The following is a 288358-nucleotide window of genomic DNA, read 5'->3' on the forward strand; positions in this document are numbered from 1 at the left end:
TTTGGGAAGAAGAGGATGTTTTGGAAGGTGGGAGTCCCTACAATGCAATCCTCCCGGTGGCTGGCTGGCTCTGCAGTGCCGGCCCAGTTACATAACTTCTCTCCTTTCCCGTCTCGCTTTTTGAGGACACCCTGTAACGCCGCACTGTAAATTGATATTCCAGGGTGGAAATACTACAGATGACAAAGTATAACCTTTTCATTGCACAGCTAAAGAATGTGCCAGGGCAAATGCCATAATGCTATGCAACAGTATGTAGAAGAGGCATGTGTTGAAGCCCTCGGCCGTGCCCGTGGCAGCGGGCTCTGCGAAAGCAGCAAGAACTGGACATATATTGCACAAACCCTGGTCAAATTGTACATGTACATGTACGGTTACAAAGAGGACAGAGCTTCTCTCTTCACAAGGAGTCGCGGGGGGCAAACAAGAGGCAATGGGTACAAGTTGCACTGGGAGAGGTTTCATCTTGATGTAGGAAATAAATTTTTTACAGTGAGAACAATCATCCACTGGAACGACACCCCCAGGGGACATGGTGGAGTCTCCGTCATTGGAGGCTTTCAAGATGTGGTTGGACAGGATGCCAGATAATCTCATCTAGGTTCCTCTTCCCATGAAAGGTTGGACCAGATGATCTTTGGAGGTCCCTCCCAACCGCGGGCTGCTCTATCATTCTACGATCTATATGTGCAGACAGTTTCTTATGTAAACACGTGGAGCTGTGATGCCAGACATGTTGGTCCTGGGATCTGGCAGGCAGTAGGTGCCTCCTTACCTCCCGAGTAATCTCAGGCAGAAATCTGATACCACCCGCCTTCACCTTTTCACTAGACAGTAACCTGGGCAGGAGCCTTCTGCTAGTAGGAGAGAGGAAGCAGCTTCTCCTCTGGTGAGGGACCAGCACTCTGAGGCTGGATCCCCAAAACACACAACCAGGGTGAAGGACGGGTCGCAGAAAGTCAGGCCAGATCAGCTCGGTGGTGGGAAGAGAGGGGTGAACTGAGGTCTGAGGAGTGACGGCACTCGAAGCAAGCTCCAGAAGGGCTGGGCTGGGCCGGGCTGGGCGCTAGCGGTGCTGACAGGCTGAAGAGCAACGCTCAGCACCGTGTCAAGTGGAGATGGCCGAGAGAAGCACAGTCCCAGGGCTGGCAGCGTGAGGAGGGTGAGCAGCGAGCGGCACGTGTGTCCGAGAGGTTGAGGAGACACACGCGAGGCAACCGGAGAGATTATTTGAGGAGTCAAGCAGGGAGAGTGAGTGGTGAGAGCAGAGTGAGATGAGTGCAGGGCTGGAAATACGGGGACAGAGAGGGCGGGCTGATAACAAAAACATTCCTTTAAATACAGTAAAGAAGAGCCACGGAAGAAGAAAAAGCAAGAGCAAGGAAGGTATCGTGTTACATATTGAAATAGATTCAGCTGGGGCACTCCGCCACAACGCTCCCATTAGTGTACGTGCATCTGTCTTAGAAGGAAAAGCCCAGAGATTTCTCCCGCTTCTCCTTGGACTTGATTTCCTTTTATAGTGCTGGCCACTTCTTATGAGAGGTGTTTTTGTGCCGGGCGAATTGAATATTCCTCTCCTCCCGGAGCGCGGTGGCTTGCCTCGAAGTCTGTACGCTTTAAAACAGTAGCTCTTGGGGCAGCGTGCAGCTCCCCTGCTCCGAACAGAGCTTTTTCGCAGCATAAGTAAGCTATTTGCAAGCTGCTCGCAAACGGGATTTCTGGGAGCTACGGTAAAGCTCTGGTGATGCACGGAGTGAAATGCCGGAGGTCCCACTGCACAAAAGTTAGAAGCAGCGGTCCCCGGGAGAGCTGGTGGCGGCGTGAGGATCCAGGGGTATAAGGCTCCTTCGCCGTCCCTGGGGCGCGGGAGGGAGAGCCGAGGCACCTTCCCTGGCGCGGTTCGGGAGGAAAAATGTCACCCCACAGGGTGGGCCCACGAGGCTAAAGAAAAAGTCCACGCACGTTCGCAGCTGCCCCCGGCCGCTCTGTTGGCTTTATGTTAAAGACACACAGTCTCCCGCCTCCCCGCCCCAGCAAAACCACGCGCCGGTGCTACCTGTGGGTAAGCTTTTCTGAGACACCCCCCCCTGCCGTCACACCCTCCGGCCCCGCCGCCGCCAGCGCCTGCCGCCCCGGGAGGGACCCGGCTGCCCCCTGCTCTCCGCGGGGCGGCGGCGGCGGGCCGGGGCCGGGGCCGGGGCTGCGGCTGCGTGCGGCGGGGGCGGGAGCGGGGCGGGGCGGGGCGGGGCGCGGGGCGCCACCGGGAGTCAGCTGGGCGCGAGGCGAGAGCGCGGCGGCGGCGGGGCGCCGTTAGCACCGGGAGACGGCGGCGGCGCGGGCGGGCAGAAGTTTTCTCCGCAGATCTCTCCCGCAACCCCGAGTCGCCTTGCGGAGGCGCGAACGTCCCCGTCCGCGTTGGGTGTGTTTTGCTTTTTGTTGTTGTTTACTTTAATTGCGTCTTTTTATTTAAGATTCCCCCCCCCCCTCCTTTTAATTTTAATTTTTAGTATTTTTGTCGTTGTTGAGGCGCGTGGCTCCGGGAGCTTGCCACCCCCCGCCCGTGCCCTCTCCACCCCGCAGCCCGGAGGACTTCCACCACTCCCCCCTCTTTCCCTCCTCCGCCCCCTCCCCGCCCGCGCTCCCGTCCCCGCCGCCGCGCACGACCCTTCCCTCGACCCCCTGCGCCCGCCCGAAACTTGGCGGGTGCGCGGCGCCCGGCGGGGAGGTGCCGGCCGCCCGCCCGCCCAGCAGGTAAGGGGTCGGGGTGCGTGAGGGGGGGCGGCGGCTTCCCCTTGGGGAGCTGCAGCGGGGGGAGGCCGGGCTGGGGAGTGGGGGGTGAGGGCTTGCCGGCTCCTCGGTGGCGGAGGCCGGTGGGAGGAGGAGGAGGAGGGAAGCAAACTTCCTTTTCCTGGAGCCGCCGGCGAGCCCCCCGTGGTCGCGGGGGGCGCCCCCCGAGCAGCTCCCGGTGGGGAGCCCCCGGGGTCGGCCGGCGGCTGCTGGCCGCGGCGCTGGGGGGAGCGGCCCTTTTCTCCGGCTCGGGGCTCCCTTGCCGCGTTTTGTTCGCTCGCCTGCTCCGCGCCTCTCCCCGGCGGAGCCGGCAGCCGGGCTTTCCTCTCGCCCCGTGCTGGAAGCGGGTGAAGACCTGCCCCGTCAACTGCTGCCGGTGCTGCCGAAACTGCACCCCCCCCCCCCACCCCCCCCCCACCCCCCCCCCGAAATCTGTCCGCTCAGCGCTTGCGGGAGGGCTGGCGGAGCGGGCAGTTTGCAGAAATGCCACCCCAGAGTGCTGCCACCTTCCCGCGCCTGGGCGGAGCGGCCGGCGAGCCCCTGGCCAGCCCGGGGGACCCGGGATCGGGGGTGGGGGGAGCACTGGGGCTTCTGCCTCTGCTCCCCGCCGGGGAGAGCCGCGCACGCACGGGTGTCTCATTGTATAACTGTGGTACTGCAAGCTGGGGCTGAAACTGTGGCATCTTTATAAGAACAGTTTGCAGTTAATTGGTTTGGCAGATGAACTACAAAATCCTCTTGCCCGCTTCTGTTGCTTAAGTGCCAGCGCCCCCCGCCCCCCTTCCCCCTTTTCCCCTGCTTTCCTTTGAAGCGTCGCATAACTCTGTATTGCCAGCAGGATGGAAAGTGCTGATTCAGCAGCCTGGAGCCCCACTCCATCTGAAGTGGTGGTCTGCCTGAAATGTTCCCATTTGCTGAAATGGGAACATGTGTTGCTAGTATGTCAAAGCAGCATTGATCAGGTTTTCTGAAACAGCCCCAAAGAATGTGGTTTGCTCTTCCCTTAACTAAAGGAGATTGAATTTGGGGGTGTGGGGGGGAAGCGAGAGAGGGTAGGAGGGACATGGGTGGCTACCACCCTCAGTTATGCTTCTAAGGGACATTTGAAATTGTGTTGCCTTATAAAAGTGCTGAGCAATTACTCATTTTAACAGATTTTATAGGACATGTAGCAATGATGCATTAACACTCCAACTCAGTCTATTCCTGCATCTAGAGACTAGTTGTACTTAAAGCTCTAGGAAAGGTACAGAGAAGGGCAACAAGGCTAATCCTGGGATTAAAAGGAGTGAGTTGCGAGGACAGGTTAAAAAAACCCAGCACAAACGCACGGAGATTAGAAAACCTTCATGGAAAAAGAAAATATGCGTGAAACTTTAAATGACAGCTCTGGCTGTGCTTCACAATCATCTTGGGGCTGGGAAAAGGTGCAGGGGGCTAGCCGGATGCTCCTCATGTGCCGGGGGTCAGTAGGATGCTTTTCCAGTGCAGTGTTAAGTCTTCCTGGAGGGGCTTACTTACCTTGCAGTGCAGCAGAAGAGGGAGAGCTGTTCCAGAGCCATATTCCTCTGGCTATCTTTGTACAGTTATATGCTAATATCAAAGCTGTCTGGGTTTTCTTTCTCCAGAGCTGAACTCTTTAAAATTCAGCACAACATAGAGCAAACAACCAAGACTGAAGAGTAATGTTTAGTAGCCTTATTGCAAACAGTAAACTGATGCAGCAGCAGACCCTGATGCTTTGCTTCCAATGATCATTTTACCATGTTATACTCTGATTTATTTTCTTCACTTGGACTTTATTTGTTCTTAAAGTAGGTCTTGTTTGCCCTGGCTACATATTAAAGATCTCGTGGTACCTCCATGGTTTTCCTTGGTTTTGTTAACAAAAATATCCCCTCCCTTACCGCTGTGTGAGTTGGCTTTCATCCTCAGATACAGCCACACCTGGATTTCAGTAGTATATTCTTGTGTTTTTTATTAGGTAGTCCAGAAGCACTGCCTAAATGCAAAATGGATCTCTGCATTTCAGTTCCGCTTAAGCCTATACCATGCGCTCTTTGAATAAAACAAATATTTGCAGCCCTCTATCTTGTGAACACTTAAATGACTCCAGCAAGAATTGTCACAAAGGTTTTTAGAAATCTTTGGTCATGTTCTCGGCTGCGCTCGGGGTGTAAATGGGCGAAAAGTATCTGGATCTCTCTGGCGAAGGTATCCTTCCAAGGCGGGGAGTTCCCAGCTGGCAGAGGAGAGGCATAGCTGGGTCATACGCTGCTTCTGCCAGCAGCATGAGAGCGTTGTGCTGGGAGTTTGTTTTCTGACAGCACCGAACTAGCAGATGTCCCTCTAGACTGTGAGGCACCAGCAGTTTCCCTGGGCGTGCGTAGCGGTGGCAGCGGGCTAGCCGGGGGGCTCCCGGGTAGTGTCACACCGGCTGGGACCGTGCTGTTGCTCCTCTCCTCCCTTCTGCCATGCCCCTGTATGTGCAGTTACGGAGGCTTACGGTGATGGTGCTAAATGAGGCCAGACTTCTAGGCAAAACTTTTGTTTAGACCAGCTGAGCTCTGTCTCTGGAAGCGTGTGTGTCGGGGGAATGCACTGGGGTGCTGCTTCAGACATCTGGAAGCTGCTGAGGGGGAGAGATGAAGGGGGTGCCTTTTGCGTTTTTAGGATGCATTTAATTATTTGCTCAGGTAAAAATTTCACTAGTTACAGCAAACGCTGTGGTGCGAAAACTTTACCAGTTTCTGATGGCCTTTTTACTCTAAACCTCTGTGTGAACTTTAGTGGGCTCAAGGGAAAAGCTTTTCTTCATTTTAAGGCAGCATTTCTGTCCAAACTGAGACTAAGGAAGCCTTCTTGTCTTTGGATTTGTCTCAGCTATGAGGGTATTGATGCCAGTTCACAGTGCACAGTTTCTTACGTGTGCCCACCTGGCCCAGTGTTTTCACAAACAAGGAAGATAACTCTTGAGACCTCTGCCTCTGTCAGGCTTGCATGAAACTTGCCAGCTGGCTAGGTTACAGTGTGATTGCATAAGCCTCCTTCTGTAGGAAAGCAGGCTAAGAAGTTAGGATTGTTTTTCTTGGAAACTGGACCTGCTCCTAGGCATGTCCAAAATATACCACTTGTGACTCTTCACCTAGGGAAATCTAGGAATGGAGATACTTTTCCTAAAGGGTGAAACTCCACAATCTTTTTAGGAATTACAAGGAATGAGGTTGCCATGGAATCCTTTTTACAGGCACTGAACTTTATTTACAGGTTTGCTATCCTTGAACTGCCTGCTGGTCAGGAGAGCACTTCGCAACATAAATTTGGATGTGGCAAAGTAGTCTTGTTTTCCATCACTTTTTCTCCCAAACCAGTGGTTGTTATGAAACATAATATTATCAAGTAAACAGATGTCACCTCATTGACTTCCCTTTATACTTGTTGAGCTGTGCACTTCTGAACTAGTCCCGTGCCAGGTCCTCCCTATTCTCATGCCATCTGTTGAATTGGATGATCTTTTTGGACAGCAGTTCTCTCATTAGCTCAATACAGCTCTTCTGTTGTGTTGTGGATGTGGAGAGGACTATCCAAAGGAGCCAGATTCCACTGTGAATGCAGCATAAAAGAAAACTTGATCAGTACGAGACATCCTGTCTACAAACAGACTGTTAACCTCTTCAGTGATGAAATAACCAGAACAGCCTGACTTTATGAGATCTGGTTGGATATATTCTACAATCCCTTTGTTGGCATGCTTTTTTCCCCTGGGTACTGTCTCTTCAGTAGATACCTGATGTGAGAGAGATACAGACAGGCACTATGTTTTTCATAAGAGTACATTAACCTGAAAATGGTGGTGTTTGTGGTTTCTATCAGCTTTTGAACTCAAGATGTGCATAGGAGCACTGAAGATTGAAGGATATGTGAAGTGAGTCACCACCAGTGCCAAGTTATCCTGAAACTCTGAGAGGTCTTAACATTCACACTGATGTGCATCCGTTGCCTGAAAACTCATCTCCCTCTTTGCTTTCCTAGGGTGTTTCATAAGTTGTGGATGGATCAGTTCATGCAGACTAAATGGACATGGCTATCAGGACTGAAGGCGTTGCAACTTCAGGCCCTACTTTAGAGTAGTGCCCTTGTGAACAGTTCTGTCTTTCCTGGTCTCTGTAACAGAAAAGATGAGCAACTTCTATTTAATGATTGAGGAGCCAGTGCTGACAGTGAACTTGAAAACTTGTTGGAAGACACAACAGCATAAGGTTTTGAGCACTGGGTGAGTCATTTTCTGTTAGGAGAAGGTGGCGGCTGTGTGGCTGCTTGGGGTTTTACAGGCAACCATAGTGGAAAGGACCAGTGACTCAGGTGTGGATTGAACAAAAGCATAGGCAGGATGAATCACGTGGGTTGTTCAAAACCCAACATTAATGCTCATTTACAAGCCAAGAGAGCTTTTAATGAAACCTGCTAATTGCATCCCAATTAGTTAACCCATGGGGAGATGCAGATTGCCACTCCTGAATGGCTACAGCAAAAGCTGGCCATCATGCATACTGGTTGTTCTGAGTGATCTTTTTAGCAGAGTAGGAGACCTTGTCTGGCAGCATGGATAATACAGCATGTGACTAATACTGTAAGTTACCATGAGGGACCTTTTCCTTCCCAAAGCCTTTCAGAAACCTTTGATAAGCCATTTTTTACTAAGTCATATCTCTGAGGATCAGAGGAAAACATGCAGTTCTCTGATGCGTGGTATGAAGTAAAATTATGGGTTGTATCAAGCCTGTAGATTGCTAGACTAGATCTGTCATAATCTAGGCACATGGCATGAAAGTCTACCTCATTGACACTGAAAGGGGCAAAACGTGTCTCTTGGAGCTCTTCGCAGCTTTCAAGACCGCTGGCTTTGAGATTATACTGGTTCAGGTACGATGGGATAAAGCTTGCTTGCTAAAATAATTTGACCTTCTTGGAGAAAGGATCAGCAGTGAGAAGTTTCCCCTTTACCACGTTCTTATTCTTACCTAAAGTGAGAATCGGGGAGAGGGTGAGGGGAGTTGCAAGTCTTAATTATAGTGTGCAGTGTATTTCTGAAAAGAGCTTTGGGACTGTGGTGATAGTCATGGTCCTTGGGTGCAGAGGTGATGAGTGCCCTAGACAAGTTTGCTGGGAGCACTGTGACCGTCTCCGGGTTCTCTTCCTGCGGGCAGATACAGTAGAGTATCTGAGAGAAACGCCGTGTCCTATATCTGTTGTATTCTTTTGTTGGACTACAGGGGAAGACTGTAAGAACTTTTCCCATTATCTTACTCTCCTGCTGCTAAACCGTCATCCTGAGGCCAACAGCAACAAGTTGAGCAGCTATGTTGATCTTAATGGCCAACAGTTGCATTAATGATTATAGTACTAACACATGGACAGTTCTGTAGCTCCAGCAGTACTAATCAAACAATGTATTTCTTAGGCTGTTTCAGCTTTTTTGGAGGCCAAACCCAAGAAATGTAGGCAAATTCCAAAAAGGCAGTTTTACACAGGCAGGTCACGATGAATGGGGTAATTGTAAACACATGTTTGGTTAAACCACTAGCAAACCAGCCTCTGATTCTTCCCAGCCTCCATCAATGCCAGCTTCTACTAGTTCTCAACAGGACAAAAATAGGAAATTACTTTCCTGGCAGACAAACTGTAGAGGAAATGCCATGCCATCCTGTTGGAATAAAGCTATAGCCTGGTGGGAAGGAACTCTCTGCTGAGCAGCAGTGGGGATTTCTACATTTGTTCACAAAGTAAACCTCAGAGCGTGGTCCTTGCACTCCCTTCACACTTACTGCTGCAGGATTTGTGCCAACAGAGGAATTGGAGAAACCGAGTGGCCACTGTGGAGCTGAGCCTGTGGTTGCTGAAGGCTGCAGATAAGTAAGAGTGGATAATGCTCCATGACACCAGGATCATTCTTCCATTATGCATCCCTGGTGAGAAAATAAGCAGGGAGAATCTCTTAAGTTCGTAGACTGTTTTTATGGTGGAGATTAGCACTTGATGAACACTTGGAAACTTCTTTCAATGCCTGGGATCTGAACTCTGCCTTTCGTATGACTTGATCAGGTGTCTGCAGCTCTGTCCTAACTGATGTTTTTGGTTTGTAGCACAGACTAAAGTTTTTGGAGCTCTTTTTTCCTTTGCTTAGCTTTATTTTTAGGACATATTCAGGTGCTAACTTGTTGAAATTATTTGAAACCGTGGGGAAGGGAATCCTTGATACGTCATCCAAATATCTTTCACTACAGATGTTACTGTTACAGAATGGTTTGACACTTAAATGTATTCATGGTCAGGGAGTTGCAACCAGACTCTGTGTCTATGCATGCTTCGTATGTTTGTAGAGCGCTTCAGATTTCAAAACTAACTGGCAGCAAGGATTTGGATCCTTTGCTAGAGGAGAAACCGTTAGAAAACTTTCCCAGATCTTGATTTTAACAGGATGGTAGGGTGAGACACTTATGTATTAAAAGGGATTGGAGCAGAAGCTTTCAGAAGCTGAAATAAAAATTATTTTGTTGTTTTTCTTCTTGTTCTCCCCTAGTTCTTTCCTTCTTTTCCATGATGTTCATCTCTGCCAAACTACTAGGTACAGATTCAGATAGGAGAATGTTCTCTCTCCTTAAATGGGAATTGGGAGAGGGGGTGAGAAGGACTGGGGGAAGGTAAAATCTGTAGGTTGGTCTTGCTTAGTGTACTGTTAAAGCTCTGAGCATCCTTGGAAAGGAATGAGGAGCTTTTATTATATCAAAGCACAAGTGTGGAGTTAAACTTCAAGGAGCTGGAAAAGCTAAAAATTCAGAAGCTTGTGATATTTTTGTCTTGTGCCAAAGCCTTTCTTAAAAGGCCTGCTTTCTCTTCTGCCTTAAATGTATTAAAGTCCATTTAGGAGAATGTTAAGGGAGAAATATGTATTGCAAGGCCATTGATTCTTCCTGAATTAATGTCTTGTGGGTGATCATTCTTCATTCTAATAGCTGCTCATGCTGACATCACCCAAGATGTCAGGGGATTATGTCAGAATTCAAGCCTTGATATTTTGCAGAACAATGGCTCAAAGTGCTGGCAGACGCTTTCTCAGTGGGTCAGGTTGCTTTTGTTTTTCTTGTCCAGCTCTAACTGTGATGTTTCAGTTACTGTACATAGTCATAGCAAGGAATGTAGTAAACGATTTCCAAGAGAAGAACATGTGTGCAGCACAATTGTGAGGACAAAGTAGTACTACTTGCTGCAAAATCTTATGCTAGAGGTAGATTTGCTATCGGCACCTATACTCTAGACACACAATGTATGCATTTTTCACACTTTATGAAAAAAAGCTAATCAGCTTTAACATTAAGTGTTCTTTTGTGTTGTGATTTAAACACTTCATTCTGGGAATTCTGAAATCCAAAAAGTTGAGGCCAAAAGTTGGTGGTTTTTTTTTGTTTTGGATGTGGTATTTGTTGTTGTTGTTTTGGGTTGTTTTTTTTTGTTATTGTTTTGGGTTCACTTAATGGGTTGGGGTTTTTTGTTTTGGGTTGGGGTTTTTGTTTTTCTTCCCTGGCTGCTGGACACCTAGCTTTAGTTTTTTTTTTTTAAATGATGGTTCTTAATGAAGGCCCTGTAAGGGGAAAGCAATCAAAATAGCCCATTATTATGCTCTAGAAATTATCAAAGTAGAATGTCACGTATCATACATGATTTTCATGAACTTCTGATATGCTTTACTGGTAGGCTATCATAACATTACCCATAGTCATGACATTTAACACTTGAAAGGTTTCAGAAGAGGCATTGTTTGTTTGTTTTTTTTCTAAAAGGCTTCAGGAGAATTGAGCAAGGAGACTTATGAGATGAGCTGTAGGAGTGCAGAACAAATGCTGTTTGGGTTGCTGGCATCTCTGATGTGTGCTCCGTCTTGTTTTGGATTTGGCATGCTTTTTTTTTGTTGTTGTTCTACAGCTGATGCTAAAAAGGTCAGGAAAAATCTCTGGAGTTCCTTGCTAGCAAAGTTGGATTACATTGTTAACACATGAAAAGTCAGAGGAGCATTGCAAAGAATGTTGCAGCTGATGCTGTGCATTACAGGGCGAGTTTAGGTCTGTGACCCTTGCAACACCTGGCTGAGTTGTTGAGTAAACTTCCTTCCCCAGTGTCCTTTAGAAAATAGTACTGCTGATGTAGCCTTTAGTAGGAAAATGGCATTGCAAGATGTCTTGCTAGTCTTAGTGTTAGCTAATTCTGGTAAATGAACAATTTGATTGCGTTTACCTGCAGATGGTCCAGTTCTTCTTCCCAGGAGCAGGAGAAGTTACGAGTATTTGGAAAATGGGCAATTTTGCTGTAACAGCCTGACTTCTAGTTCTGCTTTTATTCATCTCTGTGTACTTGGGCCCTTCATGTCCAACAGTCCAATCCTTACTTGCAAAGCTTGTTCCCTGAGTCTCGCTCATTTAAAATTCAAATAAGCTAAGTGACATTTCTGTAGGTGATGTGAAGTAGCTTATTGGGTTAATTTGGCAGTGCTTGGTAGAGGTTTCAGGGAGTCAGCTAGTGTGCAGCCAAAAGTAATACAAATTTTTCCTTTTTTTTGGGGTGCTGAAATACAAATTTCTGTTGTGAAAAATCTGCAGTATGAGGAGGTGAAGAAGCTTTTCCCCTGGAAGAGAGACAGGTCTTCATTTCTCAAAAGATGTGATCCATGCTAAGAGCTCACTTCTATGGAAAGATGATGTTGTTTTTTGTCAGAGCGTTTGGGTCTCTTACCTTAGGCCAACTTGGTCATTCGCTACACGTCTTCATGGCTGACTCTCTGACTGGGTAGAAAGCTGTCCTGTGTACTTGTTTTTTTTCTGGGACTGGTTTTCTTCTGGATTAGAGAATGGGATCAGCTCTTGTAAGCATGTGGTGAGGTAGCTGAGGTGAGATGCCCTTCCAGGGAAAAGAAGAGAAGGAAATGGGAAAGAAAAGAACAGGTCCACTTTCAAACTCCTGGGCCAGCTTGGCCAGGGAAGCCTATTGATTTTTCTGAAGACCCAACGTAGGTTTTGTTTTTCTTGTGAATTCCAACAAACTCAATTGGAACTACACAAGCACACAAGCTAAGGACTAGACCTGGCTTTGCAGTGTGTCTCCAGAGCCTGCCTGTGTTTGCAAAGTTTACCTGTTGAAATGAGTTTTCTATGGGGGGGGGGGAGGGGGAGGGGGAGGGCGGGCAGATGGGCAGGCCAGGGGCAATGGTTAGGGAAAAGAAGTTGTGTTAATCTTGTGTCTGATTCACATGCTGTCCTGAAATGTGACTCTGAGCAATGGTGTCTTCATTCCTGTCTTTAGTTTTTAAAAAGAAAATGGACGTGTGTTGGGTTGTTTTCTTAAAATGAACATGAAATGTGTCAGTGCTAGGTGCGGTTTTTTATTGAGCAACTCAGCCCTAACGAAAATGTTACTATTGTGCTTGTACATTTTAAAGAAGATAAAAACAGCACCTTCACAGTTTCAGAAGATTATGTAAGATACGTGTAGCTGTGTCTTATACAATCATAAACCAGAGCAACTGAGGAAGTAACTGGTAATAAATCCATCATTATTCATATTATGAGAAATAACAAGCATAATAGCAATTCATACTTATGACAGTGCTATGAGGAACACTGGTGATTTGGTTGACTTACCCTGAAACGTTGTGGTAAAACATACTGTTTCAGGCCATTTACTGGCTGAAATGTGTTTTCCTGGAATGTCTCGGCTGTTCCCAGTCTCATGGTCTCAGAGCCGCCTGCAAGCTGGGTCAGCTGCTCTGCTCTGACCAAGAGGGGTTTCTGTAGCCAAAGTCAAGTAAAGGCATGAGAGGTGACTGTTCTTGTGTCTACTAGGAAATGGTCTTGGTGGTTGCTGGGCAGATCTTGCCCATAAACTCCTCTGACTCTTGAGGGGCTGACTTGGACAGAGCTGCAAATTTCTTAGCCTTGCTAAAGCTAGTATGCATTAGCCTGAAAAAAACTCAAACCACCCTGCAAACTGAAAACCAAAAGTTCTTTGGTAATTTCAGTTGTTATTATTGCCTGTGGTAAATCTGGAATTGGTTTGGGGACAAGGTGGCATGTCATGTCTTTCCTTTGTTTTACTAAACATTGCTTGGGAACACCTGGAGTTCTAGTTCTTATGTTCTGGATTGCACAGCAGTGACTGGAGTACCTCTTCAGAAACATTTCTAGTTGGCTTTTTCCGTAATTTGAATACAAAAAGGTTGAGGTAATTGACTAGCTAAGTCTTTCTGGCTTGGTACCAACTCTGTTGTATGTGAACTCTGGGCTGAGGAAGAGATCTTTTCTGAGCATACATGTTAGGGCTCTGTCTCCATCTAAAACCAGGTTCTGTCTTTTGCAAAGTCATTTGGAGAGTGACAAAATGTGTATTAAATGTTCTCCCTGTACCCTATGTTTTCGAGCACTCTATATCAGCTGCTGAATGAAGTTCAGGTTTTTTAACAAATGCTACTCATAATGCCTCAGTCACTTTCTGTATCTGTATTAGGTTTTTTTGGGCTATTGAGATAGAAGTAGTTTTATGGGCACACTAACATGGTTGCATACAAATATCAAGTTTCTTCCTCTTCTCAGGCTATCTGGCCAACTTAGATGCTTGACTTCTGCCATGTTGTATCTGTACTGACTTTGGCAATGATTCAGAAAAGATTCATCCAGCCAGAGAAGCATTCATGGGACTACTCTTTTTATTTTTATTTTTATTTTTAATTTTTTTTTTTAAGTGTGCGGGGATCGAAGCTTTCTTCCTGTGCGCAGCTGCAGCTTGTGTAAAGTCAATGTTTGAGTACAGATCTATGTTCAAGCTGTGTGGTCAGAGTGAATTTTTGCCTAAACCTATGGCTGAGCTATAAATTGTTGCACTATGTGGGCAACGATGCTTTTATCCAGTAGCTGGTCTTAGTTTTATTTCTTCCTGCCAGTGTCCTCTTAATTCTGCAGTTGTAACTCTGTGAAGTCAAGCAAGGGAGTGTGTGCTTTGTGTTAGGAACTTGCGAACTCTTCTAAATCCTGGCTTGCTGTGTGGAAGGACTGGAGGTTCCCAAAGCAACTTTCTCTGCTTCCCTTCCTGTCCTGTGGCCAGGGCTGCCTCCCTGCAGCTCACTCAGCAGTACCACCACCTCCCAGCAGCCCTGTGACCATGCTGTCTCCCCTCCTGGCTACCCAAATACCCCATTTCTATCTCGGGGGTGGGTGATGTGCATGCATCTCAGGGTTGTGACAACTGTCAGAAGTCCCCAGCAGTGACTAAGTACAGGGAGCTGGAGGTGAGTACCAATATTGTAAAGTAGAAGAGGAAGCATCTTGAAAAGGTGTGCCAAGAGGGAGACGGTACTGCAGTTAAGACCAGTTTGCTACTTGTACTTTGCACTGTCTTCATGTGGTATGCTGTGAGTTAAAGCAGGTTTTATTATTTATTACTGTACTCTATTTATTAGTGACTATTTACTATATTATAGAGCCCCTTTATGGTGTCTGAGAGGGGTGTATCTCCTCTGCAGTTCAATGCGTGCTTCATCCCACATGCATTCAACACTTTGTTCGTACCTCTGGGACCTTACAATGAAGCCTTTCAGCAACGTGATGTGTGCAGCCCTGGCTTGTGTCGGCATGTGCAGTGGGAGCTGTAGTTCCAAGCTGGACTGGGAGCCCGCTGGGCTTGGTGGTAGTGTGAAAGTTTTACAGGACTGTGGCCATGTGTGGAGGTGAGGGACTTGGAAAAGAGAGCTTCAGGTTATGTCTTCCTACAGTCTTCTGAGATCCTTCTAAAAGTACTGCTGTAACATGTTTAACCTGTGCTACCTGAGACCCTAGTCATGCCAAATGAGGTCCCTGGAAAAACAGTGGACTGAGGATTGTATTAAAAGTGACTGAGATGCTGCCTCTGAAAGCCATTAGCAGGTTAGAATTAACCAAATACTCTAGGTAGCTTAAATGAATCTTAATGACTTTCTGTCACTTTTATTGGAAGAGTCTGTTTACAACCTTGTTGCCTTAGTGCAGGCTGGATTGCAGATGTGGGTTTTTTTAATCAGTGAAGATGATTTTGCAGCATGGTTGTAATCCCCCTAAAGACTTGTGTGGTCAATGAAGAAATAACAGGATTTGCATAAACCAAAGCAGAGCAGTCCAAAGTAGCTATATCCTAAACCTGACCTAACCTATAAAGCTTTGAATTATGATGTCATCTTCCACCAGGGAGCACTGCAAAGTATTCCTGCCCTTTTGCATCCTGTAAGAAAGGACTGAGCCATCCCGTTGTTAGGGAGGAAGAACTGAATACAGGCTAAAGACTTAAATTTTAACCCAGAATAAATTTACCCTGGAGTTTGGATGTAAACTAACACCAACTAAAAATGGTTGGGGCTTTTTGTTACTGTAATAGTTAACTGTAAAGGAAAAATTAGAAGCCATTCTGGTTTGTTTTTGAAGATTTGATTGATATTTTCTAAGTGACCTCTTTCTCATGTGTGTGTTTTGCAGTAGTAGAAGGGGAGGGGAGAGGGAAAACTACTGCTTTAAAGGAGAGAGTTTGGGAGACATGGTGAGAGCCTTGTAAGAGAAGGCACAGAGAAGGACAATATTGACACAACTCTCAACTTGATTTTATTTTTTTTTTTTTCCCCCCTCTCTCCCAGTGTACTCACTTCTCAGCAATGTGAGAGGAGAAGGAATCAAATCAATTTGCATAGTCATGTGGGTATTTCTAGTGTGATGGAGTGAAAAGGCAAAGCAGGCTGCCTTCCCCAAAACTCTCAGGTGAAGATGAGTTGGTGGGTGGGGGAGTGTCTTAGCTCACAACATGGCTAGATCATGGCTCTGAAAATGATTACTGATATGATTATCTTTTCAGAGTAATGCTAACATTTTCTTGAAGCTGCTATCAGGCATCTGTATGGGAAAAGCCTGCTGTTCTGGGGGCCGTGTTTTGTGTGTGTGATGGCTGTATTGCTCTGCGTTCGCTTTCACATCCCAGCTTGGGGAAGTGAAATTCTCGGAGATCATGATTGCCTCTTCAAAGGTGGAGGAAGCGTTTAGAAGAAAAAAAAATTGGGAGAGAACAAGTATTTATACCACAATGTATAGTAAAAATCCCACTTGTGACACAGGTAGCTAATTCATGTCTAAAACTTGGCCTGACTTCAGTCCTAGTCTAAACCACAAGTGTCACTTTTGAGTAGATGTTTATTTGCCACGTCCTGTGGTCTGATGGCCCTTCAGACAGCCTGGGATTCCGGAGTTTACCACACAGTGAGGTGCCTGAGCAAAAATGCTTCTGGGCTGAATGCAAACGGTGACTCATCTGAACGACATAAAATGGCAACGCCTGCTGAATTGTCTTGACTTAGTGTCTATACATATTGATATTTATTTTTAAAAAAATGTTTTTATTTTCTATTCTTTTTCCCAGTCCTCTCACTCTTTAGGAGTGACTAATGCTTTGCCTTTGCGGACTGTCAGCCTCATACTCCAAGATATCAGTATCTGCAGTTGTGAAGATGCAAAGTGGGGAGCGGACAGTCATTCCTGGTAGGGAGGGAAGGGTACTGGTGATAATCCCATAAATCCAGAGCAGGCTCCTCCTGTGCATAGGAACTTGATCTTAACTCTTAGATTCTCCTTGTTGTTGCTGTGGTATTTACATGTAATTCTTACTTCTTAAAACAACAAGGGATTAGATCTAGTCAAATTTAAGGAAAACTGCATGAACTAGCCTTATAAATCCCTGCATCAGCAATTTACTCTGGGATACTCAAGAAAAGATGGCAGATTATGGCCTTTTTGACACTGCCTGATATAAAGCAAAAGCGATTCCAAAGCCTCCCTTAAGCCTCTGGCATGCTTGAATATCTTCCAGTTACGTGGTTAATGACTAAAATAAGTCTTGTACCCAGGGGTAGTGGATTTGGGAGATTTGTGAAATGCCTGTCCCCAGCTACTTCCATTGATTCAAATGGTAGAGGCCAAGCTGTGGTGTGTGGGGAGGGGAACTGGAGAGAGAAAATTGACTAAGTACTTGTAGATATGTCTCATTAAGAGTTCATTTCCTGTAAATGCTCCCAGAGGTCTTACATAGTGACAACAAATGCAAATGCAGTTTGGAATACACTGGTGGGTACAGCTCATTGCTCACAATCCATGAGCTAAAAAAATTGAGGGGATTGAGGTTTTGTTTGGGTTACGCCCCCCCACCCCCCCCAAATATCCAAAGATGCTTTCTACTGAGTGTTAAGGCCAACCTACAGCATGATAGGGTTGCACCTTACAATACTGACTTCAGTTAATTGTGTGGGGTTAATCATGTATAGATGATTCTCTTCCAAACTTTTCTGGAAGAAGAAATTTCTCTGCTTCTTGTACCCTTCAAAAACCTGACAGACAGTAAAATCTTAAGATTTTGATCTAGAGCTCAGATTGTAGCTAAACATTAAAAAAAATATTCAAGACATTAGAGTCAAAGTGTTTTTTCTGCTATTTGCCTTCTGGAGTGAGACTGGAGAGCAGAATTCCTAGTACTGCTTTCCACAGGGTGTTGGCCACGTGCTCCTCTGTTGTCAGGTTCTGGTTTGTTTGTAGTGCTGGAACACAGTTGGATCGTTGTATCGAGGCAAGAACATGGGTTAGAATTTTTAAATATATATTTTAACACCTAAGATTTGCAGTGGGTTCTTTCTTGGTTTGGTTTTTGTGTGGTTTTTTTAAGACATTTCAGCTCTGAAGGTTACAGTTGGCATCCAGCTCGTTGGCATTCTCACTCTGGGTAATGTCCTTACAAGAAAGAGAGGAGACAATGCATCTGTGTTAAGCTTATTTTTCTTGTAGTACAGTCCTAGATCTGGAGAGAAGACTATAGAGAGGTCAACTAGTCAATGAAAAGCTGGAGTATAGTGTTTTTTGACAGCAGTTTGGTGACAGTGATGGGGAAACTCTGTGTACTCCTCAGACAGTCTGTCTGTTGACTCATTGCTTTTTTCTTTTAGCAATTTTGAATTGGTGTTTTTCTTTCCTCTTTCCCCAGTGCCCTCGCACCACACCCTCCCTTCCACTCCACCCAGTAATGTTTTCCTAATTCTTCTTCGTTGCTTTTTAAACTTTTCTGTTTCTTCTGAAAGTTGTGGGCATGGAGAACAGACTCTTCCCCCTTTCTTTGCAGTAGGCTTTAATACATTTGAAAGATACCATCGTGACCCTTACTTTCTCTCTTTTGGCTGAGTTCCAGTTCATTCTGTTTTTTTTTCTTTTTTTCCTACCAGATGTCATGTTTTTCTAATTCTGTGATGTTCCTATTGCTTTTGCTTGGATTCTTTCTAGTTGATCTTTTCTGAAATTTGCTGAAGACTGGATACAGCATCGTGCTGGAAGCTTTATCAGCCATGAGTTGAACAGAACTGTTGCTTCACGATTCTCACATATGTTTCTCTATACATTCCTATATGGTATTTGCCTCTTTCTCAACAAAGAATTTTCCAGTTTCTAAAACTTGCTTTGAATTCTGTCTTCAAGCAAGCTGACAGCTTCAGGTTAGCAGCCTCCCCAAGTTTAATGTCCTTTTCTCCTTCATTATCTAGATTGCTAGTATTAGAATAGTGTGGGGCCAGAACAGATCTCTGCAGAGGTTATTCAGTATGTCAGGCTGTTTTGTGAATGTCTCAATTTTTTCAGTTCTAAGCAAATGAAAGGTCAGTGCAGTTATCCAGTCGCTCTCAAATCTGCCATGACTGTTTACATTGATAACTGTATGACAGTTTTCTTAACTTTTCATAAGAATGTGGTTTGAGTTTTTTGACATGTTTTTGCTAATGTCAGGATTCAGTATCTACTACTTCTATGTTCCTAAAATGTATTACCTTGCCATTGTAGGAAGTTGAGTTGGTTTGACTTGGCTTATCCATGAACGATCAGTTTTTGTTGAGTTCAGTCTTTTACTTTCTTCTCAGTGCTAGCAGACGGGTAGCAACAACTGTCATTCTTCATGTTCTTCTTTCTGTTCCTTTCCCCTCACACTTTTTTTTAGGATGTCACTGTTTGCCATTCTCCAGCCTCTGTTACCTTGTCAATCCGCTATGAACTCTCAAAAATAACTGCTAATGGTTTGAAGCTTTAAGAAAAACCCAAACTGTTCAACATGTTCATGATCAAATTTTATTAAAACCAGCTAGTTTGAGAGAAAGTTGACTAATTTTTACTGATTCAATTGATTATTTTTTTTCTCTCCTCTGTCTTATTATCACTAGTATTACAGTTTGTTTTTTCTTGTTCTGGCCTTGTTACCTGTAGCTTTCCTGAGAAAGTGATGAATGAACTTACCTTTTCCTTAATCATTACTTTATTGCTGTAGAATTATAGAATGAGTTTCTGATATTTTTGATGTCTCTTGCTTCACCTTCACTTATTCTGGTATTGCAGTAATTGTCTTCAGGCTATTGCTCTTTTAGTGGAGTGCAAATGAATGGACTTTGCTTGACCTCTTTAGTAAGGGAGAAGAACTGTTACTTGCTTTTGGTCATGTATGGACAACAGCAAAACTTAAACATCTTGGGTCTGAGGATTAACTGGAAGCCAATTAAAAACTGGAGATGAGAGAGGGCAGTCAGTATCAGAAAGCACTCCTCAAATAGAGGCAAGTTCGTTCATGTGCAGTCAATCTACTGAGACAGTTAATGGGCAAATGCCAAAAAGTTGAAGCTTCACCTCAGCTGTTTTTGTCAGATTTGGGTTTGAGAACATCATTTAGTTGATGCCTCTGATCATCTCCGCTGTAATTCAGAAGCCATGTAAGGTTTTATATAGGATGCTTCTGCTGCTGTCTGAGAATTGAATAGTTTAACATAAAGTACTGAAATATACTGCCACCCCAAAATGGCTAGATAATTTTATGATAAACTGGTGGTTTGGTCCTATATTGCCACCAGATCCAGAAGCATGTTGGATAAGAGGATGTTTACGGAGCAGAGACAGTGAACAATGCTAATACTGTTCACAAAATAAGAACCCTTCTGAAAAAGAACGTACAGTTTCAAGAACAGATGGTCTAGTGGTAATAGAGACTAACAAATTTTTGTTGGCTGGCAGCCGTCTTTCAGGTTAGGATCTTGTCTTGAAAGCTCTTTCATAGAGCTGACTTCCTTTCTGCAAAGTACTTGATAAAAGGTCAGAGTAAATTCCTCATGGGAACTTGTTCTTCCTCGTCTAACAAAAATGAGATTATGATGAAAGCACAAGGTAAGCAGCAGTAAACTCACAGAGGCAGGTTGGTTTTGTTGGAGCAGCCTGTGGCTATTTCAGATTGTGTTCTGCGCTCCAGAATTAGCATGCTGCGGGACGGTTGTCACCCCTTTGATGGAAGGTGGGAAGACTGGCTTGGAAACATGCACAAGTCTTGCTTTGATCATCTCATTTCTTCTACAGAAGCAGCATATTGTTTGTGAGACAGAGCTTACATAATCCTCCTTCTGTGTGTGTGTGTAAACATATTTAACATAGGCCTTTTGTTTCTTGACTAGTTTAAATTTATCCATAGTGTACGTGCAGTGTGGAGGGGGACAAAGAGGGATGAGTTACAGGATGCATTTCAGATTTCTCCTTTCCTCCAGTGTCCCAGGACTTCTATGGACTAATAACAAGCAAAAGAGGTGAAATAATCCCATTCTTACTTTCTATCTGTGCCTTACCCTGCTAGCAAACTGATTGTCTCTTTCTTTAATCAGTGGTAATTCAACTCTCGTTCTTTACTTGATTCTCCTGTCACACAGTAGCTGGTAGAGAAGCTTTAAATGCAGAATTAGTGCATAAGCCTGTGCCGGTTTTGGCCGGCTGTTAGTGTTTAAAGTCTTTAAAATTACCCACTAAAGACAACGCAGAAGAACAAAAGTCAGCCTGGATATGTGGCGTGTGTGTTCTTGTTTAATATCGGAATTCCTGGTATGGCCAGGGATGCATGCCAGCTTTGGCAGTACAGGGCACAGTTCAGATACTTAAGTACTATACTAAAAATAACGGGACTATTTTAGACTGGAACCCAATTAGGGAGAGAATAACTTGTTGCTCTGCAATCAGTAATCTGAAGTAGCAGGCAGGCTGCAATGTGCAAGTGCACTCGGCTGTTTTGCCTGTGGAGTTGCCAGTTTTGCTGCTCCTTCCTTCCTCTGTTCCTTAGACACTTTTCCAGAGGTTAAAAAAAAAAAGTCTTCCTCTTACAGCAGACTTTGTGCTTTACTTCAGATTTTGATATTGCAGCGTTTAATAGCATTACAGCTCCTAATCCTCCAGTGGTGATTTAGGAAATTCCTAGAAGGCAGGGAGCGGGAGGTGAGGAGCTGTGTGGTGCCCTCTTCGTGCTTCATCTGCCCTGGGGAAGGGCAGCAAGGACAAATCTGGGCAGCCAAGATGCAGAGGGGCTGGTTTGAAGATGGTAACTTTTCCCTGGGTTTGCCTACTGGGAATGGAGGAGAAAGGAGTATGGTTTCTGAAATGAGCTGCTGCTGCTTGCTTTCCTGTGTCAAGAAGTACAGTGAAAATAACTTGAAAGTTTAGGCACCTGAAACAAAGCTTTACTTTACACTTCAGTAGTTTCCTCTGATGCTTTTATTTTTGGTGATGCTGCTTGCTGCCACCTTCTATTAGATTGCTTTGATTTCAGTGTAGCAAGTTAGAAGAAATCTGAATTTCTCCATGTATGGGGTGATGGGGAAGGAGCAAGCAGGCTCCAGCATCTGAATCCTCTGGTCTTGGAGGGCTTTCAAGTGATTGGCTCTGTTTCATCCCAGTTCTCTGCAGCTCATCAGAGCAGGCTGTGGATGAGGGAAGGCTTTATGGAGCCTTACAGAAATGCTGCGTTGGATAGACTTGTGCTGATGCTCAAGATAAAAGCTAAATGCACCTAAAACTTCTATTTTTGTAGATGTCTTTCTAGCATGCTATTTTGAGAACATGGAAAAAACCCAGAATCTTCTTGGTGTTGTGACTCTTATGCTATTTGGAAAGTAGCTTTTCATTTTATTAAAAATAAGGAGCTGATAAGAGATGTTGAAGGCCTTGTTCAGCTGTGGTCTCTTAACAGCTTTCAGTACAGTGTTGGGCTTATGTTGTGATTTTGGCAGGACTTCATCAGATTTTTTCAGGAAGCTTCATGTTCTTTAAGATCTTAGATTTCGTTTTGCTCTTGTCCTGGCCTGAAATGCAAAGGAAGAGACTTCCTAGATGCCCGTTATGAAACCGGGCATGAAACCTTGCCTTCCTAGATGTAGTAAATTCCCATGGAAATAGTGGGAGAGGCACCCTGGCGAAGCAGTTCATGTTTTGTGTTGTAGAGAGCCAGCATTTAGGCATGTGCTTGTCAACTCTCAAGCTACATGTATTCTACCTTCTGCATACTGCAGCAGCCTGTGGGACTTGCTGTTAAAAGTAAATGTTACATGGAGGATGCCTAGCAACTGTAGTTTTTAGGTCTGTGCCAAGTTGTTAAAGGTGCAAATCTGTTAAATTGATGCAGTGTTTTCTGTAGGATGCAGTGTGGCAGTGCTGAGGTTGTGCTTCTGGACCTCTGTGATGTGGCTGTCCACCCAAGCTCTCCTTCACCATCCTCATTAGGTTAATGTCTAGCACCCAAAACTCACAGCAGGGAATATTAATTTAAAAAATTAAAATATTATGTTAATTTTAATTATGAACTTAGGTCATGTGAAAGGGCTATGCAGATGAGCCTGGCTTGAGGGGCCCTCTGTCCTGCTGTCTCTGGTGGTGGACATGTCCTGGAGTAGAGGGACCCTGGGCCAGCAGCTGGGAATAGCCATGTCTGAATGCAGAGCTTGTGGCTCAGATGCCCACTTTCTGCTCATGCCTGTGCCTGGGGCCTGCTGGGCAACTGTAAAATCCTTTCTGTCTTGGTTCTTCTGTTTGAAACTGGAGTTGGTACAGGGCTCCTTTGGGGAAAAAGGGCAGTAATCTGCATACCAGTGAGTATAGTTTTGGCTGTTCCTCTTAGTAAGTGTAGCTGTAGTGGATCAGACCACAGGTTAACCAAGAATGGATTTATGTGTATTTAGGTGATTGGTAGCAGTTGCTTAGGTAAAAAGCCTGCAAGTTTTCCTCTGCTTTTAGGCCCTTCTGCTTCATGGTGAGCTATGCTGCAGTTCCCTTGCAGTGTGCATCTTCATTACTTCTAGTAGCTATCCTTTGATAAGCTTTTTCCAGTGCTTGGCCTAAATTATTGTTTTAACATATTGACAGGTTCAGCCACCCCATGGAAACGATTTTCATGTTTCCTACCCACTTCAGATCTCTTACCTGCCCTTTTCTTTTGGTAGGGAGTGGTCATTCTCTAGGCACTTTGTGTGTGTCCTTCGTAACTGGACATGCTTGTCCTCCCTTAGCTGTTTCTCCTATTCTCCATGCTGAATGATCCAGGTCTGTTAGATATTGCTCTCGGGATTCCTCTTCTCTGTACTTTTTATAATTCTATTTTACCCTTTTAGTGTCATAACAACCCCCAGTTTTCATGAAGTGGGTGTGCCCTGGGTTTAATGACTTGTCATGATTCTGCTTTGCTTGTGACAGTTCCCTAATTCTTAATACCGTATTTCCTTGTGAGGCATCATCTGCCCCTTTTTTTTTCCCCTCTAAGATGATACTTTCAAACAAAACTTCAAACTCCTGACACTTACTTCAGTGACACACACAGGCAGGGTTATTTTTCTTTTTGCACATTGGCTTGAATTTGTTAAATCAGTGTTGCCCTTTTGGTTGCCCATTTCCTTGTGGTCATGAGATTATTCCACTGTGCTTTGCATGAAGCTCCAGCTCTGACTGAACACATCATACTGCCAGCAAACTTCATGTCATCTCCCTGTTTGTCACGTTTCAGAGGACTTACGGTTATGTTGAAAAGTATAGACACTACAGTCATTCCTGAGACTCCTTGTATAGAAAAAAAAAATGCTCTGTGTTTTCCTACCTTTAATTCTTATCCTTCAGCTTGGTGTTAAGGGGGAACCACTCCCGCAAACTACAGCAGCTCAGGTCCTTTTCAGAGTCCCTAGTTAAGGATAATGTCCAAATGTGCCTTTGTCTACACAGTGTCATAAACCTTGTGTAGGTTTGAGTCATAACTGCTGCAAAAGGTGTATTTACTCTTCCTCATGCCATCTTTTTTATTATTCACGTTTGTTACCTAGTTTTAACTACTTCTTTTGGCAAAGAAGTAATTTCCTGATTTTTCAGTTCCCTGGGTTTACCTTGAACTCACTTCTGAAAACTGATATACCTTACCATCTTTCATGCTATATCCAAATCAATTTGTGTGACAGGGGATATACAAAAATTAATAGCTTGGCAGTTGATGTTTTCTTTCAGAAAACTTGGCTGAATTCCTTCTGTTCTAGCAACTTGTTACAGTCTTTTAATGCTCTTCTTAAAATGTCATCTGTCAACAGTTGTTTAGAATATATGGTGCCTGGTGAACTTTTGGAATCTGGCCTTTTGTTGGGGTTTTTTTTTGAGCAGACATAATATCTCTTCAGGAACTAAAAAAACCCAGTCCTTTTCTTCCTGTCAAGAAACCTTGAAGATGTGTGCAGCTAAGGTTACTTTTGAGGTGGTGGTGTTGGGTTAAGACTTGATTTCCTATGTTTTGCCATAGAACTGATAGCAGATGCCATTCTAGTCTAGTCTTTGGGTTCAGCCTCATGTCCAGGCTCACTTTGGGCATTTGTTTGAAGATAATCATAAACATGAAATTGATCTTCAATGTCCTGACTTTTGGGGCTTTTGCCTTAGGTTATAGGGCATGCCTGTGGCAGCATCCTCTATTTCTGAACTTCAGTTTACTTCCTCTGCATTGCCTGTTCTCAAGTTACTGGGACACCAAGTTAATATCTTGAAGTACACTTTGCAGATCAAAGTCAGAGGAATGTACGTCTTGGTTAAAAAAACTTAGTCTTCAAGTTTTGCAGTGAAAAGATGAATATGAAATTTCCATACCTGAGCAAGAAGTCTCAGGCAAGCCTTCCACTAGCAAAGGAAAAGACCTGGGAAGTTCTCGTGTGTCTTTTGCAATATTTCCAGCATATAATGAAATGTTGCTTTCTTGTCTGATCTTAGGACTTGTTTATGAAACCTAATACTGCCCTGCAAAACTCAACACTTTGCTGCCTAATGCTACAGCCTGGGTGATGATGAATGAGGTGGGCAGGGGGCTTTGTATATCAGCTGTTTCAGGTATTTTGAAGTCTAAATATGGCGCTTCCTTAGTTGGCACTTGGAAGCTTCACCTGCTCCCAGGAAGGGGAAAGAAATCTTGGTGTCATGGTGCAACCCTGTAGCAGACACATCCTCCAAAAAAATAAATAAAACAGCTGAGTCATGTGTTCATTCTTCTTCCATGCTGCTGGCTGATCCCAATACCCTTGTATTTCACACAGGTGGGAGAAGGCAGACAGTACTGTCATTTATTACTCATACCCCGCAGGACACTATCTTCTTCACAAAATATGGGTAGCGTCTGTCTGTCTCCACTTAATGGGAAAGATTAACAACAATTAAGGTCAGTAATTAAGGTTGTGAAAACCTTCAAATAACTGCAACATCTGCTCTTATGCTAGAAGAAATAAAGCTGGAGCTCTAATTGCCAGCAGAGTGCTTGCTAATATCTGTTTTGTAATTGTGGGCTTGTGAAATTTATACTGTTAACCGGTCCCTCGCTGGCCAATGTGAACGACCAATGGTCGGTGCAAGTAGTGGTTTAGCCAAGAGCTATGTGCTGAAACTGAGGTTGCAGGATGAGAAGTGGGAATCCTGGATAAAATGTAGGGCACTGTGAGCCTTGCCATGGCAGTGATCAGGTGGCTCCTGAGGCACCTGTGGGATGTTGTCAGCCCCTCACCTCAGGCATGGCAGTTGATACCCTGAACTTCCCAGTCCATTTCAATGTCAAATAAGACCAGTTTTTCTAAGCTGCTGTTAGCTCTAACTGGTTTTACCCTTAATTTGAGACAGACTAGGGTTGCTGAGGGGTAATTTACTCTGTCTTAACTGACTATTGGTTTTTTTGTAAATTACTTAATCTGATGGCAAGAGAGCACCTGAGTGTGTTCTGAGATAGGTATTTCTAGCAGTAGGCGTTGAGGCAGTACTGGAAATAACTGACTTAATGCTTGTGGACCTTTTGCTAATATATCAGGAAAAATTTACAAATTAAAGAGAATTCGTGAACTTCACTTCGGAGTGTTCATTCAGATAAGTGTATTTTGATATTAAGGAATGTTCTCCTATGAATGAAATAGAGTATTTCAGTTGAAAGGGACCTTCAGTGATCATCTAGTCCAACTACCTGACCACTTCAGGGCTGACCAAAAGTTAAAGCATGTTATTACGGCCATTGTCCAAATGCCTCTTGAACACTGACAGGCTTGGGGCATCAACCACCTCTCTAGGAAGCCTGTTCCACTGTTTGACCACCCTCTCAGTAAAGGAAATGTTTCTGAATATCTAGTGTGAACTTCCACTGATGCAACTTGGAACCATTCCCACTCATCCTGTCACTGGATACCAGGGAGAAGTTTCCCATAAGTAGGAATCACATGTTTACTTAATTTTGTCTGACTATACAGGGCGATTTCTTAACTTTGCTGATCATTTGCTCTGCAGACGTGTTGTACCTTCCTTACAGAGAATGAAAACTTCAGTGCTGCTCAAGTCCTGGGAGCTGGGAGCCTAGAGTCCTTGGCACGCATGGTCTCTACAGAGGCAACAGTTTGCGTTCTGACCTCGTGCAAAAGTGGAGTGATTCTGCTCTTTCCACAGTTGTTCTGCGTTTAAAAAAATGTATCCCATGAGGCATTAAACCTTAAAAGGCTTAACCTGATAGACAGAGATCAGTATCAAAAGACTGTTAGGGGTGTATCATCAAAGTTGGGTAGAAAACAGGCATGCCTTTTTATTCTTCTGACTATGGGAGAAATTCAGGTATGTTGTTCCTTGATTTGCTCAATATTTCTCCTTTTCCATCTATTGGTAGTGGTTTTCTACTACCCTGCATGTCTTTCCTGTAGCTGCAAGATCTCTTCTGGCCATTACTGCTACTCGCTGTCATGGGAGAAAATCCATGTATTCCTGCCGCTTGCTTCACTGTTCTGAGTAGTCCCACCAAGACGGACCAGAGTGCTGTATTGGGCAGTGTATTGCTGCAGAGCAGGGCATGAGGGTACACCTGTAGTTTAGGAGACAACACTGGGAAGGTTTACAAGTGGGAGCTTCTCTGGGAATCATAGCTATCTTTCCCTGCCACAGAGAGAAGAGCAGTTCTTACCTATGGAACAGCCTTTTCAAACCTGGTTCCTGAGACACATCCAGCTTCAGTGAACTTCTGCTTCTGTCTTGTGTTTTGGAGGGAAGATTTTTGGATTTGTATAATAAAGAGGTTCTCGTTTAGTTAAATGATACAGTGCTCATGAAAAATGTGCTGCTTATTTTAGACTATTGACTTAACAGTTGGACTAGAAAAGATGTGTAGGTAAAGATGTTGCAGAAGACAAATGTGATCGTTTCCAAGCCATAGTGTAATTTACCGAAGACCAACAATGCCATAAAGAGGAGAGAATATCAGATATTGGTGACAAATTCTGTGGTACTGCTGCCCATTTGAAGTGGGGATTGTGGGAAAACTAGGGATTGCTGAGATCTGTAAGCATCAGGTGAAGGAAATATTTGCCACCTTCCAATCACAAAGTAGCATGAAAGCCTGTGATAAGTACTTGTGTAAAGCAGATAGTTGCATGAATCCATCTCTTCATGCAGAACTGGGTTTTAATAAAATAGTACTGCTGGTTAGTGAGGCTGAAATGAAAATCAAAAGTTTTCAGATGCATCTGTCAATTTGATTGTATTAATGATGAGTGAATGCTTTTATAGATCAAAATATAGATCAAAATTTAGATCAAAGGAACTTGTTTGAATTTTTATTTCATCAATTAACAATAGCAATTGGAAATTTCAAATTTCTGATATTTAGAGAGGTTTTTGCAAGACAGCTTAGCTGCTACTGTTTCGGTTTTTGCTTTTTTAAATGTTTTATTACACTGCAGTGTATTTTGGGAGGGGGAGAACTTCTTGAAAGAGCAAAGCAGGAACAAAATCTCTGCCTCAAACAGTAAAGGAAATTCAGAGAAGGGAACTGAGCTAGATTTTTTTGCAATTTTTATTTTTTGTGAGAGAGCGCATTCGCAATGCTGAGTTCTGCTATGTTGGCTGAAGGAGTTCTCTTGCATTCTGTACTGCTGCTAAAGAAGCTGTTTATCTGTTTATTGAGTTCACATACACATACGTAGGTGTGTATGTATCATATGTATAGATACAGAAACTAAACCCTAAAAGTTGCTGGGAGAAGCTGAAGCTTTGTTAGTATTGTCTTCTGCAGTATGGCGAGTGAGGATACTGTGGGGACTGGTCTGGCATGCTGAGAGTTTGAAGTTAGTGATATAAACTGGGGAGGGATTCTTCTGCCTGTTTTTCTGCCTCTAGATCATGGATGTTTACATCTGAGCCAGTTTTCTAAATTCCCTTTGTAGTCAATAGAGAGAATCGGGTGCACTAGTGGTGTACTTCACTGATTAAGGGGCCTCTTGAGATCATCTGGTCCAAACCCCAGCTTTCTTGGACCTCTTCTAGATAGCTTTCATAGAATGAGATGAACTGCATATAAGGAATGCCTGTTTCTCCTCACTGATTGATGTGGCAGTGCAGGGGTGTACATTTTCCTTGCACCCTGAACATGTAGCACCACGTAGGGTATGTAACTTACTTTCTTCATATCCTGTTAATAGAGTTGTTGTCAGCTCCATAGGTAGCCTGGATGTTGATGTATTTCTGTGGGTGATGTACTGCACGCCTGTGAAATGATGTTGGGATGCTTATGTGCCATCTTCTCCCTTCTTTCTACTGCTGCCAGTACCAGTTGGCCAGCCTTGGAGGTGGGAGAATGCAGATGGGACGTGTGTGTGGGTTCCAGGCTTGGAGTATAGGTGTGTTATGATTTAAAATACATTGGTACGTAGGGATGACAGTTTGGCTGCATCTGGAGCCTATGCCCTTGGAGAACAAATGTTCCCCTTCAGCCATTCTGTAGTCTGAAGGTTAACTAGGGATGTTTCTTGTTTAACACATATCTAGTTAACCTTCACTGCTGGTGACGCTCACTGTTTCACGCCTGTGTTAAATAGTCTTATAAGGCCTGAAACAACAGATTTCCTTTATGACACTCTGAAAGAACAGGGAAGTAGCTCTTAATGTAGGTGGCTTGGCAAAATATTCTAGTCAAGTCAAGTATTTGGCCTGCTACCCAGCCTTCGATATGTAATCTTTGGGTGCTGCCAAAATACCATTCTAATTAAGTTGACATAGTCTATGAAGCCTGGGTGGTATTACTTCAGTTTTCTTTCCTGTGCTTTCCAACACTGCGTTTTGAAAGGGTTGATGGAAGATGTGACACTTGCAACCTCACTGGAGTCTTCATTAAGCTGGGATTTTGGTCACCTTGTGACCTTCAGGATCAAAGGAAGGAATATTCTCTTTCTTCCTCTCTCTGCAGGTGCAAGTTAATAGCAATAAATAAGTGTACACTAATGCACATGGAACATGTGATCAGTTGGCCAGACTTCAGCTTTCTGTTGAACATTAACACATTAACCCTTCTACAAAATATTAACCTATTCTGTAAGTTTATTTTCTGTTTTGTTTACACTTAGTTGGTAAAGCTATGACCTATTTGTCCCAAGGTGGTATATTTGCAAGTAGGTCAACATACTTGCTTTTGAGATGTCTACTTGAAGGTGTTTTCAAGGGCTGAAAAGCATGAGGGGGTAAGACACGCTTTTGCATTTCCTATCTCCTTTTAATATTTTTTTTTTTTTTTTAATTCCCAGCCTGTATTCAAGAATAGAGCACCAGTAACATTCTAGTTGTGTCCTGAAAGTCAGGCACGGCAGCAGCAGCACTGATTGCCTGCTGCTAACTAAGCCACCCATGGATTTGGAGCTCGCGTGTTGCCTAATACCAGTAAATGCTTCTGAGATTACAAAATGGTCTCTGTGCTCTAAGAAGAGATTGTTGTGATTTGTTAGTAAGGCAGTGCTAAATTACACGAGGTATCTATGACATCAGTATCTTAAAACTGCAAGTAGGTTTTTGTGATTGAGTGAGTGTACTCTGGCACTGCTGGTGCTTTATTGAACAGGAGTGAATGAGTGCAACCTCCAAATTGTATACTCCAGGCTGGACTGGCAGAATTTTAATGTTCTGGTCAATCAAGGGTGTATGCAGTGCAAAGGATAACCCAAAGAAACCTACAGGAATTTTTGCACTTCTTTACCCTATCTGACCTGAATAGACAAGGCTCTCTGTCTTGAGACACACACAGTATTGGGTGGAGTTGTCTCCCTGCACTCTTTGCAGCTAGAAGCAGAGCTGGCCATCATCTGCTTGCTTGATGTAGTCCAAGGCTCACTTACATGGTTGAGTTACTAATGGCTTTAATGAGTTACCCCTTTACCTGCTATACTATAGTAACTCCTACCCTGCTGTGTATGAGAGGTAAAATGGGTTTGCTTGTGTGTTTATAGTACCGTTACTCCTTAGCTGTGTTTCAGCAGATCTGTGGTGTTTTTATCTTAAGAATTTAACTATTCAAACAATTTAGAATAACCTGTATTTGGGAGAATGCCACTACAAAATTCTTTGGAGGGTGAATTAACATACTGTTGATATTGGGGAATGCATCTCTTCTCACAGCATGTAATTTGTTCAGAGGTGAAGCAGAAAGGCTTCTGAGTGTTCTAACCATACAAACAAGAGGTGTATTGAGAATAACCTGTGCGCTTTAGTGTATTACTTATGGTATCTTTTTGAGATACTATCTTAGTGAGTAGCTTGCTGTTTGAATTGAAATGTCTAAACTTGTCTTCCAGCTTCAACAGTTTATATGGTATTAGACAATGTAAATAAACTAGTGCTTATTCACTAACATAAATTATGGATAACTGTAAAAGCCTCTGTCAATTGATTTACTTTAAAAACATTAACTTAAATAAAAGCTTTTGATAATCCTAGTTAATAACTCTTAAAAAAAAGATCTTGTACTGAGAGAACAGCAGCATGTATACTTAATGTGTTAGCTATTGGTATTAAACCTTGTAAATCATCAAAATTAAAAACCTGTCTAACATCCTTGCTCCACATTTTTTTTTTTTTTTTTTAAATCCAGGAAAAGTATTTTAACCCTGAAAACTTTAAAGAGCGGGAGAAACCTAAGGAGGAATGTGAATGGTATCGATAGATATCTGACTATAGGTTTCTGTATGCAAGTATGGGTTTTAGTTTTGAGGTCAATTTTATGGTCAGCACTCTGTAGCCAGGACTGTGTTAGGAAAACTAGCAGGTTTGGTGAGAAGCTTTACTGTGCCCCCTGCATAAATCTTACCAAGAAGGAAACTTCCTTGTGAAAAGCATCCAAGCAAAGAAAAACAGGCTGTGAATAACTGTAATGATTGATGAATGGATCATTTGGATGAAACAGACTTAAAATGCTTGCAAAACCGATCAGTGGGTCATGTGATAAAAGATTGCCTTTGGTTCTTTGTTTCTTTTTTAAATGTATGTATTTGTCTTTTGTATCAGAAGACCAGGAAAGTCTTCTGCATGTTCTGGAAGATTCTACTCCAAAATGGAGTGTTACAGTGAAATGAGGGAACAGAAGATGGGAACAGGGTATAAGTTCTGTAGATTGCTACTCTCTGAATTTGAGAGCCCCTCTGTCACACTTGTTTCAGTACTTTAAGCACACATGTTTCAAGTATTTGCTCTCCTAACTTTTGTTGTCAGGGGGCTGTAGAAGTTAGAGCTGTGGGGAGCATCCTACCATCTTGTCACTTTACTAAAAAGTTTAGTGAGTAAACCTTTCCAGTGTAAACCTTAGGGATAAGGCAGGTAGATTAAGCTGTGGTTTCAACCAGCATCTGGAACGATCTGACTTTCTTCAACAAAAATGCATTGTACAGAGGCTGATCTTGCTCTGTTCATATAGGAGTTGGCTGGAAAAATACCTTGTGTGTAGTTTACTCTGGGTTGGGTGTCTAGAGCCACTGGCTTTCAAATCCCACCCCTATGCAGGGAGAAGCCCCATTCACACCAGTGGCAGGTTGAAAGTATAAAGGCTTGTTAGTGTGTTGGATGCAAAAAGCAATGTTTTTAAGTACACAACAAAAGGAGACTTTAGTTGGGTCAGTACCACAAGGGAAAAGTAAGTGCCTTCTAGAAAATGCAACTTTATATTCTGTTTAGAGACTTACCCAAATGTTTATCTTTTGTGAGATGCCTGGAAAGCATTAATTCTCACAGACATGCAGTAGAAAAGGTTTGCCAGCTCCTAATGGCAGTAAACAAAGAAAATGAAAGTTCACAGGTTGCCTGGGCCAATGTAATAGTTTGCTGCCACTGGAAAGAGGTGATCCTGTTTGCTTCCCCTCTTGCTCATGCTCTCCTGCCATTCACATTGTGCCAGCTGAGCCGCTTGTCAGATCTAAGTTTATTGCACTTGCTTCCTTAGCAGAAAACTAACCCAGCAAAACAAATGAGTTAATTAACACAAGCTGAACTCATTAAGGACCATACATGGCACAAAAGGGGTAGAAGAAGGGAGTGCCATGAAGTTGCTGGAAGGAAGTGGAGGAAGAAAGCAAAGCAAGGGCTGGTGAAGAGAGTGGGATGTCTGTCCTGTTCTTGGCAGTAACAAGCTATTAAATCATCTTAACTGTTGTATAACTTCACTCTAAGTCTTCAGGTTGGATAATAAAAGCCTAAAATAACAGAAGGAAATAATTACTTAGACTGCTTCCCAAAATTACAAAACTTTGGATACTGTGTTATGAGAAATGGGACTAGACTGTGGAGGGGAGGGGGAAGGTCAAGAGAAAGACAACACAAAGGATAGAGGCAGTACTTTTTGGTTCTCAAAGTGAAAAATGTAGGGAGAAGGGGCATATACAGAATTAGAGACCATTAGTCAAAGCATTTTCAACTGAAGTTGTCCTTGGGCTGCCTCACTATGCATCTTGTTCCAGTCATGCATCTATGGATCTGCCCTACTTCTGCATATGGTTTGCTGATGGAATTGTCTACTGTATGCTACATAGTTCTTTATTTCAGTTTCTGTCTAACATTTTGTTTAGACTCGGGTACAGTCTGTTTAGTTGTCAAAGTTCCTGCTTCAAAGCTATAGATTTAGCTATTAAGAGGCAGAAGAGGATTTTTAGTGATCAAGGGAGATAGTGAAACTGCAGAGTTTCATAAATATTTTCAATGTTCAGTATAGGTTTGTTTTTTAAACTGGAATACTTCCTTCAGAACTAAGGGGAAAAATCCTTACTTAAATGGGCTAGGTGCAAAGTAACTATTTTTCTCTCAGAACTTCATGCTTGCTGTCAGTGAAGCAGCACTGTCAGGTGGTGAACATGAATTCACAGGCTATGAGTCTTGAGGAGCCTTTTCAGAATTTTAAGCAGCTTCAGGAAACCAAAAAATGCTGAACTGCATATATTTTATTTAATTTTATTTGGCAAGACTTGAAGTGGGATGGCATCAGCTCTTCTGTGCTTCTTCTGAAGTATGTATCTGTTTTGGCTTTCAAAAGCCTGAATTGCTGTTGCCAAGATTCTTCACTTTCTGGCAAAATTACAATGGCAAATGGCTTCCTTTACAAGGTGTAATATTTAGACTAACAGCTTTGCAATTAAGAATGGCAAAGAGAATTATATTCCCGTTTTTTATAAGACCAGATTTTTTAGTATGGAATCGTGGGAGTGTTTGGACGTAACTGAAGTGCTTTTGATTGATTTATATTTTGAACAGTGCTATTCATTTTAGTGCGCAACACTCACATGAAATTTTAACTAGAACAATGCTTTGTTTTCAAAGATGTTCAAAGTATTACTCTAGGCAGTTGCTCTGTATCACAGACTTGCAAATTTCTTTTGGGTATGTAATGTGTGACAAAATGTGTGTGTGCATATCAACCCATGCAAGGGAAGTGGGAAGAAATTGGGAAATCTGCAAGTGTTCTTAAATATTACCTCCTGCTAATCTGAGTAGGCCATCAGGATGTCAACCATCATGTCATTAAATCTTTTGCGGTTGAAGAGTATGATGGTGTTCTGGAGCATTCGGGGAGGTGTTTTGGAGTCAAAAGAACTTGTTTGAAGGGAAGTTGCCCAAGTATTAGTTATCAGCATGGGAAAACTGGGGACTTTGGGTGTGGGGAGGGATGTTCAGAGCTGAGAAGAGAAGCAAGCATGTGTTTGGAGTGAGTAAAATGGGGAAGTGGACAACAAAAGGTTTGTTATGATTAATCGACTCTGATTAATCAATCCTCTGACTGCCCAACAGAGCAATGCTGTGTTTCTTGTGCAGGAAGCTACCAGTATTGGTTTGAAGTCAGTCTTTTGGTGCTATTTGGTAGCCTGCACTTATGAACCTTAGAGTCCTGTTGACCAAATGATCACCTTGCAGGTGGAAGGCATCCTCAGTTTTATAAACTGACAGTCTTTACCTGAAACCATCACCAGAAGAGGGGAAGTTGTTTTAGAAATTCTTACACATACTCATTGCTAAAGCTGTGATGGAGTCTGGTGGCAAATGCGTGTGCTGCTGAGGGTGCTATAGAACCTAGTCTTCTTGGTGCAGACAGCTAGGCGATCTGGTGGTACTTTCTTTCCAGCCCATGTGGTCACGCTTCCTTCTTGTGAGAAGTTGTGCGGATCCTGTCCTTGCGTGAAAAAGCACATCTGGGTCCTGCGGTTTAAGTGCAGCTGGGGACACTGTTAGCTGTCAGGTCTTTCAACTACAGAAATTTCACTGACATGCCTCAAGCTGCTCGTATCCAAATGTTATTTCCATTGTAACTATGGCAATAGGAGTAGACTAGTAAGGAAGTATGTGTATGTGTGTCTTCATGCCCTGTGTTGGTGTAGAAGATTGCTAGATGCATCCATTTAACCACCTTATCTTCAAGCCATGCTTCAGTGAAATCTATGTGTGTATGTATATATATTTAAAAAAAAAATAATCATAGAATGGTTTGGATAGGAAGGAACCTTAAAGATCATCTAGTTCCAGCTTCCTCTGTCACAGACGGGGACACCTTCCACTAGATAGATCAGGTTGCTCAAAGCCCCATCCAATTTGGCCTCAAACATTTCCAGGGAGGGGGCATCCACAACTTCTCTGGACAACCTCTTCCAGTGTCTCACCACCCTCACAGGAAAGAATTTCTTCCTTATATCTAATCTAAATCTACTGTGTTTCAGATTAAAGCCATTGCCCCTTATCCTATTACTATGCTTCCTGGTAGAGTCCCTCCCCATCTTTCCTGTAGGCCCCTTTTTAAGTACTGCAAGGCTGCTATAAGGTGTCCCCAGAGCCCTTTCTCCTCTAAGCTGACAACCCCAACTCTCTCATCCTGTCTTCATAGAAGAGCTTCTACAACCCTCTGATCATCTTCATGGCCCTCCTTTGGACTTGATCTAACAGGACCACATATGCAGAAAAAAACCAAAACACTTTCCTAGATACTATGAAGTAGTGGGGAGTCTGGAGCCAGATCTGTGGAACAGTTGAGATCTTGCAGATTGCTCTTTGTGTGGACCAACAAAATTGGGTCTTTTTTCTCTGGCTCTTCAAGATGTTAAATTGTAAGTGTGGTAGAGTTGACCCAGACAGTCTTGGAGGTAATTTAGGGGAGAATATTGTGTGATCTCAGTTGTTTTAAGACTTAGTTCTAATTTCCTATAAAAATCCAGGTTTGGCTTGCTAAACCTCATGCTGTAGTGTGGGGAGAAACGAAGTGGTGATGCCGAATGCCTGAGAGAGTAAAAGAGAGGGAAAAGATTTTTAACCTGTATGTTAAACCTGAGATGTTGGAGAAAAGTCTTCAGATATGTCAAAATCTAAGGTTATATTGAAGCTTTTTTTCCCCTTTCCTCTTCTATAGTGGTTCAGTTAAAACCGAACATTACAGAAGAAAAATAATATCCAGAACCAGAATATTATTCAACAAATTTAAGCTACTTTTCATAAAAGAGCATAACTCCAATTTTCAAGAACTCTGGAGCTTGTCTTGCAACTCTGCCAGGTTAAAATATTTTCTTTTTTTTTCCTCCTCCTGTTCCTAACTAATCTGCAAGCGACTGCGTTTTAAAAATTATTTTTCTCCTGAATTTAAAGACTTTGACAGATGGCACATGTAGAACCTGGAAAACTTCCTGAATTGGCAGAGTGACCATACCCTTGCCATCTCTTCCTACCGCAGTATCTGTAGGTGCGTAGGCTGTGTGTGTTTCCAGAGTGCTGGGTGAGATACCGTTTCCTCTGCTGGGAATATGCAGAGAGCAAGTGATAAATCAAAAAAGCATACCTGGTGATAGGCTTAATTTGCAGTTAATAGATAACTTATTCTACTGGTTAGGTGGGTAATTTGATTGTGACTAGAAACAACTCACTCAGAGCAGTAGTAATCTCCAGGGTTCGTACCTGCAATGTTTTTCATGCAGGATGAATATCATTCTTTGTTTATATGATGGGAGTTGATTTAACACTTTGAGAGACCGAAGCATCAAAGCTACACCTCACAGTAGACTATCCTTTAGGCTAGAGAATATCATACTGAAACCAGACCTTATGACCTTTGAAACTTGGTTTATTGTGACTGTCCTTTCAGAGACCCTCCCCAAGGAAGACCTCTTAAGCCAGTAAAAAGTAAAAGCACATGAAGTTGCTTGGTTTTGAATGTGCACAGGCTGTCTCGCTCAATGCTTCATGACAGTTCTCACCACTGAATGTCCTGAGTTTAACAGTCACTGCCTACATAGTTTGTTTTCTATTTACAATCCTTTGGAGTTTCCCTCCCTCATCTAAGGCATTTTAGGAAAAGGGCAGTAATTTGGCACTTATATGTCTTTTTGCTATTTGTGCTGTTTATCTTGCATGGAAAGAACATGTAAGTCTGTATGCAGTTACGGTCTCTGAAGAGAACTGACATGCTAAAAATCATTTTTAAAGACAAAAGTAAAGAAAGCTGATTTTTCTTCTAAATCTTTTAAATCCTAATTTTTATCTGCTGAATACATGAATTGGTATAGAGTTCTGTTGCTATAAAATTTATTACTCAATGTGGTACAACAGGGCCTTAGATCTTAAAGGTGAGCAAAGGCTTTTTGTATTCTTAGGGTAGGACTACTTTGATAAACTGCTTTTAGACAGACAAAAGAGATGCGATCTTAAATCAGTGTTAATGTGTGACTGACCAGGAATGATATCATCTAGAGATTATTGCTTTCCTCTGTTTCTGCGGTGTTAACAAATGAATACTCAAGAATGTAGCAGTGAAGCAAATGGGTCTTGATAAATTATGCAGTCTTGACTCCAGCTATTGTTCGAGGTAATTTATGTTCTTCCATTGGCGTAATGGGGCTGTGGCATAAACTGCAGCACTCCCTGGAGTAGACAAATTGGTCTGGTATTGTTTAGGAACATATTTAATCTATCTTGCTATAAGTGAATTGGTGCCTTTTGCTGAAACATCAAGAGAAAGACTGGTATTTTGATATTCAGGCCTAAATAACCTACAGTTAAATTTACAGCAGTTGTGCCTTTTTCCTGTTCTCTAAATATTGAAGTGATAATAAACGTAAAACTGTTGCAACGTAAGGCTAAATTATTTTCCCTTATCCCTTTAGGTAAACTTTCTTTAATCTTGGTGGGTTACAGGCTAATAATACAGTTCTCTTTGTTCTTCATGTGTTGTACCAACTTAAGAACTTCTATTGTCTAATTTCACTTCAGACTTACAGAAAACTGTACTACCCAAAGTGAAAAGTTGCGTTTGGTTTGGTTTTTTTATATGTCAGCCAAGATAAGAGATTTCAATAGATCTGTACTTAATTCTCCCAGAACAAACAGGCAAATCTTGCCCTGAAAATGAAATCTTCGGATCCATCTTGAAAACTGACTGCAAACTTTTAGGTGTGAAGTGGGAGTTAGATGACTGTAGATGACTGTTTATATGTTTAAAGACTAGCAACAGTGCAAGTTTGGTATCAAATGCCTATAGAGTTAGACATTTGAGGTGGTCTTCCCCCACTCTCCTGCAGTGTGAATCCTTCAGGATTTTGGTTTTAAACTTAAATGCTATGGAAGAAAACATCTAGAATACATAATTCAATTTATGCACACTGGGTTAAATAGATTTTCAAACTTGCCATTGCCAAGATCGGTTTCCTCCAAAGGTAACTAGCTACATGAACAGATCCTTGAAAGCTGCTACCTCGGGAAAACTGTAGAAGCCAGTAACTCCTTTCTGGAAAGTAGTTCCCAGGAGTTTTCCTGCCTTTTTGATAGAGGATGCAGCGGCTACCATATATCAGCCCAACTTATCCTGGAACTAGATAAAATAACGCTTCCTTGATGAGTGAGTGCATGGTTTATGTGAACCACAGGCTGCAGCTCCCCTGGGAGCGTTTTTTCCAAGATGGCTTTTACCCTTGTCCATGACTTAACTGCCTCATAAATCTTTTTGGGAGCTTTGGTTTGGTGACAGTTCATGTCTACTAGAGAGCAGTGGGTAGCCTGTTTAAAACTCAAGGCTCTTGTTTTGAATATGTACTTGATAATTAACAGTGAACAAGACAGGAACTCTCTTGCGGTAGGAGTAAAAGTTCTGGCTCTGCTTTGCAGTCCATGCTCTCTCCCCCAGTCACCATTTTTTTCATCTGCTTGGAGGTGGCATCACTTACACTGCAAGGATGTCTCCAGCTGAATGCCACTGGTTGGGAGAAATGCTGGGACCAGCAAATTATGCTTTATGTATTTATATGCTTTTGTTTAATTTCCTTTGTTATGAAGCAGCAGTTGAAATCACTTTCTTGACATTGGCTTAATACTGCCTTCTCTTTTGTCATTTTTTCACATTTCTTTAGCTATATGCATATCTGAGTATGTTTGCAGTAGACTTCTTGTCAAGCTCTATCTGATCATGGAAGTGATGCTTAAAAGAAACACTACTCACTTTGCAAAGTTGCTGCTAATAATCACTTGGAAGAGGAAATGGAAGATTTGGATGCAGATTTGCATGGGACACCCTATTTGATATATCACCTGAAAATAAAGTCATGAGAGAAAAGGCAGGTGGGAAAGGGTAAAAGGAAGAAGTTGTGTAACTAGGTGTTGAAGGCTAATGCTGCATAATGATCTCGATCTTACGTGTTTTTATGGGTCTTTTCCAACCTAAATGATTCTATGATAAGTGTCTGTCATCTTAATTCACTCCTAGGTTTCAATATTTTCTTTCCACAATTGAAAACATAGCCTCAGTTGGTAAGAGCCAGTCTTCAAATGGTTAGGGTCTAGGTATGAAGAGTCTTGTCTTTTTTGCCTGGACTGTGGAAATAGAGGAGGAGCTATCCAGTCTGAGAATAGTTATATTGGGCTTTTGAATGAAGTATCAGGTTGAATGTGTTTTCTAGGCTACAGACAGCAAATGTGCAGATTTGCTACTCCAAGTTGATGCAAATCCTCGCCACCTCATCTTGCTCTTCTCGGTCTTCCCCCTCCAACTGTTTTCAATAATAAGTTGATGAAATGTCTTCAGTATGGTTTCTGACAGTTTGTTTGTACTCTGCAGGTCCTGTGAAGCAGTAGATGTAATTTGAAGAAAATTTGAAGGAACAAATGGCTTTAGCTGGCTGCCCAGACTCCTTTTTACATCTTCCTTATCGGATAGTAAGTTATGAAACTGCATGTTCCTGTCAGCTTGTAGCATCATATTGCTGTGTGCCAGTGATTGATTGTGCATTCAAACTTTTCATCAAACTGCTAATAGCTGTCTGGCAATTCTCTGGGTTTTGCTAATGTTTGGGAACAGAGGCTCTGTTACAATCCTATATTCAAGAGCTGCTGCTGAAAAAAATTGGGTCACTAATATATACTGATTAAGATTTGATATCTGTCCTCAAAATAGCCAGTTCATATTTGGGAGAAGGCACTTGTTTCCAAAGAAAAATTGCAAGCTACAATACCAGTGTAATGCCTTGCCTCAAAAAGTATCAATGTTTGCAAAATGCTATATTTGTAGGAATAAGGCAGAGATTTTTACACTTGGTTGGATCCAGTGTTTGTCAAGTCATTATGCTGTATCTAAGCACCCAATATGGCATATTACAAAGAATATATTAAAAAAAAATCTCAATTCAAAGATGCTAGGCAAAAATGCACTTAGAAGTTATCTTTTTTTTTTCCCCCAGGCAGTTGTGTTGGCATCATGCATGCTTTGTTTTTTTCATGGTACTGAAAATTTGTTATTTTGCACATGGCCTGGTTTTTGCCCTTTTTTCTTTTGCTTTCATAGTGTGCTTACCACCCTAAGCATTCAGTTATGATTTTGGGTCCTGCAGATACACAAATAAAGAGTATCATATGACATTGAAATCTTTTTCTCTTTCTCCCAAGAGAAACATTACTACTAGTGATTACCACAGTCATGCTACTCATTTGAAAGAAAAGTAAAAAACCAAACAAGTCCCCAACAAACCTCTATAGGGTTTTGTTTTGTAATATGCCAACTTACAATTTTTTTTCCCCTACAGGAAACTTAAATTAGTTAAAAGGCTAATGTTAGTATATGATGAGTTGTCAGTTGAATGTACCTGAATGCTTTTCCTGATAAAGGAACCGTTATGTTTTTCCTGTTATAACTGCTTTTGCAGTTACAAAAATAGAATGGACTTTGAGAAATCGGGTGTCCTGAAAATCTGTTACTATACTTAGACCTATGATTTTTAAAGAGTATGTGAATATATGTGCCTGGACTTCTTAATTTTGATGCACTGTGAAATTATGCTTCCGATTCATTTAGAGCATCATCTGAGTCATGATGCGAAGCTGAGGGAGAGGAGAGCTATGTAAGAAAAACTTGACATTGTAGGCAGTCATTTTTGAGCTGCAAATTCTTTACTGAATGTCAAGCTTTCTCATTAAAATAGTGTCTTTAGTGGTTCATAAGCAGTAAGAACGTGAATTTGCCTTGGTACTTCCCCTGCTCTTACAAACCCTGTAGATAATCTGCTGTAGTCTGAGGTAGTCAACAGACTAGAAATGTCAAAGCAACATGGATGACTTTAAGATGGTGGAAAACTCCCTGTTAATAAATTTGCTTTGGTCATAGCATACTGTGTGTTAACTATCCTAAGTGTTTGTAACTGGTTTAAAGATTAGCTTTGGAAGCCCATTCACAACTACTGTGCCTTCTGTCAGAAGTGAAGTTCACATTAAAAAAAAAACCCAACCCTGAACATCTGTTTTTCCACCCCTACTAAATCTGACTTAGAAGCTTTCATCAACTTGTCTTTCAAATTTGGCTACAGTGCCAGTATTGTGTTGGTAGAGGGCTGAAAGAAGGTTAAACTAAATATGCTCTAGATTAGAGTGTGAAGAAATATTCTATTTTTTTCAGTACACTTTCTGACTTAATATGAATGGAAGGCTATAGTGAACATTCCTTCAGAGTCCTCACGGTTGGGACCTCTAATGCTGTAACTTCAGTGTTTAGAATAAATTAACATGTTGGAGTTTGGGATTACATGCAAAGCAGACAGTAAGAGAAATGAGAACCTGGATAAGTGAATATACATACAAAGTATCTTTTAGGATGCCTTGTCAACCCCCCTCTACCCTTCATTTTTCTGGTTTGGGGGGAAACAGGCAAGGTATAGTTCTCTGACTTTCTTACTTGGTTCTTTGTTTGCAATGTTTGCTGCTTTCAGAAACTTTCAGGTCTTGCTTAAGAGTGCCTTTTTTTTAAAAAAAAAACCAAACCCACCCAACTTTCTCAGGAGTTAACACATAAACTAGTCACACTGAGTGCATTCTCCTAGAAACAATCTCTAGCTTTGTGGAAAAAATCAATACTACCTTTTAGTGGCTTTCAGGAGCCCTTTCCAAATTTTCGAATTCTTCAATAAAAATCCGTCAGTGAGAATTGGCAGTGTTTGTCTTCTGTTCCTGGAAATTCAGAACATAGTCCCAGAATTTCTCAGAAAAAATGGGATGATTTACTGTGTTTCCGTTCTTTTGCAATCTGTAGTCACAACAGTATTTATGTGCAGTGACTTGAACTCTTGGGGAAGATTTAGTTCTTTAACCCTTTGGTGCATGAATTGTACAAGTCCCTGACATAAATAACAAAAGGATGGATTTTTCTCAGTTTCTGAAGATAAAATTCTGGGCATGTGGGAATGTTCTGTTCATCTTCTATTTTCTGCCTTCCACTTATTTTCTCATAACCAAGATGCAGGCATGACCTTATTAATAATTAATAGTTTGTTTTCAGAGAGCTGAGTTCTTTTATTAGTTAAAGGACTTGTTCACATCATACTCATTGTCTAACGGCATAAAATGCACTACAAGCACTTGGTCACAAAATAGGAAGAAAATGGAAATTGCTTTCTTCTACATATACAGAGCTGTGGATTTCAGGTTTGCTAATAGTCCTCTTGACCACATAAGAGAGCAGAATATTGCACGTCATAATTGAGAAGCTTTGTGCATTTCAAGAGTAGGGAAGTAAATGCCTAAGAGAACTATCCAGTTAGAGGCTAGCTACTGTAATAAAAGCCTCCTTTTAATGATGTCAGATTTGTGGATGTGAAGATGATATACTGCTTTACTACAACAGTCCCATTTCCTTGCCTTCAGCTGGAGGAACAGCTAGACACAGGTTCTCCAGGTTTTAGTATGTCAGCTTTGATTCTTCTTTTCAGTAAAAATGATACAATCAGTTAGACACCTTTGGAGGTCATCTGACCCAAGTCCATGGCATATTGAGGTTATACTTGTTTTCGTACTTTGTCTCAGTGAGTGTGGGTTTTCAGGAGACTTGCTTTTTACATTTTCAGGGATTGTTTGCTTTGGGTGGTTAGAGAGGGCTTTTGTTTTAACAGGAAAAAAGAAATCTTCAGAATTACCTCGGTGGATGCCATATTCCTCATCCCTATGAAGTACAGAAGCCTTCTATGTGACAGTCTTATCTGTGCCACTTCAGAATTGAACAGTTTGATATTTGGTGTTAATATAGGTATACATGCTGCTGTCCATGTTTGCGTGAATAAAATATCTTCTGTCCTAAAAAACACAGCATGAAAAAAATCAGCTGCAGAATTTGTGTCCAAGTAGACTGAAAACCTGTGTGGGAAAGGCTGTCAAGACCTATGTTTGACCCTTGTTGTCTGTATGACAGTGTTTGAAAATCTTGGTTCACTTAGCTACTGACAGGTGTTTATCAAGACTATAGGGATCTTTCTTATGATTTGTGGTGGATTGACCTTGGCTGGATGCCAGCTGCCCACCAAGCTGCTCTATCACTCCCTGCCTCAGCTAGACAGTGGAGAGAAAATACAATGAAAGGCCTGTGGGTTGAGATGTGAACAAGGAGAGATCACTCACCAATTGAGACACTGTCATGAGCAAAAAAGACTTGGGGAAATAAGTTTCATTTATTAACAAAATCAGAGTAGGGTAATGACAAATAAACCCAAATGTCTTCCCCCAGCTCCTCCCTTCTTCCCAGGCATAACTTTATTCCCCCTTTCACAACCTCCTTCCCCTGAGCCGTGCTGGGGGGCAAGGGATGGGGTTTGTGGTCAGTTCATCACATGTTGTCTTTGCTGCTCCTTCCTCCTCAGGGGGAGGACTCCTCACACTCTTCCACTGCTCCAGTGTGGGGTCCCTCCAACAGGAGACAGTCCTCCACAAACTTCTCCAGTGTGAGTCCTTCTCATGTGCTGCAGTTCTTCATGAACTGCTCCAGCTTGGGTCCCTCCCACAGGGTGCAGTCCTTCAGGAACAGACTGCTCCAGCTTGGGTCCCCCATGGGGTCACAAGTCCTGCCAGCAAACCTGCTCCAGCGTGGGCTCCTCTCTCTGTGGGTCCACAGGTCCTGCCAGGAGCCTGCTCCAGCGTGGGCTTCCCGTGAGGTCACAGACTCCTTCGAGCATCCCCTGCTCCAGCGTGGGGTCCTCCCCGGGCTGCAGGTGGATCTCTGCTCCACCGTTACCCTCCATGGGCTGCAGGGCACAGCTGCCTCACCACGGGCTGCACCACGGGCTGCAGGGGAATCTCTGCTCTGGCACCTGGAGCACCTCATACCCCTCCTTCTTCACTGACCGGGGTGTCTGCAGGGTTGTTTCTCTCACCAATTCTCCTCTCTCCTGGCTGCTGATGTGCAGCAGTTTTTTCACCCTTCTCAAATACATTGTCCTAGAGGTGATACCACTGTTGCTGATGGGCTTGGCCTTGGCCAGCAGTGCGTAAGTCTGTCTTGGAGCTGGCTGGCATTGGCTCTGTCAAACATAGGTGAAGCTTCTAGCAACTTCTCACAGAAGCCACCCGTGTAGCCCCCCTGCTACCAGAACCTTGCAATGCAAACCCAGTACATGATTTTTAAGACTCAAAATAAATGGTGGGTTAATTTATTTTCATTAGGCTTAAACGTACAAGGATGATGTTTGTATAGAATTTGGCCCAGAGTTTGGGTTTTTCATGCTAATGGAGCAATATGGAAGGACCGGAGTGCACAAGCAGGCTTTCAAAATCTTTGGGCATAGCTGAGTGAAAAAACACCAGAGGCATTATTGCATTGCGTCATTCTTCTACATATTGTATGAAGAAATGAAGCTGAAATGTTGCTACTGCCAATGCAGAAAGTCATCAGATTTGTGAAATATGGTGTCAGTCAACAGATATTTAGTTGATGATGCTCTTGTTTTAACAGCTTACATGTATGTAGTGTAGAGGGTTGACGGACTGCAGCAGACAAAGTACAAAGCAGTGAGAACATTAGTGAATGTTTTTACAAGATGTTGCCTCCAATATGAAGTTACAAAATGTGTCTCCCTGAGTGCAGACTGTAAATGTTTTCTACAGATAGAATTGATGCTGCTTGGTAGTTTTGTTGAAGAACAACTGGAGCTGCATTTCTAGCTTCTCTGTTTTTCCTGGAAAGAAACAGGTTTGAAAAAATTGTCCTAGAAGGAGTTATTTTCACTAACATTGGAATAAAAGTGTGGTGCTTACATCTTAAGGAGGCCACTGGAAGGAAGTGCACTTGCCCCCACTATTATGTGTCATCAGAATATTGTATATGAAACATTGTTCATGTTATTTTGCATCTCACACTAAGCTTTTACACACTGATAAGTTTCTCTTCTTACAAGAAATACCTATTGATTACTTTTTTTGCTGTACCAGTTTACCTTTCTACAATTTCAACTGAAAGCCTGTACTTAACTGTTTGCACTTCTACTTTTGTATTCTAACTTACATGGAAATTGACTGGCAAAACATGAAGTATTTTTTGAATGTGAATGTGAACAAGAAGTTTCAAGTGTCTAGGTCCACATATTTCAATTACAGAAGACTTTTTAACCCACCAAAAAAAAGACTCAAAGCACTCTAATGGTCAATCCCACCATTTACTAATTGTATTATTACTAACAGTGGTGAGGAAGCAATGTAGATGTTGCAAATCAAGTGAGGAAATTACAAGTGAAGAAGCTTAATTGTGCATCTTCCTTTTAATGGCTTCATGCTTATGCTTGAACAGTAAACTGAACCAATCTTCTAATTTTGTTATGTCATTATATGCAAGCAGTCTCTTAAATCTGTCCCTTGATTTAGCTCTGGGTTTTATATATGTTTAAATCTACAGTTTACTTTTTCTTTTTTTTTTTTTTTTTTTTTTTACTTAAGAGAAGGCTGAGCGGGAATCTTATGAATGTATATAAATACCTGAAAAGAGGGTTCAGAGAGGACAGAGCCAGGCTCTTTTTCAGTGGTATCCAGTGGGAGGATGAGGCAGTGGGGCAAATTGAAACGCAGGAGGTTCCCTCTGAATACTGGGCAACACTTTCACCATGAGGGTGGCTGAGCGCTGGCACAGGTTGCCCAGAGAGCTGATGGAATCTCCATCCTTGGAGATACTCCAAAGCCATGTGGACCAGATGACCACCAGAGGTATATTCCAACTTCAGTCATTCAGTGATCCTATGAAAATTAAAAGCAATGGATCTCTCTTAGATTCTCACTTCTGTGCAACTTCAAGATGCTACTTTAAGACTGTAAACATACCTGCATTGATAAAACCAGGCCATTTTCTGGCATTTTCTCACAAAACTTCAGGAGACCATTCTGAAGTAATAGTAACAATCAGTTTAGCAGACTATAGCACCAAACTAAATCCTGTATTTTTTTTCTTATGAATGGGATTTTTTCTGAATGAGTAAATATTTAACAAGCTGTTTACCAACTGGTTATTTTGGAGATCTACCAGCATGAGTGTTTTCATGTTAGTAACAGCTCTCACTTAATGGAAGAGAGAAGTTCATGTACTAGTCCTAAGATAGCTTCATACTTCAAATGTCTGTGTAAATATAAGAGAACAGAAACCTGAAATATAAGAGAATGGAATTTTTTTAAATTGGCTTTGTTAAAGTCAACTGGAATTACATTAACAATAGTTGGGGGGTGGGGGGTGTTTTTAATGAACCTTCCTCCTACAGATGTTCTGTGCTCTACATATAAGTAAATAATAACTACTGGAGCAGATTATTTTGTTTAAGAGGAAAATAAGATTGCTGTGCTTTTGGAGCTGTCACTTTTCAAGAAAGTGCTGTGGCTCGGGTGATTCTTAATGTTGCTGTCCATGCCAATTGGCTCAGACAGGCCTTTTCTATCCTTGGAAAAGACCGGAAATATAATGTTGTCTTATACTTAAGTATTTCCAAGAAATATATCTAGATAGAGACCTTGCTAAAAGTTATGCCCAGTAGATTTTCTGAACTTACACAGTCTGAAGGGAAACTGATCAAATGAAGGACAGTATTTCATAAGCACTTAAGATTTCTTTTTCTACCTTAAAAAAGGAGGGGGGGGAGGGGAGGGAACCCAAACCACCACCCCACAACCAAAATCCCATGATTCTGCATTCTTAAGTGTGGTCCAAGTCTGGGAGGAGAATTTTTCTGTTTCTAAAAAGAAACTCTGGGTACAATTTCCAAATATATTATTAATGTTTTATCTCATGGCAGGGATAATTTTGTTTCTACACTTGCAGACCATATACTTGTAATGCTATAGCTGAGTTCTGAACGGAAGCTGCTGATTCAAACAAGAACAAATAGCCTATGATGACTTTGATGGTAGATGTGCCACTTTGTAAAGCTAGGGATAAGAATAATCAAGTCCACCTAGCACTAGATAGGACTGAAAAGGATCTTCACCTGCTTCTTTTGCATCGTCTTAAGATTTTTTCTTTCCATTTCTAATATAATGCAGTCTGACATACACTTTTAAAAATTTCTTCCTGGGTTCCCACGAAACTCTGTCACTTCTCAGGTATATCTTTCGTTCCTACTGTTGCAGGTATGTTCCCTTTGTGGCGATGCGGCATGGAGAGTGTGGCACAGAACAAGAACTTTGTTCTTGAAGGATTGGCTTTGCTTTTTCAGGATGGACTTTTACCAAATTGATCAGCTTTCAGGAATCCTTCATGTAGAAAGGGCCAGATTATTGGTATTAATGGCCTTTTATGCTAGATAGTATTGATATTTTAATCTAAGGCATTAAGATACAGTGTTTTTCTTTCTGGTTTTGAAAGAACAAGCAATCAAAGGTAGAACGCAAATGCCCAGCAAAGCTTTCAGGCTTTACTGCTATTTTAAGATAGCCTTGGCTTGTGTACTGGTAAGACCAGTGTGCATATTTGAAATTCTAGTCTCCACAATGAAAAGACAAGCCTTCGGAAACAGCCAGTGGTTTTGGAGCATGCTTGTCCTTTGCAAGCTGAATGTTAAACAATGACTTAAGACTCTACTACACACTGGCTGTAGCTCTTGATGTCTTACACACTGGCTCCATTTTTTGACATAATTTTGGCAACTGGGGGAACCTGGCAATCCTTCATGCTAGAGGCCTTAGCTGTAATAAAGCGCTTTAGTTATTAGCACAAGTAAATAGTTGTCCATTTGTGCTTCATTAATGCATATTAGTCATACAGTAAATACTGTCATGCTGGCAAGTTCCCCAGAATACTGAATACTTCTTCACAGTTCAGAAGGGGGTTTCTGACAAAGTGGTGTTGGCACCTTTCTTGAAGAAGTTCTTGAAGCTATTAGTGTAGGAGAGTGACAGACCATTATTTCAGCTCACGTGGGTATTTGTAAAACTGATACTTCAGTGGAGTATTTTTGATGAATTTTATGCTCTGCAGTAGGTCCTTCTCAAGTTTACAGTTAACTTTTCTACAGTCTTCAGCTATATCTGAGGCAAATTGCTTTGGGCTGTGGGGAGTACAAATGACGTGCCTACTTTTCTAATGACAATAATTAGATATTCTAAAATCCTGTAAGATTGTCCAATATTGTAAAATTTTATATATTTGAAGAACCTAATGTGCAACAGTATGAGGAAATCAGAAAGTAGCACAATAATCCATGATCTGTGTGCTTTGTTTTTTTTGAGAGATAAGACCCTTAATATAGACAGTATAAAATTGTGAGCTGAAATTTCAGGTATGACTTGTTCTTTGGAACAGCCAGCATAGATTTACCAGCTGCTGCTTTTGTCCTTCGTGTGCCTGGCAATGACTTCCAGGAGGACTTGCCAGAAACTGGGCAAGGCTGACCAGCTTCTGGTTCCTCATATCCTCATCCTTGTCCATTTTGAAAATGAATGTGATTTTTTGCCTCTGCAGTTATCAGGATCCTCATCTGATCACTGACTTACTTTTTGAAGATAAGAGTGAGTGGTACTGGCCAGCTTCCTTAGCACCTTCTAACTCGTCCTATCTGGTCCCAGGGACTTGGTCCAGTTAGCTTATGTGATCCATAACCTTCCTTTGCTGTGAGCAGTAGTTCAGTTCCCCAGATCTGACACTATGCTCAAAGACCTCGGAGATGTGAGGATGAACTTTTCTAGGAAAAACTGAGGCAAACAAGTCATTCATCTTGTGTCCTTAGCTGCTGAGTCTTGTGGATGACTGAGCATTAACTAGACTAATACTAGCATCTTTTTGTCCTTGCTTACCTGTAGAAATATTCCTTGGTTTTTTTCTTGGCATCCTTTGCTTGCTCCAGCTATTCTGCTAGGGCAGTATCTCCATATTCTTTCTGTGTAACTCTTTCTGCTTTGACCTTCTCTGTGTTTCAGCATTTGAGCTGAGGCAGGAGTTGCCTGTCCATTCACCCTGGCTTTCTGCCATTCCCCTGTCACTTTCTGTATGCCAAAATGGACCATTCTTGAGCTTTGAGGAGGCTGTCCTGGGAGATCACCTTGTTGTCCTGGGCCCCTTGGTCCTTCAAAGCAGTCTCCCATGGGAACCTGGCAGACAGATCTTTGAGCAAGTCAAAAATCTGCTTTCCTGCAGTCCAGGACTGTAATTCTGCTAGCAGTCTTGCTCCCTTTGCTTACTCTTGTTACCTTCACCTCAGCATGCCATTAGTCTGCCATCAACCTTGACCTCCCCAACTGATTCCTCTTTGTCCATGAGTGGGCTTTGCTAGCTTGTTGGTCAAGCAGAGTACTTCGCCAGTTGGCTCACTGATCAATTGGTGATGTTATCTTCAACCCATTCCAGAAATCTTTGTAGTGTCCAGTGCTGGTTGCAGTTGGAACTGCATTATTTGTGAGTAGGTGAGAAATATGATTTAGCTGATTTGCCTCCAGTTTCTTCCCATCCCATGCACCTGGCTGCAGAAATTGACTTGTTTGGACTAGGCAAGGCAGATACTGTGAGCTTTCATCTTCAAGGTAATGGGTGCTTCTTTTGGAAACAAGCATTGGGGTGGAAAACAAGGGACTTGCCAGTGTGACAGAGAAGCAAAGGAGAACCTCAGGGTGCTAGTCAATATCCCAGGTGCCTCCTGGCCTTCCTTTGTGGCTTCCCAGCCAAGCTCTTGGTACTTGGTCTCCTGTCATGGTACCCTCCTGTCTTCCATGGTGTTTACTCTCTCTCCCAAGGTTTACATGCAAGTAGGCTGTATCCCGTGTTGCCTTCTCTGATGATCTACTGCCAGCCATATCTCCTCAGAATCATCCTTGGGGCAGTGTCGGGGAGCTCCCCCTCACCAAGTGGCTTGTGAGCTTTCACCCTCAGGTCTGACTGGTGCTGCTGTCCTTTGGTCATGAGTGTGCCTGGCTTCAAGTCATTTGGTGGGGATGGGCATAAGGCAGTAGGAGTCCTAGCTAGATGTTCACCACTGGGAACTCACTGTAAAAGAGATGCTGCCCCCTACACCTGGTGTGTGAAGAGGCAGTTGCAGGTCAGGAAGTAAGGGCTGATACAAGCCTTGAAATGCACAAACTGCCTTATTGATTGTAAAGAGAGCGTGCCTAGCCTGGCAAGACTAACATCTCCCTTCCTTGCTTGTGGGTTTTCTGTCTCCTCCACCTCTCTGGCAGGAACCTGAACTGTCCAGGATTTCCTTGACTAGTGGTGGTGTGCAGGCTGATAGAGAGCAGTGCCTGGGGGAACTTGAGAGAAGACATTTTGGCCCTCCTGGAAAGAGATCACTGCCTCTTTCTGGAGGACATCTTGGCAATGGTGATTCAGGAGGAAGTGACTGTACCTGTGGCTAGTTCATCCCTATGGGCTCTCCTTCCTAATCAGCTCTCATGTGCTCTGTGTCTCCTGCCACCTGGTTGAGTGAAGCCCTTTAGTCCTGCACAGTCCTTCTGTGTGATCTTATTGTGTTCCCCCTCTACATATTCTTCTTCCAGAGCCCCTCTCTTGGGCTTATCCTTCCTTGACTAGCAGGGAAGCAGGAACTCTTTGGCCAGCCAGGAGTGGTTGCCATCATCCACACCACCATGACTGCTTGCCATGACCTGCTGGAAAGATTTCTGCAGAAGGTAAATCTGGGATCATGTTACATACATATTCTTCGGTGTCTTGTGTTATTTGTACTTGTTAGATCATTTCAGTTACTTTCTTGAATGTAGCAGATACCCATTTATTAAAGGAACTTACAGCATGTTTACCCATCCACACATGCACACTCAATTTATGTGATTTTTTTCTTCCTTTTAAAATTCTTGACAGACTCAGAATTTTTAAAACTAAATATTAATGTCAACATTTGAGGTAGTCACCTTAAGCTTTTTGTACCTTGAGGTGCTTGTAGAGCCTGTTCTTTAAGGTGAATGCAAATTAAGACTTCAGAGTGCCCATTACTCTACTTCTGATTCATACAGAAGTATAAGGCAGTGTGTTGCAAGTTTGATGGGAAGAATGCCTTCCTACCTGTGTGCTGAAGTTTCTGCATGCTTTTTTTTTTTTTCTGACATGAGCAAATGATTAGCCAAGTGTGCTAAAGATGTTCTGAAAAGGCATGTCTTGAAATCTTGTTTTTTCTGGAGTCCTTTATGTCCTCAAAATTATGATAAACTGCTCGCTGTTGAAATGAATTGGCTGGATGGTTTGGTTGCAAACCATAACTGCTATGCTGGATGAAAGCAGGTTGGAAAAATAGTTTTCTGACAGCGTATCTTTTAGAGTATGACTTGCCCTGAAGATTAAAATAAACCCAAACCCACAAGGCCAGTTCTCATCAGCTGTCCCACTAGCATCTTATAGAATAGCATTATTAGGATGCAAGATTACACACATGCTGTCAGTATTGTGGTGGTGTGTTAATGAATTCCCAGGTAGTTTTCCACAGTCAGTTTCCTTGTTTTAGCTAGATGTAATAGTTTTCAGTTTAACTGTATCCAGAAAGTGGCTTGTTTCTGAAGCCTAGTTCAAAGTTTTTCTCTTTTCTTCCTCATTCTGTGATTCCTTTTTTTTTGATCTGTGGTTTGGCTTTAATCTCAGCAGGATTCTTTTCCACTACCTTTATTCCACAGATCTGCATTTTTGGGTTAGAAAGAACATCTCAGAGCTGAATAGCTCAAAATAGAATAGCTGTAAAAGTTACCACCCTGAGCCCTAGAGTTGATCACTATCTCAGCTGAAGTGTGGTACCTACTCATGTGCAAGCTGCTAGCCTCTTGAACTGCAAAGTAAACAAGTCATATTCTACACCCCACACACTCATCTTCAGCAGTGCTTTCAGGGAAGAGAAAAGAAGAGAAAGTGTTTTAAAGCCATTTTAATACTGATTGAACAGCAGCTCATCTGATTGCATCCTATCTTCCTCGGAGTGAACAGGAGAATACATTTGCAGAAATGTTCTTATGGTTAGTAGCTGTAGTGTTTCCTTATTGCTAAAGCCAGCACAATCAAATGTTGTGCACATGGCAGTATTAAACTGGAGGATTTCTTGAACTTTTTGCTGGCTGCCCAGCTTTGCAATCTCTGAAATCTGTCCTGGTTTGGATACCCTGTACTTGAGTAGGTCTTGCTTGGGGTGGTTTGCTTGTTTTGGTTCATGTGCTACCTTGGCAATTTTTGGCATGCCAGATCTTTTTCCAGTAGCATACTGATAGTTACGAAAATTCTTTGATCTGTCGAGGCCTTAACGTAGCCCAGTATTCAGAAGATTTGTGCAGAATTAATGCAGGTCCTGCTGCTAACCACACTGAAGTGTTGCAGTCTATGTTCTGATGTTCTGTGGGTTACTTTGTTGGATGTGTCCAGTTGGTCTTAGCAAAAAGTGGAGAGAAGCTGTACAAAATAAATGGTCACTTGACACATGCTGTGAACAACTAGTTATAAAACCAACCAAAACCTTCCAAGTGTGAAGAGGTGATTGACATGCTTGTTTTTAGCAACCAGACTTTTTCCAAGTGCCAGTTTGCTCAAAAACTAAAGACTTACACTTTGTATTGGGTTTTCCTGGAACAGCTTTCAACTTTACATGTAATCTGTTGTTATTTAAATGCAAATTGCTGAGCTTTTGCAAATTTTCCTCCTTTAGAGAATGTGAAGTCAATAAAGATTTTCAGATAAAGCCATCTTCTTGATGCAGGATAACTGAGCTACCTGCAATTAGCTCACTTTCCTCAAGGAGGAGAAAATATCGCAGCCCCTACATTGAGATAGATATATATACACATATAAACATATGTATTTATTAATACTGGAACAAGTGTAGCTATTAAGTAAATTTCATGCTTTACCTAGATTTTTGAAAATCAGACAGAGCTAGGTAAAGTATCTAGAGCACTAAGAAAAGTTCTCAGGCTAAAAAAGTACCTTTGAGCTATTTGGATTTTACTATAGTCAAACTAGCTACTAGTTTTTTCTTTCTGATAAGGACTCTGGAGATGTAGGACACACTGCAAGGGTTTTTTTATTTGGAGAAAGAGGGATAAGACACTGGTGCACTGAAATATCCAGGATGTCCCCTGTTGTTAGTCTTATATTAATTTTTGTTTTGTTTTCTTTCCAGCTGTTGTGAATTGACAATTTGTACGTAGGCAGTGCTGCAGTGTAGTTTGTATTAGAAATATTGTCCAACAGTTGCTAACACTTGGGGGCAGTGACTTTATGAAGTCTAATAGAGCATCACCATTGAGGATTTTAATTTTTTTGAAAACTGTTTTGAACATCAGTGTGAAAAGTGCAGTGATGCAGCTTTCTTAAAACTGAAGGTCAAATGAGATTCAAACATGATCAATTACATTCAGAAATATAGGTTTTGTTGGTAACAGTTGGTGGTTTTTTTTTTCTGATGGCTTGCAAAGTACCCATATATTGTAGACTGTTTCTTACACGCCATTATTTTGATTGCATAAATTACTGATTTTCTCTGAAAGTAGAACCCTACCATTTGGTTGGGGTGAGTGCAATGCTCTGTTCCAATACAAGATATGATGCTGCATGAAAATGCATGATTGTTGTGCTTTAGAGATGAGTCTGTGATTTCTGTGGATTTGGGTTTTTTTTTGATGGGTTATGGAGCTGTCAACTGTGTATAAATCTTTACCCCATATCTGAGATTTTCAAATGTCTTCTTTTTTGGTAAAGCTTGCTGTTCTGGAGATGTGTTAGTTCTGTATCTAACTGAAAGCAGGTCACCTGAACTACAAATGTCTTGTCTGAGGTGGGCAATTAGTTCTGAAGCAGATTACATCATGTAATAGGTAAATGGTTCTTTATCTAAGCAGAAAGGTGTGTGGTCAATATATTTAGGATCATAGGTTTGATGAGATGGGACAGACATTTCTAGACCTAGTTAATTACTCATGTAGTGTCAAGAATGACTCTTCAGGGAAGGAGGGGTATCAAACACACCTTAAACTGCAGCAGTTGACCAAACTGACTAGAAAGAGGAGAGATAAGATCCATATCACTGATAGTCGAAGTCAATAAGGATAGCAAAGTAGTCTTGTATAAAGTTGTTCAAAATGACATTTTAAATTAATCATATTTTCAGATTGAAGACCTAAAGAACAATTTCATTAGCAATCTGAGAGTTACTTTGCTCACTGGCGTCTGGTAAATTTTAATGGTCTTTGTAAGCACAGTGGCTCTTGCCCAGTGGAAGGTTTGTCATTTTAGCAGTCATTTTATCATATCTGTTGAGGACTGTGAAAAATCATCTTTACCTATTGGCCTGTTCAAACCCTCAGTCTGAACTTGAGCCATCAAGAAGACAAAAGGGGATAGCACTATTGCCTTTAAGAAAGCAGACCCAGATTTAGATGAGATAAATTCCTTTGCTCTGTGTTTCATGATACTTTCATTTCTTTGTTAGTCTTGAGTTTTCAGGACTGCCTAGCTATAAGGGTGCTTACACTTAAATGTAGATTACAACTGTGGTTGCAGATTCCCAAAGTGTAGAGATTTTAATATCTGTTCTTATAGAAAATGCACTTGTACAGAAATATAATGGTTCCTACAGCCTAGATATCATTTTCCCTTCTCTCTTCCTTCCCCTGGCTTGAGATACAGAAATGTGTCACTGCAGTGCTGGATCTGAGAATCTACCAGGTCATCGTTTCATGCACTCAGTCTTTCAAGCAAGGTTAATGCAGGGGATCATTGGCCTGTGCTGGGACAGACTGTCCAAGGCAGTTCGCAGAACATCTCCCGTCCACTTGGTGTAAGGGTGCTGTCAAAACCTGACTCCCGAAGCCAGTGTTGCTGGAAGCAGCTGGCCAGCAGCAAGGCTATAACTGGAGCCCTAGTAGATTTGATGCCAAGTAGAACAGACGAGCTACCTTGTATTTCACAGGTCTGAGCACGGGAAGGGCAATGGGTTGAAAAGGATCAAATATCCTGTACCTTCTTTCTGTGTTACAACATCCCCCAAAAGAACATGTGAAGATTTTTTTTTTTTTAGTGCAAGCTGAAAGACAATAATTTTGAAAACACTTTTTCAGAATGGACAGGTATGTTAGCAGTTATGTGATGTGCTGAAATTTTCTGTAGCACCTGGGCACAAATATTCCCATTATACTTCTTTTAATCTTTCTGATGAGGAGGGAATATAATCTGACCATACAGAAACTTGGAAAAAATGTAGAAGGTGACCCTGGTAAGGATTCTTGGATAGGCTAAAAGTTTTGTGAGCAACAATACATCATTATGGGTTGTGTGGCTCCCTTAAAATGCATGAGCACCATCCAATATAGTAGTTAACCAGTATGGATTGCTAAATTCCATTAGAGCCTTGTTGTGCTTTTAACTCAATTTAAGTAGTGTAGTCTACAGTTCTTTGATAAGAGAAAATCTCACTGAAAAGCCTCTTTAAAAAGAAGATTAATATAACAGTTATTTTATAATTTATTTGGGTAACAAAACTCAATTTTTCTGTTTAATTCCTATTGGTAAATACAATTCTCCCTCAGAGAAAACAGATTTTTCAGGGACTTTATTGGTGGAGTCAGTATTGACCAAAACCAAAGAGCTTGGAACATGCAGTAAATTAGGGTTTTGGTAGCTTTGTCAGTGGCAGTCCCTTGCCAGTGAAAGTGACTTGCTTTGGAGGTAAGGCTAATTTACAATTAAGTACAAGCTAAAGATAATCAGGATCTGTGGGCACCAGCAGAAGAAACAGAATTTCCATATAAGCATATAATTTTCTACTGTGAAGAATTTCCTAATATATACTTCATTTATTCAGTGGTGGTTAGAAATGAGAAGGAAGCTAGTTTGTTTTAAAAAAAGAAGCAAAAAGGCACTTTATCAGGAAGTAACTGCTTCATTTTTGTAAGTGCTTGCTAGCTGAAGACAGCTCTAAGAAGTGATTGCTTTCACTGAGAACCTTGTCCATGTTTCTTTTCTGTATTTCAAGACTTTATTTTAGCTGTAAACTATGTAAACTGTCTCTAACAGCCGCGGTGGTTTTAGTCTCATTAAAAATAGAACAAAGCTTTTAGCATTTCTAAGCCTGTCAGTTGGATTCCCTCCTTGCTAGCTGATTAAAAGACAGCAACCATGATGCACTGGATTTTCTTCTACCATAATAAATGGAAGTCTGATCCAAAAACTGCATGCTGTGGAATATACCATCCATTTTCTCTGTGCGGAGTACTGGGAGACAACTAAATTCTTGCAGCAGTGGTTAGTTTCTACTAAGAGAGGACAGTATCTAGTGATAGAAATGTAATTTGATGTAGTTCTAGCCAAATTCTGGGTTTAGTAGTGTTGAAAACCTTGCTAATGCCAGTCTTGCAAAGACCAGCCTAGAGGAGCTGAATCTAAGGCTTGCGTGTATGCGTGCTGTAAAAGTGCATTGCTGAAGCTGTCAGCTAACATGGTATGCTCACTCCTGCCTTACTAGAGAAAAGTCTTTTATGAATAAACTGCTGCTAACAGATACTATTGGAGGTTGCTAATCATGGGCCAGCTCTTGCCAGATTAGATTGATTGATTTATTTCCTGGGAGCTGAAGAGCCACTTTTTTAGAAAAAGGAAAAAGGAAGAAGGTGGCTAGTAGGAAACAGTAGCTTTTGGTGTGAAAGAATACTGCTGTGATAGCAATTGCAATGCAGGTAATAACAAAGTCACATAACTGGCAATATTCTTCAAAATAAATCTGAAACACCTTCAGAAAAATAACTTTCTGGCTCAGCTATAGCAGTATATTGTATAACTATATCAGTCCATGTATTTAAGAAAGCTTTTTTTCCTGGTATAGAAGAAACACTTCACTGACTTGAGGTATGCACACTATGTGGTTTTATGTTGACAAACAGGGTCCAAACCCCCAATATTTTTCTGAATTGAAGGACTTCCTGGTCAGTGGGTTATTGAAACCTAGATGGGGGTCGGGAAGGAAGTTCCTCCAAGGTCAGACTGGCAAGCCTTTCTGCCTTCCCCTGTATCATGGGATGTAATATAATTCCTGTGATTCATTTAACAAATTCCCTGCCACTGCAGAGACATAGACCACGGATGCAGGTCTGTCTTGTCAGTCTATCATTTTCCTTCTTTCTCTTCTAATTTCTGGTATGTTTTGTTTCTTGTAGCTATTGTATATGTTGTGTGTGGGCTGGCAAGTCTGCTGAGGGCTGTAAAAATGTATGGATAGCAATAGGTCTGTGCACCCTGCCAGGCTGTCGCATGTTTTCAGTGATTTGCAGCACTGAGGATCGGAGGTGCTGCAGTGTGTCAGGAGGAATGTGCTACTGCCTTTGCTGCTCCTGTAATCCCAAGATGGGCTTGTTTGTTCCTGGTCTCTAGGGTTATCACTCTGTCTTAACAGCCAGCAAATGTAAAATCAGAAGGATTCCTGCAGTTTGTGGCTTTGCTACTTCAGGAGAGAGAGCCTGACTTTTGACAAAGCTAAGTGGCTTTATTTTAAACCCTTGTTTGTACAAGCTCTCTTAGCAATGGGAATGCTAAAATTCTAGGTTCACGGTTACTCTGTTGACTTACTGAGCCTTTCACTTGGCTCTTACCTAGTCAAAATTCAAACAACAGTAGTTAAGAGGCAGGAAACCTAGTTACAAGTCTTTAATTATGTAATATGTGGGTTGTCTGAGAATGTGCTTTAAAGTTTTTTTGCCTAGTGTGCAGAGCCTGTTTTTTCTTTATTTCTGTGACATGTTAAACACTGGCCTGTGGAAGATGTGATTGGAGCTCTGGCAGAAGACACTGTGTTTGGTAAACTTGAAATCGGTGGCAAAGCAGTGACTTCGTACAAACCCAAGAGCCTTGCTCTTCCCTCATGACTGTACTTGAGACAAATTTCCTCAAGCTCTGGGGTGTTAGCAGACTGAAAATATGTTGTACCAAACAGCTACTTGGTAGGAGACTGTGCTACTGTATTTAGCCAGTAAGAAGCCGAGTGACTTAAATCTTTTAAGAAAGGAGTGTCATGTGCATTACTAATTGATCTAGAAGGTGGGGTTTAGATTAGAGCTTTAACGTTGGTCTGGATCTGTCAGGTAGATTTCTTCCTGTAAGAGCCTATATGATTGCCTTCACAGGCCTAGGAGAAAATTCAGTGACAGAACAAACTGTGGATGGCTCCAGATACCAATAAGCTATCAGAAAGTTTACTTAAACGAATGGCACTTACCATAATTGAGTCTGTTCTCCTCCTTGTACATTTGATGCTTTAAGTAAACCAAAGCTGCAAAATCATGGTATAAAGAAGTAGCATAGCTTAGAAAACAATGCGGGAAGTTACATAAGTGCAAATAGTCTTTTCTTTCAGAAGCGAAGAATCATATGAAGCAGTCCTCAGAAGAAATGCTGCCTAATCTGTGTTTTGCCTAAGGAAACTCCAGAAGCATGTTAATGGCAGTACTGGGTCATGTAAAAAAATCTTAATCTACCCCAGTGTTCTTCGTCTAAGAGCAACAAATTTCAGATACAAAGAGTGGGTGTAATTTCTCACAGTATCCCCTTCGTGCTTCTGGAGCCTGGAGCTGTGTCCACTCTTTCACAGCCCTCGATGGGCACCTCTTCTGTAAATTTCAATAATTGTGTTTTTTGGAAACCACTTCCACTTGAACACTTTGCAATAGTTTCCTCAGTCTGTGCTAGCAGACAGTACTTCATTTTGCTTTACACAGGTTGCCTGAACAGAGTAAAGCTAATGACTTGGCTAATTTTCTCTTTATGCTTGAATAGTTTTAAGACCTCTACCTCAGTGTGATAAAGTAGAACCAGCAGGTAGGCAGCAAGCTTCTGGCACTGCAGGAGTGCCTCTGCAAGCTGAGGCATATCTGCCGTGATAGTCTCCTAAACCACAGTGGGACCCGTCGGCATGTCTGACTTGACTTTCTGTTGTGCTGGATGGTGTACAAACATCAGAAGTATGTCATGATCTTAATTTGTCGCTGTAGGACTGCTGGCATGAATATGCGTGACTCTTGCTCAATTGAACCTTTTGTTCAGGGGCATGACTGTGTGGGTTTGCAGACAGCTACAGTAAATCCAAAGCCAGGGACTGTTGTCTTGGTGGTCTGGATGTCCTCAGTCTGGCCATGCTCCCAGGAGCTTCCGAGAAACTGTGCTGCCACTTGTAGCCTTGCTTCATCTCAAACTTCCAGTGAAGTTAGAGAAAGTTGAAGCCTTCAGTAAAAGGGGATTTCCAGACTCTAGAGAAAGCTGCTCTGTCTCAGCTAATGTCAGAAAGGGTTCTTCACAAAGAAAGAGGGAGAAGGAAAGTATAGATCATACTTTACTGTTCATACTTTCAGATCTGCTTCCTCCCTTCTCTCATCCCTATTTACCTGTAAGATTATCCTAAATGACTGGCTGGATAACCTTTGCTGAAGGAACCAAGATGAGAGAAGCAGCAATAAAGTAGTAGCAACACTCTGGTCAGCCTAATAATGCTGTCTCGTACTGATAAATACTCCTCTGAGCTAAACTGCAGGTGGGAACAGTAGCACTTGGAGCTGAAGTGATTGAAGAGCACGTGTGCATAGAGCAGAGCTGCTATAGTATGTGGCTGTCTGATTCTCTGATTAAAGCACCAGATTTAATGTTTTCTTTGATAACTGAAATGTTTATCATGCTAGCACAAACAGCAGCAAACATTTTATGTCATAGTTGAAGGAGTGCAACGTGAAAGACTTGGTTATAGATTGAAAAATAAATCCAGATTGTCCTGGTTACTGATATGTAGAGATAACACTGTTTATAAGTGGACTTTGGCTCTTAACGCAGCGCAAGAGTGTTGCATTTTGAATCGTGCAACGTAGGTTTGCAAAGGGACACTGAAATCTAATGTGTAAAGACAGTATGTTTGGCTATATGAAATGGTAATGCTTTAAAGGACTGTAAAAAATAAACCCTGCTTCAGATCCTTCTAGCACTCTTGCTAGTCACTCAAATCATCCTTGGTCGCAGATGCTGACTGACAGAGAAAATAGTACATGCAAACAAGTCGGCAAGGGCTAATGCTCAGCTAGTTTCTAAAAATACTACAATAGCTGGATGGTACAGTAAGTTAAGTAACATGCTTTAATTTCATATTGAAAGCATTTATTGGAAGAGGATGGAGATCTGGGGATTAAAACATGGAGCAAACACGTGGCTTAACCAGGAGCCTGGTTTCAGCGGCAGTGGGGGGAGATGGTGATGGACCAAAGCAGGTGCCCACCTTGCTGAGGGCCTTGTCCACAGCTCCAGGCTGGAGCGCAACAACAAGACTGCTGGCAGGGAGCAATTATATAACTTTTTCCCCCCTCCCCTTCCTTTTTTTAACCTTGTTCAGTGTTTGTCTGATCTCTTCTGTAGCTGGCCAAGTGCCACTGTTCATCTGTGCACAACAGACACAAACAGATTCTGGAGGGTCCTGTGAAACTACCTTGAGCTCTTTAAATCACACCGCCCTTAATTTTTCTCCTCTGCTGCCCACATTGCTTTAACGGGTGTGGCTTTGTTTATGCATGTCTGTTGCTTTACTTTAGCACCTGGGTTATACTGGCCCTCAGTGCCCAGAGGAAACCTTTGATTCCATGCTTTGCTATAGCTGCAGAAGTCTGCAGACCTTCTGAGCAGGGGTTTGCACCTAAAGAAATGGGCAGGGGCATCAGCTTTGTAAGGGCAGCGCCAGCAATCATTAGTCACTGAACTGTCTGCTTCTGAAAACACTGATATATCTTACCATTACTTTAAGATTTGTGAATGAGGCTTGTGATTCTCACCATCTTCTGGTACAGCTGTAAGGGGATTCCAGAAAGGATGAATCTTATTCCTGTAAATTACTGGCAATTGCTAGTTTTGGTTTTTTTTTTAAAAAAAAATCTGTTTTAACTGAAGAGTTCTGGGCTTGCAGCCATCTGTAAGCCTGAAATAAGGTGGTCTCAGTTAAGTATTTCTGTGTTACTGCTGTGGGAAACCCAAAGGTAAAAAGGATGCATCTTGGCCACATCTCATCCTCTGTTACTACATAGTACTGCATGAATCTTGCCTTCCACTAGCAACTTTTATGTCTTGGGACAATTGAAAACACATTTAGGTATTTAACAAATAGCTTATAACTGATTTTCCTGTTGCACCTTCTATTTCTGTTGGGATGCCCTCTTCCCAGCCAAGAGGCAATACACCAACTGCATCTGTGTGTCCGTCTGGACTTGTTCCTGGGAAGTGTAACTAATGCTGCAAAATTGCAATAGTGGGGTTTTAGTTACCTGGTGAAAATACATCATGTTGAATTGCATGGGGGGAAACGCACAAGGAAAACTGCACTAGGAGGAAGGATGTTCTGCTGCTTTGTTCTTCATGACTGTGATGTTCACTGCTCAACCTTTGTATTAGGTTTGAAATAACTGAAGACCAGTTGACTTCAGCTTTAAGTTTTGACTGAAACTTTTCCTAGATAAACATCTCCTCCCCCCTGTTGTCCTTGGAGCCTTTGAAAGAATTTTGCTAAACTTTCTGGTGAGAAGAATCTTGCATTTGTATGTGCTTTCTGCTTCCTGCTGCCTTCTCGTGCTGCAAGTTCCCAAATTTCCTGTCTGAAATTTAAAATTGAGATGTTGTGGGCCAGGTCAGTGCTTGGCTGTGTGGTATCCTAGTGAAAATGAGATATATCCAGTGAAAACAACTAGTGCTCCAACAGCAGTAATGTTAGGATGCAATACCCTGTGGTTGCAAGGGATTTGACAGACAGGAGCTCATGAGCTGCTTGTTCCTAACATTTATTCAGTTAGCTCCAGTGAAGGAGCTAACAAATATTTCCGTGTTTCAAAAAAGTAAAAACAAATACAGTCATGCTGACAAGAGATCTGATTTTTTTTTCTTGATTCCTAAGAAGCAATCACAAAAACTTGTGAGATTAGCTAAATTAGCTCACGAAACAACAGCTGGCGTTGCAAAAATCAGTGGCAAGGGTGTAAAGAGTGATAAGGCGAAGTAGCCAGTATGGAGGCAGAAGGCTGAGTGGTCTCAGTTGTATCTGGCATAGATAGATGGGTGCCATATGTATCTTATCATATATTGTTGACTTGTAAAACTCTCCCTTAGTCATACCACTGTTGGCAGTTCTTGTCTTTATAAACGCCTGTGGGCTCCTGAATTGATCCCTGATGGCCAAAGGCACTCAAGAGTTGTGCTTCAGAACTTGAATCAAAACTCAAGTATCTGCTGTTTGAGACAGTCTGTCTGAAGAAGAGATAGTATAATTTATTTCATATCCTATCTAACTATATACAATTCTTATCCCCAAACATCACAACCATTATGTTTTTGAGCATTAGCTTATGTTCTGTAAGCTGGAAATGTTGGGCTGAGAGCTCACAGTTGCACATAGTTGAACTGCTGCTCACTGCATGCATGTTATTACTCTGCCATAATTACGTCATTTGCTCTGAAGGTGGTTCTTACATTTTGACATAAATGCGGGTCATGCTGTTGTGTATTTATCGCTCACTTTGGGCACAGCAGGAACATGTATACAGTCACGTATATCACTGCAGCATGGTTCATAGACAGTGATCTATTAATGTAGTCAACTTTATGCACTTGCTTCTGTTTTTCCATATCCACCCTAACTGGTATATGCTAAGGTATGCCAACTTTGTAAAACTGTATACCTGCTCTGAATTTCCTTCTTATACTTCTAAAACTCAGTGTTACTTATCTTGCTTTTCTTCTTTTTTTTCCGTGTGTGTGTTTATATTTCAATTTTCCTGCTTTCTGCTAGTCTTCTTTTTGGCAAGTTCTGTGAGAAACCGTGGTATTTTAGACTTGGCCAAATTCAGTCTGTGTTAAAACTTCTTGAAACCTGATCTTGTGAGAGTTCTAGTATGAAAAAAAAAAAGAAAAAAACAACTGGGGAAAAAAAAAAGCGCGCCCAGGTCGGCATCCAGAGCCATGGATGTTTATCTAAAGTGAACTTCTGATTCCTCTAGAGGCTTGGTAGTTCACTACTGAATCTGTTTCAGTCCAGTTAATTAGTTACAAACCCCTAAGCCACAGACTCGGAATTAAAGAAAACAAAGCCCCAAGCCTCCACATAATTTGACATAAGGCGAAACTTTTGTTAAACTAAGAAGTGCATTTACATCACTGTTTCCCAGTTTGAAATGCAAAACTGGTGTACAGATCAGCCAACAGCATAGTTATTGATTCTGGATTCATGCCACCTGTATTAATGTGATAGTCTAGTGTCTCCCTGTAATCTTCCCTGCCCCCTTCTCTAACATTGGTTTCTACTTTCAGAGGTATGGCAGGGATTTTTTTGTATCAGTGGTTTGGCTCTGTACAGTGTCGCTTACAGGGAGTACAGAATGCCTGTTTTTGATATGATTTTCTGTTCTTCTGTTCTTAGGACAATGTAGATCAGACTTCAGCTCATGGTCGGCGGGATCTGGTGGAACCAGGTTTCCAAGAACCATCTAACCGCATCTCACTGAATCACCAAGGTAAAGAACAGTGGGTGGGAATCCAAGCCTCTTGCGGGGAGGAAAGACAGGGCACTGCAAATGCAGAGATAATTTTACCTCTATGTTGACATCTTTTCCTTCTCATTTAAAAAAAGTCCTGGATGGTTGGAGGAGGAGAGCTGGGAAATAGCTTTTTGTCACAACTGTCCTGTGAGCTATGGATGAAGACCATGAAGAACTTGTGGTGCATCTCAAGCGTTGTAGCCCAAACTGTGATTGCTAGCCTGGGTGGCAGGTATATTCTCCTGGTTTTAGGAGAGGAAGGAGGGAAGTATGGAAATTGACTTTAGCAGTTATAATGTTGAAGTTGCATTTGAAAAATCTTTAATTACTATAAAAAGGGTTCGGGGTTCTGGTTTAACTTTTGTAGTAGGAGAAAAGAAGAAGAAAATTATGTTTACTTGCTTTGCATGAAAGAAAAGCTCATTTGGAGAAAAAGTCCTGAGCTAGATGTAAAATAAATCTTAGAAGTCTTTTTTTGCCAATCTCTTTCTGTTCAGATACCTAAAAAACCCCAGTTACTATTATAGCAGGGACTTTTTAGCTCAGCTGTATTTTTTTGGCTTTGAAATAATTAATAATAATGTTATCTTAACCAGTGAACCCCCTTACCTTCACGGTTCACGATGCACTAATTTGGAACCAAGTCCTTGAAGGTCATCTTCAAATGTTGTTTCTTCAGTGCAGCAGCTAATAGTATTGCAGTCAGCACAAGGCTATTGAAACAAAAAAGATTGTGAACGTATTACTCAAAATATTTACCAAATATGACATGCTTAACTTTTCCTTAAAAAAAAATCCAGCTTTTGTTTGCCAAGAGCAGCAAGAATAGAATTTCATGACTTGTAGATCCTCAACACTATTGAATTTTCACAAACAAGTCCCAGAATTTAATGAGAATTGTGCTTTAATTTACTCCCCTCTGCTCCAAGTCTTCTAGTTTTTGCTTTCTGTTGAAAATAGAGGATTAACAGCTTGCCATGCTATCTAGCCTAGAACTTCTAGTAGCACAGGCAGTGTGTTGTGACATGCTTGCGTGCTTACAAAACAGTTTATAAATTCCATTTTTCATTTGTATTAGAATGGTACTGTTACATTAATTTCACCCATCTTGGGATGTACAAATCCTGGAGCAGAGGTATATAGGTGACTTCTGAAGCTGTTTGTAAATATCGCCCTTTAATCAAGGGATTTGGGGGGGAACACATCCTGTGTGCTCTAACTTTATGCATTAGAGATGTGGCTGCTGCTAATGAAGTCTGAACATCCATTGAAGAGATAGGTAATACTGTATTTTAAAGGCAAAACGCTAACTTTGTAGCCTGACATTTTCCTTAGAGTAATACTTCCTTTTCAGAACCTCCTTTTCCTCTATCAGTACTCAGAAGGATCCATACAGTGTCATCTGATGAGTGGCTCTGCCTCTGCTACTTTGAGACAAATGTCTGTGTGCAAACTGGTCCAAATTTAAGAAACAGCTGTCTTTAAAGAGAATGCTTTTCATAGAGGTACTGGCTATTTAAGGCCTCTTTATAAAGAAAGGTCCTGTTAATGTTTTTCCCAATAGTTTCTGAAATAAAGATGACACTTGCACCCATAGTTTGAGATTTTTTTCCCACATCAGATGACTGACAGCAATCAAATCCTGTATTTCTAAGATCTTTCTGATTTTGTTGCTGAAGTAGGTATTCAGCACAATATTAATCTTGCCTGCCCCTGTGACCATGAAATGCTGTTATATTAGTTATGTGGATTAAGAACTGAAACCAGAATGTTTAGAGGTGGCCTTTAATGCTGGGCTGTAGCACTCTGGTATCTTTTTGAAAATGGAAGTGACCGTAAGCAGGAGGTTATGTCAGGTCTTGTGTGTTTCTGTCCGAGTGTGAGTATCTACACTTTTACATGGCTTATGAAATACACATTCTTCTCCAAGAACTTGAAAGTGCAAGTATTTTAAGAGCTGCCACATATTCCAGTAACTGATTAATGAATAGAAAAATATAACATGAAGAGCTTGAGAGAGTTGCGATGTGGTCTGAACTAGCTCCTGTGCAGTCATACTAGTCACACACTAAATAGGAAGATTAAATTATTAACATAAAGTGGGTTTTTAAGTTCCATGGCAGCTGTTTGCCTTTTTTTTTTTTTAACCCTTGCACAACTAAACTGTCTTATCCATTACTTTCTATTAAAGCTTTACTGGCACTGACTTGGTAAAACTTAAGAGTAAACCTGTGTCCAGGAGTAACTTGCAGGACCACTGCTTGCATTTAATAAAGGAATGTTTGGTGGTATGTCTTGACTACATTGATGATAAAGATATTTGTAACAGATGATGGCAAATTTTTATTCCAGTTACATATAACGTTATTAGCTGACTTCAGCTTATACCAGCTAACATATTCAAAGCTTTTGTTCCTGTGTTTCACAAGACTTTCAAGGAAAACTGATTGGCTTGCAACAGAGCTAGTTTAATACGTATTTAACATGAGCAGAAATTGTGGAAGGATTAGAATTGGCTAAAATATTTCCTGTCTCAGGTGCTCCCTGCCTTTTTCCCTTTAGTGTACTGTGCTGTAAATGCTGTAGCTGAACTTTGAGCAACTCTACTTATTATGTTATTTAATGTATACTCTTCTAATTCATACCTGACCACATTGCCCAGTGAGCACAGCAGATTTGCCAGTTTCTGTTGAACATTAACTTATAGCCCTTTGCTTTTTACTGGGAGAGCTTTGGAACAAGCACTTGCAATTCTGAACCAGACCCTGCTTTCCACGGCCTATAAAAATGGTGATTAGCTTCCTCCCAGGCATCTGAATCCCTTCAACACAAGCTGGAAAAAGAGCATTCAAGTGGAGACTGAGATATCCCTGCCAACTGTCCCTGCGTGAATAAGCTCTTTCTTGTGAAGGGTATTTCAAGTACATGTTTCCTGCTGAATCACTCTTTTTTACACAAACAGATGCTTTATAACTGTTCCGCTTTTTATTTTCAAAGAATATCTTGTAAAGATTGGGGAGCAGATAATACTTTCTGTAAAGTGAGGAGTCTTTAAAATAGGTAGGTTTCATATGAAACAGATGTAAAGAGTTGAGTGCAGATGGAATAGATTTTTTTTCCTAGAAGTAGTTCAATAGCTGCTTATGTGTACGTATGCTGATAAACTTGCTTACTTTAACAATTAAGTATTTTTATATCTAAGCAATTATTTAGTATTCACTTTTCAATGATTCTGCTAGTTGGGCCAGGAACTAGGATTTCTTGCCTCCATTCCCCAAAAGCTACTTGTTAAATTAAATGCAGTAGGAAAGAGCAAGCTTCATCCAGCTGAACAATACTAATATCCATTGATGTAAATAGACAGATTGGAAGTTATAGAAAGTTAACAACAGCCAAACAGGATTTGGCATTTAATAAACAGCAAGTCAGGTATTTCTTGAGCAGTCCTTCCAGAAGCTGTAGTAAAGCCTCTAGGCTTGGAGAAAAAAAATGTCAAAACTGTAGCATTTCCTGAAGAGTTAAGGAAGGAGGTGAAGAAACAATGAAAACAATTATTTACTATCTTTAAAAACATCAAAAGAAAGAGGAAGTGAGAGCATGCTTAGGATGGGACAAGTATTGTTATTTTTCTGTGTTTTTTCACTTCACAAGTGGAGTGTGGAGATGAATGAAACTGTAGCCTGCTCAGCCATGTCTCACTTTGCAAAACATTTAGCACTCAGAAATGTTTAATATTTTGCAGTGACAGGTTCTCTAGTGCATACCCTACACTGTTTGTACCCTGCCCAGTAGCAAGGGGCAGAGCTGGGGAGCGTAGTTGTTATTTTAGTCAAAATACTTGCATTCACACAGAAATGCCAGTTTGAGGCCTTTTGCAGAAGTGCTAGTCTCTAGCACTCATTCTCCCTCCCTGTCCCAGAGGGTGCTGCTGCTGGTCCACTTCTCTCCCCAAGGACCCTGGCAGTGCAGCATCTGTTCTTCTTGGCTATGCAGTGCTACCAAAGTTAACCTTGAATGTGTCTCAGTAGCAAGACAGGTTTATCCTATGGATTTCCCTGTGCAGCCTGGGAGTGGCCTTGCCATATGAAGTATGATAGCAAAGTACACTGTGCTACAGAAAACCATAAGCCCAACTGATTTTATTTACTCTTAGACTTCAGGGGGATTTAAGCTGCCAGGCATGCCACTGCTGTTTCTCACCTTGCTCTGTGTTTCTGGGCTTTTCGTTGTTGAGGCATGTTTTGGAGATAATTTTTCTGTTTGTTTTTCTAACAGGCAGCAAATAATGCCAGCTCCAGTCCCAGCCATGAAGTTTATGTGCAATACCTTTTATTGGTACTTGATATGTGCTTTTTGAGGTTGTATGGAAGTATTAGACATGCAATTTAGTGGGGGTTATAGACATGCAATTCTGGCATTTTCTGTATATGTGTACTTGTGGGATGATTGTCAGTGTCTGTCCAAATGTGTTTTGCCAGGGGTCTGTGATGAAAGATTTATCTTCCTTTTATTAATGCATTTGCATGCCCCTTTCCTCTCCTGAGGTGCTCTTGGCTCTTGTTGGACTTGATGCTTTTTCTCACAGTGGTTTACAGACAGAGCTGAGATGAATATTGTGGTACCTCTGTCTCCATAGCCGGGTGGCTTTGGCAGCAGAAAGGAAATAGTGACACGAGTTGTTCTAGCCAACAGCTGTCCCTTGACAACAGCCAGCTCATCCTGTGGTCTTTCTTGGTTGGCCATGGTAAGAAATCTCGCCTGTAGTGAGATGATGAAGATACAGTGGTTGCAGATCACTTGGCATTAGGTTTCCTGCCTCTGTGTACAAACGACTTGTTCCCACCGAAACTGAAGGGATCCAGAGTATCTGCCAATTTACATCACACTGAAGCCTGCTCTTGAGGTAGATGCTCTCATGTATCTCACTGGCTAGTAACTGATATGTAAATGTTTTCTAGAGATAGTAAACATTAACAATAGGGGAAAGTACTCTTCTAGCACAACTGTTTGGGTCCAAAAAATAAAAGCTCACGTAAGTAAGTATGGATTTTTGAGTGAGTATGGGCTTAAATGAAGTATTATGATGCCTAAGGTTTAGCCCAGCGAAGTAACTCTCTATTGCAGTCTTTCTCCACCATCGCTATCTTTACAAAAGAAAAGATATTAAAAGCAAGTATCTGCTTTAGGATAGGCACAAGGTTGAGACGATTTTGTTACTTGTTCTGTAGCTAAGGAGGAGCGTGTTTAGTACCGGCCGGTTCTACTTCTGGTGTGGTTCAGTTGTGGGATCCTCCTGGGATGAGTCAGTTATTTGGTGTATCAGAACGAAGCCATGTTTTTGCGGAATCCAGCTGGTACTGAATTGAAAACATAGAGTGAAAAACAGATAGTGTTGTTTGTATTGCAAAGACAATACCAAAAGCTGCCAGGCATTCATGAATTCTCATGCTTTGTATAAATGTTGTTTTCATTGTCCAGCCTTAGAAAAAAACCACCATTAGTGCCAAAAAGATTTACACTGACTACTCTTACGCAGAGTGGAGCCCCCGCTTCCTGCCTAGCTCATTACAGTACCTTTGTCTTGTTTTGGAGAAGGCTTCCATTGTACTTGGTGATGAATCTTGTTAGCACAGTTACTAGGAAGGCACCCATAATAACGGTGTAGAAGTTTAACTTCTCAATGTATTAATTCCCAAACCCTTGCCTGACAACTCTGGAAAAAAAAATAAATTAAAAAGATGAAATTAAGTAGGCTGGTGTTTAGTACAGATAATTTCAGAGATTTGCAGCTAGCTATAGGATGACAAAATACACCAACTGAATGAGTTTATCAGGGAAACTATATAACAAGGCTGCTAATAAAAGGCTGATTGAAATAACTGAAATAAGAAATGGACCAAAATGGTTTAAAGTGGTGCACATTCAGAGGAATGTATTTGCACATGACTGTGATTTTTTTTTTTTTTTTTTTCCCCTATATACCAACTTGTTAGTATCAGCTTTACAGATCTTCAGTTTTGGACATCTTTAAATGTGTTCCTCTGAAGCCACCTGGTATGAATAAAAAAAGCTCAAATATCTCATAGTTGACAAGCAAGGGATTTGAAGCCTGTTTATAATCTCTCAGGATTCAGTGTGTCCTTTGGGTAAATGTCTCTGACAAGGTAGGATTCGGTGCAGGGAAGGAGCCTTCTGTCTTGGTTGTATAAGGTATAACATGGTTTGCCTTGGGGCCTTTATTCACTGGAAGTTTTGCAAGTGGAGATATAGAAAAAAAATGAAAAATTTAAAGTAAGCCTAAAGCAAGAAGTATTACAGCATTAAAAATTAATCTTCCCTATTTATGTGACTGTCAAAGTAAAATTTAAGCCTATTTTTTTTCTGCAGCCTATGGGAAAATGGTAAAGCTATTACCATGTTTGTAATTAATTTCTTGTCTTGTTGGAGGGGAGATGGTTGCTGGGGCAGAGAGCAGTTTCATTGGGAGAGCAGGTGAAGCTGGGCTGGGGAAGTTGGGTTCCTTGCTCCAGATAGTCCATGAGGCACCATACCTGTCCCTGGGGGGCTGACCTCTGAGAAAGTGGGATTTTTTTATTTCATATTGAAGATAGAGGGAATTGTATTATTCCACGTTCTCTTTCAAGATTTGTATCTCCAGTTATCACAGGGTGGGGGGAATAGATTTACAAGGTGTGAATTTAGGGCGATTAGAAGCTTGTTTCTTGTAGTTACTATAAAATTCTTGCCTAAGGCTTTGGGAGGGGAAGGTGTAAATTGGGCATCTGGGTGGTGTGATTCTGTTGCTGCTTTCCAGATTCTTCTCAGAGCAAGAGGGCATTTATCTCCCTTATTCCTTATGCGTTACCTGTTGGAGAAAAGTTAGTTTAGTACTAGCGTAAGCCTGAAGTGATGACTATCTAAGAAACCTGGCACAAATCAGATAGGGAGAGGGAGACACTGTGAAATAAATTGTAAAATAAAATGTCCTTTTAAATTCATATTTGTCCTTAATATTAAAGGATGTGCATTTCCTGCTACCACTGAAGACTAACTGTTGGAGCAGTTGTCACTTTGCGTCCTTTGGCTACGTAATGCAAGGGATAGCACAGGGATGCCCTCTTTTCTTGTTTGGCGGTGTGCACTCTTGGCTGTCTTGTGGAAAACTTACTTTCTGTGCTGCAGCTATGACACAAGAACCGGCTGAGTGAAAGGGCATGCTTTGGGGGCTGTTGGGGAGGGGCTGGAGTGCCATGAGGTAGGTACAGAAATGTATTGGTCTGTTGCAAGAGACCTCTCTGTTAGGAGGCAAACGTTCACATGATGTATTTGTTTACTGTTGGCACACTTCCCTGGAGGTATATCAGCTCAGTGAGGTGATGTCACCAGTGGCACAAATACTTTCTGTGCTGGTGCGGCTACTCCAGTTGTGTCAGGGTAGCTGGCCACTTGCCGAGAGCCTGTCTGCCGGCATCCTGGAGCAGCAGCCCTGACGGTGACTGTTTGGCATGAACAGCACCTTGCATGGGCTGAGAGGCCTCCCAGGGAAAATCAACCTGCAAAGTCTTTCATGGAGATGATGTTCAGGCTTTTTGGTTTTGGGGCGTGAGCTCACAAGTCCAGTGCTTCTGTTGGAAATTATGTGCTTGGGGAAATTCAGGTACCAGAGGGAAAACAGTGTCTCAATATCTACTCATGATGAGGAGCTCATCCTGGGTTCCTGAACTGACCTTATTTCTTGTGTGCTTATATCATGTCTTTTGTGAGCAAAAACATCCAAAAGACTACAGGTAACAGGTAGTGAACTCTCTCCTCTGTAAGTGTATTTACTTACATCATTCCTATCCTTTCTGTAAACAGATTGCTAAAGCAGCCAAGTGTGATAGATTCCAGTATATTTTTATTGGTTTATATACTGATATGCTTACTGTCCCACAGGTATGGGCAGACTTGTGGTCTCAGATTGTCCTCTGCTTCCTGGGTGGCTTATTTCTTCTATTTGAGTTAATGGTCCATAATTGAGTTTAGTGATCTGAAGTGCCCTCTCCTAATTTAATCAATACAAGTTAACTGCAAGATCTTGGAATGAGCTCATATATTTTATGGAATAAGTTTTATTGCCTATGTTTTCTTTTGTAATCTGACTAAATTTGTACTGTTAATATGTTAGGAAAGTGGAAGGATGGAAATTAATACTTTATCAGCAAAGGCTCTTTAGATAGCTTCTGGATGACATATTTAATGCGGCAGAGTTGAATTATTTGCCTGTGCCACTCCACCATCTTCCTGCACATCCTTGGGTTCTGTATGCTCTTCTCTGTTAGGGGGCATGTTTTAAGAGTATTTGGCTTTGTGCAAGAAGCTTTTGAACCTTTCAGGGGAGGTGTTATAGCCAAACATCAAAACATGGCTGCAGGCACTTAAATAATCTCAGTGCTAATGAACTTTCCAGCTAGGAAAGTTGATTTATTATGTAGTCAAATTTTTTAATCATGCTGTAACAGTGGCAATTGTTCAGTAAAAACAATGTCTCTGCAGCATCAGAATATTACATTCAAATTCTAACACCTTAACCAAAAATCAAATCCTTTTTCAAAGACAGTTTGACGTGTAAAGGGGAAGGGTATATTCAGAGATTTAAACAATCCATAATCACTGCAGCTATACTACCTGTTATGAAATACTGTTTAAAATACTATTTTCAAAACTGTAAGTATCTCTAATTTTTGAGATAAAAGTGTCACTATGCAAGGTAAGCTTTAATGGAGAGAGAACAGCCTTTCAGTATCTGATTACATGGAAGGCTCTAGGGCGCTGATGTGGTTTCATGACTGTTGTGTTCCAGTTTGAAATAAAGGTATTCTGCATATTCGGACATTTAAGAGTGTCACCTATAAATAGATCAGAAATTGCCATTTATCTTCAGCGTATGTAATGTTTGAAATAACTGTGACTGGTAAGGGGAGGCTATTTTCTTTTTTAAATCTGTCTACTTTGGTAAAATCTCTTTCTGGAGCACAGTGTTAACTGTACGTTTCTGTGCTTTCTGAAGGTGATGGGGGAAAACAGACCCCTTTCCTATGAAATTTATTTCCAGGAGTGTGTTAGCAGTGCTGTGGCAAAGTGGAGGCAGTTGTAATGTCAGAAACTGCTCCCTGAATTCTTGAGATTGGCAGATTGGCTGGACTTCAGCTTCAAAAGAAACCTTTTAATAGGCTTAGTTCACCAGTATGTTTAGCAATTCTGGGACTAGATATAATTCCTGCCTGCCCCCCTCTGGAAATACATAAATACATTTAACTTCTTCAGATAAAGCCCTGAGTTGCTCCCACCCCCATTTAAAGCACACTGCACTGATTTGTGTCCTGTCTCTGATCAGCCATACATTGTGATGGCAGATAATTTCTAATAGCTGACACAATGCAGCCCTCTCGTCTGCAATCAATTCTGAGACATGTATTCAATTTTTAGATTTTTGTTTTCCGCTGACCTTCAAGGTTATATTTTTGATCTCTATCAAAGTAGTGAGAGGGTGGAGAACAGGCAGTACAGCTCTTGGTTTCCTTCCATTGTTTGTCCTAACGATAAAAGTGTCCTAACCTTTGGTTCCTGTCTCTTCTTTCCAGTGCCTCAGGTGGAGCAAAATACAAGTTAATTTACCTTTTTATGACCTCCATCCTCTAAGCAGAGCTTTTATCATTTTAGGAATGAATGAAGAAATTCACTTTGCTCCTCTTTAAAAAAAAAAAAAACCACAACAAAACCCATAACCAAGTAATGTCTAAATCTGTAACATTTCCAGAGATAAGGAGCAGAACAAGGGTGAGGTAAGACTTGTTTGCAAGAGTGAAGTGGAGCATATTTGACACAGAAGTTCTCCCAGAAAAGGCTTCTGTTTGCTTTAGGGTTCTTTACGATTCAACAGCTTGGTGCCCTCCCTCTTCAGTTGTTAGCTGGTCTTAATTAGGGGAAGAATTATAAATGCTAAACAAAAGTTGACTTTACTTAAAAATTGAATGGATTTTAAAAGTTGGCTGACATCATTACAGCAAATTTATGTTAAGCAGTCTGGACAAGTATAGCATTAGTTTAAGCATTTGGTATCCTTTTCTGCCTATTGGAACAATTTTCAGGAGCTTATGTACTAGAAAACTGGGATTGTCACATAAAGATGTAACCTATCTTACAGCTGAAGAAAATGCCCGATTCAAGTTACAGCTTAAACATCATCTTTCTTAGAAATGTCTTTTGTAATCTGTTTATAAAAGAGATTGGTTCTGCCAGATGACTGGGAAGTTGAGGACTGCAGATTTTAAGATTTTTCCAGCATGGAAATGTATTTCCTTAAGTTGAGACAAGTTGCACTGGAACGTACTCATGGTCTGTATCAGCAAGTATAGCTTACCTTAGTTATGTCAAGAAGAATATATACTGTGGTATATCAAAAAAAAATGGATGTTACTAAAAATACCTGGGTAATAAATTTCCATGGTGTTGGCTGAATGTGAAAGTTGGCTTTCTTAGTGGCAGAGTTGTGTTTATTTAAGTATCAACATGATTTTCTATGTTTAAAACATGATCCAAAGTTCATGACTGAAGTCAGACTTGATAGCAAGAAAAGTGTAAAACAGTACAGGGTTTGATTACAGCAATGTGCTGGTTCTGCCTCTAAGCCCTGCATCCTGCAGTGTACTGTTTGTACCCAGAGCCAATCCTCACTGGAAGAAGGTGATTTGAAGGCAACGAGTGATCTTGGGCTGGCTGTCTACTTTATTGATAGCAGGGCCTTTGGGGGGACGGTTCCTTTTTCACTCATTTTGGAAGTTGTATGGGCTAACAAACCTCTGAAGTCTGAGCTGCGGAGTTGTACAGAGACTCTTACATTCAAATGCAATTGAGGGATTGCAGACTATAGCAGTTAGATGGCAGCAGCAGCAGGCCTGACTCCCATGTATTGTTAGTTAGCCATCTATACCTCAGGCAGATATAAGCTGCTGAGAATAATTGAACTCACCCGAGGTTTTGATGAAACTGGACTGCAGATATCTTTGCAGAATGCTGCTAAGTGTGTATTTCTTCACATGAGTGTGCAGAAGTAACAATGGACTCTATGCTCCATGACCCCCCACCCTGTTGGTAGGAGTTGGGAAGTGCCTGCTGGGGTTGGTCACTGTGCCTGCATGGAGTGTGGCAAAGAGTTAGAAGCACTTGTTCAACATATTAGCTGTTAAATGGGACAAGACAAATCATGACAGATAGGAAGACCCATGTTTTCCCCATCAACAAAATGAGGATATTGCTATTGCAAAACTTGTCAAGTATGTGGTTGAGATCTGCTTCATAGTATTCATGCTGTTTTTGAAGATGAAGTCCTGTTTTGCTCATGGTGTTGAGAGCAGGCTCTGAAGAGATGAAATCATGACTGAAAGAAGAACACATGTGAGACTGTATCCTAATGTATGGGGTAAACCGTAGACTGTTATTTTGACATGGCAGGTAGCCTTTCTGTAGGTTGACTTTTTTGTACGCAGTGTATAACACGGAAGTGGTGAAAGATAATGCCACTTCTAAGTATTCTAAAAGTGCTTTGATTGAAGGTCTGTAGTTCTTGGCTCACAGTAGGGAGGGGGTCAAAGAATTAATCTGAGGAGTAGTTGAAGCTTTCTCTTTGTGCATATATGGGTTGAAATCAGTTGGGAACAGTCATCAGCCTTACCAGTTGACCTTGGAACATTTACTAAAAAGAAAAAAAAATAGTGTTAAATGAGGGATAAGGAGATAAGAGAAAACCAGTGGAGACATAAAGCATTGTGAAAAGCCATGGAGTTTCTTTAAGATGGTTTTAGTATGTAGCTGAAGTGAAACCATTGAGAGATGTAATTCATTTTCATTACTGTAGGAGCCAACATGTCTACTAATACAGTATTTATGTTTGTGGTAATATCTTTCCACCATTGTGTATCTCTATAAACCTTCTGTTTAAAAAAACAAGCAAACAAAGCAAAACAAAAAAAGACCCTTCTAAACTCTCCCTCCGTATGTCAATATTGAGGAGCTGTTTGGGCCAGGATACATATCTCCTGCTATGTTAGGCTGGTGAAATACAAAAAAGAGATCTCTTTCTGAAGAGCAAGTTTAGAGATGAATCTGGCAGATTGTTGGCTCCAAGGCAAATTGAGACGATCAGGGAGAAATTTGTTGAAGGCACGGCTTAGGTGAATGCCTCCTTTCTTACAGTGAGGGTGTATGAGCAAGAGGACTTGATGATCACAGTGCTGATGACTTTGCCCTGAAAAAAGATGTCCTTTCAAGTAGCCTGTTCTCAGACCATTTACATTCCCCAGAGTCTGGTGTCTCCCAGGGGTTTGGTGGTACAGCTGTGCTGGCACACTTCCTAATGTACTTGTAATAGCAAAAAAACACTTTCTCGGAAAGAAGTTTATTCTGGTTTGACAAGTGAAATGAAATGCAGCAGTAAAAGCATTCTTAGACACTTGTACTGGGCTAGAAATACAGATACTTTTAACAGGAAAAACAGTTGAAATGTGGAGTCATTTCTACTGAACTGGTCATGAGCAGCCTTTCCTTGTATTTAGGCAAGTGTGTAGACCTCTACAGAGTGAGGGCAGTGAATTCAAGAGGTTACCATTGAATGTTGCATTTGTCTCAGCGCCACCCTGAAATTAGTCCACTTGATGTTTGTGCCATACAAACAGAGGATTGCTCAGCCCCCCACCAACAAATCTGACACAGAAGTGACAGAGAGAATTGCTATTGTACTACTACTAAGTTGGTGGTTTCAAATCTGAGGTGGAAGTGAGATTTTTAGTGCTATGGGTTAAATAGCTTTTGAATAGGCTTGGAAGAAGCTTAAGGGTTAATCTGTCCCCAAAACTTTTACAGATACAGTATTATCAGTATAGGTTTGTGGTCCCTTTACGGTATTTTATACTTACAATGAGTCCTTGTATATAGCTACAGTAGTCCTGGAAAAATGCTGCTGTTTAGCATACCTTACTTTATTCGCTGACCTGATACAGGCAGTGTGAGTGCTTTTTTACATGTTGATGAATTCCTGCCTGAAAAACATTGGTCATAATACTTGACATGTCTCATGCAGTCATCTAGATTACTTCAAGATGCATTTTATTGAGAGCATGTGGGAAGAGAGAGTCTTCCAGCGCATCTTCAGTTTTAGAGGGGCCAACAGGCAGACTAGGTAATGAGGGCTGAATTGAGGGGTATTGTTGACAGAGAGGACACTGCGGAGGTTAATATCATAGAAAAGAGCATAAGTGTGTCTCAGTGAAATGGTACCCTCTGTGGTAAAAGAGGAAGACAGTAAGAATCTGAAATGTATTTGAATCAAGTACAGAAAGTGTTTTTCTTCAGCTAATGCAAGATAACTCTCAAAATTAGTTCACTGGAAGTCGAAAGGAAGCCCATGTGGGGTGTCCATTCTGGAGGATTGTTGGGGATGGAGAAAACTTTGAAGCAGGTTCTAGTGCTTTATGTAGTGCAGAAGCTCTTAGTGCAGGTCTTTCCTGTTCTCAAACCATATGTTGGGGATTTATCCACTTTATTAGAGTTAAGAATGTATAGGTGCATAAACACATCAGAAAACAGAACATTTATTTTTTACTATTAAAACCTTAAAATATTTTTAGGCAACTGTACATTTTGATGTTATGCTGCAGCTGCTGTGGCTTCTGCTTTATGTTGTATATTTGTCAAATAAGGAAACAAAGTCTGTGCTTGTTTGTTTCTTTTTCTAGTCAGATGGTCCTCAGATTCATCTAAGAACATCAATGGAAATGTTGTTATTCGAAATAAAATTCTTTTGAATTTTTTAAAGAGGAGTAAAATAGTGAAAGATAATATTGTAGTGTTGCATTATTTATGGTGCTTGTGGCTTTGAAAAAAAATCTTGCAGTGTTAAGACTGCTTCAAAATGAACTGGAATGGTACACTTCTGTAAATCTGATTTCTTACGTTGCCTGTAAAGCAGATCTACTAATCTTGGGGCTTGTATTAAGATCACAAAATAAGAGGGAGGAGAAAAAAAATCAAACTTCTTAGCTTAATAAAATGAACAAAATCTGTAGAAAAATAATTCTTTGGTAATTTGATGTCAGTTCTGCCCTAAAGTTTTTCACCACAGTGCAACATTATAACAATAAACCTCAGTCATCACTGTCTTTGAACTTATCTGACTGTGATGAGCAGTACAGTATTTATTTTTGCCTTTATGTAAACACTGTGCTGCAAGTGGTTCATGACAGCACTTCAGTATGGCAAGCTGTGTCATGTGAGGATACTTTAGAAATGCATAATTTCAAAGCAGCTGACGTTCTTGCATTAAGGATGAAGGAGGTTGCGGCACTTTCCTTAAAGCCAAGAAGCTTTAAGGGGAAGATTGATCTGAATTTGTTAATTTATTTAAGTCTCTTTGTGCCTATTAAAAAGGACAAGATTCTGTCAAGCTACTTGTGTTTTCAGCTAAAAAAAGCAGCCTTAAATGGGGCAAACCAGCTAAACAAAACAAAAAAAAATCATCAAAATACAGCATGAGATATAGCTAAATTTGGAGTTCTTAACAGCAAGCAGCTGCGCTAAGTAATTAAAGTATATGAGGTGCTACTGACCAAAGCAATTAGTATGTAATTTCATTAATGGTATTAGGATTGCAATAACAATATTTAAGTCTTTCTGTCCAAATCAAGATTGTGGGCAATTTGTGACATGTACATGAGGTTAGAAGCAGCGTAATGTTACGGTATGTTACAGCACCACTGTCTGAGTGGATTGGTAACTGCTCAGGGTACATGTCTTAAACTGGTTGTGTCTTGTTAATGCTCCTAATTGATATATGTTGCTTCCAAATTTACATGTGCATGCACTTGTAAATTTTTATAAGCTTTTATGTTTGTAAGTTTATAAATTAAAAAAGGCTTTATGGGGACTGCTAATTTTTTATCTTTGTAATTGAGTTATGAGCTTGCTGCTATTCAACAGCAGAAGGGAATTACTCTTTTTGTATATGTTTTTGTGGTTTGCCCTTAAATGGTTGAAAAATCCTGAAGAGCTCAGGCATAGTAAATTGTTCCAAATACCTTTGAAATCTAAAGTGCTGCAGATGGTGGGTTTCTGAACTATGAGGTCTGCAGCTCAAAGACAAGTGGATGATGTGCTCAGCGACCACAGTCAGGTAGCTTCAATCCTCAAGAATAACCATAAATATTCTTCAGAAGATGACGAGTTTTAGAGACTAGGTAGAAAGAATACATCGGTATGAATCTGGAATATACTAAAGTCGGAATACAGGTGACCTCCAGGGCTCATCACTGAAGAATGGTTCAGTCAGGCAACCGAACCAGTGAAAGCTTGGTGCTCGGGCAGCAGTGGGTGTTACTACTAGAGTGGCTAACCTGGATTTGCTGACATTGTTAAAAACTCACTGAGGGAAGTCCTTCAGAGGATTAAGGCTTTAACAGCAACACTTTTGGCCTACCTGAAACTCTGTCCTGTTCACACATTGCCCTTTTCTAGGTCTAAGGCTTTCTAGGTCTATAAATACGTGGGTGTGCTTTTGGCAGAGGAACTAGTCTTCTCTGCTTTTCTGGGCTGTATTTCAGATGTGAAACAGAGCAAGGTGAGCAGGTTGTCTAACCTCTTGCGAACACTGAACCTGCAGCTGCAGGTTTTTGGGGCACCTTTCCTAAGAGTGGTGTGGGTGATTTCCAGAGGTGCAGTGCAGGACACTGGGGCACTGCAAGCTCGTTTGAGTGTACTGATGACATCCTTATACAGGGTGAAGATAATGGAGACTGACTCATAAGAATCTAAGGTCTGTTAACAGAGTGACCGTGGGGGAAAATGTCTGTGTCCTGCTTCCAGTGTTGTTTTGTGGGTGTACAAGGAGGTGAGTCTAGGCAGGGACTTGGGGTCCCTGCACACAACCTGGTGAAAACCAACCAGGCAGAGAAGAGCAGCAGGCTGACTTCCCAAAATCCCAGGGCACCCTGAGTACCTGAACCGGGAATGCATGCAACTTGTAAAATCAGGCGTGTGGATCCTGTAAGGAAAATGGATGTAATAGGCAAGTTGGTTTTGACTCACATCAAGATGTGATGAATCTTCTTCATTGCACACCTGTGGCTTTTGCTTTTGGGTGAGCCTGATCCTGGCACATTTTAACTGGTGCATCTTACCTGCAGGATGTTAAGTAGCAAAGGATAATGCTTCAAGAGGCTGATTAGGAAACTCGATTTGGTGAGTCTGGAAGACAGAGAAATACATCTATTTTTCTTAGGCCTAGATAAATTTAGGTTTATGTGATTGCTCTTCACTGAAGATTTAAATGGTAAATTCAGATTACTTCTTTTGTATTGTTGCTGGTGTTGGGTGATTGACTGCAGTGGATTGGTTTTGGATTTTTTTTTTCCTGGGGTTTGGTTGTTTTTATTTGTGAGGGTTTGGGGTTTTTTTTGGTGGTTCTTGTTTAGTTGTTGGTTTTTGGGGGGTGTTTTGTTTAAAAAAAAAAAAAAGGTTGATTAACAGGAGCTCTTGGGGCCAGTGTAGTCATGACAGAGGGAAGTGTTCTGGAGCTTTTGTAAATGACTGGTTTCTGCATCAGTGGTGTGGGGTACGGATGCCTTCAGCAGTGGTTCCACACCACCATTTGGGATGCGACTGCAGCAATATGCTCTACCATCTGGGCATCCGTGCGGCAGGACTGTGGCGTTCCCTTCTCACACAGGCAGAGGTTTGTGCTTCGTTAGAGCAGTAATTCCTCACAAATTATCCGCCCTTTCCTGTAGGGAAAGCTTATATTGAGGTGCTGCCAAGGCAATAAGAGGACATCTGATGGCAGCTGCCTTAATCTATGAAGTGAAGCTAAGGTAGGCAAGCTTGCTTGTTGTTATTTGTCAGGTGACAGCTTCAAAGGTCCCAAGTTGGGGGCTCTTAAGGGGCTTTTTTGCTGCAGTGTTGCAATTCCACACTCACCCAGTTTAGTCTCTTGTAGATAATTTACCAAAATGACAATTGGAGTTAATACTAAACTATTAAAGCAACTGGTTAAAGAAGCCAAAATTACGCTGGTGATAAAGCATTTTATTTTTTTTTAATATGACTTCAGTTCTGTTAACTAAACTCTGACTAGAAGTACCTTAAATATGAAATATTTCTGTTGTCTGCTTTGTAAGTACGTTGGTCACAGCTAGGTAACTATTATGTGCTGAAAATGCAATCTTTAATTAACTTGGAAGAATAGCTGATTCATTAATTGCCGTGTGCAACTTTTGGAACTTGTATTACATCCTCTTAAACATGCTTCTAAGCCGGCAGTATACCTCTTCAAAGCAGAATTTAAAACTCATGGTTTAAAGTTTGTAGGATTAAAGGTTAGCCTGGGTATCAAGTGATGAGGTACATGCCTAATTTAATAATAATAATGTTTCAGCATCAGCTCTGTGGACCCATCGCTTCCTGAAGAGAAATGGTAACGGATTTCTCGGGTTAATCCAACCACTTTTCACTTGAAAGCTTTATTTAACTTGTCGTGGATTGGCTTTGTAACGAAACCCCCAGTGCAAGAAGCCTGGGGTTTGCTGGCTGGCAGGCAGGCGATGCTGTCGCCGAGCAGCCGCCAGTGCCGGAGCAGGCAGGGCGTTACAGGCTTTGGCTGGAGCTACGCAGCAGCATGTTAGGAGGTTACACACGATGTTTCCCATATCGGGGATAAAGCTTGGGCTTTCTTGGCAGCACAGGAGGGACTAATCTGTGCAGTTGTTACCATAATGGTAATGGTACTTATATCAATTTGTAAAGATTGTTCAGCTGGGATTATTTGACTGGGTATTACAGTGTTTAATCGTGGAGGGAGAACACAGGTTCCCTAAAGGGAAGCAATAGATGCTTTGACTGTGTTTTTAACTTTGTAAATAGCTTTAGACTTGTAAGACATGTCGTAGTTCTCCTCCTCTGTCTGAATTTTTAACTCCTTTTTGAACTGTGACTTGTCTATTAGTATTGTTTGTTTATGTGTGTTTGATTTGCACACTCATTCCTTGTTTTCCTCTGACACAGGCAATAAGAAAAAGATACCTAAATAAAACTTTAGAGAAACATGAGTAGAAATTCGTATATAGAAAATGATATAATTATAATTTTTCAAAATTTATTTTCATTCATGTAAGCATAAGAAAAATAGAGTATTGTAAAGCTTTTTATTCAGTTTCCTTAATGTAAAAGTATGTAATCTTAATAAATATGCAACTAAACCTGACCTTTGCTGTGTCACATTGCAGCTCTCAGTGATACAGGATATCCTCTTAACGCCATTTACCCATAAATATGATTGTAATTTAAGATGCAGTCTGCCAAGCATTTACCATGGGGCCAGCAGGCAGTATCTTGATTCATCTGTCTATTGCCATTCAACATCATGGTTCCTGTGTTCTGACTTGGAAGTATCTTAATGACTCAGTAGGTTAACATGATTTTCCATGTCATCTGGAAAGTGGATTTTTTGTTTGGTTTTGTGTGGGCTGGACAAGCTAGAAGCTGTTCTGCTACCCACGTGTTACCCTGACTGTCTCCTCTTGAAGGCTGAGTGATGGTCTTTCTGTGATCATCGTTTTGGGATGTATTGCCAGAGCTTTTCTTCCTGATTTTGCTGTAGAGGTGATGCACCAAGACTGAGGCATCCAATTAATCTTACCAGGAAGATAAGAGTTGAATACATAATCGATGGGTCAGTTGGTCTGTCTCATGCATTCGCTCATGTTCACTCTTTTTTCTTTTCTCTTTTGTCCTGAGTAAAGAAAGGGCCACAGTAAGGCTATAGGTGCATGACTATTCCTTGCACCATTATCACTTCAGCTTTAGGTTTCCCTCTGTTCATATCTTCTTTTGGGTCAGGAAAATCAGTCTGTCCTGCTCGCTCTGTGGCATATGGCTTCCTTCACCGATGCAACTGCTTTGTCCTTCTCAAGGGTTTTTTGAGGAGTAGTGTACTCCAATCCCAGGTTTGGCCTTGGGAAAGAATACTCCATTCTGCTCTCTGTAGTTCTGCTCCTCTCCTGAATTGATGCTCTTTTCCATCCTCTGGGTAACTGAAGCTGTTTTGGGTTTTCTTCTGTCTTGATAAACCCAACCAAATAAATGCTTTCCTTTTAAAAGTATTTTTCAATCTTTTTCTTAAACTAATGAACTAAAAGTAGGTGACATGCAAAAATGGTACAGGAAAACCACGAAACCTAGTGTTCATGAAGATGTTACTGTTTGAATCTTCTGACTGGTTTTTGTAATGAGCTCAGGAATGACACTTTCCCAGAGGTCTACTTAACGTGGGATTCTGCTTTAAGTGATCTCTTTACTCAGTATTTACTATACAGCAATGATTTGGCAAGCACTGGCCTGCAAAGAGGGATTTGTAAGGCTGGCATTTGCTGGTAAGTCCTGTTATTAGGAGCGCCACCATCAGTGATGGTTGGGCTAATGTGTGTGGTGTGCTCACCCAAGAGGAGCCAGTCAGTCCCACTGTCTGTGCACTCCCACAGGATCAGCTGGTGTCCTATTTGACTTTGGGTTCACACGTTGACCTGATGCTTCTTTTAGAAATGTATGCTTTTCTTTTTTTTTTTTTTTAAACTGCAAATTTCCTACTAGAAAATGGGGATTGGGAAGGTCAAATCCCAGCTGTTTTCTGAATGGGATGTGGGGGTCTGGCCATAACTTACATGTTTTATCTTATCTCTTACAGTTTTAATAAGTCTGGTATGTATATGCATAATCGGCATTCTAGACGTTTTAGACATTTTCCCTGGGTTTCAACTCCCTCTCTCATACGATGCCATCAGTGATTCAACACCTGTGTGTGTTTTAGAGTCAAGCGAGGGCTGAGTGATGGTAGTGGTTAGTCCATTAAAATCTTTGTCAGAGATGTGCTTTACCTTAGTTTGCCTCTGGAATTAAACAAATCCTACTTATCCACCACCTTTCTCCCAGATGCCTAACTTTCATCATCTTTACTCTCTATGACATCAAGTCTATGAACTGGACAAGAATTGAATTTTCCAAATTTTAACCCTTCAATTTCCATCAGAATTCCTGAAACTTGTTTGATGTGGTAAGGACTAGTCTGAGGGTACAACTTCATTCCTTCCTGCTATAGGTCACCTGTAGCCAGTTGCTCCTGTTACTTGTTAATGCTTTTAATTTTTTTTTTTCACACCTTTCATAGGCAGCTTATTCCTATAGTTGTTACCTAGCAACATTAATTTTGTTCAGTTTACTTTGTGTCTTCTATTTCAAGAAATCTATCAGGTGTGTTTTAAAAATGTTTCTGGAGTTCAACCATGAACCTTTAGTAAAGTGAATTCTCTCCAGCACCTGTAATTACTGTCCATACATTTAGTGTTAGCCATCCCAGCCTTGCTGGCAGAAATGAAAGTAGAGGTGTGTGGGATTTAAAAATTACCCAGATAATACTGGAGCAGTTACAAGTTTGCTGTTGACTTCTCTGGCATTTCAGTGTGATCAAAGAGCGTAGATGCCTATCTCAATTTCATGTTCTTTTACTGACCACGATCTCTGCTTCTTGCCCTTCTTTCCATGGCATGGTCCATTTAGCATTTTGGAAGCTGCACATGCACTGATGTGGCATTTTATAAGCCAGCAACCATAGTTACAGTACAAAGTAGAGGATTTCACTTAAGCTGTTGAACATTAGAAAGTAATAAAGGAAAGGACTCGGTGCAAAGTCGCATAAGAAGACTTACAGGGTGCGTAAAGTTCTGGAGTTTTGAGGTTCAGGCTTGTTGTTTTTAATTCAGACTGTGATCCCTCTGGAGTTGGTGTTGTCTTCAGGACACAAAGTTGGGTTTGTGACTTTTGCTTTCACATGAAACCAACCAAAAATCTTGTAAGCTTCTGATGTTCAACCAACACAATCTTGGTATTTTTATAATTAGGTCTGGCAGTGGACCTGGGGAACAGTGTGAAAGCATAGGGTTTGCAAATGTTTTTTATGTTGTCTTTTTGTTTCTTGTGCAAAAATACCATCTGTATGTTCTTTTTAATAAAGTAGGAGTGGACAGACTGCAAAGAATTGGAGCTGGTATTGGGAATTGGGGGGTGTCACTCAGCTGCAGCATCGCTATAGAGGTCATTCTGTTTTTTTTTTAAAAAATTGTAAGAAATCTGCTTATTATCATCCACCTTCTGTTGCATGAGTCTCAGAGGTGTAGAAGCTGCCAAGTACTGAATGCCTGCAGCTGTAGGGGGTCTGTAGGTAACTGTTTCAGTGTACAAGAATTGCAAGTTCAAATAGGCAACTGGTGCCTGTGATACTAGTGGAAGCTAAAAGAGGGTATGGAGGGAGGTGAGACACTTGGAAATATAATTACAACCTCAGAGGGACAAAGTACCAGGAAGATGAGTGTAACCTAGGGTGGACTTATTTGTGCATCATTACTGCTCTGTGTTGTCAGCAATGGTACATTTACAAACTGTTTTAGTGGTTGGAATTTCTGAAAACCCCCATCAAAACAGCATTTGGATATGGCGCTGGAGGGACGTGCTGCAGTGGTCTTGTGCAAGGGATCTCCTTAATAAGGGGGTGTCTTGTAAAAGGAGCTTGTATGCACATCTCACTGTGGTAATCCTTACCTGCTTTTTTGATCATAAAACATGTGATTTCTACTATACCAAAAACCTTGCAAAACATACTTGCATCACTGATATGAATCAGAATAACTTCTGTGTGGTTTTATGAGATTTGAAACAGGATGTTGAGGTGGATACCACAAGTATTTTAGATGACTTTTTTTTTTTTTTTTTCCCCCTTTTAAATTCTGGTTAAGTCCTTCTGTTCATTCTAATGTAAATGTATTTTCCCTCTAACTATAATTTGCATAGTGTTTCACTGCATCATCAATGCAGGATGCTAGGGTATATGCAACTGTATATTCTTTTCTTTAACTGTTTCTCTCTGTCTCCTTGAGCGTTAATTACTGCACACAGGAGGGCCTGCTAACCGCTTTGATATCATCCTTTGCTGAATTAAACTTGAGCGAAATCTTACATGAGTTATATCTTAGCTTCCTTGCTTTGTCAAGCTGGATCTTGAACGTGCTGCACTGAAACTAATTTTGGGGAACTGATTGCTGAGTTTAGGCTGTGAAATAGGAATAGGTAATCAATCAACAGCTGCCTTACTGTAATATCAAACACTTGTTTATATACATGCTGTTAGGCTTGATGTAGTATTAAACTTACTTCCATGGTGACAGACAAGTGCTATAGCCTTTTTATAAATCTTCAGCTGAATTCCTAGTAGCATTTGCATCAGTCTTCTCTCAACTGATATGAGGGATAACACTGGATAATTAAATTCTGAAATGAGTAGACGAGAAGGAAATTATTTATGTATGTATACAGTTTTTAAAAACCTCTTAAATCACAACTCACAAGTCCTGTGATGTTTTTCATTGTATTCCCTATGAACTGCAGACCATATGTAAAAGGGAAAGGTGCTTGCTGGGCTGCCATTTAGAGACATGAAATGCATCCTGGTCTGTAGTCCAAAGCTGGGATTCTTTCCATGTTCAGCTTTTTTTCAGTAAACAGAATTTCTGCAGTGCAGTGAGCCCCTTGACAGCCATGGAAATACCTGCTTTCTTTGGGAGGCTGGCCCAGATGAAGCTGAGCAGGGCTCATTCCAGCTTTATGTTTCTTAAGTATAAGTGGAATCCTGCTTAGTCCTGTTAGCTGAGCTTGACACATCAAGGCCAACAGCAACCAAAATAAGTAAATAAATTAAGATCTAGGGGATACAGAAGGGCTAGAAGCAGAAAAACAAGTAGGACATGGTTAAGCACAGATTGAAGTTTGCTCAGAGGTTATCATTCTTCCTTTGGTAAGCTCAAAAACATTCCAATGGTATTCACAGTGCTTTTGTTTTTGTGGAACATGATAGCTTAGCTCACTAGCTCAATAGAGGTTTTATAACAGTTTTCTTCTTTCCTTGAATTGAATTTTTTTCTTGTAATTGAAATCATGATTTACTTTACCAAAAATATTACTTGCAACATCCAGTGGAACTGGTTTGTGAACAAAGCCAAAGTTTAACAAGTTGTGGGCAAAGAAGCAAAATGTTCAGACAGCTGCCAGTGTGTGCACTTTGGTTCTAGTTTGGGAAAGAACATTGCTCACAGATGTACCAAGTATTTTTGATGGTATAAGAAGTCTACAAAACTGCCAGTACCCTATCTATCACCGGAAGTATGTTAGAGCTAGGTTTTGCAACTGTTTTCCTTTAAAAATGACTTTCCTTTAAAAATGCTAGCAAAAGGCTGCATGCATGTTTGTGCATGGAAGTGATAAGCTAGCCTCTGTGTTGTTCAACTGAGAGAGAAAAAAACAGACTTCGAGTATTTGCTCTTATACTCCTTGATTTTATGGCAGAATTCAACACAGATTAAGGAAAATAGCCTCTAGTATCCCTAGAAGCACATGTCTGCAAGATAGATAGCTGGAGGGCTGGAGGCTCCTCAGCTACCTGCAGCTCTGCCTGCTATAACCTATAAAAGTGATTCTTCCAGGTCAGTTGCAAAATTTGTGTGTGCATACTTAGAAGACCAGCGTGACGCCATACTGACTCAAAGCCCAGTGACTGGCAAACTAGCAGCCTCCTCAAAATAAGTTTTACCTTTTTTTTTTTTTTTTTTTTTTTTTTTTTCCCCCCCTCTTTCCTCTATCTTGATAGAGACTGGGTTTCCCTGGCTGGTAGAAAAAGATACTTTGAAGGATTGCACTGAATATAAAATATTTTTCTGAATAGTAAACCTGAAAATGGTTACAGTGGCTTAGAAATTCCATGGATGGCTTGTTTGATTTTTATTTAGTTAAACTCTATAGAGAGCCATCACAAGTAACATACTGGATTACTTGGCAGGCTGAGACATCTGCTGGCGCTTCCGAGGTAGCCTACAGCAGTGAGGTTTCCTATTGCAGCATGCTGAAATCTCTCCAAAACATAATGGTATTTAGTAGTAAATGGTATTGTGTAGAGATGAAACTGTATGAAATTCAAGATTGCAGGCTTTGTCTTCAGAAACCTTAAGGAACTGCGCTCCTGCAAAAGTTTTATAGCAAGACTGAGAGCTATTATTAGCAGTGCTGCACCCACAGAGAAAAGGAGCTGACAGAGGAGTGAAACCAGATTCTGGACTTCAGTGCAACATATTATTAAGAAAACTCTATATGCACCTTGTCAGTGCCTGTCCTGTTGGAAATTGAATTTAGCTGTGTAATTGATATGCATAAAAGCCTGCTAATGGTAATTCTATGCTTTAAACTATGTACTTGGTTTGCTTAGTATTTTGCATGAAGTGCCTCATTTTATGCATATTAGACTTCATATTACACCTTTGTGCCTATTTGATTATTCAGGGATAACTTGAGCTGACTCTTAATCATTCCTCCCATGTTACAATCATCTGAAAACTTAATGATCTTGCATGCTAATAGCTTTGTCTAAGTTGTTAATAAATTAGCACCCTCAGGGACCAAGCCGTACGAACTTCCACAGAATGTACGCCTTGACTTTCTTCCCTTTCTGCTTTTCACCATGCTAAACAATTGCTGTTAGTTGCTGTAATTTACTCCCTGACTCTGTGGCCAGGGTCTGTCTTTCATGTCTCCTTCATCCAGCCCCTAAGCTTTTACTTGACAGCCATCTGACGCCCTACAGCTCGGTCTTCTGGTACTTTAGATGAATGATAAAATTCAAAAGCCTTGTAATTGAGCCTCTGCTTCTTTATACTCCTACTCCTGTGGTTCCCTTGTGATTGCTCAAGAAGTGTTTTCGATATGTCCTCTCCAAATAGGATAAGAATCTGGAGGATGGAATGAAATTTAAATTGCAACTCTGTCTCGATCCCTAAAAATAGCAGGAAAATTATTGTAGGCTTTGTCCAAGCAAAGCAAAGTCTGGATTACTGAGAACGCATGAACTAGCTGACAGAGAAGATGGTGTTAGCCTAGTGAAGGTGAGTCTTAATAGTAGGGTAGTAGCTGTCAAGTACAGAGACTGAAGGGAATAACCATAAAGAAATGAAGAAACCTATTTGTGGGTTGATGGAATTTTTTTGTTTTTTTTTTTTTTAACACATGTTCAAACCTATAGAAATCCTGTGAAGATGTTTTCAGTGAAGGCTAAGTGGCTTTTACTTTAGTAAAGGGCCTACCAACTTTCAGTGAGGAACACAGTATTTCAAGTCATTAAATGGAACTCAGACATAAGTACATGACCAGCACCTGTTTAATTGTGAGCAGATCTCTGGTTCATCCAACAGCAAGAACTGGGGTCATCAATGTCGATAGTAAATGTCGTGTTCAGATTCTGTTATGGTTACTGAAGTATGCTGTTGGTGGACAGAAATTGAGTGGTGTTGTTCCAGATTATATCCTCAAGAAGGGCAATATTGGTACAAAATAACTTATGGTATCTCAAAGTACTGTAATTGATCTCAAGCTGAATAGCTGTTCCTGGTCATTCATCACCTAGAAAACATGGCAGAAGAATGGATATCAGAAAATACTTGGGGTGTCAAGCATATTTTAGCTGCATAGTGTTGTGTAAATGTTTGCTGGCTCCATTGCTTGGCTCTACTTTCCATCCATGTCATGAAGAGTTTTGTTAGATACAAGGTCTGCAGGCAGCAATGGTATACTTTACCAGGACAGTTGATAGAGCTGGAAAATAAGGGCACATTTTTGGATGCACAAAGCTGTGTTTGGTCTGAAGTCACTGTGCAGTAACCAGAAGCAGATATCGATGTGTGTGTTCTTCAGCCCGCTGAACTCCTGATAGGGAGTGACGTAATTTGTGGCTAAGGAGTAATTACAGTACTCTGCAATAGGAGTTCAGAGAGTGGTTAGTGCAAAGGGCTTGCAGAATTTTGTTGTCTTGCAGAGTAATTATGATCATTAAGGAGGAACGAATGAGCACAAGTTACTTATTTAGTGTGAGGTAAGGTGGCGTATATAGAAAAGCTGGTGCACTTTTTTAGGGACTGATGTTCTTCCAACTACCCACACCACATCCCTGGTTAATTTGCTTTGAGCTCCTTAAGGTAGGGGTGTCTCTATCATGTTGCAAGAGCAGTGATACAGATCTTTTTATAAAGTCCTCAGAGTGACAATTAAACGCTTGCATTGCCCTTCAAAATACTGTATCCAAAAAATATGCAGAAATACACATGGGATTTTCAACAAACTATAATGATACCTTTCCAACATGTACAGCAGAGGAGTGTGTTTTCCCCATGCTGACTTCTGCAACACTGTCTTGGTTTTTTTTTTTCCTTTCTAAATTACTAGATCTTGCAAAGTGTTTATTACAGTGTTTGACAATGTGAACTTGATACATTGACAAGCTGAACTGAGGTATTTGTGATATACTTTCGAAATGTATGTCAGTTTATCAGTAAGTGAAGTGGTGCTTCACATTAACACTGGTATTATTAAAAATCCCACCAAATGTTGTCTATACTTATATAGTAAATATTGTAGTAGAAATATTGCATTCTGTGTCAGTAGCTTTTCACCAAGGAAGACAAAATACATGTCCATCACTGGCTCTTATTAGCTGGGTTTTTCTGCTTTAAAATAAATAAATTACTTCAATAAAAATTTGCACCGTAAAAATATAACTAAAATTTTGTGATAACTTTACTGAAGCTTAGTCTTTGGTCTTTCTAGACTTTTTATCTGGGACTTCCAGATGTGTTATACTGCCTGTATTTTGTCTTTCAGATGACGATGTGGACCTAGAAGCTTTGGTAAACGACATGAATTCCTCATTTGAAAGTTTATACTCTACATGCAGTATGCAGTCAGAAACCACTCCGCTCCTTCAAAATGGTCAGCTCAACCGCAGTCAGTTGCCATCCTCAGGATCTGGTGCACTTCAGCCCATGTCTCCAAGGCAGAAGGTGCAGCGGTCTCAGCCAGTGCGCATTATGGCAGTCAGGTAGGAACAAGGGACCTGCCTCCTTTTTGTTAAAGTTGTCTTGAACTAGCTTCGTAAGAACAGCGTTACAAATAGGAGATAAACTTCAGTAGGAGCTTAGTAGTGTTAGACTTGACTTTTGCGCAGGGAAAAAGATGTACCAGGTAAGCTAAGGACACAGATTTTCCATGTGTTTTGTAAAATGCAAAAATGTTTTCATGTTTCACGATTTCATCCTTTTTTTTATCAATGTTTGATGTACGTGTAGCAGATATGTGTAGAAGCATTTTGGTACCAATTTGCAGGAATTAAGTCTGTATTTGGATTTATTTCCAAACTGTTAAAAACTGTTCTCTGAAGTATGGTGCCTACTGACAGCTTCTTGTTTTTATAAAACATAAGAGATCATGTAGATGGATGAGGGTGCATTCATCTAGTTTTGATTTACAAAAAATACCTCTCTTCATGGAGAATTCCTAAATAGTCCAAGACAAAAAAAAAAGGAGCACGTCTTAGATATTTAACCATTCTTCCGAGAGCACTTTCAGCTCTTTCACTTGAATGCATGATGTGAGTCATTGCAAAGAAAGAAGTGTTTAAGGTGTCTCCCTGTTGTCAGGATGGGGGCTTGAATTCAGGCTTCGAGTGGAATAATCTTGGTGGTGATGGGAGACTCTATAGGTTCTTTAAATCTTTTTATGCAGCAGGAGAAATGGAGTTCCTGTCAACATGGTAGGTAAATTGCCTGTATCAGAGAGATTTTGAGTTTTCGTTTCCTTCTGGTTAACAGCATCTTCTCCAAAAGAAATCATAAGTAAAAATAACAAAAGAAAAATCCCAGATGTGGAAAGGGTTCCTCCTAATTATTTATGCCGATATATTTCCTATAGGAATGGTATTCTTAACAGGCAGCTTTTCTATATGAATGGATAGTATGCAGTAACTGCAATACAACTGAGTCAGCTAATGACGCAGTCATTTTTACAAGTATTTCATGTTTAACCTTGAATAGGGCTGTACTAGAAAATGCACTCTCTAGAGTACTATAACTGTCAATGTTTTGTAAATATCTCAATCAGAACACTTCATTTAAGCTATTCTTGGCATTTCAAAACTCAGCAACTCTTTTTTTGAGAACACTCTGCCTTTCTGAACTCTGTACTTCCATATGCACAAGAACATTGTGTGTTTATCATTGGAGAAAATAATGACAAAACTTTTATTTGGGGTTATCTGGACCCCTTTCCTATAGAGGTGGTTGGCTGTGTGTTTTTCTAGAGCCAGAACAGAATGGTTGACTATAGTAATTCTCTTTAAGAGCACAGTTTTATGTGTGTATCAGTCGTGAAGTAAATTATGTACTGCAGCGGTATAGGCAGAGCACAGCACAGCACCGTGAATTCTCATTTTAAGAAAACCACACCTTTCTAATTATGTTGAGTCTGTAGTTCCACTTCTTAAAATGGAGCTCTGTCAAAAACTCGCAATACTGAGCACTATTACACAGCTGCTCATACAAGTCTACTGAGCTGGAGAAATCTTAGACTATTCTTTACCCTATGCTGTAGGAAGTGTACACACAGATAGTACAAAAAAAAAATCAAGCAGGTCAAGTAGTTGTTTGCATGGCTCATAGTTATGGTTGGAACCTGCTATTTATAGCAAAAACCCAAATCTGTAAGGCTTATTCGTGGAACACCAAGGCAACTAAATTGCAGGATAGAGTTACCTGCGGAGCAGATTTCCCAGTAGTTATTTTATCAGCCCGTGGGTTCTGGTACAGGCGGAGACAGCGAACGTGCCCAGAGTGGGACACGCTGCCAGAGGCAAACCCAGCAGTTGTCTCCCAGGCAGCTCCATTACAGAGGCTCTGCTTGCTGAAGGCATGGGGAGAAAATGAGAGCAAATTGAGTTTTTGATGATTTGCATTTCAAACCCAGGCGTTAGTTGATTGTTTCTGGAAACTTCCATGGTTGCCACTAGATGGTGCCTTTTGCAAAGGCGTTGTCGGCCGGCCTGCTGCGGAGTCAGTAGTGCATCTTCAGTGGTGATGCCCTAGCAGTGAGGAAACCTTAAAGCAATCTGGGCGGTCGTGAATAGGTCTTACATCTTTCCAGGCTTTTCTGTGGTGCCTGGTAGGCTTTAGTTTTCCTTTTGTTGGTGTGGGCAGTACAGGTGGATTATAAACTGGAACTTGAAACTCTGTTGGTCCTACATAAACTTGAGGAGTATCTTGGGAGATGCAAACTTGTCTGAACAGTAACCGTACAACGAGCACAAGGTGGGAGGGTGTAATTGCATTTTATTGCTCAAGCTGAGTCTTAGCATTTCCATTTCTCTAGGAAATGCCAAGTTGTTTGGAGATGGAATCTGGTATTGTAATGAGGTGACAATATTGGTTTCAGTCTCAGCTTAGAGACTTTACAGGGGTACACCTACGTTTGCAGATTCACGTGGAATTTGGCTCCGAGTGACTGCCGTTGTGTTCTTCTCTTTCACGTTGGTTTGGAAGAGCTTAACTGATTTTCTGGCGCACAGAGCTTATGCTTGTAAGCTAGTGTTTACAACAGTGAGTACAGACATATTTTTGTTTATTTTATGTGCACAGTTACCTCAGTTACCTAAGTAATGAAGTTATAAGCAACAAAACAAGCATAGATGCCTGACTGGTCATTTTTCACGTGCAGTTAGCTACTTTGTGCTTGTAGTTGCTGTAACTGTATAGTAGTTGCTTAGAAAAAGAGTGGTTTTGATTTCTTTTAGCATCGTTATCATAAATGGTGAGGCAGGAGATCCAGGTCTGGTGATGCCAGTTTGCTCCTCTTAATGCTCAGTGCTTCTGTGTTTATAGGCGTCTTCAAGAAGAAGAACAGCAATTCAGAACATCGTCTTTGCCGGCCATCCCAAATCCTTTCCCAGAACTTTGTAGCCCCGCAAGCTCTCCAGTGCTGGCCCCTGGATCTTTACCTCAGAGTCAACCTGCTAGTAAGCATGTGAGTATGGGATGAAGCTTTGGGTCATCCATTTGTGTTCAAACCAGCAGTGGACTGTTGCATGTTGAGGGCAGAAAGAAAGTTTCAAGATAAGCAGAAACACTTGTAGACTTTGTCTGTGAGTAGGGCAGCACTAGCTGAGAGAGTGTCTTCAAACAGGCTTCAGACCTTTTTTAAAAGGTTTGTAAGAATGAAGTAAAAAAAAAAAAATGAAGCAAGTCTTTCAGATACGTGCATGTTGTGAATGAAGCAGTAATGCCTAATATCTTTTGGATTTTGTTATCCAAGGTAATGACTTACTAATTTAGAAGTCAATTAGCTTAGAGTTGGAGAAGGATCTGTGCATGTTATACTGCATATTCTAGGTGCCACAAAGACACTGAACAGCTTATTTGTTTAAGGACATGGTGCTGCTTTATTTTACTGTTTTTCATGAAGCTGCTCAAAATGCAAAATAATGTTCTTGAAGCATGTAACTAGGCACAGCTCCTTGTAATGGGACTTAAGGGGAGCACTGTCCCGCAGAAAGCTGGTTGAGCAGCTCTCTGGGTTTTTGGCAGTGAAGATAGTACAAGATAGAGCTCTCGTGGTCCAGAGCAGTGACACTGGAAACAGGTTTTTCATCTCTATCCTACTCCACTTTCTGAGAATCAACCACCTTGTCTTGTGTCAGTCCTTGAGCACGTTTAAAGACTAATGCTGGGCTCAAAAGCCTTTATTTTGTAAACTGTTCTGACTAGCATGGGGATGAAAAGATGTGTTGCTCTTTCTGACTATTGGCTTAGAACAGTTCAGTGCTTGAGTACCCAAAAAGATGATGATGTTCTATATCACTGCTCAGTTACTTTTTAAGTAGCTGCTACGTCTGCTCTACCCGATTAAGACGGTTTGGGTGGACAGTTCAGCTACAAGCAGTTAGACCCTAATGTATGCCCTCACATCTTCTGTAGTGCTTTGCATCACCATAAACAGCTGTCTGCTTTCTTTAAAGACACAGTGCATCTTCATTAGTTTATCTCTTATACATAATAAGACAGAGAACCAAACGTGCAAAAAACTGAGTCATCCTGTTGAGGATTTAGCAGGACCTCCTCAGAGGCCTGGGTGCCAGCTAAGCGGAGATGCTGTTTTGCAGAGGCGGTGCTCATCTGACTCTGGGGAGACAAAACAAGGGGCAATTCTGGCACTTGCTGAGAGGACAGCAGTGTAACTGCCTTTCTGAAACAAACTCAAATTGCTGATGAACCTGTGTTTACCTTTGCAAACATTCCCCAGTTTCAGGGATTCTTTGCTTTACGTTTTACTAATATTAGCTAAGCCACCCTAAGGGTTGCCTTGTAAAGCTTTAAGAACCCTAGGTGTGTCAGTTTTTGATGGAATTTAGAAACTAGTGATTTAACAGCACATAAATATAAAAGTAAACAATCTTTCAATATATGTAGGATGGCTATAAAGGCAATAAAAGTAGATTTTTCTCTTAAATTTCACTTTAGAATTGTTTTAAAAAAAATTTTAAAAATTGTAAAATTTTGACAAGCCTTTTGAAAGCCTAAAATAAAATAAATATATTGCATAGATATGCTTGCTGCTGAAGTTTTTAATCAAAGATAGTTATAGTGGTAAAATCTTTTAGGGTGCAAGATGAGGAAGTAAAGCATGTTGGACAATAGTGGCTTCTTCTGTTGATGCAGATACACTCAGTTTATCAACTGATTTGAGATGAAAAGCACTGGCTCAGGGTGAGGAAAGGGTAGGAAAGTGTTCTTTTCCTCTCTAATGAACTATTTTCCTCTCTTTTAATGAAGGAATAGAGGAAAAAGACTGAAAAAAACCCTCTAGTTTTAAAGCATTGATGGACAAAAGTAAGAAAAAGAGTAGGTTCAGTTTCTTCATGAAGGAAGAAAACTTTATTTTTAATATCTCAATTTTAAACATGTAGTGTTGTTGGATAAAAAAATGTCTGTTCAGCCTCATCATAGCGTGTTAGTTGTCTTTAATCCAGTTCTAGTTCCCTTCAATGGAGTCTGCTAAACATGAGTAAAAGATGAGTAACTTAAACGTTATACATCTTTCCAACTCCATTAAAAAAAGTAAAGTTTGGGAACTTGAGTAAACTATTCTAGTACATGCTCTTGCTTAGATAAATATCCATAGAGATAATATGAACTATTGGTTAACAAAATAAGTGATAAGATTAGTTAAAGGACTGCAGCAGCACATTTTAATGGCCGGCAGTTAGTGAAAATGAACTGTGTTTTCTGAAAAATATACATATGTTAAATGCAAACCAAGGTTAAACATAATGATGCTTAATTTCAGGTTCTTTGCTTGCAGATTATAAACAAGGATTAACATCGGAGATTGGAATGAGCCATTCTGATTACATGGGATATATGAGGTGTTAGTGAAAAGTAATTCCCTTTGTGCCTCTCGAGCGTTTGTGTGTAAATAGGCAAATAGCAGTTCCAGTCAGCAATGCTGCAGCTCTGATCACACAGAGCATCACACCTCACGCATGGCATGGAGGAAATGTTGTCTTTGGTCAGCTCGTATCTCAGGGACTTGAGAGGGATCAAAGTTAATGCAGTCTTAGAGGATTTCAGAAAGGAGCAGATACTTTGTTTGCTGACTGTGTAACAGTGTGTGATGGGGTTGTCACTGGGAAGCTGGGATGTCTGATATGACTTTATAAGAAATGAAATGTTAGTGTTGTTCCTCATGGAACAAGTCAAGTCTCATTTTTTAGTAATTTTAAAATACAACTCTGAAATGATAAAACCTAGTAGTGGTTATGCAAGAAGAATTTAAAGATCCAGTTGTGTTAAACACAGAAGACTCTCATGTCATATCGCCAAGCCTTGGGCATAAAGAAATGCCAGCTCTATTAAAATTTTACTAAATTAAAACTCTTTTCCAGTATATTGTTCCCTATAGGAAAAGGATGCATGTGTGAATGGAAGAGTGAGTAAAGGAGCTTTCAGGTCATAAAGCTTGACTTATATTTGCAGCTGAAAAAATAGATGTGTTTTCTCATATGCAAAATTTTATTCACATAGCTGGAGATTGAGACATACAAATTCTTGATAAGATTCTTCTGATCCTTTTCCTTATTTTTTTCATGCAGTTGCCACCATTTTTTTTAACAAGCGGTTTGCAACATTGCTTATGCACTGCTCTGCATTTATCTGCTTTTTCTTGGTGCAGCAAAGAAAGGTGAAAGCAGTAAAGCATGAAAAATAGCTGTAATAATCCTTTCTTACCTTTTTCAGTAGACTTTTTTTGTTTTCTAATTATGATGAAGCATTTTCTTTATCTTACTCAAAGTGCATGTATTTTGAATAATTTTTTTAAATGTATTTTCTAAGATCTGCTGGGTAATGGTACTGATTTCACCACAGCAGGAAGCAGTATGCCACCTCTAGCTCTGCTGCCAATCAGGCACTGAATACTGCTTTTAAAGCTGATGGCTTCAGGAGTGTACCGCAGCTGCTCCCCAGAAGACAGAGAACAGTGAGAAATAACGGGTCTTCTGTACTATCACAAAACTAAAAACACATGTAGGCAAATGGGATAGTCATTTAATGGAAGCATCTATATATCAATCTGGGAGGTAAAACTGGAATGTTAGGCTTATTGAAATCATTGCAGATTTGGATTTTTTTTCTTGTTTGATTTGACTCTGGGTAATTTTCTCTGGTTTAGAAAAGCCTAAATTACAAGATTTTGTAGATACCTTTTTTTAAGCACATAGACAGGTTGACTAACTAGCACATAATTTAGTTGTAAAAGACTTAGAAGAGAAATGAGTAACTGAACCTAAAGGTTGCATTTCAAAGGCTATCCTGCACTGAGCAATCTCCATGGTGGTGGGGTCTGGGCTAATATGGTTGTATGACCAAACACATCTGGTGGTAGAGGTTAAGAAATTATTTGTACTTAAACAGATATATGCTCCTTGGGAGTTCAGTTCTATGATCCTTTATTACAGTTCTGCAGGTGGAAACAGCCCACTTTGAGCGAAGTTCCACTGTGAGAAACGTTAGATGTTGACCTGTTGACAGTGAAGGGTGTATGGTTCTGTAAAAATTGGCACCACTTAAGTTTTTAGTAATGTAGTCAACTAGCTGTGAGTACCTGGGCAAAAAGTACCAACTAGCAGTGCTATTGAGTCAGTAGCTACTTCAGCTACTGGTGTGCTGAGCGAGACATCACAGTTGTCTTCTGTTTGGAGAAAGTATAACCCCTCAAGTGATAGCTGCCAGAAAGCTCATAAGTTCTTGAGTCGAGAGCAGCAATTGTCCATCAGTTTGGGCAGGAGGAGGCTGACAGGAGAGGAGCTACCTGATCAGTGGATGTGCAAGTGTTTCCTCCTCCATTGTGTGCCTCTGTCCTCTAAGTACCACCTACCTGTCTATTCCTCACCGCGAGCTGGGAGGAACTTCAGCAAGCCTCTGAGCGTTTAAGCGCTCCTGCTTTCAGTGCTGAGAAGGGCATGTAAAGGTGGGAGCAGAAAGGACATTTTCTGGGTGACACCATGGGGCATTGCAAGACCATTTGCTTTTTTTTTTCTTCTCTTTTTCCCCACATCTTTGTTCATAATGTGCATGCACACCTACAAACACAGGATCATCCCATGTCTGAAGGGGACAGTGATGGAGGGCTGGGAGAAGAGACAGCTGAAAGTTTTTAAAACATCATTTACTTAACAGGATAAATATGTTTGTCTAAGAAAAATGGAAACCAGAAAATTACACCAAACCAAGACCAAACATTTGTCCAAAAGATTGCTAAAAACATCAGACAGCTAGGTTACCACTAATTGAAGTCCATCTTTGTGTTGCTGGTATAAACTAAGAACTGGTTGGTAACTTAGGTTATAATTTCTGGTTGTGTACAAATATTTTGGAAAAAGCATGCAATAATTACATGTAGGTCACTGCAATGCCACAGGATATTAGGCTAAAGTATCTTGTGTGAGTCAATGAAGCTTTCAGCTGTAAAAATAGGGCAAATTTCTCACATGCCCCCTCTATACAGCCCAGGCAAACTTCCAAATGGCAGTTTGATGTACCAAAATTACTTACTCTCTTCTAGCAAATTAAATTCACAAATGGGTATGAATTAATGCCATTCTTTTTTCCAGATTTAGTTAGCCTTCAAGGGAACTCCTGTAAACAAACTTCTTGGTTTTAATTGGTTTAATTACATGTTACGATTCACATATTTTAAAATTTTTCTTCCTGTAAAACTTTTATATTGGCTCTTTACAAGATGAGGGTGTTGATTTCTGAGAGGCTGTATAAAAATACAAACTTCTGTATAATGAAAACTTGTGTACAAAGTTAGAATTTGCATGTGTGACAGCAAATTTTGTACTTAATACTGCAGTTGAATAACTTCTAGCAACAAGACATTTTGAAAATAAATACTGACGTCAAGTTGAGTTAACAGGACTTTACTTTCTTTAAACAGGCCAAATACCATAGCTGGATTAATATGGACAATCTCTTAGGTCCAGGCATTCCCTTTGGTCCAACTTTAAAATATGCATTTTCATGGGTATCTGTCATGGTATATCATGTTGTTTCTCCCAAGGCTGTCTTTGAAGCAAGGCTCCTAAGCTAAGTCAATCATACATAGATTGTTCTGTGGCATGTTTAACTCAGATGACTCTTTTTAAGAAAGTTGCAATTGTGTTTAGGAAAAATTGGGAAGGATCCAAGCCTCTGCTTCAGGGCAGATGTGATCGAACTGTATGAAAACAGGCCTTTGCATTTCCTTGAGTGCCTCTCTCATTTGGAGAAATAACGCTTCCCTGAACTAAATGAGCTAGATTTGATGGACAGTGTAGGAAACCCGTTGCACTACTTGTTGTCTTGTCCCCTGTGTCATGTGACCGTGTTGTCCTGTTACTCCTGAAGAAATCAGGGGGAATAAGCTCATGTGGTTTTGAAAGTCTCATTTGTTCATTACTGAAGAAGAGACTAATGAATAGCTGAAGACTAACAAGTCTGATGGACTATGCTAAAGACAGTCCTCAGTGCTGTAAATGCTGGGCGACCTGTAGGTCTGCAGGCTCTTCTGCTGGACCCCCATGTGCAGTCTGCCAGGGACCAAAATCAGCAGTGAGTCAAAGCTGCTATTTCTCCTTCTGCGTGTCTGTTACATCAGGAAGCTTGGTGGTAGAAAGAAATGAGTCTCTTTGTTCTTGCTTTTGGAAAGTGCCAGAACAGTAGTTACAGTCCCAACATGAATTACTGGAAATATTAAGGACATCTCACGCTCAAATCCGAAAGTATGTTATTTGTTGGGATTTTTTTGTTTTTAATGACACAAACCTGGCCCTGTTCCCAGGAGCATTTTGGCTCCCTACCCACAAGTGATGCTCCAGCAGTGGGAGTGTGCTGGGAGGAAGGCTGTGTGGTCAGGGCCGGCGGCAGTGCACTGGGGGATGTGTTGCCCAGTCAGGGGTTGTCTGGCATGCTCCACGGGACAGGACTGGCCCGACCTGGACCTGCCCAGCTGCATGTGTGCTGGTAGCCCCACCGGGTGTTCAGCCACACAGTAACTCTTACAGTTGTTTTAAAAAGCTTGTTTACAGTAGTAAGGCCACTGCAATTAACCTTTAGGACTGCCCTGTGTAAATATTGAGCAGTCTGTAGTATATGCTGCAGTAGCTGCGTATTAGTGTATTCACACTAGATGCATCGTAGTTATGCATTCCCTTGCACATTTTTGTTATGCAACGTTACTCTTGGTATATTAATGGCACAGTGAGAATATAATTTAGCAACTCTACGCTTTGATCAGGAATTGACAGAATTGAGAATTCTTGAGAAATCTTGAGAAGAGAGAAATTCTAATTCTGTGTCTAGCGAAGCAGGCAGGAGTGGGTTTGGATGTAAACAGTGCAGTAGGGAATTAAAAAAGAACAAACAACTGTGTTGAGTGATTGTAATTATACTGTAAGTGAATGGTTGAGATGAATCAGAGATGTCATAACTTCACACTGATAGCCTTTAAGGAGTCATTCAACATCGTGGGAGTAGCTATGCAGAGTCTTGGCTCTGCTTGCAGTCTGTGCTGTCTGGACTCAAGGTGTGAGTTCAGGTCAGCTTTAGACATTTTGGATAGAAACCTTTTTGGACCTTTGCTAACCAGCAGGACAGACGCAAGAAAGCTCCTGCTCACAGGTTAGAGCTTCTGTTGTGTACCTACCTGACCTTGCGGCATCATGTTGTTGACAGCATCGGGTAGGCAAGTTGACCACGAGGTCCCTTCTGAGGCAAGCAGAGGGCAGCCCTTACAGAGCTGCGCTGGCACCTACCTCTGAGCTGATTGTTCATGGTGATCCCCCAGTGGATGCTCTGGACATATATAGTTCAGGACTGGGAAGATGCCCAATTATTTTGCTTGCTTGCTGTCATCTACTTCTAGGGATGGAAGGCAAAGCCAGTGTTTAGTTTGCTAATTTCCAAACCATCAGCACAGTGGTTGCTTAAGTATCAGGAGTAATGCTTTTCATTCACAGCAGGAAAAAGGCTTCTTTGGGCTTGCTGTAATTACCTGGACAGTGAACTGTGCCCATGTTTGAAGTGGAAATACGTTTGAAACGTCTGCCTTCGCTTAGGTGGAGTTTGTGTGTGGACACACAGGGGAAAAATGAACTTGCACGTTCATTGCCGTGGTAATGGAATGTTTATGCATTGCTCCAGAGCTTGCAGATATGGTTTTGTTCCATTTCCTAAACAGAGGGTATGTTAGTTGGAATTCAATAACATTTTTGCATTAGAAGAATACCGCTGAGTTAATTAAATCATTGTGGGATGAGTTTCAATTCTCTGTGCTCTTGATTTATAGTCTCCTTATTGCTATTAAATTATTATTGTATTATTCTTTCCCCTAATAGGAGTGCAGAATTACAGTACTAAAAATTGATTTTGTTTAATTAATGTAAGCACCTTCAATCTTTGCTTCAGCCTGGCTGTAATCTGAACATCATTTACAAAATTTACATAAAAGCAATTGAGTTTAATCTGGACTTGTTAAAAGGCAAGCCATCACTGATTCAAAAAAGCTACATGTCATGTTTCTCTGTTGGCATTAGGATTGCTTATTCTCGCCAGTGGCAAGACCCTGCTGCTGCCAGGGTTACTGGAGCTGGTTTCTCCTGCTGCATTTCAGGAAGCAACAGAGTCGAAAATATCTTTGTTATGCTTCATGCCATAAGTGTTTGATATTTTTCTCCTCTTGCTGAGGGGGAAATGAAGAGCATTCGGGAACAAACTGGGTTGACTGTCACCTGGGAGTTTGGATGTGAGATCCCATGTTGAGCATGGGGAACGTCAATAAAGCAACTTAGTCTCAGCAGACCTATTACCAGTGAAATCTCATTAACAGCAAAGCAAAAACTGTTCTGCAGGTTTTTATGGGGGGGTAAAGTGCTGAAAGTGGGAAACACCTTTAAAAGCTGTATTTGTTTCTCACCAAACAGGTGCAACTTTAAAGCGCTCAGATCTTCCCAGTCACCCCTTTTATCTGTCTAGACCTCTTGTCTGGCCAGAGTGAGGAACTGCCCTGCCTCTTGGGGTTATTTAGATAGGGACTATGGGGACACTGCTTTACCCTGCATGCCCAGAGTGTGCGCCAGACACCTGGGGGAACTGGCCCCACTGGTGCCTGGCACTTGCCAAATGGCCTACACCTTTGCAGGGGGTATTGGGGTTGCTAACATGTGCTCAGCAGCTGCAGAGGGTCCGAGCGCGAGGAAATGGCTTCCAGCACCGGGAGTAGAAACATCTGTGCTCTGCTGCCTTGCTCTGTGGTGACCTTGCACGTGTTCCTCCTCTCCCCTTTTAGGTTCACCTGTAAAATTCACATTTCCCTAACTACCCCTGCTGGAATAAGTAACAAGAATAGGAAGAAGCCTAAGAAAAAAACATGACTTAAAAGAAACCTACAAACCAAATGAGGTGCAAAACATGGAAAAGAGAATTCTAAGCTAAACAACGGTGTCCTGACAGTAAAACACGAGGATTAAATTTTACAGAAAATTTGCCCTTGGGCTTCTGTGAGTCATTTTTGAGCTTGTCCTTGCCTGCAAACTGTTAAGAGCAGCTAATTACTCTGAAGTAACTTTCTTGTCAGTGTTGCTGATCATACTTATTTTCCCTATTTCTTACTAAAATCTACTAAAAGCCAGCCAACCACAGTATTTCCAGGCCTTAAAAACAGATTTAGATATTTGCAGCAATTCCCATTCCCCAGGTTTTTGGTCATGTAGAACAAGCTATAGGTGGTATCTTAAAGTGTCAGCTATCAGGTAAGAGGCTTTAGCATTGAAAAATACCTGTTGTGCTTCAGATTGAATGCTCTTCACTGAGTTGTCCCAAACTCCAGAGTACTGTTATGTTTAAGTGTTTCAAGTGTCTGTGTGTATATATATATATATGGTTATATATAAAAGAAGATCAAAAGATTGCTTGCATACCTTGTAATGGATTTATGAAGCAGCTTGAAAAGAAATAGACATTAATTATGTAAAGATCACCTTTTCCTTCATTAGGCAAAGAACTGAAAGCTAATGTTATGGAAATAACATCTAGTCATGCAAATAAAACCTTGTATTTGTTATTGTCAAAGTATTTTTCTGTATTATATGCTGGTTTGTTCTGTGGATTTTTTTCCCCATGGCTGACCTTTGAACCTTATTCTTTAACAAACTAGCTTGGCAAAGCTTTGTAAAGCTCGTTCAAGTGAGGCTGTGCCTTGCTTCTTGTGTTACCGCCTTGTCAAATGAGCGTTCTCTGATCGGCAGACTCAAATAATGTCCGGCAGAAAAATGTCCTTGCTATGCTTGATGTTAATGTCATTCCACTTGAAGCAGTTAAAAGGTCCTAAATATATTTGAGAACCTACTATTAATTTCCTCTTTTGTCTGCTTCATGAGAGGAGTCAAAGCTGGGTTTTACTCCTGAATGTGGATCCAGTCAATGTTTTAAATCCTATTTGGTGAAAGTTCTGTGTATGCTTTCTGTTTATCTTTGAGCATACTTATCCATCACAATTTACATCCCAGTCTCTTGGGATTTTTGGCATGGGGTTGTTGGGATTTTTTTGACTGCACAGATGAAAAAGGCAATCTGAATCCCAGTCATCTGCAGAGAGAGGCTGTCATTCTAAGGGGAGTGGAGTGCTCATCAGCTGGGGGGGCAGGAGAGCACCACATTCATCTCCAGAGATAGAGAATGTATATTTCTCACCATTTGTACAGTGTGACACATTTCTTAATATTTTCTAAGATATTAATAAGAAGCGAAAATCAGGAGGCAGCCAGCTATATTTGTGCAAATGTACCTTCCGTGTAATTTCCCTTTGCTCTCAGTGAACATTTAGTTCTGTGTTATATTGCATGCAAGTTACAAATGAGCATTTGCTTACAGGCTAATTAAGCATAGCTTAGAGCAGTACTTAATTGCAACACTTCAAGCAATACAGAGGAACTTCAAGCTGATCTGGCTAACAAGAAATTCACTTTGTGCTCTGCCCAAGGTTGTGCTAGCTGCTGTGTCTGTAGGGTTTCATTACCGCTTTCCCTTTCTTACGTGCATGAACTAGCACTTGGGCAATCTCCAGAAGTCATTTTTTGTCTAGGAGAAACCTTAAGGATTTAAACTATAGCAGGAAATTCTGCAAGAAGTGAGACAGGGTGGGGTCATGATGGAGTCTTTCAGTGGGTAGGGAAATTGCTTGTGCAGCAGATGATGGCTTTGAGTGTCTCTAGCAGTTCATTCATAAAACAGATGTCCAAATGGGTCTAAGTTGAAAGACTGCTATGTTGATGTGTAACCATTAAAATGAAAGAGCTGAATGAACTTTATAGAAAGCTTTCTATATGTTACTTTTATCCCTTAAATAAATAAATAATCTAGTAGTTCTGAAGATGGTTAAATAAATTTTACAGCCCTGTAAACATGCTCCCATCAGTTTTTCCTCTTTGCCTCTTCCTCAAGCCCTCTCTTAACATACAGCTGTAAAAGCTGTGGTGGTTAACGGATTCTTGTCTAGCAAAATGGTTGAGGATGATGTGCATGCAAAGGGCTTGTTCTTCCCCTAAGCCAGAGTCTTGGAAGTGCTAATTGTCCTATGTTCAAATAGCAACCATTAAGAAAGGGGAGACCCTACTAAAATTCTGGCGAAAATAATATTAAAAAAAAAGTTTGTGCTGGACATGATTCACATTGATTGTATTTGTTTATGAGTTTGCAGCAATGTCTGCTTTCTACATAATTTAGTTCATCCCTACTACAATTATGTCTTTTCTGAATGTTAACTGCAAAATATCTGGAGGTAAAACTTACCGACAATATCTGAGTATGAGGACTGACGGAGTATAGAGGAATTAGTTGCTTTTCTTGGTGGACTGTTTAGTTACTCTATTTTAAAATCTGTAAATTTAGGGAAGTAGAAACTAAATTTTTTTTCTCTTAAATTGTTTGATAATATTTAATAGAATTTTAAACCAGTAAGGTCTCACCGAGTTCAAGAAATACATTAGAAATATTTGAAGATAAAGTATTTAAAGACTGAGTTAATAGGAACTCAAGTTCCTTGGCTTAGACTTGTTTGTTAATGCAGAACTCTGATATGAAAGGACTTCATCCATTATTTGTGTACAAAACCACTTCTGTTGGTGCGAAACACGGCTAGTTTTCCCGCAGTGCCTTAGCAGACCTTTTGAAAGGTTGTTGAAAGAGTATTTCTTTATGCCAAGTGATTCTTTTTCAATACAACCATAATAAAATATTTTGGGGAAGGACATATTGGACTTTGCATAACATGGTTGCAAGTTAGGTTTGTATGCTGCAGCTGAACTACCAATATCTGGAATTAAGTACCTGTATTGATTGCATATTGAATTGTAAAAGATGTGCATTAATACAAGACAAACTTGGAAGTCTTTATAACAGACAAGCAGTAGGAATGGCCATGCTTTTCATATGATTTGCTATTCAGTAGCTTTTTATTCTGCTGGGAAGTGGCATGTAGACTAATGAACATACCCAGCATAGTTGTTTTTCCCAGCTATAGGCAGCCCGTTTTTGAATCTTAGCTCGCAAGAAGTGGATATGAATAATTTTGCAGGAGAATACAGGGATTTCTTGCTGAAGATAATCTTCACTTTTTTGTCTGACTTGGTATCGTGAATGGTTCTATCAGCGGTTGGCTCGAACTCAATGTAGAAGTCGCACATAAGCTCTGGCACAGAGTTGGCTTTAATCACGCTTAGGTTATCATACCCCTGCTGTCAGATTAATTTGAGATAATGTGATAGTCCCAGTCTTTTACTGTTCTTCTGCTCACAGACCTCTTCAGGTAGCTTCTTGCTTCATGTTAAAAACAACTTAACAGCAAGTGCTATTTTGGGAAGGTGTTGCATTCCACATTTTGCTTGATTAGTCTCCTGTCTGACCAAGGGACCTTTGAGTGTGCTCTGCTCTTCCCCACCCAAAGTTAGGTTGCTCCATGCAGAGATAAAAATTTCACGGATAAAAATTGTGTCTTTTTGTCTCACTGTGAAAAACTACAGTAAGTAGTACTACTACTGAGCAAGTCTTAGGTAATACTTTTTTACATTCCCTGGTCTCTTTATCGTTATATGTAATATTAGGTATACTTACTGTAGTTTTTCACAGTGTCAAGAAATGTGATCACAAATCCCAGCCAAGGCTGTTTAAAGGTGAACTATGGTTATACAAAAATAACATCTCTTATTTAGGTTGCTTGTTTGGGTATCTCCAGTCAGTAGTGAGAGTGAGTACCACATTTTGAGTACATTCATGGCATCTTAGGGTAGCAAAACTACAGGTGATAAATTGCACTGAAGTGCCTCTTTCTTTTCCACTGACCACAGTAGGAACCTGAGTGATTAGTGAAGACTAGATGTGTTTTGACTGAGGTAGCGTGACAGCTGAAATGATTACCACTTGTGTGTAGTTTGGGTGGAATGCAAACCTAACCTTGCACTAGGTAGTGATCTGTGACGGAGAAGATCTTTTCCTTCCCCTAAGCTACCAAGCTGTTTTATTAGGCCCAAATCTGGCTTTGTTTCTGAGTGGGAATTTTTTGTTGACCATTCACCTGACTGGACAACCTCCTCATCAGTTACTCCACCTAGAAGAAACAGCAGAGTTGGTTTATCTAGAGAGATGCTGGCAGCTTCAGGGCTGATTTTTTTTTTTTTTTTTTCCCCATCATCTGTTAAGGGTCTGTGAAAAATGATTAGTTTCTAACCGCATTCTTGTTGTGCAAATTAAAGTCAGTGCTCTTCCACATGTCTCCTTAGAGTTTTAACTTCAGTGTTCAGACATCCGAGGTAGTAAATTTCAACAGATGAATATAGATAAGATTTGAGGAGGGAATACAGACTTTAATGGACAGGTACTTTTAGGCATTGGTACTTGATACATGATAGTGATGCCAATTCTTGAAATTTTTTTTGAGGAACAAATGGGTATCTGGGACGGGCAGGGAATACCTCTTCAAGAGGCAGTAAGCCCATAGGGGACGGTAGTAGCATGAGTTTCTAAGAGGGTTGTGGAATTGAACCACCGTTTCAGGAGGTAAATGACCTCTGATTTGCCTGCTGATTTTGTACAAGGCAAAGCTACCCTCAGGTCTTGTTTTGAGGAGAAGAAAACCAAATGCAACAAATGTTGGTTTGTGAAGAAGAGGGTTAATTTCCGCAAATTATCTTCACAGTGACAATCAAAGTCATTAGCATGTCTCTCTGTTTTAGTTAAAAAAGCTGAATTTGTCATCTCAAGGTGATTTCCACATTGAACTCTAGAGTGAAGCTACCTGGTAATTTATCTAATCCAGTCTGTACACATGGAAAATACAGAGAGTCTTTACAGAGAAGGTTAAGCCATTAGGTTTAACCCGGCACTGTCTGTTGAAGGGGAATGCCTCCTATGAGTCCTAGAACAGGATGCCCCTTCTCACTTTATCTTTAAACACAGTTTTCATGGTATAGCTTGAGTAAGTTCATGCACTAGCTATTTTGTTACGCTTCAAGAAGTGAAATTTGTAAGAGTGTATAGGTTGGCAAAGCCTCAGCTAATGTGAGCCAAGCAAACTTGGGTTGTTTTCTGTACAGCTGGGTGCACTGAAAGAAGAACCTGCAGAACTCTGGCAACAAACCCACAAAACCACTTATTTCTTACAAGTTACACTTTGGGTCTGATCAGTGTCTGTTATGTTGAAGGGTGTATGAGCAACAGTTGAACTGAAAATAGTTTCAGTACAGAGTATTTTTTTGTTAATACCCTGCAGCTAGCCAAAAATTTTTACTTTTGCCATGTGTAATCTTGTGCAACAAGATGGGGGAGCTGTGGAAGAAGCAAATGTTGTGACACTTTTCTACACTGTACAAAAGGCAAGATAGATTTTTCTCCAATAAGAAACCTTATGGTGGTTATGCTAAGCCACCATCCGATGACACAACCTTCTGAAGCTGGAAAAGGCAATAAAGTTTTTCTCATGTAGAATTGCATCTATGTGATTGAATAAAGAGTGACATTTGCTGAGTTTGTCAGATTTGTGTTGTACGCAGTTAGAAATGCAGTAATAATTAATAGCTAATAATAATTATTATTGACAGTTATAATTATTGATGCAGTAGGTTTTAAATGGACACTTTTTACTTCAAAATAAATTAGTTTTGAAGTGTAAACTATGTGCTATGTATTTAACCTAAGAAATTCTATATGGTGATTGAATGAAAGAAGCAAGTGTTGGTAGTTTGAAATCTATAGAATGAAATCTGCATGTATGTTACTAGTTCAGATAAATGAAAGACTGCAGTATACATATAGTCTAAAGCTAGTGGATCTTAGTATTCAGGTTCATACTAAAATGAAGGGGGGGGGGATAGAATAACACTGTTTACATTCATATATATTTATTTATTGTGTAAAGTTTTGTCTAGAAGAGACTATTAAATTATTATGTTGCTCAGGATCCTACATTGAGATGTTTACATGTCCTCTGTTAGATGTTGATCTAAGTTGTACTTTTGCCCTTTAAGCCTAGCCTCCTTAAAGTTGTTCTTATATAGCTGGGTCTGTTTGCCAAGTGCACAACATTTTTTTTAAAATGTTTTATTTTGGATGGGAATGGAATTAACTCACTCATGGAAATAGAAACTTCAGAATAAGAAAGATGTCCAAAGGTTGATCTACCTTCTGCCAGTCAATCTGGAAAAAAAATGAGCTTGTGAAAAGGCAAAATAAACCTGACATCAGTGCCTTTGCATTCTCTTTCAGCTTCTCTGTGGTTCAGTTTAAGAAGGCTTCAATGACCTAGATTTTTCTCAGCATAATTCTTGAAGATCCATGATGTAAATACAGAGCCATCAAAATCCTTTTAAAAATTGTCATTTGTGCCAGGATGAAAATAAAGTTACTGGTATCTTTGCATGGTGGATTTCTTTAACTTGTTGCCAATAATTTAGGGAGAGGGGGAAGGGTAAGAAGGGAGAATTCTTGAAGGTAATGACTGCTATGTGTTATCTGTAATAGTCAACTCCCGTGTCATTGCCTTTCTGATTCTTGGAAGTGGTCGATTTCTCCACAATCAGCTACAGTAGAAGGCCACTGTTAAAAGATTTTCTGTTTAATAACATACTGAACTGGTTTCTAGGGAGTGCCTGTTGTCTTAAAGAAAAGATTCACCCAATTATTTGGTCTTTTCCTCTGGGGGGATCTTTTTCATATTCATTTGCCTATGCTAAACAAAGTAACTAGGTATGTGAGTTATTTGAATGTAAATGTCTTTCTAATACAGCTAATTATTTTAAATGTTTAATGGAAGCGTCCTGAAAATTGTTGCATAAACTTTTCAATTAGGGAGAAGGGTTTTTGATTGCATTTGTACAAGATGCTTAACTGGGTGGACAATACAGAATAAATACATTTGGAAATTATCTCAGATTACCTACTTTTAGGAGGATGCTTATAGGGAGGAGAAAGCTTTGCTTCCAATCAAGTTCAAAGATAAAATAGCTTAATTGGAAGCTGACTGTGCCTTGACAGCTTCAGAGCAGCAGTGACTTCCATGTAAAATAATCTGAAGCAGATGCTGAATGAAGAAGTAGCATTTTCTTTCATGCAAGCTTTGGCATCAAATCCCTAGCATTATGTTATCTAGTTCTATATCAGGAAGCATTTTTTAAATTGTGACATTGGTTTCAGCACACTACCTCATATTTAGACTTACACAGTTAAATTCATCAGCCTTTGACAAATGGACTTGAAGTGTTTCTGAAAGATTTAACTTAAAGGGAACTTCGAAGCACTGTGGCATGGCTTGGGAAAATACTGATGAAAGATCGTAGCAAAAGACCCATTTGGAGTTCCTAAACTATGATCAAACTTCACTAGATTTTTTTATGCTTTTAGTTAATATCGTGGTATTTATGTAACTCTGCACTATTTGTATAAGAGATTACAGGCTAGAGAAACAGACTGCCAGAAACCTCACGAAGTTTAATAAGCGCCAATGCAAAGTCCTGCACTGGGGAGGAACAACCCCCAGGCACCAGTACATGCTGGAGACCACCCAGCTGGAAAGCAGCTTGGCAGAAGAAGACCTTGGAGGTCCTAGTGAACACCAGGTTGAACGTGAACCAGTATTATGCCCTTGATGCAAAAAAAGCTGATGATATCCTGGGCTGCCATAGGCAGAGCATTGCCAGCAGGTCCAGGGACGTGATTCTTTGCCTTTATTCAGGCTACACCTGGAGTGCTGGGTCCAGTTCTCGGCTCTCCTGTACAAGAGAGACATGGACATAGCAGAGAGAGTCCAACAAAGGGCCATGGAGATGATTAAGGGACTGGAGCATCTCTCCTATGAGAAAGGGTTGAGAGAGCTGGGCCTCTTTAGCCTAGAGGAGACAAAGCTTGGGGACATCTTATGAATGTGTATAAATACCTGAAAGGAGGGTGCAAAGAGGACAGAGCAACAGGCACAAACTGAAATACAGGAGGTACTCTCTGAACATTAGGTAACACTCCTAACTATGAGTGTGACCAAGCAATGGCACAGGTTGCCCAGTGAGGTTGTGAAATCTCCATTCTTGGAGATATTCCAAAGCTGTCTGAATGTTGTCCAGGCAACAGGCTTTAGGTGACCCTGCTTGAGCAATGGCGATGGACCAGATGACCTTCAGAGGTCCCTTCCACCATCAACCCTTTTGTGATCCTGTGATCATTCTCAAACTTTTACAAGGGAAATAAAAAGTTAAAGGCATGATTATTTTGCAGTATATCATCTCTGTGTTACCTCTTAATATTAAGTTTGGAATTATGAGGATAAAGCTTACTGTTAACTCATAACTACTGAGTTCTAAGAAGAGTAATCTGTTTACTTGCCTAGTCTGTGCTGGCATTATCAACATAATCTATTTGAACATATTGTAAGAAATCTGTTAAAATTTACTTTATGAGAGGATTTCTGTGTTGAATGTTTGAATCTTATTTGACTGTTAACAATACTGAAATTAAGCAATGGCAATCAAAGTATACCTAAATATCTGTTCTACTTCATGCCTCAGCAAAAATAAAGGAGCCAGTCATCTGATTTATAAATGCTGAGAAGAGACAAGAGCAGTTAGAAGATGATCTGTTCTCATGGGAAATCCTCAGCCTTGGAGGCACTAAAAATGAAATCACTCAAATGCTTATTCAACTAATCATTAGGGATAGTACAGCTTTAGAATGAAAGATTACCAGTTGGAAAAAAAAAAATATATGGAAAACATTTAAGGACTGTGAAAACAGGTTTATATGATTCAGTGAAGCTTTGCACTGAAATCTGTTAGAGAAGTGACAGTGGAATACTGATAATGATGTATCCACAAAGGTGAAAGCCTGGTCTGGGAGTATGATGTGAATCGCTGAGGGGGGGAGGGTGCATTGCTGTCAGGGTAAGAGGAGCTGCTTTCAAGCAGGTAGCTGCGTTGGTGAGCAGTACAGAGCAATACTTAGATCTCTGTACTGTGACCTGAGATGGGAGATGCAGAGTGCTGACGTGTTAGTCTTCAGGAATGGTCTAAGGAGAGGAGTTGCAAGAGAGGAAAGATGAAGTATTATGTGATATTTCAAATGAGGCTGCTGAAAGCAGTGAGGAGAACATGAGAGAGAAGAGCCTGTTACTGTTCAGAGACAGTTATGTGGCCACAGGTCCTTTAAAGCAACTCGTGTGCATGTCTGATGAACATCTTATTCATTGTAGCTTTAGCAAAGTAACCTTTTTAAAAGTTGGAATGAAGTCTGCAGACTTCTAGCTGAATAATACCATCTATAATGAGCTAGCTAACTACTTCACTTTTGAGCCACTGCTGCTCCAGGAATTACTGCTTGGAAACCTCGGTACACCTAGATGATAGGGGAGAGCTTCCAGAGGACATTGTAGTGAGAAAGATTGTATAGACGACCATTTAGTTGCCTTTGTTTCTCAGCTTTTGGTAAAAACTAGTTGAATCCTTTCAGTTCCTAATAGGCTGTGTTCAGATACTAAGCTCTCTGTTTCTATAATGTCATGGATTGCTTGTTCGGCATCTTTTTAATTAGTGACATTTTATTTAGTCCAAATTAAATATGCCAGATGTAGCTGATTTAGTGGCTAACAATGATGAGTGAGGGGAGGGAGGGAAAGCTAACATTATATAGCCGTCTGTTCTCAGTGTTCTCAGGGAAGTTGGTGATGGTGGTTTTTTTTTTTTTATTTCTAGTTCCACAAGAGAAGTTGGAGTGGTAACCATGGCAGCAGGGAATTTGTCCCTGTAAGCTAAGCAAAGGGTTGGGTTGTGTGGGTTTTTTTGTGTTTGTTTTTTTGTTTGTGATGCCCCTCCTAGGAGGAAGGGGTGTGTAAAAAATGGTCTTGAGCAAGCCCTGGAGAGAGAACTGGGAAATAGATAACTCCACAGCAAGTGCTTCTAACTTAAAACTCATGAGTTGGCCCTGCTGTAGCATGCACGGATGGATGGGTGCAGCAGTAAATAGAGCAGTGAGAGATGTAAAAAATTTCTTGGTAACTTGGATCTCTGCACTAGGTGTTTTGGGCTGGGTTGGTTAGACGCTGTATACTAATAACTCTTTTGTATGTTTGTCTTCGGGTTCTTGCCAATATTTTTCTCACTTTTTTCCTACTGAAAATGGGCAATTCTTAGCAGGTTGGAAGAGAGTGAGGTTTACGTGGGGCTAGAGAGAATATCCAGCTTAGTCATGATGACATAGATTTTGCGTCAGCCGTGGAAACTTTTGATACATCATTCTTCTTGTATTTGAAGAAAACCATTGTTTTCCTCTGATACCTAAATTTATGAAAAATTAAACAGCAGAGCAGTTTTCTATTAAAGCAATTGCTGAAAATGAGAATTGTACATGGTTTGGGGAGAAGATAATGTGAGCCCTCTTCTCCCATTGACATAACTTTTCCTGGGCAAAGATCTGCAGGGGGTTAATTCTGGCCACACAATTGATGTGTGCACAGTTGCGCAGAAGTACTCTTCCAATGCGAGCAGCTCTGTTAAAAGCATTTATTGTGTGCGTGTGACAAACTGACCCATAAAACATCCTGAACGTTGCAGGCAGCAACAATTAGCTGATACTCGCTGCTTGAAATCGCCAGCTTCCAGAGCCGGTAGCTTGGGAGACGGAAAGTTAAGGAATATTGCTGAATACTGTACAGCGAGGAGGCAGCTGATGGCTGGACATTAAGGATGCTTTGCCATGCTGCTGTAGTTAAGCCTGTCATGTCACCCACTTGTTATAAAGCACCCCTCTTTTATTGTCAGAGGAGTATGAACTCAGGCCTACTGGGAAAACCTATTGTGGGTTGCAACTGATGCTATCAAAGTGCGGTAAATTTATATTTCGAAGGTGTGCTTTAACTTTTGGGATTTCAGCATACAGGGGCCATTAGGCTGTGAGTTTCATAGTGTATTTGTACTTCAAGTTCCCATCATTAGATGGTCATCCTCCCTTGAGTGCCTGGAGGTTATAGCCAGTGTTAGTTAGTTGTCTTTCTCCATGTTTTGCTTTTTTTTCCATTAGTTACCATTACCTTTTTCACTGCCCTAAGTTGCTCTCATCTTCATATTTTCCCACTTTGGTTGGTTGTAGCCCTGTATTGTGTATCTATCTGATATACCATACTTGATTCTTCTCTGATCAAGCTATGTGTATTAAGTTTGTATAGCTTTTCCTTAAAAGTTGAATGTTTTGTTTTAGTTTCCAGCTCCCCTTTCTCTCCCGGGAGCTCTGGCATAACTGCCTGGTCTGGGTTGTCATTGTTGGTTTATTGGGATGTGGAGGGGAATAAAGGGACTCTTGTAAAGACTGATAATTGATTTTGGTTTTTTGATTTTTTTTTTTAATCTAGTGCACCTCTATGCATGTCGTGAAAATTTATAATCCTGCAGTTGTCAATTCTGTCAAGATTTGTCAGATCCAGGAGCTGGGGCTTCAGCTAAGAACCTGTTTTCATTAATTTTTTAAATTTATTTTAGCCTTTGGGCTCTCTGTAGAGAATACCTTAGGAACTCTGTACTTGCAAGCACCAGGGAACAAACTCACAAGTCCTTAAGTCTTTGTTTTTTTCACTCCTTGTGATTACTTTTTTTGGGAGGAGGGAGGAAGAAATAAGAGCAGGAGGAGAGTCTATCTCTGTCTTCCTTTGTATTGAATTCTAAGTTTGTAATTTCTGTCCAGTTTTGAGTCTTATGCTTGCTTAGATTCCTTTGCTACCAGACTAGGTAAATTGGATTGCAGTTGTTCAAGACAAATTTCATAACTACCGGTTCTTAAAATAATGTGTTTGTCTTGTCATGTCTGGACATTCCAAATACAGCTTATTTGGCATTGTCCCTGATTGCTGGGCTTGTTGTTTTATTTTATTTCTGTTATTATATCAACCACAGTCAAAAATCCCAATGTCCCATTATATCAGATAAGAGACAGTCACTGCCCCAAAGGCTTTTCCCATGCATTAAAAATGCACATGTCTTCAATTCCTAATCCTCAGTTTCCAAAGGCACCTTTGAAAGTGGTCTCTGATCCCCTTCCTAATAATACGCAGCTGGACTGTTGCATGCAAATGGAGGGCTGGAGCCGAGTCTTAACTACGTATACAACCCTTAATGGCATTCCTATTTGCTGCTCCGTAACCTCTCTGTTCCTTTCCCCTCAGAAAAGCATGTAAGAGAAGGGGAATTTTGTGGACTACTCATGTAGAAGTTGTAGCTGGACAATAGTAAATCAGAGCGAGAAGCCAATTGTACATTGCCAGACCCTATGCTGAAATGGCTTTCTGGCTCATAGGGTGGCCTGGGCACTCAGATGGCAAGTATCTTAGCTGCAGTTGTTGCAGTGTCCTACTGGGAAAGAAGGACTCGTCCATCTTCAGGACCTGCACCATTTTTCTAAATCCTATGGGAAGCTGTTCCCTGGAGCCTTGTTGCACTGTCGGCCAAACTTCAAATTAATGTGGTTCTTGTGGTTGAAAGCCTGTACAGCAAGGAAGATGTGGTAATAATTCCTTTTCTGCAGAGTAATTTATAATGGCAAAACAATTTAAAATTCTCAGTAACTAGCTTGGTTACTTAAGAATTTTAATCAAGAAATTGTTATGGTTTTTCTTTGTATTACCCTTTCTAGAGTTGTTAGAGACTTAAATTGTATTTGCAAGAGTTCTTCTACTAAACCTTTCCCCTGGAGCAAATTCAGACAATAAATAATGCATTCTGTAAGCATAGCTGAGGAAGATTGCAAACTATCTAGGGATAAATTGCACAATAAAATATATGAAAGATAAAGGTTAATGCCAGCAACACCACTTAATGTCTTTCATTACATAATGAAAGGAGTGTAACAGTGCCTGTAACTATCTTTTTTTCCATACATAAAGGATCTTGAAACTAGAAAGGATTTTTGCATGAAAAGCAATTGCTGTTGGGAGGAGCTGTGTGGAGAGAAGGGAGCTCATTTACAGACTTACAATCAAAATTAATGCTAAATGCTGGGTGGGGGAGGATGAAGGCAAAGAAGATGATGTAAGCTGTCAGTGCAGTAAGCACAGGAAGAGTCTGGACCCCCAGATTCGGGACTGGGCGAGCTGGCTGTTGCTGGGCTGCCTTCCCACTGGTGTGGACTGGTACTGTGTCAAAGCCTATCCAGACTGCTTCCCAAGCTTTCTCTTCCAGCATCCTGCAAATACCCAGAAGCTTCAGCAAAATTAATAAAGGCCTGTTGTTAAAAAATCTTAAGAGGATTGTAAATTAGTCTTTCTCCTTTCTTTTACCTAAAAATTAGAGGCAAGCAAGGAATCAAGCGGGAAGACATGAATGTCAAATGATTTATCTGAACATGAGCATTAAACCAAAGTTGGAAAGAGTGAAACAGCTTTTGGGGATACTGTCACAAAATCAGTGTGTTGTCTGTATGTAGGCATGTATCACTTAAAATGCATTCTACTATTTATTTGTAAGATATGGAAATTATAGGGTAGCAACTTACAGTTTCCAAATCTTCAGCCTCTAAGTATGTGAGCACATGTTGGAATAAATCTTTTGTTCACGCAGGCAATGATGATGACTTGAAAACATTCTCTGTACAGTCTTTTCTTAAAAGTACATTACACAGTTCACACCTTTGTAAGTAAACAGATGAGGTTTTTTGAAGAAGCTTCAATGCAGCTGCTGTACAATCCTAAGCCTACAGAGAGGCATCAGTACTTCAAGTTTTGAGAAGACAAACAGATAGTGAGTATAGACTACCTCTAGTGTCTTCATAACAAATAGCCATTTTCACATGTAGTTTTGAAAGAGAGGAGGAAAAGCTTCGGCTTGTTTTTACAATATTTGAGTTTTAAACTTTAATAGTACCCCAAATGTACTCGTATGTGTTTTTTCAAATGTGGTTTGGGCATATGCAACATCACACACTTTGCTTATTTATTTTTTTTTTTAAGCTCAAGTGTCAACAGTTGCAGTGTGTAATTATGCCAGTAGCGCAGAGAGACGTGTTTGCTTGATTAGTCACCACGGCCTGAATTCAGCCAATATAGCTTACGGCATCCAGCTGAAGTCCAGAGTCAGGAGCTTAGATTCCCTCTGCAGCTCGCAGAGACACACAAATGCCTTTGGCATGTGCTTTAGATCTAAAGTTATCCCATCTCTCTCCCTTAGCTTCAGATGGAATTTAACTCTCTAAAATTACCTGGGGTGAACGTGGACCTGGGCGTTCGTACGTGATGGGTTTGGAAACGCTAACCCTCCAAATACAGATGCTGACTTGATTCTGTCCTGTCCTTCTCTGCCCGTGGTGCTGTGATTCCCAAAACCTGTCTCGCTGGTATGACCCTCACGGAGTTCATGACTTCACCACTGAACATTTGATGATACTGTGATTTCCCTTTGAGTCAAGTTACTCCTCTGACTCTTGGAAATGAGTTTAAAATTCAGTAGCCCAGCAGAGAGGGGCAGAATCAGGGTTTTGTAACATGGTCAACTTAAGTCTTTTTTTTTTTTTTTTTAAGGTTGCTGTTCTGAATATGAAAGTCAAAGAGTAAGATTTTGATCTTACAGTTGTTCTCCTTTGTTGTTCGTAGGCTTTCAAATGTGTACCTAAATATAGTATATGCCAGAGGACAGAGTTAATGTTGCTATGAGAACCTTAACCTCAGCATTTCCTAGGGTTTTATGTTTATATGTAGGAAAAAAATGCAATGATCAAATAACTCACAGTTGTTTTTCTCTTATAAGGAAGTATTGTCTGATGCCTTGTATATAAGTGATCCTATCTGCAATGTATTGCTGCTACTGCTGCTGTTTGAAGAGCTTTTTTCCTGCACGAGCTGTGCAACAGAGGAGGCAAAAAGAGCTGTCGGGTTGACCTATATATTTATTTCATTGCAGCACTTGAAATTCCCATGTCTTATAATGCTGCCTTAATGCTTCTGGGTAAGTAAGGGGGGACTGGCAGGTGCTCCAGTGTGTAGATGTTGTTGAGGGAGTTGCTTGCCTGTCAGGTGTGCACAGACCATGCTTAGAGGCTTTTCTTTATCAAAGGTTTGCAACTTTAGGAAGCAAACCCTTCCTTTTTTTGTTACCTCTTCAGCTAGGCAAATAGCAGTTCAAGGGTAACCTGCATGCAGAGCTTGAGTCTTCAGTATCTTTGAGTCCTCCAGGGACACTGATTCTGCTCTTGTGAGCCCATGAGCTTTGAGTATAGAAAGCTTTCGGAAAAATGATCAAAACAGGGTCCCAGTGAAAACAGCAAGTACCTGCCTGGTGCATAGGTGCCTTCTGCAATAAATCACTCCTTCTGCTTGCACAAGGTACATGCATTTCAATTCAGTTTTCTTTCTATTTACATCACTGATGGTACGGTTCTCGTGTCTGAATAATCTCGATGAGTGAAATCAGAGGGTGAAAGTCAAAATTTGCTGGACTGATTTTCAGTTTTTACAGCTCTTGGTAACGACTCTTCAGTGTATTTTAATGGCTTTCTGTGATGTCTCTGATCTTCATCTCTTATAAAGGGAAACTCTTGGTGAACTAGTGTACTGAAACCTTTTATCTATTAGATTTCAGTCCGAGGTACTCTCTCCTTATACTTAGTTTGGAATCATATTCCAGGATAACAAAGGTTGTTTTGCACTGATACAAATTACACCATGATTCATTTCAGTTTGTAGAATGCAAATTTGGATCTGTTTGTTGCTGAAGAGTTTCAGCATAACGTCATTTAAAAGTGTGAATTTTTATGATAATTGTATACAGTCATAGGTTTTCTTTTGCAGAAAAAGGAAAAAAATAGCACAAATAGAGAAGTGGAGAAGCAGCAATGTGACCGAGACACAAGGGGGGGGGGGGGGGGGGGGCAGGATTTGTCCTCATTCCTAATAATGTTTGCATTACGTGATGCACACAAAATACTGCAGTGAGGTTGAGGAACTGAGGCTGGAAGATGAAACAGCCATGAGGGTACTCAAAATATGCAACCCATTATATGAAACCACTGAAGTGATGAATATTAACGTTCTTTTAAATTTTTAATTTTTAAGTCTTTCTGTCTTTCAAAAAAGGAAAAAGAAAAAAAAAAAAAGCTTGGGGGAAGGATTCTTCCCAGAACAATGGTGCAGTCTGTTATCTGCTCCTTTGCACTGTAAAGCACTGAATGTTCAGCCAATATAGTGCTCTGGTTGGCTTAGCATTCTTAACCTTAATTTTGAATAGAAGGTGCCTTGTGCTGCTGACGTAATTAGGGCCTTTTGTAAATCACTGTTGCAGGCAGTCTGCTGTTGCATTTCACTGCATTTCTCGGAGGAATGCAGGGCAAAATATCAGACTAACTTTATGAACCCATCTTCAGGCTGTTTGGAGTATTTTATTCAGAGTGAATTCTGCTTCATTTTCCTTTGTAGATAGGGAGCCCTTAAAAACTTAAAGTAGGAGATGCTTCCTTGGAAAAAAAAAAAAAAAAAGGAGAAAAAAAAAAAGAAATGTGAGAAGGTTGGATTTGACTTTCTTGACTTTAAAGTCCTCTCTGTGATACAGGAATATTATTGTTATCTGCCTCTTTCATCAGGGAAACTGTCAGAAAGTTTGAGCTGAAGCTTTTGTCATCAAGCTGGTTTTGTGTTTTTGGTTATACGTCATGCTCTGCAGCACTGCATTGCGTGGGGCATTAAATCCCCTTACCTTTTGCCTAAGCCTCTTAGAGACCGTTTCACCCTTGCCTCCGCAGAGGCACAGGATTTCATCTCACTTCTGTCTCTCTCCTGTCCTCTCGGGCAGGGTTCAGCTCAGGCCATTGAATCCCCTCCTGATGCAGTCTTTTATATCAGTGATGTCAGTGGTGATACACGGCCTTGTGCTGTCCTTGATAGCAAACACAGCACTATAAATAGTTGGTGAAGTTAACTTGCTCATTTCTGCGCTCACGCTGTCCACCCACTGCCTTCCAGTCCCGGGGCTTTAAAGGCATCGTTGAAAACCCCCTCGGCTGACTGGCCCTGTGAATGAATGTACCCCTGTCCCGAAGTCCCTCACTGTGGTGTGGGAATAGTGGGGTGCTGCCTGCGGGGGCCTGACTCGCGGGAGGAGGCCATGTGGCACTACACCAGAGCCACACACCGGACAGGAGCTGTTGTGCATCCTGTTCCCGCTTTGAGATGGTGCTGCACGCCAGGAGAGCTGCCATCGGCTCAAACTATGGGCAGGGACAGGGAGGGGGGGACACGTACCCCTGACCCTTTCACTTCATACCAAGGGAGCACAGCATGAATGCGTGTCGAAAACAGCTGCAGCTTTCTTCCAGCGGCCATACTCTGTTAAGTCTTCAGGTGCTTGCGAGCAGGGAGAAGTGTGGTGGTTGTCCTGCGGTGCTCTCTTTTTTCCACCTGCACAGACTTTGAGAGGCACCTTCAGCAGATCAGCTTTCCCTCTCTTCTGGGACTTGGCAGTGACAAGAATCAGGTGCAGCCCGTACTCTATCGCTGCCTTGTCCCCAGCAAAACCGTGGGGAAGGAAAAGAGGGGGTTTTGTGCTCCAGGTGTTGCAAAAGTGGCGATTCCGCTGGCGCCATATGCCTGGTGTAGGCTCCCGGGGGAAGGCTGGGGCAGAGGGCGCAGGGCTGTGCTCCTCGGTGACGGAGGAATGAATGAATGAGTGATGTCATCAAGTTGGTTCCTGCGGCAGGAAATCCATCCGAAATACTTCAGTTTCAATACAGAAAGTGGAATTACGTGCAGAGAGTAAGCCGAAAGCAGAAAGGAGCGCTTTCACCACCACCTCTGCGGTTGTGTCGCTCCTTTCCCATCTATTGCGATAAAAAGTAGAAGAAAGAAGGAGGGGGGAGGGGGGAAAGAATCCCTTCCCCGTTCAACCCAAAACAAGTAAACCGGCAACTTTCTGTCTCGTCGATCGCTGTTTTTTCGGAGCGCCGGCACGCCGGGAGGGAGGGCGGCAGGGGGTAACGCGCGGCTGAGTCGCGCTGCGACCTCGGGCGCTAGTCACGGAAGGGAGAGTTGCCCACGGGGCAGAAACACGGGATCACACGCCCTCCCCCCCCCCTCCCCCCCGACCGATGTCTGCGTGTGCGAGCGCGCCTTGGAGTTGGCCGAGTGTTAGCGGGAGCGCGGTTTGTCCGGCGCGCATCACACACACACGCACACACACACCCCCCCCGCTCTGCCGCGGCAACCGGGATTCCCCCCTCCCATCCCTCCGCTCCCCTCCGCTCTCCGGAGCCGACTTCGGAAAGAGCTGGCTCATCCCTGCTGTCAGAGGGAGCCGTTTCCTGAACGCGCGGGTTTGAGTCACTTGGGCAAGATGAGGCTTTAACTCCTCCCTCACCGGGCTTGAATTCGTGCGTAGCCCGGGGAGCGGGGGGGAGGGAGGCGCTGCCGCCGCCCCCTCGCCCCCGGCCCGCAGCGCCCAGCCCGGGGCCAGCGCGTCCCGCGGCCGCCGGGGCCCGGAGCGGGGCCGGGGCCGGGTCCAGCCCAGCCCGGCGGGGAGCGGCGGGAGGAGAAGTTCAAGTGCTTAAGTTGCAGGCAGATGACATCAGCCGCTGCCAGGCCGGGCTGCGGGCAGGCTCGGCGCCGGCGCTGGGGCAGCACGCGTGCCTCCGCCGACGGGGCTTCGGCTCCCCCCGCCTTTGAACTTCGGGGCTGCAGGAGGGGTCTCCGACGCCCGTGGGTGGTCATGAAAACAAATTTCCTTTGTAATTTCTTTTTTTTGGGGGGGTGGGGGGGGCGGGAATAATTTGGAAGTCTGATAGTGTGTGGGAAATGATTACATCAGTCGGAGGGAGGGCTAGGATTGGTCTACACAGTGTGGTTTGATTCACTACCGCAAAGATTGCGTGTAACCCTTTGAGTGGAGCTCTGGCAGAGTTGTTTCCCTCCCCAGAAACAGTCCCCATAGCAGGGGCTACGTGACAGGTACGATACCGCCGTCCGCGGACACCGCCGGCACCCCGGGCGCCCAGGCGTAGGCTACAAAGGGTCGGCGGAGGCAGAGAACAAACTCTCTCAAGAGGCAATCTCTATTTAAAATGCCATCTTGTTCTTCTGACTGCTGCCTTTTACGTGCCGTTGAGGTAAGATTTTTCCATATCAAATTACCCTCCAGGTTTTTGTTAGATTCGCCTTCTCTCGCTAGGATGCAGAGCGTTTTAAACGCAGAGTTGATTTAAATCTCGGACCTGCACGCTCGCCCGGAGAAATAATTTTGCGGCAAGTGTCTCTCGCTTCAGCAGAACAATGCAAAGAGGAAAGCATCTGTATAATTCAGGAGGTGGGGAGAAGGTTCCTGACTTGTTCTCTCATCTCCATTAATATTTAGGATGTGCAGTGTATGCACGTTTGCTCTCAAACTACTTTCAAGCTAGGATCAAAAGAGAAGTCGGGGCAGGGAGAGAAATGTGTGGACTGTGCTAGCTAATTGATCCGCCGGCAAACTGCAAGCGGGACTTCCCCGAGCAAAACAATCAAAAGTTCGTGGGGAACAAGAGAGCCATTTTTAATCTTCGGGGTCTTGGCCTGCTCCTCTGTAAATGTTCAGAGGCCTCCGATGGGATCGCAAAGAAAATTGTGTGTGTTTGACTGAATGCAGTTTCTCTCGCCCACTGTTGCCGAAGTACTCTCTCGATGTTGTTTCACGTTTGCTTTACCTTACACAGCTTTATACAGAACCCGCTCTCTTACTTTTTCTGTGTATGTGGTCGTATTAACCCTGCTGAATCTTTGTTTAGTGCAGGGAGGTGATGGGGAGGGGGGGAGGGGAAGTAGGGCAAGGGGGCATCAAGAGAAAGTGCTATAAAGTGAATCACCCATGTCATTTGTCCTGGCTGCCAAGGTGCTTGGAACCGTCACACCAAGAGGATGCTTTTCTACAGTAGCTGTGTGGTTTGCCTATGTTCAGAGCTGTTGATCTGTAAGTGTACCCTTTATGTTGCAGGATGTAAAAGTCTTTAGTGAAGATGGAACAAGCAAAGTGGTCGAGATTCTAGCAGACATGACAGCCAGGGACCTCTGTCAGCTGCTCGTTTACAAAAGTCATTGTGTGGATGATAACAGCTGGACTCTAGTGGAGCATCACCCTCACCTAGGATTAGGTAGGGAATGGTCAAAGGGGTGGCGTGGTTACCTGGGAACATAAAATATGTGTAATTCATATTAATGTGCTTCCAGCCAGAACATTTTCTTTCCACTGCTTTTATTTGTACAATTAGCTGAAGTCACATACATGCTTTTTGTGTGTTCCAATTTGATGTGTTAAGCGTTTAAGCCATTTTGAGTCCTTATTTCCCATCCTCTGTTTTTTTATTATAAAACAGAAAAATAATTGTCTAATCTTCACGCTAGCGCTCTGTTGCTACCTTGCTGTGTCTGAAGCTATTGCAAATAAACAGCTTAGGCAAATTAAGCTTGATCCTTAGAGCACTGGTCCTGTGAAACAGCTCAGCTCATCACCAGCTGGGAGACCTGGGTGAACAGACTCAGCTTTGCATACCTACAGTAATGCTTATGAAAGCTAGACATGCTGAGGTGGGGGAGGGGGTTGGCTAAACTTGACTTCAGGCAGGGAAGAAATGGTGGCACCACCCGCAAATCCATGGGCAATTTCTGGACCAGCAGTGGCATCTGCTCTCCAGGCAGCGGCTCCTCCACCTGATTGAAATTAAGGTGTCATGGTTACAGTTTCAAGAAGGCAGCAAGAGGAAAAACTGTGGGGAATTAAATAACGCCGTGAATTGGTTTAATTACAGTACCTGAAAGGATCTCATGTTATTCAGTCTTGCTTTTCCTGTTATTTTGTGGCACTGATTAGTTGCAGGGTTATGCTGTGCAGCTTGCAACTGCGTATTGCTCAGATACGCTATCTATAATGCTACATCGCATACAATAACGCTTTAGAAAGTGGAGCATTTGGCGTATTAGTTGATAGACTTCATGGGGATTTTTTTCTAGAAAATCGAGAAAGACAAATCATAAGCTGCGATCACCAGCATTGGAATTGTGAATGCTATCTGTGGCTAACAGAGGTTTTTTATGTCGAAAAATGTAATTCAGAACCCTCACAAATAAAAAAAGGAAACAGTTTGCTGGAGATGTAGTGCCCTAAACCAATGCTGCTAAACACAGATAAATTCACTGCTCCACAGAATAGCACTCGGGGAAAAAAAAAAAAAAAAATCATACGATATCCTGATTATTTAATGATTTTATTGGGTATCTCTTCTAATATAGAAATATTTGAAAAAATTAACACGAAACGCTCGTTTGTATATGTCTGTGATACGCTTTCACAGGACGAGGTGAATTAAGGTATAAATTACAGAATCTTTATCTCCATAGCTTAATACGCCACATGCGCACTTCTAACAAAAAATTTTCAGTTTTATCAATGCTCATTAAACTACCAGGCTCTCTTTTTCTATATTCTCTTTCCCATCATTGCTGATTACCAAGGTATTGTGTAAACAGAAGCCTTCTCCTTTGTAACCAACATCCTTCTCCTGCCAGATTCATTCAGTGATGCCACAATTCAGTGTTTGTGACATCACAATAGCTTCCATGGTGACTAATTGTGCTGTCAAACTCTGGTGTGTGACATCTCTGAATGAATCGGGCAGGAGGCTGATTAGGAAATCAAAAGCTTCTGTTTACACACAAATAACTTGGTAATTAACAATGATGGGAAAAGAGCAAGATACTTATCGGGCTGCATTTATATACATGGGGACCTGCCTGCCTTGGACCTCTGTTTCACACTGAAGCACAAAGCGGGGCCCTGGCTGTCCCAGAGAAATGGGATGTGCAGGTTGGGGCTTCAGCAGCCACCAAACTTTGTTCTGCAGGGACTGCTCCAGAGCTGTCCTCTGTAGGCCATGCAGTGGATCTCTGTGAAAAGTAATGCAGACCTTGAGAGTGTGAAGCGAACGGACAAAGAAAAAAAGTATTTAAAGTGTCAAAAAAGATATAATGGTACAGACTTTACATATTTGAAAGGATGTGGACAGGAGAAGGAATAAGAGTTCTTTGAATGGAAGACAACAACATGCAATTTATTGTATTTGGGACCAAAGTATATACTGTCACATATTCAATAAACTTTAAATATCAACTTTCATGCATCCACTCAGTTTTGCTTGCAGTTTTTGTTACATGGCTGCTTATTTCTAGCTTCTCAGTAGCTTAAATGCCTCTCTGTATTTCAGCGGCTGTCCGACCAAGGTAGTAATCTGTCTGCACCTTAGGTGAAGTTATTATGAGCTGTCTGATGTTCCGTATTTTTCCCTCTAGAGATAAGATTGCTAGTATAAGGATGAAATAGTGAATAGATACTTAGCAGTGTGGAAAGAAAAACAGTTTAAGAGCAGTGAGAATTCTTTTTTTCCAGAAGATGTTATTTCTTACTCAAGACATCCTTGCTGACTTAATGCTGTAAACGGTAATCTTGAAGTCCCCCAAAGGCAAGTTCCTCCATGAAGTTCACTTCCCCCCCCCCCCCCCCCCCCAGTCTTGCCTAATATTACTTTCCAAAAGAGCCCAGTTTGCAGAACCAGTTCGTGTATTTACTCTTGGGCAGACTGAGGACAAGAGCAAGTTTTTGAAGCCACTTGCATATTTATTATTGTGGTGATCTTCTAGGTCTTAATTTTTAAGGAACCTTCACCTGACTGCTTACTTTGCACACGTAGTCAGGTGTATTCCAAATAACACACATGCTTGCAAATAACTTCAAATGGCTATTGGACTGCACAAAGTAGTTGTGTTCTCACTGGAGGCAATGGTGTGACAATTTGCCATCAGACTTGCTTAGATTTAACATGTGGAAATGGTTCCTGCTGCACTGTACCACTAGTATCTAAACCACTTTGTGGCCAAGATTAAAGCAGTCTGTGAAACTTGAATTGGTCCCATTATTTCAACTAGAAATACACCTAACCTTTTCATACAATGTGGTATGCTACTACATGCTTAATGATCATCAGTTTAGGACAGGGACTGAGATACCTGTATTGAACATTAACAGAAATTATAATGGTGAAGACAGACTGTTGTGATAGCTGTGTCTGGACACTGAAAGAATCCCTACAGCTCCAGAGCTGACTGTACATCTTATTTAACATAGTTGAAGCAGGAAAGAAAAGTAGTAGGGCTCTGAAATACGTGTAAAGTTAGACGAAATAATTACAGCATAGTTTTGTACATAGATTTTCTTGTTTACGGGTGCATTGAATTTGATTTTTCTACAGTTCTGTAGAAGTTCAGATAATAATACAGGGCAATTTGTGGAAGTAAAAAAAAAAAAAAGTCTGTCCTGTTCTTCTAGGAAGTGTGTAGAGACCGAGTTGAGGCTAACAGATAAACTGAAAGGAGGCATTTCTGGTCGCTTCAGCAGCAATGCCACTTGAAGACAGACTGACCTATTGAACTTAATAGACTGACATTTGTGCTTCTAGTTTTCCAGTAGGAAGTAGAAAGCAAGGCTGTGGTTGAGTTGCTGGTGTGTCAAGTGGCAGTTCATCCCATTTGTACTAACCAAGGGCAAATTACCAAGGACTTCCCAAGTGTACTACTTCTATGAAGTAATAGCAAACTGGCCAGGACTAACTTCCTTTTTAAATGCATGTACTATGAAATGCTGCACCTTTTCCTCAAGATGGCTTTCACCACAAAATGAAAAATGTAAACATTAAATCAGCAGGAGTATCACCACAGAATCTCAAAAGAGTCTTTATTAAATAAAGAAATACATCTAGGACAGTTGCATGAAGCATCTAAGAAACGGTCACTGGGTATATTTACACAAACTATCAAAATACAGAACAAACTGACAAATATTCATCTATACTGCATTTCCTCAGAAACAACAGAATGAAGAGGACATGGTTTGTCCATGCCCTTAAGCAAGCAATTTTCAGTCCATTAAGAAAGCGAAGACCATGAGTTTGTTCAGTGACAGAAAGAGGCAGTAGCAGGACACATAGTCTTTCAGGGTTCACACTGTGGTGAAGATTCATACCAACATAACTGTTTTTTGGAGGAAGCATAATTTAAAAAACAGCAGGGCCCTCCACCCTCATAGGCCCACCATCCTCATCACAGTCTGGAGGAGATTTGACTTAGCTGATTGCCTACAACCATGACAGTAGCTATAGATCAGCAGCAATACCTGAAACTTCACCTGTGGAGTCCAGCCCCTTGATAAGGTGGAGGTTTAGGTCATAAATGTTCAGGTGGTGCAAAATGTCCTTAATGAACTGCTACCAACAGTGGTATTGTCACGTACCTTAAATCGAAGAACTACCCCTTAAAAGTGGTGTTATGGTTAATGCACTAAGCAGCAGCTCTTTATTTGAGAGTGGCCCAGTATAGAAGATCTGCAGGGTTAACCCCTTGAAACACAATCTACAGCAAGGATGGACAGGACATTGCAAATGCACAGTAAATGCTGAAATCATCATTGAGCTGGTGATGACTGATAATCTAAATGGAGGTGAAAATGGGATTATTCAGAGATAGGTTAAATTTTCAATCACAGAATTTACATCAATCTGCTAAATTGAATAATTCAAGTGACGCTCAAGAACTTGCTACTTTCTGAGATACCAATGACTGCTTGCTTTCTATCCTGAAAACACCCCAAGAGAACTTGGGTGGCAGTCTGGCATTTCTAAGCGTGGGAATGCAAGGGTGCAGGAACATGAAGTGGAAAAGGGACTCGCCAAACATCTTTGGCCAGCAAGTCACATGCATTTTGGATAGAGCTTTGCAAAAGTTATTTTTTGTTTGACCTAGTTTTTTATTTCCTATTACATAAGGGTTGAAAGTACTGACTATTAAGACTTTTGAAAAATACCTGCTAAATATTTTCTCAGAAACTGTTGAAGATTTGCCGAGATAATGAGTTCACGAAGTAGTGCACATTTAGCCCAGTTGCCTTCTTTTGAGTTACTGCTTTCAGTGAATTGGATTTGTTAAGCTATCTGTTCATGCTTTGATGTGCCATTCTTTTGACCAGAGGAGTGGTGGTTATGGGGAGTTACCTTGTAACCAAATCTAGAGCAGAAAATTGCCCTGTCATGTGTACAAAACATTTGTCTCTGTCAGTATTCCTGTAAAGTAGATCCTGTGACCTCTTTCATAATAAACCCCATTGTCTAGCATCTACAATAAAGGCCCGAAGTTCACCTTGAAATGAACTGGTTTTATAGAGTGTGATCAAATAGAACACTGTATTTCTGTGATAGTTCAAGACCTAACGGTGGCCTTTCCACAACTTTTTTCCCCTTAAATCTGTCTACCTTGCCAATTCCACAGTATATAGCCAGCACCAAAAGAAGAGTCCGTGTGTATTATTTAAGCTACTGCACACAAAAAAATGTTACGTTCTTTCCTTTCTTCAGAGTCTGTGCTTATGAAGCCCCGATGTAGGAAATCTTTGAATAACATTGCAATGTAACGTTAAACTTTATGATACTTAATGTCCTAGCTCCTTTAAATGCCTCATGGCAGTATGGTTTGAAAGCTATAATATGTTTTGTTAACTTCTTAAAAAGTAACAGAATTACACTGGGTTGTTTTACTCCTGTTCTTTGGAAGATAGTCTTGCTGCTTCTGCTGGATGCCCATGTGTTAACATCATGTTCTTTTTCCACAGAGAGGTGCTTGGAAGATCATGAGCTCATAGTTCAAGTCGAGTCCACAATGGGAAGTGAAAGTAAATTTTTGTTCAGGAAGAATTACGCAAAATATGAATTTTTCAAAAATCCCATGGTGAGTCATATTACTTTGTTGTTTACAACACAGAGAGATGGATGGATTGCAATAACATTGCAGGGCGCTTTTATGTCTTAAACATCTATTAAAAAAAAAAGCAACCAACAAACAGAATTCTTTCCAAAGGAATTTTAACCAGTGTTTAAATTCCTTGTACTCTCCTCCCAACCCAAAACCTCAAGTGTTTTCAAGTTACCAAATATACTTGTTTCAGAATGGCTATTGTTCTGTTGGAGAATGACCAAGACAGGGAAATCTTTGTTGCTTTAAGAAAAACAATCAGAAGTGCAATTTACTCATTATCTTCAAAGTTACTTGATATGAAGCAAATTGATCACATAGCGTGCAGTTTCCAAACCTTTTAATTTCTGACAGTAATATTTTAAAAAAACACTCTGGGTAACTCCTAAAGCACTTAATTACATACAAGGAATTTCTAGTTTATCATTGTATATGCTGAACAGTGTCTCACCTATGGCTGTGCTTTACTAGTGTTCTCTGACTTCTTTACTGGTCATAGTAACTCACCCTATCTTATGTCCTCATGTATATCCATGCTTAAAAAGTATTGTATGTCATAGCTATACTTATTCCTGGATTTGTAAGATGCTTTGCATGTTGTAATTTTAAACTGTTTGCAGTGTAACTTGTTGGTGCGACCCATCTAGATAGCTGAAGAAGGATAATCCAGAGGTGGCTTAGGTGAGAACAAATTTTGGGTCAGTCAGGCATTTGTGGTGCCAGAAGAAAAAAGATACATGAGGTCACATGAAAACTCATTGCTGAAGTTACCGCGGATGATAAATTAATTCCTTTCCTCATAGACGCTAATGCACAGTTGCTGCATCCTCACACGTGTGCTTGCATGTACATTTGTCATCTGCTAGTGCTTGTTTCAGAGGCTGCGCCTTGACTTTCTGTGTGAAATGTTTCTGTACATGGAGTGTTTGTAATTTTTCACTTCTGCTGATCTTCCCATCTGATAACCTATGAACATCTGAGTGTTGTACAGAAATTTTGATATCATAGGGGCTAGCACATTGGTTTCATGTGGTATACTTTTACTCCCATGCTCTGTTATTAATTAAACCCAGAATGCTTGGCATTCAATCCCAGGCTCCTGCAATCAGAGAATAAATCATTCTTTTAGTGTAAGAATGCGAAGGCTCCCTATCCGTTGCATTAGCTGTTGCCATATGGCACTGTTTCTACTCAAGAGAGGCTGGTAAATGTTAGCTTTCATAATTCATTGTGCAACTTACCTGGCAGAAGGGCAATTCCTTTTCAGCCCTTCTTTTTATGCCCTAAAGACTGAAATTTATATTGCCTGAAGAGTGATAAAAGTTCTAAACTGGAAACGTTTTTGTTGTGATTCATCTTGTTATAATCAGTCATTGTTTTATTTCAGGCATTTCTGCATGTCTTCATGCTTCAAATAATGTTTAAAAACTTCAAGAATGACTTAATGTAATTGCTGTGGGTAGTAAATTCAGTGCACCAAATTATATAGGCATTTTAGAACATGGCAAATGAAAAGGGGAACTGGAGAAATAAATCTGAAGTCAAGTCATTGATTCAACAGTCAGAAAACTGTCTGACCTTTATCATTGAAAGATTCGGTATGAATGAGATATGTGCCAGGTGCCTGAAATCAAAAAAGCTCTGTAGAAGCACCTGTTTGTGTGTTAAACAATATTTGCTTCTGTGTTTGTGGGATGGGGGAAAGAAGGTAGATGTCTGCTTTGAGATTATTAAAAATCTATCACGTGAAGCAGGGCGTGCAACACAGAACCTAATTATTGTACGTGTCCTCATTCAGTTTTTATTATTTCATTTCACGGACCTATCCTCACAAGAAAAAGCACTGGGCTGTGTTTTGTTACCCTAAAATACAAACATATAGGGGTAGATTTTGCAAAGGGCTTTTATCTTAACAGATTGAAGGGTTTCAAGCCCTCAGCATAACCTGGTTGTTGAAAAACCAAATGAAAGCATCAACAGTCACACACGAGTTCTTTCTCATAATTAACATCTACAAATGGCCCTTCATTCAGACTGAGCAGGTTTTAGAGTCAAGCAGATACAGCCCTGAAGAACTGTATTTTGGATAGAAAGAGAGTGCTATCAAAGGTAAAGGTGTGCATACTGGAGATCCTGCAGCATCCCTGCCTGAAATGTCTTTTAGTGCATTTGCATCCAGCTTACCCCAGTGAGGATAGAGAAAACTTGTTACTCCTCCTGCTGTGCATCTTCCACATGGCAAGTGGAGTTACAGAGTTTGTTGGCTGAACAGCCTTTCTGGATGGAGAAGGAAGCCCAGAAATTTGGCAGCAGAATATGCAATAAGCAAGGAGTCCCTTGTACTCAACCTGCAGAACCATTCATCCTGTCCCTTTCTACAAAGTAGAGGCTGTTAGAGATCCCCAAAAGCCCTCAGTAGAAAAGGAAGCGATGGGAAAATAGGCTTACGAAATGCTGTATATCAGATATTTTAAAAATCCACATTCTGTCTGCATGGACATTTGGTGAGCAGAAGGAAGAGAACTGCACTTGAAAGCCCTAGTATTACTTTCTATGTCAGGGGATCTCCAAATTGATTTAAGAGTGATTGTTCAAAATATGAATGGCTGGAAGAAAATTCCGCTTGTTCTATGTAAAAGTGTTCAAATATAATGTGACTTTCAACTGTCTTCTCTTTTTGTGTCTAGAATTTCTTTCCAGAGCAAATGGTTGCCTGGTGCCAGCAAACAAACGGCAGTATCCCACAGTCACAGCTTTTGCAGGTACTGTAAGTTATCCATATGGACAAAGAAAGTTTTGGAGGTAGAGGGGAGAGGTTGAGAGGAGGGAAGGGAGAATTCAGAGGTCTGGAAATAGCCGTCTGGAGAAACACCAGCATAGTGAGTTAGCTTCTGGTACTACTGTTTGAAAGTATCTTCAAATATCCTACCCAGTGGCATTGAGGTGTAAGTTATAAACACAGAGCATTCATAGCTATGTTCATACATATTTGTTCCATTAATATTCAGCTTACTCTGTGGGTACCTGGTTTTGCCACCTAGTGTTGTTCCTAAAACAGTGTCAGCAAATACATTTCTAGAAAAACAAATATACCTTATAAAAAGCAAAGCAGAAGTCCTCTTCTATACTCCACATCATAGCAGAGGAGAAAGTGTAAAAATGCATGTGTACATTAGAAGATGAGCTTAAGATGGTGAGAGGTTTTGCTTTTGCGTTTTATGACCCATGTTTGTGCTTGGCGAGAATTAACAGTAAGGACCAACTTTCCCATGGTTCAGCCAACTAGCTGCTCTTTTATATAGAAAAATCATTCCCAAGAAGTAAGTGCAAGTAGTTACAGAAAGTTGTATGTAGTATTTGCAAAGTAATCCCATTTAAAGCTCCCCAAACTAAATTACAGGGTTATGTACCTTACTGGCAGCTGGAGAGCTGCCAGTCAGAGAGGGACCTGGGGGTGTTGATTGACAGCTGGCTGAACAGGCGCCAGCAGTGTGCCCAGGGGGCCAAGAAGGCCAATGGCATCCTGGCTTGTGTCAGCAATAGCGTGGCCAGCAGGGACAGGGAAGGGATCTGACCCCTGTACTCGGCACTGGTGAGGCCGCCCCTCGATTCCTGTGTTCAGTTCTGGGCCCCTCACTCCAAAAAGGACATTGAATGACTCGAGCATGTCCAGAGAAGGGCAACGAAGCTGGTGAAGGCTCTGGAGCACAGGTCGTACGAGGAACGGCTGAGGGAACTGGGGGTGTTTAGTCTGGAGAAGAGGAGGCTGAGGGGAGACCTCATCGCCCTCTACAGCTCCCTGAAAGGAGGGTGCAGAGAGCTGGGGATGAGCCTCTTTAACCAAGTAATAAGCAAAAGGACAAGAGGGAATGGCCTCAAGTTGTGCCAGGGAAGGTTTAGACTGGATATTAGGAAGCATTACTTTACAGAAGGGGTTGTTAGGTGTTGGAATGGGCTGCCCAGGGAGGTGGTGGAGTCCCCATCCCTGGAGGTGTTTAAGAGTCAGGTTGACGTAGCGCTGAGGGATACGGTGTAGTTGGAAACTGTTAATGCTGGATTGATGGCTGGACTGGATGATCTTCAAGGTGTTTTCCGGCCTAGACAATTCTGTGATTCTTTGTACAAGAGTTGTGTAATCTGTGTGGCAGTGGCACATGCACTGAGTTTATACTGAAGTTTTGGTGTCACTCTACATGTTTGCTCATGAAGGAGCTGTGGTGGTGGCACAGTTGGTTGGCCTCCAAGGATGGAGCTGAAGGGTGGGCTTACTCTCTGACCAGTAACACATTCACTTAAACTTCTCAATTTAAGCATTCTAATCTAAACCCTGTAGTCTAAATCTTTTTCACTTTAGTTGTTTTCTCAAATAGCGAACATTCAACTCAGAAGGCCAAATTGACACAGTTTATTAAAATAGTACTATATTAAGAAAATAAGACCATGATGCCTGGAAGACAGTACCACAAATAACAGGAAAATTATAAAGCAGAAGGCACAAATACATGAAGAAAATATACATACAAATAACTGATTTTAGCTTGATTTCTGTCATTTTGCATGTTTACAAATATGCACTCTCTGTTTAAATACAGTGTTTCCACTGACGTGAACTAGTGCACTCATTTTGTCTTGTAACCCTTCAAAATCCATTGAATACTGGCTCTGGGTTCACTGTGAAGAATTTAAAACGTTAGGATCCACTCTCAGCTGGGAAATGAAACAAAAATCAAACCAATTTCTGGAATTAAAAATGAGCCACTGAGGTTGCAATCAGGAGACAAAACTGGTGTGAACAGGTATTGCCACAGACTGGTAGGAACAGAGGTGTTCATACCTTGGACTGTGATATAAGTGGAGTGTAAATGGAGAATCAAGTTTGGTTTGGACTCCCTAAAAGAGCAAGATGTTGTTGAAGATGGAAAAGTTTTGAACTTAGAGTAACTCAGTCAGTAGGGAAGGGAAAACCTTAGAACCTTGTGAGATTACAAGAGTTTTTCTGGGAAGGCTCAGTTAAGTACAGTCCTGGAGAAGCCTAAGTCACAGCACAAGAGGATGGGTACATTCTCTTTGGTTTGTTGTCTAACCATAAAACCCAGTCTTCCTTAAAGCATTTATATTAAGTACCCCCTTCCTTTTAAAAAACATGCAACTATTTTTCATAATTTCAGTGATAGTTGTAATTTGTGGAAGGTAAGCTTCCTGAAGTCATTAAGCATGTTGCATCTGAGGCCACCTCAAACTTGCTCAAACATTGAGGAAGTGCACTGGTTTTAATTATACACCAAATAGAGGAGAGTATTAAATATCACCTCACAATATCATACACTGCATTAAGAGATGGTATTTTAACCAGACAGACTTAACAACAGACTTAAAAACACGGGGATCTGTTTTCCCTAGTGTCAGCCTGGCTCAGATAAGCAAAAAAGCTTGCATCTTAGTTTACTTTGATTTATGTAGCTGGACAGGTAGAATATGTTCTCCTTTTGGTCTTTCCCTTTCACAGTTGAGAAGTGGATTCATAGGACAAATAGTGAGAAAATTGACTGTTCTTTTCCATTCCGTTAGATGAGATGGGGAGGAAGACTGGAAAAAAAAAATCAAGTTTTAATGCAGCTAAGAATTCTGACACAGAGCATTGTTTCCTGTGGGTACTGTCTTGTCAAATAACACCAAAACAAAACTTCTGAGAATTGCAGAGGCATTAGGCCAACCAGGTTTATGCATTTTTTTCTTCCTACTATTGAATTTATTAGTTTGGCATTTAACTTACTGAGCAAGCCCTCTGTCATTTAAAAATCTGGCCCATTGTAATAAGGGAGCAATCCATCAATTCGCTAACCATAGTTAATACTTACTTCCTTTGCTGTATCACAAATCAAATGATTCCATATGTGGTCCCTCTAATTATGTCAAGAACTTAAATGCTTCTGGGTCTTGAAGTCTAGTATAATTGCTGACAGTTACTTGGCTGTTCTGTATTTCATTTTGAGTTAAATATTCTGTTGTCTGTCATACCTCTTGTCTTGGGACAGGTGCATGTGCTATATAAGACTTCAATGTGGGAAATCCTGAAATAGGCTGTTCCCATTCTAAAACTTGAGGATAAAGTTGCAGATTTTGGCCAATGTTTCCAAGTAAGACTACTTGCCAGAATTGTTGTGACAAGGTATTATTTTAAGAAATAATAAGCTTACTTTGTGTCCCTTCAGGCCAAGTGAAAGAAGAATGGGGATACAGAGAAATGGTTAGCCTTTTGGATATTTAAGTATCGACACAGAGAACAGGAAAATGTCATTGGCAGGAGGAGTTAGCCAGGTAGACGTAATGGGAGAAGAGGAATACCCATTTTGGTCATAAATCAGTTTAAACATGTAGATCAGTTTAAGCATAATGTGAAACTGCACCCCAAGTCAGTTGTTTCTCTGTTCTGCAAATACAGTGACAATTTTATGATCCATCCATAGGACACAATCCTCATTTACATTTTCCTCTCCAACAGAACTTTTTAAACTCCAGTAGCTGCCCTGAAATTCAAGGATTCTTGCATGTGAAAGAGCTGGGTAGGAAATCATGGAAGAAATTGTATGTGTGTTTGAGGAGATCAGGACTTTATTGTTCTACAAAAGGAACTTCCAAGGTAAGATTAAAAAAATAAGTTGCACAGTACTATCATGTGAAAGCTTTTTCTGCTTTTACAGTGGGTATATTCTGCTGGTTTTTAAATATCTGCACACAGTGTTCCCTTTTTTTATCACATAGAAAAGGATAAGCAAGCCATAGTCGAATGACCCTGGGCTCTCAGTGCATGAAAACAGCTATATAGTATTGTTATATAACAAAACCAAACTAGCCAGACAATATAATTGCGGCAGCTGAAGTCGTGCTAACAAGGTTGGCAAGAGAAATCATGTTCTCCAAGCACGTGGTTCCTGATTTTAGTTTAAATGATACTCTAAACAATACTTTAATGCTATCTAACTTTGAGATTAGTCTGGAGCAATGTAATAGGCTATGCCATTTTTGATGTGATGTGTTTAAATAAGCATTTTGTCAGCTTCTCCTATAACGCACTTTCTGCTAGTAGGCTGATATTTAAAAGGTGACATGCGGTGTCCACTGGAGGCTGCCTGAGAGGAGCACAGTGTTCGTACAGTGCCCTCTGTTGGAGGTTGGTCTTTAGAGACTGCAAAGCTTGTGGCAAGATCTTCCAAAATCTTACACTTACCTGTGATAAAATACTTCATTTCCCCAGGAGCCAAGACATTTGCAATTGTTGGCTGACTTAGAAGACAGCAATATCTTCTCGTTGATAGCAGGCAAGAAGTTGTACAATGCCCCTGCAGAGTATGGATTTTGTATAAAGGTAATTCTTCTCATTAATTCTTCAAAGTTTAAGATGGTCTTGGTAACTCAGAGCCCCCCAACCCCCAGCTAAACGAGATTTGTATGTAAAACTCTGCAAGCATTTCTGTCATGAGGACTTGATCTTTAACGTCTTTCATTTGGCAGGCATGTCCTGTGAATCTTGCCATCATTTTATGTGACACTTTTAACACTTTATCTGGTGCTCCTTTGGCTTGGGAAATTTCTGTGCAAGATCAGCTCAGTGCTGAAGCATGGTGTGCCTGTGAGGTGGCCTTGGTTCACCTCACAGATTAAATTTTTTTTCCAAGTACTCTAATTGAATAGGAAAGTTTCTCTGGACAGTGAGTACCAAAACTATATAGCAACAAAGGATCACAGTCTGATTGGGTGTAATTGTACCATTATCGTGGGGTAGAGGTTTGTATTTATTTAAAGAAGATTGTCTTGGAAATTGGAAATAAGAATAAGCAGTTGTCTTTGAGGATTTTAAAAACTGTTGTGCTGATGGATAGGTTTGGAAAGTATTCCAAAGCTCCATGTAATTTTCTGAGAAGAAAATAAGGCTGGGAGCTGGTTTTATTGACAGCAGTGGTCTCCTTCCTCCTGTTCCAGAGCTAGGCAACATGGGTTTGCCTCGGAGAGTAGAGACCAGCTGTGGGACAGATCCTGAATTGATAGAAGCAGAATTTCAGTGCCCTTCAGTTACGGAAACTTTGGTTCTTCATCTTGAAATGGGGGCTCTTAAAACTTATCACAGTTACAAAAAAAAAAAAACCAACCAAAAAGAAACAACTGCAAAACACCAAACCCCTTGGTTCTGGCCTGAGTACTTTGTTCCTGTAAAGTGCTAGAACTGCAGGGTATTTCAAAGCAGGCACTAACGTTTATCTTACTGGACCCAGCTGAGAAAGTAATTTCTTTCAAAGTATGGTTGGTCTCTCCTGAGCTTCAGTTCAGAGTAGTGTGAGCTTTTTCTAGACAGTTCTGAGACTAATACTGTACCTGCCTTTACTCTGCAGTAAACCTACAATGTTGCTGGTTTTCTGCTGGATGTTGCTGACTTCTCTCTTACACTTTATAGCCCAACAGAGTGAGAAATGAAACTAAGGAACTGAGGTTGTTGTGTGCTGAAGATGAGCAAAGCAGGACGTGCTGGATGACAGCCTTTCGACTCCTCAAGGTACTTAATCTCTTTTATACAAATAGAGCTACACGTGTTAGTTAAGTTGCATTCATTATTTTGTTCATGAGAAAGTACCTGTATCTTCTTGATAATCATCTGCCTCCAAAATGATGCAGCTAAGAGCAAAATGCCTGGTGGACCTCTCTCTCCTAAGCTTTTAAGCACAGGACTGAGCTCAATTCTTTCCACATACAAATCAAGTATAATTTTAGTTTTGGAGGCAAATTTATGATACATGAAAAAAACCTGCTTAACAAGGTATTTGCAAGTTACCATAAAGCTAATGTTTTGATAATGGTAAGTGGTTACCTTAACTAGAACAAAGTGCGATCTAGAGCCTTTGCAATTTTTTGTTTTCTGAAGGTTCTATTAAAAAAGTAACAAAAATAATCAACCCTATCTCTGGGTGAAAGTTATTCATATCTGAGAGCAAACAATGAGATTTCTTATATATGGTAGGAGGCTTCACAGTTTTTTTGAAACAAAATCAGCATGAAAGAAACTGAGGAAAAAGTTGACTATTTTGTGGTCTTTGAAGCAGAGAACTCCTGGTATTCATAGGGAAATGTGCAAAAGTTTTGGGTTGGTTTGGTTTTAAATCTTTCCCTGAAGATGCTGCCTTGAAAATTACTGTGTTCTTGTCTGTACCTTGCTACATTCTCCCTTGTATTAAAGGGAGTATACACATATCTAAAAAAATATATAATAAATCTGTTACAGATAATGCATTACCCATGAAAATCCCACCTCTCTTCCATGCAGTTATCCTATTCTGTGTCAAAGTGGTATATACAGAAAGTGATAAAAAATAGTAGAGGCATGCACAAAGTGGTACTACAATACTTGATACTAGATACATGTCCAGCAAAGCAGGATGGAGAACCTTGAGCTGTCAGCTTTGGCACTCTGTAGCAAACAGATGATTTGGAAATGAGGGCACGGCCATTCCCTCCAGCCACTGAGGTCAGCATGCCAGTGTCCTGCTGGTGGCTGCTGCGTGCCAGGATATGCCCAAAATGGGATGTGTAACCCAGGGGTGCTGCTAGCACTTGGTCTCTCTGTCCCAATGAACAGAGTTGTCATTCCTGCCTAAGTAGCAGCCCACATCAGCAAAGCCTTCACACCCTTCTCTGCCAAAATGCCATTTTCTTCACTAGTGTTTTACACCCACCTGCTGAAGAGGATGCACTCCTGCAGCATGTGTCCAAGGAGCTGAAAGGGAGTGGGTGCATCAGAAAGAGTGTGAGGTTTTATCACTTACTGGTCCATTGAGTACGAGAAGCTGCAGAGATTCCCATTGCTTTATAAGCATTGTTTATTTCTCCCCTCCCTTTCAAAAAAGTTTATGTCATTTGTTTATCCTCAAGGCATGACAGAAGTTTGCTACAATTACCTGTTGTTGACCCCATGCAGACTGTCCATCGTGCAAAACCCTGTAAGTGTAGGGAAAGCAAATCAGACTCCTAGGCCTGGGGGTATGAAAATGTAGTGCCTGTTCTCTGTCTGCATTAAGTGGTCACCTTCCAAACCAAAGCACATCTCTCTGAATGCTCTCCAAATATTATCTCATTTGTTAATTGTAAGAGATTCTATGTTGCAGTACAGAAATTCCTATTTTAAGTCATTACAAAAGCAGGCGCACTAGCCATAGATTGGGCCAGGGTGCAAGAAGCAATCCCAGTTAACAAGATGCATATTTTGTTTCTGTGGAGCTGATACCTCTGTTGGCTATCATAATCCACTCTCCAGTTACTTGATTTTACTCGTGTTCAATACATGCTAACAACTGTGGCAGGAGTTTTAGTCCCCAGCCAATTCCAAATGCTTCTTCTCAGCTGTCCTTTACTTTCCCTATTTACACAGAATTTTGCATTGTGGGGAAGGTGCTCAAATAGAGGATTATATAATTGTACTGAACTGTGCCTGAACATACCACTTGTTCTGAAGAAGTTAGTTGTACTGGTTGAGGCACGAATGTTCCTGAATGGCCAAGAAAAACCTTCACAGTGTACAGAATCATCTACTCTTACCAAATACATAGACATGCATCTTGGTGTGACCATTCAGAGGAATTTTTTTTTTCAGTGCAACCTGTGGCAACAGCGGTACTGTGTGGCAGTAATTGCTGTATACTGGCATATAAAATTCACCCTTAGGCAGTTAACAGTAGGGAAGAAAAAGGTGTATAGTCAGGGAAAATTAAGTCTGTGCCACAAGGCTGCGGCTGTGACCCCTTTTTTATTAATCCACTGATTTAGCTTTCCATGGTCGTATATTAACCTGTTTACAAAATTACATATCCTATTTGCATTAGAACATTCAGTAAGCAATGATGCTAATACTTCAGTGCTGTGCCTCTAGGGAAGGCACTGAGTAGGTGTTTTCCTACCATCGTAGCTACTAGTGTTGCTAAAATTTATCATGTTCAATGAGCAGCATGACTGGAATTCAGTCCCCTTATTTTTATAAGGATGATAAAAGTACCAGAAGTGTTATTTCCTGCTGAAATTTATTAAAAGAGCTAATGAATTAGAAAGGTTCTTATTTTCTATCATTATGAAAGCTGAGTTTGAACGTCTTAGGCAGAATTTTTTTTTAAGTTCACGTTACTGGAGGGTAAAAAGAGGGGGAGTTAGTATATGTGTTCTGACCTCGAGTGGAAGCTTATATTCTACAAGAAAAACATGGTGATAGATGAGAATGGCAGAAATTACCTGTGTATTTCACTCAGGCTTGTAAAAATGCTGTCTTTTAAATAAAACTTGTCATGCCTATCTACTGCTTGACTGCCACCTGCCAAGCACTGTTACTCAATGCAGATTGCTTTGGGACAGCTTCTCATCATGAAAATAATAAACTGGTGGCACCTTGCTCCAGTGTAAGTGGTATTATGAAATCACTAGGTTTTTTCCAAGGGTATATAGTTGAATAATAATGTCCTTTGCATTTCTGTTGGCAGTATGGAATGCTACTGTATCAGAATTACAGAATTCCCCAGCAGAGAAAAGCCATGCTTCCACACTTTTCCACACCAGTAGTAAGTAATGAACTTTACCTCATTAACGTATGATGTTGGAAAAAAAGACATTTGCTTTTGCATTTTAAAAGTGAAAATGTTACACTAAGAAATGTAAATGCATTGTGTAGCAAATCAATGTAAAGTTCACGTTTCGCATGAGTGCAGTTTACGTGGTTGGCTCTCCATTATCTTAGGCTTACATGATCCACATGATTGAAAAATCTTGGATACGTCAGGCGCTTTGAGATGTACAGTACAGAGACATCTGGCTGTCTCTGCAGAAGCCAGCTTAGGTCTGGCAAAACTAACACGTAAATTTCCTAAAATATGTTGGGCCAAGAGCTGACTGTTAACTATCTAAAAGTGAAGATCCTATATTTGGATCCCAACTGGCCCTGAAAATGACTGGAATATAGTAATAGGGCAAGTGGGCAACTTGAGCAATACAGATTTTATTCTCAGCCTCTGAATCCTCTCCTTTCCCTATGGCCTAAAAAGAAAAGCCATCTATTTTTGTGTCTGTGAATCTTTTGGAAGGGGGAAAAAAAACGAGATGTATTTTCTGTGCTGTTGAAGGATAACTGCGGACAGTCTTCTGAAACCAAAACATTTTGAAATGAAAACTCTCAAGCTGGTTTTTTCTTTCCCTGTTTTTTGAAACAAGTGAAAATTCCTTTTCAGAGAAGTGTATCTGAAAACTCACTAGTAGCAATGGATTTTTCGGGGCAAATAGGAAGAGTTATTGAAAATCCTGCTGAAGCACAGAGTGCTGCCTTGGAAGAAGGACATGCTTGGAGGGTAGCTATCTTCTCTTCTTTTCTATTTTTGTAATTAGTAAGTGTCTGTTGAGAGCCAAAACACAAGAGTGTGCTATGATGTTAGTGCAGTGCTGGTCACAGTATAGCTTAGCTCCGACCTGAAGCAATCACACTGCAAGCATGCAGATCTGAAAGTCAATATCCATCTTTAGCAAAACTGTCACATTCACAACAACCTTCTACCACTGCTTCTCTGTCCCCCTAGTGTCCAGAGGAAAGTTGAGGGGGAAAGCAGACCCACCAGAACTTTACTGCCAGTTTGCAAAACCAGTCTCTGAGGAGGAATATGTCAAATTAAATGCTTCCCCACATGGAAGAGGCTGGGGCTCTGACTAATGGCTTGCTCCCAGTAAGTTTAATTGCAGAATATACAAGAGGCAGGACCTCTTGCAATGAAAACTGATGTAACTTGTTTATAGTGTCTTGTGGACAGACAGCTGCAGTACAAGTTTTCCCACATGCTCGTCTCTTAGGGAATAGGAGTCATTACTGAAGCACTAGCTGGTGCTTTATGTACGGGAGGGAAATACTGCTTGATTTACTGAGTGCCTGGTGTTTTGCCTGAGCAGAAACATATCAGACTTTTCTTTTTTCTGTCATTTTTTTTTTCTTTTTTTCCTTTTTTTTTTTTTAGATACTGAGCTTTCATCATTAACATCTGGCTTGTGTTTTAAGCCAACTGAAATGAGCTGCTGCTTGTAGATTAGCCCCCTTCAAAGTTGCATTTCTTTTTCTCATCCTTGCATTAAACTTGCCTAGCCCCCAGTTTCCTGTAAATTAAATCTGTATTGCATGTGCACTAATTCTTATCTGTTGAGGCTTAATGTGGATTTAACGGTAATTCATTTTCTCTGTAGAAACGTAGCACAAGAATGAACATCTTGGGTAGCCAAAGTCCACTCCATCCTTCCACACTGAGTACAGGTAAATTCTGCTGTTGTAAGTGTAGTATCAGAGGCCTCTCTGGGTAAATAAAAGTTATATTCCATATAGAGACAGTGCAGCCGTATGGTGTTAATGCCTCCGTGTCAAATACAATGTTTACTTTTATCGGTAGCTTCTGCTATTAACACGCCATTATATCATTAACACAGAGACATAGTAGAAGGAACTTGTTTACCTTTGAAGGCATGCTCAAGCTTTTCTTCAATATTAATCTTTTGAAACTCAGATTTTACAAAAATAATAGAGACTGTGTAAATGTTTCCATTTCAAACAATCCAGAAGTCAGTTCTTTGTTTTAGACAAGGAAATTCAATGAGTGATCTGTTAATCTTTAAAGAGTAAAAATGAGTCTTCAGAACAGCATTCATTCCATAATAACTGAAAAATGTAAAATACGGATGCCCATAATATGAGGCCTAAACATCTCTTTGACACATTAAATGTATTAAAATAATATGAAATTACATATGAATATCCTGGACTACTTAGTGGAGACACAGCTATTCTCTGTTTCTATTCTGTGTTTCTATTCTATTGAACAGAATTTAAAAGTACCATTTGAAAAACAATAAAACAATAAACAAAAATATTTGGAGCTAACTCCACCCTTGAAAGCAGGAGCTATAGTGCTTTTCATTATTTGAGAGTTAAAAGGACTTGGTTCAAACTCATTTTGGTTCAAACTTGTTAGCTTATACATTGTATTTTAAGAATTGTTTAGTCCCAACATTTTCAAGAAGCTGTGAAAAGGCAATATGACAAGAGATTTCCCTCGTTAACCTAATCATACATCTGCAAATCAGAAAATACATGGAGATAATGCCTGTCTACTCGATATCTTAAGTAGATGCAACAGCTGGTGCATTTTTTCATATTGATTCATTTTTTATATAGATTGATGAAAGATATTTTATATTCTATAACAAAACCATGCTCACTTTTAAAATGTTTAAATATTTAGTGTGTGGAAAAAACCGTTGCACATTACTGTTTTTAACCATCCTCTCTTTCCCTCTTTTTCCTCTTGTTCCCAGTTATTCACAGGACACAGCACTGGTTTCACGGCAGAATCTCTAGAGAAGAATCTCACAGGATTATTAAGCAACAAGGGCTTGTAGATGGGTAGGTATTCCTGTTGCTTAGTATTTATGATCTGATGGTAAGTGTAACAGACAAGAGCACAACTTCTGCTGTAAGGGTTTACAGGTTTGTGAGTGCTTCTGAGTAACCTGATTCTCGAGTAGTCCCATTATAACCTTTGATTTCAAAAAGTCAGAGTAGCGTGTGTAGGAGTGGGTTCCAACTCTTAATTTGAAAAATAAAATACTAAGAATACTTAACCTTTTTTTCTTTTTTTCCAGTAGAGGCAATCAAGTTTTAGAGAATGCTAGAGTTTGAAAACAATTCCTGTAATCTGCATTGAGGACATATTTTTCAGGCAAAGCTGTTCCTAGCCATTTGCCCACAAATTTATAATCAGCCATTTGTGCTATTTTGCATGAATCAGAAGTTAATGATGAACTCTCACTATTTGTTTCTGTTCTAGAGCAAAGAAATGAAAGTACCTGTTCCAGTGCTCTCTAAAATGTCTGTAGTTGAGACTTTAGCATCTTCTGAGCATCTCTGTTTCCCTTATTTGTATGTAGTTACAATTATTGGAGGGAAATTGCTTAAACTGCATTCAGCAGTTCTTTGTTTGCAGGATGGGAAGAGCATGGTTGCCTTCAGTTCACTAATCTCACTACTGTCAAGGTTAAGGTAGAAACTTCCATGTTGGCTTCTCAGGAGACAGTCAAGTGCAAACCGTTCTTCAGCGTTTTCTGATTCAGGAGCATCACTAATCTTTGTGAAGAATGAAATAGAGAAATAGAAATTGCTATGCATGCACATATTCATCCAGCAGTGTTTTTTTTTTATTTGGGTTTTTTTGCTAGCTAAGGCTATTGGGATTTAACCTAGCAGGTCAAACAGAGAAGAGAGGCTGAAAAAGCAAAGCACTGCTGACTTGCTGGGTTTCTGGTTCTCTCACACTACAGATCTTCTTTACACTCTTGGGCTCATTTTGACTTGTTGCCTTAGGAATCTAGTGGCTCATCCTTCTTGGTGTTTTCATAAATGTGTTAATGTCTTTGAGGTGGTGTTAAATTTGTGCCTAGCCAGCTTACTGTAGAAGGTGAAGATTGGTTAGTTTGGCTGTAGGAAGGTCAGTCAGCAGTGGCAAAAGAACCATGTTATCTATGTACTCGGAGATCTAAAGGTCACGGTTTCCAGGACAGAGTCTTGCCTATGTTTTCCTGCTTTGTGTGTTCTCGAACAAAAGAAGGTAGAAAGTTAACAATCTTCTGACATCTCATGTAAGATATTCAGCAATGCATACATGCACCTGATACTGCTCTCATTTGTTTCTGGAAACTATGGTTGAGGATGCATCTATCTTTAGAGTCATTATTTGTGTGGACAGACTGTTGCTTGCCAGAGGTTTTGCTGAGCTTTACTTTGTGCCACCAGTCCATGATACCATGTGTTATCTGAAATGGCTAGATGAAAGATAATTTAGAGATACCTGCATGAACTGCAGGAACCACAGGTCAGGTAAGATCTTTCTCCCTGAGATGGATCCTAATGTCTGAAGTCTTTGGTTCCTTTTCCACGTGTCCGGACTTGCTAGGACCTAAAAGGAATGTTTAGAAGTCGTGCATGGTTTCCGGTGGTGGCAAGACGTGCCTGTCTCAGAGTATTGGACTGACCCTGGTTGTGAGGGTACATTTTTGTGGTATTGACATTTCTCAATCAGTTCTGAGGAGCTGGAGTAAGTTCTTTTGGATTCATAAGACTACAAGCAGTTCTTGCAACTCAGCCTTGGAAAAGTGTGGTCCTGGCTTAGTGGTTAGCAATTAAGAGGGCTTGAGGCCTGCCCCAGTACTGTGCTTGGCCATCTCACAAATCCACTAGTGATTAGTGCTGTGAGCCTTATGCCAAAGGTATATTCTTGTTTCCTGTGGCATGGAGAGGTTCTCCTTCCTTAGTTCATAAATGTCAAGGGGAGGAAACATTTTTTTTCTCCTCTTCTAAAGTATGTATTTAACCATTTGCGTTAGAACTTCAGTTTTGTGGGTCAACTTAAAAGTGACAGTTACATAGTGTACTGATGCTGCTAGCTATACTCCTAAAGTCTATTCTTTTCGAGTGATGCTGAGGGAAAAATGCTGTGGCTGTTTTAGAGGAAAATCAGTGTGTGGTTTCCCCATCTTAATAATGTGGATGCTACTTAACTGATAAGTCATTTTAATAAAGTATTGAGCTGTTTCTGTGCAATTTAACCTAAACATAGTTTTGCTAACACTGGATTTCTGTAAACTGATGCAAGATACTGGAGAGTGGGAACAGATTCTCATGTATTACTTTCCCATCTACAGAAACGCAGATTTGCTTTGGAGTTAAATGAGAACCTTTTCTTCATGAGAGTACATATCAGTAATAGAAAGCTCAGAGAGACCCTTAAAAAAAGCCTCATACATGCATTTGTAGGGGAAGAACTGCTTCCCTGTATCTTTCACTTCTTGTTTCTTCATCTATTAGTGTTGCATAGCCATGGTATAAAAATGGAAAGCAAATTGCCAGTTATGGAATCATCTGTTAATGCAACTAAAGAAGAGTTAGGCAATAGCACAAAAGGACTTAGTATTTACGATTATTTATGAAGAAATGGATTGTGGTATTCAGTGTGTCCTTAAAAATGTTCTCTCCTAGACTATTTCTTCTCCGGGACAGCCAAAGCAATCCAAAGGCATTTGTACTTACGCTGTGCCATCATCAAAAAATAAAGCATTTTCAAATCTTGCCGGTAAGTAGGTTATTTTTGATACTGATTACAAAAAAAAAGAAATTTAAAATCATAAATCTTTGCCAACATCTGAAGAGACCTCTTACTAATTACTGATGTAATTAACAGGGATGTTCCCATTAGCAAGTATTCTTTAGAATTTTCAAATGTCTGATTAAAATTCTTTGTTAACATTGCCTGGAAAACTAGTTTAAGTCACTTAGGTATAGAAGTAATTTACAGAACTTGTTCTCTGTGAGTGACAGTAAAAACAGTGCCAGTCATCACTCTATCAGTTAGGCAAACGTAGATTAACTTAAGAAAACTTTAAAAAGTTTTATTCTGGAGGCTATCCAATAACATTGAGCTTAAAATAACATTACACTGAGATGTCAAGAACCTATTTGATTTTTGTCTTGGTCAAAAAGAGCATCAGAAATTTAAGATCATGTAGACCTCTTTATTGGTCCAAACCCTATTACCTTGCTTTGCCTGCCAATATTACAAACGGTTAACAGATTTTGGGAGTTATTTTTGTTTTATGTAATGAAGACCAGTGCTGTCTCTACAGCTTTCCATTACTCTGCCTGTGAGCTTATCCCCTTCAAGATGGATTAACATACATTCTTTTCTAGTGCTGTGCGTGGTTTCATGAAGATCTCTGGGACTAGATTGTTTGGGCAATGCCCATCACTTATCTTACATCACACAGTCTTACGGTTTATGTTTTGCCACGCTTGCATGTCTTCATGTGCTGTCTAAATTGAAAGGGATATTTTGTTTCCCCAGTGTGAAGATGATGGACAGATATTTTTCAGTCTGGATGATGGGAACACCAAATTCAGTGATCTAATCCAGCTTGTTGAATTCTATCAACTAAACAAAGGAGTCTTGCCCTGCAAACTCAAACACCACTGCATCCGAGTGGCCTTATGACCTCAAATCTGACTCTCACTGAAGACTGGATTTGCTAGAAGAGTAATTGTAAGAGAACGTTGACACTGGGGAATTGGCAGATTTGTAAGTTGGTAAAAATAAATAAAAATATTATGCACCTTGGGACTCTGAAAGGGATGGATTCGACAGGTGCCAACAGACCAAGATTGCTGGTTTGTCTAACACCTAAGAGTGATTGCTGCTGAGTGTCCCAGCATCCCAAAAATGGGGGGAGGGTATGTAAAACCATGAGTAAATTTGAAACAAAACTGGAAACTTATCTTGGCTGGGCCACTTAACAGGAACAAGTGTGAAGAGAAATCTTTGAAAAGAACTCTTGCCCTGGAATAATCTTGACAATTAAGACTAGTGTGTTTACTTTTTGTATTGATCACTTTTTTTGCACTCCTACTTTGTTTCGGATATTGTATGCAGCCTATATTAGGAGCTGATGTGGCTTTTAAAATTCATGCAGGAGTTGGGTATTAATCTGCACCCTAAAATGTATGGAATGCTTCAGCCTAAAAGGATCTAGAAGAAAATCAAGATGTGTGTGTGTGTGTGTGCGCGCGTGTGTCTCAAAACTTCTCTGGAGACCTGAGGTTCGATGATCTGCAGATGTCTTTGAAGAAGCAATGAGGATACAATTCTAAAAGAACATACCACCATATACGTACTCTCTGTTGACTTGTAGCATTATGGCTGTAGTATGTTGATGGCATATTAGTGGCATCCAGTCATGCAAAGACTGTATTAGATTCTATGCACAAATTTTTATTATTGGAGTGGTGGTTTGTTTTTTACAGCCTTTTGACTGTTTTCCTGAGGAAACTTACTGTTACTAAATAGAATAGGACTGAATGACTACACTTGTATTTGAAACCACCATTTTTTGTGAGAAGATTCTTCTGCGGGTAGTCTTAGTATGACAAGATAATAATAATAAAAAAACAAACAAAAAAACAAACAAAAAATAAAACAGTGTTTTTAGCTTTATAGCTCCTTGAATTTTCAGACTGTTTCAAAGAGCTCTTTCCATATAGTAAAGCTACAGTGACACAAAACTCTCCTGGGGGATAGGGCATAAAAAGAACTGTACCCCTTCTGCTTTCTGGAGGGCCATGAAAGTTTACATGGTGAGAAAGAAAATACTGGGAATGGAAACACATTTGATTGTGAACTAGCTGCTGGCAATATCATCCATCGAGGTAACTGGTGATCCCCGTGTTGTACACGCTAAAGCACACCAGTACCTATGGCAGACAAGCATGTATCCTGCTCTGGTGCTGGTTTGTCATCGGAACTACTTTATTGATAATGTTTAAATCAGTTATTTAATGTTTACACAATAACTCTTTCTGATGATAAATCAGTATTAAAGTTAGTTAAGTCCCACCTTGATCCTCCAGTTGCAAATACCATTCTTTTAGCAACGCAGGTTGGTGCAGGAGCTGTTACTGAATAAACTTCCCAGTACTTGATGCAGTTAGCCACAGTGAGGAGCATTCCACCCTGGGAACTTGCAGAGCATAGTGCAGAACGGAGCATTCTTAAGATGGTAAATGATTTACGCAGGCTAGTTCATCCTTACTAACATATTTGCCACTGGGTTTGAAATCCTAGCCATCTGAAAGGATAAAGAAGGAAAACCAATCCTACACCTTTAGGTCTTCATGTAGTGTTGAGAATAGCTTAAGACAAACCATAACCTGCCTGAGTCGTCCATATCAGCTTATAACTATGTCAATGGTATAGAAACACTGTATTTTAGTTTACAGAACACATTTAGTATTTTTTTTTCCATTTAATGTCTAGATATTAAAAATGAAGAAACTTGATTTTGTTTTTAGTAGACGCCTTTTCTGGTTTTGTTTTGTTTTTGTTTTTGTTTTTGTTTTTTTAATTGTACATAGTGAAATGAGTGTTCCTGCTTTCTAGACAATGTATTTTAAAACCTTGAAATTAAGCTAACTTAAGTCTGACTTCACTTTGCATGCTTCTATTTGGCCCCTATTAGGAGAAAAAAGATACTTGTATTGACTACATTACCAGTTTAATAAGACCATTTATGCTGTAGTTTTAAGTTTTTCTGTTTACATAGCTTAGTGACAACCATGCATTTTTCCCAGTAGGCGGATAGTATTTGCAGTGTTTCATATTTATAAAAAAAACCTTGCATCTTATTTAAATTGAGAATAAAAGTTTGAATATGAATCATGATTTTTGTATGTAGATGGTTGACTTAGTATTTTGTACTTTTCCCAGCTAAAGTGAGCTGTTTTGAGAAAGTGACCACCTTCAAAGTGGCAACAATCTTACTTAAGCAGATCACTGCTTTGTCTTCTTTCTGCTGGAAAACAGTCAATACCACCTTAGTTTTCCAACAGATTCAGCTGGCTGCCAGCTCAGAATACCAAGGACTGAAGGACATTTGACTCTTATTTTTGTATTTAAATGACATGAATGTAAAGGGGATGCTCAGGGTTGTTTTGGAGCCTGTTGAATTTTTATCTTTTTGCCTGTGATTTTATTTTCTAAATAAATACTTCATGTAGCAATCTTGAATATGTTGAGAAGGAAAATGCCAAACCATTTTGGTAATGAGGTTACTAGTTAAGTTATGTTACGATAGGTGTTAAAGTACAAAAAACTTTTTATTTGTTAATCTTGAAGAAACACGTGCCTCAGTTTAGATGTTTTGTCTTATCTTTTCTGCACTAAATACCTGACAGTTTGACCAATCAATGCACCTTTCCAGTGGCAAGACTTGCTTATCGTAAATTATATTGTCACAATGCAAGATTTAGTGACTGTAAAATGGAATAAAGTTTAAAGTTTCAGGGAATGCAAAAGGTATTAACTTAAGAGACAAAACCTTTATTCAATATGCTTTGCTTCATACTGTAAATAGCTTTTTGGCTTGTGAACCTAATTGTAATCTTTCAGGTATTTTTGTACAAATAAGGGACTGATATTCTGTTTCTTGTAATTAGAAATAAACGTTAATACAATGCTATTCATTTTATATTGGAATGAATGTCATCTTTTGGATATATCTGTACACCATGAATCTCTTGCCTTAATTTTGAGTTATTTGGGGTGGGTTATATTAACAGCCTTTCAGAAGAGTTAAGAGGAAATCAGAATCCCCAGGATATCTTTATTCTGGCTGTTCTGTCTTACGATTCCTATTAGGACAGACTATCCTTTTTTAAAAAAAAGAACTTATCCACCCCTTTTGTTTGAGGAAAATTATGGGGGATATTCTGCTATGATAATAATTTCAGAAGGTTGCTAGAATCAAATCAGGAAATACACCATAAGCATCTTTTGCGTTATAAAACAAAGCTATAACTCACTGAAAATGTATACTCTGCATAAAGCACTTTATTGGCCTGATAGCTGTTGGATCAGAAAACCTTTCAATAGTACTTTCAGAAGGCAATTCTTTATCCCTGTAATCCTTGTATTCGAGTGGTCCATCAGCATTTGTGTGGAAAAGCACATCTGCACAAAATATGGTTTTGCTTAAAAAAGCCATTAGAGGGGGAGGAGATTGGTGGTTCTTCTGGTAGATAGAATAATATACGGTTGGAAATGTTTCACTTTTTTGTTGGACACAATCCTCCCCTGTTTCTGCCTTGCTAATCCATAGAAGCTATCAAATGCATTCCACTTCAAGGCTTAGTCACACTCTGGCTTCTGCATGCTACATCTTCATGTGAGTTTCTGTTGCACTGGGGCATGAATACTTATTTGGGGTTTTGGTATTCCCAGAAAGTTTTTCTATCTGGAGATAGTGCTTCGAGTTCACTATCCTGCATGCAGCAACTTAACTCTTTCACTGAGTTGAACAAAGGAAACAGCTTGCTTAAGAAAGGTTTGAACATGCCTATTTATTGCTTAGTTAAAGGAAACTCTGCTGACATTGAAACTGGCCCCCTCTATAACCATTAAAAGTCGAGCCCTGTAACTCTACACAAACCTGTAAAATATAAACAGTCAACCTCAAAACCCCACCTTACTTTACTGTATATATTACATTTGGAACAGACAAGAAGATGGCATGAAAACAAAGCAGCAGTGTAAAAAGGTGTTGGTAAGCCTGCCCAACTGCAGGGCAGTACTGTCCGCATGTTTGTTCAAACTGCCCACAGCTGTGACAAATGCAAAACGATACCTGTGAAATCTGGCCCTAGACATTAACAGCAGGTACCTGTGCTGTCAGAACATCACCAGTACAAAATTAGTCTGGGTCAGAAATGGTATATGGTACAGATTCAAATTAATTGCCTCATAGAAGGTTTTACATTAGTTGCAGGATGGCACAATCAGATGTCTGATCCCACATGAAGCGTTCTAGCATGAAGTTCACCTGGGGAAACAGCTTAAATGCATTTGAACCTGAGTATACTTGTATCAGCCAAGTGTTTTACAGCATATGGCTGCAGCACTTTTATCCTGATACACAGAACCCTAACATTAGGTTTACTTTAACATCACATCGCTGCTTCAGCCTGTACCCTCAAAACCAGATGAGAAAAACATCGGCAGATGAGCCATTTCCCTTCAAGTAAGTCGAACTTTAGATGACTTTGGGTTTATGTTATTGCTAATTTAGTGATGTTTTAATCTGGTTTGTTAATGTCCAGCTTGTATATTGCTTTGTGTCTCAGGCATTGTTTATCTAACATCTTGGAAACTTCAGTAAAATATCAGCAGATGGAGAAAATAGATATCTTCCTTTGAAATATCCACATTGCCTTAATTTGGGTAGCTTCTGCATCCTAAATCTTAGGTCTTCCTTCCTTAACTTGAAGCACAATTTAATTAGTATTTGAAAACCTAATATAACCACAACTGTGTCCAAGAGCTATATGATTTTCATTAGATATTGCGATTAGTCACATCTGAGACTTCAAAATAAATTCGTTTGTGTAACACTCACATTGCAAACTCTTAGCCCAAAGACACTCAGCTCTAATTGCTCATCATTTTGCACAGATATTAGCAGATGTTTTAGCAAGAAAGATTGGTTCATCACAAGACACTGAGCTGTGATTAACAGGGTCTTACAACACTTGTTGCTTACCCAGGTTTGCATGTTTTGCTATAATCAGGTGTTTTCCATCTGTTTTTTTGCAAGATCCCCCTGCCACAATTGGGGAACAGGAAGGTGAAATTCTAAACACAGCTGCCAGGACTGAGTCAAAGTACAGCCTGGGTTTAGGGGGTCTGAAGCTCAGCTTCAGTCAGAGGTAGAACTCTTAAGAAAAAAGCTCAGAAGAGCTAGTCAGGAGGGAAATGGAGAAAATAATTACTTCGGTGGTATTGTTCAAGTGATGGTTTGGGTGTGAATAGGAACACAGTGAAGACAGTGGGGTGATGCCTGAGTGCTGCTCACCAGTCTCTTAGACTCAGTTTCCCCTCCTCTTCCCTCAGACTTGTGAAGATGACTCCTACATAAAGACTTCCATTTTATTTACCTTTTGAAAGACATTCTCCAGAGGTATGAGGATTGGCATTTTGAGCTCTCAGAGAAATAGCTATGGAATTGGTGTTCATAACAACCCGCCCATCCTCCAAAACAGTCTGTCCAACTGCCATCAAGAGAAATGGAAGATGAAAGCACGGTTCTGCCAACAATTATGAGAATGGTTAAAGCAAGTTGCTAAGCTCAGTACTGAAAATGTACAATTTGCCCCACAATTCATTGCTAATACATCCTATTCTGAAATACTTTAAAGTTAGTTAGACCTTTTCAGTGTCTGATTTTTCTCTGTAATGCTTCTCTTTGTTGTTGAATTACTGCAGGATATTGATGTGCTCTGCATGACTCTTACCAACTCATTTTTCAGGTTAATGTAGTACTTTCAGAACCAGGTCCAAAGACAAAACCATACGAGGCAAACTGTGAGGATTAGAGCTTCTTGAAAAATTACCTCACAACACAGCTAGTCATGGAAGAAAACAAATTGATAATTACAGAATTGGTGGGTAGAAGAATTAATTAATTATTTTGGTTTTTCCTAAAGACTATGTGGTTTGTGAAAACGGCTGGCTAAACAACAATGAAAATTGTTGAAGGCTTACAAAGTTTGCCTCAAAATACAATCAGTTGCTGGAGCAAGCCTTTGACCTGCTCTAGGAAATGGAGCACTTGAAAGAAGAGAGTGTGCCTAAGAAGGCATTGCATCTTTTTGCTTATATGCACACCTTCACAAACAAAATTCTAGAAGCTGTTGCCCTTGAAAGGATAAGGGAGCAGGAACTCCTAGGACAGGAGTTGAAAGGAAGAGCAAACAGCATGCTCAGAGGAACAATCAAATATAGTAAGACAGTTTAGCCAACTAGAAAGCAGGGACTGAGGGTAGCATACTAGACTTATAGAAAAACATAGACAGCTGAGAAGAATACAAACATTTGATTCCAATCTCTTCCCATACAAAAGTTGCAGAGCATCACCTGAAGTGTGCAGGGGCCCTGTTCACAAAACCCAGAAATATTTCTTCATAAACTCATGTAAGCTCTAGTGTTCTCCACCAGAAAATGTAGCATGTGGCAAAAGTTCACATGAATTCACCAAGGGCTTGAACAACCATGACAGAGAAACCTCAGGTAATGGATGTTAACTACATTCTGGAAGTCCGTGGGCCACATGTCACCAAGTGCCAGGAGCAGTCTTTAGGGGAAGAATCATTACTTAACAGCCCATATTTGTAGTCTTTCTTCACTCCACGTCCACCGCTAAGTATTAGACAAGAGCTATAAAGATTTTTGATCTGATCCCAGTACATGTGTCCACATGAGGGCCAGCTCATATGGAAACAACTGGAGGTAGCCCTAATAGCTACCAAGCTAGACCAAGAAAGCCTGCACTACAATCAACTGCAGGTTCCTCTGACTGAATTAAGGCTGCCTGTAGAGAAACAGCCATGTAAGCACTGGATTTGCTCCCCACCACCCCAGAAGGCGATGCCAGGGGGTTTGCTGGGGATGCAGGGGCTGTCTGGTTCAGCTGCTACAGCAGAGCAGAGCCCACCAAGGCCCTGAAGCTGTACCTGAAGGGTAGTGTCGGGCTTCATTTGGCTACAAATGAGGGTGATAAATGACAGGGACTGAGCTGAGCTTATGCCTCATCCTCCAAAATGAGCACTAAACTGGGAAGAGATACTGATCCCTTGCAAGTCAGGAGCAGGTATCGTAAAAGTTGCACATATATGGGTATCTCCTGGCTTTTGTGTTCAGTGGTGCAGAGTGGTGCATTGTGAAGTTTTCTCCTGGGTAAAATGCAACTTTTCCTCCCCCTGTTTGGGACCTGAGGAACAGAAAGGGGCACACACCTGCTGAAGCCCGGTGGTTTTTCTCACTGAAAGCTGCAGTGCAGCAGGAGGGAGAGGACCGTGCTGAGGCAGACAGGCCAAGCCCCAGTGGACCACAGTGGCCTGTGAGGTTCTCCTGGGCCATCGACTGCTGGTGAGACGGGGAGGGAATGGGACGAGCAGATCCTGGTGCTCACCCCCATTACATCCCATAGCATCTCTGGGGAGACCGCTACCAAATAGCCTCCCAGCAGCACACATCAAAGGGTGGCAGGGCACAGGGGCCCGCCAGGCTGTCTCCTGCCCCAGCCAGCAGCTCACCCAGGCCACTGCTGCCCTGCGAGGGGCTCTCAGCCCTTCCAGCAGAACGACAGCCCCCAACAAAGAGGAGCTTGTGCTGATGAAATCCCATTTTGCTAATTCCCAGCCTCCATTTCTGACCGCTTTAATTCCTGGAGCGAGTCAGGACAAAAAAAGATCAGTCTTGCAAAAGGAAAAATAAGTAAATAGATAGACAAATATGTCTGTCACATCAGTGCAGGCAGCTGAAACACAGCCCGGACCTTGTCTCATTTCACAGCTGAAGGAAGCCGGGTTTTGCATGCCGGAGAGCTGCAGGCAGGGAAGGCCCCCCTGAATCCTGTCCCCAGCTCCGTGTCGTCCCCCCCCAGCCTCCTCCTCCTCCACCCCCAGCGGCCAGGCCAGGCCGGCAGCGGGCAGCCGGAGACGGACCGCACGGTGGAGCACGAGTTGGCGGGGTCTCACGGTCTTCCGTTAAGCATGCGACTTTTATTTTTTTTTTCCTCTCTCTTTGATTGTTTTGTTTTATGGCGGCAACAGAGCAGGGCTACAGCTTGAGCCTTGTCTCCTGTAAAACAGCAATAAACCAGCTCTAACTGAAGGTCGGATGTTCCTTCTGTTCATCCACTTGCTGCAAAATGGCGGCGCTGGGTGGCGGTTGGCAGTGCCGCCCGGGGCGAGGCCGTCTCCGAAGGCAGCAGGGGGCCCGGCCCAGCACGGCCCCCACCTCTGAGACAGCCAGAGGCGGGAGCCGCCGCTAGGCTGCCCCAGGGTGCGGCGAGGGCTGCCGCTGTCCCGGGGGCCTGGCCTTGGTGCCTCCTTAATTGCCCCACTTGCCATCTAGCATGAACCGCCAGACATGTCGGTTGTCTAAACATTTTCAGCAGGGCAATCCCCTGGCTTCCAATCGGCGAAGGCAGGATCTGCTGGGGCGGTTGGCTCACTCTACTCCAGGTCTCGTTGGTACCCAGTGTATTTTCACTTGAGGGTCTGTGATTAAAAGTCCTGTGTCCTTCTCATCCTAATGCCTGTGCATTGCCACCGAACGAATTCACAAGGGTTTTTTTTCCCTTGTTGAGGAAGAATGACTGATAAAGCTAATGAACATAGTGCTACACGTGGTTAATGATTAATGAAAAAGTGCAGGGAAGGCACAGTAGCAAAGAAGACCAGATAGTTACTGAAAAAGCCCTAGAAATTTCTTGAGATTAAAATGCTTTAGCTGATGACCTCTTCCTCACAGGACAGGAGAATATAGGGGAACTACAGAAACTACCTGTTTCCAAAGGAGTTGGAAAGGAGTGAATTCTCCAAACAGGTAAGGATAAACTCACTAATGTCTGAACATGAAGTTACCTCTGTACTTTCACCAGATAATTCAATCTGACAAGTCTGCAGAATTTGTTAAGTATTAAGCTAGTAAGCATTTAGAAATGTAGCATAATATGCTAAATGTAATTCTATTTTAATTGACATGTGCTTAACCCAATTTTGTTGAAATAGTCAAGAGTTCATGAAGTGTTTTAAAATCAAAACTTTGCAATTCACAACATTTTTAAGAGAATCTCTTAACAGCTTCTCAAAACTGACTTTAGGGCACTGCTGGTGAAGAGAAGCAGTCTGGAGGGACAGCAGTACAGAGCTCTCAATGGTGGCATCCTGGGGCAATCTAAGGGCTGAATCCCAGCTGACAAGAGAGTTTTATAAACCTTCTCAAATTTGGTCAGGAAAAAAGTTATTTGAAAACTCAGTTCTTCTGTTCATTGTTTCATTGTAAATTTGTCATTGGGCTTGTCCTCTTGTGGAGGTACTGCTTATGGCACAGGGACTGTCCTTTCTGCATACATAATAGGGTAAAACAGATGCTTCACTGGTGAATCAGAGACTGTCATCTCTCCTGTCCCATACTGTTAAGTTAGTAGAGTGAAATAGCAGTACTGAGGTAGATGGAACTTTCAGCTGTTTGTTCAGAAGATATAAAAGCTCTGTTAACAGAGAGGTTGCTGAAACCTCATGTTTAGTAGGAGTAAGAAGACAGAGAAAGACAGTTTTCAAAAGTGGCTGCAAACTGACACATTAATCCTGTGAAAGTGAGGAAAACTTGAGATGTACTTTGCCTTCCCCTTTTGCCAGTCAGCTGGCTTCTGTTGAACTTCTGTTTCTTGGGAAGTGTGCAGAGCCAAGAAAAATTGGTGAGGGAATGGTTAATAGCATTTGAGATGGTGAGTTGTTACACTAATGGAAAGAAAATTGCTAAAGATTGTATAAAATTGTCAGTTTCTTTGGATGGTCAATGGATGCATATCCCTGGGAAGCTTCTCTGTTGCTTCAGTCTTTCCCATATTCTCCCTTTAGTGTATGTTTCTTATTCCGTTCCTTCCATTATACATCAAAAAGTGGTCACTTCATTCTTCCGAGGCACCAAAAATTATGTTTTTTTCAACCACAGATAATATATTGCATAATCAGCAAAAATGTATGGCCAACAGTATTTTGTAATACCATCATTTGTAAGTGAAAAAAATTAGTCCAACCCATACAACAACTTAAATTTACTTCAACAGTATCCTAATCACAGTCCTGTTACTCAGCTCAACTAAGTATGTTACCTGTGCATGTACACAGGCCTCCAGTGTTCCTCTGAGTGTTTCCCCATCTAACCAATGTTCATGCTGGTTACATGTTATATCTCTTGGCAAAGATCTTTCCTGCGGGAAAACTTTTGAATGCAACAAATAATTTGTTGTACATTTTTCACCTTCTTTCTTGATCCTGTGCAGATTGTATCTCCATCTATTCACAACAAATAAATAAACATAAGAGATCTGATGGTAAATAGTCATTACTTGAAAGATAAATCAGGATTTTAGTATTAGTTTCTTTGTCAGATAGCTGACAAGAGCATTGTACACTTAAAAGGTTACCCTTACAGTTTACTACTGAGTTATACTATACCATTTTCCCCCTCTTGCTTTTGAAAGGAATACATGTTTCTGAAATACAGAGCAAGTTTGCTGAGCTTTGTGAAGGTGTAACAGATTTTTAGTTTTACTCTTCCTTGTTGTGTGTTTTCAGAGGAATGGGATGGTTTTATAGGGAGTCAAATGTAGTTTAATGTTGTTATTGTTGTATTATGTCAGACGTATTTCCTTAGTCCTGATTTTATTCTTTGCTGTTTCAAAGGCAGACAATTAGAGAAATCCTGTCTCTAAGAAGATGATGGCTGAAGTGAGGATTCATGATAGCACATGATGTTCTTTTCCATTGATTCTCCATCACTGAAATGTCATGCTGTATGTCTGGCTGTAGGAACATGGGGGTGACCTGAAGGCAAAGATGTGACTCCAATACTGTGTAACCTATCGGTCTTTACAGAGGATGTATCTCTCAGTCTGTTATGTACAGCCTATCTTTACAGGACTGAGTATGATGTAGAGAGGTTAGGTAGGTTTTGAAGTGGTTTGAACAAAAATATGGCAGAAAGGTTTCAGTCACTGAAACGGGTATAAGGAGAGAGGACATGGGATTCTTCTGATCTGAACACTGGAGACAGCTGAAGTCATAGTAGGAGTAACTCTGCATTCTAGTAGAAGCTGGAATACATATAACCGTAAGGGTTATTATTATCATTTCAGAGTTTTAAGCCAGTCTTGCCAAACTTGGGTTTGTGACATTCCTTATGCTTCAGAAAATTCTTTTTCTTATATACCAAGTACCATTTACTGTCTGATTGCTAAGGTAACGTCAAGCACTGGTGTTGGCAATGCTGTCATGTAATCTGGAGTTCAAGGGATACAGTAACATCTTAAAATGCATAGAAGGATGCTACAAAAAGGAAGGGAATGATCTCTTCCTGCTTGGTGGACAGGATGTACAGTAACGGGCTAAAATTGATGGAAAAGAGATCCTAGAAAAAAAAAAAAAAAAGCACAGCAGTGTATTGTTTAGGAAGGCTATAAATTCAGTATCAGGGAAACATAACCGTTAAGTTGCTTATAACACCTCCCTATGTTTTACCCTCATTTGCACTCAGTGGTACTGTTGACAAACTGTTTCATTTAAAGGACAAAACCTCACGGTTTTTAGATTTTCTTTTCTCTGACACTTGACAGTGCAGGTATGGTTAACGTGAGTTAACGTGAAATAACGGGAAGCAAGCATCATTACTGTACCTACTTAGTCATGTGAAAAAGCGGGATGGGAAATTACAGAAATACTACATATGGCACTTTCTGCTTTTAAAAACAATCAGAGCTCAGAAAATTAGAAACAATCCAGATACTCGTAGAACCAGGTATATAAATTTCAAGGTGAATATACGTTTCCAGATACAATGAACAAAGCTGAAGGCTGCTGAAATGCCAGCATACTGGGGAGATGGCTGGCAGACACCTTTTCATCTGACAGTACTGTAAAGAAACCGGTCTTTCAGTCGGGCTTTCTGTGTTGTTCTTTTAAAGGGAGGGAGAGAGAATGAATGCAAAGGATTTAGGAGGAGGTGACATTTCTTTAATGGCATCCTGTGGGTGCATTATCTTGCAGAGACCTTTTCCTTTGTATCTCACTCTGATTAGCACATTTCTTTGTGCAGTTTTAAAATGCTTGGACAGTTTTCCCTGAAGAAATACATGTGCCTTCCAGCAGTTTTAAATTGCTCTTGATATGTTTGATATCCTTATACATCTGCAAACCCATCAGAATCTTGCTGAGTTCTTGACTGCAGTGCTTCCTGTGGTAACTCTATTTTCTGCAGTTTTAACCACACATCATGTGAAAAAGTGTTTCCTTCTGTCTGTTTTTAATCTGATCTCTTTTAATTTCACTGACTAGTCCCTCTTGGGTTTTTGAAATTTGAAAAACAGAAGTTCTTTATCTTCTCCCTTTACTCTTTCTTTCCCTTATCCTTTCCTTGGCTTCCCTCATGTTCTGTTTTCAAAGCTAACCAGGCCCACTCATTTGAATCTTCCCTAGAGGCGAGGATAAGTGCCTTTGAGGAGGAATGTTCTCTTAAACTCCAGGAGGGCAGTGAAGTCTTTTTGAAAGTGAAAATCTGAGAGAATATTGAATATTCCAGAACTGTTCAAACAATTGATCAAAAGTCACTAGAATATTTTTCATATAATTCACTAACTTGTTCTTAGTGGATCCAAACTTCTTGCTCTTCTTCATGATACTACTTATTAAACAGAGGTTTTCATTCAACAGTGCCACCAAGGTTGCTTAGACTATGTCCATTAGTTTGGCTCTTAAAATTTATGGGCACTTAATTCCACCCTCCCTCTGTAAACTATGTCACTTCAGAATTAATGTTACTAGGCTTCCTGAGACTCTGTACTGACTATTCAACATGTGACATTCCTAGCTCTCCTCCCCAGTTCCTGTGGCTGCATCTTTATGCATCTTTAATAGGGGGAAAAAAAAAAAAATCAGGAGTGGAGGGAAATGGGATGTTGGGATGATGTCCTTTCACTTCAAGCTTTCATATGTTTATTAACAAATGCAAAAGCTCCCAGCTAACACGGCTTTCACGTATTTTAGGCAACTGAGGTAGAGGAGTCTACCAGACCTCCTCTGCAGGAACTGTGATTGAGATGGGACATATAAAGGATGGACCAGGAGGAATACTCACTGCAGTGATGGCTAGTGACAGGTCTGAGATGGGAGATGATGAATAGCCCTGTACTGTAATAAAAGATTAACATCTAAGAGAACCTGTGGAAGAGAAGGAGGAAAATTGTGTGTATCTTTTGTCCATGACCATAGACACCTAATCAAAATGTTCCATATGATGATAATATTTTCTGCCCAAGCATAAAAGACCAGCTGATTTTACAGAATTTGCATGAGAAGTAGAAACACCCAGGGAACAAAAGAATGGATCTTTGGAAAGAAAGAAATGATATCTAGAGAATATCTTTTTGATACATGTGTCATGAAAGGTAGAAACTAGGAAGCTGTTAACCATGTCTTTCTATTAAATATTAAATGGTTAATAATAAAAAACACCCTATTGATGATCTAAATCTGTGTAGAATAAAACTGCATATCAATAGGTTTCCAAACTAATGTGTAAATAAAATTTAATATTACAAAGTAGATGCAGAGGAAAGGCTTGATTGTAGAAAAATAGCTTAGAAATCTCTGTATAATTGTACTTAATGCTATTTATTATCAAGGACCTAGGGTAACTAGGGTAAACTAGGGTATACAGTCAAATTTAATAACAAATGTAGATACAGTGTTATCATTGCCCAGAAATGTAAATCCTGAGATCAGATAAATTTGTTTGTATTCATTCATACATTCATTCATTCACCTTAATTAACCAATTCAACTGATTAATTCAAACTAAGCAATTAAGTAACAGAAAACATTTGGAAAGCTTTGTAAACAATAACAGCATAAGCATAGCTTTAAGGAATGTGCATACTCAAACAGAAAGCATTTTACACCCCAACTAGAGTGCAAGTACAGGCATCCCTAGGCAGTCACAGGCTAGCAGCAGGGCCCTGCTGCAGTCTTGAGTGACATCACCACTGGTCATGTGGCCTGAGCCAGCAGAAAAACCAGCCAGCTCTAACTGGATGCACAAATTACACAGTACTCCCATGGTTTTCCTTTCTTTATGTTTTTTAGCATTTTGACCGTTTTTCTTCTGGCATGATCTTCTGTTTCTTCAGTATTCTTTTTCCTCCAAGGAAATTTATATTTTATGTTGGCATCTGTCCCTAGAACCCATCTTTTTATCATGTCCTAGAATTTATTTAATTATTTAGTGATACTTTCCTTGTCATGTTTGTTGAGGATAATGACATACTACTTGTACAGCCTTTACTCAGGTGGGTATGTAAACACATGCTTATGTATCTTAAGCTCCTGTTACAACATCTTTCCAGGCTCTCAGAAGTCCTTTATTTGCTAGTTGCTAACATGACAGGTGCCTCACGCTCTCTCTCCTGTTTTCTGTTGCCTTTCACATGCCAGAAATTTTTTCTTGGCACTGCTGACTGGGACAACGACTCATCCACTCCTGTGCCTGCCTTGCCAGCTTTTAATGGGCCCATATTGTGCCATTATCTTTAGGTATCTGGAGGCTAGGTACATAGGTGTTGATTCCCAAGTATGTATTGCTGGACCACAGTCCTGAGGCCTGCCACACCTGCTGGCATAGGTGCCTTATTGTGCTAGGCTGCTGAAAATAACATTTATTATGATGCAAAGTTTAAATTCAGAAAACAAAACACAGAGCCTTACAAATGTGTTTTGTGCTAATGATAAGATACTAATAATGATAAGATAATGATAAGTAATAAGATACACAAAAAAATAGCATACTTTATTGTGATTATATGCAAGTGTAAGGATGCTCTGTAGCTACAACAGCAGCTTGGCTAGTTATAAGGCTGATCTCAACAATATCTGCTCACCGCACACAACTTTTGTGTGAATCCATGCCCTGGGTTGTTCTTACACCTACCTCTACCTCCTCTGTTTCAAGGTTATTGATGCACATTTCTACTGAACATCCTGATGAGTATGCTCCTGTCTTTGGGTGATTTGTCTTTCTAGCACTATCTAAGAATCTGAGATACAAACATATTTTTTTCCCATTTAATCTTCCTTTTTTAAAAAAAAAACTTTTTTACCATTACAGTAAATTGTTACCATGCTGAATGTTCTGTTCAGCCAGTAATTAACTGCATTCTAGTCCTTAAATGACTTTAAGATTGAGTGTTGAACTACTCATATACTACTACTGTGGCTTTCTCGCGTTTCTTTCCAAGGTTAAAAAACAAAAAAAGAAAAAAACCCTGTCTTTGTTGCTAAAACCTCTTTATTTTAGAGGTTCCTCTGGGCAACAGTTTTCTAATTTTTCAAGAGCAGAGTTCTTACCCTTTTAAAGATATAGATCTTAAAAATACTTTGCATCCTTTTGGAGCAGCAGTTTGTCATGTAATACCTCTTTATGAGTGGTAATTTTTAAGGACACAGAAACTGGGATGAAATTTCATAGCCAGCAAAAGGAGTTAGGTATTAAAGGTGGTAGAGGGAAGCCAGTGTTTTTAATCTTACAAAATCAAAAACTTTATAACAGCTCAGTATGTACTGTCTGTTAGCACCTTCTTTCTCACCTGTTCTTATTTATCCTGCTGTTGAAAATGGCTGTTAAAAAACATGTTTTAGTTACCTTTTTGTTTAGAAAATCATCCCTAATTCCAATGTTTCATTGTTTTTGAAATATAAAATTATCTTGATGTTCTGCAGGTTCTGAGGTGAACCTATTGGCTAGTTTGTGCTGTTTTTCTGGGAAAGGTGTATTCACACACCTTTGATTTTTCTTGCTTATTCCTGTCATAAAGTGTAGCCTCTACAGCCTCATTCTTAAAAAGAACTTGTGATGGAGGCTATTTGCTGCACGTTGCTTTTAAATATTTATTTTTAGTATACTTATGTTTGGTACATAAAATGCAAAAATTTGTGTGAAGAAGGATGATCACTGTTCTGAAGTTATGAACATTATTACATTGTGTTATTGCAACATTATTACATTACAAAGAGTGTCACATCTAACGTAGTTGACCTTGTCACCAGGTATTGATTTGTCATCTTTGTGCAGTTTCTACTGCTCATCACTACTCCACGTTAGAAGTGAGTCCAGTACTTGTTTTCAGAAGAGGATTGGTCTTTTGAAAAAAAAAAAAAAAAAAGCAGTTCCTGCAGACTACTGGTAGTTACTTTAACAATAGAAGCCTCCGATAAGTAGTGAAGATGCTTTGAAATTACTAAAATGATGCATCAACATTTGTAGTATCCAGAGCAGCATAAAACATCCTTTTTGCTCAAGAAAAGTATCTGTAAAAGGAAAGGAAACCAGAACAAATGTAGACCTAGAAGCACCATTAATTTATTTGAAAAGCAGCAGAAAGATTATTTTTTCCACCAAATAGGAAATGGTATGAATATAAATGGCTTCTTCAATAGGTATTTAAGAGGACAAACAGAGAGAGAAATATGAAATGAGTCGTGCTAGATGATGGAGTGTAGCTGATCTGTGAGTACAGGAAATTGTGTCCTCTGCTGTAATTTTTATGTTGTTCTCTGCTTCACTGCACAGTGTCTCTACACTTCCAGTTCAATCTGAATCCCAATATTCAGCCCATTTTTCCTGGGGAAAAAAAAAAAAAAATTTAGATGCCTGATGAGGGTGTGAATACAGCTTCATTGTAAAAAAACTCACAGCTCCACGTATCTCTATTCCTAATTCAAGAGGCAGAGCCGTAGCAAATGTTTTGAGTCTTAACACATGTTCTGGATCCCTTACTCCCCAGTCTTCTTCCACATACTAGTTGAGGATGCTTCTGGTCACCTTGCCATCACAGTTTTACAGCTTGTCTTCCTGGGTGGCATCAGTAGCAGCCAGCAGAACTGTAAGCTGCAGAGCTGAAGAGAAGTGTATTGTCTTGAGGATCCAGAAATACTGTCAGGCTTTTTGTGACAGCTTGATATCCTAGGATTGGTAGAAAACAACTGTTATTTGTAAGTATCCATTGAATATATAACACTATTTCTCATGTTTTTTCAGTGAATAGGTAGCATCTTCCTTTGTAAGGATGTCATGTAACTCATCCCTCGTTTAACATCGCATTATTTCCTTTATCTGAGCAACACTGCAAGCTTGGAATATGCTTGACATGCATTGTACTTGCAGTTGAAGGATCTTGAGTTCAGTTTTGGTTTTTTATGTAGTCGATTAATTACTCCAATTATTTTTATTGAAGACTGCAGTTACGTAACAAGTAGACTACTGGACTGGGGTTGTGTGAGTTTATTCTTGTGTAAGATACAGTAAATAAATGATAATTTTGATGAAAGGCTAGTGTGATTTTACATGCTGAACACAGATATAAGAAAAAATTAGCAACCAATGTAAAATATTAGCTTCTCGTAAATCATTCACAAGTCAGAGAATGTAGATGCAGAGCAGTTTTCTTAATTTTTGCTGCAGTGGGCAACAGGAATAAGTTTAGACTGGGGTCTTGCTGAAAGAGAGAAACCAAAAATATCCCCTAGAGTTCAGCAGAAGCTATAGGCAGGTAAAGTATTTTGCTCCATTATATGTTACAATGTATGTAACATAAAATGTGGTAGTGATTTTTCCTTCAGGATACTTTCCCTTCATTCTATATCCTCTGAGCACTAAAGAAGAGTGAAAAACAGCATTTCTTAACCACTTCCATTGACAAAAGTTAGCCTGGTGGCAGAGGTGAAAGAGATGTCTCTTAAGACTATGCAGATCAACATCTCTCCTAAATAAGAGAGAGAGTTTTTTAGAGTTAGCAGGAAGAAAAAACCAGAAATCTCCAAACTTCCAAAAGTTTCCTAGATTGTCTTTCAGAGAACTATGTAGAATGTCAGACTGCTGTAAAGGCAGGTTGCTTCTAGACTGGCAGCATCTGACCTCAGCACACAGAGGTTCAAAATCTGTGCTTCTGACTGGAGACAAACTCTGCCAGAATGTGGATGGGGAGGTGCTGCCACTTTAAACCTGGCCTAGACTTGGGCCGTTTGGGTTTTGAATGGAGTTGGAGCCAAATGTAGTAACACAGAAGAATAAGCTGGAAGAGAACAACCCTTCCTAGCAAAATATTTTATGGAAGCTGCCCATGAGAATTTACCCAGAATTGCACAGCATATGGCAAAGACTTGCGTATGTACTTGAAAACAAGACCTTGAACAAAGGTCTCTGAGCACAAAGGTAACGAATGCATTGGGCTATCCTGCTTATTTAACTGCCTGTCTCCTCCAACCGCATGTAAATCTTGTCTCAATGAGAGCCTGTCTCTCTAATGGTAATGTGGAAGCTGTGATTATCATCTGAGGTGTGGAAGTGAACAGTATCATAAGGAGAACAGATGGCAGGCAGTTCTGAGTGGGGATACGGCTGGCTGCACTGTGGTGAAGCTACCTGCAGCAGGTTAAGCTGTTATCTTTCCTGGCTGGCTGTTTTGCCTCCTAGCTGGAGATGATTGCCCTTCTTACGGAGTTGGCAGGATGGGGCATGTGAACACTTGGTGGCTCTGTCACCCAGTGCTACAGGGACAGACAGGTTCTTTTAGGGATCTGTGCTAGAATGAGGACTGGCCACAGGGTTGTAGTTACAAGTAGAGCTTCATTATTACATAAAATATTTAATGATCAGCATAGCTCATTATCTACATTTTCTAGCATTTAGTGTAGCTTATTGTTGCACAAAGTTTTTATCAATTATCATACTTTCAGTTAAGCAAAACTTCTAGTAGTCAGTGTAGCTTTCTTTCTGTCTCTAATCTTTAGTTACCTAGACTTTTAGTCACTCGAACCCTCTGCAGATGGGTCAACTTCTTAATAATCAGTGCATGATGCAGTAATCATAATCTGGACTCATATTTTACCCAGAAGAACATAAGTCACTCAGTCTACAGAGGAAGAAGACAATAGTGGGTGCATACCAGGGCACTGGAGGATCACAGGTTTTGCTGTCCAGCAGCAGGACTGCAGCTGCTTGGTTTTACAGGTAATATCTCATGTGCTTTTACACTTCCCTGTTCCATAATGGTTGTCACCACATCCTGGCAGCAGTGTTCGGTCAGCAAATACTCTTGTCACAATTCTGACAAGGGATCTGACTGCTCTGTAATCAGGGTCATCACATCTTGGTGACAGCCACAGTGTTGGGAAGAGAGAAGGAGGTGATACTTGATCAGCATGCTTAAATTTTATGTTTGAGGAAACGGCATTGGTTATGCTAACCGTATTACTAGGAGTCAGGAGCAGGGCATACCGGTCACATGGCTTCAATGGCAAGCCTCATCTTAGTGTAAATGCATCTTCCTGAGCAAAAATCACATGCTGCACTCAAGCCCTTGAGGCATGCACATATATCACTGCCACCTCTGAGACAGAGACAATAATCCACAGCAGAAGGTAGCAAACATTACCTTACCTGTGACTTCAGCTGTGAATGTGTGTCCGTGACCAGGGAGTCCTGTGGATGTGGAAGCTTCAGTTCCCACTCAGTTCTCCAGAGCCCTAGGTCTGTGACGTGTAAAGTAATTTCTCTTTCTTGGAGAAAGTCCATGTACTCAGTAAGTTTTATGTTATATTAAGTGTAAATTCTCCAGAAAATTGTCACTGGTCTTTTCTAGAAAAGTACTTACGTTAGCATAGGACTGAAGGGGAGTCAAAAGACACCTTTGCAACAGAGCTGTTGGGGAGGAGGGGCAAGAACCACCAATATGATCCCTTGCCATAGTACTTGCTGTAGTCCCAGACAGTTGAGCCCCAACATGACCTTTATGACAATCCAATGTTGTTCTTATCCCATAAAGGCTCATATTGGTGGCAAATGCTCTTCCAAGTTTACTGCAAGCAGTGCATGGTCCTTGTGATAATGCATTAATGACAGACGGTGACAAAATGTCTTCTGGACCAAGCTTTATGTGATTTTTGATACCTTTATAAACAGCAATCAAAATGAATTGCTTACATAGTAACAAGCAATGCATTATGTTCCCTCAAGCCATCTTGTTCCTCATGTTTACCTGTGTCTGTCTTTTCACCCATGCAGTGGCCTATTCCATTAATAAACTAACTGCTATAGTTTGCTTCTCTGACATGAGGTCTTAATAGTACATTTAAGCCCTAATAGAAGTTCATCTATCAGCCACAGCTTGTGTGAGACTCACCACGGTGCTTGAGAAAATTCTTTCTGTGAGCAATATATGGCTGGATGAGTGCCCCAGCAGTGCCTACACCCCTAAGTAAACACATCTTCTCAGCTCACAGCAGAAGGTATTCCTATCTCTGTATTGGAAGAGCCTGCCTACTGTGATTGCAGCCTGCTCTCACTGTCTCTGTGACTCTTCACAGCCTGTCAGTTTTTCTATTGACACTTCTTCAGTTCATCACAACCTCTCTCTTTTCTGTAGGCTTGATTCCATAAGAGTGAAGTGCTTAGGCTGCCTCGAACCAGCAAGTGGTACGTTAACTCCTCCGAAGCTGTGTGTTTGAGTCTGTGTCCATGTTCACTTCGTTAGCAGTTCCTTTTTATCCTTCTTTGGTTTACCTTCACATGTTCACACAGACAGCAATACGGAACTGAACAGGGAAAACAAGTCACACATGAAATATTCATGAGAGATAAGATAGATGCTTTCCCAGTTTGTCAGCTCTGTCTGAGATTCATCTCCTGGCTAATCTGTTGCAAAGTCTACTTATGTTCTGCAGGAGACTTAGTTTTTATCCATCTATTTGTGTCTGAAGGCTTTATTTAATTCTTACTGTATTCTAAATGAAATGCACCCTCTGTTTTATCTAGAAAATTGTTAGTTGCACATTTCTGCTAAAATACTCTCTTCTATCTCATCTGTATGGCTCATGCAGATTTGGACCTTGTTTATGGAACATGTAAAGACTTTTCATTCCAATAAAGCTGAGTGATTCTTACTCCTTTTCCTTTTTATAGATAATTTTCTTTTGCATTACTGGTATTATTACATTATTGGAAGAATATATTGGGGAAAAAAAAAGACAAAGACAGGATTCTAGTACTGGTTTTATTTTTCTGAAGGAGCAACAGTGAAGGAAGCAGGATGAAAGGCTTGCAGCCTCCAAATAACATCCTCTAACTATGAATAAGGAGTAAACTGAATACTAAGCAACAAATCAGGTGTTTTTTCTTATGCTTAGTCAAGAGTGACTGTTCCTTTGATGCCAAATATCGAGAACAGGCACAAACATTTTGATGGTATGATTCCTAATTAATTATTTCCAGTTATTTTCTCAATACCTAAGATATTTATGATATCTGAGTCAATTTAAAGCCCTTCACATTATAGCTCAGAACAGGTTTGTTCAAATAATGTTAGGCTCAGTGATCTACAGCACAAACACATCTTGACCAAATTTAGTAACTAGAGCCATACCAGGAGGGTAGCGTAAGATGAGTGTCATGGTATTCAGGTGAGGGAAAAACAAAGTTGGGAATAAAGCCATCTAATCATAACTAGACTGAAGGCCTGGGAAAAATGCCTTTTAATTTCTAATCTGCATTGTATAATGATGGAAGAGATGGAAACTATTGGAAAGTGGGTGCGAACTGCTTAACTCCCTCTGCTTTGATCCCTGTCGGTTCACAGGGACTGGCAATGGGAGGACTGGCAATGGGGCTGCAAAGTGACTGATAATACATTGCCTGCATATTCTCTGGTGCTGCGCTGGAGCCTCCTGTTCAAACACAGCTATCTCTCCCACCTTGTTTGCAAACCAAAGAGTTCAGCAATGGTAATAAATTGGTACCATTACTGCATGGACACAGCATCATTATATATTGTCATCAGGATGACATACCTCCACGTGCAATAACGCATTGAAGCCTGTCTCATGTTAACTGTGAATAATATGATCTGTTTGTTGCTTACCAACAAGATCTGGCCTTTAAAAATTTTAGGATCATCTGTTATTTCTCACACACTGGTATCCTGAATTTTGAAACCGTTTAGCAGTAAAGAGGAGATCTCTATTCATTATATTTCAGCAGTAAGATAATTTTTTTGTGAAAGAGCCAGCGCATGAAGGGTCTGGAACAAATTTGCAGGGCCATAGTATGTCTGACTTAGCCAGCACCTGTTACAGAAAACTTCATGATCTTGCTTTTGTCCACCACAGAAGGATTCTGTTAAGCAAAGATTTGTGTATTGCCAACAGGTGATGAGGAGAATTATGAAAAGTAGTAGGAGCCAGAATAATTATTAGAATTATAGAGACATGGGATATGCTTTTTAGAAGGGCATTTAATTCCCTTTTTCCACCCTGCTTATTGTACCTCTGACACTTTATTTCATTTTTCTTCCTGAGAAATAAAACCCCCATGATTTTAAATAGAAAACGCAATTATTGTCTTGTCACAGTAACTTTTAAGGTAACTTACAAGTACAGCAGAGAAAAACCATAGCAGATGACTGTGAGGTGGTATTTCAACACTGATTAAACCAGCATTTTAATACTCCAATCATAATTTTTCCATTTTTAATTTCCTTTGAAAGTTATTTACCTTTTGCAAGCCATTTGGATGAAACATTAAGTTTATTTTAGATTTTATCATCAGATTTGAGTAAGCTTTATGTTTTCTAGAGACACTTTCAGTTTCTGCATCTCTTATGCCCTGACAACATATTTTGAATCTTCAGTCGAATTCAGGGAGAAATTAAAAGTAGAAAAAATCTCCAAACCACTTTTTTTCTTATGGAGCTCCAGTTTGTCCGGGCTGTAACCCTGTGCACTCAGCAGTTTATTTTCGGTGGGAAACAACAGAGAACCATCTGCAACTGACCCTGGGATTTCTTGGTGCTTTCAAGATTATAGACTGATCATTACAGCAGGCACAACCCAAGAACTGAAAATGCAAGTCAGATCACAGAGTAACATCTAGCACAACAAACACAATGAAACCCTCGAGGTGATCTGTGGATTTTAGGTCCCGTTTTTATTTTTAATAGGCTCTTTCAGAATTGTAAGAGAGTTACAATTGGCCTTATATCATTACAACAGCAAACACAGCCATAACAGTTTTAAAATATATGACAGCCAGAACTTTTTCCTCCTTCAAAAAAGGTTGGCTGTAATACTGTGGTGCACTAGAGACTAGTCTGGGAGCAGTGGCTGTCCCAGATCTCCTGCCACAGTACCTGGCTATAAGCTGTTCAGGACTATGAAATCATGTTAGTATTTTTTAAAACAAACTAAATAAAAATGACAGGTGGCTACCTGGATACATCTAGGAAAGAGAACTCCCCATAAAACTTTTAGAATAGAGGAGCAAACCTTGAACATTTAGTATTGTCTGCAGTCACTTGAGTGGTGTTTCAACTGTCACTCTCTCTCTCTTTCCTGAAAATAATGTTTCACAGAAGTGGTTCAAAGCACTTGCTTTTACAGCAACCGCCACAGCAGAAACGTCCCAAAGTGTGTAACGCAGACCAGGAACATGTGATCAGGCACTCACTGTCAGACTCATTTATGGAGTTCGTGGAAGAAAACACACACCACCTCACAACTAACGGAGGCAATGGCTGTTACTCAGATCCATCTACCTTTTGAGTAGCTTTTTTTGCTAAGTATATCTTGGAGGAGGTGTGGGAGGAGGGAGAGATGCTGCTGCTGCATGTTCAATGCAAAGTGCTTGGCTGTGATAGGCTGAGGGGACATGGATACTCTGCCTATATATGCTGGCAACTGCATCCTCTGCGCTTTATAGCTGTCACAGAGGAGCAAAGAAAGACAGTGAGAAGGACAGAGGAGAAGGAAAAGCCTTACCAACTCACTGTAAGTAACATTATTTGTCCTTAAAGCTTTGTGGTTATTGAATTCAAGTAGGTACATTTGGATTAATGCAACAATTGGTTACTTAGACTGGGAGCTCGGCAGATAAACAGCCAGCCTGTGTTATTTTAGAGATAATCTGGGATACTCAAAGAGCATTTCTTTTAACCTAAGTTTGCACAATGTGCTGTGCACCTCTCATGTTATGTTTGCTTGTTTTTACATATGATGTATGTCAGCTATAACTGTTTATGTACATTTATGCAGAATCCCATGTATCGAAAAGTTTCTGTCTTGTCTTTCTAAGTGCAACAGTTCTGAACATCCAAGCAGACCTTGAGAAATTTTCTGCCAAATATTTTGAAAAATAAAGTTTTCAAGATAAATTCAGTGCATGACTTTTCCTCAGAAATAACCCTTTTCACATCATTATGAGACCTCAGAAGGGAAAATTACTAAATCTCAGAATCTGTGCTAGTGACAGCAATGAATAAAACCAGCAACTTCTAACTAGAGAAAGAAATTTTAAAAGGAAATGTAGAGCCTGTAACATATATACCTCATTCTGCACTTGTGCAAAGATCTTGGCTCATGCAACAGTAGAAGTACAGAGTAGATCCATTTCCTTTTACTCATGCTGGAATAAAATTCATCCCACAGTCGTTATTCAGGCAATACTCCTATTGTCAGTAGTAGAAGTTTAGCTTAATAGTAGCAACAGCTGCAAAAACCTTCAGTTGGGTTCAATAGCAGAAAGTCCTCATGGCTTCAGTGGTGTCACTGTAGCACCATGAGCCTTTAAATACATTATATTCTGCAACAATTAGTTGGCAGAATAGACAGTGTACTTTTCTCATTCATTGGAAAGTTATACAGTTATTACCTTTTTTTGAGCCAATGCAGTTATCATTTTAAGGTGCTATTAATGCATCTATTCTGTATTTAATAAGAGCTGCTAAAATATTTTATTATGTTAGCTGTTTCTTATTTGACTTTGATGAACTGGAAAACAGGCACACATAAAATTATAATATATCGAATAAACCTCTCTCCTCATTTGTTCTTTTCCCCCTTTTCCCCCTTTTCCCTCTTTTTTCTCTTTTTCTTCCTCATAACATATTTCCTGGTAGTATTTAGTTATCTTTTACATTTATAATTACTTAATACAAAAAACAGATTCTAAAGTTATAGACAATACTTTTTAACAGAAATAATAAGCTGAATGTTATCTACATAACATTATACCTCCAAAGTAATCTAATACTTAATTGTGCATAAACTGCTCATTTGTACGGTTCAGTTTCAAGTAAAGTAGAAAACGGTTTGCAGATGAACATTATACTGACTATACAATCTAAAGACTAACAACAGTTTTCAGTAACTTCACTAAAATAAAATATTGCCATGTTCTAATTTAGTGTACTGAGATAAAAGGAGTAGCTTAAACAAAGCAGCAAAGAATATGTCAGCTTTAGATTGTGTAGTGTACTTGTCCTATGACAAAGTCCAGCAAAATTAAAGAGCAAAGAGTTTATATAATAATAATAATAATAATAATAATAATAATAATAATAATAATAAAAGATACATTGATGTCATATAAGGTTTAACGTGATTGTTCTTGTTTTTATCTGAAGTTAAGAGCAAAACTCAATCTTTACCAGTAAAGTAGGACTTGATCTGAAGAAGTATGCAGTGGTGACAATATCTATTGATGCTTGCTAGGAAGAGAAGTACTCAGACATAGTATATGTTTGGTAAAATTGTATTTTATCAATCGGAGTGAGGCTATCGATGGATTTGAATACGGACTGTGCTTACAAAGTGGTAGAGATTGATAAATAGGCAGTGTCTCCTGAGAAGCTGTGCTTTTCTCACTTGGTGTTCAGCTGGCAGATGTTGAATATGCTGAAATTCATCCTGGGAGGTGTGAGGTCGCCGAGAGCATAGAACCTTAACCACTCTTTGTGGGTCTTCCAGAAAACAGACCACTATTAAATACTTCAGAGAGAGGTTCAGTTTCTCTGAAATGTCCATTTAGTTTCAGAAACTCAGCCTTTATTATTTTGCAGTCCCTTCAACTTAAGTGGGTATTTCAAGTACACACACATTGTAACACTCAGCGCTTCAGAAAATACGGATGCTCTCAGTGTTTTCATTTTAGACCCTAGAGCTGAGTCATCTGAGGTATTTTCCTTCTCAGAAAATCACTTTCTATATTTTTAAAATATACTGGTGTAGAGGGAAGGTTTCTCTATGCATTGTGTTGTTGCATTGTATGTGTTGCATATGCACGTGAGAGCTAAAAGAGAGAAATATTCTGTACTGACAGAGAAGTGAAGTAATTTGCATTTTTATAGTACTAACTGGTAAGCATTACAATTGTCAGATACTCTATAGTCTACTGGATGTGGCTTCCGTAGCAAGTAATACTTTCAAGAAGATGAAGTGAGATTTATAATGAACAGCTGAGGAAGAGAATAAAAATAGGGATGAGAGTGTAAGTGGGTCTTGTCACTCACAGAAGAATAGATATAAAATAGGAGGTGAAAAGGAAAATTTAAATAACTACTGTGTTCCTGCAAGGAGTATGCCTTCACAGTTCCTGGTGAGATACGTACATTACAGTAGTAAGGAATTTTCAGGCAAGGACTTTGAGGAAAGAAGATGCATGGATACATAAAGATAGATGTTTAGATAGATTTTAGTTTCTCAGTATTGTCTTTGGGGGAAAGAAGAATGAAATACTTAGCTTCAGATTGAACCAGATTGATATATTTTACTGGATCAAACTCAATTGAAAGTTCATTAGAGGTTAAGTAGATACTAGTTTATATCAATTTATAACACTGCAGCAAGTATGGCAGATTTGGGATGGATGGTTCATCCTCCCATTCTTTAAGCTTAAGCTTCCTGGTTCAATTACTTCCTCCATGCAAAACAGTGGGATTCCCCTGTAATCCAATTCTTTATCCCAAATTTTGAGAATGCTATTGCAACAGTGATTCATGACAGAACTAGTGCAGCTAAAACAATGTGAGGCTAAGCTAGTTCTTGGGAAGAACTATAGCTAGCAAATAACAAGATGTCAAGTGGTTATCTAAAATGTATTTTGTCAAGATGAGTTGACAAATTTCAGTTCCATGGTCATAGGCTGAAACCACAGAATACATATCCGATGTTTAGATCTAAATTTTATTTTCTTATCCTGATATCCAAGAAAAACTTTGTCCAAACTACTAATAATAAAAATTACAATAAATTATATCAGCATACTATATAGGAAAAAGATGACGCAAATATTACTTGGAATAGAAAGAAACTTCAGATCCAAAAAAAATCTAGGTGGTAGAAAAATGGTCACAAGTTGTATATCATAGTATCTATGTTGTGGTAGTATGATAAAGTACATTTGTTTTTGTGTATTTGTGAGCTGTTTTGAGCTTACACACAATGCTATTTAATTTATATCATTTGATTTATAATTTGGAAAAAAGATCAAATGATCCACAGAAGCTTCTGTGCTAAGCGGTCACCTATATTTGATTGATACAAAGTAAAGCTAGAGAGTAGTATAGTGATACTCTTACCTGTTCTGACATCATACTGACAGTTCATTGGTCCAACAGATACTGAACTGATCCACATGTAAAAGTCTGTAGGAAGGGTGGTGAGCAGCAGTAGCATTAGAAACACCAAATCCTCAAGTTCTGAGTCAGTTTAATCTCAGGCAACTCCCACTAATTTGGCAGTCATGGTTTAAATTCTTATTTTCACAGCTTTCATCTCTGAAACCAGAGAAAAAAATAACAGATTCCCACATGCGAATTCTTTAGAGCATGCTATAGCAATGAACTGATGAATGAAGTAGCATAAAAATGATGATAGCATAAGTTAAGGGTTAATTTAGAGATACTTTGAAAAAGAAGGGAAACACTACAATATTTAGATTTCTTCTGGTAAAAATATCTAAACCAAAGAACTGAGCCCTGGGGTGTAATTAGATTGCTGCCACAGAGATGCATATTGATTGCTGCAGTTCATGATGATTCATTTGGAAAGTTTATTAAAATTTTGAACTGTGGTCAAAGATGTGTTAAAAGAAAATGCACGTAAAATTTGGATGCTATTGAAGAAATGGAATCATCCTGACTATAAAGGAGTAGAAACAAAACCGCTTGCTTAAACACAGTCTTTCAAAAGGGAGATGACATACAAAGCTGCCCACCAGAATCCTCTAAGGACCGTAATGACCACTGGTAATGTGTTTCCGGCAACTTAGTAGCAAGATCTGAGAAAGGTCTTAATTCCCCTTTCAGAAAGTCAGAGAGAGATCCAAATAAACACTTTCACGATGGTTAAAGAGAGTAATATAACTCTAACAAAATAGCAACAAGAACAGCTATTTTCTGGGGGTCTAGGGGTCCCTACTGTGCAGATTCTTGCCTTCCCAAGTGGTTCATGACCTACAGCAGCACTGTGCCTTCTTAAATAGCAGCAGCAGCTGCTGCACAGAAATCCCAGATCCTCTATTTGTAGCAGCAAAGATGTCTCTAGGACGGTGTTTATCAATGATGTCTTTCTTCTGTAATGTGACAGTACTAATTCAAATATAATAAAGCCCAGAAAGGTCTCTCTTTTCTCAATATGATGTCCTGAGTTATAAATCCTTAGCATAAAGAGCTGATACCTAAGAAATCATCTCATAATTACATAATATTCACATTGTGCTTAGTATAATTATTTCCTTACCAAGTGAAGATTTGAAGATATGTGAACTAAGCATAGTATTTCTTTACACCAGAAGGGAGTATCCTTGTTTCAATTGCCAATTTTATTCTACATTCCAAGGAACAGTATCACTCACTCAGAGTGTATAAAGACTCTTGGACTTTTTTAGGCACTGTTGGCTCAACATTGTATTCACCGAGCATTTGAAATGCACAGCCACACAGAGTAGAAAAGTTGGACGGTCCAGGATGTCAGGAGCAGTCACCCTAGCAATATGAATTTATGTTTGCTTAGTACTTTGCAGGCAAACTCCAGTTTACTTCAGCTGAGCCATATATCACCTTGTGTGTGCTCACACAGTCTCTGCCTAGCTCAAAGCACACCTCGAGATCCAGCCCAACACCTTGGAAATAGGGACAGCGCCAGACAGAGCTTCCTCACATCCTCCTGAAAAATACATTATGGATCAACTCTAAGTGAATTCTAATTGAAACCTCAGTAAGAAAGAAGATTTTATAAATGGCATTGCATGTGCATTTACAGTGAAAGAGTAAAGAAGCTAAATCTTGAGCACAGGAGGCAAGAAGTACTTAAAGTAACAGGACAGCACAGTGGATCACTGTGATAACTGTGATTATTATAGCTTGTTATTATAGATTATAATAGAGACACAAAGCATGCTATTTTCTTAGACACCTTCTTTATAAGGCAGGAGGGAGTTGATTATGTGCCATAACAGTGCCACATCCTTGGCACTGGCACACTCAACTAGCAGCAGTATAGATTAAATCTGTGAGTTCTGATTCTTCATCGACATACATCTACTGCTCTTCTGTGCTATAGATACAGCCTATCTGTATTAATCTACATCGTGACCTAGTCATCACAGATTTAACAGTGTGATTTACTTCTGTACAATGTCTAGCTAATACTGGAGTGGAGCAGAATGAAACACTGTATGGGCATTGGCCTAATGTGCAGAAATAAAAGACGATATGGTCTTTTCAAAAAGGCCGTATGAGTCATCCTATAAATCATCTGAATAATGGGTTTAAAACTAGTAAAATTTTATTTCAGAAGTGACTTTTTTTTCTTTTTTTAGGGTTTTTCTGATAATAAGTCCTAAACTCTGATACCCATGGATGCTGCAGAGTTCCGCAAGAGAGGGAAGGAGATGGTGGACTATATTGCAGATTACCTGGAGAGGATAGAGAAAAGACAGGTCTTCCCAGATGTGGAACCAGGATATCTAAGGCCCCTCATTCCAGACTGTGCACCCCAGGATCCTGAGAGCTTTGAGGATGTCTTTAAAGACATAGAGAAGATCATTATGCCAGGGGTAAGAAAAATGGATTTGTAGTGTAATGTTCAATACTGCATTTAGGTTTTCGAAGACTTTAAGGAAAGTGTGGATTGAAGTCTGTGAAGCTAGACCTTATGAATGTAAGTACCCACACTGATTAGCTTTTAGAAGGCAGGAGTCTGCTTTATATCCATAGTTAAATATGATCTAACACTTTACACAACTAATGTTTTCTGTTTTTGCTAGAAATAATCAGATCATTCTTTTGCTTCATGCGAGGCTTGCTTTTGGAAATAATCCCCTTTTCTCCCTCGAGTTGCTTAAGGCAAAGCTTCATAACTTTCAATTTCATGTGATATTTTTGCTACTTGCAAAGCATGGTAAATATTTTATAAAATGGGATTTTTATTAGTCTGCTGTGCCTAAAACGTTCCTTCAAGCTGATCTTTAAATGTTAAAATTCTCTTAGGAGACTTCTTTCTATTACAGAGTTGACTAGAAAGGATTCTCCCCAATACTTATTCTGTTGACTTACTCTCCTAAATGTCAACTTCATCTAGTTCGTTTTAAGGCAGACGGCCATTACCTAAATACTAGTCCTTGGACAGATCAGTGTTGGACAGACAATACAGAACAAAGCATCTGGCATTTGTCTGGTTCTGAATCTTCCTTGTTTTTCCACTCATTGTATACCTTTTTTATTTTAAATATATGCTTGTCTCCTAAGACCTCTAAGTAGCTTGAAGAGGATGGGATTATTAGTATATGTTAATGAGGAATCACTCCTTTGGATCTCTGCAATAACTACTTTGGGTTGCTTTTCTAGATGTAGCTAGGTGATATGATTGCTATGTGACTGGACATGGAACAACTGCTCTGCAAATGTGTTTAGTCAGTGTACTATAATACCGATTCCTTTTTATTGACCAATGCAAATATTTGATATTCAATATGACTTTATCTTGTTTTCCTTGGAGCCAACCCTGCTGTCCTTTCACAGGCAAAAACCTTCACTGAAGTCAACAGAAATCTCTCTGCTCTTCTCAATGATTTGTGGATGAAATCTTAAATCCAACAGAATTATATCAGTGCAGATTAGATAAGAGAATTATGTCCAACACATGCAAATACTTTCATTGCTGCTCATTGATATGATTGCTTTTTCTTTTTCATTGGAAGAAAATACTAAATACTTTTTTTTTTGTGTCTGTGAAGTAGAACAGAAAACACTTTGCTTTGAACACTTGAGAACATTCAATAAAATAATACCAAATTAAAAAATAAGATATGAATCATTTGAGAATAGAAGGTGAGCCATTGAATTCCAATTATGTCATCCACATGTCTTGTTTTCTCTGAACTGAATTGATTTTTTTCTTGATATTTACATGCCCTGAAAATAAATTTACTTATACAAAGTGGTACATTCTGAAGAAGGAATGTTCTATCCAAAACTTTTCTCTGGTGTGAAATGTTAGTGTTTGTGACACAAAGAGCACAAGTACATAAATCCCAGTTCTTACAGTAACTCTGTTTCTGCCTGTGTTGTTTATACTAAATACTCACATGAGCACATAATCACAAAGTCATAGTATAGTCGAGGTTGGATGGAACCTCTAGGGAACATTTAGTCCACCCCCACTGCTCAGAGCAGTCAGAGCGTGTTGCTCAGAACTGTGCCCAAGTGGGTGTTGAATATCTCCAAGGGTGAAGTCTTCAAAATCTCTCTGTTGTCCTGTTCCAAAGTTCAACCACCCTCACAGTAAAAAAACTTTTTCTTTAGTAAGTGACTTTTCCTGTATTTCAATTTGTACACATTTCTTCTGGTCTTGTCACTGGATACCACTGAGAAGAATTTGGCTTCATCTTCTTTACACCCTCCTATGAGGTGTTTATACACATTAACAAGATACCCACTGAGCTTTCTGCAGGCTGAACAATTCCAGCTCTGTCAGCCTCTCATCCCATGACAGATGCTCCCATTAATCATCTGCATGGCCCTTCACTAGAATCACTGCAGTGTCTCCATGACTTTCTTGTACTGAAGAACCCAGAACCAGACACAGCATTACAGGTGTGGCCCCACCACTGCTGAGTACAGGGGAAGGATCACCTCATTTGACATACTGGCAACAGTTTTCCTCACATGGCCCAGGATGCTGTTGCCTTGTTTGCTGCAAGGGCACATTGCTGGCTTATGTACAACATAGGCCCATTTCTGCAGAGCTGCTTTCCAGCCAGTCGATCTCTGGCCTGTACTGGTGCATGGGGTTATTCCACCTACCTAGTCGATATTTCATCAATGTGTCAGTAAAGATGTATAGGATACCCTGTGCCTTCCCATTGTCCATCAAGCCAGTCATCTTGTAGCAGACTGTCAGGTTGCTTAGGCATGATTTTCCCTTCATAAATGTTTGCTGCCTAGCCCCAATCACCTACTTGTCCTTAATATGTTTGGAAATAGCTTCAAGGTTCTATCATCTTCCCTGGGATTGAGGGAAGGCCTGTAGTTTCCCAGATCCTCCTTCTAGTCTTCTTGAAGATAGGAGTGACATTTGTTTTTTTCCAGTTCTCAGGAACGTTGCCCAGTTGCCATAACCCTTCAAAGATATTTGAGAGTGGCTTCAATGATATTGTCTAGCTCCTGCAGCACTTGTGAGTGCATCCCATTAGGCTCCATGGACTCATGTATGTCCAGTTTATTTAAATGTTTCCTAACCCTGGTCCTCCTCCAGGTGAGGTCTTCCTTGCTCAAGGCTTTTCCCATGTGTCTCAGGAGCCTGGGATTCCTGAAGGCAAATTTACAAGTAAAGACTGAGGTGTAATATGCAGTGAGCGCCTCAGCCTTTTCCCTGTCTTTTGTCACCCTTTTTTGTAAAGGGTGCTTTTGAAAAGCATGCTTTTCTTACATGCTTCCTTTTTAAAACTGAGCATTGTCAGGAGCTGATTGTTCATCTGTGAAGGCCTCCTGCCACTCTTGCTTGAGGCATGTGGCATGAATCATTTTGGAACTTGGAGAAAATGATCCTTGAAAACCAATCAGTTCTCCTGAACCACTCTTCTCTCCATGTCTGTTTCCCATAGGATTTTTCCAAGCAGGTCCTGTAGCAGGCCAGAGTCTGCTCTCCTGAAGCCCAGGGTTATGATCTGCTTCGTGCCTTTCCTCCTGCTCTCATGATCCTTCACTACAGCATCTCATGGTTACTGCAGTCAAGGCTGCCCCTTTCACACCCCTGACCAGTTATTTCTTGCTTGTAAGTATGTGGTCCCACAGCGTGTCTCTCCTCATCAGTTCTTCCATGGTTTCCTGTGTTAGGAAATTATCATCAATGTGCTCCAGAAACCTCCTGGATTGGTTGTGCCCTGCTGTGTTGTCTGTCCAGCAGATATCAGCTTTGTTGGAGTCCCCTGTGAGGACTATGACCTGCAAACATGAGGTTTCTTCCAGCTGTGTGAATGCTGTACTCATGTACTTCTTTGTGTTCAGGTGGTCTATAGCAGACACCCACCTGAATGTTGCCCATCTTGAAATCTCCACCAGTCCTGACCCATAAGCTCTTAACTGGCTCATTGTCCATCCCTAGGCAGAGCCCCATGCAGTCCTGCTGTTCTCTTGCTTAAAGGATCACAGGGACTGAGGGAACAACTGCTGAACTCTGATCTCCACAGCAGGAAGCCAAGGTGGAAAGGATCTGCATATAAAAATATCAGTGGGAGTAACCCTTCTCTTTCATACTTGCTCTGTTGTCTTGAAATATATCCCAAAAATGATCGAGTTTAGTTGTAACTGCAAATAGCAGTACTGAAGACACTAATTTTCCCCACATTGGGTCCATTAATCTATGAACTTTCAAATGAAGTACCTCTTCTTTGTGTGTGTAAAGGAAGACTCTTGCTTAGACTAAGCAAGCCACAGAAAGAAAGACATCCTTAGAAGAAATCTGGGAAATAAAATGTCTCTGAGAAGCATTAGAGTGGTAATTACTGAACCCAAGACACTTGTGTATCACTGTTTATCAGCAGAGGGCTGAAAAAACAAGCATCAATTATGTCACACGCTTTGCAGTATTTGACAAAGTGTGTCTGTTCCAACATGGTGAAAGAAATTAATTTTAAGCTGCTTCAAGAGAAGGGGGAAGGGGAGGAAGGAGGAAGAACTGCAGCTGCATTTGCCCTAGGGCTTTTTGGCTTTTTTTATTTTCATGAGTGGTGCAACTGGAATCTGCTGTGTTTCATCAGACAAATGGCTCCCAGCAAGTAGGCAGTTTAACTTGATTAACCCAAGATGAACGTCACAAGTTTTACAGATCACGGTGGATTAGAGCTGGGGAGATTAACAGTGGCAGCCCTGACTCATTATGGACGTCAGTGAAAGTCTTTTTGTGTGGGTCCTTTCAGGGACTGCTGTTTATTAGGTATTTTTTTATCTGTTCATTGTTTTCCTGTGAAGAACCAAGTCCCATCGCATTTTTTTCTGATTTGTGAAAGAAGGTGTTTGCCACAAGTGCTCTAAAACTTTGTTACAGAAAAGAAAGAGATCCTGACCAGATGTAAGGTATACAGCTAAAAATGTTCACAGTAGCTTGTGCTTGGATATCTGATTTGAGCAGGTTTGGACTTAGAGACCATTAAAAGTGAAATCTTGAACATACCAGGTACAGGGCAAGTTTAGACAGTGGAAAATTGTAGTGGATAGGGGCTGTTTTCATAGGAACAATGTAGGGGCATCTGAAATATTATATATGGTATACTACAGCAGAGAAAGTGATATCTGATTCATGGTGTATACAAGAGTTAAGACAGTTTCCCCTTAACACAGAGCATGTCCCTTAGTGACAAACTAAGGCATGAAGAAGGTTAGAAGAGGAAGTAAAAGGATAGTTGTAGCATGCAGAACAGTGCAGTACAGTGATCCTTAAGTTAGCTCCAGAACCAGAAACCTTATCACAGCTGGGAGAGATGGGAGAGTGAATGGTAAAATTCATCAGAAGTCAGAATGTGGAACAAAACAGCAAGGCAACACTGAGCAGAGTCAAGAGACAGTGTATGCTCTTACCATCCTCCAGTTGTAACAGAAAAACTCCAGTATTAAAAAACCGAAATGGTGCAGGAAAAGGCTAGGCTTCAATAACTTGGCAGCCTCTGGATTTCCCGCCAAGGAAAGATCTTATACAAATTCTTGCTTATAGTCTAGCTAATCCTCTAGAAGCACCATTTTCTAGAATTTGCTTTTTATCTTGAATGTAAAAGCTGTTTTTGCCAAATGTATCATATCACATTATTTCCACTGACCATTGCAGTGTGGCAGTACATTTCCTGTTTTCAAATTTTATTAGATACAAGTTGTAGAGCGCTATCAAGTATCTCATGGATCCTTAAAATTGCTTAGATGTTGCATAAGATCATTCTAAATATTGCTGCTGCAATACAGTTGACTACAATTTGTGCAGTTATTGTCTTGTTCTCTCGTATTAGTATGATCACAACTTGTCATAGGGAGATGATAGTTTAATTTTCTACAGAAGGGATTGGATACTGGAATGGATTGTTTCGTTTCATCATGAGGAGCTGTTTGGCCAAATTCGGTGCCTGAATTTTAGCAAATAACTGCAGAGTTTGGGCAAGAGAGTTCTGTGGACCTCTGTTGCACTGAAGACAGTCTTGCTAAGTCAGTTGCATGACGGAGATGAAAGAACATATTCTGTTCTTTCATCCTTGAAAGCAGAGACTCAAGAACAGTGCCCTGCACAGAAACTCATGCTGCCACTGTCCATGCAGTTCTTGTCTTCTAGGCAGACAAAGGGAGTATTCTGATTTTGAAACTGTTGGGAGATGGGGGCAAGAACTAATTAATTTCTAAATCGAGTAAAAGAAAGATTAAAAAATTTGAGAAAAATTTGAGAAAAAAATGGGATCCTGTGTTACAGCCAGGTAGTCGAGAACTTTTGACTGGTCCTAACCTCTAATATTTTCTGATTTTGTGACAATTTTTTTCTGCTTCCTACATTAGTTAAAAATTACTATTTTGCCCTTAATACAGGTGACTCACTGGCACAGTCCATACTTCTTTGCCTACTTCCCTGCAGCCTCTTCCTTCCCAGCTCTTCTTGCAGATATGTTGTGTGGTGGAATAGGATGTGTGGGCTTCTCTTGGGTAAGTTTACAGGGGTTTGTACTGCTAGGTGGTAACGGTGCTTCACCTTGCTGAGATTTTAAGCTTTTCAGTAACATTTTTCAATGAAATTATTGATTAATAACAGTGAAGTCACCGGACCATTTTTATAGCTAAATTTCCTTGACTAGTTAAGTGTTTTTACATAGACACCCTGAATGTCTCCGGGAATAAAAGGCTATTTCCTCTTAGAAGTTTTGTCTTTCAAAAATCACCAGCATTTAGTGGTAACAGTGCAAACTTACTGGTAATTCATTAAGTAGTATGACTGTTGCCTGTCACCCAGTGTTGTTACTTCTTTTATCATCTGGATAAATGGAACATTATGTTAAAAACCCCCACATTCATATGAGATGGGGTTTTCTCAAAAGAGGTTGATAATTTAATGTTGAAAAAAATATATGCAAGATACAAATCCTGACTTTGACATTTGATAGTCACGGTTCTACGTGAGGCCCAGTTTGACTGTTTTTAGTAAGCATTAGAAACAACAGGCACAAAATGGTCTTCAGGTCCCTAATTTAGCTGATGCAGTTAGTCGGCTATTCTATAGTCAGAAGACAGAAAGAGAGAGAAAGTTATTCTTGCTCTGGTAGATACTATTTCTCTTCATGGTCTAGTGAGGTTATTCACTCTGTTCTATTTTTCAACACAGGCTGCAAGTCCAGCCTGCACAGAGCTGGAAACTGTCATGCTGGATTGGCTAGGGAAGATGATTAATTTGCCTGAAGAGTTTTTAGCTGGGAAAGATGGCCAAGGTGGAGGAGTCATTCAGGTAAGAGGGTACATGGAAAAAGAACAGGGGATGAGTTTGTGGACCTTATAATTTTGTAAAATCTTCATACCAAAACACAATTAAAGGAAAGATATATTTTTTTCTGCTACATGGGTTCCTTTTCAGAAAGACTGATGCTCTGTGAGAAAGTCCGTATGTGGGTAGGATCATTTATGAAAGTAAAGGTTTTGTTTTCAGAGCAGCTGTATTCTGAAACACTCTTCTGTGAAGAATTGCTAGTAGTTCAACTTAACAGCACAATTTGGGCTTAAAATTTAAATAAAAATTTGAAAAATCATGTAGGATGGAAACTTTAATTCGTTGATCAAGTGAAGTGAGCTCATACTTACCAGCAACATGAAGCAATGTTTCATGGCTGAAAATAGAAAAAAAATTCTCAAATAGAAATATATCTGAGGATTTTGAGTAAAGCATCATGAAAAGTGGTTACAAAGGCTTCCATGAATTCCACCTTACACACATCCAACAGTTTTCAAAACAGCCTTACTTTTTTCAGAAAAAAAAAAGTGTCAGAGATCAAGCAATGGATAAGAACATCAAAGAGAATCTTCTATAAGTAGAAATAACAGAAGGTAGAATAAAGTCTATCAGTCTTTGTCAAATAAGTTGAAATTATTTTAGTAAGTTTTCCTTATATAACAGCATGAAATAGTGGAATGATACAATGAAGAGCTGCTTAAAATTTGAACCTAAATGATTCTATCACTAGATCATACAATTTTCAGACTACACTGCAGTATCCAAAATAGAACAAAACGCCCAGACTTTGATGTTGACTGCTGAATGAAAGCCTACAATGTCTGAACAGAGTATCTGTATGATAATGAATATATCATCAATCGGTGAACTTGCATGCATAATAAAGTTATATTGCTTGTCAGCCATGGCTCCACTAGTACATGGTCTTTCTGCAAAAGCAGACTCTGTTCGCAGCTCTTAATCTAACTAAAATAAGTCTCTACTATGAAAAAGACTGAATTTTAAATAATAGTTCTGTGTTACTTCGATAATCTCCCGAGTCTGATTATTGGAGGCCAGGGCATAATCCACTTTATTCTAAGACAGTCTTCTAAAATACATGCGAATTACATGCTAGGAGGCTTCTTTCTTTGTTCTCAGCTGCAAATGCCTAGAGCATATTCCAGTGAATTCTTCCCAACATGTTCCCAGGCAAGTATGAACTTAACCCAACTGCTATGATTCTCCTAGGCAGAGCCGCACCTACACCAGTGTATTTCCAGTATAACTCTTTACTCATCTGCTTGCTCTGTTAGGATCTTTATCATTATGATTACTAGTGAGGGGGTTATATTCAAGAAATCAAGCTTTTGTCACACGTCTCAAACTATTTATTTTGTACCAGTGAAAGCAGGCAGTTATGTCTGATGGTTATCATCAGGAAATACTGCCTTTCCAATGCTGGATTACCCATAATTTTAATCAGAAACCAGTCAGTTTCAAGAATCAAAAGTGGGCTCTGTGTTTCTGCTTACGATGAAGTCATTTGTGCTGCAGATCTTCTTGTCTTGCTCTTGAAACAATAATGATACAAATAAGAGAGCGTGAGGCAAAGACAACACGAGCATGTGAAAGTGCCAGTCATTCTCTTGGTAGATATCAAGTAATTATTCTGGTATTGGGTAAAACTGAGCCCGTGAAAATTGGTTCTTAATTACATTTAAAAGTCTATGTCAATATGAAGCACTTTGTTGTTGTGTGCAGGATGACACTTGAAAATGGCAAAAGATGAAAGAAAATTTCAGTTCAGAGCTCTGGTGGACATGAACATCAGCTCTTGCTGATATTTCTTCCGCCTCTTGAGCCTGCTTGCCATGGCAACCTTTGTTTGCTTGCGGTAAAAGGAAAGGTATCATCATCCTTCACTTAATGCAGAATACAGCATTCAAGAGGAGAAAAAAACAGCTTTTAAAAATAAGTGAGAAAGCAACTTTCTTCCTGAAACTTGTATCCTGCTGTTCATTCTAGATAAACTGCTGAAAAGTGTGCCTACTTTGAATTTTAAGGAGTTTTCTTGTTCTGCAAAGAAGTATTTTAAGGGTGAAACAAAATGAGACTCAGCCTATATTTGGTCTGGCAAGGAACACTGCCGATTTATCTTTCATGTCAGTTAGCCGAGTAGTTCAAGAACCAAGGGTTTTTTTCCTCAAAAATATTTAGCGCAAGACTTCAGTGCCAAGTGAATAGAAGAGCCTTACAAACCATGTTCTGCAAACACTGTAAGCTTCAGTATAAAAAAGGTGACTTATGGAAACTGAGGGAAGGTGAAAAAGCCTATGTCTATCATGAGACATCCAAAAACATTTCCAAGTTGCTGGATTCAGGTGCCTTTAGGCAGCGTCCCAGCTGTGTATCAGGAGGCAAGATTCAGCTGGGCAACAGGCCCTTTCCTTTTCATCCTTGTTTCTGTGTAAGGAAATTCATACAAGAACTGCTGCATATACTAACTATGCACCAGCCTGGATGAACGACCAGGATGCCAGGACATCTTGTGGCACTCCTCAGAAGGCTGAAGCTATTCTTGAGCCTAAGTGATTTGCCTGCCCAACCAGGCAGGCTTTAGCATAGTGGGAGCTAATACTTCCAGATCTCAAATGAATGCCTTAACCTTTGGAATTTCCTACTTTTTTTTTTTTTTAATATATATTTGTGTGCATTTCTTCAATATGTGTATTCCTTACATATCCTGGAAAGACACTAACAGTTTTACAGGGCCTTATCTTTACCAAAAAAAAAAAAAAGAAGAAAAGCCACTTTCTCCACATGTATTGAAAAGATTTTCATGTATCCCCTTAAATATATATTTTAATTAAAGTAATAATTAGTATTATTTTTCACATATTAAATGCAAGGCTGACAGACCTAACTTTACTGTGAAGAACCCGGGTTTAGAAAGGTTGTTTTCAGTCACTTGCCTAATACAAGATGGAATTAGATCTTGCACACAGGTTTTATGTTGCCCAACTTCATTATGAGGACATATAACTTACGTGAAAAACTCTATGAACATCACAATAAGTTGCAGTGGTTTGCACAAATGAAAAGTATTCTCATCTGCTGAATTTCTGGAAAAGGCATTTCAGGCAACATTGTGTGATAGTACATGACCGTTATGCAGATTATGCAGGGTTCTTTTAAAAGATTATATATTGCTTGGGAAAAAAAAAAAAAAAAAAAAAGGAAAAACCTCAGCTTCTCAGAAAATAGGTGATGTTCTTGACTGTAAAATGTTCCTCACATCTGCTGGACACCCAGGACCCAAGTCATTGTATTCTAGCTCACAGGACTGTCAGGAAGCACAGGTATTTTTCTTCACTGCTACATAGATGATAATGTGTTGAGCATGGCAGAAATAGTTTTGCTAACAAAGACATGATGACAGAAGTTTCTCATCAGAAAACTTACACTGTGTGAGGTTTATCCCACATTTTGTCAGATAAAGATGAACATATACAAGAACATATACATATACCTTTAGAGGAACAATTTATTTCATTCTGGAATATTTGCCTAAAATTGATGGAATTACTGCTTTCTGGATATGCTTACCTCTCTCCACTGATATTAAGGGACCCAAAACAATTATCTCAGATATTTAACTTTTTGAAAGTTATTTATGATCTTGAAAGTTAATTTATGTGTAAGATGATGATTGTGTGCACACACTCTTGCGTCATGAGTTCTGAGAACTACAGGCAGGCATGATTTCTCAGTGTTCAGATATTCTGAGTATCTGACTACAGACCATAGTCAGAATAAGATTAAATGGGGGTTGCCAGATTATGTTTTCCGTAATTAATGGATCGAATTTTCTTCACTCCTTGCTTCCACATGGAAGTTCTACCTTACTTGACCCAAGAAGGATATTTGTTTTCCTAGACCATTCTGTATCTGTAATATTTCCCTCACTTGCCATAATGCTGTATGCAGCAGCAGGTATAAGAAATGCATAAAACTGTCTCCAGCTCATTTTTGTGCTCTGATGCAGACCCTGGGGTCTAAATTCCTCAAATCCCACATCACCAGTAAGGCAGATGAAATATGTCATCATCACAGTACATTTAGTAGACATTTAGGGACTGTCCTTTTTCCTGCTTACCCCATTCACGAGGCTGCTGAATTTCAGCTGGATTGAGTTCACTCAGTGTTGAGATGTTGACATGTGTAGAAGGAAACTTTGTCTTATATAAATAGCTCAGCTAACTTCAGCCTTAAAGAGAAAGTCACTGGGATCGTTTTCATGTATGAAATCTGTAGGATCAGGCCCATCTCCAGGGAAGAAATAAGACTGCCCAAATATTTAAACATTTATTGTAATTAGTAAATATACCCAGCTCTTCAACAGAATTTTGCTACAGGATAAGAAACATCACTCCAAAACAAGCTAGTTGACACTGGGGATATTTCTGAGACATATTTATTAATAGAAGCAAGTGTATTCATTGCACTGTTACGTGCTTGGCAGAGGAAGGTTCACATGACAATTGCTAAACATTGAAAGTACCTTAAAACTCGATCTTGTGTATGGACACCCTAAAACACTGACATTAATGAACTTGTATTAACAAACTGTTACTTATAGTTCAAAAGAGCAGCTGAGAGCGTGTTTCATCTGCCTGATCTAGAGGAAAATCATAAAAAGAATTTGTGGGAATTTATATTCTCTTATGAAATTTACAGATTGTTACAAAAAATTCCCCTCTGTTTTGTCACAGAGTATCCAAGGCACAATTTAAACTCATGTTTTGAGAGTCAAAGTGCAATTTAGAAACAGTGTGTGACTGTTCCTTTCATCTGTGTGTTTTTGATGAAGAAAACATACATAACTAATACTCTGAAATGCAGTTAGCTATATTGAATCATAGCTTTGCTTTTTCAGTGTTTTTTCCTCTTTTAGCCACAATAACTGATTTGCCCAGGGTAGCTCTAAATATTAAATAAACATTATAATTATACATGTTGCTTGATAGAAATGAGAGTTGACAGATTCTGATGGAAGTTAAATGTGTGGAAATCCAGAGTAATAGAAATCAACAGTTACTCTGCCATATTACTGGTTAACAAATGATCGGTGCCTGGTTCAAGAGCCTTTTCACATGCTTTTAAGCCTGAAAGTCCAGCTTTCTAGCACTGATAGCAAGGCTGGTGGCTAAACTGAACAAGCACAGAGATTAAAGGGAGCAGACAGAGGCATCAGGAAGGAGGAGACCAAGATCAAGTAGAGATTCCTCCCTTGCTGTCACACATATTCTTAAAAAGCATGAGATTTCTCATACACAGTTTCTGTTAACAACTTTGCAGATTCATACAGAAGAAAATGTTCCTTCTTCTGGCATGTCTTCCTTTTGAACCTTCCTTCAATTTGTCCCACAGGGAAGTGCAAGTGAGGCCACCCTCATTTCACTGCTTGCTGCAAGAACAAAAACTATCAGACGGGTGCAGTTAGAAAAGCCTGAGCTAACAGAAGCAGACATCATGGGCAGACTGGTAGCCTATGCTTCTGATCAGGTGAGTACCTCTCAAAACCATGGAAACATGGGGTCTATACTTAACAATTGCAAGTAAATAAAGATACTTGAGTAAGGTGTTAACTTCAGTTGTGTTGAGTAAGCCTAGACCATCTTTTGTTTCTTCTAGGCTTGTGTATCCATGCATGCACACATTATTTTCCTCCTACATACACATGTGCAAGCAAGCAAACACACATACATCCTCCCTCTGTATGCACACATGGGTGCAGGTGCATGCACACAGACAAACCTAGTGTGTTAATATAGAGGAAACTGGTCATAGTACCTGAAGAATCCCAAAGCGTTACTATTTTTTTAAAGAAAAAAAATAAGATCTTCAGGTATCAATCCAGCTAAGAAATCTTAAAACAGAAAATATAATGCTTGATTTCAGACTGTGAGTGGTATTTAGCAGACTGAATTGGACTAAATTCTCAGCAGGACAGAATCATTAGAGGTTTTCACTGTTAATGAAAGCAAATTTTAGTCTTGTGAGTTCTGCTGCTCCTACCTTTCTGACACAGTAATCCTACTGAAAAGCCAAGCAATGTTGTTTCACTAAATAGCTGTGACATTTTCATATCTAATTGTCAATGAGATAGAAGAAACTTATTCAGTACTTGATATTTAGTTTAAAGTAATATCTGATTAGGCAGAATAAAATGGCTGGGTTTCAGGCTTATCTTGATTTACTACTAAGTGTATATCAAAAAGCACTGGAGAACAAGTTAAAAGTACACTTGCTCTTTGCTGGTGGGAAGAGGGACTATGCTTGTAGGGTGAAAAGTCAGGATAAAAAATAGGAGGAAAGATAACTGTTTTCAAAAAGGGTATTTATCCATTTTTGTCTGGAACCCAAAAGTCTGTATTATGCAGACCACCAGTCCCAGAGAGCTCAAACTCTGACCCAGTGAAGCACAAAGCCTTTTACTTGTTTTCATTTTTTTGTCCCATGTAAGTGGCTGGCCTGAAATGAGGACTGACAGGCCTTCCTGCCTATTGAAGGTCAGAGGATATTATGTTTACAGAAGGATTTGCCGTAAGATATTGCTGACCTTTCAAAGCAGATTGTTGTAGAGCTCACCGGTCCTTCTGCATTAAGAACAGACCTGTGTGACTCATAGGCAATAATCCACCAAAGAAAGTAAACCTAAGCCATTCTGTGGGAGGGAAAACAAAGCACTGACAGAGCACAACACTGCAAGAATTAATTAGGAGGAAGGTAAAAAGTTGACTGGTGAGGAGACCCAGAGCGCAAAGCTGAACTCAGATTTCATGTATGTTGGGAGATCATTTTAGCTTCTAGGCATTTTGGGAAAATCTTTATCCCATTGAAATAATTTTGCTTTGTGTTAATGAGTACAGAGCAGGACTGGCAACAAATCCTTCCTCAATAACTACTTGGGTTGGAGAGAACAGAAGAAGATTCCTGTCTGGTTTAGTGCCTGGGGTATCCTGGCTGAGGCTCCTCTTGCAGGGGACACTGAATATGAGACCTTGGAGCTGAGAGGAACATCCAGATATCCCTGACAGTAGACACCTCACTGTTTGGGACCAGGAGAGAAACTGGGGTAGTTTTTTAATATTCTCAAATTTTCTCAGGCCATTTCCTTCATCAGCCTTTTTTTTTGGCATGTTTATTTGGGTACCTTAAGCAGCTACCCACTCATTTAATGGATTTCTGTTTGGTTCCTTGCTCTCCTCAAGGGTGGTGGGAGATTTTTGAGAGTACTTTGCTGAGGACTAGGAATTCCATGGAGAAGCAGGTTACTGAAGATTTGTTATAATGCATCTTGGCAGTTTTAACCTTAAGATTGTGAATGGCTGTAGTTATCAGACAGCCTTATTACAATTTTGGAGATTTGAGGAAGCAATTCAAAAGTTCTGACTAACAACCTCAGTGTTATTATTATAGTTTTCTTATTTGCAATTCTTGTATAAATCAGTTATAAAATACCTCTTTCCATTGTACACTTGAATGGAGTATGATATTGCTATGGTGTACATTGTTTCCCACATCAAAAGTTATGTTTCAAGTCTAGACTTCCAAATTTTCTCAAGTTGGTGCCTAATTAGTTTACCAAAGTATTTTAATAAGAGGCACTGCTGAGATACAAGTTAATAGTAAATCTGCCTTTAAAACATGTAATTCTAGGGATATGTGAAGTTGAAAGGCAAAACCTTTATCTTTATCTGGTCTTGTTCAACCTATGTTTTGGCTTAATCTTTTCCATGATTATATGCTAAATTAGAATAGAATTAGTAAGTGCTCTTGTAGGCACTAGCAAGAACCAACAAGGGTAGGATGGAGATTATGAATGAAAATAGTCATGATATGAAAAGGTAAGGAACTTTCTCTTTCAAATCAATGACAATTAATGACATTTTAGATGATGAAAGATAAAAAGGTATGCGGTTCTTTTAGTCATGCTCTAAAGGAGAGTATTTTGTGGCTAAACATACCTTTTACTCTTAACAGAGCTATTATTGTATTGCACTTCACAAATTTACAAGAATTTCTTATTGATATCTTTGGTTTTATTTGCTGAGATGTGCTTTATGTTCTAAAAATACTATTTAAGGGGAATTCAAATAAAGTGGGGTATAAATAAAATCACATATTGGGAATGATCCCTAATTGCCTAAAAAAATAAATGAATGACTGAACCATAATTTAGTCAGTAGGTAATCTAAAAAATAATGTAAGAAAACATCTCAGGCTATACCATACCATTATGCATATTTTTTAGAGTTCAGCAAAGCTGAACACCATAAAAATATGCTAGTGAGCAACTGAATCATTATCAGGCAAGCTGAGTACCTGCATGTCTTTTGGTTGATTTAGAGCCAAATCCTGAAGCTCTTAATCAATCTCACCTAACTGTGAACATGTTAATTAAAGCTTTCACTAAGGTTAATTGAACTCTTGTCTGAATGAAGCCATGGCAATGGTCTCGAGAATACTTCAGGGTTCCTATTAGTGTATTGTCTATGTGTATGTATGTATGTGTGTATATATATGTCTGTCCATCTGTCTGACTATATGAAAAAGGGAGACATATGTATCTGTTACATACCAGCAACAGTCCCAGGTTCTCAAGTATTGCTTTACTTGAAAGAAATTTTTTTTTTCTTTTAAAATTCAAATTAACTCCTTACATTTCGATAGAAAGGTATCTGTCTTCAAACTTGTCGATTTCTTTGCAGGCTCATTCATCAGTGGAAAGGGCTGCCTTAATTGGTGGTGTGAAGATGAAAAATGTTTCTTCAGATGATACATTTAGTGTTTGTGGTTCAGCCCTAAAGAAAGTTTTGGATGAAGACAAAGCTTCTGGTCTTATTCCATTCTTTGTGAGTACTGGATTTTAATTAATCAGTGGATTTATTGCTTCTGATAAGCTATTTTTGACATGAGTAGATGATCTCATCCCTAACAGAGGGATCAATAGGCAGCCTAGCTAGAATACTAGGGCAGGTTCCGTGAATGTTCTTCACACACCTCTCTGCAGGAAGAGCAACTAATTTGAGCAGCTGGTTGCACTTCTCAGCAAAAATGATGTTTTAAAAGGACTTAAAGTTATATCAACCAGTAGAATAAATGGAGGTAAATTTTGTAGTTGCATGTAAATCCTGCAGTGTTATAATCTCCTGACACTTGAATTCTGAACTGCCTCTTTATTTTTCACTGATTTATTTACTTACACATAAAACAAATTTAAAGACAAATTAAATGATGGTGTCTTAAATTTAAGTATTTTCAAGAAACAATAGTTTCCCCTCCTCACTCCTTTAGCAAAGAAATGAACCTCCATAACATACTCCAAATATCATCAAGATCAGACATTGTCAGACAGGTATTTGTGAGTATGTGACTTATCTCTAACAGATAAGCTATAGGAAATCCAGCTGTATCCAGCTTTAGGTGTTATTTCTTTCTATCTGTCCACTTCCTATTCCAGAGATTCCTGCTTCCACAGCAGTCTATCAAAACCAAACACATTTGTATCTCAGTAGCTAAAACTCATAATCCCCCAATTTTTCACAAAGAACAGTGTTAGATCGGATAAAATTCTGAAGTTCGGTTCTACTATGGTAAGTACCTGATGGAAAAGAATATTTGGGTTTTTTTTCGTGGAGTAAGTAACCTCTGTTGTGGTTTTGTACATCCACAAAATATTTTGCTCATTTCCAATCATTATGCCTCTACAAAACTTGATTCAGACGATGGTCTGTATAGATCTATTAAAGGGTGTCATATGCTACCAAGAATATGTTTTTACTGGCCTCTACTGAAGAAAAATTGAAGAAAAAAACCCCCGATTTTAGAAACTGAAAACTTTAAAGTGGAATTTTTTAAGAGAGTCAAAAATATGTCACGATTTTTTCAGAAGTCATGTCTGACTTGACGGTTGTTTCTTTCATGTGGTAACATTTTGAAAAGGGCTAATGTGACTTCAATTACTGTGAACTGTTTTCAGAAGAATTAGCAGATTAAGCATGATTATAGTCATGTATAGGTGTCAAACAGGACAAAAAAGCTTAAATTTCACCAAGTTCTTTTGAAAATGTAATCTTTTTACTCTTCTTGTTATTAATCTTTAGTGTCTATTTTAATGTAGTATGCAGATGACTAGGGTGAAAAGTGTAATTCATATGTGCAGAATGTTGCTAATTTCTAGTCTACCTAGAACTAGCGAGTCCTCGGGATGAACAAACGGATCCCATCAGTTGCTTTTCAATATAAGACTACGACCAAGAAACAAAGTATCTCTAGGGCTTCCAAAATGAACTTGCTTCTGTGGGCTGCACCTATTGAAGTGGAGATGTGCCATAAAGCATGTTTTATTTCTCTATTATATGATACCATCTCATCATATCTGATATAGGGTCCTAGTTGTTTATCTCACTGTTAATTTTAAACAATTACAAGTACAGCACTATATAATATCGTGATGCACTAACTACCAAGTGTTTTTTCCTCATCTTTTGTCCATTAACAAAAGAATGCAACTTGCCCCTCATACATATTAGTTCCTTATTAGTTTTTCTATGTGTACCAAGATGAAATAAAAATTTCTGTTTTATGTATTCAGTGACACCTTTACAAAGAAAGGGTGATTTAGCTGTTGTTTTTCTTCCTCTGTTTGCTTAGCTGTGCAAAACAGGCTTTCAAAGGCAGCAGGGGCTCAGTCTGAGGTAATATGGCCTGTACCAGGTCTTCCTTTTATTTGTATACATAAAACATGTCAGCTTAGATTAAACTAGATCTCATTATCCTTATGGTTTGCCTCTTAACTCAAAAGGTGTGTTAATTCTCTGTCGTGCTTAGCAGCAGTCTGTGCACTGTATTAGTGCTCCTTTTTCTGGCTTGCAGATTTCAAAAGCCTTTCCATTTCTTTCGTTCTTGAGTAATTTGGTGTTATTTTGTTTTGTTCTGGTGACAAAGATATGCACATTACCAAGGAAACACCTTATGCCACTTTATTCCTTGTCTTCCTGTATTCACTGATCCTTCACTAAGGGGAGGCATTCAACATGAAAGCAAAAAAGTTTAACAGAAGAAATTCTGCCTGAAGATACTTGCAACAGCAGAGAGATCATTCCTAATGTCCTAATGAAGACATCTTGGATGCATCCAAGCTGATCCAGTCTCCCTTATCAGAAAAAAAAAAAAAAAAAAAAGTTTTGTAGGGCATTAAAAAGAAAATACAAGCAAATTACAATGCCTTATAGGCATCATTCTCCTCTTATATTTAATGAATAAATGAGGAATCATTATACGGAACTTGATAGAAATGCTTTGCTTGTAGAGATGAGTGGAGAATCAGGCGTGTTTGCTTGATGTGAAACAGGTTCTCTCATTACGGCAATCTGGTAATTATAGGATTGGCTTTCACATACATAGGGTTTGGCAGTCAGCCTCTTTTTTGGGAGAGGCACTGTCTTTAAAACACATCACTGAATTCCTATCCACCATCAATATTTTGATTACTAGAACTAGTAATGGGTATATCATTTTGTTCAGTGAAGACTCACCAATTAGTGTACTCAGACCTCTACCTTTGTTTCCTTTTTTTATTTCTAAATTCAAACTTGTGTTAATTTGTCTCTTTCAAAATACTTCTGCAGAAATTGAAACAGAGATAATTTCATACAGTAAAGCAAGCAGACTGTGCAAACAAAGCACTTAACCGTGTCAAGTGTTGAGGCACTAAAGTTGCCACCATTTACTGAGGACTAATTTCCAAGTATGGTTGATATGCAGCCCTTCATCTGGTCACTGGTTAAGGGGGAGTTTTAAAGCATGTGCTGAAGTCATGTCCATTTTATTAATTATAAACACTAACCAGTGGTTAAGCACATGCATAAATGCCTTTCTCAGTTGAGCCCTATGCTCCCAGTTCAATGCAGGCCTCTGCGTTGGATGAATGTTGACCAGTGTCCCCTGCATTCAAGCCTAGTTGACCTGAATGTAAGTGGCCTGTGAGCTTTATGCTGTCTTTCATAAATCAACACTGATACATTGCAGCTGGCATATATATAGTACAATATACTTCAACAACCTCATCCAGTATAAAGCTGCTATGACATGATCACCTTGCTGCTGAACAAAGGCCCAGTGTGAAATTTCTATGATTCTAGCTGAAATTGCTCTTCTGAATTATGATCTTCAGGATATTAAGAAGCAGGCTGTTTGTATCTGGCCTCACTCAGGAGACAATAAATCAGAATTAGACTGACAGAGGAGCCATCATTTCAGCAGAAGTTAACACTTAGATCCTCACCACAGATTTCCATTTGGAAGAAGCATTCTTGAGACACGTACAGATGTCTAGGGTGATGTTTCTTAACCCACATCTTGTGAATGATTTTGTCAAATACTGAATGGAAAACTTACAGTTTTCTTCAAGCCACAGACGTTCTCATGAGTGTAAGCTGGTGAACAACTGAAGAGGAGAAAACAAAAAATAAGAGAACTTTGAAATTTCTGCCTCATTTTAGTTAACTGCAAATGAAAAGCTTTGTGGTGAAACTGTGCAAAATGTGTCCACATCTTTTTCAAAAGCTGTGGGAGGTCTTTCAGTTGAAAAGACTGAGAGTCATTGCTCTCAGGCATCATAAAGATTCATGCATGTTTCCTGACATAGCTTTTGATTTCAGGAAAGTAATACATGAGATGACTGATGCAAGCATTTTAGCTGCTTTGTATTCACAACCAGGGCTGAGTCAAATTTGAAGTGCAGAACCTGAAAAGGGTAAGGCCTGCAGGCTATACTGAGCCATCAGTCCCATTTCTGTGATGCAGTCTGATCCCCACCCTTAGCACAAATGTGATTTTGCTGGTGTTACACAGGTTACAAATTGAGTTAGATTCATTGTGTAGTACTGAGGCGAGGTAATGAAAGTCCTGACAAGAACAGATGCTGTCACTTTAAGTGGTTTCTGAGAATTGAAACAAGTAGCTTTGAGGCTTAGACCTGCAGAGAGGACAACAAAATTATTTTAGAAACTGAGATATACTTTAGAGAATAAGCCAGTATTTAAATAACTAAGCATATGTTTGATCTCATATAATCTCTCATTGAAGCAACATACTCCTTATCCTGATTAGGAGAATACTTTAACTGCAGTACAACACTAGTAACAATAATGTGTAACTTTCCATTGTGAAATATACCTTATTATTTTAATTGCTGGACTAGCCAAGATAATTTCACACTAATCTTGTCAGAAAGTTCATACTATATTATCATAAAATATGTGTATAAAAGCAGAGCTAAGTCTATAGTGCACTCTTTATTTGGGTATTTTCCAAACCAGTGAGTTAAATCCTATTCTTTATGTATATAAAAAAAATATAATTTTCATCATGGTATCCTCCATTTCTTGTGACTCAATTTGTAGATCTGTAGTTGAGCCAAAGATGAAATGCAGGTTTCTTCTGACTAAGGGAACATGTTAGGTAGACAATAATGTGATAAATATATTTTCACTCCATACATGCATGCCCTCTTATAAAAAAAGGGAGCAAACATTCCTCTTTACAAAAATATCCTGCAATCTTTTTAAAGCAACCTCCCTCTAAGGATGATTGAACTTCTGGAGAAGTTATAAACATACATCAAGGCACTGTAATTATTCTGTTCTTATGTGTCTCAGGAATATGGGAGGACCCAGTATAGATAAAGATTAGATTATTTTGAGGGAAAGATGTGTTAGTAGCAAAATTTTATTAGCTATATATTCAGTTTACTTCTAATTTTCAGAACTGTATTGGTTTCAAACTCTGGTTCTTAGTAGCTTGATATAGAAAAAATACTGAATTGTCCCTTTCTTATGTTAATAATAACTTTTCCCATAGCCAATATTTTTTATTGGTGTAATGAAACATGATTATAGTTGTTAATATTCTGTAATTATGAAGTGGGGGGAACATGTCTGCTGTCAGGGATAAAATGTTTTCATGGTTTTATATGATTACTTTTAATGAGGTCTGTCCTATGCAGGGGCAGGATATGAATTCCTCTTGAAGTGTACATAACTTTTTATTAATTGAGTACTGAGTACTTTCCATTAAACAGAAACATTCATCTCCATACAACAATTTAAAATATCTGTGAGGTATATGGTATAATATAGATGCAGAAATGTTAAAAAGTATACTTAAAAGAGGTTTTTCCTCTCTAGGAATAGATTATTGACTTAGTTCAATATTCTTGGGATGTAACATTTTAAATTTCTTGCTTTTTCAATACATATCCACCTGCCCTTTTTACTGGAAGTTTATGTTACTGTGTGATTTCCTAGAAATTTTGAAAAATCTAGTTTAACAAGTAGTAAAACAACCATCTCTCACTTTGTGTGAATTCTCTGAAAACCTTGAACTTGCAAATGAAAATCCCATCACATTTATCCGACTCTTATAATCAGATTTTTTTTCCCAAAAAATGCTAGGCCTTTCTAGTGTGCTGTTGCCACTTTATTTCATAGAATGAAAAGAAGAAAAAAAAAAGCTTGATGGTAAATGTGAAAAGCAAAAATAAAGAAACATGTTAAAAATGTATGAGAGGTTATTGGGAGGGCTAGATAGGGAACCACCGGATGTAAAACCAAGTCTTAGTTCTGAGATGTGTACAGGACCTGCTTCAAGATGTGTCTGTAGGTATTTCGTAACAGTTTCCACTCTCCAATAGCTGGTAGAAATGAAAAATTCAACCAAATCTCTAGCCTGAAAGTGGGTGACAATTTATGAATGAGGATGAGTGTTCAAGGGGACAAATAAAAGGGTAAAATATTAGTAGCTATCAAGCAGTGTGTTTAATTTGAGCAGAAATACTTAGTGCAAATGTGTATCGCTTTTTAAAACAGAAGGGAAAAAGGCCCTCCTGAAAAAGCTGGCATTGTTTAACTTTAGAGTAATGGGAACTCCTAGAATTAATGAGATATCAGTGAAATGCAAGAGACAGCATGTGAATGTCCAGCCTGGAAGAACAGAAAAGAGCATACACTTTTAAGTGAAACATGATCTTAGGCTAAAACAGATTATAGGAATTTGGCAAACAATTTGTTACTGGCATAGTGACGTGAAAATATTCTTCTCACAAGTAGAAAGCTTATTGTGTTAGAGAGAGACTAAGAGCTGAAAGCAGATAAGGCCACATCAGGTAACGTAACTGTGAGCAATATCCTTTGCTACAGAAGTGCTTACGCACATCACAATGACCATAACAGAACAGGCCAGGAGTCCACCCCGTCCCACACATTCAAGCCACCAGCTGCACCTCCCAGCTGGGCACCAGCAACATGGCCCATCCTGCAGCAGCTCTGCAACTAAGGCAGCAGAGACAGCAACGCATGCTGCTCTTCAGTGAGGACATTCTCTAGTATAGCAGGAAGACCTACTGTACTGTACAAACTAAGCAGACGCTTAAGAAATAGAAGACACTACTTGGCGTGTTGGATGAGCCAGAGAAGTCCAATGCAGAGAAGGAACCACTGGAAATATTTCCTGATATATGGAAATACTCCTGCTACAAGGGAGAGCAGTGAACCCAAAGGCCCTGAAGCTGTGAGACAAAAATGCACTGTTGGGAGTTCTAATGGATAAGTGTATCTGTGTTTTGCTATGACAGTACGTTTGCTTTTTGAAAGGTCTAGTGGATGAACAAGTATTGTCTCGGTGTTCCTTTGTCTTACAGGTCTCGTCATGAATTCTTGGAGGGATGTGTACACACACACCCCACCCAGAAAAATGGGACTACTTGCAGATATATAGGGAAAAACAGTGAAATCAAGAGATAGTGTGTTGACAGTGTACTTGGCAGAAAAAGTAACCAGAAGTACAATAATAGAAATCCAAAATTCTGGATTTGATATATTTACAATGATCTCCTGGCTGTACTATAATTTGTGTGTGACCTTGGATAAATGACCTGATTCCTTTGTACTTCAATACTCTAACTAAAACCCAGCATATTTCATTTGCCTATTTAAAACATAGAGTGTCTTTTATTATATAAAAATCCAGTGCAAGGCAAAAACCAGATCCAGCCTTTATTAGTGCTTACAAAAATGAGACAAGATGCTTAAAACATAAGGGTAGCAATGAAAAATAAAGTAATGGCAGTTTATATGCATTTGGTATTTGGGTTTTTTGGGTGTAAGTCTACCTGCATATTCCCAGTAAGTTACCATAGCTCATTTTCACCTAGTTATATTGTTTTTCTACTGTAAAGCTTCAGCATCTTTGTTGTCTGTGCTTTTGGCCCACTGGTCATGTAGCAGGTTACATTAAATGAGACATTCACAGAATGAAGGAAGAATGTTCCAGTATTTTAGGATGAATTTGGGAGAAAAAGTTTCTCAGGGAAAAAATCTTGAAAACCTAATGGTGAACATATACTAGTAGTGAACAGGTTCCAGGCTGCAGATCCATTGAACTCAAATCAGTTACAAGTCCCTGTTACAGAGCTGTGGCTCTTTAATTCAGGCAATAACATTTTATGATCCATTCTGTCAACAAGAATTCCAGCACCTTTAAGTTGCTCAAGTTCAGAGCTTGCTTATATACCACAAACTGCAAATCATTTTGATGATAATTGCATATGTGAGGTTAGTATTGGGTCACATGCTAAGCATGTGGAACACATAGAAAATATGTAAAATATAGCATTAATATAATGCTGTGACTATATTGTATTACTTACCAGTCAATTTTATATTAACATTCGATTTTATGTATCTGTCCTAATGGGCGCTTATGGGAGCTTAGAAAAAAAAAAATTAGATTCTCAGAAGTTCCACTGATGAATGGCTATAAAATCAATTTATTTTGCCCTATATAATCTATTCTCTCTGTTTATTGTTGACTTTGCAGGCAGGTTCTTTCATTTGATAATTTTCTTTGCTGTAACACTTCATTTTTTTTGCCTTTGTTTCTTTGCCTCTGCAGTTCTGTGCAACACTTGGAACCACACCTTGCTGCTCCTTTGACAAACTGTTAGAACTGGGTCCTATCTGTAAGTCTTTGCTGCTACTTTCTAAAATGACAGATACCAGTTTAAGCCACGCGGTGTCTTTTCCAGTGTATTGTGCAACGTCAGTGTCCAAATTCAATAAGGCTCCTTATAGATGAGACCTTCAGTTACAGTTTTCTTTCTAATATTAGGTCAAGCAGCAAGCTTGCATTCTCAAACAGCTAAAGAGTACAGAGGACATTGCCTCAAGGGTGTTTTTGTTGGGGGGGGGGTGTTGTATTTTGGAACACTCAGTTAAAAATTACTATAAATGCTTCTGTTTGTAACATTTTTCTTCAAGCCCCTTTTCCTGCAAGAGCATCTAGAGAAATTATGAATATTAGGGAAAAGCTGAACTCTAATTCCTCTCTGCACAAAGTGTTTTGTTTCTGTCTGGTTCTAACTGCTATAAAAAGCAGGGAAATATGAACTAAAAATCTACATGTGTTCTCCTTAATCCTTCCTCTCCATTTCCTGATTTTCTTCCTCTTGCAAGAACGAAAAAGTGCCAGCGTGTTTAATGCAGTAACCGAGTCATGGACTCTTTCTGTGTTAGTCTGTTGTGTCGAGCTTTGATCTGCAGCAAGGCTTGGTCAAGAGCACGCACTTGCTGGCTGATGAAAATGCAAGAGCCCCCAAGACTCAGTTTCTCCCAATCCTCCTTTCTAAAAAGGTTTCATGTAGTCTGTTTAGCAGCTAAAGATTATTTTCCTGTTCAGGTTATTCCTATAGACCTGACCTAATAAAATGGTGACACCAATACTTACAGGTATAGCAACTAATCATGTGTGTTTGACCAGTTGCTCTCAAAGATTTCCTGCTTGTGCAGCAGAGACCAGAAAGATTGCGTGCTATTCAAATCATGTCTCATGCTAGCTTTTGTGTGTGCAGGTGAATTTTCTTCTTAATATACATAAGCAGTAGTCCTATAAAATAAAGGCAGTGTCTCAGACCAAGTATATTTAAAAATAATCAGTTGAACTTTGAACATGTTTTCAAATAAACCTAAGTCGTGGATGCTATGAATAATATTTTATTAGCTTTTTCCAGACATTTATGCAAAAAGAAAATGTAGTTCACAAGAATGCAAATTCCATCATGAACTTGGTGCCCAAGTGCAGATCCAAATGGATATACCTCTGTATGTAGAAATACCCATGAGAATTATTTGGTGACCAGGGTAAAGATGTAATGTGGGCTTCAGTCATCAACTCATAGACCAGAATTGTTATCGTGCATTAATACGTGATGAAGAGCAGAGTGTGAATACTGATTTACAGAGTGTACATGAGAGGTTCATATGCTAAAATATTTCTGCAGAAACCATTCAGTGACTAATCAAAACTAGCACTTTCTTAACCTTTCAGTGTGTAAGTGCACTTATGCATAAGTGCTTAAGTGTCTCAGTCCTTCAAATAGTTTGCTGCACATAGTTCAAAAACATGCGCACGCACATGTATCAGTATGTAAAAAATACTGTTTAGAAACGTGTGTTTGTGATTCATGAGTTAGAAGTGGGGAGCACAGCTAAAACTCAAGCTCCTCTTGCTAAAGTAGATAGTTTTATTACTGTAAAAATGATAATTACATCTCTAGATTAATCTTTTTAAAGTGTAATTTCTAGTAGTTCTTAAAATAATTTAATATTTTATTTTGCTTAATATTAATAAGATTGACATAGACATGTAAGGACTCTGTTCCAGTAGAAGTGGTGAGGAGGAAAAATATGTATATGTTATGTATACATCTTTATGTATTAATGGAAACCCGGATGGTAGAAACATTTAATCTCTTAAATTTAATTTTAAATTGGGAAAACAATAACATCAAAGAAAAATCTCTCAGGCACTCGGTTTCATGCAAATTAATAGGACTTTTTAGTCTGCTGTTTAATTATTTCATCTTCAATTACTTTTTTTTTTAGGTAATAAGGAAAATATCTGGATGCATATTGATGCAGCCTATGCTGGGAGTGCATTCATCTGCCCTGAATTTAGGCATCTGTTAAACGGAGTGGAGGTGAATGAAGTGTTTGTTTTCTAGCAGCCTGCTAAAAACTTGCTCTTTCATAGAATTTTTGTCTTTCTTGTATCCAACATTAACGACTGTTCTAGAATCTCTGAGTATGCTGCACTTCAGTTTGCCCTAGAAATCCCTGTATATTCTATTACATTACTTATGTTTATATAATTTTTACTGATTTATTTTGGGAATATGCAAGTTACCACAGTATGTTAAAGTTTATCATTCAGAATAGCAAGTAGTAGTGAATCAACAAAGTATCTTACAAAATAGAAAAGAGGAACATTTTCCCAAATATCCAAAAAGGCATGTTTACAACACCCTAATTCTACATTGCACAAAAAAGAAAAAGAAAATAAGTTCAACAAATTAATGAGCTCATTATGTCTGATTTTTTGCTTACATCCTGAAAGTCATACAGGATACAGCCAGTAGCTGTATCTCAAACAGACAGGGTTTAATAACCAAGAAAGCTAAATGAAATACTCCCCCAACAGCACTCCTGTTCCTTTTCCCCCCTCCCTCACTGAGCTACTTGGCATTCAGTTGCTTAGATAAGAATACTTCAATTTCCTGCTGCTCCCCTCAGACTGTCTGATAAGTCCTTGTCTTCCACGTCTGTGCAGAAAATATTACTGTTTGGTAAAGCCAGAAGTTTAAACATAGCACTGATAGGTAGTGACTAATGAAGAAGAGGAGGGAAAACCCCCTCACAAATAAAGCATTTCTTTCTGTCTCTTTTTTTTATCAGCACATGAAGCTTGTTGTAATTTCCTGTAGGGGAATATTTTTTAAATTATTGTTATTGGTTCCTGAAGGAAATGAAACAGCATCCCTTGTCTGGGCCAGCATTTGTCATAAGAGTAAATATTTAACAACCATGAATAGTTTTCCTACCTTACATAGTACAGGAAGATAGCTAGATAGATGTATAGATACATAGATGACAGACAGATAATCTTCTCTTATGAGAGCAATCATTAATTGTTCACAAGTGACAGGGAAGGTTATGAGAAGCAAACGACAACAGAAAAGTGCTATATGGAGTAGTCAGACCCTGGTGCTGCCAGGCCCCCATCTCTCTTTTTTAAGGCTGATGGCTTCTGCCTTTGTTAAAACACAAACCATGGATGAAGCCTTCCCCACACGATGTCTGTCTTACCTACCTGGGTTTCCTCTGATGCCACGCCTAAACATATGTCAAGTAAAACAGGCCTGTTACATGATTTATATAAACATGTATTGTGAATGCTTATTCTGTGTTGGTTTTTCTTTTGACTTAGATGAAAAAATTGCTTCTACTGAAAGAAAATGCCCTGGCAGTAAAAAAAAAAAAAAAAAAAAAAAAAAGGCATTTCCTGGTCGGTTGTAATTTTATGAATGAATGTCATAAGCAGATTCTGAACTAATATTATTTGTCTCTATGTATGAATTTTCTGTGTATATGTTTAGTATTCTTGGAAATAGTAAGCTTAGTGAATTTTTATTGGAAATTGGGATATGAGTCACAGTGGATGTTCCTAAGTATGCAGATTTTTTTTAGTTTACGTGACATATATACTTTTCCATAACATATGTATCTAAAAATAATAATGGTTAGCAAATGCTCAAAATGTTGATAATACCAATAGCCTTGCTGCACACCTAACCTGAATTCCATCTCCAAAATAAATTTAACTACAAAAGATTTAACTACGGTAGTTATTAAGTAAAGTGACATCAGCATGAACATTATCTAGAAAGACCCAATTCAGGAATTCATTCATAGTTAAGATATACTCAGACAATTTGACAAAGTTGTATCATTAGGACATGGATCCTTTTCTCTTTCATAATTCTTTTCTTTATTGATCCATTCTCAGTTTGCAGATTCATTTAACTTTAATCCTCACAAATGGCTCCTAGTGAATTTTGACTGCTCTGCTATGTGGTAAGTATTACAGTACAAGGAAACATTACAAGAGATAAAAAATAATGTGTTAAATTAGTCTGCCTTTCTATCAGTAGACATTTATTTGCATTTCTCTATTGAAATGAGGAGTTCTGGATAGCTTTAACTCTTGTAAATTATTTACAAAATTCAGTCTTTCATTTAATCCAAATTTCAAGCAAGTAAAATTTAGAAATAGGCCTGATCTCTGCATTATGTTCCAGAGAGAGAGAGAGATCCCCAAAAGTCTGCAGATTCATATTTACTCCATTTTGGGACTAAAACATAAATGAAAAAGCTTCATTTAAGGATGTTAATGCAATGAACAGCATGCTAAACAGAGCTTTTTCTTCTTTTCCATAAATTTTATTTTTGCTTGAGCCTTGATTCTTTCAAAAGGCGTTCCAAAAATGCTTGGGATTTGGCTGATGAAAAGCATCTGATTTCAAAAAGGACTATTTGTGCAATTTTGTACTGATTTCCAATTTCCCAGATGACAGCAGAGACGACATTTTGATATAAAAAGATGCCAAAGTAGAAACCTGTAGACATAATTTGAAACAAAGCAAAGTATCATAGCACTAATACTAGCAGTAATAAAAACATCCCATAATAGATGATATATTGTGTCCCAACCTGGAATTTCCAGATCCTAGTGTCTACCAGCATCACGACTAATGATACTTATTAGCAAAACAGCTATTCAGTAAATGCAGACTATTTACCAAAATAAATGAAAACATTTATTTCAGTTAGAATAAAATTTGCAAAAATTAAAAAAGAAGGAAAAACTGAATAATAAAAAGAAGACTCCAAAACATCATCCAGAGAAAAGTCACCTTATTTAAAAGAATAAACGTGAGACAATGATCACTCAGTTACCTTCAGCTCTCTTAATATCCTCAGCAAAGTTGACTTTTCCACAAATATGTCGATTATGCAGATAATGCATTACATTTTTTACTTTAATAGTTTTCCTGATGTAGGCACTTCAAATATACCAAGCCATTATGTTTTTTATTTCCTTTCCTTAGAGTAAATCGCTTCCATTTTGGTTCTGATTCATCAGTAGTGCAAGTGATTAACCCAAGACTCCAGTTCATAAGTACCTCGTAACTAGTTGTGTGTCTCTGTATATGAAAACAGGAAGACAATGAAACGCCTTTGCTAGTTTCTCCCATCTTTTTCTCATCACGCAAAGACTTTGTTAACAAAGTCGTCACTCAGAAATGAGACCATACACCATCATTCTCTTTAATCTTTGTAGGACAGTTAGGGGCCAGAGTCTAGTCCCTACCAGTTTAATTTCTCATTAATTCTGCTTTCCCTGAAAACCCTGTGGAACTATGTTAAAAGTGTTTTACTTGGCTTTCCAGGAAAACAAGGTATATATTATACAATCACCCTGGCAGTTTATGTTCCCATCTTGGGTGATTTTTGCTTCTTCCTATCAAAGCTTAGACTTTAGATTTAGGAAAGTATTCTTTTCCATTTTGTTTCTTGCTTTTTCTTTTTTTTTTTTCTTTTTTTTTTTTTTTAGATAAGCTATTTCATAAAATGCTTGCTTGTTTTCATAGGTAGGGAGATTCCATTATAAGGAATCTTAAGAGACCTTGCCACATGTCTCCTTACCCAAAGTGAAAACTTCAAAATTAGAGCTGTTCAGGCTTCATTTCATCAAGGTGTTGATGTATAGGTGTTATCCACTTAATAACAAAGGAAGTATATATTGAAACTCTGACATGAAGCCAAATCCATCATCCAACTACTTCTAAGGCCCATGTTCAAAATTCACCTCTCTTACCAACTGTAACACTGCCTGATAAGGTGAAATGTAATAAAGGATGAAGGAACCTGGTGAGAAAAAGTAACAGTGGAGGATACGTAGTCCTCCTGAGATTCATGGGAAGTATTAACCATGATATTGTAATATTACAGAAAGAGTTGAATAAACAGTGAACAGCATTTCAGAATCAAATTAAGGTGAGTTCCATTGACAGCCTTCCCAGCACTTTTCTCAGTAAACACTCCCATTTCTTTTCCCTACAAGTTGATTAAGATAATCAAGCCATTAGATCTGTAATGTAATTATTTAACTACTCAGTGCAATATGTAGCAGTGATGTCATTTGGGATTTGGAGGCAATTTTCATTATAAAACTTTTGTAAAATGTTCTCAGACTACTTGATGTACAGAAAAGAACAGTGAATTTCCTATAAAAAGGAATTTAATGTAGCCACTCCAAGATGGGTATATTTTCCATATTCAAATGTTAGGGTCCTTTAGAGACTTTGCCTTGAAACTACCAGTCAGTTTTGTGTGACTTGTTTAATTGATATCCTGGAGTACTATAAAATAGGAAGAAGTATCTTCTTTCAGAGAGAGTGAAAATAATAATCTTGCAAAGTCTTGGTATTTTTGCTTTTCTATTACTCTTTTCAGGGTTTAAATGTTAACATTTTGTTGGGAAGACTGCTTTAGTATTTGTAAGGAAGGTGATTACAGGAAATGCTCATCTGTAAACAAAAGTGAAATTTTCCTGCTGGTTTATAATATAAAGTCAACTTTTTGGTTATTTTATCTGCCATTTAAAATAGACAGAACAGAGTGAGGGTGTTAAATGCTGCAGATGTGCAATCCAAGTAAATCACTTTTCACAGATTTTCACTACTTTATTCATCAGGAGTTTTGTTGCACATTTTGTATTATGAGTACTTAATATGTGAATCTGTGCCACTCAAGCTAGATTTTAGTAGGTCTATTAGCATAAAATCAAGCCTTAAAAAAATTCTAGTTTATCAGTGACATTATTGACCTATATATTCACAATCCTTCAGTCAACCAGGGGTATTTGCAAAGAAAGTTAAAACCACTACTTCTCCATTACCAAACTTACTGCAAAGAAGTTTAAATACACAGGGTGAAATCTAGACATGGTGTATAGAGTTGCAACTCAACTAGTTCATATACATTGATGTCCAGGCTCTGGATTTTTTTAAAATAATCCTTTTAGACAGTTTTTCATGGTTGCCAGATTAAGGTCTGTGAAGTCCCCAAATGGAACAGACACCATCTTTTAAAAATGCAAGTAACAGCACCAAGGAAGTACAAGATGACAGCATTTTTATGTCTTCTAAGCTAGATGTTTCTGCAGAATACTTGTCTGTTCCATTGTTTAGCACAGCATATTGCAGGAGAAAGAATGAAGCTCTCACAAGACAACTAATGTTATTGCATAACTTGGGTTAGTTGCATACAGAATGAGCTACTGAAACATGAATATATCAAAGTAATCAAACATATCAAATAAATACAATAGAACAACTTAGAGTTTGCTAAAAATACTTACCCTAATTAAACCTGCTCTCAGTTAATAGGTTCTTCCTTCTGTCCATAGGACATTTCCATCACACAAACAGGTTCTTAATTGTTTTTATTGAGAGCACTCTGAATATCTTACTATTTTTCATGTGCATCAGATTCTTTATCTTCAGCTATGTACTTCCATACCTGAAGGCAAGTACTTAACTGCTAATCTTGGTACTTTCCTGAGCATTAGTGAGAGGAAGGCTTTTTATTTGTTTGACTAAGGTGCTTTATGAGCACAGCTTAGATGTGGATGAGAGTGGGAATATGTACTGGTCTGTGCATTTATACATACACACTGAAATATTGGAAATTAGATTTTTACTTAGAAATTTATAATTTTACATTAAAACCCAGAAGGAAAACAGATGCACAGAAAATCATAAAAGGTTTAGAGTTTTGTCATTTGTAGTGTCCCTGTGGTGACATAATTATTGCTTACTTTGTAATATATTTATGGGCCTAATATAATGATGTAGCAGTCTTTCCCTTTTTGATTTCTGGTTTCTTCTTCTGCCTCTATAAACCCCAACATTTGTGGAGGGGAATCAGTCTTACACAGAGTGAAGCATGAACCAGCAAAATCTTATTATTACCCACTGGCAAAACGTAGTTTATTCTCTGTAAAAGGGGCATATTGGCTTCTGAACGTCAGTCCAGTCACAGCATCCACTAGCTGGCAATACTAAGGTATGCTTCTCAGTTTTGCATTGTGCTGCAGTATGTCTGTCAGTAATTGTATATTGGACCCAGCTAAGGGCAGGGTGGCACAAGAGGGAAACCTGAGTCTGGACCAGGGTGCTCGTCCCTACCAGTGGCTGCTGCTGCCACCACTGCAGCATGGAGAGACAGTGGCCAGCATACACAAGGCCTCACCACGGCTGTGCATGTTGTCTAGGAAGCCACAGCTCTTCCCACACAGCTTTGTACTGCAGTAATTTCAAGGCAACTTCTGTTGACTGCAAACATTAACATTGCTTCAGCTAGTCTCACATTCTGGTGTGAGTGTCTATCACCATAAAAAGATCCTCTGTGTCTGTTTCTTGTCTGTTTTTAAATATGCAGTCGTGCAGTCATGCTGCCCGTTCCTGCTGAGCCTTACACTTAACTACTTGTAAGTACAGTACTGATATGGCTGTGAAAAAGCACTGAAAACGGCACAGGCTGTGCTCAGGAAATACGCCAGTTTAAACACATACAATTTGCCTTCATTTCTTGTGGAAATTTAATCCCTTAAATTTAATTCTTTCTTTTTTATACAGGGTGAAAAAAAGATCAGATTTAACAGGTGCCTTTAAATTAGAACCTCTTTACCTGCAGCATCACCATCAGGAGTCTGGTAATTTTATAAATAAATTAGATTATTATTATTTTGTTTGCACACTGATATCTAATGGAAAAAAGGACTTAAGATGAAAACTAAAATTCTTTAAACTACCTAAGTTGTTTAGCAGCCTATTTCCATTTTCAGAGTGCCCTAGGGAGTTAAGCCTATTAAAGTGCAAACACATGTCTAGTGAGATTTTAGTTAGTAAAAAAAGCAATTGAGGGAAAGACATTTTATAAAGCATTACATGCTTTTGTATTGGGATTTCCCCAGCTCCAGACTTAGCACTGACTGTAGGAGTATTGAGAAAATTCTTAATGATCTTCTGGCAGTCAGATAAACATATTATTAGATGCTGTGTATCGAGTCCTTTAACCTGCCTTCCTCAACATACCTTTCTCCATAATGGTTTCAAGATCTGTGTTGTTTTAGAGTTTCTAAGTCTGTGACCCTTTTTCTTAGCTATTTGTGGAAGCTCTGATTTCAAATTTCCAAAAACCCATGCCAGGAGCAAACAGTCCCTGAAACTGCAAAGAAGGGGTGAGCTGTGTTTGATATCTGTGCTCTATTTTGAGTGATAGCTATCTGGGACGTTATCCTGTTGCTCTCATGTTCTTGCACTGATTGTAGAGAAGGAGGTAAGTGCAGGCTATCCATCTTGTACAAAATGCTCATGAAAGCTCTTCACAAAATGCTCACAAAGAACTTACAAATCTTATGCCCTACACAAAGCTCCTTAATGGATTAGCGCTGCTCCTTGCACATACCTAGCAACTGCAGAGCGGCGCTTGCCATCCTGAAGCCCGTTTTACACATTCAGTTATTAACTGATTAATTGTGAAGAAGGACACAGTAGTGCAGTGTCAACATGTGGTGCAAGTTCTCTCATAACTTTCTTAAGAGGGTGAATCACATGTGGATGTTCTTACCGCTTATTTCGTATTTTTCCTGGAACTGCTGGTGCTGATCTGTGTTCAGAAGCGTATCCTGAGTATTTTTATCTTCTCTCTGTTATGGCTTTGAACTCACTGACATTTAAACTAACACCATCCAGAATTCCACCATTCACTAAAAAGCCCTAGGAAAAATGGATTCTTGTGCCTAAATTCTGAACTGGCAGAAATTTTCCATTTTATTTCTTTTCTACATTTCCAAGCAATGTAGATATAGAACAGTGCAATAAACAGGAAAATGCAGTAACTCTGGAGCTGAGGTTCACCCTCCAAAGGGTAGGATTGTTAAGAAAAAGCCTATATACCGCTTTTTTTTTTTTTTTTTAATGAAAAATGCCAGTTACAGCAAATAAATTTCAGTCACTAGCTTTTACTTTACATACATGAGAAATATTTCTCTTCAGGAGAAAAAAAACCCAACCTTAACTAAGGGGAAAATATGTTCTCGTGACAACTGACAGTACTGATAGAAAAACCTTAGATCTTCCCCAGGTTAAATAACACCAGAAAGAAATCAAATCTTTCTTAAAACTAGGTACTTTCAGTGTGGCCACTTAGTTGACCTAAAAACTTCACCTTCTAATTTGGTTAATAAGTTGTTCAGCCTTTGTCAGCTGTGATAGCATGTTATGTGATCTGGACAGAATGATTTCAAAGAGATCAGCTGATTACTAGCAGTCCAGTGACAATAAGTTTTTCTATGCTTTATTCCTATTTGATACCAATTTTCAAAAGAGCCGGACAACACTTTTTAAATGCTAATGCCCCTAGTTAAACTGTTAAATTCAATCCACACTTATGTCTTCAATAAACATAGTCAAATTTGCAAAGGTGCAAATTTGTTGCAGTCCCTAATGATCCCTATGTGATTTATGGGATGTCAGCACTCCTGGAAATATGGCTTGTCTAATGGACAGTCTTATTTTCTGAGAATGTCTCAGGTCTGAAAATTCCCATCATGGTTTGCAAGGCAAATGAAAAGCATTTTTGAATTTGCTCATCTCTCACTCAAGAATTTAAATGAGCGGAAAAATATCTCTATCTGTGAGCAATTACTCTTAATAACCACATGGCAATTATGTGTGCCCCCAAGGGGAAAGTCTTTATTTTGTCATTAATTATAATTTTATGTGATTTGCATCATGACACCAGGAAGATTATACTAGCTTGCCTGGCAACCCAGGATATAGGTCAAATCCTAATGGCAGTGTTCGAAGAATGCAGCTTTATACTCTATTGTGAATGCCACATATGCTCCCACAATGCAATTCCTCCTGGTTAAATACAGATGTAAGACTAAGGCTTGTAATCAAGGACTAATCATTGATTGCATTCTGCTTCACAGCTTGTGAAAGGCGTTGTTGTGGATCATTAGACATAGCCCCTTACAGGAGCATAGGATTATTTATCTAGCACCAGTTGCTTTACTCTCTTTACTACCAGTCTTGCAGCTATCAAACAAAAATGGCTGCTACAATGCAGAAGAATGTGATTGTTATTATACTGCCTTGTTACTGAGCTGAGACAACTATGTTCATTTCCTGAAGTCCAGGAACAGGTTAATGATTGTTTGTTGTTGTATGGTTTTTTTAATCTGGAAAATAATCTAGTAACAGGTTAAAGATCCAAACAGTTATATGTTGCAGGGAGGAAGCACCATGTTTTTTCCTATGCTTTGCCTGCGTAGATAAGAGTACATTGGCAAGAGAGCTTGTAAAACAGGAAATACAGTCTTTTTTTTTTTTTTTTTTTAAACTGCTAGAAAATGTAAAGGCTGAGAATTTTGTACATGACATAGACTGGTCAAATTCATAAGTTCTATATAGTACCCTGCAGTTCAGAATTCTGGGAGCGCTTAGACAGTGCTTTCCCATGGAATTTAAATACCTATTTTCCTATGAACTCCTATACTCCACTGCAGAGTAATAAAGCAAAAGAAAAAAGCTAAGCAGATGCTTCCACATTTACTTAAAGAAGTGCTTTAAATTTTACGTCAGTTTAATTTCTGTCACTGTCTTGCTACAAGTAATCTAGTTTTATGTTACAGCTTCCTTTACTGAGAAATCAGTTTGATTACCTGATTCAAAGAAAAGGTAGACGCATCTTGACTCTGTGCGCTTATATAAAAGATAACTATTAATGTCCTCTACTTGCCTCCCTGGACTGCTTTGTGGCTTAGTCAGTCTGTGTTTGTAAGGGGCTTTCACTACATTAAATGAAAAGCCATAAAGAAACCAAAGAATACTATTCTCCAAGCAGAAAGAGGTCAATTCTGAGTCAAATTTCCAGTCACGTATCAGACATGCTGAAGAATTAGCAACAAATACATGAATGAGCGTAAAAGGTAGGTAGAAGTGGATTATTTTAAAAAGTGTTACCAGTACACTAGGGTAAAGGTGGTGACATTTCACAGCAGAGAATGAGTGTTGAAATGAGTCTGGGGATTCTGCAAAGTGTTTATAACATAATTAATAGCAGCTGGTTTATATACTAAGTCTTTTTCTTACAAGAAGAAAAAAAACCATAGTATTTAGACCATCATCTAGCCAGTATCTGTGGTATAACAGGAAGATTGTGTTTCTTCTCCTGTAAACTTTAATATGTTAGTGGTATATTCTAATGAATGAAGCTTATTACAAGCACCTTCATTTAGCATGCTGCTGAGTATCCTGCTAGATATTTAGTGGTCCTGTTGACACTGATGATTGCAGAAGTTTGTAGCAAATGTACGGGATAGCTAAGAGACAGCTTTTTCAATAACATTAGAATGATTAAAAGCTTTGGCTGTTGTGATGAAGCAGTGTGAACGTTTTTTCTTTAACTTCCAGGCCTTGTAACAGATTATCGGGTAAGTACAGCATCAATGTAATAATTCGTATTATTACTGGTATATACTGATATTTTCAGGACTTTTATTTTCCATTACTATCATAAACCTCAAAAACCTTATGTTTCTTTCCAGAAAGGATGCAGCTTGCTAATTTTTTAATATTCCTTAAGGTGAAACTTTAAACTCTTATTTTCTGAAAAAAATTGTTTAAAGGCTGAAATTTTCTTTCATGTGCAATATCTCAAGGTTTAGACAGTAGAAAGAAACATCCTAAAGATTTTTTTTTCCCTTAAGATAGTGAATAATACAATTTTAAAAAAAGGTGTATGTGCTTTAATGTTTAACTAGTAGAAACACAGTTGTTTTGAAATGGAAAAGGGGCCTGTCATTGTAGATGCTAGCCCCACAACTATAAATAATGTACATGAGCTTCTGTTGTGGTTTAATCCCAGCTGGCAACTAAGCATCACGCAGCCTGGTGGGATGGGGAGAAGAATCAAAAAAAAAGAAGTAAAACTCATGGGTTGAGATAACAATAGTTTAATAATTGAAAATAATTGAAATATAATTATGATAATGATAATAAAAACAATAACAATAAATAATAATAACAATACTACTACTACTATTAATAATAGTTGTAATGAAAAGGAAGATAACAAAAAGAGAGAGAACTAAAACCCAAGAAAGACAAGTGATGCACAATGCAATTGCTCGCCACCCTCTGACTGATGCCCAGCCAGTCTCTGAGCCAAAATCCATATCCTCAGGTGACTCCCCCCAGTTTATATACTGAGCATGACGTCCTATGGCATGGACCATCCCTTTGGCTAGTTCAAGTCAGCTGTCCTGGCCATGCTCCCTCACAGCCTCTTGTGCACCTGCTCTCTGGCAGAGTGTGGGAAGCTGAAAAATCCTTAATTTAGGATAAGCACAATTTAGCAACAAATAAAACATCAGTTTGTTTTCAACATTATTGTCATACTAAATCCAAAATACAGCACTGTACCAGCTACTGGGAAGAAAATTAACTCTGCCCTAGCCAAAGCCAGGACAGCTTCTAAGATACTTACTTTTCAAAACCTTCGAGGAGAACTTATGCACAAAGAAAATTTTATTTGCCTTTTGACCCTTCCATTCTGACACCAACCTCATTTTCCAATTTTAATTTGAAAATTTTGAGTATTGAACAATCACACCAGGACATTAAACAGGAAGAGATATTTCTACTATTATTTGACCCACCTCTAGCAACTGCCTGTAGGATATGGCAATGTGGCATGCTTCAAAATCATTGCAGAATGTGCAGTTTCTTCAGTATCACTGCAACGGGGACTTCTAACATGGGTGCCCTCCCTTCTCCCTGGCTTTCAGCACTGGCAAATCCCCCTGGGCAGGAGGTTCCGCTCCCTGAAGCTCTGGTTCGTACTGAGGATGTATGGGGTCACGGGACTGCAGGAGCACATCCGCAAGGTGACTGGAATTCACATTCTTGGGTAACCTGTGGTGGGATGGCAAGGGAAAATGAGCTGGCTACCTGTCTACTTTCCATGACTTCTGTACCCATCAGAAAGCACAGGCAACAGCTTTTAGAGAACTCTGTTCAAGAGGGGTGCTGCTTATTTGCCCCATGTGCTGTCACAATTTTGTATCATGGCAAGATCAAAACTGTCATCCATTTTGTGTTAATCTTTAGGGAAGAGAAATGTAGAAATTCGGAATTTCTGCAGTGTGGGACCATAGTTCCTTTTCAAATTAAGCAAGAGAACACCCATAGTTTTATTGCAGAAAAACATGTTTATTCATTACTTCTTGATTTTATTAATGTTCATACATTGAGAGCATGTTTAGATTATGATTAAGGGATACAGTGACTTATTGTGCATGTATACCTCTGCTCCTTCTTTGTTTCCTGTTTAAAATACTTCTTTTTTTGTTGTTGTTTTTTTTTAAATGTGTACAATTTACAGTTTGGTAACATTGTTATGAATAAGTACAAAGTTTATTCTTGATGTAAAAAGAAGGGGTTTCTTTATCACTAAAACCCACATCTGGCGCCAGTCTAAATTATAGATATACTTCCTCTGTAGCAGTAAAGTCAAATTCAAGCATACCTTTTGTCTTTATGAAGTCTAGGGAAACTTCTAGTGAGGGGAAATCCATGACTTGGCTCTAAATATTTACAAAAATATCCATTAGCTAAGGATCTGGTCTAGTATACCAAACTCCTTGCAGACACACATTCCTTTTTATTGTGGTACTAAACAGATTAATTCCTAAGAAAGGCTTTTTTCCACTGTTATAAAATCACTGCATGAGGAAGTCCTTTTTGATCTGGAAAGGTTCTGGGATGGAGGATACCCTCTTTGTTTCTCATTTTTATCACACTATAATTTTCAACTGACTCTACGAGGCTTTCAGAAATAAATTTAGACAACGGTGGCAATCCTGATGCTCTGTCATCCTTGTGGCAATCTGATTACATATCCTTCTGATGAAAAATTGGTACAAGATTTGTTACCACTTTTACTAGGATACCATTACAGTTTCTGGTGGGATTCTCTCTCACATTAGATTTCTGAAGACTGCAATTATTTCAATATGATGCCAAATTTTTAAGTAGGGCTGGGAAAATAGAGAGTTGGAAGCCTCATACCAATTACACAGCCCTTTATCAGGCCGGTTTCCACAGGTCAGTATTTATATTCAACAAGATCCCTCCTTCCCTGTCTCCCAGAAATTTCCCTGAATGATCAGCCAAAAAGTGTTTGTCTCCCTCTAATCATAGCTGAGGACCAGGTTTTTGTATTTTCTGTCGCAATAAAGTTCAAGTAAGCTAAGCAAATCAATCTTTTCTTAAAAAAACTGACTGCAAATGAAAGCCCTAATATATTTCCTTATTTGTAAAGGTATTTCAGATAGCTAGATTCCCAAAGGCTCATTGGATTGAGTATGTATTTTAATATTTCACTAAGGACTAAATTGCTCCCCAGAGAAAAATAAGTTACGACCTTATGTTTGCAACTTTGAAAGGGCAAGAGGGGTAATTAAGTGCAGAATTCGGCTCACTGTATACATCTGTCAAACTGGAACCATTAAGTTAGTTTCTCCTTGCCACCTGCCTCCCCCAGATGAATGCTGGTTAAATTCAGTGGGTTCCAAAGCAGCTTTAAAAAAAAGTCACTTCTATCTCTATCAACTCTCTTTTGAACTTAAATTTCAAGAAATAATTGCATTTGATTTGCTCCCTGCTCTAGCAGAATTTAAGATACCTCTTGTGAGTTTGCAGACATGTTGGTAAAGTTACATCAGTAGCTCCAAAATATAAAATTATAAAAATATACAATTATAAACATGTTTCATGTCTTGCACATTTCCCCCTCTTCTCGGGAATTATTGTGGGTTCCAAATATCTTGTGATGACTTTTCTTTAGGTAGCATAGTAATGAAGTATGTAAACCAGCCTGACACTGGTTTGTATTTTCAAACCTACAGACGAGTTTCCAAATGAAAATTAATGTGAAATTTAACTTCACTTTAAAATTGCTTATCCCAGTGCTTGGCCTCGAAAAGTTGCTTTCTTTTAAACATGCAGCATCTTAACAGTAACAGCTTTTATCTTCCTATTGCTGGCAAAGGCTGTCCTTGAAGAGAATAGCTGGTATTGTATCTTGTGTACTTGGGACTTTTAGCTGGGTTTTAAGGGAACACCTGTAGTTGCCAGAATTATTTCTGAACCTGCATTTATTGCAGTGGGTGATAGAGTGGACATAGGTAGAATAAGAAGAGACCTAGGAACACTGGCAGAAGCAGGTATTTCAGCCTTCGAGTGGAGAGCAGACTGGATGGAGCTGGGGAAGCAGGAAGAAGTGCTCTCTCTCTGTTGTGTTATTAAGGAGTTGCCTCAGGAAAAGGGCCACAGAGTCAGGCAGAAGAGCAGAGGTTTGAAACAGGTCCTTGGGCTGGAGCCTGGGGAAGGAGATGCCTACATCTGGGATGTAGCATGCACTCGTACACCACATAGTTTTCATAACATCAGCATATCTGTGTGTAGGGCATGTCATTCTTGCTCACGCTATACAATAGGCATGCCTGTTCAGGTTCAGGGCTGGGCCTTATTGAGAGATTTGGGACCTAGGGTTTCAATTCCTTTCTGAGTTTATATAAACCCCAATATAGATGCTTGTGATCACCTAGGGAAAAAAAAAAAAAAAGACACTTCAGCTTCTGATCATAGAAGATTGTAGGAAGATTTATCCAGTGTTTATAGACTTCTAGTTAAGCTTCTTTTACACAGCCAGGTATTACTTACAAAGTGATTTGAGATTTTCATTAGTAATGAGCTTCTGACATGACACAGAGGGGAAAAACACTTCATATCCTTAAGAAGCCACCCTATTTGCTGTGTGATCACCAAGCTTCTATATGGAAGACCAAAGATAGCTATCAACTATCCCTTCACAAACCTTTTTTTTTTTTATCCTGGATGTAAACTGCCCCAAAAAACTATTTGTCTCTCTTTTTTTTTTTCTTTTTTTTTTTTCTTCTCCTTTATTAGTATGTTTTAAGAAAAATATGTTTGTTATGTTTGCAACCTTAAGGTCTGCATCAAAATGCTTGTACTGAGGAAGACATTTAGGAACTAAAATATTCTTGGTAGATGAGAATGTGTGACTTGCAGTAACTTTTTTGTTTTCTAAACCTTCCAGTTATGCACTCTTTTCCCATGCAACATGTAATATTAACCTATTGCTAAGTATAGGTTTTAAAGCAAGTGGTAAAGGGGAGGACAGTCATCTCTGGCACATGTGGGGAGAGAAAAATAAAAATTTTGGAGGTTAAGTACCAAAGCCTCAGTCAAAGGAGATCTACAAAGAAGGCAAACCCAACAACAGTAACAGTCTTCTGGACTGATTCCAAACACTCAGAGTCAGTATAAATATGAAACCCAAATGGCCTATTTGTATATGGCCCATTTGCAAACTGCTTGACTATCTATTACTCCTTTGTTTTAAGTCCTCTCAAAGAGCTCAGAAGTCATTCCAGAAATTTAGCAGTTGATGTTTTTGTATGTGATCCCGATGAACATTCTGACTCAGATGAATCCTCCATAGGACCATAAGAAATCAGTGTACCGGGTCTTTCTTTCTTTGCCGAAGATAACTAATTCCATTAAAAATCAACAGCAGAGACTTCAGAAGCTGTAGCTCTACAGAACAGCAAAGCCAGAGATAGCATTTCAGCTGGGGAGTGACACAGTCCGAGTGGCTGTTGAGAAGACACTTTTGACAGCATTTTCCTTCGGAGAGTAGTGGGATGTGAGCTAAGGCAGGCAGAGAGGTGAAATCTATAGGAGAAAAAGTATGAAGTGATCAAGGCTAGGCAGGTATGCTTACTTGCGTATACACATTAATGTGGGCTGATGCTTCAGAGAAGCTCCCTTCAATCAAAAACTATTTTAGTTCTTGAAGGCTTTGCCCAAAAATCAAAATTCAGTTTAAACACCTCCGTGCAGAAGCATTTATATTTATATTTACACATATACATACACAAATACAGCTTGTTTTAAATAGGGACCACATCTTAACGCCTCATGAGTTTTCTGCTCCCATTAGTGATGATGTAAGACATTTCCCTTAATCCTGAATTGTTACTGTAAATTCGATCTCAACCCTGTGAGATTTAGTTTGAAGTTTTAGAAGGCAGGCATTTTTATTGCAGCGCTGGATGCATGTGGGATCGTTCCAGCTAACGTGCATACCTAAAGACAAGGGCACACTTATTGTACACAATCAAAGAAATGAATACTCATGTGATTTCTGGGAAGTACACACCTATTTTCAGAGAATCTAATCCATATGTTAATACATTGTGCAAATGTACTGAAATTTGGGGAAGAGTCCCCGAGGGGCTTCCACAGGTGTCTGCTGGTTTATCTGCCCTCCCCTGGATGTACCATCGCAGTTGCAGAAATTATGTCCTTGGGCCCATTCTTTGTCTGAGGCCCCTTACAGCAAATAGCACCAACTGCTTGCAGGCATCAGCTAGCACTCATCAGAATAACTAAATGAATTGGATCCCTTTCTTGTTTCCCTTCTCACTTCAGGACAGCAATAGTTATTTACCTGAGATAGATAGTGATACACAAAAATTCCTTACAAGGTTCTTCAATTTGCTAAATTTCACTGTGAAGAGAAGGGCTGGTACTCTGTTCCTATGTACCAAAACTTTCCAGGCCACTAATGCAGTGATTCCCCTTTGGGAACCCACATGATAAAGGGATTTTCCAAATGATATTGCTAGAAACAGTATGTGAGATGGTTTGTGTATGTCCACTTTTTTGTTATAGAACAGCATTAAATAAAATAATTTTTAAAGGTTAAATAATATTTGAATGCCAGCTCGAAGTTATTGTTAAGTTAATGGTACTAGGGACATGAGGACACAGCATGACACAAAATCAAAAGCATTTTGAGGGTTAAAATATGCATAGATCAGGCTTGATATGTACATATTCAGCGGAAAACTGAGAACCAACTGCTTGTCAGTTTTCACCTCTCCTTTCCTATCCTTAGTTTCAGTGCCCAGAGTTCTCCAGACAGGACTTTATTTTTACAGTTTACCTTCCTGTCTTGAAAAGTTGAAGCACTAAAACCACATGTGTCCTCCTGTGAGCTACTGCTATGCTCACATCCAGAGTATGGGTACAGCTCTTAGACTCACAGAGGCAGATGTGATACCTAAAAGCCCTTCGGTTTTAAAAAGTTTCAACTTCTAAGCTTAATGTTTAACTTTATTGGGTTTAATTATGTTTGGTTGCAACAACCTTTGTAAAAGCAACTCAGGATAATAGCTTATAGTTCAAAGGTGCAGGGTCTTCGGTAAATGTGTTAAGCAGAGCTATTACAGGTGAAAAGGTCAGTTAAAACTCCACTTTCCATTCCAGTTCTGTATCATCTAAAACACTTGGTGCCCCCCAGTGGCTTCATAAATTATTGCTACTTGTTAAGACTCGCGATGGATAAAAGTACTTTCATCCAGACATGAATACAAAATATTTCCAGAATTTTTATTTGTGTTTTACAGAATATTCCCTCTTTTTCTTGCTTTGATTTCTTTCAAATTCCTGAAAATTCCTTTAGTGCAAAAAGTGGACATAAATACCTGCTATAAAATGCACGGCATGCATCCAGAGTTTTCTTTACAAACTACTTGCAGTAAGCCAAATCTTAAATTTTTATTTTATTGGGTTCTTACGCAGGTAAATTTTGATTAAATTTAGTTAGTGATTACACTCAGCTGAACAGTTGTGCAATTCTTTTCTCATTGAACATGATTTTTTTAATGGCTTTGATTTCCAAGATGCAGTATATGCAGTGTGAAATTTTGCAGAGCTGTGTAAAAGACATCCGTTTGGTTAAGGCTATAGAAGATGAGGATAAGAGGAAACAGTAAAAGATCATTACAACACGTATGCATATTTCACATATGTTTTCCATGCTCTTATGCATACAAGTATCTGTATGTATACATAGACTTCTGGTCAATTTTCTTCTGTCAATTTTCTTCTGTCAATTAGATGTAAACTCATGCTGTTTATATTAGCAGAACATTCAAATGCACTGGAAAGGATTGGGCATTTTATTGGTCTTGTTCTTAACTCAAAGAGCTTTCAGTCTAATTTTAGATGATAAATGGATGTAACAAAGAGCAAAGAGGAAGTGGTAACAACAGTTAAGATTGGATGGTTGCATAGGGTGCCAGTATGCCCAATATGAAACTTTTGAAGCAATGTTTTGATTCAATATAAACAATGTTTTTCTATTTTCAGAAAGAAACAAACATCAGAAAGCTATGATTAAGATTGCAAAATGTGTTGTTGTTTTATTTTGTTTTTTTCTGTTCTGTAATTTCTGTTTTGTCTTCTTCTTGCCCTTTTGGAAAAAGCTGCTGTGAGATGAAACATTCCACACTGAACCCTGGCCCAAAGTGAAATGTTTCATTTTTGTTTGATATCTGTCCTGAACTTGCAAAAAAGCAAAGTGCAAAAGCAGGAAAAGACATGAGCTTAGTTGTTTATTTTTGTAAACTTATTTGCGATCATAAATATATAAAAGCTAAGAAACTTTTAAACATCATTTTAGATGTTACTGATAATTTTTGGTGTAGACTGGCTATTGCATGAAGACAAACTAATTCTAATAGATGGTTGCTGTTGTAATTTTTTTTTATTTTATTTTTTTTTTAGGATAGTGAGCACTAAACTGATGATAGCCAGTGAGAAAGGGACTGGATAAGGTACTGCAGGTACCTGATGAGGATATGGGTTCTTTTTTTCCCATACCCTTTTCTGTTTGGAAGAAAGCAAAACATGGTATGAGAATGCATCACTGACTGATGTTAAGATTTCCCAGCTGGTTGTTAGTATGCTTGTTGGTTTATCTATTTGTTTGATTCTGGAGGAGCACTGGCTTCAAAATGCTCCTGTGCTCCAAAATAATTTCTCTGGCTTGGTGTCCAATGTCACTTTTTTTCCCCAGTAACTTCTAAACATGTTGGCTCAGATTTGCTATCCATTTTCTTGATTCTGCTGCCATTACCTTTCTTTTCAACTGAATCTCAGCACCCAGGTCAGGAGAGTCAGCAAGTTCTCTCCTTCTTCACAGTTGCCGTCATGTTAAGTGAACTATTCTAAAAAGTGTATCTTTCCAGCTTATTTTGCACTGGAATTGCGATCATTTTCTGTATTTATAGCTGTGCATCTCCCTCTTTTCATATAATATCTTCTGGACTCTTTAGCCATTCCCAGCCAAAACTGACAGTGGTAGAAAACCTGAAGAAGAATTATTACAAGTACTTACTATTAATATGGTATAATATAAAAGTGTGATGAAATGTTTCATTAAGAAATAGGCTAGTATTGCCTAAGATAGACTGAGCTACTAATATAGTAATGCCTCAGTATGGTCTCTGGAAGTCATAAATGGGATATAAGTTAACATAAACAGATGGTGATATGTGAATATTATCCCATATCAGAGGAGAGAACAGAGAGAAGCAATTAGGGATGGAAGCAATTTAGCACATTTTTTCTCTTGATGAATCAAATTTATACAACGTAGATACTATCTTTCTCTTCTCAGCATGTCAGGCTGTCACATCAGTTTGAACATTTAGTCCTTCAGGATGAAAGATTTGAGATCTGTGCTGAGGTTGTCTTGGGACTAGTCTGTTTTCGACTGAAGGTAAGGCAGCTAAGACCGCCTATTTCTTCTGTTGTGTTTTATAGCAATACAATAACCTGCAATTGAATGTATTTTTTGAAGTTAATATACATAATTATTTTTTAAGAAAAGTAAAGGGAGTTTATGGACATCAAAGCAGATTAAAGGAAAAAGCTTAAGACAATTTTGTTAAAAAATAATCAAACGCTTAAGAGAAATTCAAGCATATTAGGGTATGGAAATATAGAGTCAAGGCAAAAAAATGGTCTACTTAACCATACAAAAGGACTGTCATATTCTATGCTTGGTGGACTTTGATGAAGATTGTTGTTTTAATATATTTTCCCAGACATTTGTATATGATGTGTGAGTGTATGTGACTGTATTACATATTTCTTGTCAACTTAATTTTATGTGTGTGCGTATTTAATAACCAATTTTATATATATATATATATATATATGACTACCATTAGTTGAAGATTAGAGTAGTAAACACTTTTTTGTTGTTTTCTTTAAAGAATACATTTTAATTTATAAAATCCTACAGTCAGACCGGACAAATAGGAGCAAGATATGAGTAAGAACAGGTTGTATGGGAGGCCAGCTTCCCAGCTGCCCTTGGCCCTGGTCTGCTTTTTTTTTGCTGAACATGATCCTTTCACCCCTGTTGGCCTTCTGTTCCCCAAGATTTCTGTAAGTAAGTGCTGAGTTTATTGACATAGAGACCTTGCCCAACAGGAACTGGAAGACTCACTCTGCTCTCACAGCATAAAAACTGCAGTAGTTGGGAGGCTCACTTGTTTAATCAGACATTAAAAGGGGGTCAATGTCTTATTTTAGGTAGAGAACTCATTTAATAGAAGAGCTTGCAACCAAAGCCTCTGTAAAAGAGTGGATTGTGACACTGAGTCTGAACACCAAGCAATAATAAATAACAGCACGGGTGTTTCTAGTTCACATGATACCTAAATGAGCTTTTAGCTTTTCTGGAGGCTCACAAGCACATACTGGCTCCTTCTAGGTAGTGTGGTATTTCTACTTTTCACAAATTATTTTCTCAGTCCTTCAGTTGCCCCAGTTACCTGAGTTTGATGCAATTGGCTAAAGGAGCTAGCAAATCTTTAACAATAAGGTATTGGTGAATTCATCTGGAATAGAAAAATGGGTTTGTTTGAACTTATGTTGTTTAAAATAAAATAAAATAAAAAAGGTCTGCTGCTATGGGATCAGACAGATTACAGAACATGGAGCTTTTCCATTAAGTGGAAACATTAATATAATTTTTTTTCCTAACAAGCACTTTTAGAAGATTTTGAAGAATAGGTTCTGTGGCTTTTATTGTTCAATAGCAAGATGTTGGTTGTAGTCTGTTCTGTCACACGGAACAAGCAAACACTAGTTTTGCAGATCCAGAGACAGCTGTTAGTCAGTGCTCTACTTTTACTTTAAAGGAACAGTCCTGGTGAAATAGAGCATAGCAACACAAGAATTGTCACTTTTGATCAGAGCAGTAGTTCATCTACCTCTATTCTCCTGTCCCTGATGATCCAGAGAAAGAAATCAGGTCTACAGGGAAAGGCAGTTTAACAAGAGAAGGTAAATATTGGACATGTAGCTAAGAAACTTTTGGACAAGTTGTAGAATAAAGGTGTGATTCTTCTGAAAACCAATGTTGAAACAGCAGTCTTTTCATCACTTGCCTTTCCAGTCCAAAAAAGAAAACAAAACTAACAAGCTTTTAAGTGAAGAGTAGTTTATAGTTATATTTGCAGCTTTATTTGCATTTTAAATCACCCTTTCAAAAATCTTCAATTTCTGCAATTCGTATTAAAATGCATCTTAGAAGGATACTTGTAACTTTTATGTAATTACAGTAGGACTGAGGGACAGGGGACTTGAACTGTAATGTTGCACAGCTGTAAAAGTATGAAATATTTTTCCTTTGTTCTTCAGAAATCCTGTTTTATTTTTTTGCTTAGCTGTAACTTAATTTTTTGCCTTTCACACTGTTGAGCGTGTGCCTTTCATATTATAACTATTTAATCAAATGTGTCATGTCAAAGGGTTAATTTTTGGCCTTCTTGTCATATCTGCAGATGAATACAAGTCAAGCTACTCATTTCTCCAAGGGGGTGAGAATACTGTCTTATTGAAGCTGACAGACTCAATCAGAGCTTGCTTCTCAAAGCTCTGGGAGAGGATTAGTCACTACTGACTTCAATTTGATGTGACACCCCAGTGTCACAGCAGCCTCTGGGTGCAGCTGTGAGAGTAGAACAGAAGAAGGATATATAAATCTTTCTCCTTCCTCCTCTCACCCCTGCCAAGGGCATTAACATCATATAACCGCTTGTATTGCCTAAAAGTTAGTGCTGTGCATTTCATATTAACGATGGCAAGGATCATAATTTTAATGATGGATTACCTTTGATAAGAAAGCAGTATGTCATTGTTACCAGTTACTGACCCATAATGGGTAGGGACTTGCAAAGCACCAAAGTTGGTCCTTTTCTTAGTTAGGAACATTTGAGTTGCATAAATATCTCCTAGAAGACTAAGGCTAAGCCATGAATTTCAGGCTGTCATCCAAATTCCCTAACAACTTGTGCTAAGTCAGCACAAGGCTTTGACTTAGGTTCAGCTCTAACTAAGATGATCTAAAACCATGAGAATAATACATTTATCCTCAGTGCCAGTGGGAAACTGTGTCTCTCTCATGCTTTGTTTTATATGCAAAAAGGCTAAGCAGGCAAGTCACAACTGTGCAGATTTGAGAGAACATGTTTTCTGATATGTTTTCAAGAAGACCTGTGCCGCTACAGTAAGAAAACCGCTGCTGAATAGGCAGATTTGTCCATTTGTGACTGTTTTACCACAGTCAGTGTTCTCCATAAGGGAGCTCTGCATTGAAAGCACAGATGCTCCACACATCTCTTGCAATTCTGTATTACCAGCAGTGTAATAGAAAGAGTAAGGGCTGTACAATGGCTAAGATGCTTCCCTAAAGGATAAGATTATATCCCTCAAGATCAACATAGTATATCCTAAGCTCTTGCAGCCAACTGTCCAGCAAGGCTGAAGCCATCTCTCTGTCTGCTGATAAGAGTTAGAGAGACGGGTTCCTTTAATTTGTGCAACAAAGACTGCCAAAGATAGGCAGCTAGCACTTCAAAAAATCACAAGATTTTGGGATCCCTTCTTTCAATGTTTTCATTTAAAGTGATTTACTACTCTTTTTGAAAATCTGGTTACATCTTTTGTTTTATTCTCAAGTGCTGACAGACATAAACTAGAAAAATCATTGATCCAACATTAGCTGAACTTGCAAAAGAACCAGTCCTCCTCTGTGCAGTCCTGTTTCTTTTGAGATTTGATATGAAGAGCATACAGCTGCTCTAAGGGAAATCCTCACATTCACTGTTTGAGTACAAGGGGAATGAAGTATATTAGAGAAGATAAAATTCAATACCGCATGTGAGTCCCTCTGACCTTCTGCAAGATATTTAGCATTTATATCTGTTTCCCAGAATGCAGAAGTTTGTTTACTTCTGGTGGGAGGGTCAGTTTACCACATTTCTAAAATCTGCCCCCAAAAAAACACTCTGTAGGATTCTTGTGGCAGAGACTTCCTATAGAACTTGAGGCAAACAGTTTTTTAGGGTTTCTACTGATAGTATGAAACTTACTTACACCAGGGAAACATTACCTTAACTATTTCATAATTAAGGGTAAGATTTCCATCTTCATGTTCAAAAGACTCTTTCACACAAGCCATGCTTAAGACTGGAAGGTTTGTTTTACAAATGTTAGTATAGTTCATTGCAAAACTTCCTCCCACGTTTGTTTGATTAGATCTAAGAAAAGTGTAATGAAACGGATGCAATAATGAATAGCTCACGACCTTAGGTCACAAAAAAGCAGTCAGCTATCACAAATGCCCCAGTGTGAACACTGCTTCTAAACCCCAGTTAATCCATAAATCTCTTTGTGGCTGAGAAATTATCTCTTGCGCCATCATCTTTTTGTAATCCTTTGATGGCAAAGCACTGAGAGATGAGAAAGTGGCTGCGTGTTACTGGTGGTACTTGGGCTTGACTGCTTGGTGGGATTTACATATTCCAAACTTGCTTCTGAAATTCATCACCATATCTATTGAATTACAATGATTTCAGGGCTCAAATGAACTAAATAAGGCACTTCTTAAAAGCATAAATGAGGCCAAGAAGATTCATCTGGTCCCGTGCCACCTGCGAGAGACGTTTGTGCTACGTTTTGCTATTTGTTCCCGCACAGTGGAATCCACCCACATCAAGTTTGCCTGGCAGCACATCTCACAGCTGGCAACTGCTCTTCTGAAAACATGGGAGCAAAACCACCACCAGCAGTTACAGCAGTGATGTAGCAGTGGGGAGGAGGTAATTAACTGGCTTTCTCTGTGTTGCCAAGTTTTATTTTAGGGGCAGGTGGGAAAGTCAAACTACGAAGGAAAAAAATGCAAATCTGTTGTTATATAGCCCAGCTACAGTAGCAAAATCCTTGCCAGCAAATTGTGTTGTAACCTTAGTCATTCCTTCTCTGTACTGTATTTTCATCTTGCCTTTTTCCAGGATGCACATAGCCATGGGGGCTCCAGCTGTCATTTCTTACCAGTTTGTAATCAAAATGGAAGCGTTAGTGCTCCCTCCATCGTCCCCATTAACCCCTAGCACACCTACTCCTTTCTTCGTAGATGATACCATGAAACCATGAGGTGTTACAACCAAGTAATTTAACATTACTGTGACTTCAGAAAGAATCCAAGTTGGAGGTAGTTCAGTAACCTGGTATTAACACTGCTCAGGTCCTGTCTAAACAGGGTACACACAGATCTTGTTGTCATTTGGGGCACAGTCATGTCATGACATGCTTGCTGCAGTAATTCTGTGAATGAAGTTAGGACTTCAGGACTTACACAGCCAGAGCAGGGGTGAGTGAGCACTAAATGAACACTAACCACCCTTGTGGCAGGTTCTCTACTTTCTCAAAAAGAGTTTGCTTTTAAACCAGCCATTTTGTCAAATCTCGGCAAATGGGTTATGCTGGCCATTGGTTTTCACTTTGATCATTCATAATGAGCCCTCTTAAAAGCTCCTTCTTAAGAATTTTGTCAAAAGCCATGTGCTACCTGGTATTCTATATTTTTAACCAAGTTATAAGCAGTGATTACTTGAAAATAATCTGTAAACTATGTTCTGTGAAACAGAGTTGTGATTTCTTTTTATGGCTACCATTTTGCTTACTTTATTGTGTAATAAATCTTTGACACAATATGCTAAGAAATGTGATGGCAAAAATGTTACTTTTTGTTTCTGAAATTAGCTAACAAACAAGATAACAAATTACAATAAAAATAAAAATGAATAGAACTAGTCCCCAAAATAAGATGTGGTGCCCACATCAGTAGTTTTCTTCCATTAACAGTGATGCAAGGAATACAAAAATACTGGAAAACAATTAACCTTCAGAGTAAGTCAAATAATGTGTACTTGACACAAACCATTGATATGTCATCCTCTTGAAGGCAGGTACGGTCAAGAGGTGAAATCAAAGTCAGAAACACTATCTTACTTTAATAGTACTTCTGCCATTTTGAAAACACAAATTCCAGAAAGTTACTTCTGGGTAAATAAGAACAAATTAAATAGCTACTCCAAGAAAAATAATCTGTAGGATTAATTTCTAAATTTGCATTTGTTTTAATTTTTTCCTTTTACTGCTCGAATTAACTTCTAAAGCATCTAGAACAACTTGCACAATTATTCAGCTTTCTTCCTCCATCCCTTGCAAGCATGCTTCCTACATTTGGGAAGTGGCAGGTAGATCACGAATCATGCACTGGGACAGTTAATTTGGCTCACAGTCTGCTCCCACCCACTGTCTTTTCAGAAGGGATTAAAGCTGACTATGGACTAGGCAGATTTTTCTAGTGATTCCTCATCACCTCACTGCTGAGGTGCAAACTGGGGAAGGATTAGTCTTAATGTGTGTGCAAGTGGTACATAAGAGATGTGCACAAATCCTGACACTTAGGAAAAATTGGCCAAGCTCTGCATTTCCAGCAGGTCACACTATGTGACTAGGGGAGGCGATGGCGTACCGCCCTTCTGTAAGGCTGTGTCATCCACCCAGATGGAAAAGCTCATTACTATTTCTTTAAGGAATTGATTTCACAGATGAAGCAAGGGAAGACAATCTGACAAAACCAAGTAATATTCAAGCAGGTGACTGAGGCATTCCATAAGACACTACTCTCAGCTCCAGTATCAGAAATTTTGATAGCATCATTTTCTTCAGTAGAACCAATATGAAATTAAGCTTTTCTGTAGTAGCACAATGCAGTAGATTGGTAGACTGAAGAGAGCGGAAAATGCTGGCAGTTATTTCCTTTCCCTGTTACTATGTTTTAAAAACATTATTCAGTTCTCATGACTTGGGAAACAATGTTCATCCATAGCACATATAGAATCATAGACTGGTTTGGGTTGGAAGGGACCTTAAAGATCATCTAGTTCCAGCCCCCCTGCCATGGGCAGGGACACCTTCCACTGGATCAGGTTGCTCAAAGCCCCGTCCAACCTGGCCTTGAACACTGCCAGGGAGGGGGCATGGTCCACACTGATAAAATTTTACAGCTTTTACATTATGAAAACACTAGAATCTAGGAGCCAGAGAAGAATTACACCTTCTCTGTGAGACAGACCACTATTTTGCATGTGAAATACATAACCAGGTCTGTCCAGGGGGAAAAAAAAAAAAATAATCAGATTCTGATCAAAGCTATCATGGAGTAAATCCGGGATAATTCCACTGAAATGAAACGGAGTTGCCTGGGGCTTATATGACTATAATTGAAATTAGAATCTAACTAATAAGTATTGGAAAAAAATACATAAGGTGAAGGAAACACTAGACTGAACATAAGAGGATTTTGGTGGAAATCCTCTCCATGGAAACCAGAACAGAGGTGGATGATGCACGCCTGTGTGAGCCTCAAACTGCTGTACAACAGGGACACAGGCAGGATACTCATCCAAACCCAGGAGAGGTGAAATATTCCCAGCAGCTCAGAATTAGACATAGGTCCCTCTAGGCATTTATGGAAAAATGTTGCCAAAACTGACATTCAGTTAAACATTTTTCAGCATATGGGTATCAGTTTTAGAAAAGGCTGTTGTTCAGATACCAAAACTCCTTTTGCCAAAGAATTTAGATAAAGGTTAATTTAAAATATTATAAATGCAGTAGAAGTTAATTTATTTTTGTTTTGAAAGAAGTGCCATAAGTAAATCTTCTAATAAACAGCAGTGACAAGGAATTATATTTCCCCGTGGCCAGCCAAATACAGAAATCTGAAGTTCACAGTTCTAGCTCTTCTGAAATTCTGGGATGATTTGAATAAGTAATTGGTGAAGGCTGCCTTAGTATTCAGTATCTCATACCCTTATGGTACCCCACATGGTAATTTCTTCATCAACTGTTAATGTGAGGTCATCTGAAAACGAAATCTGGGCTATGTAATGAACTCAAGAACAAAAGTGTTGAACATTTTGAAAGAAGGACGTAACCGCTGTTTGTGTTCTGTAGCTTTGCAACATGTGTGTCAGTGAGAAATACTGTATTTATGGACAATTAATATGTGAACCTGGATTTATTGTGCCTTGTGTGCAAAAGCTAATACAATCTGTGCCAGTTAATGCTGTTTGATGTTAAAAATAATTAAAACATCTCAGAATAGTACTTTAGTAGAATATCCACATCTCAAGGGAGACTGTGCAGCTACTAGAGGAGGGAAAAAAGTAACTTTTCCGTAACCATACTTTTTTTTTTTTTTTAAACTAGTGGAGTGCTAGTATGATACTTACATTCTTAATAATAATGACAGATTATATTTTATTACTAGTGGTAAAATAGTTAAAAGATGTATTTATGAAAGTATTGCTAATATATTTATATACTGAACTACATTATAATTATTAAATTTCTAACCTCATCTTGCCTTTGCATATAAGATTCTGCTCATAGTGGTTGTTTTGTTGTTGTCTCCTGTAAGGATACCATATTTGATGAGTGGTATCACATTGCAGTTGCCTTACAACAGCAGTCTAATCCTTGAGACATCCCTAAACTAGAATTGCTCAAAGACAGGAGCAAATGAGAAATAAAACTGGGAACCCTGAACACCAGGGTGGTGGGGACAGATTAAATAACCATCGATGGATAATACCTACATAGCATACGTAGACTCTGTATGACCTAAATGTAAAAATAACCGGAGGTTTAGTGCTATTATAATGTATGAGCTGTTGAGTTTCTTCAAAATCTGTATCCAAAGCCTACTAAACAGACATGTGGGTTGTAATTGGCAGCATTAATAAATGGAAACAAAACGGTGACTATTGTCTGTATTTGCTCTTAACCAAGCTTTTCCCATTTTATTTGTGCCAGATGTGCTGTAAGGGGCCCAGCTTCCCCACTCAGGTCACGTTAGTGCCCTGATTTTCACCATCAGTGACTTTTTCTCAATGTGTTCTTTGAACAAATTACTTTGCAAATGAGAGTTCCTGCAGAAAATTTCCTCCTCAGCGACATGAATCTGAAAAATGCCTGGCCACAACCAGGGTCGATGCCAACCCTTCTGTAAAGTTCTACACAGTCCTGCAGCTGGATCTGCCACTGGAGCCAGCTGCCCAGCTTTGGCTTTGGTTTGCAGCTCATGTGCCATCAGGTAGGACAAGGCAGTGGCCCATTTCGTTAGCCCTGCCTGGCCGCAGCCTGTGTTCCCGAGGGGAGCTTGCAGCTGCAGGCTCTTTCCCTCCCTGCCCCTGTGCAACCCAAGGGAAATCAGGCAAGCACGCCTTGGTGGAAATTTGATGTCAGCAGTGTTACAAACTATAAATGTTAGCCCAATTTGGTCTTAGATGATAGCTTGCACAGTAGCGCAGACAGTTTGATATGCTGTCTGCACTAATGGTATAACAAGCTTGATGTATAACAAAAACCTGACAGTAACTGTAAGAAATGTTTCTCACGGGAAATTAAATGTTCACCCACACAGAAGTGACTATGCTAATACCAGAGGGATAACTGCAGCATAGTGCACTAATTTGCATGTAGGTTGGTGCACTAATTTGCATCTGGGTTGATGTGCTAATTTGAACGTGGGTTGGCGTGATCCAGCTAAAGACTCCACAACCATAGGATACATCCGCCTGGGCCACCATCCTTTGCCGTGTAAGGCATCATGTTATTCATCTCATCCCTCTGCCAGAGTGCCGCTACTGCTGCTGACAGCTTTGGGAGAGCTCTTCTCCCAAACAGGCCCCTTCATCAGCTTTTGTTCACAAGCATGTTAGCATCAGTTCCTGACGCTGCCACGGTGGCTGTGGTAGCCTTGTGGCCTGTGCCAGGGAGAGAGGTGAAATAGGCAGCCATGGTGGTCAGGCGCTGCATGTGCAAAAGTTGTGGCTGCCCATCACGACCACCTGAATCACCCGGTGAGCCGGGCCTTGCGCTTGGGCACATCTCCTGTGGAAATTGTCTCCTGTGGAGCTGCCTCCACACACAGGGTGGTCACTGTGGGGAGAGCCTGGGGCTCCACTGGCCCGGCCTCCTCCAAACTGAACGAAGGGCACCCAGAGGGCCTTCCAGTTTAACGGAGGGGAGCGATCGGCGGGCAGCTGGGCTCTACCAATGGGAGCGAGTGAAATGCTGGGGTTTCAACCCCAAGCCCCAAATTAAGGTTGACATGTGGGTGATTCCCACAGCCCTTCACAAAGGGGGGGTGAGTTTGCCTTTAGGCTTCCCTCCAGGGTGCGGCCGGCCTGGCAGGGAGAGCCATGAGGTAAATGAACCCCAGGTGTCTGCAGTAAGTAACCAAAGGTCAGGTGTCCCACTTAGGGATAAAAGCTGGGACCCCTTGCAGGCAGGGGCAGTGTCTGTCTGTGAGGTGGATGCCCTGTGCAGAGTTTCCTGTTGGGGAAGGACCTCCTGCCTCCCTGGGACTGGGCTCCAGTCAGGTCTGGCCTTTGTAAACCTGGGCTGTGTAGAGATTGAGTATGTGGCTTCCTTGGTCTTATGTGTTTGGCCGACTGACTTGGTTATCTCCTGCCCCTTATATGGGAGACTGCATTTCACTGTTTATTCCACCTATTGCTGGTCACGTGGTGTTGCTGTTGGGGTCAGTGGGATTGATGTCGACTGTGTATAATCTGAATGACTTGTTTGTCCCCCCCAGCGCTCACCCATGGACTGACCCTTTTGTATCAAATACAGTTTGGTTATTGGTTCATCTTTCTGCTGGCTGTGTCCTTTATGCTAGGCCTGATCATTGGCAAACCAGGGGGCTGCCCTGCCATTTTGGGCAGAAAATCGAGGTTTGACACAGAAGGAGACACGGCACTTCTGCTCCTGGGGTCACGGAACGTGCGTGCCCCAGGGGAACACTTCCCCTCCACTTCCCATTTTCTGCTGCAATTGCAAGTAGCCCGAATAGGCAATAAACGCCACAAAATCTTTTAAATTCTCTCGCCTTTTCCTTCTTGACTGCTGTTAACCTTCAGCAGAAGAACCTAGCCTTTAGCACAGCGGTGCCTCGGGCCGGGCTGCGAGCGCCCTGCCGGGACCTCACCGTCGGCACAGCGGCCACCCCACGCCCGCAGCCGCCATCGGGGGCGGGCCCGCGGCGGGGCCGGCTCCCATCCCAGGGCGCGGATCCTGCGTCTATTGGAGGGCGTTCGGCTGAGGCGCAGCCAATAGGGAGCAGGAGGCCCCGCGTGCCGCCCTCTCTCTCGCTCCCCCTCCCTCCCAGAGCCCCGGTAGGCCCGGGGGGATGACGTCGGCGCGGCGAATCTTCCCCCCTCCCACTCGGCTCTCTCTTCCGATCTCTGATTGGCTGCGCTCCCAGAGCCCCGTTATGCGATTGGTGAGCGGGAGCGGGGCGGGGCGTGGGGCTGAGGGAGCGCGGGGCCCGCGGCGACCGTGGCTGGTGGGTCTGTGCGCGCGCGCCCGTGGTGGCGGGCGGGAGAGGCAGGAGGGCGGGGGGGGGGGGCTGCGCGGCGGCCGCGCTGCGGGACCTCTCTGCGGGACCCCTCTGCCGGACCCCTCTGCCCCCGCCCCTCTCCGCCGCGGTCGGCGGCCGTTGCGCCCCTCGGGGGCGAGGCCCCTCGCCGCGCTCCCGCGGCTGAGCCCGCATGGGCGGGCCCGCCCAGCCCGGCCGGTTTCGAGGTGCGTGGGGGCGGGGGTGTGTGTCCGTTCGTCCCGGGGAGGAGGGACGAAGGCCGCTGGGAAGCCCCAGACCACAGCCCCGAGGGCTCCCCTCCCCCGGCGTGGTGAGGGGGGTTGACCTGCTGAAGCCGTGCCGAGGGGGCCCCCGGAGCTGAGGGGGCCCCCGGAGCTGAGGGGGCCCCCGGAGCTGAGGGGGCCCCCGGAGCTGAGGGGGCCCCCGGAGCTGAGGGGGCCCGGGCTTCTTGCCGGCTGGACGGTAGCGGCCTGTGCCTGCCCCGCTGCGGCGGAAGGCTCAGCCTTGCCTGGCCAGCTGGCGTGCTGCCCTTCAGCTCTTCTTGCCTGCGGGCGAGCAGGCTTCCCCCTTTTTCGGAATGGGTGTGTATGCTCATGGATGAGTGTCGTGACATCCAGCACGTGGCTTGTTCAGGTAGTTACTTGCCCCTTTGTTTGCTGAGGCTGGAACTTGCATGCCAGAAATTTATTTGCTCTCAGCGCTTTGATAAACCCGCAACTTTAGGTACTTGTTTGCAAGTACGGTGTCCGCAACATCTGGGAGTAGTTTTGGCCGTTGAAGAACGGCTGACTGCCCATGTACACATTTGGCCGTCTCTTGGGGAAAAATAGTAAGACTGCGGGGACAACTAATAGGAATTAGATTAGGGAGAGAATATGATATTAGAAGATACTTACGAAAAATCAACCTGAAATTTTAAACTAGCTGTCGTTCACTTATTACGGCCTTCCCTCAATGCTGTGAAGATAATTACTAAATCTTTAGGAAGTGGTGGCGAACTTGAGCTTTTATTTCTCGATGGAAATACTTCATGGAAACAGATGCCTGCTACTAAATGTTTTCTGAACTTAGCTTCTGTGTTTCATAATGTGGTTTTGATTCAACAGTTAGAAAAAAGTTATGTTCACAGTAACAGTTATTTAGTGTGTTGTTTAGAGAAACGAAATGAAAGGCTGTGGCCCTCTGTCGCCTGTTCACCTGTCGCTCAGCTGCAGATGGATTATGGTGGGAATTTGCACCTTATTTGGTAGGCGCAAGTTCACAGTTATTTTTCAAAGAAAGTGTTAGTTGGCTTCCCATGTAAAGGCATTGAATTTGCAGGTAAAAGATATTTTGACTTTTCTAAGCTGCAAAGTTGGGCTGAAGTCTGAAAAAATCCAAAGCTAAATAACTTATCTTGCTGTTCATTATGTGTGTAACCCATAACTGTGCTCTGTTGCCTAATGCTGATGCAAGACTTTTTGAAAGTAAGTAAAAGGAACCCCCCCACACCCCAGATTCCGTCAGCTCTATCTCCCCAGCCTTGCATGTACATTACACCTGTACCTTGATCGACACTCATACATCCTCTGTAGCTCATTCAGAAGAAGATTGGAAGTTGACGTGTACTCTTTTGGAAGGGGTGCAGACTATATGGACCTTCACTTTAACAGATTTTAAGTATTATCTGGCCAGAACATCCTGGTACATACTGAAGCTAAGAAAAATTAGAATTTGTTTTATTCAGGTCCTGTCATATATTAGACCTGTGTCCCTCATGGACAAATAAGATCGAAAATATTGTGTGTTCAGAGCTTCCTGCAAACCCTGTTGAGGCAGTGGTAGGTTTCTTGTCATTCTGCTTTGCTTGCGTCTCTTCTGAAATTATGAATTCTTGACATTACCAGAAATATCTCTCCACATGATACATTGCAGAGAAAGACATTGTTGAACACACATCGTAAACATGAGCATATCTTTTCAAGTCTAGCAAAATGCTTCTTCCTAGCTAAATGTCATCTTTCCTATTTAAGTAAAAATTGCTGAAGGAATTTAAATTCTACTTTCTAAAACTGAGAAACAAGCTCCTGTGTGTTTAAAGCAATGCTTCTTTCTCATTTCTCAAATGTAAAATGGGGACATTTTAGTACGTTCTGAGTGGAATAAATAGTTTTGAACATTTGCTATGAATCTGTAAATATTTTCTTAATCTGAAAGTTTACTACATTCAGGCTTATTCATTCCACTTTTTTACCTTCCCTCAGAGACTTTGCGTATAGTTTTATTTATTAGTTGAATTGTTTCATTTTTATTACCATCATTGTAATAAATGTCATCATTCTGACAGTGATTTATAATCTGTCCTTGTCTGCACTGTGTCCCGTATTCTGTCAAACAGAGTGAAGACACTGGTGATTTCATTTAACAAAGCCAATTTTTGTTTGGCCATCTGTTACCATTCTTTGCAGTCTACTTCCCTCCCCAGGAGACCTCTGGTTAGAAGCAAACTATTTTTTTTGTTGTTTTCTTCTTTTCTTTCTTTGAACAAGGAAGAAAAGCGAACCTCAGTCTAAATAGCTTTACACCACAAAGCTGGTTTCTTTTTGAGAATGGTAAAGTGTCCAGCCTGGCTAAGTAGCTTACAAGACCTACCGTGCTATTTCTTTCAATTAAAATAATGTATGTTCTCATGCATATGTATTTAGGAAAGGGGGAAAGCAATCAGAGGATATAGCTGTGAAATGCTTTTTATAACAGCAGGTATTTTATGTATGTTTCAGTGTCAGTGATGGAAACCCCCACCCACAGCAACGTGCACCTGAGCGACTGGCAGAAAAGTTACTTTGCTATTACCTCTGGCACCTGCACACCCGGACAGAAGGCAGATGAATACCGTGCCAAAATCCTGCGTATTCAGTATGCATGGGCAAACTCCGAGATCTCTCAGGTCTGTGCTGCCAACCTGTTTAAAAAATACGCAGAGAAATACTCTGCAATTATTGACTCTGACAACATAGAGACTGGCTTGAATAACTACGCTGAAAACATTTTGACTTTGGCAAAGTGTCAGCAAAATGACAGTGACAAGTGGCAATCTGCCTTGACAACAGATAATGTACTTGATTTAAAGTGTGTGCAGGAGAGGATGCAGGCTGGCAAAAATTTCCAGAGCTCTCAGATGGCACCAACAGCTGCCTGTGTACTAGCTGATAAAGGGGTCAGTGCCTCTGCCGCTCCAGGTCTTCCTAAACTCAGTATCCTCAGCAGTGCTGAAGAGACTGAGCTCTGTGCTGGCTCAGCAAAATGTGCAAGTCGGGGACCAGATCTCCTTGAGGATCCATCATCCTCAAAGTCTCTTCAAAGCAGCGTGCCTTCTGTGACTAAAACTCTGGATACGCTTCCTGCCTCTTTGGCCTCCTTAAACGAACAGGGTCGTACAGGTTTCCAGGCAACTCCGCTATTTGGAAGTAAAGAAGCAACAAGTAGTAGTTCTCTGAAAGTGTCAGGTAACTGTTGTGATGGACAACATTTGCCTGCTTCCAATCAGTCCGCTGTACCTGCATGGTCCACAAGTTCTGGAAAAAGAAAAGTGTTTTATGGTCAGGTTGACGAAGGCAGCACGGTGATTCCTAGCCTTGCTGCATGCCAGGCTTCTACTAGTACAGAAACCACTAGTTCTTCAGGGTATAGAAACAGAAATGAAGAGAGCAGCATTCCTGGTTTTAGAACCGCAAAAGAACAGCTGTGGGTGGATCAGCAAAAGAAATCTCAAAACCCGCCCCAGCGCGCACCAGTGTCGTCACATGGAGGTGTAAAAAAATCACTAGGTGCAGGCAGATCTCGGGGTCCGTTTGGCAAGTTTGTTCCTCCAGTTCCAAAACAAGACGGAAATGAAAATGGGGGAGCACAGTGTAAACCTCATGCAAGAGGACCGACAGATCCATTGCTGCCAGTAGATGAACGACTGAAGAACATAGAACCAAAAATGGTTGAACTCATCATGCATGAGATCATGGACCATGGGCCTCCTGTCAACTGGGATGACATTGCTGGGGTTGAGTTTGCTAAAGCTACTATAAAAGAAATAGTTGTCTGGCCTATGCTGAGGCCAGACATCTTCACTGGGTTGCGTGGTCCTCCTAAAGGAATTCTTCTCTTTGGCCCCCCTGGGACTGGTAAGACTCTTATAGGCAAGTGCATCGCCTGCCAGTCTGGAGCCACATTTTTTAGCATCAGCGCCTCTTCTCTGACTTCCAAATGGGTCGGCGAGGGGGAAAAGATGGTCCGTGCGCTGTTCGCTGTGGCACGGTGTCAACAGCCAGCAGTGATCTTCATTGATGAAATTGATTCCCTGTTGTCTCAGCGTGGAGATGGGGAACACGAGTCGTCGAGAAGAATCAAAACTGAATTTCTGGTCCAGTTAGATGGGGCAACAACCTCCTCTGAAGATCGTATTCTGGTGGTTGGAGCAACAAATCGACCCCAAGAGATCGATGAAGCTGCGCGAAGGAGACTAGTGAAGAGGCTGTACATTCCTCTGCCAGAAGCCTCAGCTAGGAAGCAGATTGTTACCCGCCTCATGTCAAAGGAGCACTGCTCTCTAAATGAAGAGGAAATCGAGCTCATAGTTAAGAAATCAAACGGGTTTTCTGGGGCAGACATGACCCAGCTCTGCCGAGAAGCTTCCCTGGGCCCTATCCGCAGTCTTCAGTCCACAGACATTGCAACCATCATGCCAGAGCAGGTCCGGCCTATTGCTTTCCTGGACTTCGAGAGCGCCTTCAGGACCGTGCGGCCCAGCGTCTCCTCAAAGGACCTGGAGCTGTATGAAACCTGGAACCAGACGTTTGGCTGTGGCAGATAACTGCACCCTAACTGTTTCGCAGAAATGTCTCTAGCTCTGTCACATAGTAAACCCACAATAATTTAGAGTGTCTGCACTTCTTTTTGTTTCTGTCTTTGAAAAAAGTCTTCTTAACGTTATGCAGGCAGATGTTTGGGCCCTGGCCTGAGGTTTCGCCAACTGTGAAGAGCATGAGAAACTGCAAGTCATGATAAGAGAAACTGCCGAACACAAGTAACAAAGTGAGAAGTTGACAAAATTTAGATAGCTGCTGTGGAAGATGGATGAATTTCACTGATGTTTAAAGGGAAGATGATCAAACCTTGCATAAAATTGAAGGGACTGTTGGGGGGAATCTTGCATGGCTCACTGTGCTGTATCAGTAATATTGTGCAAGGTGGGTGGACCCAGGTAATGTTACCAGAAATACCAATTTTGGGCAGGGATGTAGCAAAACTGGGATTGGTGGGGAAAAGTAGTCAGGGGCACATTGTTTGGGAGAGGGAGCAGAGGGCCCAAAGGGTCAGGGTGGATGTGGGAAGAACATGCATGGAAAAATCAAAGGGGGATAAAGGGATGGTCTTATGTAAGCAGTGCTCTTGTCTGACTGAGCCCTGTGCCTCATCACTGCAGTCTGTCCCAGCTTCTTATTAAATATTTTTTCTCATGATTTTCTGCTTGACCTTGCTTTCTGCACGTGTGGATGTGTGTTCTCTGGAGATCTGGTCACTTCACTCACAGGGGAAAGAGGCCATGGCTTGCAGGGGCTACAGGGTCTGCGGGTAGGCCGCACGGTGGCCGGTGCCTTTACACAAAGGTGCTGTGGGGATCCCGGCGTGCGTGGGAACCTCGCTAATGCACCTCCCCAGCAGACTTCGAGCTGGTGAGTAGGAGGATGCCAGCGGCGGGAAAGAGCCCAGGTAGAAGCCAGCGGCAGGGCTTGGGGTCTGGGCACGGGTATTGGCTGAGCATAAATCCCACGGCGGTGCCTGAAGGCTCCATGCGTGCGGTTTCCTGGCACAGTTGGAGAGTATGGGTGACAGCAGGTCTTGCTGGTGAGCTGGAGATGGAGGCCTTGGTGGGGCTCTCTTGGATTTACGAGAGCGCCCTAGCTGCATATGTGTGTGCTGGTAGAGGCACTGCTCGCTCTGTGGCCTTGTCTGTGTCTAGGTGTATCCGCTGGTTTGGATTAGGGGCTCGGCCTCACTCCTGGCTGGAGCCAGAAGCAAAACCAGTGGCAGCTGCAATCGTCAAACCAAGATGGGAGAAGCCTTAGGCTGAGAGTGCTCCCCATCGGGCTCTGGTGGCCAGGAAGGAGAAATGCTATGTCCCAGCAGTCACCTGGGTTCCACTGCTCCTTAAAGAATCTTCACGCAACAGTGGTAAAATTCCAAGCTAGCTTGTGTTTGGTGCTCTTACCTAAGGTCTGAACAAAATGCACAGCTTTTTGTTCACATAACCTGTCCTCACCCACTGGCCAGACAGAGCTGCCCCTGAATGGAAAATAAATTAAAAGCTTTCCTTTGGATTCTTTGGTTGGTGTGGCTGAGCTGGCTGCTGTGGTGCCCCTGCTTTATTTTCAGTTTCTCAAAAGCACTTTTTCTCCTGTTGGGGAAAATGCAGTGCTTGAAAGTTAGTCTTAGATTTTTCTAAAAATGAATAAATGCCATTTAGCAGTTTTTAAAAGCCATTTGGGAATTACAGGGGCTATGAGACTACAGTGAACCTTGAATTGAGAATAGTTTAGAAGATTTGGCTCTTCTTAGCCCTCATCCTGATTTAAACATAAAAAAATCAGTTCTATTCTTAGCTTATGATTTTAGTAAATTTCTGTATGTATTAGAAATTGTTTTGCAGAGATATAAACATTCAGGTATGCAAATTAAGTTTTGAAATAGTGAAAGCAAAATAATTATTTTCTAAACCTAAATGTGTGATGTGGTCCAAACTGATTGACTTTTGTGCCACTTGGGTAAAGTTTATGAGATTAAATCTGTTCCCACAAGTTTAGTGTTGGACAGCTATAAACATGTACTAGGTAAGGTTTTTGTTCTCTCCAAACATTCTCCAACCCTAATGAACACATGCTCTTGAAAAATCTTTTCTCGGGCAAGTGAATCAAAACCCCAGAGAATTTTAATTGTTTAGTAAAACCTAAGGGTTGCTCAAGGGTAATAAAACCCTTACATATGATTAAATAGTTGCCTTATTTATGCCAAGATTTATTCTGGTATGCTGTGTGAGCATACTGCGCTTGCCTGTGTGTCTGAATATTCATATTTTAATGGAGATGGCGCTGCTGAAAGGACTGGTGAGAAGGCACGTGGTGAGAGAGAATAAAACACCTCCTACGATGACAAGGACTGGGAGGGAAATGCTGTGCTGCTCTGTTTGTCTCCTGCAAAGTGGAACTTGAGAGAGAGATAAAAAGCAGAACCACAGCACCAGACAGCAGTATTCTTCCTCCTGCTTCTTACATTATTCAATACTTAGCACTCTCTTAATATGAACATGCTTTTGTTTTAGAGAACATACAGAAATAGTGAAAGGGAACATTAAGTGAAGTTTATTCTTTTTTAGGGGTGATACAGGTAATATGACTGTCTCTTCAGCCATCTAGCAGTGTTCAGGTTTTGCCGCAGGACTCACAAGTCAGCAGGACTTCCAATATCAGCCCAACAGGTATTTCATAACCCGCTGTAACAGTGCCACCAAACAAGAGATTAGATTGCCAGTAATGTAATTCCACAAAATACAGAAAATCGCACAGAAGTAGGGCATGACTGTAATTTAAGGGAAATGGTGCAGATAAATCCACTTTAATGGATCTGTTTAGTGTATGCAGAAACCTACGTGCTTCATTATTTATTCTTTTTGGCTGGCTGAACTTGGTAAGAAGAAATGCAGGACTCCTCTCTGCTCTTGTGGTTCAGCAGCATTTGGTGCACAATCTCTTAGTTTCTCTTAAATAAAGGTAAATAATTGCAGTCCTGGAAAAGTGAGGTCTTATTAGTAATCAAGGCAATTCAGACTCTTTGTTTTCTCAGTGCATCTTGTATTTGAGTTGGCTAAATTGTCTCAGAGCAGTATGAAATCCCCAGGTGAATTTTCATTTATAGAAAACTCTGCCAATGCAAGCAGGTAAAAAGCTGATGAAGCAGCAATGATCATCATCTGCTAATGGCAAGTGGTTGAAAACCCAACTGGCCTTTGAGAGCATTGTTATGATTGTCCTATTGAAATAAGGCAATTTCTGGTTTTGTAAGAGAAATGATGGAACTACTCCCAAGCCAACATGTCATTGGAAAAACCCCCAACCAACCAACCAACCAACCAAAAAACCCACTTTTCCTATTAAATTTATAATTTTGATGACAGTGGGGGATTCATCTTGGTGTGCACTCGCATTTGCTAAGATTTAGAAGGTGCTTTGAACTGTAAATATAGTTACAGTGCTTGCACTTGTCTTCAAACTCATGAGTGCACCTTCCTTTGAAATTTAAATGAAGGGTTGGGCTTTGGGAGAGTTTTGAAAGGTGGTTCATCTGGCAGGTTACCCTTGGCAAAGCGCCAGGCGCCCACCCAACCCCTCGCTCGCTCTCTCTCCTGGGTGAGATTGGGGAAAAGTAGGATGAGAGAGCTTGCGGGTTGAGATAAGGGCAGGGAGATCACTCACCAGTTACCATTGTGGGCAAAACTGACTTGGCTTGGGATAAATTAACTTACTGCCAATTGAAATAGGTTCAGGGAGTGAGAAACCAACAAAACCAGACATTGAAACAGCACCTTTCCTCCCTGCTGTCCCAGACCCCATTCTGCTCCCAGCTCTGCCCCCCTGCCGCCACGGGGCTCAGTGAGGTGGGAGGTTGCAGTCAGTACATGGCAGTTTCTCGCTGCAGCTCATTCCCCCTCATGTTTTTATGCCTGCTCTGGTGCTGGCGCTCCATGGACCACAGTTGCTCCAGGAGTATCCATCTGCCTCAGCACGGGCTGTCTGGTGGGCTGCAGTGTGGGTATCTGCTCTGCTGTGCATCCGTTGGAACCAGCCGTGTCCGGCGCGGGGCAGACCCTGGCCTCTTCCCAGGGAGGCCACCCCTGCACCCCCTGCCTGTGGCAGGGTGGAAGATAGGTGCGCTTTTCACTGGGGCATGATGCTGTTTTTTAATTTTTAGTTTGTAGGTCATTTTCAGCAAAGTTGTTCTGAAGTTGCTGTGTTTTCCCGTCTTTCATAGTTTGGTTTCAAGAGCAAAGTTATGCAGCGGAGCCTCCCTCTTCCATCACTTAAGTCACTAATGAAAACATTGATGCTGCTGCAGGAAAGACCCGTGTGAAGCTGCCTTAGATACGGCCTTGCTGTTTGCCTATAACTGCACTTTGAATACGGTTTTCTAATTAACTGTGCACAGGTGTTACAATAATTTCATAATCTCTAACTTCAGAAAACAATCATGCAAGAATTGTAAGGTAAGATATATCCTGCCTTCATATTCCTGTATTGTCATGGCACGTTACCTGTTCCAGAGGAATACTAGGTTGCTTTCTTGTGGCGGAGGAAGATGCAGCAGAAAGCAAAAGGCAACAATTTGCTCTTTTGGAAGCTGAGGGTGGAGGAAAGTGAATGACAGCTGCAGGAGTGCTGAAAAGATACTGAATCTGCTTTTTGGTTGGCAGAGAGAGGATGCAGGGCTTCCTCACTGTAGGTTACTGGGGAAAAGGGGAACAACAGCCATTTGTCCACCTGGGCATGACTGGAGTTCTTAGCTGGGCAGGGAGGAGGGGACCAGGAAAGGGGAACCTTGAGCTGTGCACACTCGAGCAAGGCTGCTGCCGTTGTGGATTTTGTTGTAGAATCACAACCATGTAGTTCACCCTGACTTGGATGTGTGTGGCTTAGATAGTGTCTCAGATTCCCTAAAAGCACCCTGAGCCTAAGAGTGGCCCTTCTATTTGAGTTGGGTAAGGTTGGAGACTTTGTGGGTAGGATGGCATCTTGTGTTCTGTCGTATTTCTGAACATACCACAGTTTCCTTTGGCTACTGGTGTATGCAGCATAATCAAACATCCAAGCTAGAAATACAGCTGGGCTGGGCTTTTCCATATGAGAAAAGCTTCCAGGAGCTGAGGCTTTCTTTAAATTGTGCCAATAGAAAATTCCAGTTTCAGCTTAGTTTGTCTGATTTTACAACTAGAATACTGCAATCTGAAATTCTCCCTGGGCTCTGTAAAGTGGCAACACCTGGGCACATTAAACTAAATGATGGGTCTGCTAATGCATTGCTTTGGAAAACCATCTAGAATGATTGTGTATTTACAGTCAGGAAAAAAAACACAAACCACTGGCTTTTATTTATTTTTTTTTTTTTATTAGAAGTAGATCACAAAATTCTAGGCAGTGGCTTGTGAAACTTCCCAGTTCTTACAGGTTTTGAGTTCTGTACTGTGGGTTAAAATGTAATGAGATGTGAAATTCCCTAGGCTTCTGCTTTTAAATTTAGAGTAGCTTCTATGATTTTTTTAACTTTATTTACTGGTGTTAGTAAAACTGTCTTTTGACAACTTTTTACCTACAGCCAGAGGAAAGGATGTCTCTGTCAGTTGGGAGGGTCCTTCCACCTAAACCTGTTACACAGAATCATTTTGATTAATAGGCATCACCAGTTAGAAAAATTACTCAGTGGTGGTTAAGACCTACAAGTGTGTTTTCACAGAATCACAGATCATCAAGGTTGGAAAGGACCCTGGAGATCATCTAGTCCAACCATTCACCTAGCACAGTTCCAACATACAGCATATCCTTAAGCTTTAAATCGACCCTACTCTTGAACACCTCCAGGGATGGGGACTCCACCACCTCCCTGGGCAGCCCATTCCAACGCCTAACAACACGTTCTGTAAAGAAATGCTTCCTAATATCTAGTCTGAACTTTTCCCAGGCGCAGCTTGAGGCCATTCCCTCTTGTCCTGTCGCTTTCTACTAGGCTAAAGAGGCTCATCCCCAGCTCTCCGCAGCTTCCTTTCAGGTAGTTTTAGAGGGTGATAAGGTTTCCCCTCAGCCTCCTCTTCTCCAGACTAAACAATCCCAGTTCCCTCAGCCGCTTCTCCATTTTCTCATTTTCCAAAGAAATAATTTTATTTTGTACCAGTTACAACTAGTGACTGCTTATCCTTGGAGATCTGATGTAACCAATGAAATTTCTTACAAGATTTGTCATGAAATAGATTGTGCTTATATACTTAATTCAATATTCTGAAGAACAATGACTTTGGCCTTCATTATTATTTCGGCTATGGATTTTTTTTTCCAAATATGAAAAAAGATGTGAGATATTGCCAAGAAAAGAAATGTGAGATACTGCCTTAGGGAGCTTGAATGCTCTTGATATATTGTATTTCTTGCATACCAATTATTTGCACTACAGAATGGATATAGATCTGTTATAGTGGAGAATATAGCCAAGTAAGTAGAATTGTAGAGACTCCTGATTTTTCTTAAATTACAGAGAATTTTTTTCCAGAGGGGGCATGAACTCTGGAAGCTGGTTTCTGCAAGCTATTCTGGTTCCAGTTTCCCCTAGAGAAAGGGAGAATCAACAGAGAAAATCGAAAAGTGTTGTGGGGGAACTGATTACATGTAAAGATGCAAATAAACATGTGTACTTGAAATTATTCTGACAATGATGATAAATGTTTCAATATCTGTTGATGGCTACATTTAGCAGTGATGGCATAAAATTAGAAAATAGAAAAACTCCACTTTCAAGAAGGCTACAGAACCTCTGGGCTGATATAACTATAACTGGAGAGAAAGAGGAGGTAGAAAATGCACTCATAGTGACAAGGGAGGAGGTAATAGGTAATGTGTTCCCAGGTTCCGTTATTAATCTGTTATTTTCTGAACATCTCTTTTGATTTTTTTCAGTGATTTCAGTGATAGATTTAAAAGGTTCCACTCTGCTTAATGTGGTGACTTTCTGTCATATGACAGTGAGTCTTATAGTTGACTGAAAAAAATTAAATGTGGTAATTAAAACATTGCGATATCAGAAGTCTTTCCAAAGCCAGACGTTTTACATCAAAGAAATGCAAGAGAACTCACAATTCAATTTTCAGAAACCTTTGCTCTCATCTGCTAAATATATATACTAATGCTCTGTCTGTAAATGTCTCAGAAGGAACAAACTTGAGCATGCTGGGGACTGCTCCGTCATGGTTTCATTCATGAAAACTATTTCTCATGTGCTTTTAAAAATGATTATGGTAGTACAGCTCCCCACATAGTTACAATAGTACAACCGCCTCCTCTAGTGACCCCACAGTAGGAGTAATTCACACGAAGGAAGGTTACCTTTTATAACATAATCCCCATTAAAAGTTTTTCTCTTTTAAGAGTCTTATGCCCCTACCGCCTTATTTACATTGCTATAGAGGGATATAGCCATTGTCTGTAGGTGAGTCCTAATATCCTGGAGGTATCTGCCTGCAGATGCAGGTGGCAACGGTACTGTTGCTCCTCATCATCCACAGGCTGTTCCCACAGTGCTGTCAGCAGGAAAAATTGTGTGATGGGATACATGAGCCAGATGAGCTCAAATGCTTTTGCTAGACATGCATTTAGGACAGACTTAGCAGGACTAAAAGATGCCTTGCGCAGTCTCTCCTATATAAGGTTTAGACATTTATGGAGAAAAAAATTATCCACAACAAATCCACCCCATTTCTAGTAACAGCAGTCTTTTCAAGGGAAACACCTCTGTAGTGTTGACGATCTTTTTCATAGTCTGCCACCAGATGGAGATCTTTTCCCAAAGAAGTCCACCAGTTTCTTAAGGAAAGCCCAAGGGTAGTCAAAGTCATATATCCTTGTTTTGTCACTTAAAATCATCCAGTATTAATGACTTGTTACTGGCATTCTATTAAGGACAATTGTTGATTCGTTGCGTGGACTTCGATTTTTAAGAATTTTTTTTGGAGGGAGCTGTGAAAATCAGCCTGAACTCCCTGCTTAACAAAGATAGGATTTTTAAAGATTCATTTTACCTTGTGTCTCAGGCTGTAATATTACCCCGGAATTGGGAAAAGAGATGAAAATCCCAATGCAGTCCATTTGTGCTGAAATTGACCCTTGATTTTCGGAATTTTAATAGCAGAATAAATGAGCAGATATGAGTAGTCTACCAGGCTGAAAATCCTGAAAATGCATTGAAATATAGATAAATAACAGGTAGGTAACAGGAGCTGAGTCCAATTAATTCAACAGTCTCAATTCATTTGAGTTTTGGTTGATAGCAGATGGCATTTGTTGTTCTCTTCATGTTGCCTCACAAGTAAAAACCATTAGTGCTGTTGTAATAGGGTTGGACATCTGGCACCACTCTTACCCCAGCGGAGCAGGGACCTTCTCCTGACCCACCTGACAGAAGTCCCAGAAGACAGAACTCCTACGTGCCGGGTAATTAGTTAACTTTCTGTGTGCTGATGTTTGACTGAGTTATTTGGGCAGCATAAGGCGTGGCCTACGGCGGTTGGTATTGCAGACAGTTCTTATAATTGAAGAAACCACTTGACTGGTTTCTCTGGAGAAAGAATTCTCTGGAGCTGCTGAAGACTTCAGCCCCTTGAGCACAATTCAAGTGAAAATTGCTGATGCCATCCATGATTGTTCATCAAGTATACTAAAAAATCATATATGTTTAGATATAGATGGCTAATATTGCTCGTCTTCCTGAGTCCTCCATTTTCTCACTTCCCTGCTTTGTGGGTCAGATGCTTGGCAGCCAATTTACATCAATTCCTGGCACTGTTTTTAAAGGAAGCAAGGAGGAACAGCGCAAAGTCTCACTTTCTGCCAACAACAGGAAGCGTACGCTCTTTGAGTCAGGCAGCTTGTTTCAGCCATGCCTTTTGTTGAACCAACAAATTACTGGACTACAGATTCGGTCTTCAACACGGTAGCACTGCTTTGCAAATCCCTGGAAAGGCAATGGCACAGAACGGCAGCTTGGATGGTCAGGGAAAGCCATATATGGCTGCAATTCCCTTTTTTGAAGGGAACATTCACTTTAAAGACCAATCGTCAGAGGGAAGAAAGAGGAAATGATGATAACATCTCTCTCTTGTTCTGTCCTATGGGTCTGAACATGCTGCTACTCCTCTGCTGGAGGATTCTCCTGTTGGCATCTGGGATGATGCCATGTGGCATAGATGTCCTCTCTACTGAGTAGAGACAGGTGCACTCTTGGATCCTGTACTTAAATTTTGTGTCTAAAGCAGGCTAAGGTACTCTGTGGGGTCTGGGAATTTGCTATGTGGGGTTTTTTTTTTTTGAGACTTTCATAACTTAATCCAAAATCCCTATTTTATTTTTTCCTGACACATAGATAAAACTAATATTAGGCTACCTAAAAAAACCCCCTAGAAATCCCTTTTCTGAAATATGCATCTTTGCAGGAGCTGTTTCCAGACCCACTTTTTGTATGCTGACTGTACACAACATTTGTACTACTCTTTTTTTTTTTTTTTTTTTACTTATCACTGCAATAAAACTTTTTAGAAAGCTAACTGCAAAAGCCAGTGGTTTTTACATCTACCTTCATTCCTCCCAGTGTCTTCCTGATGCAGAGGCAGGCTTAGTCTAAAGAAGCCAAGAATGAGCAAAGTACAATTTTCTGAAGAAATTATTTTCATATTTTACTGCCCCCCAAATATTTTTTTTCTTGTGTAAATTTACTTTCCCCTCTCCACTGCTACCAAACCTCTGTGTGTTTGCTTCTTCTAGGTATTTCCTCTCTAACACCACGTTAACAAACTTGCCAAGGTGTGCTGCGGGGCTGAATACATCCCTCGTGAGGAAATAGGGTATCTCGAGGTGCCCAGCTAAGACTGAAGGCAGCTGAACGCTCCAAGGCCATTGTCTGGTGGCTAAGAGCCAGGGCTGGGGCGCTGCCCACTTTCCTCCAGCAGAGCCCTGTGCCCTTGCTGCAGCTCGGACCCTCGAGGAGCTGATGGGCTTCAGCAGGGCACATCCCAGGCTGAAGATGCCAGGTGAGCACCCGCCGGGGAAGGGCTCTGACTGATGTGTTGTCAGGTGGCAGTCGTGACACGAGAGCTTAGAAAGCAAGGTCCTGCTAGCCCACAAAGCATTTATTCTGCTTTTCTGGAGAAGAAACTCCAAGGGTGACCTCAGAAAACACTGAGAAAAATGGGCTGTGTAACTTCCTGTGTTGGCATGGTGTGAACAGCCAAGGGACTTGGCCCTCGTCCCTGCACACCTTTGGGAGAGGCTCTGCTGAGAGCTGCTGAACAGCACCATCCTCCCTCTTCTCACTGCCCTGGCAGCTTTACCTTACCTAATATTAGTGCAAGCCAGGGTTTGAGAAAAAGTAAGGCATTGATATAAATACAATATTCATAATATAAAATTATGGAAGTGGCCAGAGGCTTAGTAGCAAAAATGCACAGCACAGTAAGATGTGGAAAGGATGTTTTTTTGAGTTGAATATTTCTCCAATTGCAAAGGAAATTAGGCAAGCAGTTTATACAGGAGAAGCAGAACCAAAAGGAAAGCCCTTAGTTTTCCCCCTCTGAACATGCTGTTTCTCCAGAGAAGCTGTGGTGATCCTGCAAAATTTGACAAGGAGGGTGTGACAAGTCCTTCCCTATTTTCTGGAAATCCCACCCTCTTTCCACAGCTTATCTGAAGTTTCTATTTTGCACGTTGGTATTTGTACAAAGTTTCCAATGAGCCTTCTGTTTTCTGTTGCTAACTAAAGCCATCATAGTTTTCTTTTTCTTCGGAGCATAACATTTTCATGTGGTTATTGCCTTGTTGAGGTTTTTTTGTTTTTTAAAATTTATTTTTCCTGAGATAGTTGGGAGGGTAAATAGAGTGATTTTGCATTGTGTTTGTAAGGCTTAGAAAAGCATCCCAGTTTGTTAAATTGGTTGGTTACCATAAAACTGTTATTTGAAGAGCTCATTATGTGTCCGTAAGAAAACAGACAGAGAGCGCCTCTCCCAATATTGTTTTCCTTTTTTATCTGTGCAACATTTAAAGACATTTTGTAAGGCAAAATCAGCCTATCTTCAGCAACTGATCATGGAAAGGTTTATGTATCTTTGTATGTTTGGTCAAAATATTCTGTAAATTTAGGTAACATGAGATGTTTTCAGTAACAAAGATGTGGAAGGAAAACTGGCAACTGTTGGTTAGAAATACATAAATTATTGACTGTTTTGAATTAGACACACATATAGTGTATACACCTATAGTACACATGTATGTACACAGGCACTCTTAGATGTAATCTAAAGCCTGAATGCTTAGATCTGTTGCCTTTTTACAGCTCTTAGTAGTGCAAGGGTCTGCAAATAGGGATTCCTGAGTTTACTACCCACAGAAAAGGAAGCCTAGTATGTGGCTGGAGAATAAGCAAGTATTAGAAGACCTGGCTACCAATCCTGATTTTTTTTCTAAGGGAATTAGTATTTTTTTGTGCTACAATTTCCCTTTCAGGGAAGGGGGAAGGATGTAATAGTTTTACAGTAGTGCTGCTCTTTACTAGATTTTCAGAAATTATATCTTAGATTTTGGAAACTATAGAATAAATTTAAAGATAATAAGATGAAATGATATTCCGTTTTGGTTCAGAGTAGTTTCCACTTATATCTTAACCCTGTTCACCCCCCACAAGTACACAGAGCTACACACCTCCTGTATTTGGAAAAAAAAAAAAAAAAAAAAGATGTTCTCCAGAACTGTGTGTCTCTGGAGACTGGGATATTAAGAAAAGAGAATTATTTTTAACATTAATGACAATGAAAGGAATTGTTAAAAAGGATTTACACTATGCGAGTCTCTGCTTTGTCAGGTACTAAAGAAAAAAGGAAGTATGAATGTATAGCTAGAACACCTGCACTGACTGTCTGGATTTGGCGGGGCAGGGGGGGGTGGTGGGTGGACGAGTTGCTAAAATCCAAACAAAAATTAGTTTTAGTTCCTAAATTGATTTTAGATTTAAGGATGACCAAGATAAGACGCCAACTCTTCCACAGTAAAAAAAAGCATGCAACTGTTAAGAATGCTAGACTTATTTTTTTCCCTGAGAGGCACTGGTTTTTGCTTTTCTTAATTCTGTGGTAATAACCCTTATGGTAGAGAGTAATTTTTTCACTGCTGAACTCTATGCGTTAATTTTTCCACCCAATCTTCTGCCACCCTTCATTTCCCTTCTGGTCTTGCTATCACTTCTGGTACATTTGCCCCTACCTTCAATGACTAAATTATGATTCAGCTATCAAGAACTATTAAAAAAAAACTCAGACAGATGCCTATAGTCTCCTTCTCCTGGTTTGGGCTTTGGAATTTTGTGGAAAATGCTTGGTTTTAGTCTTCTTAGTCTATTAATACGTGCATTTCATTGTCTTCCTAAAACCACTCTGGCTTTTCTTCTTGTGTATTTCTACTCTTTCTGCTGATCAGGATCCAATCTTTATTTAAAGGTCAGTTAAATGCAATGTAGTTGTGACCTGGGGAGAAGCAGCATGCTGTACGTGCATGAACTGCAGGGCCTGTTCGTACTGTGTGTTCTTCAGCAGCTTGATTATTTGCACTTATTCAGGTTTACTGTGCTTACTGCAGTAGAAATTTTCCTGTCGGGTACTATCATAGTATCAGCGTTAGACCTTATAAAACTGGTTTGTGTCTCAGTCAGCTTACATTTACAAAGGGATAGTGAGACAGATGTTTCCAAAGCAGAAGTAATCATTCTAATTTGTACCAATATTTGATGAGTCCAAAAAACCCCCTACATACATGTGTGTGTTAAGTGCATTTCCCATGTGCGTTTGCTAGACTATGCAAATAAAATACTCTATATATTATTAGTCTAGAACTAAGTGACTGGATTCAATGCAAAAATAAGAGTTTGTGAATGTTTCAGAGTAGGACTTCTGAGGTGGGGAGGTAAATTGTGTATGTACTAAAAAAAGAGTAAAATTCATATAACAATGCTTCTGTTAGTGCCTGCAAATACATGTTTTCAGGAAGTATTTGCTCCCTCTTCTTTTTCTCCAGCACAATGGAGAATGAGCCTATACTCTCTGACGCAGCTACATGAGTGAATCTCCTTAAGATGATAAAGGTACTTTTTTGCACACTGCAGCTATCGGTGAAACAAAACTGGAGTGTTTGAATCCAGATTTGAACATCCCTTAATGTTAAGTTCTTTGGATATCTACTTTAATTTATATGATGTATTAAGGCTGCGATATATTTAGTCCTTGTCAGTGCAACAGAAACACTATGAGGTAGAAGCTGTAGTCAAATAGATGTTACTATGTCCTTTGAAACAAAATAGGGAGGAATACAAAAAAAGAAACCTCTCCTTTACTTGTAGTACATCATATCTATGTGTTAAACTGCCCTCAATATTCATGTTGTTTTCCCACGTTTTTTTGTAAAGTTTTTTGTGCCGCACTGGCAGGTGCAAAGGCTCTGACAGGTTGGTGAGGGTTTGCAGTTGGAGGCCCCCCACCCCTGCTCCCCCCGGGCAGCGGGGAGGGATGCGGGGCTCGTCTGGGGCTCTTGGCGCTGCTCTTGGTAGAAAGAAGCTTGCAGGGCATTAGCCCAGGCTTGTGGTGTCCCTGTGTCCAGGCTCTATGAATTTCGGTGCATGCAAATAAACGATATTAGCTCAGGCTCAGTTTTGCTGCTTGTTCACAGGATGATGTGAAGTTTACAGACTTTAAATTGGAAATCAGAGCCCTCTGAAATTAGTCACTAAAATTTCAACTGACTGAACAGAGATCAGGGTTTTGGCCCTGAAAGCTTCAGTGGAGAGCTGCCGAGTCCTCCCTGCCTGCATCATAGGTTTCCCTAGAAGACAGCTGAGAGCAACTTCAGGCAAACAGTAGGTTCAAAATTAAAATTTAATCTGGTTGAACACTGAGTGGGAAACAAGAAGTGAAAACTGTCAACTGTGCCCAGATCCATTCAGATCACTTCTAGGGACAGTTTTGATACCAAATTATCCTTGTTATGCAAATTTCCTCACCAACCGGCTGGTTCCCAGTTATGCATGGGGAGAAGCGGTGGCCACATCTGCTTCCCGTTTTGCCGTTTCAGAGACGAGCCATCTGTTTGGCCTCATCCCGAACAGCCTGCTCAGTGCTGATTAACTTCCTCACCCCGCCAGCCCCAGGCTCACTGTCTGCTGCAAGGTGTAGATCTTTTTTTTTTTTTTCTTTTTTTTTCTTCTCTAACTGCTTATAAACCAGAACCTTCACTTCTCTCCCAAGGGACAGGAAGGCGTTGGTTTGTGTGATTTGCAGCCTCCACCAGCAGCAGAAACAGTAGCAGCTGCCCTCTATCACTCATAGGTTTCATATGTGTGGTTGGGACAGATAAAACTGGGAATTGTTCCATGTCCCAAGATGGGCTTTAAAGCAGTGAGACCTTACCTTGTATGAAAAAAAAAAAATATAAATAAAATATTGTAATTCTAAATGCAGCAAAAGTCTCACTGCAGTTAACAGGGATCTGGGGTTTCAGCCACCTTTGATCCATCCTTTTTTTGTTTAAATGTGATGATCTCCTGCGATCTGAAGACTGGCTTTGGATTTCTCACTGCCGTCTAGCCCATTTTCACTGAAACTGCAAATTTTTGGGCCTGCAGTTTTCTGAATACCCATCTTCTGGCAATTATCACAGAATATTAGAAATGCTGCATGCCTGCAGCTGCCAGTGACTTTAATGAGAATTGCATGTTCAGTAACCCTGAAAATTCAAAGTCTGTGTAGCCATAAAAAAAGATGCATCAAAAATTTAAAATTGAGAAACTGTGATAATGGAGTTCCTGTTAAGATTAAGACTTCTGTTGCCTCCCACAGACCAGATCTGAGGGATTTTTGTCTTTCATAATGAATTCGAACCAGAATTTGTTCTCATGCACCATTTTCCTTCCAGACAAGAAGTTGACCGTGTTTCATGATGGTGGACACAACCTGGCTGGCCCATAGCAGGGAGGGATGACCTGGAGCTCAGACTGACAAGACAGGCAGGTACAGTTTTTTCAGAAATCAAGCAAACATTTTGGTTTTCCAGTTGCAACATTTTCAGCTTTCATATTGTCACTGATGCTGCTGAAACTTTATTTTCTCCTCCTAAAGCTTCTCCTTTATTTTTTTACCATCTCATAAGCTGAAAAAACCAGTGCAATATCCTCAGTGTATTGGCAAACCCAGAGCATTTCTAACCCCTTTCCCCCAAATGAGATGTTGAGTTTCTCCCCCTGCAAAAAAGAAAAAAAAAAAAAAAAGGAGAAAAAAAAAAAAAAGGAAATTGTTACATTATCAGATCTGTGTGCTTCAGGTCAGAGTCCAAGTTCTCATTTTGATATCTACTAAAATAATCTTGTGTATTTCTTGATTTCAAAGACTGACTAGAAAATGTTGGCTGCCAAGCACATCTTAGTGTTGTTTTTGTGTTTAGATGCTTATATATGGGTTGGGAAGCCTGTTTGGGAACTTGAGCCTGAAAATACTCACTCCGGTAGTTGTATGTTTGTGTCTGTATAATAATTCATATCGTGGCACCTACAAGAGTTTCTGATGTAATTTAGTCAAGCTATTGGCTAATGGAGTAGGAAAAAATATAAATATTACGATATTAAGAAAGTCTTTGAAATGTTATAGATAGATCGCCAGAATATATTTTTAGGTAAACAAACCTGCATTTAAATCTGTGGACGTCTCTAGTTCAAGGACTCAATAACATTGATTGAGAATATTACATTTGGTCTATTTTTGTGATTATCGTTATTTAACAGACCATATTTACTTTGCAGAAACAGAAATTTGTAGTTCATCTCATTGACTGAGAACTAGCTATGATAGTGAACAAAAGAATTAGGATGTTACAAAGTTCCTTCTTATAGAAAAGCAGTCATAGTTTATGACGAATCCCTATCATGGCAACTTAAGGAAAATTTAGATTTTGAGAACCTGTAAAAAAATTGATTGCAGTACCATTAGAGTTTGGGGGTTTCTTTAATCTCATTTTGTTCATAATAGTAGTTTTACAAATGGAAATATTTCTAAAACTTCATAAATGGTGCTTTTTTGAAGCAAAACAGTGATTCTTGTTTGCATTAAATATGTGATGTGAAATTTACTGTGCTGGAATCTGAAGGAAACGGGGACACCCGCAGAGAAATCACCTTTGTTATGGCAAATAGTAGAAATAATTTCTCAGTGTTTTATTTTGAATTACCATGACTCTACATGCAGAAGTAATTGTGTTCTGTAATGACTTTGGCTGGGTGGTGGGAGGGAAAGGTAAGAGGAGAGGGCTGGAAGGGAAGCAACCTCCTCAAAGTCAGTCAGCTACACGCTGGAGCTGTGCAAGTTTTGTGGCCAGGGCCACTGGATAGGAGGTAGCCAGTTTAGGCCTTGACGTTCAGTTGGAGCTGGCTTAGCAAGGCTGCCTCACGTAGCTGGCGAGTGCAGGCTGACTGATGACACAGCGGCACTTTTTCTGGCCACAGAAGATGGGGTTGTGAGGACAGCACTGATGAACTCAGCATGATGCGAGCTGCCAGTGCGGCAGCAGAGGCCAGGGCCCTGCATGATGCTCAGCGCTCCCTTGCTGCCCATGAAGCTGTCTGTCTGCAGCTCACCACACGCAGCCCGTGCACACACAAAGTCACCACCACACACACACAGGGCCTCCAGCTGTACCGACTGACTTCTTCCCCCATTGGAGAGCAACAGAAATGTTCTGGGGCTTGGGTTGGAGTTTTTGACCAAGTCCTCCTGTCTCAAAAGATACAGTTCACTTTGCAGACAGAATTTAAACATTTCCAATTTTTATGAAATTTGTGTTGTTTTTTTTTTTTTTAAATACAATGTTTGCAAAGAAAAATGAAGTTACAATATAAAATCATAGCAAAAAAAAAAAGTGTAAATACTATTAGAAAATGCAGTGTTTGGGGAAGGGCTGGGAAGTGGTTATTTTTTACTTTTTTTAAAACAGATATAAACTTAAAGCCATTCACCATGTTTAATCATTTTAGGGTTCAGCTAAACCATATCAGGGTATTGCACCATTGCAAAAAAAGAAGAAAAAGGGAGATTACACTTCAACTAGTTTTCTGAGAGCACAGTTTGTTTCAATGCACACACCCCCCCATCCTATTTTCATGCCATCCTTGCATATATTCATAAATAAAATTACTGAAACACTTGTTTCTAAACAAATTGGGGATGATTTTGTGCAAAAAAGAGAAAAATACTGAAAAAAAGCAAACCTAAAAAAAAGCCCCGTTGGGAACAAAGAATGCTGTTTGCTCCTGCCTTTAGACTATGCCCTCTGAGACACTGTGTCCTAATATATTTACTTATACTATTGTATTGTTTAATATACAACATCAACATATTCTGTTATATTATAAATAAGAAAACGCCAGATCCAGGAAACAAACCCACTGGCGACTGACAGGGCATCATCATGTCATCTGAACCATTTTAGATATATATGCACATACATATGTATATAAAATATTAATGATACACAAAACCACACGTGCAAGTTGACAAGAAAAGCAACACAGACTCATACATGTGCATGTGTGCACAGAGATGCTGCAACGGCAGTGAACCTCCCCAGTGATCAGAAATCGTGTTTAAAAGCTAAGTTCAAGGCAGTCTTAAACTCCACTGGAGCTACTCTTGTTTACACAGTTAATAAACGTGGCTTTATTTGTGTTGCATTTTAGTAAAAGCAAAGAAACAAAACCACCTGAGTAAGCTTCTGTCCCCCTCTTTATAATTTGGGGTGTCTTAAAATGAAGGGTTAAATAGCATTGGGGTATACAGTGGCCTAAATCTAAGCATAGTAGGAGAGAGGTGCAAGAGCAATAAAAGCAGAATGTTTCTATACAGCGAACATCTGACTTCACACAGGACATTGCAGCAGATCAGGGTAATTTGTCCCTTGTTGGCTGGTATCGGTTGAAAGTGGAGAGGGTTGAACACAGCTGAATGTAACCCTACCAGCTACTAAAAAATGAACTCATTTCAGCTTTTTTTTTTTAAAAAAAAAAAAAAAAAAGGAAATTCATCACCGTAAGCTCCCTCTTGAAGGTCCTCTTCAGGTCATTCTTATATGAAATATTTGGTAATACCTCATTGCCAAGTCCATTCTGTCTTGAAGCAGAATGTTTAGCAGGCATTGATGACAAAACCGTAGCTGGGGCATGAAAGTGCCCGACGATTCCTCATGCCCAGCCCCTGCACAGTGGCTCAGGCCAAATGGTAACAGGCAATAATGTCTCTTAAGGCAACTGAGTTATAATGTAGGAGTAGAGGAGATCACCTTTGGGCCTCCAGTTTACATATTTTTGGGGGGTCATTGGCCATCCAGTATGTACTAGTGTACCTAACATGTACTAGTAATTTGTTTTCAGTGTTATGGGTATATGCACCAGTCTGTGGACAATCATACACAGCATCCCCATCTGGGGACAAAGCTACTAGATATGCGTGCACACGTGCACTTGCAGTGTAAAACCACCTCTGTGCCCATGTGTCATACGAAGTGACTGTCTTACAGTCGGCATGAAAAGCTAAGACATGAGATTGTAAAAGCATATATTTGTAATTCATTATTTCATCAGTATCTTTCCTTTAACTTCAGTGTTGTTGCTCCTGCCTTACACCTGCAAAAGTGAAAGCAGAAGGAGGAACTCTGCGCGCCTGTAATAGTATGTATATATAGGAAATGTATATCAAATATAGCTACATACATCAGGCCAAATTGGCCTAGGTACAAGCGTTTGTGGTTCCATCGAATCTCTTTTATAATAAACATATGTTCTTGCATGCGCTTGTGAATGGAGAACACGTAGCTGTATGAGAAGACTGCTAGTCTTGTTGGTTATAGGATTGTGTTCACTGCAGAATATCCATTTATTATGCAGAGTGGAAGTATTTATACATTAAGTTAATAAGATGGGGTATTTTTACAAATGCTGCCCAGGAAGTATTGCAGCACTGATAGATTTTTATGCAGCTGCAAAAATTTCTTTTTTGCCCAATCTTAAAGTACGAGGGCGTTCAGGGAGAGGAATCAATTATTTGGAAGAGGAAGTTAAGTAGAAGCTTTTAAAAAAAAATGTTTTTATATCAGCTGTGTTTGGGGATAAATCATAGAGGTTTTTATTCGAACTGAAGTTACAGTATCTGCAGCAGAACCCATCACGGAGAAGGCTCTTGGTGGACTTCACTCTGCAAAGTGCTACAGTCTCTGGTCTCCATTCAGCAAAACACCATTTTTTTAACTTTAAGATTAGTTCCACTGAAGTAAAAGTAACTTAAAGCACATGGTGAACTTATTTGTTGAATAGCAAGCAGGGTTCTCAGCACCTTCACAGGGCTTGGTCCCTCATTAAACAGCCAGTGCCAGGAAAAAAGGAGAAGGCTAACAAATTTGAGCTGGCTGGTTTAATTCAGCACAGTGCTTTAAAAATGATTAAGTGAAACACTTACAAGTAAAGCGACAAAATCTACAAGAGGACACCTTCTGTGCAAGCAAAAGGGGACTTTTTTTCATATGTAAGAGAGGAACATTTGGATATTTTCCAGGCAGTTTAAAAAAGATGAAAAATATGCATAAGGAGACTTTTCCCACACGTTTCTAGCTAGTGCTCTTCCCAACTGTACATCATACTTTTCTAAATAACTAAAACTTTAAAAAGGAAGAAAGAAAAATTAAATACATTGTAACTTGTTTATGTGGAGAGAGGAGGGATTGCTTAAAGAAAAGTGGGGTTTCATTGGATAGGGAGAGAAAACATTTATTCAGAGAGCCAACAGTACCCTTTTTCTATACATTAAATGCAATTCATACATCACAGAGTATATTACAAGGGTGTTTCTTCTATCTTTCACATACCTGCTCGCCTGCCTAGTGACACAAGCAAGGCAAGCCATGATGTCAATACCAGCATCACCCTTGCAGGTGGGAACATTCTCCTTTTTACCATCAAAGCAACTCAGAACCCTCTGGCTAGGGTGTCCCATCCCACCCCAGCTGTCTGTGAAGTTGTCTGAGATAGGCCCCTCCATCTTTAGTCAAGATTAATCTTCCCAAAGGAGTCAAATAATACCAGGAAGTCAAAAAACGTACATCTGGTGTCAGAGCCCTACGCTCAGGGTGTTAAGAGAGAAAGCTTGGCCACTCCTGCCTGTTGCGTCCTCGTCTGCATGGTGCATCCTGTGCATGGCTAACAGTTTTGGCAAGGGAGGTTTGCAAGAAGCATCAGTTAAGGGAAGGGCTTTCAGCTATGTGACTACAAAAGCTCCTACTTACATTACTAAAGGTTTCTGGTGATCAAACATTTTCAGTAAAAACTTTAGAACTCATTTTAGAAAACTGAGTTGCAATGCATGCTACCAAAAGGAAAAATCTCTTCTTGTGGGAGAAGATAGCTGAACCTTTGATTCTCTTGGTACTTCTACTGTCCAGCTGACTTGTGCTTTGTTGGTGTCGTGGCTTGTGCAGCTCCGGTAACGCAGCTGTTGAGGCTAGATCTGTGCTGGACGAGTTTTAACTCATGTGGAAACGGTGCTCCCCTCGAGTTATGTGGGAAGAGAATTCGTACCTGTCCTGGCTATGGTAGCCACACATGTTGCATTCAAAAGGATCACGGAACCCATGGCAGCCCATATGGATTGTATACATCACGTGATCCAGGAAAAGGACTCGACAGTGTTCGCACTTGTAAACTTTCACTTGCTCCCCATTGCTGCTGATCACTTTGAAAGCATCCTGGGAATTGTCAGTACCTGCCCTCAAAACATCATATTGCCTGTTTTCTTCCTTTATAGAGATGCCATTTCTTGCATGGGGACCTATGTGGTTTGTCAGGTAAATTAAACCACTGCGTTCCTCATTATTGCTCTCTGTATCTGTTGAGTCTTGGCAGCTGTTGCTGGGAGAGGCATCTCGTTCGGAGGAGACAGATTTGGCTTTGGAAAGCAGCAACAAGTTTTCCACTGCGCTGTCCTGAGCTGTATGGTTGGAGCGAGCTTGATTGTCCCCAAGAGGTTTGTGGAGCTGATACATGGGGCTGATGACAGGCACCACCTCAGAACCACCTGGTGGTGTCTGGACAAGGGGACGCAAGGACTCTGCCCCCAGGTAACTGATGGCATTATTAATGGCCTGGTCGATAACGTGTGTCTGCATTATCTCATTCTCCTTCTCATAGCTGGTGGTGGCATCGTATGGAAGATCAGGCAGACATTTCTCACCTGCAGTGAAAAACAGTCAGGAGTTAGAGGGTTGATTTCTACGCAATTAAGGAACCGAACATCATGGACTAATAAAACAGCAACATGGAAGAAAACAGTTGGTCAAATCTACCTCTGTATTTCACCTGAGGTATTCATAGTTCTCGAGTATAGCTGGTCAGAAAAATGTTTGATTGGTTTTTTTTGGTTGTTTTTGTTAGTTTGTTTTTTTAACCTGCAAAATAATTTGAGGTCTTTGGAAAAACAACTGGATGAAAACAGATTCTGGAAGTAATTCTATGGGGACTCATTAGAGCTACAGATAGAGTGCTTCATCCTCTCTCCTCTCTAACTGGACTCCCTCATCTGTCTCCTACAGTGAGCTGAGGCATGCCTTTGTGGTTAGTGATGACGGTGTACCAAGCTCAGTTACAGTGGGCCTGGCCTTCATGCTTCAGAGCATGAAGCACATAATCAATATTTTTCCCTAAAATATTAACATTTTAGACCGGAAACTGCATTTTTTAGTTTTAGACCTTCAGTTTCTTACAAATAACCCACAATGGCAATGTGGTCATACGTCATTTTGGAGAAAAAGTAACACAAACTTATGTTTTCATATTGACACCTCCCCCTCACACCTTGTTTTTTTTAATAAATCATGTTAGACACATTAACAGAAGATAGGCATCTTCCTAGAAACTTTGTGTCAAAAAGTTATCATCTACAGGAGCAGCCAAGAACCACTGAAAAAATTTAAGTGCATTTGCACTTGGAATATATTTTTCCTATGATGTAAAAGCCCTATACAGAGCAAGATTACTTGTTACTTGTAATTTCAACTCTGATTTGGGATGCCAAGAGTAAGGCGGGACTCTTAATTTTTAAAAAATCAGACTGCACTGATGTATCTCTAGCTGGATACCCTAATATTGAATGCTGAGTTTCACTAAATTTCTCAAAATTCCTGGACAGATAGAACTAAGCAAAACATAGAAGGTAAAAGTTAGGAGTGGGAGAAACTATTTAAATGCACAGATGCTGATTTTATGAACCTGAAAAATCTTCTCAGTGTAAATCATCAACATTACGATCAGGCCCCTAATAAATCTGTGCAAATACAAAGGGGTAAAAAACAGGTTCCTAGGAACTGTCAATAACACATTTGTTTACAGTCCACATGGATTGTCTAGCACTGCAGATCTTGGGAAATTCATTGCAAGCCACAAACATCTCCGTGAGGTGCTGTCACCTAATCAACATGACATTTGCTGGTAGGCCTTGGAAAGCCCTAATTTGTCTGAAAAAAAAAATGCCAACAGGAGCATGGAAAATTTACCAGAATATCTGCAAATTAATTTATCAACAATTTTCCCCCCAGTTTCTACTCAAATTGGTTATTCAAAGTCTGTGAAGAGCGCAGAAAACTAGCATGATTCTATTGCAATGATGGGGCTGAAGTGTAGAAAGTCCTGCTGTCTACATTTCCCACAAGATACAGTTTCATACTAGCTTGTCCATGCTCTGCAAGCAGAAGAAGAAACACTCTGAGCAGTGCCTAAGTTCCTATAAGGCATGTAGGGCACAGACACCTTCTAGCTGCACTGCACAAGCTTCTACTTCCTCTTGTTTCCCTTCCCTATTATTCTGCCAATTTAAGCACCCCTCTAACTGGGGTGCATTCTTTTTTCTTCCAGATTTACCATTTCTAATGCTATAGTTTTCAGGCAGAGTTTGAGGCTGAAGATTCAAAGTAGACATTGTGAAAGACTTTTGTAAATATGAAAACCCTCTCCTAATATGAATGTATACCATTGTCTCCAGGAAAAATTGAGGTCAAAATCATTTATAGTCCATGGGCACTGTGTAACACTGAAAAGTGGGACTGGTTTTCATTATACACAAAATTTTGGGCATCCAGAAGATGTGATTTTATTGGGTAGCATTTGCTTTATGTAGCATAACTGGTTGCTAGTTGCACTGAGAAGATCAAGTGCCCGTAAGAAAAATTTGTTTCCAAGCAGAGTGTCTGAAACAGACACAAACTTGAGGAAGGTGGGTATCATTTCTATATCTGGGTAGTGCAGGTAATGCTTGCATTCATTAAAAATAATAGCTCATTTCTGTGGTTATTAGAGCATAAGTAAATTAAACTGCTAATGGATTGATGCACTTCAAGCTTTACACTGCTCAGGGTTCTGCAGCAGGTACCTAAATACTGAAAATGCACTCAGTGCATGTGGGCCCTTTTTTGGTTTGTTTTGCTTTTTGTTTTTAACCCCTCTCTTTTTTTGCTGCCTGTTGTTTTAACATGATAAACCTGTGTGAACATCACCTGCAGTTTTCACTTTCTAGTTTGGATGGCCCATTTCTGCTTTCAGGTCTGGGAGTTATTCCAGTTTGGAATACAGACAGAATTTTACAAATAACTGGCTTAATTTGGTGAACAATCTCACTTTCCAAAGGTAACTGTTTAGCCTTGAGAAAAATGAGCGAAGCAGCAGACCATCTTTCCCTTATGTGAAGGATGCCATTTGCTGCTTCTCCCTGGAATTCAGCACGGGGATTGGGATGACACGGTAATCTACAGGAGCAATAAACATGTTTTATTACCCAAAAGCTCTCCTGACCAGCCAGCCCAACCTTGTGTTCATCAGGAATGTACCTATTACACGAAGCAGAAGGTGAGGACTGGAAAGGGAAGGATTTGGGGGCATTTTCTTGTCAGAAAAGTTCATCCTTTTGAAGGTTAGCAAATTTCCATAAATATCTGCTGTCAGTAGGTTGTCTTCCTACACCACACCCTGAATAACTAACTGACAGGAAACTCTGCCCTCCTAAAACTCATAGTTAAACTGGCTGTCTTTACTGTTTTTCAGGGTGAAGAGAGAAAAGGAGAACGAAAAAGCTAGTCCACACCCACAGATACATCACATATAGGATACTTGCTAGTAGCTTTTAAATTTTAACACTTTTTGTCTTCCTGGAGCTTTCGCAGAATTAGTATATTGCCTAATGCAGTCAGTTACTAGAATGTCTAAACAGATCAGGTTTGCCTCATATAGTGGATATATTTTTGGTAACTACCTCTACTATAACTTTTGTCCTTTTATACATGTAAGCATTTCTTATCTTTGGCTACCTCCTGGAATTGTTGCCTTTAGACTTGAAAACTATCTTGGACTTTGATTTCAAACCTTCTATTGTGCCTCCTGATGTAGCTGAGATTCCCCTTTCCTTGTCTCAGAAATACTAATTATCCTTTGACCCTTGTGTCCTCATTGAAGAAGGTATATTTGGAATTTCTGCCCCATAAACTGGTCTTTTTTTGCCTTGACTTTTGACTGAAGACCTTAATGTGTGTTTTGTTTCATAGACTTCAGGTTTTGCTGATTGTCTCCTATAGAATAATATTACACATGAATGTACACTGAACGGAATCTAGCTAGATATGAGTATATGCTGTCCTCTGACCTCCCATGTTTTTATTCATTTAGGATTAACTATACATAGCTGACAAAATATTGTCTGCGGGTCTCACTATTATGAAACTCATGTAACCACAACTTGGCACAGGCTTACCAAACAGAACAATATAGGTATAGCCTCTATTCTTATAGGTGTAGCCTCCATTTTTCATTAAGACAAAAACTTCTAGGTGCAAATGGGCATGAGGTTTTTTGCATAATTTATAGAATGTACCCAAAGATCTTTTCATTTAGGTAATATTCTCAGACCTAGGTCTATTTATTTCCATGATCATTTTGGGCTGTAAAAGCATACAGACTTTATGAAGGGGTGAAGAATGTTATCCAGCCTATGCTCAACTATTCACAAATGTTGTCACAAACACCAATATGCCCAGATCTGGATGTCATCCAAGAAGTTAATAAAATAACCCTAGAAGTGTGGTCAAATGCTTTCCCAATAGGAAACTTCTATTTCTATCTTCAGGTTCTTAAGGCAACTTCAGGAGTCTGTCCAGATCTTGTAATGATCTGGTTCATAAGCATTAGAAAAAGCCAGGAAAGAGATGTAAAATTGATCTCCAGATGTGGAAAATTAAACATGCAGAAATGTATGCTGGAGAAGTTCGGTTGTTTTTTTCCCCCAACACATCACTGTATCTGTTTCTATAGAGATAGATATTGCTAATTTAGTAAAACAGGTAAAATCATAAGGCAAAAGTAAAAATCCTGTGAGATGTTTTTTGGGTTTGGTTTTGTTTCATTTTTTAGGAGACAGCAAACGTTTAACTCTTACCCACAAATTTCTGAGGCATAGAGCTCTTACGTTTGGCGACGTTACTTGCTAGTCTATCCAGCACGAGGGATCTTTCTGACCCTATCTTGCACAGGTCTTCAGCCATTTCACTCTGGTTAGTTTCGTCTTTTATGACTGAAATCAAATGACATCAGAAGGGTTAGGCACGCTTGTTCCATTTAATGGAACTATTGTCTTTAGGTTATTGTTTCTCAGCTAATGTCTTTTAGCTCCCAACCAGCTGGAAGGAGGAGCTCACCGCTGCAGACACAGGACAATTCTGACTCCTGGTAACACAGTACCTCATGCGGATTGATCTACGTAACATGTTCATGTTTCCCTTGCTTAGGATACAAAAATGAGATTGCAACTGCAAGGCGTCTGCCTGCATGTAATGTAGTCACTCCACCCTCGTTCTACAGCCACTCTGCATTTTCATGAGTAAATGAGGTCCTAACATTTTACTGGACATGAAGCAGTTCACCTTTTCACCCCCGCGCTGTCACCCCCCACCGTCTCTCTGCACCCCTCCCAGTGGAACTGCCTGTATGATCATTGCTTCTCTGGCAGGAGAAAAGGACAAACTTCTCAACTCCAGCAGTAGAAGATGTATTTGCAAGCTACACAAACCCTTCTCTCCACCCTTTTTTTTTCCCCCTAGAATATTTCTATACTTCCTTAATGCAATTTTAGACTTCAAATGACAATTTAAGTTTCTAAAGTCACACCTGTAGTGGAGCACTGATTTCTAGTACTCAAAACTGTTTCCCAACCTCCTGCTGAGACACTGCAGAATTAGAAAGGAGCTTAGCTGTTAGGCTTTAGGAAAGGGAAACTATTTCACTTTCACTGCATTTTACTTCAGTAATTTCCTGCAGAAACAGAAGGGATGTATCGGAAAATGCACTGCCAAAACAATGACTATGAAAAATGTATGGAAAGGTATTTCTGACTTCCAACATCTAAAGGAAAGGTGATATGCAGCAAGACAGCGTAACTGTTGGGGTTTTTTTTGGCAAGGGAGGTCAGAGACAGGAGACAAAGGAGTTAATTTTACTTCTACCTGCTACTAGGATATAGAAATTTTTCCTGAGCTTGTGAGTTCCTATTAAAGGGAGAAGCAAAAGATGATTTTTAGACTTTGATTCTGCAAGCTCTTTCAATTAGGTGCACCATTCTGCTACATTTTGCCTTCTGTGCCTGCTGAGAATTTGTTTTATCACTGGATTTACTGGTTCACAGAACCCATTACTCTAGTACCTGGGTGTTTCTCAATAGTTGAGAACACACTGTTCCTATGCAATGTTATTTTGGCAATATATCACTGCCACAAAAGGAAGATTGTGAAAGTTTCATTGTTCCTGAAAATTGCAAAACCAGGGTCTGGTGGATAACTGGAAGGATCAGGTGAAGAGTCTTAGACAACAACACTCCACAATACCAAATGGAAGAGTACACAACTGGTTCTTGAGCCCCTGCTGCGGCAGCACATACTGCAGTGACAGTAACAGTGACAATGACAGGGAGCCTCATGGAATTATGCCCCAGCCCCATAAGACACTAAAGATTGTGACCAGTGCAAGATATGAGCAGAATTTGGTCATGAAGATGCAGAAGAGTAAAGGGCGTGGATGGTACCTAGCCGTCATTGAACAAGCACACGCCAGCATCTTATGCTGGCTCAGGCTTTCAGATACCACTTCAGGAAGAGACTTACAGAGAATGTTTTAAAGCAGTCTGTTCAACAGGGAAACAAAAGTTTGAATTTTTAGTTACGAGTTGAAATAATCAAGAAATATCTGTTTAGGATATAATAACACGGAATTTCTAACCAGTTCAAGAAAGTGTAAGTTACATATTCGTATTTCAAACTTTTAAAACTGCTATTAAAAAAAAGGGCAAGTTGAATTACTAATGTACTAATTTCCAGCCTTCGCTACTGAAACTCCCTGAAATTTGCTACCAACCTGGTAACTGTTTTTCTGTAATTTGGTGTCTGTGAAATTAAAATCATTTTATCTTTCCAAATGAAAATCCACATGTGCCTGAAGAATTGTAAATGACCCTTTTTAAACTTCATAAACTATTTCTTCTGTTATTTTATAAAGGCCTGGTAAGACTTCAGCACACTTCCACTCAACTCAAATGCAAAACTCTGGGTAATGTCTCTAACAGAGCTTCACATGGACGGTGAGATTCTAGTCCTCTAAAATAAGAATTAAATTCAGCAGGTTCCTAATTTCATGCTGAATCTCCTTCTCTTAAAGAAAGCAAACAAAAGTTAAAATACAAATACAGTCCCTTGTTCCTTTCCTTACTCCTCTTTGCTGGATCTCTCCCTTATTTGAGTACTTTCTCGATTACATTTATTAGATTTACAAGCTGATGGAAAGCTTCTACCAGTTTAGGTCATTTCAACTGACTTTTTTCTATGTATACTGCACAAAGTATTTTAAAAATGCTGTAAAAAGCAATCCTGCTGTAGCAGAATGTCAAATCAGATGCCCTAAGCAGATTTTTGTATCAACCTTTTTGAGTCTAGAAGACAAAAATAGAAGGGCCTGAATTATGGCTCTAATAGCTCTATATTGCACCCTGAAATACAGGAACAGTGGTAGTATAGCTACTTGCTTTTCTAGGTGTAACGTAGAATGCACTAAAAATCCCAGAATGACACGCACTCATTTTCAGCTGTTTCATTGTAAATTTTCATCTTTGAGTTTGTAAGGGAAATAATGTAAACATGGAAAAATGGTGTGTTTGCAGTGAAATTGAATAGATCAGAATGCAAAATACTAGGAAAAATGCAGGAAAATTTCATTTTTTAGAAAAGGATCGATTTATTGACTGAGTACTAAATTTTTTAAGAGTGAAGTCTTTGGCTGGACACAAGGTCTAAACCCCAAAGTTAATACTCTAATTTTTTTTTTTTTTTTTTAAATTTGCAAAAGCACTCCTATTATATCAAATATAGATTTTTATGATACTTTCAGTATATGCCAGGAAGAAGTGATGCTTCCAAAGCATTCATTAATTCCCCAAGTTTTCATCCCACTGAGATACTAGATATTCAGGACTAAGCTAGTATAAACTCTCCTGTCATGATTTGCTATAAACAAAGGTCCATCTCTAAAATTGTATTATTTCTTATTAAAGTTTAGGATTCCTAACACGAGTTTCATCTATGTATTTTTGCTTACTAAGACTTTAGTAGTAGTTCAGCTACTCATTCACACAGCTTTTCATGTTCTGTGTGCAGACATTCACATCCACATGTCAGACACTGAAAATTCAAAACCCAAGACAACAGTTTTTGCTTCTAAATCCTTTCACCTCTTTAGGGAATAAATATTGCTGCCTACTGTATATTACATTGAGCTTTCCTATTTATATATTCTCCAGCCCCTCAATAAAATTAGAAGGGGCGTTGCTCTAACATGCTGTCTGCCAGAAGCATCTCAGCTGTATTCACTGCTATCATTATGTGCATATACTTTACATTATTTGATAGCATGTAAAAACATATTCCGATTCTGTTCAGATATAAAATATTAAATGAGGCATCATTGCAAATAGGTCAGAGAGAACCTTCCATTTTTGTCATTTGACAAACCAAATAGCATATACCAACAACATCGAAAAGGTGTGCAAGAAATGTAACTTACTGGATGGGCTTACACTCCACCACAGAAGCTGGATCTTACATTCTCTATCTAAAATGGCACATGCAAGGGGATTTTGTATGGTTACTTACTCTGATCAATCCCATACCGATCTTTAGGATCTTTGTTAAAATAATCCAAACCCCAATATCTGCTTGCTTGATTTCTGGGCATAGTTTTAGATTTTATATTCTCCAAGAAATTGACTTTACCTTCATCGTAAGACCTGTCTATCAGAGAAGCACAACATCTCCTCACCTCCCCCGTTTTCTTTTAAAGGGGAGGTTGGGAAGAAGGCTGTCAACAAATTATTAGCCCTTCTGGACTGTCTCGGTCAAACTGGTTAAATTAAAGTCCTCTGACATCATGTCCTCTTGCTTGGAAGAGTGAGATCAAAGACAGATGGCTCATCCTTGTTAGACAAGTTGGTCCCAGTGGTCAAGCCCCTTAAGTGTGCCTGGGAAGGGCAGGAGATGTGCAATGCAGAAGATTCTGCAGCCCCACCTAGAACACTGATACTGTCTTTATTAAGGACACATCCACAAGAGTACTGCAATATAGGACTCCATGCAAAGGGCAAAGTTGATGAGATGGTGTAGTCATACTGTCTTGAGATGGTGAACTGAAATTTCCCAGGTTTTTCAAGTGTTTTGCTACATGCCTGAGTTTTACTTTGGCTTTTTGTTTGAACTAAACAAAAGGAGAAAACAGCCAAATATTTATTAAATATAGAATAAATCCGGATGCCATATAGTACATATGGGTTGTGTTTGTACCTCCCCAATGCAAAAGATGACACAAATAGTACTACTGTTCCTTTTGCACTCCTTTTTCTGCGTACGTGACAGGACAGCATTAATCCCCAAATGGACACGTTTATTACCTGAGTAAAGGCTGCTCGAGATATTCATGGTTTGCAGGTAGTTATGACAGCGTTCTTTATGTTCTTCCAAAGAGCTGCGCTGCTTGTAGCTGCGACCACAGTATCCACACTTATGGGGTTTGCCAACTGGAGAAAACAATTAATTGAGAGATTCAGATGAGGTATTCAACAGCATATTAATAATGACAAGAACAACAGGAAAAAAGCCCACCCCAAAAATAAACCCCCGCTTGGTGAAGTAAAGACAGATTTTGTCAATTTAAAAAAAAAATCTAATGGAAAACTAGTTTTATATCTTTATATCAGCAGGCCAATTCTGTGGGTGCTGCAAGTTGATTTCAGATGATTCATATCAGATAAGGTCTGCGACATTAAATCTTTAAAAACAGTATCTAGACAAGTTAGGAACTGAGACACCTTCAAAGGCCTGAGCGTAGTTGCTTTAGTGCCTAGCTCCCACAGAGACTGCCAGCGGGGGAACTGGTGCTGTAGGTAGAGACACCTGCCCACGGCTGGATGTCAGTTCTGATGTAACCAGAACCAGCTCAGCCCTTTTAGGACAATGTTAGATTTCACGTTTTCTGCTTCTGGAAATTCAAGAGAAATGGCATGACAAATTTTTTTTCTGTATTACACCAATTCAGATGTAGGTAGTTCTAGGAATTTACAGTAACAATATGGTTTCATGGACTTCTGGATCTGAATTTTCTGTCTTAGCCTGACAAGACTGTCACCTTATATGTGATTTCACAATTTTAGGTATTTATGCAGCTTAACTTTTTAATTATATTTACAAATTCTCAGGTTAAAATCAGACTCAGACATCCAAATTGTTTTAAAATGTATTGATGTCAGTTTGCCAGTTGCAGGAGCTAACTGCAATCTATAATTTATGCATTGTCTCTTTAGCTATGGAATCCTCAGAGTTTGTCAAAAGTTTCTAGGTGCAATTTCATGTATATATGAAAAATTATGTTTAAACTTGTGCAGTCACAGAATCACAGAATCAACTAGGTTGGAAAGGACCTTGAAGATCATCTAATCCAACCGTTAACCTAACACTGACAGTTCCCAACTACACCAGATCCCTCAGCGCTATCTCAACCCAACTCTTAAATACCTCGAGGGATGGGGACTGCACCACCTCCCTGGGCAGCACATTCCAATGCCTTACAACCCGTTCTGTAAAGAAATGATTCCTGACATCTAGTATAAACCTTCCCTGAAGATTTATGAAGTTATGAAAATCAGTAACAGTGAGGGAGAGGGAGACAAAGTGGTATTTTAAGGACGTGCTTTCTTGAATTGGGCCAGGATCAAATAGAAGTGGAAATTATTTTGGACATTTGGGACCAACACTAGGGATCTTGTTTAATGTGTGTGCTAGAGAAGAATTTCCTTAGTTTTGTGCAACACAGAAATGTCACTTTGGGAGCTCCCTTTCTGCTACCCAGAACTTGGTCCCAAAGCCAGCTTTCACAAGTAAAGTTACCAGTGTCAGTTCCAGCAATGCAGTTTGGTGGTCTCCTGTCCAAATAACAATTTGCATCTGCAGCTTAGCTTGGGAAACTAGATGAGACAACATCCTGCTCTTAAAGGCATTTTAAAGGTGCTAAATAGGTTTGCTTCACAGAAGGTATGTGACTATGGCTTTTGTCAAACAATGAGAGGTTCCTGGTAATGGAAATGTGCTACTATTCAAAAATATTTATTCAGATCTCCATATTATTGTTGACACAAAACACTGAAAAACTCTATCAGAGTTCTCTTTTCTGGAAGATTATTATCTTTCTCTCTCCCACCCTCTCCCTCCTCCCCACTCTTTCTCTTTCAAAGTACTTGTAATAACAAGGTGCAACAAATAAATGCTGCTAAATGCTGTAGGTATCCACTCCTCTGGTCGAGAATGACTAAAAGACTGGAGGTTTTTGAGACTTTGTGACTTAAAATCTACCGTGTTTAGACCTTATATTATTTCTGTATGTGGATAAATGACATCTAAACCCTAAAACAATCATCAGCTTTAATTCATGTTCGTAGTTCCATGAAATTAATTACTCACATGAGGCTTCTAAGATGAAACCCTACTACAGAAACTTTTAATCAGTCAAGAAGTATGGGAAAAAAAACAGTTCTTCTGGTGAAGGATCATGGGTGTGAGATGTGTTTAGTCATTTCTCTGTTGCTAAAACACTGTGGTCAGCTCACAGCTTGGTTAACCTCAACATGGGGCTACTCGCCTCCCTAGGGTGAGAAGACCTCTGAGGCTTGGTGGACACTAACACCCCTGTCTCCTCTATGGGTGTGGTGACAAGCACTCCTGGACGTTCCCACACCTTCACTTACCCGAGTGAGTCCTCAGGTGTCCTGTGAGGGCATCCCTGCGACGGCAGGCATAGTTACACAGGTGACACTTGAAGGGCTTTTCACCTGAGTGCAACTTTATGTGGCGCAGAAGGTTGCCCTTCTGTGTAAAGGAGGCTCCACACTGGTTGCACTGGAAGGGGCGTTCTCCTACAGGGAGAAGGAGAAAATATGTGAGAACAAAAAATCTTACGTGGTAACAAGCGAAAGATTTCAGTGAGAAAGTTGTTTTCTCACTGCTGCTCTGTGACTTCCACCGGCTGCAGGTTTGATATAACATGAGGCTTTCAGACTAAACCTGCCAGTTTCTTAATGCTTCACTGGCTGGGTCAATTTGATCTGAAAATCTAATTTTTTTTTTCTAAATCAGAATGGCACATCACAATGCAAATTCAAACTCATTTAAATAAAGTGACTGCAACATTTTGTGTTGAAGAGCCACTCTTCCTGATCAGCAGTTTTGGAATAAACCAATATCCAATTTTGCATGTTGTGGCATTTGGTGGGGTTTTTAATGTGGCTTTTTTCAAAGGGTCTTTAAAATATGCCACTGAAGCAGCAAAATAAAAAGGAAACTCATTAAAAATGCATTTCAGGATCACAAGTTCATTTCAGCGTTACATTCTTATATTTAAATGAAAGGCACTTCATTATAACAGTTATAATAACTTCTTTTCATTTACATTTTCCCTGTATTTTCCCTTTCAATTTCTTCTCCATTACCTGTCTGTCCCTAAGCAGCCAAATCAGGAAAGAGACAGAGAAAGAGAGAGAAAGAGAGAGAGTAAAATCACATAAGTTAAGACAGTGCAAAGGAAGCCCTGTACTTCCACGCCAAAGTCCCAACCCTTCTCTGGGTAAGGTACGAACAGAGCTGCACAAATGGGCTCTGCTGTTCTACACTTTGGGCAGACACAGGGGAAAAACCTGAAGAGACACAGCCTTGATTTGTTGAAACTGGCCCCTGTTATCAAGGAACTTGATAATAATAATAGCTAGCCTTTATAAAAATTAATATGGCTGTTGTTTGCTTTTTTATGCTGTTTAAAATCAATATGCTCATTTATTTGCCTAGGTTTTTTTTCTTTTTAAATTTCAGATAGATGAAGCCTTTTCTTAAATCAGAAGGTTTCCAGTTGTACCACATAGGTGTAAAGGGAAATGTATACATGAGAGCACTCTATCAGCTCCTGCATGCCTCTTTCTCCGTAGCCCTCAACTAAGTCAGACCAGCCTTTGAAACTAATTTGCAGAATTCTGTTTCTCTTAGGCATAAACATAATCTGCTATAGTAATTACAATGCATTGGCAATGTTAGAAACAGCCCAGAGATGTCCTGTTCTTAGTTTTGATTTTTTTATCTAACAATAATACTGAATTTAAAATTTCAGTGCTGGAGTTAAAATATAAAAAATATAAATACAAGTTAAACAATTTTTTTCTTCTCTCTTACTTAACCATCATGTATTATTTTGCACATCTAGGACCAACTTGTATGTCCATATGTGTGCGTACATGGTCAGCATTATAATTTTTGAGTTTTGGGTAACGCAGTAGAACAGCTGAAAATCAATTAGCAGCACAATCCCAACCGAAAAATCTGAAAACTGTTACCATCAGGGCTGGCAGCTCTAGCATTTAGCAAACAGTAAAATGAATCTACTTTATGGCAAGAGATTTTGATCAGTCAAACAGCTTCAAGCAGGTCAGCATAGTCCCTGTCAAGCTAAATGAGCTCACTTTCTCAGTCCATCAAGAAGCTGTATTTGTCTAAACTACCAGAAGCTGGTTCAACTGGGATGGCTCACAAAAATGCCAGCATTAGCCTTACAGGATTTTCCAATATACTTCATAAGCCATAAACAGTAGTTGCTAAGGGAAAAAGAAAATGGGTAAGAGTCTGTCTCCTTTACCTCTTAATCTTTGGGCAGTTACTCAGCGTGGAAGGTATTTTTCAGAAATGGACTGAAACAGTAATGAAGAAGTCAGTTTGTCATGGGGGACACAAATTCAGAAGAAATGGTTAATTCTTACTAAACAGCTTTTCTAGCATTCATTTCTGTTATTTTTACTCAGAGGAGGTAAGAGGAGGAAACAAAGATTGTAAAAGTACTCCAGGAATGAAATGTAGAGCAAAGTAAGAATGAAATGTATCTCCAGCCTACAGCTCTCGCAATTACAGGGTGAAATCTTGCATCGGGTGGAGAAGACAGACGGGTGGAGCATTTCAAATGAGACTGCTGCATACCAAATATTTCTACAAAACTTACAGTAGGATCAAATGTAAGGGAAGCTGCACTCATGTTGCTGTACAAGGGAAATGACACCACCACCAAAAGACCCTGAAACTACATATAGCTTGGCCAGCCTTTGGTTATCCATGCTGCAACTACTGGGGCGGGGAACGCCTGCCTTGTGAGCCTGGCAAAGTTCCCAGCCTTCCTAGGATGGACACAGTCGCTGATGGAAGGTTACTGGGTGGGGTACTATCCCCCCAAAATGAGGAAGGGACAGGACGGAATGAAAAAATACATAACGCGTCTTCTGTTTAAACGATCGGCTTTGTGTGTTATTATCTCTCCAGTTCTGAACAGCACATGTCTATGCTGGGCAGGTTTCACTGCACGGTGTGTAGCTATGGACAATGATGGGCCCAGCAGCAAAACCTACAATGGGACCATGAGTTGAATCAACCACCATTGCAGTGATTTCCAAGCCTAAGTGAGAGCACGGGGCCTGGACTACTTGTAAAGAATATTTACCATCTTAATTGAAATCTTTCTCCTTTCTTAAAAAATAGAACTCAGAGATGTGCATTGCTTTTTTTTTTTTTTTTTTTTTTTTTTAATACTCATTATGCAATGGGCACTAGTTTTCTAAATAATTTGAGACATTCAGACCCAACTAACAAGACATAAGTGAACTAACTGGTGACTTAAAGGTACATATAAGGAGAGAATATATATACCTATGCACACACACATGTATATGCACATATATACATACGCACACATGCACACACATATGTGCATGCTGAGCAAGCAAGGCCCGAATCTATACCCTGAAGTGTCAGCACCAGGGAGCAGGAGGTGAGTTTCTCTCTCATTTCTAGATCTCCTTTTTGCTAAACACCCAGCAAGATGGAGAAAATCCATGTACTGAAAGCCCTGGGGAAGGACTGTAAGGAGAGTCGGGCATCTGTGAGCAGGATTCACTCTGCAGACAGGAGCAACAGGTAAGTCAGTGCTGTACAGCTGCTTGCAGACAGGAGGGGGCAGAAATATCAGGTGCTGCTCTGCATATCTGCACTTGGCAGGTGTATTCATTAAAAGTAATTATGCCTTTTATCAGGTCAGGCAGTCATTTTATTTTGGCACTTTAGTGTGTTAGAGTTTTGTTCACTTATCAAATATTTATTTAAGGAAACCTCACTGCATATGCAGGTTTTACATGAATTAGCAGCAAAGTAATTCATTTGCGAGGCTTATTCCTTCACCGGGCATGTATTGAAATGGGCTTCAGCGTAGTCAGTTAAATGTCTGTAATAGTATATCCCATTTCTACTTTAATTTTCATAGCGCAGCTGAAAGGAAAAGCAGTCACCACTGTTTCCCCATGATGTCCCTTTAATTTAAACTACCAGCTCCAAGCCTCCACTCCCTTGCCAGCCCCCCAAAAAACACCTGAGCTCACCCAAAGAGGCTGCTCAGGAGAGGAGCTGAGGGTGAGGCAGGAGGGAAAGCAAAGGCTTTCTTTCCATGGAAAGAGTCAGGGGCTCACCTTCACACCCTTTAGTTTTATTAAGCGTAAAAGAAGCAGGGCCTGCTGAGCAAAGTGCAGCTCGTGGGGTGCTTCCACTGTAAGTTTTAACTACGTTTCCTGATTAAAAAGAGGGTCTCGTTTGCAAGGGGAGGGCTCTGCAAAGGGCAGAGAAGTCTTCACGTGACAGCCCTTGTGTGGTAGCACCCTGAGCACCCTTGGCAGGCACATGAGTCCCTCTGCCAGGCAGGATTTCGGGCAGCTGGAGGACTGTGCCAGGGAAACCAGTGAGGTGGCCACAGCGAGCAGGCAGCCCACTTTAAACTCCAGAGACTCAGCCTGCCGGGTGCCAGCCAATGCACTAGAAACAAAAGCAGCTCTGCCCACTGCCTCCCTAAAATCAGGTGTGTCCCCACACAGGCCACTCAGCCTTGGTGAAAACACTGCCTCTAACCCTCAGGGACCCGAAACTGCTCTTCTGAAGGAGCAACAGCGTACTTTTAATAGAACGGCAGTCTCCTAGAACAAGCACAAAGACTTCTACCTCTAAAAGCATTTTAAGTCGCAACATTTTTTTTTCAACTTCTGCAGTATCCTCTTCAAGCCTGTGGGTCTGTTTAAAAGGCCTCATGTCCAAGTCATTTTCCGTATCAACTTTTAAAGGATCACATTAACATGCAATTAAAAAAAAAAAAGGAAACAACTGACCAACAAGCACTTTATTATGAAGTAGGCTGCACCCTCTCTTCTGAGAACTAGTTGTGGCTTTTCCAATAATGATAATTATCTGCTCTTCCCTGACAGAGGGATTTATCATATTGAATTGAACAGTATTTTGACGCAGACAATGTAACAACATTGCTATCACCAGCACTGCTTCTGAATGTGGCTAACCCATGTTACACTAACAGATAGCACCCTTCCAAAGCTTGAAGAGCCACTGTTACAATGATAGACATTAGCAATGGAGAGGATGGACAAACACTCAGGGTCTCCTCATGGATCCTCTCCGCTAAACTCTGAAACAAATTTGCTGGTCTCACTCCTTAGTAATTCTGGGGAAATCATTTAAGCATAACTGGGGGGAAGTGGAGAAAGAAAGTATCTATGTGTTCACTAGCATGACTATTTCAGTGGAATCTAACCATGAGACAGGTCGTTCTTATCTTAAAAATATTTTGAAATTCCCTCTCATTTAAATATTCATGCAAAAAATATAAAATACTAATTTATTTTCAAAGTAACTTGTGTAGCACAACAGTACAGTTCAGTTATTATCTTTTGATTATGGATGATCTTAAGAGTTCAGATCAGAAGCCTAAGTTTTAGGCAGCTTATATCAGGTAAGATGAGACTCACCCTGGTCTTTACTTCTTCATTTGTTTCAGCCTCTTCCTTTTTTGCACTCTGAGACTATTTAGAATTAGAAAATTGAGGCAAGAATATTCACAGCACTGTATAATGAAAAAACATCCCTATGGAGCACAACATCTTTACGTGTTTCTTTTAGTGTCCCAGCTGAAACCCTTTAGTCCAGATCTGACCAGTGAAAATACTTGTTTTTACTTAAGGAAACATTTGACATAAAATTAACCTCTTTTTTACAAAGACTGCCAGTAGAGTTCCCTTAACATTTATTTTGCCAATCGCTTTAATAATCACTAATCCACAATGAGTTTTGCTGCACTGTTGGAAACATTAGAACTGGATCAATTTCAAAGTTAGCCAGAAATGGGTTTTTCTTCAGCAATTCTTAAGAAATTTCTTAGAAATTAAACAACACTTACTCACTTTCTTTTTTTTTAGTTTGAATTTTTCATGTATCTTCCAACCAAACAAACTGAACAATTTCTAGCCCAATAGATGGACTTCCATTAAGAAGAAATCTCAATTCTTGTGCTGTCCGAAACGGTGTAACAAAATAACCAAGTTCCAAATGCCCACTGATGCTGCATTATCTTACAAGAGGGAACATGTGCATGATACAGAAAATAAGTCTTAGTTCCTAATATGTGGCCAATTCTTGTGAACTAAAGGAAAAACTATGGCAGGCCTTACCAGTGTGGCTTCGTTTGTGAACCATGAGCACATTGGGACCGATGCAAATTATCCCACAGATATCACATTTTAGCTTTCCGTTAGGAAGTCGAATGCCTCCAACTCCTGACATAGCTTTGCTGCCTGGGCCATTGTGTGAGCCATTCATTTTCTCTCCCGAGGTATCAAGCATTCGTAAATCCTCCGCACATTCTTCCCCATTCATTTCACAGGCACGCCCATTCTCTTCATCACTCTGAGTCTCTATTTTAATATTACCGGCTGAAAAAAACAATACAGGATGCCACTCAGTTTTGTTACAGAATAAATATGGTGGCAAAGAAACAATCACATCAAAGGAGATAACTTCTAAACAATATGTACAATATACCTAAATAACAAAAGCTACAAACATGACTACATTTCTATGGGCAATGTGATGAGTTTGTAACACATGGAGCAATGAACAGTGAATATCAATAAGACAAATACAAGGCATCCAGGAGCTGGGAACCCAAACAACATTACAAGTCTGTTCTATATAACTTTGATATTTTTGCATCTGTAACATTCATTTTGACAATTCAGGCTAATTGGGATGAAACTTAAAAAGAATCCACTTCACAAGGATTTGTCCAAAATAGTTGTGAAAGTAACACACATCAAAGACAATGGACGAAAATGAACTGAAAATGCAACATTCTCCACTTGGCAGGAAGATCCCAGGGGTTGTACTGAATCCAAATATTTGCTTTAAGGTTCTATGGGGTAAACAAGGATAACAGGAAAGGAAAGAGTACAAACACTGCTAAAGAAACCAGGATGGGAAAGGATGGAAGATAGAATTTAAGAGCAAGAACTAGCATTTGTAGGATAGCAGAATTAGGATCAATGAGTAAGAGGAGACGATCTCTACTGCCATGAGGTACTATTAAAAAACTGTGAAATCAGCAAAGATGGGTGAGAGAACTGTTTTGACTTTATTGGAAAAGTTCTTTGTGTTATAATCCCATAGGTGACAATCACGTGCAGCTAGAAGAAGAATGAGGTATAAATTTGGCATAGCCTCATGACATGTGATAACATGTAGGTTGGTAAATTTGGTCTGATATGAACACAGCAAACCTAAACATTATGGAAAAGGGCCAAGATTCAGATCAGTTAATGACGGTATTCATTCCTCTTCTCTCCACAGGACTGTATGATGTTTTGTGTAGAATAAATCATCTTTCCAGCTATTCCCTCTTTTCTAATCTGATGATTTTGGTGAAAAAACAGTTCTTCATTAGGCTGAAAAAGACCATTTCATTCCCCTCAGTCTTGCTTTCCTTTCAGTGAAAAATGTCTTCCTTCACCCTACCCCACCCCAAAAAGGAAAGCATTCACTTCAGTGGCTCGCTGAGTACACGAGGGGTCTGTTTCACCCAGTAAAGACTGGGTCTTTTCCTTTTGCGGAACACTAGTTTTATGGTAGCCTTATTCATAAGTGGTTGTGTAGCAATGACATAATTAAGCTATGGGCAATAATTACCTCAAGAGATGAAAGACCTTGACATTAATTTGAAAATGAAAGGTTTGACAAACTCTTCTCTGCTACACCCTGCAACCTACCAGGTGTCCCAGGAGGATTTCATGGATGTGACTGACAAGAGTGACTCAAAATCCTACTGGGAAACATGCTGAGGGTAAAGATGCTCACAGTTCTGAACATCTCTTGACTGGATGCCTTTTATAAAGTCTACCAATCTAGGCATTTTAATGACTTTTTCCATTACTGCATTTTTAGTAAAAATCATATCAAAGACAGAATGAGTGCACACCATAAATAGCAGCTTTTCCTTTAAAAAGTATGTCCTAAAAAGGGGAATAATTCAGAGTTAGGGAAAGAAAACCATAATCAATAAACAAACAGTGATTTATAAAGGTGATATGTCTGGCTAAAAAGAAGTGATCTACACCTTTCTGCAAATTTAGTGGACTACAACCCCATACTGTTGTTTTCACCATGGCAAATGGAAGCAATAAAATTCCTTGGCTTAAGCATATGACAGATTTTCCATAATTCATATACCAATTTTTTTCTCTTAATTATAAGCATAATAATTTGAATGAAAATATAATTATACAAAATAATTACAGGCTCCTTTTCTGCCAGGGATTTGGAGAAGGTGGCTTTTGAAGTAGGCTTTATGTTAAGTTAAAACAACATACATGTGAACGAAGCAAAAAGATCACACCACTTAAGCCCTTTGGTAGCATATGCAGACAAATGTACATTACTGAGAAGCGAAACGACACAAACAAAAATCATAAAAGTAGGAACTAGATGGAAATGCTCTGTAGTGAGCTGAGTTTGCAGTATACTTACGGGAAAAAGATTTGGGAATTATTGCATGAAAGTCCCTAAAGCCTTCTCCCCCATATGCAGCTGCAATAAAGAAGGCAAACAGGATACTGGTTTGTGGTACTGCTAGCAGTAAATGTAAAAGAAGATGGCATTATTGCTATAAGAAAAATACCTAGGAGAAAGACAGAACTATCATCACAAAAGCAACACAAGCAATTTAGGATGAAGCAGGAACAGTAGCAGGACAGTTGGCAGGGGAATCCTGACCTGCCCACAATTCCCATTTGTAAAAATGCCCTTTTCTTCCAAAGCATCCAACAAGTTTTATCATGTTTTCTAAATGCATAACCTCTCTTGGGTATTCCCCTTGTTCACGGGTTAACTCCTGCTGAAGTCAAGAAGAACTTTTGCTAAAGTGTCACAAAAGGGTCAACAGGAGCAGAGCACCTAACACAGCCTTCTCCTGCCCCCAGGGAAACCACAGGCCCCTACAGTGCAAGCCTCCTCTCAGGATTTATTTTTTGTCAGCATGCCTCTGTGTGTGCCAGAGATCTCTTCTTTAGAAAAAGGTCCTTGCTTCTGGTCACTGCAGTTATAAAAAGTGAAATTGCATTGTTTTCTTCTCACGCCTGATGGTCTTATGCAATGGAAGAAGAGGGACTTGAATTTTATATGCATATTATTGTGTATATTGCCATATTTTTTGGTAGTATTTTTAAGGCTTGTTCTCACAATATATCTACACAAAAGTAGCTGCACAAACACACTATACCCTGCATATTATGAGCAGCCACGTGCAAATTAACATGTCATGGAGCACACCGATACAAGTAATGATGGAGCTCGTTATTTGACATAAGCAATGATAGCGATACTGATTCAATCTTCACTAAAGCTCTCCACAGCTATGCCCCTGGGCTGCCATAGCTGTGCTGCTCAATGAACATCCCCATGTAGACAAGGCCAAGTATCCAGGACGCCCTTACAAGCGCATCCATTCAGCAGCACAGTTCACGGCAGGGGCTCACTTCAGGTGTGGACCTCACTTTGCCCGTGAGAGCTGAGAGGCCATCCACCTCGCCCTGGATCCTCACCGAGATTTTATAGGTCTAATTAACAAACAAAATCTCTTCCTATTCAAACAGAGCACTTTTTGCCAACCTGTTTTCCAAATGAAAGCTAGCGAAAAAAGCCCCACTGATGTAAGAGACACAACAGAAGAGAGAAATTGCTCCAGTAGAAATAATAAGGATTTTTATTAAACCTGAATAAGAAATGGGAAGGGAGGCTATATATATAATTTTATTTATTTTTTATTTTTTTTCCTGGAGGCTTAGACTGAAAATAAAAATCAACAGTTTCTTTTGTGAGAGAGGTTCTTGTCCCTCTCTTGCTACAGTGGGGAAAATCACTCTTGGAGCACTGATGATGTGACAAATATCTGGAATTCAGACTTTTCAGATGCACTGATCAAGAACATACTCAGCATTTGTACAGGTTTCTCAAACAGCTACTCAATATAGTCTTTGTAGAAATAATTTCTGTGCATATACATGTCTATGTACACATACATGCAGACATTAATTAGCTCTACAATAATTCATGATAATAATTTCTCATTGGCTCTTCTAACACCATTAAAGCTTTACTCATTAATTAATTTACTTCAGTTTGGTTGGAGTTGATCTTAAAAGGCTCTGTATTTTACTCTCTTTGTGGACAGTATGGCAATTCATGGAAGTTTAATTCAGACTATATTTTTTTGTGCAAGGAGTGTGGAGTGCACCAGTGTCACTGAACTGACAGCTCTCCTCTGCTCTCTTTTTACCTACCCAGAGTGTGGAAAAGTTATCCAAAAGCAGGGTATTGGATGGGTCTCTTGTGCTCTCTGGTGTTTACTGGGAGCTTCACTCAGGATTTTCTGAAGAGCATGTGAAATTTATGTTACAAAGATTATTCTGTATTCTATGGTTAAAGGTGGTTTATGCAAGTATTTGAAAAAAAAAAAAAAAAAGACGACATGTCAAAGGGGAAAGAGGTGTTGATATGATTTATCACTGAAGAGCAGTATAGCTGGCTCAGCATGAGACTCAGGCTGGGACAGTCAGGAAGGCAGGATGGAGGGTGAGGAGACAGAGTCACACTTCCCTGGAAAGAGTTGAGCAATGTGGAGAGGAAAGGGAGGCATTTTGCAATGAGTGAAAGAGTGGGGAGAAAGGAGAAACCAAATGGACCTCCTGGGAAACAGGATGTGGAGGGTGGCTTTTAAAGGACAGAGAAATAGGCAGCTGGAAAAAAAAGGCATGTGAAGAACTATTAATTTGTTTTCAATCCACTGCCTAGTTACCTTCTCTTATAGCTATGGGACTCCCTCACAGATGTAAAATCCTTTCAGTTTTGTGAGACTTTGGCACCAGCACACATTTAAGTACGTGGGCCAAAATCCCATTTGGAAGGGGGCATTCAACTCCCAAGTCATATTCTTCTCTGGTGGGATTTTTAAAGAAGAAAAAAGCATAAAACCTGGCTATAAAAGGAATTTAGAGAATAACAGAGAAAGATAAATCACACTGAAGCTTCTGGGGCATTTTAACAGTAGAGTTCCCTAAATCCCTTTGATTTTTAATGGGATTTGAGCATGTTTAGAACTTCTATCCCAGTAGGTACTTAACTGTATCTTGTGCCATAACTTTAACAAGTTATCCTTTAGCCTTTCTTTGAAAATAATCACTATCACCTGACTTTTGGTCCATGCAAAATCTTGCTTGCACTTTGTAGCCAACAGCAAAGACCTCTCCTAGCTGCTTCAAATAATTTGGGTGCATGTAATTTTTTTTGTTTGAATGGCTCATTTTTTATTCCAAAACAAGTCAGAAGTATTTTGTGGATGTTAGTTGATGGTAGAATTAAAGTACAACAAGAATTTTTCATGAAGGCATCATAACTATTTAAACAGCAGACAGATAAAGCTGCAATAATACCTGGCTGATTTGAACAGTGGATTAGCATTGTCATGGTGAGGAAGAGAAAACCTTTAACACCATCCTTTCTAACAAACTATAGAAAATGTTGCTAAAAAGGCAGGATAAGATGAAAAAGGCCTATTAGGCCAAAATAAATCAACTCAGCAAGCCAACATGTGTCAACAAAAGCATTCAGAATCTCTTCCTGTTTATATAAACACAGAACAACCCAGAGAACACAATATTGACAGCAATTCTACCTGTTATTTCTGATATAAGACATAACAGATATTCTGTTTGGTTACAGTGTACCAAATTCTAGCACTTGGCTATAACCTGAAATCCACACCATCTCCCTTTTCTTTTTATATCATGGTTATTAACTGTGCTCTGTTCTCACAACATAAGAGCACTGCAGGTAGAGAATAGTATTCTCAGAAATACAAGGCACACAAGCAAGTTGTTTGTCCACAGAATATCTAAGGAGTCAGTATTCGCTGGCTAGGTTTGACAACAACAAGACCAATTCTTTAACTTAAATTATGTTTCTATTAATAGTATCTTTTCCTTATGAGCTTCTGAAGTGACATGAAGAATCATGTAGATGTAAAAAAGGCCAACAAAAGGTCTGGGCAGAGCAACCAATTAGTTATGCAATGGCCTCAGCTCTTCTTTAGTCAAATTCAGAAGACACAACACAACATAGGTGGGACTGATTCAACCTAGCTAGCTGTTTAGCTATAGAAAAAGTGGATACATGCAAGTGCTCTTAAAAATGACTGTTTTGCCCTCTCATTTCTACATATAGCACTGCATTGCCCAGCTAATCAACTATTTGTGGTGTCTGCATGTGCAAAATGCTGAAACTTAGAAGAAGTTCAAAATTGCTTGAAAGGTTAGAGCCGACAATGCAACTTAATTGCAATGGACAAAAGGAAACACCTCAGTAAAAGGGGCTGTATGCTGCCCATGTCGCACAAGTTGTTATGTAGGGCTTCTGCCAAAACAGAATCCAGCATTCACTGTGTCACAGGACAGAGAGACCGCTAGCCCAGCGGGAGGCGAACGTCCAAGGCCGTTGAAGCTGCCCGGTGACGTGGCACTGTCACCTTATCGTTTTGCCTGAAAGAGCTGAAGTCTTTACCACAGGCTGCAACATGGCGAAGAGGGGACAACAGATAAAAGTGAAGGCTTCTTGAGAGGCTCTCAGCTGGCTTTTAAAAGTGAAACAAAACAGAAAGAAGAGTAGTAGCAGGAACTGCGGAGGCACACCTGCAGGTAGAGCAGACTGGTGCTGACGGATAAGGAGATCCTCCCTGCAGGGTCTGGGCTGCCCCTCCTTTGACTCCAAGTGCCAATCAGCCCTTGGCAGCCAATTTCTTCCCTACTCTAATTCTGGCTTTCAATCAAATGTATATTATTCCAGAAACACAGGCGTCCCCAGATAAGCTATCTCCCACGGGACAACCGGTGTGAGGAGCTCCACCCATGCCATCACCCGCAGCCGCCATTTCCTCCCACAGCTGTGGGCACCCGGCAGCCGCCTGCAGGGAGGTGCCCGGTGTGCCAGTGCCCGCCGGCGGGCTCGGCTCAGCTTCAGCAGCAAGGAGCGGGGACCTGCACTCACTGCACTGCAAAACACGTCAACATGGTTTTCCAGGGGCTGCAATGAGACCAAACTGTAGGGAATGCAAACAAGTGAACAAAACAACCAATGCATGTCCTCTCTAGATGCAAAAAGTATCTTTGGCTCCATGGTGCAGACATCCATTCATCTCCTGTTAGTTACCTATGGGAATCCTCTAATGTACCAGTAAAGACGGACAGGTTAAAGACAGATTCAAGTAATGCCCCTGAAATCTACTCACACACTTGAAGTTAGGTGCTTGTTGTGTACCTTTCTGAATTTGTGTTACAGCACGGAACGATCTGTAACCAAGCCAAGGAGCTGATGCAGTTCATATTTACTACCTTTGTTGAGCTACTCACTGGTACATTTTGTACTGGATTGGAGTTGTTTTATCGAAGGACTCAAAACTACCTGCCTCCTTGATGTTCATAATCTGAATTACCAGTAAAACTAAGTTTTAAAGGTGAGAGAAAGAACATTATCAAGAAAAGCCATGCTAAACCTATTTCTTAAGTTCCACATGTATGTGTAACCTATGCTTCCTCTGTACAAAGTGCTCTGTGTCTTTTACTGGCTGCCTGGTGGAGAAGCTGAGGGAACTGCTGCAGGCTTGCTGGTAACAAACTTTACTGACACTCTTCTGTTTTGAGAAGTAAGCTGGGAAGATTTTCAACTGGAGGGAAAGGTTTGCTGACAAATGATGGCAAGAACTGAGCTTCTCAACCTCAACGTCTTTGTCTCTTCTGCTTCCATCAGATTATTTTTTTTTTTTAATGTGGGCATTAAATAGGATGAGGAAGTAGCAAAAGGGCACTTAGCAAGAAACATTTAAAAAGCAAAGTAACCTCAAGTAACAATACACAAGAGTGAGGTAAAAAACTACCATATATGAAAACATCCCCAGCTGACACAGGTATGTGTGTAGACACACATGCTTATGTGCCGAGTCTGGCACCTGTGAAGCTGAATTCTCCAGAAATGCTACAGTCACAAACGCTGCGGCTTATGCTCTTCCCCACACAGCAACAGTTATCCAAGAGAAGCAGAGCCTCAGACATGCAATAACCTAGCCTCTATAGGGCTTCTCTAATCCTTTCACAAAGCATGCTTTAGTGAAATTCATGGGTATTAACCTGTCCTCAACTAACGCAACAACATTCTAGCTAATAGCCATCACATGTGGCAGCCTGAGAGCATGAAAAGAGCATGCACCCTCAAAGGTTAGTGTTTTGGAGAAGAGGAGCCACTACATTGAGATTTAACAGGGAAACCAAAGAAGCTCCACACAGATGGGAGAGGCAGGCAGGTTCTTGCATAAGGTTGTCCTTACCCTGCTGCAAATCTGGGGGTTACTGTGGGGATCCCTAGCCAAGGAATGGGCTTAACCAATGCAGAAATACAAGTAAAGCACAGCTACGCACTTAAGGTGATCAGTTACGTGCAAATGATGCGAACTGCATTTAGAGGGGGAATTTCAAGCCTGCCTGACCAAGAGAAAACCGTCTGAAGTCTGAACACATACAGAAGGTATTGGTCAGACCCATACCAGCTAAAGACAGCAGTTGTTACCCTGCAGAAGAAAGCTACTGCTTGGGAGCAATGAAGTGTCCTTGGGTCTGCGGTAGGAAGGGGAGGTCACAGCTCCTAGGCTCACCATACATCCAGCGCAGGGAGGGGGCAGGGCACAAGGACAGGCAGGGAGACAAACTGTTTTGTATATTGCTTCAGAGCACCTAAATTTGCCTTGCCCTGAATGCAAAGTTAGCCCTTACAGACCTTCCCCTTTTCATGCTCCAGCTCAGTGAGCTGCTTAGACATCTTTAATTTTGTCCCAGAAGTGGCACAGAGCTACCCTGGCTCAGGATCAGGCCCTTGCAAGTGAACATTTAATGTGCTGTGCCTTCTCTGTCAGCGAGATGTCACGGGGACTTTTACTAGGGACTCTTTAGCTACCATGATGATGTCTTGAGTGCTATTTTATGCAAGTGTCCATAGTTCCCCAGCTGTCAAATGGTCAGTAGATCTAAAATTAGATCAAGCAGCTGTGTTTAGGTTTGGGGAGGTGCCTGTGGGTGCTGTGCCAAGGCTGTCAGTCCCCTCTTTCGAGAAAAGGTCAAGGGATGAAGTGAGAGGAACCTAGCCATTTCAGCACTTGAGAGGGAATACTTCATGACGATTTTATTATCTTCCCTACTCAGAAAACAAATTTCAAAGCAGAGTCCTCTGTGTCCCCCTCATCGGATAGGGGTAAAAAAAACCCAGGGATGCTGAAAATTTATTTTAGATAAAGCAGATCAAATGTAGTCATCATTTTATGAGTGATAAAGGAGATGATCTCTCTCAGGACTGTGCAAAGAAGGTAATCCTGAGGTAGCCTGCTTTAGATCTGTTAATCGTGAATGCTCAGTTATTTTCCTAGAATTATCTGAGGTTATTGAAGTTTTTTCTTTTTGGGCTGTAGAAATATTTCCAGAACGTTTTGCAGTTTAAATTGATGTTTACCTGATTATAGTGTTCTCAAGAGTCCAGTGAAAGGAAATCCTAATCTATATCTTCTGGGGAAGAGGCATAAATTGTTCTACACAAATTCTAAAGAAAATCTCTGTATGTGGACATACTAGATGGCTCCTGAGGAGAAAAATGTCAGGATAAAATTATTTCTTTCCCACCATGTACTGCAGCCTATGCTTTGCTACAGGGACCTGGAGTTCCCTTCAAGTAATCAGTCCTCTATGTTGAAATGGCAAGAAACCCCAGATGATGCTGGAATACTCTCAAACACTCAGAGATCTGCATCATTCTGAAAGTTTGCAAACTTGGTTCAGTCCACATTTTTAAAGGACTTCTTGTATTTCCTCACTTCCTTGGCCATTTTTCTTGTCTGCTGCTTCCTTGCTTTTACCTCAGGAAAAACAAGCCCTCCTTCCTTTCCCTGAACAGAACCCAACTTTAACCATATTAGCACTATGACAAGTCATCCCTGATGTTGGATGCCTCTTCTATGAGGCATCCAAAAATTGCAAAGTTAGTATACTGTTTCCCTGGGTTTTTGAACACAGTGCTAAGAGAAAAAAAAAAAAAAAATCTAGATTTCACTGGCTTTCTGAAACAGCTGACTCAAAAAGGAGAGATTATTAAGAAAAAATCCCAGTTTCTCAGAAAGATGTGGGGAAAAATGACAGAAGTTCAGGCTAAAGAATTTTCTATGTAGAAGACATTACATCAGGAACAGCATCCTAGCTGAACTGCTCTTCTCTGAGGTGTACTCTCAACCACACTTCAGCTGTGATTTGAAACTACTGAATTTAGGAGTTCCTACTCCTGTCCTGGAGGCTCTCTCCAAACTGAGAAAGGAACTTCACCACAGAGGGAACTCCATGCTGCGGTTTAGTTGGGTTTCTGGTGCAGGTATTGCCATGCCTCCAGAGGAGAAAGGCCAATATGGCAATCCACTCAGGGGCAGCTTCCTCAAACTCTGAGCAAATCTTCAGCAATGCTTAAGGCTGGTAAATTTAAAAGGGTGTTTTAAAATTATGTTACCACTCTCTTGAACGAGTAATCCGACATTTGAAACCCACTGGAAACACAGTCAAGATCACAATCTTCAAACAGTCACAATCACCATGCTGAGTATCACTATCTTACATCAAAATGCAACCGTTTTCTTAACATGGATAGATCAACAAAGCATCCAAGCCAACACGTTGCTGGCAGAGCTTCAACGGAAAAGGCTTTCAAAATAATGTTGTGAATTAAATGGTCTCCAATAGCACCACTCTAGACTAAATTGTCATAAGTAGCCCCAAACTGACTGTGAACAGGAGAAACCTACATAACTCAGACCACAGTAATTCTTCCATCAAGACCTTAATTTCTGGCTGAGGTATAGAACAGAATAATCTAATATGGTTTAACCAGCATTCAATTACTGCTTGAATTTCTCCAAACTCTTCCACTCATTTCAATATGACTACCAATTATTTTAACATCTGTCTATCAAGACAAGATTTTTACAAAAGCAACTAATGTTTAAGGGCTCTCCGACTTCAGACACTAATGAAACTAGATTATCAGAAAACAGGTCAGCCTGGACAACACTGAACACTGTGAAATCAGACCACTGTCTCAAGCTCCATATCTGAATTCTGGGCACCAAGTCACCTCTAAAAATCAGCACCACCCTCTGTTTAACATGTAGGCAGGCATTTGTTAGCTGCTCACAAACTCTTCCATAACCTGTACAATTGATCAGTGGAGAAGTAGTTAACAAAAAGGACATGTATTGGCATATTCTGATTTCAAAACTCAGAGCTAGTTCAGGCATTGCTTCTCAATCTGCAGCAGAGGCAGAATATCAAACCCTTGTTCCACCACAGCATCCCACAGACTGCAAGCAACTGTGTGGCAGTGGAGTGCAGTTCTGAAGTATCTAGATGTTTTGGGAGCTTATGTACTTGACTTTTAGTGGTATTCAGATTTTTAAGACAACCTAAGCTTCTCATGGGGGGTGGAGAAACAGCAAACTCACATTGAGAATGCTGTTGAACTTGAGTCTAATCGCAGCCATAGCTCAGAAACATCACAGCTTCCCCCTTGTCCAGCTTAACAGGAAACCTCTATCTACTGTTCCTCTAACTCCTTCCACAAACACACAGAGCAGTCTGGACATATTACCCATTTCCTCCCAACCCATAGTTGTTTATCTCCTTAGCATCTGTCACGGCCCAGAAGTTTGGAGCAAGTCCTACACCAGTTGCTATGATGTAAATTTAAATCAGCAGTTGAAAAGGCTTCTAGGAGAACCCAGACAAAAAGAAAAAAAGGGAGATGAGAAAGAGGGAGAGGAAGAAGAGGAGAGCTCTAATTAATGGGTGCCCTAGGGAG

General features: G+C 40.2%; 4 protein-coding genes across 28 annotated transcripts in view; 3 read left to right on the forward strand and 1 right to left on the reverse strand.

Annotated features, from left to right (window-relative positions):
• Window positions 1-2309: 2309 nt before the first annotated feature.
• Window positions 2310-149739, forward strand: GRB10 (growth factor receptor bound protein 10). Of its 3 annotated transcripts, none has more exons than XM_074899464.1 (17): window positions 2310-2422; window positions 39571-39668; window positions 63620-63713; window positions 90561-90777; window positions 93608-93749; window positions 122776-122932; window positions 128488-128603; window positions 131315-131389; window positions 135130-135267; window positions 135883-135993; window positions 137077-137175; window positions 140138-140215; window positions 140879-140995; window positions 141873-141939; window positions 142995-143082; window positions 145711-145804; window positions 146573-149739. In XM_074899464.1, the coding sequence occupies exons 2-17, from the start codon at window positions 39618-39620 to the stop codon at window positions 146717-146719; spliced, it is 1791 nt and encodes a 596-aa protein (XP_074755565.1). In that variant the 5' UTR covers window positions 2310-2422; window positions 39571-39617; the 3' UTR covers window positions 146720-149739. The 3 variants fall into 3 exon arrangements, with proteins under 3 accessions (XP_074755565.1, XP_074755566.1, XP_074755567.1); XM_074899465.1 differs by having other exon boundaries at window positions 2326-2754; XM_074899466.1 differs by lacking the exons at window positions 2310-2422; window positions 39571-39668 and adding an exon at window positions 61689-61728.
• Window positions 149740-170607: 20868 nt separating this feature from the next.
• On the forward strand, window positions 170608-229223 carry DDC (dopa decarboxylase). Its single transcript, XM_074899471.1, has 14 exons — window positions 170608-170703; window positions 176534-176770; window positions 182775-182888; window positions 183562-183681; window positions 189094-189228; window positions 192438-192581; window positions 200683-200749; window positions 202671-202765; window positions 204631-204698; window positions 209327-209403; window positions 213173-213192; window positions 214549-214647; window positions 222318-222419; window positions 226573-229223. The coding sequence occupies exons 2-14, from the start codon at window positions 176570-176572 to the stop codon at window positions 226795-226797; spliced, it is 1467 nt and encodes a 488-aa protein (XP_074755572.1). The 5' UTR covers window positions 170608-170703; window positions 176534-176569; the 3' UTR covers window positions 226798-229223.
• FIGNL1 (fidgetin like 1) lies at window positions 222316-238942 on the forward strand. Of its 4 annotated transcripts, none has more exons than XM_074899470.1 (2): window positions 222316-222419; window positions 236216-238942. In XM_074899470.1, the coding sequence occupies exon 2, from the start codon at window positions 236224-236226 to the stop codon at window positions 238297-238299; it is 2076 nt and encodes a 691-aa protein (XP_074755571.1). In that variant the 5' UTR covers window positions 222316-222419; window positions 236216-236223; the 3' UTR covers window positions 238300-238942. The 4 variants fall into 4 exon arrangements, with proteins under 4 accessions (XP_074755571.1, XP_074755570.1, XP_074755569.1 ...); XM_074899469.1 differs by lacking the exon at window positions 222316-222419 and adding an exon at window positions 233393-233423; XM_074899468.1 differs by lacking the exon at window positions 222316-222419 and adding an exon at window positions 233533-233662.
• Window positions 238943-258214: 19272 nt separating this feature from the next.
• Window positions 258215-288358, reverse strand: part of IKZF1 (IKAROS family zinc finger 1) — a 55240-nt gene continuing 25096 nt past the window's right edge. The window contains exons 3-8 of one of the 20 annotated variants that reach the window (XM_074897827.1): window positions 278903-278962; window positions 276556-276816; window positions 270721-270888; window positions 268375-268500; window positions 263830-263964; window positions 258215-259587 (exon numbers count right to left, since the gene is read on the reverse strand). In XM_074897827.1, the coding sequence (XP_074753928.1) occupies window positions 258881-259587; window positions 263830-263964; window positions 268375-268500; window positions 270721-270888; window positions 276556-276816; window positions 278903-278962 (1457 nt within the window). In that variant the 3' untranslated portion in view covers window positions 258215-258880. Of the gene's footprint in view, window positions 259588-263823; window positions 263965-267517; window positions 267523-268365; window positions 268501-270720; window positions 270889-276555; window positions 276817-278902; window positions 278963-288358 lie in introns of those variants that run through there. The other 19 variants (XM_074897811.1, XM_074897810.1, XM_074897821.1 and 16 more) reach the window with 19 other exon arrangements.

The sequence above is a fragment of the Athene noctua genome, chromosome 2 (genome assembly GCF_965140245.1).
Source record: "Athene noctua chromosome 2, bAthNoc1.hap1.1, whole genome shotgun sequence".
In the NCBI taxonomy this organism is placed as follows: Eukaryota; Metazoa; Chordata; class Aves; order Strigiformes; family Strigidae; genus Athene; species Athene noctua.

What these genes read in the sequence shown, in the direction of transcription:
- DDC (XM_074899471.1), top strand. Translation starts at nt 176,570, where the DNA reads ATGGATGCTGCAGAGTTCCGCAAGAGAGGGAAGGAGATGGTGGACTAT. An exon ending in GATGTGTGGGCTTCTCTTGG is followed by an intron (nt 182,889 to 183,561) that starts GTAAGTTTACAG and finishes TTTTCAACACAG; the next exon opens with GCTGCAAGTCCAGCCTGCAC. An exon ending in GCCTTGTAACAGATTATCGG is followed by an intron (nt 213,193 to 214,548) that starts GTAAGTACAGCA and finishes CCTGGCTTTCAG; the next exon opens with CACTGGCAAATCCCCCTGGG.
- FIGNL1 (XM_074899467.1), top strand. Translation starts at nt 234,044, where the DNA reads ATGCTCATGGATGAGTGTCGTGACATCCAGCACGTGGCTTGTTCAG. An exon ending in CCAGCACGTGGCTTGTTCAG is followed by an intron (nt 234,090 to 236,215) that starts GTAGTTACTTGC and finishes TGTATGTTTCAG; the next exon opens with TGTCAGTGATGGAAACCCCC.
- GRB10 (XM_074899464.1), top strand. Translation starts at nt 39,618, where the DNA reads ATGGCTTTAGCTGGCTGCCCAGACTCCTTTTTACATCTTCCTTATCGG. An exon ending in TCACCCTCACCTAGGATTAG is followed by an intron (nt 122,933 to 128,487) that starts GTAGGGAATGGT and finishes CTTTTTCCACAG; the next exon opens with AGAGGTGCTTGGAAGATCAT. An exon ending in CACACTTTTCCACACCAGTA is followed by an intron (nt 140,216 to 140,878) that starts GTAAGTAATGAA and finishes ATTCCTTTTCAG; the next exon opens with AGAAGTGTATCTGAAAACTC.